This window comes from Sorex araneus, chromosome 5 (genome assembly GCF_027595985.1).
Source record: "Sorex araneus isolate mSorAra2 chromosome 5, mSorAra2.pri, whole genome shotgun sequence".
In the NCBI taxonomy this organism is placed as follows: domain Eukaryota; kingdom Metazoa; phylum Chordata; class Mammalia; order Eulipotyphla; family Soricidae; genus Sorex; species Sorex araneus.
Window position 1 is genome coordinate 75,272,722 of NC_073306.1, and position 288,358 is coordinate 75,561,079.

The following is a 288,358-nucleotide window of genomic DNA, read 5'->3' on the forward strand; positions in this document are numbered from 1 at the left end:
CAACCATGAGTGTGACCCAGGTCATCTCAACAGCAACCAAGAGAAGGAAAATGGGGACGTATTTGTAAAAGTGGGGAAAAGAGCGAATGGGTTTGGGGTCTGTTGATGACACCTTTCTCATTAATACATCCTGGCTTTGCTGTGACCCTTTTTCCCAGGGTCTTTGTGCTACATCCTAATATGCTTCTATTTCTCTCTATCCACTGAGTCATGTTTAGCACCTGAACTAAGTGTTCTAATTTTCTCTCCTCACAAAGCCTGAAACGTTCTCTGAAGGGAAGGAGCAGTGTTCCTGGCGCGCCCTCCCAGACCACGACTGGTGACCTCTCCACGCCCTCTGCCTCTTCCACCATGTTGGGGAGGTTTCACCTCATCTTTGTTTCACAGATGAGCCACATTTAAGTTGTTCACCCCAAATCCCAGAGTGAGGGGATCTAGAGGTAAGATTTTTATCAAAGTTTTGGACTACTCACTTCACTAACTAGCAGGAATGTGCTTGATTTGTTTAGTTTTTTGTGGTTTGTTTTTTTTTTTTTTTTTTTTTTTTTTTTGCTTTTTGGGTCACACCTGCAAATGCACAGGGGTTACTCCTGGCTCACGCACGCAGGAATTACTCCTGGCAGTGCTGAGGGGACCATAGGGAATGCTGGGAATCAAACCCGGGTTGGCCGCGTGCAAGGCAAATACCCTACCCACTGTGCTATCTCTCTGGTCCCTGCTTAGATTATTTACCACATGGTGGACTGGAGTGATAGCACAATGGGTGGGGCATTTGCCTTGCATGAGGCCAACCCAGGTTCGATTCCTCTGTCTCTCTTAGAGAGCCCGACAAGCTACTGAGAGTATCCTGCCTGCACGCAGAGCCTGACAAGCTACCTGTGGCATATTTGATATCCCAAAAACAGTAACAACAAGTCTCACAATGGAACTTACTGGTGCCCACTTGAGCAAATTGATGAACAACAGGACTACAGTTCTACAGTGCTACCACGTCTTAGGCATGGATCCGCAGTTGCTGTTTATTAGCATCCAGTTACCGTGATCATCTGTGTGTGTGTGTTACTAGAACTTAGAGAGCAGAAACTATAGGTCATGTGGGCTGGGAAGTGCGGGCTTGACCTCTCTGATCTTTATCTCTCAGATTCTGTTGTCCAATGACTAGTTGTAAAGAATCAGAAGCTCCTAAGTTTTTATCTTGCTCAAGGTCACAGCACTAACAAGAGGCCACACTAAGACTGACCAGCTGCTTCTAAGACCATGCTCTTTCCCACTGTGCAGTGCCACCCTCTTCCCACAGGTGGTGGTCCTCAGCCCCGCCCCTGCCCCAGACGAAAGACACCAAGAAAGGTCAAAGACAAAGCAAATCCCAACAAAGGAAAGAGGGTGACAGACAGCATATTTATGACTGAGGGAGTGTAAGAGAACATTCCCCATGTGTAAAATATAAAATTACTTTCTGAATATTAAGCCTTGTACAAATAGTTTTGTGACACCCAGTGATGGATAGAAAACACATTCGCATGGAGAACAGGCAACGAGCGAATAATCTGAATATTAAAAAGGCTTTTTTTCCCTGACAGCTCAGAATTGTTTTATAAATTTTTAAGAAATGTTAATAGATGTCTGACATGAACGGTTTAAGTCGAACTATTAAGTATTGTGAAATGAATTAAAGCTTTAAAAATGGCTCTACATACTTATGATAAAGCTGGTAAAGGTGGAATAGTGCATTGAGAAATTGGGGTTTTGGAAAAAGTTATCTCTACACACCCAGACACACCTTGACTGGGATGATGGGTCTGGAGGATGATGAAACCTAAGCCTGAAGAGAAGATTAATAGGAAATGCAGCCTGAACCACCAAAGAGCCACTATGATTTCTCAAAGGCAAGGGACCCCCAGTGCATCGCACTGGGCTACTGTACCCTCTTATTTCTCTTCCCCTGGCTCCTCAGCTTTCCCCTCTAGTACACTATCTGTTTAGACAATTCACTGCTTCTCACAGTGAATTGATGACTCCTTCATATATTTAAGTTACCAAAATTACCACCTTGTAAATGGAGTGCATTTAAAATCATAGTTCTCCACTGAGAAGTATTCATGAAGGTACGTACCCCATAATAACTCCATTCTCTAAAGAATATGTAATGAAGTGAGTTCGGGAAAAATGGTGCTTACACAAGGCATTCCTTTCAACTAGAGCAAACCCTATAAAATAGAAATACCAACCACACCAAGAACTTTATTCTATAATTTAGAATGAGCACGGGGAAGCTCTCGCTGTGATCTTAGGAAAACATCTTTGACTTTATCTTTGCAAGGAATATAAAGAATCATCTACAGCTCAAACTCATTGGAAGGAGGAAAAACTACAGATTAGCATTCAATGTCACTGGTTTTCTTTCCTCAAGTCACTGTTCTTCGTGGAGGTGAATTGAATCAAATACTTGGTGGAGAATGAATCTGAGGGTGTTAACAAGACTGATAGTCTTAAGGAATCTTTGGGAACTAGAATCTTTCGGATTAATTCTATGAAAATAAAAGACATAGTAAGATTGTTATTAAAACTCTCAAATTGATTATCTTCCTCTAAGTTGCTTTTTGAATACAGAATTTAACTTATTTTTGTTGTATAATTTAGCAATGTGTGGTCAATATTTATACTATGAAGTCATTTTTAAAAAGAGAAAAGAGAAAAACAGATTGGGTTTGAGATATCTCAATGGGCTGAATGAGTGCATATTTTGTATGGAGGAGACCCAGGTCTACTCCCCAACACCTCATAATTCACACCCCTCCAGCCCAACCAAGAGTGATACCCAAACATTAAGTCAGAGTTACCGTTGAGCACTACCAGGTGTGACCCCAAACCAAATAAATAAAAACAAAGATGCAGGGACAGAAATGTGCCTTAGTAGTGGAGAATGTGCCTCACCTGTGTGCCATACTAATTTCCATCTGTGGTACCACAAAAAAACTACCCTCCCCCCAAACCCACAAACAACTCTGGAGCCATAGTACAGCAGAAAAGGTATTTGCCTTACATGAAGCTGATCTGGGTTCAATCCCTGGCACCCAATATGGTTCCCCCAGGCACCGGCAGCCAAGGGTGATCCCTAAGCACAGAGCCAGGAGTGAAACTTGAGCACCGTCAAGTGTAGCAAAAAAAAAAAAAAAAAATGGTCCACAAAGATGAAGGTAAAGAGGCTGGATCAATAGCACAGCGGGTAGGGCGTTTGCCTTGCACGCGGCTGACCCGGGTTCGATTCCCAGCATCCTATATAGTTCCCTGAGCACCGCCAGGGATAATTCGTGAGTGCAGAGCCAGGAGTAACCCCTGTGCATTGCTGGGTATGATCCAAAAAGCAAAAAAAAAAAAAAAAAAAAAAACACAAAGATAAAGTAAGTTGTTGTGCCTTTTAAAATCAGATTTTTTTTCTCTCTCTCAAAGACAGTCTTTGATCACGGCATCTGGCCAAGACAGTCTTCCTGCTGTTCAAAATCCAGGAACATGGATGGGAGCAATCGTACAGCAAGTAGGGTACTTGCCCTGCATGCAGTTGACCCAGATTCAATCCCCGGTATCCCATATGGTCTTTTGAGCTCAGTCAAAAGTCATCTCAAAGCTCAGGCTAGGAGTGAGCTCTGAGCACCACCGGGTGTGGCCCCCAAATAAACAAATCCAGGAATAAGTCTAAGCTCCCTCCTCCATGACTTGGCGGCTCGGCTCGTGCCTTAGTCTTCTGACCTGGGTGCTGTGCACTTTCTTCAGTTTGCCGTGCAAATTGTTGGGCATGTGAAACCGTTTCTGCACTTGCTTTCACCAAGATGGCACCACTGCCTTTTAAACTCTGACTCTTTGCCAACCTCTTTGTTCAGGCAGAATTATCTCCACTCAGCACTCTTTCCTGGGCTGGTTTTCCTCTCATTCTGATCCCTCAGCTTGTCTGAGCCAGACCACATTTGTCATTTAATGGAGTGTAGATCAGAGGTCTGATGGGGTCATCCCAGGTGCAATAGCCTAGGATTTACACGTCCCTGCTCTGGGTCGTCAGACTGAAATCCCCATCCAACTCCCATTACTTAATTTCTTTAAGATTTTGGAAATGCTCATCTTTAAAATGAAAAATCATAACACCTGCTTCACAGGTTGCCTCAAAGGGTAGATATATTAAATAAGAAATTTATATAGAACACTTAGAATGTTTAAAAAAAACTCTCAGATGATACCTATTAATAGTACTACTGTATGTTTATTATAGATAGTACATATTCCAGAGCAGAGAAGGGAATATTAGTGAGGTGAGCAAGAACACTGGATCTGTCTAAAATCACTTCTTGAGTCTAGAGAATTTGTTTAGTCATAGAGCATTTAGCTTGCAACTGTGAGGACATGGTTTTGAACCTGGAATGGCTAATAATAGTGATAGCATTGTAGCACTGTCGTCCCATTGCCAGGCTCTGCAGTGTGGGCAGGATACTCTCGGTAGCTTGCCGGGCTCTCCGAGAGGGATGGAGGAATTGAATCAGGGTCTACTGCGTGCAAGGCAAACACCCTACCAGCTGTGCTATAGTTGCAGTCTCGTGGCTGCAACGACCCATTCAAACATCTGCCCTATCAACTTTCGATGGTAGTCGCTGTGCCTACCATGGTGAGGGGTGACTGGAAACCAGGGTTTGATTCTGGAGAGGGAGCCTGAGAAATGGCTACCACATCCAAGGAAGGCAGCAGGGGTGCAAATTACCCACTCCCGGCCCCAGGGAGGTAGTGATGAAAAATAACAATACAGGATACTTTCGAGGCCCTGTGATCGGAATGAGTCCACTTTAAATCCTTTAACGAGGTACCATTGAAGGGCAAGCCTGGTGCCAGCAGCCACAGTAATTCCATCTCCAATAGCATATATCAAAGTTGCTGCTGTTAAAAAGCTCATAGTTGGGAGCGGGCAGGTGGTCCCCCTCGAGGCCAGCCACCACCCATCCCTGCCCCTTGCCTCTCTGCACCCCCTCGATGGTCTTACCTGAGTGTCCCACGGGGCCTTAAGTGTTTACTTTGAAAAAAATTAGAGTGTTCAAAGCAGGCCCGAGACTCCTGAATACCGCAGCTAGGAATAATAGTGATAATAATAATAAGAGGGTCAAAACAGGAGAAAATGCACTTGCCTTGTAAGTGGCCACTTTTTGCCTACCCTGGTTCAATCCCTGGTGGTGAGTATAGTGCACTGAGCATCACCAAGGGGGGGGGGTCACTTCACTGCCCCCGCACCTGGCTGCCTTCCCCAGGGCCACTCGGAGCGGGGCGGATTGTGTTTCCCTGCCCTCCCTGAGCAGAGCCCCCGCAGCCAAAGACCTCCAGAAACCAGCCACAGCCATGCTCAAGGCCTCTCTCCACACCTTCAGACAAGTCTCACGCATGGAGGAACCGGCAGAGGAACCCAAGTGTGTGGCACCCGGGGCTGAGATATCCAAGCCTGCTTGGGTCCAGACTGGGCCTCCTCCATCCAGATCCCCCATTTTCCAGTAGTTTGCCAGCCACAGCCACAAACTGCCCCCAGTGCCATGTAATTCCATCAAGGGCCAAGATCCAGAGACTATAAAACCAAGCTCCCGGAAGCGCGCGACCAAGACTTCTTATAGCCTAGTTCTCTCTCTCAAAGAACCTGGCAAGCTACCGAGAGTTTCCTATTTTTGCAGAAGCCCTTAGAGCCCTGAATAACCCCAGGGCTACACCCAGCCTACAAATGAGTTATAATCTGCTGCATTTTTCAAATCTATTTGGTTCCTTCACCATGGGACCTCTATCTCTACTTATAGGAATGGCATTTCCCAGAATAAGTGGACCCAGTGACCAGCAGTGGTTCGTGATCTGTAAATAGCCCATAAATATGCAAATGAGACTGATTAAACACATTCATTTGCTTACTGTCTTGGGCCCACACCCAGCTGTGCTCAGGGCTTACTCCTGACTCTGCACTCAGGAATCCTTCTGGTGAGGCTCTCTGGATCCTATGCAGTGCTAGAGACCCTAACCGAGGTCAGCAAAGTGCAAGGTAAAATTTCCTTTTATAGCATTTGTTTTAACAGTATCAGCAAAGGATAAAAAGCTAAGGACAAAAATAGAAGAAAAAAGGCTGTTCTTCATCACAGGTAGTTTGAAAAGCAGTTTCTCAGGAGAAATGAAAACAAGCAAGTTCAGCAGGTCTCAAACTCTGATAATCTCCCAAATTAATCTCCTGAGGAGGATTTTTTTTTTTGTTCTGGTCCTGGACCAGAACAATAGTACAACCGATAGGGCATTTGCCTTGCATGCAGCCAACCCCGGTTTGATCCCTGGAATCCCATGTAATCCCCAGAGTATTGCCGGGTGTGACCAAAAAGCCAAAAAATGAAAAAGATAAAAATTCTGGTCTTGCAGGGGCAATACCAGAGCGCTTTCCACCAAGATGTGACCCAGGTGGCCAAACGTTTGTGCGGCCGCTCTGCTGCTGATCGACCATGATCCGGAAGCCAGCTAGACCACTTTTGGTACCAGCAGCTGCTTGCAAAAATGTCTCTAGACTGTGAACTAAGCCATAGCCCCATGCTGCCCCTTGAAGGGAAATGATGCAATTTCTAACATAAATCTCCCTGGACTTAGTTACTAAAGTACTAAAATACAGAAATCCCAAACTGCACAGCCGCAATAGTTGCTGAATGAATGAAGAGACTTCATATATCTTCATTCTCAGCGATGGAAAACTAATTATCAAATGCTTCCTTTTCAGCAGGGCTGTTTTTTGGGGGGGGAACTCCAAAAACAATAGTGAGTTTTGTGTTGAAATATGGAATGTAATCAAGGTAAAGATACAGTGAAGTGAAATTTATCATCTACGCAGGCAGGGGTGGGGGGTGGGGGATGGGGGGTGAGAGGTATACTGGGGTTTTTGGTGGTGGAATATGTGCACTGATGAAGGGACGGGTGTTTGAGCATGGTATAACTGAGATATAAGCCTGAAAGCATTGTAACTTTCCACATGGTGATTTAATAAAATAAATAAATTTTTAAAAAATAAATAAAAGAATGTTATCTATAAAAAAAAATTCTGGTCTTGGGTCCCATCCCAAGATCCTGCTGCTATTTGACTTGGTAAGTTGCTGGGCATGGAGGAGGCAACTGTCATCATCCTGAGTGTCAAGCAGGGGGCGCTGGTGGGCATTGGCATTCTTGGCTTAGGAGGGCTCAGCCTTGGCTGCACACAGGATTTTGCTGGCCCTTTGCTACTGTTGCCAGGAAACCAATTCAACTGATATTTTTGATGGGATTTCCTGGACTCTGGAACTTTCCTAAATTGGTTCTAGGCAGCCTGGATTGCTAACAGTTGAGTTAGGAAGTCAGAGTACAGATGAACTTGTTCATGGTGGAAAGGTCAGTTTCTGGCTACTCCCTGAGCATCCTTGATGCGGGGCAAGCTTGGGTTTGCCTCAAATGATGCTCAGGGGACCATGAGGTGCCAGGAATCAAACCTAGGCCTCTTGCATGCAAATTATGCCCTTTGAGTTATATCTCCAGCCTTCTTAAATTTCTAACCTGTTGGATATTAACCCAAAACTCACACTTTTCTTCACACTAATCTTTGACTTTTTCTGGGTCCACAAGATCAGACAAACTCACTGGAGCTGGGGCTTTTGGGCGTTGGAGAAGTCCCGCTGCAGAGAACAGTGAAAGGCTGAGAACTCCTGGCCGCCGGGGCCACTTACACTCTTGTTCTCAATCCCCTTCCTGCTCTAGCACCACTGCTTTCGTTGTGTTGAACTTCTGTAAACACCAGTTGAGGGGCTGGAGCGATAGCACAGCGGGTAGGGCATTTGCCTTGCACACGGCTGACCCGGGTTCCATTCCCCAGCATCCCATATGATCCCCCGAGCACCGCCAGGAATCATTCCTGAGTGCATGAGCCAGGAGTAACCCCTGAGCATCCCTGGGTGTGACCCAAAAAGCCAAAACAGAAAAAAAAGAAACACCAGTTGTGATCTCGGAGCACAGAGCCAGGAGTACGTAAGCCCTGAGCAGCACCAGGTGTGGCCTCCTACGCCCCCTCCAAAGGAATGCACTTTGGTTCAGTCATGAGTTTGCAGTGATCTCAGCATTTACGGTCTTGGTGTACACACTGACCTCACCTCCACTAAAACTGCTCAAGGCCTCCTGGCCATACTCCTATGCCGCATCTGCCCCATCTCCTCCCCACTAATCTGTCGTCCTTCTAATCACTCCCCTAACCCAGAGGTAAGTTTTCTGAGCAAAGTTGGGGAGTTCAACTCTCTGACGCTGTCGCAATGGCTCACAACTCTGTGGCCTGGGCAGCAGCCTAGTCCATCAGCGCTAAGGCACTCTCGGAGGGAACCAGCTGTTCCTCCCCATCCATCAAGGGGACGGATGCATCTGACCCGGGCAGAGTATAAGTGCATGTGGATGACTAAGGTGGGAAGGCTCGTGGGGAGAGAAGAGTGAAGACGGGCTTGGACCTCGCCTGTGAGAAGCCCGGGGCAAGCAGTGACAGCTGTTTTGATTATGGCCTAGGGGAGAACTGAGGGGCACGCCTGGCATAAAGGAACAGGCGCCCCTCATGGCAGGCTGCCAGGTGTGATTGTAGCTGTTTTTCACAGCAAAGCTCCGGGACACTCGGTTGTCCTGCCAGCTCAGCCAACATCAATTCCACTGACTGCTCCCCGCCAGGCGTGTTGGAAACTGTCTGGAAATGCAAGCTTGCATGGAAATTATTAGTTTTTTTTTTAAATCTGCTTTAAACAACAATCGATCAAATAAATGTTTAGTTACCACACAAGCTAGATGAAAAGGACTCCTCACTCAAAGGACTCGGCTTTGGAGGGGAAAAGCTAAAAAGGCAAGTTCATTTAAGGTGTCCAAATTTGCTTTTTTTTTTTTTTCTGATAGAAGGTCACAGTGATTTGGACTATGGTGATGCTGGTCATTGTTTAGGTGATGGAGTCTGGGTAGTTCTAAACCATTCAATAGTTATGATTTTGCAATAGTTGCTGTGGATGACAAGTGTTTATTTGAAACGCTGTGTATTAAGTCTTGTAATAGTCTGTGACACCCTAGGGACTCAATCCACAGTGAGAAAGTTAGACATGGCCATTGTCCTCATGAAATTTAAATTCTATTCTATTTACTGATTTTGTCCCAGAGACTTTAAATTTTAATGTGGAAAAAAAGCATAAACAAATAATTCATTATGGTCCACTGAATTCATTATGGTCCAGTGTTAGAGGTCCATTAAAATATACAGGGCTACCTCTTCTTCTTCCCTTTAAAAGAAATATCGCAGGGCCAGAGAGATGCTACAGCAGGAAAGGCACTTGTCTTGCACCCAGATGACCTGAGCTTGAACCCTAGCACCACATATGGTCTCTCACTAGGAGTAAGCCCTGAGTACAGCTGGTATCCTCAAAGACAAAAAAGAAGAATATACCTGCCTTTCTTCCTTTCATCCTTGCTTCCTCCTTCCTTGTTTCCTTCTTCAAAAAGCTATTAGAAAGTAATAAATGGTACATCAATAGACTGAGGGGAAACCTCAGACACGTTTCTCAATAGCACAAATATAGAAAGAACGAAACCTAAAGTAAGTCTTGTGGTGGTAAACAGATTGTAGGTATCATTGTGGTTTTTCATATGTACCTCTACCCTGCTATCCATGATCAGATAGAAAAGGAGAGACACATTGTCTATATGTGCATACATACATGTGTTTCCTTGGTGTAAATTAAATAGAATATGGAGGGCTGGAGAGAAATAACAGGAGGCAAGGCACTTGCCTTGCAATACAGCCCAAGATGGTTCTACCCCAGTATCACCCAAGGGTGGCTTCTGAGAATCACCTAACTCTTCCACCAAATAAAAGAGACACATGAAAGTACAGCAAAAATAAACATACTGTTGCCCAAATCTTTGTTTTTGCACACCTTTCTCCACTAAAAGTAACCAGTGTTATTTGGAGAAATAATTTGTAGGGCGTTTACCTTGCATGCGGCTGACCTAGGTTCGATCTCCAGCATCCCATATGGTCCCCAAGCACCGCCAGGAGTAACTCCTGAATGCAGAGCTAGGAGTAACCCCTGAGTATTGCTGGATGTGATCAAAGAGAAAAAAATTATGAGCTTGAAATATCTTTATGACGGAAAGCAAAGAACTGCTGAAGGGATGTTGAAGAGTTTTTTAATTGTTTTTTAGGCCACACCCAGCAATGCTCAGGAGTTATTCTGGCTCTGTGCTCAGTAGTTATTCCTAGCAGTGCTGTGGGGACCATATGGGACGTTGGGGATCAAACCCAAGTCGGCTTTGTGCAAGGCAAAGACCCTACCAGCTGTATGATAGCTCTGGGTCCATTGTTGAAGAATGTTAAAAGGACAGAAATGTCTTCTTAAGTGCAGCCACTGGGAGGTCCCAAACCTGGTATGATTCAAGCATCTAAATAAACACCAAGTGGAATAGATCATAATCTATTGAACAAAATAACAAATGAGTGAGTCCATGTTGATTTAAATAAACAAAAGAATGGATAAATAGAAGAGAGAGGAGAAAGCTCCTCAGAAAAGTCAACTGCTGCTTCCATGCTAGGGATTGGTGCGAGATGGAAGGAGTGCACAAGCGTCTGTTTATCACCCGGAAGGAAGATTCCTTTAGGATGGATGATTTGAGAGGTTTCCCGATTTGACAGGTGGGGTGATTGGAAATGCCTCTCTCAGTTCCTGGGGAAATACTAAAGGGTTGGTTGTTTATGGTTTGTGGTGCCAGGGGTGGGACCCAGAGCTTTCCATGTGCAAGGCAAGTGCTTTCACTCAGAGTCACACTATGTCCTGAAGAAAGACACTAGTCACCCGCAGTGCGCCTTAGGGGCGCTTCGAGGTGTCCTCCACAGCCCAGCACAATGCCAACTCCAGGCTAGCGTTCTCTCTCTCTCTCTCTCTCCTCTCTCTGTCTCTTTCTCTCTGTTTCTCTCTCACCCTCTCTCTCTCCTCTCTCTGTCTCTCTCTCCCTCTCTCTCTCACCCTCTCTTTCGTCTCTCTCTGTCTCTCTCTCTGTCCCTCTCTCTGTCCCTCCCTCCCCCCTCCATCCCTTCCTCCCTCCTTCCCACTCCCTCTTTCTTTCCCTCCCTCCCACTCCATCTCTCCCCCTCCCTCCCACCCCTTTTCTTTCTCTCTTTCTCTCTTTTTCTCCCTCCCTCCCTCTCCCCCTCTCTCTCCTCTCTCCTCCCTCCTCCCTCCCCCACTCCCCAAGTTGACCTACACCCGCCCTGAGCTCATCAGGTTTGAATCCCAGCCTGCAGGCAGGCTCCCAGGCAGATTTGCCAGGTTGGTCAGCCTGCGAAGGCGCCTCTGGGACAGCCCCTGGAGAAGCCTTGGGACACAGTCCTAAGAAAAACTGTCACAGCTTCCTCTGGAAATCTTGGAACTGTGGACGTGAGAATTTGTACTGAATGTGCCCAGTAGATGGCAGCAGAGAAAAGAAGGAACTTTAACCCACACCGGGAGACCCGAGGCTGCAGCTCCAGCATCGGCCAGGAGGGGGCCAACGGCTGGCGCGGGCCACCTTAGAATTGAAGAAGGTGGCAGACAAAACCTTCAGTGTCCAACCTCAGGAATAATGGGGCAGGAACAAGAGGAAATTATTGTCCTATTGTGTTGTTTTTTTTTGCTTGCTTTTTGGGTCACAGCAGGCAATGCACAGGGTTTATTCCTGGCTCTGCACTAAGGAATTACTCATGGCGGTGCTCAGGGGACCATATGGGATGCTGGGAATCGAACCTGGGTTGGCCGCGTGCAAAGCAAATGCCCTACCCGCTGTGCTATCGCTCCAGCCCCTGTCCTATTGTGTTTTAAAAGAGAGAAGCGTCTGTTTTTTTTCTAACATAAAAGTAAAAGGGAAATCACCATGTAAGGGACTTTCAACTGGATTTCTTCAGGATCCCAAATTTTATAGCCAGAAAAGTGCTGGCCTCATAGTTGCTGGGCTCCAAAACCTCATAAAACCTGAGACAGCAATAAGAATAGGCCTCAACAGGTTTATCTCTTAAACAAGGATGGGATTAGGAATTATGAAAATCTGAGCCCCACCAGGAGTGATCCCTGAGCACAGAGCCAGGAGTAAATCCTGAGCATAGCCAGGCATGGTGCAATCCCCACTCAAAAAAATCACTGTATCACTGTCATCCCATTGTTCATCAATTTGCTTGAGCGGGTGCTAGTAACGTCTCCATCCATCCCAGCCCTTAGATTTTAGCAGCCTCTCTTTACACGTCCTTCCCAACGGTGCCATATTAGAGGCTCTTTCAGGGTCAGGGGAATGAGACCCATTATTGTTACTGTATTTGGCATATGAATATGCCACAGGGAGCTTGCCAGGCTCTGCCATGCAGGCGGGATACTCTTCGTAGATTGCCGGGCTCTCCGAGAGAGACGGATTCATATTGCTTGTCACCACAAAATGACCACTGGGATGATCAGAAAATAGATAAATCGAAGTCCATTTGTGATCACTGCTCTATCTCACAATGGTGTTACTAAAAGCCGTTGCCTAAGGATTGGCTAAACTCTTTGTGCTGGTCGAGCTTTCTGTCTTATCGTTTCCACTCACTGAGCTTGATCGGCTTCCGTGTAACTTTGCCATCAGATTTGCTGTGCTCCTACTGGGTTGTCAGTACTGTGAAATATGGGGGTGTGAAATATGTCACGTGGCCTTGTATGTGCCATGTGCTCCAGAGGCTGTGGGCTGTTCCTATGTCAGAGGTGGCCGGGTGGGGTGGTGGCTGGAACTTTCTAGAAAGGAGGACAAATTTGCTCATCTGATTCAAGAAAGTCCTCAAGTTTTCAGCCCTGACGTTGATCTACCTGGGGGGGGATACTTGATGTCTGTCTGTGTTTTTGAGATGGGTTGCAGTGCTGGGCTGTTTGTACGTCAGAGGAGGTGGGTAGGAAAGCTCGGAGGCCTCTCTGGAAGGGAGGAACACCCAGAGATTGGACACCTCCCCTCAGAGAGGGAGTTACAAGGCGTTAATGGACAAGATAAATCAAGGACTATCCCCCCCACCACCACTCCCACCCTCACCACTGCTGTAGAATAATCAAGAACCTCCAGGTGGGAGCCTGAACTGTGAATGATGTCATCTTCGAAGATGAGGGACGGGCAGAGAAATGCAGGGACATGCAGGGGGAGGTGTTGGTGGCAAGCGGGACCCTGGATTTATGGCAGAGTCAGAGTGTGCCTTGACCAGAATGGAGAATGATGAGAAGGGGCTAAATTATGTATGACAGTCTTTCATATATATATATATTTCATATATATATACACACACATATATATAAGACCACTCGAGAAAATTGACCATCAATGGGATAATGATGATGATAAATATATATATGTATATGTATATATACATATATATACAATATACATATACATATATATACATATATATCACTGTCACTGTCACTGTTATCCATTGATCATCGATTTGTTCGAGCAAGCACCAGTAATGTCTCCATTGTGAAACTTGTTACCGTTTTTGGCATATCAAAAATGCCACAGATAGCTTGCCAGGCTCTGCTGTGCAGGCGAAATACTCTCAGTAGCTTGCTGGGCTATGTAGGATAACATTGCTATAGGAAGCTTAGGTTTATTTGGGTTACTCCCATCACAGTGCTCCCATTCCTCTGTGTTTATTTGTAACTTCTTTTCTTTTGTGCTCTATTAATTTGAAAATATTATTTTTTGTAAATTGTAAATATTGTTTTTCTCTTCTTAAGTCTTTTGCATAGTTAATTCAGAGCAATGTCCTTTTTGTATGGGCACAAGAAGACAGTTAATTCTATGTTTTTGTAATATGAGAGTTAATTGACTTCAAATGATATTTTCCCCTGGGCATCTGTTCTCTCAACTTAAGCCTCAACTGCCCTAACTTCCAAGTACCCATAAAAGCAGGGTCCCAACGAGGGACAGGATGGACCCAGGGCAAGCAGTGAGCTATGTGCTACCCTGGCATCGAGATGGGCCTGGCCAAAGTGCCTAATGCTTAACTATAAGTTAAGAGCTTGGTCATGGACAAATTCTGTCATGATCCAAAAAGTAATAACTAGATTCGGACCCTGCTAGGGTTAAGAATGATTAATCTGGTCTGAGCACTGTAGTCTGAGTCTGTGGCAAGACGTTCCCAGGAGAGCTGCCCTACAGGCCTCAATATATCTCTTACTGTGTCCATAAAAAATAATTAATATAAAGAAGTAGAATTAAGATGTTAATTAAGATGTTAATTAAGTTATTGGACTGAGGAAAGGAGAAAAACACCTTAAGTGGTATTTTGCCCCTGAGCAAAGGAAAGACTTTCTCATGTTGATTTTGCTACCTGACTGAATATAGTCTCTACCCCCCAGTGTTGGGGGTGGAGAGAAGAAAAAGAGAGTTAGAGTTGGGAGACAGAGCAGGGAGCAAGATGGAGCGCAGAGAGATGAGGGGGAGAGACAGGAGGAGACGGGAATGAGGGGCAGTGTGAGGCTAGAATGGGGGGCTCAGAGAGACTGAAACAGGCACGTGGGGAGAACGAAATAAACGGCAATTGATCAATCAACCGCTTGGCCCTTGTTTCCTCCTCTGTCTGCCCCATGACTCGGGCTACCCTGGCTGGGAAAGCAGCCTGAGACCTCTCAACTGGGGCAGCGAGTGGGAGAGCCTTCAGGGCTGCCCTTGGCCGCACGAAGATTGTGTATATATATTGAATTCATATATATATATATGAATTCAAGAGATAACTCAGGGCTGGAGCAAAAGCACAGTGGGTAGGGCGTTTGCCTTGCAACACCTGGGTTCCATTCCCAGGATCCCATATGGTCCCCTGAGCACCGCCAGGAGTAATTCCTGAGTGCAGAGGCAAGAGTAACCCCTGTGCATCGCCAGGTGTGACCTCCCCCAAAAAGAGAGATAGTTCAAATGACAGAGTACATTTCTGAGTATGTGTTGAGATCCTGTGTTCTAGGCACCAGACTCTAAACACTACTGAAGGTGACTCCTATAATTTTTTTTTTTAAATTATGGTGACTGAAGAGATAGTACAGCAGGGAGGGCATTTGCCTGGCAAGTGACTGACACAGGTTCCATCCCTGGCATCTCATGTCTTCCACAAAGCCCCACCCAGGAGTGACTCCAGATGCACAGCCAGGCTTAAGTCCTGAGCACTGCTGGGTGTGACCCAAACACCTAGGTAAATAAATATTAATTATGTAAGAAGATATTTCGAGCAGGCACCAGTAACATCTCTCATTGAGAGACTTTTACTGTTATGGTTTTTGGCATATCCAATACGCATGGGTAGCTTGCCAGACTCTGCCACTCGGGCTCGATACTCTCAGTAGCTTGCCAGGCTCTCTGAGAGGGGCGGAGGAATCAAACTTGGGTCAGCAGCGTGAAAGGTGAATGCCCAACCGCAGTGCTATCGCTCCAGCCCATGTAAGAAGATATATGTAGAATTTTTAGAACAGTGACTAACACATGCTAAGCATTTACTAAAAATTAAGTGTATGGGACCAGAGAAATAGTACAGGGGTTAAGGAATTTGGCTTGCATGTGGCCAACACCTGTATGATCCCTGGCACGGAAGGAAGGAAGGAAGGAAGGAAGGAAGGAAGGAAGGAAGGAAGGAAGGAAGGAAGGAAGGAAGGAAGGAAGGAAGGAAGGAAGGAAGGGAGGGAGGGAGGGAGGGAGGGAGGGAGGGAGGGGGAGGGAGGGAAGGGGAGGGGGAAGGAGGGAGTGAAGGGTGGGAGGGAAGGAGGCAGATCAGTATTACTTTGACTTGTTATTATGGCTGCAGCATAACATTGAGCTAAGTGATTTTTTGTGCTTGTTATTTGGGTAAGAGAGGTTTATGCCACACCCAGTGGTGCTCAGGGGCTGTTCTAGGCTCAGGAATTACCCCTAACAAGTACTCAGGGGACACATGAGATGATGGGGATTTGAACCAGGTCAGTAAGATGCAAGGCAAGCACCTTAACCCCTATGTCTCTCTGGCCCTGTCCTGTGTGTTATGTGTGATAATATTCATTTACTACTTAAAAGTCCTGTTTTATATATTTTATTATCTCAAGTCTTTAAATTAAGGCTTAGGAAATCCATCTATGTAATTAAATTTATTCACGAATTTACTCTCTGCCTCCCAGAGCCACTGTGGACGTAGCAGGATTAAGGTAGAATGGATTAAGACAGTCCTCTCTCTCAGAATTGACTGTCTAGCTGGGTGTCCTACACACTAGTTAGGAGGAGAGTAAGGACTGTTTGAGTAAAATCTCTCTAATGACTTCCTTGACAAAATGAGTCAACTTTTGCTGAATGCCTATTGTGTGACAGGAGCCTTAACGATTATTTAGTTGTCAAATTGACCCAGGACACACAAATTACAGCCGTGATCACTTTGCAACTGTGGAAGTATTAAGTGATTGCACAATGGCCCGGTTGACAAGGCAGAGTTGTAGCTGATCATTGCCCGAGCCTCTTTCCATGGTGAACACTCTAGATGCGCCCTAAAATGGGACAATCCATGCACAAGCGTCATCTCAGTCTTTAAAAATCACCCCTGTTGGCGCACATATGCTGTCCGAGCCCATGTGTTGCTTGTGCCCACATGGCTGAGTACGTGTGTTACCCGAATCTCCCCTCTTGAGATGTGTACTTTCATGCTTTCATGTCTAATGCTGGGATGTGTGTAGGGGCTCTCTCTGATCTTGGAGAAGCCCAGGTTCTCTCTTGAGCACATTACTCTCCACTCTCTCCCACTTTCTCTTCCTCCTTCCCTTCAAAACCTCCAAATAAAATTTGTTTTACTTCAAAAAAATAAAAAATAGGGGCCAGAGTGATAACACAGTGGGTAGGGCGTTTGCCTTGCACGCAGCCGACCTGGGTTCAATTCCCGACATCCCATATGGTCCCCCAAGCACTGCTAGGAGTAATTCCTGAGTGAAGAGCCAGAGTAACTCCTGAGCATCGCTGGGTGTGACCCCCCAAAAAAAAAGCAAATAAATAAATAAATAAAAGTCTCTCCTGTTCCAGCATGGGGTGGGGGAGGTCATAACATCAGAAAGATATCTTAGTGGTCAGGATTCTCTAAGATCTTCAGATTTGAATCCTTGTGCAGATAGGTGAGATTATTTTGCTGATAGCATTATGAATTAAGAATCAAAAGATTTAAGGTAGAAATGTATGTCAATCTTCATGAGACGAATGACCTCAAGCAAGTCATTTAGCCATTCTGTGCTTGATTTCCTCGTGAGTTGTTGATATTAATATGGACTGCACTGAGTAACTATAAAGATTCAGAAATCATTGATGTGGAACTGTTTGTACCTGCATTAGAATGGGTAATGAAAGAATTTGTCAATTTCCTGCCAAAAATCTTGCTATTGAACCCAGCTTAAAGCCTAGTATTCAAGTTCTTTTGTGTCTGCTTTAGGCTATCTTTCCAGTCTTCTCTTTCTCTTTCCTTCTGCTTGTGTTGCAGTAGAAATCCCAATTAAAACAGGCTTAGACAAAGCATGGGAACAGACAAAATCAAATAAAACCAAACTTGTGGGCTACGCGGGCAGCCTCTAGTTATGGTTGCCAGAGGAGGGGGGAGGGGAATAGAGTGGAAACAGTGGGAGATACCGGAGATGCTGTGGTTTGGTAACAGGTACTTTAAAGAGATTTGAAACTATATTATTCAGGCCTATATGGTAGTAGTACAAACCATCATTAACGGCATTTTTTTTTTTTTGCTTTTTGGGTCACACCTGGCGATGCACAGGGGTCACTTCTGGCTGTGCACTCAGGAATTATCCCTGGTGGTGCTCAGGGGACCATATGGGATGCTGGGAATCGAACCTGGGTCTGCCGAGTGCAAGGCAAATGCCCTACCCCACTGTGCTGTCGCTCCAGCCCCAACATCTTTTTTTTTGTTTTAATGACAGAAAGCAAAGCATATTTGTTAATTCATGAAGTAGTTGGTTGGTTAATAGAACACACAAGATTGTTTAAGCATTATGAGCACATTGGTCAGAAACCAAATTTTCTCTTTATCCTTTTTTTTTGGGGGGGAGGCACACCTGATGGTGCTCAGGGTTTGTCCTGGCTCTGTGCTGATGAGGGGTCCCTCCCAGCGGAGCTCAAGAGACCATATGTGGTGCCAGGAATTGAACCCAGGTAGCCTTCAGACAAGACAACTGCCGGATCTCCTCTCTTGATCTTTTTATTGGTGGTGGTGTTTTTGGTTTTGACCACGCGGGAGGGACTACAACTCCTGACTCTGTGTTCGGGGATGGCTCCTGAAGATATCTGGGGGATGAAGCAGTGCTCGGGGTCAGGTGAGGTTTTCTGCCTATAGCGTCTGTGCTCAGCCCATGGACCCGTCGTCTCTCCGGGCCGCTCAGTCTATGGGATGCCTCTCCTCTGACTGGCTTCATTCTGCTCAGACTCTCCTTTCAGGGTCACGGGCTTCCAGGGCCTCTACAGCCTTTTCCCTTTAAATCCAGTGGAGATATATCTCTCAGCTGATTTCCAACCGTCTATCTGCCACCTGCCAACAGAAATGCCGCCTCTGCTTCTGGGTGATCTGCCTGGGGTTGTTTTCTCATCAAAGAAACGATCAGGGAGGTCATGGGGCAAGACGAGGCTGATTAACTGAGATCAATTGAAACCCGCTGCAGGAGTTGCAGGTTGTTGGTCTTGGGTAGCAATAGAGAGAAGTGATTTTCCGAGTGCCAGAGGAGATATTTCTGCTGGAAGGATGAGTGGTCACAGTTGTTGAATAGCAAAAACAAGGGATGTTTCCTGTACCAACATTATGGTCAACGTGAACTATTCATGAATATCTGAATATCTGAATCTGAATTTCTGAGCCATAACAAATCATTCCTACTGGAGGCCTGTGGTCATGTTCTTCTCTTAATCTGGAATGTTTGATCTCCCTTTCCCAATTTCCACCAGTCAATCCTTCATGCTCCTCATAACCAAATCCAGGCCTCCTGCATATAAAATATGCACTAGGCCCATTGGAGCAACCTCTGAAAACCTGTAGCTCAATATTTTTAAATGAATTATTCTGGAATTGGGTATTATTCCTTGAGTGAGTGGGAGAGATAAATTTCTTATTTTCCTGAACTCTTAACACAGGTCCACGAAAGCTGTGGCACTTGGACTGGTCAGTACCTTTCGGATCCCATTTAATACCTAGTATAAACCATATTTTATAAATGCTTATTAAGTGGAGGCATGAAGAAAGTAAAGCAATAATGATTGTGAAATATATGTGCTTAGTCTTTTCATTGTTCTCAAGGAAGCCTCTAGATGCAGTTGATTTTGTTCTTTAGTTCACTTTCATGAAGATAAAAAGTATACTAAAATCATTTTTATTTTTTAAAATTGATTTTTTTTTATGCTCCCCTTCCCTCTGTGTTGTCACATGCCTTAGCTTCAGTGTGCTCTCTGGAGCCATACACGTTAGCTTTGGTGCTTTCCATCCTCTAGTCCTAATACGTTAATGCAAGTTGTCTGTTCAAAGTAAATCCTAAGATTTTTGCAAGAGTTACAGGGAAAGAGATACTCTTCTCAACCAAGATTGCTGGCAGAAAGGAGTGAGATCAGCGCGATGCTGCTGGAGACGCACAAGAAACCCAGGAGAGACGCCATCTCGGAATGAATCATAACTAAGAGCTAGAGAATCCTGACGGCGTCATCTAGGCCAGCGGCTGACAAACTTTGCCTGAAAATAGCTGAATAATAAATATACTAGATCTTGTCAGCTTTAAGGTCTTCCTTAAAGACCTTAAAGCTGACAAGATGTTCGAGGCTGCCATAGTGAGCAGCCCGAGATGATAAATAAAAAGAATCAGCTTGGCTGCACACCTGTAAAATGTTCCAAAACTAGCCAGCGGGCCTTCTGGAGGTCATGTCTGAAGCCAGATAACCCTGGGGCTCTGCCTTAGTTCCCTTTTTTTGTCTTAGGCTTAGTTAACTTATTTTTATGGTATTAAATTGGAAAGAGACCTGATACAAACTTCTGTTTTGTAAAATATTACCTTAATTCATCTAGACTGTCACAAATTGCCTAATGCTAGAGAAATTGGTCATTTCTGTCATCAAATGGAGACATTTGGGAAAAAAATAATTGTCCTTTCTTTCCAAGTCCATTCTATAAGTGCTAATTGTTTGGGGGCATATGTCACTGTCACAGAAGTTGGATTTTCAACCGACATTTATCTCCTTCTTGTCACAAAGGAAATAACAAGGGTCCCCTAAGTCTTTGCTTTGGAACAAGAGTTCACAAGACACAAAAATACTCACTTGAATGCCGAACAAAATGATCTCAGAGGTTGTCATCGTAAATATTGAATATTTTACAGCTCCTCAAAAAAAGCTCTTTATTCAGTCCACGTGAAAATGGGAGTGAGGGTGTATTGTGTGGCAGGATGAATTGGACCTTTAGAAAAGTCAGGGCCTTGGGTTTCTGTCAAGGGGATTTATCACCCTTTTTAGGAAATGACTTGGCTATAAGAAGGATCTCTTGTTCCTTAGACCAGGCTGATTGTTCTATCCTTTCTAGCTAATTTCTCATGCTCAGACTTAAGTTCATTTATTTGAAAGCTGAATGCTTCAGTTCTCAGAACGTTACGCGGAGCACCTTCTGGCAACTTGCAGATACTGTACGTTTCCTCGTAAGGTATTTCAATGTTCACTGAACAACCAAATGTGTTAGAAACAGCCACGAACTTCACGGTTAACCCCATCTTTACCTGAAAAATCAAATGGATATTACTCATGTGGGATAGAATCTTGACAATTGTACAGAGCAAAGATGAAATCCATCCCTATTAGAAGAGTGAGCTTGTCTTAGGGCCACTATAGACGAGGTGTGTGTGTGTGTGTGTTTGTGTGTGTGTGTGTGTGTGTGTGTGTTTGCTTTTTGGGTCACACCCAGTGATGCACAGGGGTTACTCCTGGCTTTGCACTCAGGAATTACTCCTGGCGGTGCTCAGGGGACCATATGGGATGCTGGGATTCGAACCCGGGTCAGCCGCATGCAAGGCGAATGCCCTACCCACTGTGCTATCACTCCACCCCCTAGACGAGGTGTTTTTGAAACAATCTATTTCTGAATTTCTGATAGGTCTGGAGGTTAAAAGTGCAAGGTCAAGGCACCAGTGGATTAAGGCTTGAGCCTCTCTCTCTCTCTCTCTCTCTCTCTCTCTCTCTCCCCCTCCCTCTCCCCGACCCCCGTCTCTTTCTCTCTCTCTCCCCCCCCCCAGGCTTATAAACAACCATTTTCTCACTGTGCCCTCACATGCTGAAAGGGATCAGAGGTTCTTGGGATGGGGGTTCCTTCCTCCCTCCCTCCCTCCCTCCCTCCCTCCCTCCCTCCCTCCCTCCCTCCCTCCCTCCCTCCCTCCCTCCCTCCCTTCCTTCCTTCCTTCCTTCCTTCCTTCCTTCCTTCCTTCCTTCCTTCCTTCCTTCCTTCCTTCCTTCCTTCCTTCCTTCCTTGTCTTCGGGGGCCACACCTGGAGGTGTTCAGGGCTTAGTCCTGACTTTGCACTCACTGTTCACTCCAAGTGGGGCTTAGGGAAGTATATGGGGTGCCAGGGATCAAACCCAGATCAGCCATGTGCCAGGCCAGCACCCTACTTACAATAATATTGTTCCTCTCTATTGGGGGGTTATTTTTTGTGGGGTCTCTTTTATAAGGACACTAAGCCCTTTCACAAATACTCTGTCATCAGAGCCAAGCTATCCTCCAAAGCCCTCACTTCCCCTCATTATTATTTTCAACGTTAGGATTTTATGTATATAAATGGGGTGAGGAGAAATGCCAGTAGTTGATTCATGACAGAGGAACATTGGTGAATTTCATTTTGGGAGATGAAAAATTGGGATATTCCAGGTAGAGAGAATGAGTGGAACCCAGAGCTGACACTGTGAACGAACATTTCATCTACTTGAATTTACTTACTTACGAAGCTCCAAATTTATGATGGACAGTGAACTCAGCCCTGCTAATGCAGCAGTGATCAGAGGACGGGGGTCTGCAGGAAGATCAGTGTGAGGAGACAGCATGTATTTGCATCAATTGTTAGAGGCAAAAGTTGGGGAGAAAGGATAGGCCAGATGAGCTGGAGGAGGATGGAAATGAAGTGACTCCTTCAGGGAGGAGCTGATGAAAATGTGTGGTATTTTAATTTTTGGAATGCAAAGGGGATTGAAGTAGGGAGGCTGGGGGAATGGAGGCCAAGTGAGTGTTTGAGAGTGGAGTGCAGCCTGAACTTGGCCTTGTGCTTCATTCTGCTTCTCTCTTTGTCCAAAACCCTGGCAATCCGGGGCCTCTTTTATTTCAAACTAAGAACAGGGATGGTTTCACTTGTCAGAACCTTTCAAAATGAGGACCACTGGTTCCCGAGTCACACTGATTGGGTCCTGCTGAGCTGGTAATAATGTAACCGGGAAGCAGCGGTCTCAGAGAAAATTGAACTTCAGCAAGAAAGGATGTTGAGCAAATACAAATCCGTGGTGCTAAACTCAGGAGAACGGAATCTCTCAGCCCTGCACAGGAACAGCATAAAAAAATAAACCTTCCTGCCCAAAGAAGGTGACTTTCCTTACGAACTAAGATGTTCTTGCATGAGTGCCGCACAAAAGTCCATGTGACAGAGTGAATCAACTCTGGGGGGTGACACTGACTACAGAGGACTCCAGGATGCCTGGAGGAAATCCTGCTAAATTAAAGGAATAAGAAGAAGCCATTTGGCAGACATAGAGGGTGTCACGGCTGCTTAGTAAAAGGTGGCCTGTTTCATGTTGAGAAACAGAGTTGAGTCTCCAGGGAAGCCTGTTCGGCAGATCAAAAAGGAGATTTGATTGGGCGATTTACTCAAGGCCCCTGAACTCCGAGTCAGAGATGATGGCTGTTTAATTGTGCAGGGTTGTGGTGGTACACGAACACCCCCTACAGATGGCCTGGGCAGGGAGATCTGGCTTCTGAAAACATGTTGTCACTAACCATCTGGACAACTCAGACCGTGAAAGGCCTTGAAAAACATTTCATAGTGGGTGACTTTACATGGAACCCGGGTTTCTCTTTGCAGCAATCTTATCCTTCCCTTCCTCTTAGTTTGATTCAACCTTCCTGTTACCCACCTGGCCTTTTTAAAAATTTTGTTTTCAGCTTTTTGAGTCACACCTGGCGATGCTCAGGGGTTACTCCTGATTCTGCACTCAGGAATTACTCCTTAAGGTGCTGGGGGGGGGGGACCATATGGGATGCCAGGGATTGAACCGGGGTCGCTGTGTGCAAGGCAAATATCCTATCAGCCATACTATTGTTTTGCCTCCCCACCCCCACTTTTATGGGGGCCACACCCAGCAATGTTCAGGACCCTCTTCTGACTCCGCACTAAGGAATTAACTCCTGGTGGTACTGAGGGACTGTATGGGACTCTGAAGATTGAACCCCTACCCGCTGTGCTATCTTCCCCCCACATCCTAATGCCCCCCACCCCGTCATTTGAATTTCTCACATTTGAAAGGGAAAAGGGGCACTGAGGAACAGCTGCAATTCTTGTTTTTTTGTTTTGTTTTGTTTTGTTTTTTTCCTTTTGCTTTTTAGGTCATACCTGGCGATGCACAGGGGTTACTCCTGGCTAATGCACTCAGGAATTACTCCTGGCTGTGCTCGGGGGACCATATGGGATGCTGGGAATCGAACCCTGGTCAGCTGCATGCAAGGCAAATGCCCTACCCGCTGTGCTATCACTCTAGCCTCCTGCAATACTTGTAGGGGAAGGCAGAAGGGAATTAATCAGTTGAGGGTAGGAGAGAATGAAAGACAAGTGGGGTGCTAGAAACGAAAAGTGTTTGAAGCCAGAAATGAAATTGGTACAAGTTCAAGCAGAGTAAGAGCCGGGGATTAGTCTTTGGGTTCCTCCAGGTGAGGCAGAAAGCCCATTTTCCTGATTCACTAGTGCAAGGAATTGAAATGAGACTAATAGCAAGTGTAGATTTGACTGAAAAAAAAAATCACGAGTCAGACTTGGAATCCAGTCTTCTCACTGATATGCAGCAGTCATCAGCAGACTGACTAGTTTCCAGGAAAAAAAGAAAAACTTACGACGAGAATCAGCTTCACTGTGAAACTGAGAGGACTTTACCTGGGGGTCTGCAGGACTGGGAAGTGACACCAAGTCAGAAACAGGTGAAGTTCCTGGCAAAGGGAGCTCCAGTCTGCTGAGAGCTGCCAATGCATTCTACATGGCTGTTCCGTTCCAGGAGCTCCTGATTAACTGGTCTTGGAGAGTGAAAGGCAAAGACTGATCCCAGTTTACAACCCTGTAGAGCAAAATTGAGTAGAACAGAGATTATTCTTGGCAGGAATATGTCTGCTCAATGACTTTTAATTCACAAATGTTTTGGTATGTGTGTTTTATTTTTACCTGAGGAAAAAGTAGACTTTAATTCAGGAAATAGTGAAGACTAAATGAGCGGAGTAATATTTCCTGACTTAACCTTAAAAAAATTACTTTGAGGAGCTAGAGTGATAGCACAGTGGGTAGGGCGTTTGCCTTGCATGAGGCCGACCCGGGTTCGATTCCCAGCATCCTATATGGTCCCCTGAGCACCGCCAGGGGTAATTCCTGAGTGCAGAGCCAGGAATAACCTCTGTGCATCGCAGGGTGTGACCCAAAAAGCCAAAAAATAAAAATTACTTTGAGGATGGAGGGTTGGACCTTTTCTGATGGTTCTCAGGGTTTATGGCTTACTCCTTGCTCTATGCTCATGGGTCATTCCTAATGGTGTTCAGGGGACAATATATGGTACCTGGAATTGAACGAGAGTCTGCTGCATGCAAGGCAAGTATTATCTAGTCCGTTCCTGACTTAACTTTTTCACTAGGTAGTAAAAGTTCCATTATTAAATCTATACAACCAGACAAATAATCCTTGTTAAAGGTTCAAGTGAAGCTGGAACTGAAAAAAAGAGAAGTTGTAACTCAGTGGAGTATATACTTAGCATATATGAGTCATGGGGTCAATCTCTGGCACCAAAACAAAGGCAGGTCATTTAGAACTGGTTTTTCCAACCAGGGTATTAATGTTGTGATGCACAAATGATACTAATAATGCCACCCAAACTCTAATAATTAAGAATAAATTTAATTCTTACTGCAGCGAGCAGTGTTTACAACCTTGCAATTGAAGTCAAGTCTCTTGGTCCGTCTTTAACCCATTGCTTCTCTCGCCCATCTCCCTTATTTGATCTTCCTTTATTTCTTTCCCTCTTTCTTTCCTCATCTGACTTCTTTCTTCAAGGGCTTTGTTTCCTTTGTAAACACACAAGTTTTCTTGGTGGGGCGGCAGGGAGAAACAAACTCTTACCCTTCTCCTTGAACTCTTAGATCGCTTAGTTCTTTCCCATCTTGTTCCAATTTCTCCAAACACTTGTTTCTGCTCTTCATCTCCTAATTCCTCCTCAGCTTTCTTCACTGTATCACTGTCATCCCATTGCTCATTGATTTGCTCAAGCGGGCACCAGTAATGTCTCCATTGTGAGACTTATTGTTAGTTACTGTTTTTGGCATACTGAATACGCCACTGGTAGCTTGCCAGGCTCTGCCATGCGGGTGAGATACTCTTGGTAGCTTGCCAGGCTCTCCGAGAGGGGTGGATGAATCGAACCCGGGTCAGCCACATGCAAGGCAAACGCCCTACCCGTTGGAGTGATAGCACAGCTTTCTTTATTCTCCTGAAACCTAGGTTCTAGCAGTGTAGTAGGCTGAACTATAACCACACACACACACACACACACACACACACACACACACAGCCTGCACACACAGAAATTCATCTGTTGAAATTCCAACCCTCTGCACTTCAGAATATGATTGAGAGAGTGTAGAGGCAACGAAGCCCCAATAATGCACCTCGATGATGATGAGAAAAGATCATGGGCCCAAATAATGAGAGAGAGGGCAGTGGGATAAGCCTTCAGAGGAAATGTGCCAGCGAGGGCAAGAGGGAAGCAAGTGTGGAGAGGATCCCAAGGAAAATCACAGGAGGGACAGCAGTACAAGTCAATCAGTGATGTGAGAAATGACAGAGAAATGACAGCTGTCAGCACCTCTCTCGCCCCTGTCTCTCAACACCTCAGTACCAACTATGATTCTAGCAAATCAGACCTTACCGGCAATCTCAAGATGCCACTTGCTTTGATCTATATTGTTCCTGATCTATTGAAAACAACTGAAGACAAATACTTCAGCATTTTCAAGAGCACCCACTTACGTGAGGTGATATATCACTTTTTTTTTTCCTAGTTTGCAGATAACTGGCCGGGCAGGATCAAATATCCGGCACTGAGAACAGATTGCACCCATCACCTCCCCCTGTTCTAACAGGCCAATAACTCTGTCGAAAATGATTACATTCATTTGACAAGAGGTATTTCTTCCAGAACTCTGCTAGTTTATTACCAGTACCTCATCCTCTCTGGTTTGCAAACGAGTCACAAAATGTATTTTTTCAATTACTGTTCTGCCTTCAGAAATTGCTGAGCCAATCCACATTATTGTTTACACTTAAAACATGACTTTTCCTTCTTTCTTTCTTTTTTTTTTTTACAACTGTTAAGTCTTTTTCTTTTCTAAACAGTGTTAAAGGACTCATTTAATCAGCTTTGATGGCATACAGGATCGACAGTCAACATAAACACAATCCACTCTGTTACAGCTAATGAGGAAAACACTGCTGCCTTGACAACAGCACTTTGTCCAGGTGGCCATGAGGCAGAGTCTGTCAAGAGTCTGTTAAAACTCAAGTACAGTTAGTCTGACAACAGGGTACAGCTTTTGAGTGTAGAATATAGAGAGCCTATCCAAAGACTGACGGTGATCCTTCCTTGCAATTCTTTATGAAGTGACATTCAAACATTAGTACACTGAATGGTACAAAAAAGAAGATTTGAGGTTGTTCTCCTCAGTCCAAAATCCATAAGGGACGCTGAAAGGCAAGAAACTTCCGTCTCTTATTTATTTTGTTTTTGAGCCACACTTTGCGGTGCTCAGGGCTTACTCCTGACTCTGTATTGAAGGAGCACTTCTGGCAGGGCTCGGGGGCCCATGTGAGGTGATGAGAATTGAACCCAGATTGGCTGTATGCGAAGGAAGTGTTCTACCTGCCCTATCTTACTATCCAGTCCTTCAAGTTTCTCTCTCTCTCTCTCTCTCTCTCTCTCCTTTTCTTGCTCATTCCCTCAACTGCTTTGATAGTTGGTGCTGTCAAGTGGTGCTAAGGAGACCCAGGGCTGGGGGTTCTGAGCCTAGCAGTCTGTGGGCCTGCAGGGTCAGGGACTACCAGGCCATTCTGATGGTGCTTCGGAGCATCCAGCACCCTCCTATAGGTGTTTGGGGATCTTCTGGGCTGCACTCAGGGATGCTCAGGGACCATCTGCGGTGCTGGGCATTGAACCAGGGTCAGCCTTGGCCCCAGTATTTCTCTCTCTGCCCAGAAACTATAGTCTTTATGTGGAATTTCTTCTACTTCAGAAATTCTATACTTGTTCAAAAGACCATTAACTGGGCCAGGGATGTGACGCAGTAGAGCATTGTTCTTGAGTGTGTAAAACTTTGGGTTCAATTCCTGATTGACAAATCCCTTCACCCCCAAACCAAACCAAAACAAAAGCAAATGACTGATGGGCTGAATGAGTTCTACCAGAATTGAAGAACCTATCTCCTTGATGTTAAGTCAAGTCTACTGGGGTTAAGAAATGTTAATATCATTCGTAAAAAATTTCTAGTCTTTGACTAAAATAACTGGGTCACAAAACCTAGTGAGTCAACTTGATGTGTGTGTGTGTGTGTGTGTGTGTGTGTGTGTGTGTGTCTCTGTGTGTGTTTATGGAAGAGCTAGTGCAATGGGGAAGAGTTAGTTCTGAAACAGTTCTCAGGGCCCGTTCCCTGTGATGCCTGTTGATGTTCAGTGCTGTGCTTCTAGGCTAAGTGATGCTAGGGGTCACAGGACCATACCCCACAGTGCTCCAGGAGCCACGCAAAGCTGGGATGAAACTCCAACCTGGTGCATACCAGCCATGTGCTCCAGTACTCTAACTTATCTCCCCAGGAATGGGAATGCTAAACTTTTAAAAAACAAATGATTGTTTTTAGTAATTGAGCACTATATTTATTTCCACCAACTATAAATTAGGTGCCCTGATAGAGTCGTTGACATGTGCTGGGAGTGAGTGCAGGTGACTGACTTAGCTCTGCTTTCAGGTTAGAGAGATCTAGTGGGAAGCTAATCACTTAGGGGGATTTAAGGGACTTTGGAAATTAGCAGTACAAAACTGATGAAGTTATCTTGCCCTAATTAAAAGTCTGAGAGGCAAGTTTTTGTTCCTAGTAAAATCATTTGGAATTCCAGATAAATAGACTTACAGCCACATGCAGCAATTAAAAATTTCTCAAATTGCACTAGAAAGCAAGTGTGAAGTGAGAAAAAGGCCCCTGAAGGCAAAGGATAAATACATTAGAAAAAAAAGAAAATGAATTTGCCTAAATGCTTTGGGCTGCTGATTGCTGATTTTAAAACGTGGACTCAAAATTCGTTTGACACTCCTCTATGAGGGTGTCTTCTTCTCGCATCTGAATTCCGTGACTACTTGACTCATAGAGTACTGTGAAAGTGACAGTGCAATTTTTGGACCAGGCTATCAGAAATTAGATGTGTGTGCGCGCGCGCGTGCCCATGGGTGTGTGTGTGTGTGTGTGTGTGTGTGCGCATGCTCGTGCCTGGAGCCATAATACAGCAGAGAGAGTGCTTGCCTTGCATGTGGCTGACTGGGTCCAATTCCTGGCATTCCGTATATTCCCCTGAGCCCTCCAGGAGTGACGCCTGAGAGTAGAGCAGGAGTAAACTCTGAGGACAGCAAGGGGTGGCCACCAAACAAACAAACAAACAAAATTAACGACTGGGACTTGGAAGAGGGCTGGAGCACATGCTGTGCATGCGAGAGCCCCAGGTTGGATTCCTGACACTTCTTGGTCTCTGAGAATGTCCCCTGCTTCTCACAGCCACTCTCTCCACCGAACCTGAAGAAAGTGGCAGTTTCTACTTCCTGTCTGAGTGTGCTTGCTTCTGGGCCCAGTCACATGCCCAGGAAGATAACTGCCACGGCCTGACAGCCAGCACCAGGGCAGAATGAGCCGCGTGCGAGTGGATCCTCTTGCCCCAGCTGAACTGCTCCAGCTGGTGCCTTGTGGAGCAGGTATGAAAGATATGAACTGTCTTCACTGGGCCTGTCAGAATTCTAAAAGAGGCTAAACAATGTGCTATTTTAAACCAATGAAACCATTACATTTTAGACAGAACAGAATCTAGAAGTTAGGTCTGGGCTGGCCAGTGGGGTAAGATCTCTGGAGAGGCAAAGGGAAAAGGTGAATAGAGGTTTTACTCTTCTGAGGGGAAGAACTGGATATCCCATATTGTGAAGAGACCGGAAATAAAAGATGTGAACTATTTTCTCTCAAATACCTTACCTGTCTGTCCAACGATTATACTTTTTCCGACCCTGATTTTTGGACCTGATGGGGTGCTGGGAACCAAACCCAGGTCTACTGCAAGCAAGGCAAACATCCTATGGTACCATTGCTCTGGCCCCGAAGGTGCTCAGTTTTAAGTCTTTGCACGTGCTCTTGCCTCTGACAGGGATTTCCATCCACTTCTTAGATACCTTCTTTTCATATTATAGGCCTTAAATATCATATCGTGTAAATTATAAACTCATTTCAATTCTATTAGTTTTTTTCCTTCTTCATGCCTCTTTATAACTGCAATGATATATTTGTACAAAATTCAACAAATCACTGGAGGATGACCTCTACCAGGTATGAGATTAGGTTTTTTTTTTCCCCATGACAGAAATTGGGAAAGAAAAAAGTTAGTTAAAAATCCTATAAATAGGGCTGGAGAGATAGCACAGCGGGTAGGGCGTTTGCCTTGCACGCGGCCGACCCGGGTTCAAATCCCAGCATCCCATATGGTCCCCTGAGCACGGCCAGGGGTAATTCCTGAGTGCAGAGCCAGGTGTGACCCAAAAAGCAAAAAAAAAAAAAAAAAAAAAAAATCCTATAAATAGAGGAAAGAGGCAGATAAACTTGAGAATAAAATCTATTACCTGACAAAGAATTACAGTTTTAATACTCCCTGGTGGAGGGTAAGTGCTTCACATCTATTAATGACCTCTGATGTTAAGACCGAAAAATGAATGTTCTTTGAGAAAGACCAAACAATCCCAAAAGGGGGGCCTTGGAGAAATCTGAAATGGTGGGGCTCTGAATCCCATCCCCCACACTATATGCCCGTATCCCCAGTGCTGTTGGGATGACCCAGGTGCCTGCCAGAATCACTGGCCCCAAGCAGTACTATAGTGAGAGACCCAGACATTGAATATCTGACCTGGGAAGTAGATCCCGAGACACTAAGAATTGTGTGGAACACTGCCTGTCCACCTCACACCCCACAATCTAGAACGTACTGAAACTACAACACTATGTACACAGCCAACTGAAAATTGTAAAACAGTATCACTACTTTAAAAAGGGACAGTTCTTCAAAAACTTAACTCTAAGTTTTTATATGACTTAATTCTACTGAGAATTGTATTTTATTTTTATGAGAAATAAAACATTGCCACATAAAAACTTGTACATGAATTTATATATTATCCATAAAAGTAGAAACAATTCAAATGTCTACTCAATGGACAAAATGTAGTGTATTCCTACAAAAGAGTATTACTCAGCCAGAAAAAGGAGTAAAGTGCTTATATATACTATATGAACTTTGAAGACTAAATCAAAGAAGTCAGACACAGGTCATGTATTTTTTCTTCAATTTTTGGAACTCATCTGGCGGTGCTCACGGCTTCTTCATGGCTCTATACTTTACGGGTCACTCCTGGCAGGCTCATGTAGACTACATGCTGAACAAGAGCTTTATCCACTGTCCTCTCTCTCCATTCCACGAGGTCATATATGATTATATGAAGTGTCCAGAACAGGCAAAGCCAGAGACTGACAGATGATTAGGGCGTTGGGATTAAGGTACTTGGCCTCACACATGGCCAACCCTAAACCGATCCTTAGCAACACGTGTACTCCATTAAGTTATCAGGAGTTATCACTGAGCAGAGCCAGTGGTGAGGCCTGAGTGAGGTCCATAACCAAAATAACAAACACACAAAAGAAAAAAGTCAAGTTGATTGTATTTAGGACCGAGCTTCTTAAGCTGGATTGTGACTCCGTATGTCACATATCTGAATATGGGGATGTGAAAAATGGTCTAAAATAACTTTATTATCAGTGTTTGATTTACATGCCTATTTTACATACCCAAGGTTGTGTAAAAGTTTCCTAGGTGAAAAGGCGTTGCTAGTGGAAATTTAAGAGCCCCCCTTGTCCCCCCTCTTGTGTGGGGGAGGGAAAGTGGCTATGGGATTTCTTTGTGGGGTGAGGAAAATGTTCTCAACTTACTGTGACAATGGACAGACAACCTGTGAACATACTATCCGCCTCCGAAAATTACAGATTCAAATTAGTGAGTTTTAAATGAGAATCATTTCAATAAAATATTTTAGAAGTTCTAGTTGATTCTTGTTATTCCAGGGAGTTCTATGGAGTTGGTATAAACATTAAATTGGCCAATACCGAACTACTGCTCTTACAGGTCCAGGCTCATGGAAATTTCTGGTGACATTTTGGTGGATCAATATGTAACTTCTTTCATGTGTTCCTTTAGAGATACATATACATATATATATATATATACATATATATGTAATTGGTTTATTAACATTAAATTCATGGCCTACAGCATGGTAACTCATGCCTTAATTGCACTTGTCTGAAAAAAATGTATTTTTTTTTCTCCATTTGGTACATAATATACTTCTGAACTTAGTAGGTACACTAGACAGCACTTCTGAACTTAGTAGGTACACTAGACAGCACTTTAGCACTGCACTTGGGTGCCTGTTACATCAACAAAAATGAAAACAACGTGGGATACTAGACTGCGCAGAGGGATGCTTGTTCACAGTATGAGAGCTGAAACAAGCCTAGTGTTTGTTACCTTTTCACACACTGGCAGGGAATGTGTGCAGCGGGTTACTTAATGGTGAGCTGCACACATCTGTGAACGACTTCAAAAGCACTGTGAATATTGATGATGGGCTTGCAATTCAACTTATTAAGTAAATTTACAACTATGAAATTCATGAATAATAAAATAGTCCAGGAGTTTAGTTTTCTATCAAAATGGTTTTCAAAAAGGTTTGACCTGTGGGGCTGGAGCGACAGCACAGTGGGTAGGGCATTTGCTTTGCACTAGGCCGACCCGGGTTCGAATCCCAGCATCCCATATGGTCCCCTGAGCAGCGCCAGGGGTAATTCCTGAGTGCAGAGCCAGGAGTAACCCCTGTGCATTGTTGGGTGTGACCCAAAAAGCAAAAAAAAAAAAAAAAAAAAAAAGGTTTGACCTGTGCAGCCTATATAATTTTTTTTTTTGCTTTTGGGCCACACTAGGCAGTGCTCAGTTTACTCCTGGCTCTGTGCTTAGGGATCACTCCTGGTGGCTGCATGCAAGGCAATCACCTTACCCGCAGTATTACTTCTCCTGCTTCTATAAACTTCAATTTTTTCATAATGCCAAGGAAGAAAAAATTGCTAAGGCTGGACAATACAGTGTTAAGGCAAGTTGCCTTCCAAGTGCTGACCTGGGTTTGATCTCAAAGCACTGCATATGGTTTCTCTGGGCGCCACCAGAAGTGACCCATGAGCACAGAGCAGCAGTAAACAAGCCCTGAGCACTGCTGCAAGTGGGTAAAAACCCAACCAGCCCCTACCTCCCCCCAGTACCAAAAAATAAAAAAAAAAAAAAAAGAAATGCTGTATAGGTAAAGCATGTTTCAAGAGTGGCAAACAGGAAACAAAACAAACAGGTCTGAATCTTGAATCTTACTACAATTAAATAACATGTTTCATGCTACTGATATTTGGGCCAAGGTTAAGTTCAGGGTTTTGTAAAAGTTTAGGTATTTTATCAGCAAATGTTTACTGACATTTTGATGACATGCAGGTCTTCTCCTCCCAGAATATTCTCTATTACAAAGAATGTAATGAAAAGATACTTTACAAGAAAAAGGCGTAAGTAGATATTCTTTTATCCACAAACTGTGACCCCCTTCTCATGTATTTGTAGACATGCTTTCACATATTAGTTACTGCCAATTTTAATTTCCAAAGTTTTACAGTGTTTTCTTTCTTAAGTATTTTTTTGCATTTTATTACCTTTAATTTTAGACTTGGTTTGCAAATCTCAAATTCTCTTAAAACAGGAAATGTCAGTTCTTGCTCATAGCTCCTTGCAAATGGCTCTTGCCAAATTCAGGAATTTAGAGATAAATGAACTGTTTTAGGTTGTAAGTAACATAATTTTGGCAGGGGGAGCAATTTTAAAAATATCAAGTGACTATTACATATCCATATTTGTGAACCTGAATAAGCATAATCAAATGTCAGAATCTGGCTATAAAATGGTACTTTTCAGATCAGCATTTATACTGCTTTCTTGGTAATCAGTGGTTTTGTTTCTATTTAAAAAGCTTTTTAGCCTCTCTTTGATTGGAATTGGTGAAAAACAGTTGGAAACGGCTGATTAACTCAAGCCTCCCAATTAAAAACTGGAGCTGGGTAGATACATACATGTTCATCCGTCAGCTCAATGACTTCAAGCTCAAAGATACCATGGGTTCTTCAGCTTTTGATCTTGAAAAACTTGAATCAAATAGACTTCATAGGCTTTGCTGCTGCTGCTTCTTTTTTTTTTTTTAAATTCCAATGCCAGATATTCATTTAACAGTCCCTCCTGCCAGAGACCAGTCCAATTAGTTTTCTATGCCGGATCCTGGAAGCTTTGAAGTTTCATCCCTTGTATACGGCTCTCATGTATGTGGTGGCAACTCCTCTTTTGCTTTTTCCCATGATTGTCCTCACCTGTCTCGTTCTTAAGTAACAACCACTATCAGGGATTAGTGCCACTTTATCCAGCCAGGGCCTTGGACTATAAAAATGATGGCACCCACCCAATACTGGGGGTAATCAAAAGTAGACTACCACCTATCTCCAAAGGCTTCTTGGGGTTACCTTAATTTTTTATTTTTTAAAAGAATCTTAAGAATTAGGGGGTTATTTTAATTTGATGAATGCAAACTGTCCTTATTCTTCTGCAGACTTAAAAAATATACTTTGTAATTTTAAATAAGATATGGCACAAAACTACTAGCAGATTATAACTGAATTCTATTAAAATAAATATACAATAGATATTCTCTAGTAAGGTTGTCTTTAGAGATTTCTGAGGTGCCTTAATTAAATTTCAAAAATTAAGAAATTTCCAGATAGTAACACTTTGTTCTAAGACTTAAGAGTAAAAGATTTAAATATTAAGGTAATAGTAAAAGATTTAAACAGATAAATTTAAGGTAGAATTTATAAAATGTTAACAATGAAACCATCTTAATATCATGGTAAATAAAAATACATAGAGAAAGTTGTCATCTTTATTTTCGTTTTCTTTTTGGGTCACACCTGGCAATGCACAGGGGTCACTCCTGGCTCATGCACTCAGGAATTACTCCTGGCGGTGCTCCTCGGACCATATGGGATGCTGGGATTTGAACCTGGGTTGGCTGCGTGCAAGGCAAACACCCTACCAGCTGTGCTATCACTCCAGCCCCCAGTTGTCATCTTAATTAAGCAAGATTCTGGGGCCACCCCCAGTGATGCTGGGGAGCTACTCCAGGCTTGGTGCTCGAAGGTCGCATCCCACTGTGTGCTCAGCCTTGGAGCTACTTCCCAGCACTGAATTTCTTAGTTTCAAACATGAAAGGGTAAATCAGAAGAATTTCAAATCCAGGTATTTTTGAAACTTTTTATTATACTTTGGTCTTACAAACGATGGCTTTTAAATTGGCAGTTTTATAAGAATGGAAAGCACAAAAATTTGCTAGTTATCAGATCCACACAAATCCTTAGTAAGGTTTCCTGTGTAGCCTTCATTAATGCGAATCTTTGTGCAAATTATTCTTACTGCAGATCTTAACTCTGTTTCCAAATAACGAAGCCATAATGATTTTATGCAGAGTATTATAGACCATAACATTGCTATTGAAAGGAAGTCTGGGTAATACAAAAATATGAGTGCGGAGCAGGCAATCTGTTGGCAGCCTGTGAGTCTCAGTGTGTCGTAGTTGGTTTGTAGTTCTCTGTCATCACTTTCAAGAAGCAGAGCGCACGAGGCACAGTAATCACCTCCCTTATTAACCCCCCTGGTTAAAAAAAAAATCTGTTGTTCATAAAACTGGACCAATTAGCACAAACTGTCATCTGCATAATTAACTACAAATAGATTACAAATCATTTTGTTAGTGGCATCAACAAATGTCAGAGGTTGGAAATTTATGAAAATGCTTTTTTTGGTAAGCTTGCCAACTCCTTAGATATCATAGTCTGTTTCCTAAATTCGAATTAGGTGTTTAATGCCTGACAAGTGAAAGGGTGACCAATGGAAGGAAGCAAAACTAACATGTCTAGGTGCTGCAGTGTTTCATCTAATCAGGTAGCACAAAAGGACAGGGCAAGATTTAAATGCGCTCCAACTTTTCACTAAGGAACTCCTCGACGCTGTCTGTATTCCATTTGAGGATGCTGAGCTCTTCCGCGATGTTCCCACTGTCGTCCAAAAGCTTTAGTACGGGGTCTGAACCACGAACATACTGCAAAAGAAGGACATCATCATTGTCTTTTGCTTGGAAAGAGCATTCTCAGTCTCCACCAATAGTCAAATAAATTCAATCCAACATAATTATATTTACAGTGCTACAGCTTTTTTTAGACACAGCATCAAAAGAGCCTTAAAAAAGTGGGAACTTAAAAAAGTACACTTGATTTTAATAGACAAATACCTGTTGGTATCAGACAGCTGATAGGAATTTAAACTTATTCCTGAATATAACAAATATTTAGTCTCAAACTCTCAAAGGAGCTTACAACCAAATGAGAGGCAAGTTTAAAATACTGAGAAAGATGGTATTACAGTGCAGTGCAAATAAGCCTATGAACAAATTACTGATAATTCTGTAGTAGACTTTCAATTTTCTTTAGTTTAAGACAACTAATGATGTTTGTGGTACTTGGTTTATAATTAGGTTATACTCCTGAAACTTCACACCAACTTTGGTTGGTCTGAAGGTTCATATTAGGTTCATATTTCTCCAGAGAACTGAGAGACTGTGTTATAACAAACATGATCTCATTTATCAAGAGATCAACTTTCAATGTTCACTTAAATACAATCACATTAGTAATATAGCAGTGACTGCAAAGGAAAAGTGCTTAGATTTTCATTCTTATTTATTATTTTGGTTTTGGGCCATACCCAGCTGTGTTCAGGGTTTACTCATGGCTCTACACACAGGATCACTCTTGGTAGGCTTGGGGGACCATATGGGATGCCAGGGATTGAACCTGGGTGCCAGGGTCAGCTGCATGCAATGCAAGAGCCCTTCCTCCTGTACCAGCCCCCATTTTAATTTTTCTAGGTCTCCTAGGATTGTGAACTCTAGAGATGAATATAAGCTCTGATATAGTTATTAAAACTTGGCATATTCTATGAAGTTTAAAAATAAAGGTCCTAAATAAAGATATAATTTCTTATTAAACTTATTTTATTAAAAATAAAAAATAACATAGTTAAAAAACACTTAAAGAATATTAGCAAATCAAATTCAACAATGCAAGAAATTATGTAACACTACCAATCCGAATTTATTCCAGGTATGCAAGGGTGATGAACATCTGAAAATCAGTACTGATGATCACTGTCAACAGACTAAATAAGGAGATGTATCATGTCAACAGATGCAGAAAGTTATTTTACAAAATCCAACATCCACCCATGATAAAAACTCAGGAAGCTAGGAACAGAAAGAACGTCCTCAACTATTAAAAAGAATAACCACTGAAGTACACAGCTAACCTAGAAAAACTCTTAAGCTTTCCTTCTAATGCCAAGAACAAGGAACTGGTATCTCCTTAAACATTCCTGGTTAATACTATACTCGAAGCAAATGCAATGAAGAGGAAAGGGAAGCCCAGCTTTTTCTTACAGATGACACATTCTTTATACAGATTATTCCAAAAAATTGGAGGGTAAACATGAACACTGTACTTTTTTGATCAAGTTTTCTACAAAGCTAAAATGGCTCTGAAGAAAATACTAGAAATACCATTAAAATCACCTTACCTTGATTTGTAGTCCTCTGAAGAGTTTGGGTTTATCACTCCTAACAAAAGCTTAAGAAAAAAAGAAAACAATGAAATTATTCACTTCTAAAACCAAGCTAATTATAGTGAGGAATAAAAAAGAAATGAATTTAATAAAAAACACTAATAAAAATTATATTCTATAAGACTGCAGATATTCAATTATAAATGGAAATATATACTTAAAGTCTTCATGGGAAATATTTTAAGATGTTTCAAACTTATCAAAATCCCAAATGGATTTTATCTTGTTTTCTGACCACACCTGGCTGTGCTCAGGGCTTACACTTGGCTCAATGCTCAGAAGTCACTCCTGATGGTGCTGGGAAGACCATATGTAGAACCGAACCTGGCTTGGTTACGTGCAAGACAAGCATCTTAACCACTGTACTATTTCTTTGGCCCTTTCCAATAGAATTTTGAGGGCCACACAAAAGGATAAGCTGTGAAAGTGTGAGGAGAGTTATGAAAAAAAAAATCTGGGGGCTGGAGTGATGGCACAGTGGGTAGGGCGTTTGCCTTGCACGAGGTCAACCCGGGTTCGATTCCCAGCATCCTATATGGTCCCCCAAGCACCGCCAGGAGTGATTCCTGAGTGCAGAGCTGGGAGTGACCCCTGAGCATCGCTGGGTGTGACCCAAAAAGAAAAAAAAAAAGAAAAAAAAAATGTGGAGGAACTTCTTCCATATTAATACATTATTTTAATATTATATTATTAATGATATCAGAATAGATTAAACAGATTAGAAAGCTGAGAGACACAAATATCTGTATGTTTTGCTTTATTTTATTTTTTTTAGGTCACACCCAGCAGAATTCAAGGGTTACTCCAGGCTCTGCACTCAGGGATCACTCCTGGGGGGCTGGGGAGCCACAGGCAAGGCAAAGCCCTACCCACTATATTGTTACTTTAGCTCCTGTATAAATTTGAAAACAAACAAAAAACAGGAAAGATAACACATTAAAGAGGAAGGTGAAGAGAGTGATATTATGTATTTGGTTTGTGAATAATGCAAGAAATACTCTTGAGAAAACTACCCAACTGTCTGACAAAACAAAAAAAAATGAGGTGCCTATATCATATTTTATATCTAGGTTATTTTATACATATAGATTCCACATAGAGCAATATTTTTAATGTAACTAAAATTAGTTATAAATGAGTCAAACAATAGTTATAGAAGACAAAACTCCTGGTATGAGGGGTTTACCATTTGGTGGGAAGAAAGAAAGATGCTAAAAAAGTCAAACAATCAAAACTTTAGCTGTAAAAAAAAAAAAATCATTAAGAATAATGGCCAACACGAAGAAGTTCATAATACTACCAAAGTACTGAATAGAGTCAACTTAAATACAAAATTCTTTTCTTCAGCACCACTCTAGAGGAAATGCTTTAGATATATCTATACAAAAATATAAACTTTGACAGCAAAATAGCCAAAATTAAAGGTGAAAATGATATATAAGGTAAACTTCTCTAATGTACAATGTTAAGGTAAACTTCTCTAATGTAATGTACAATGTTAGGTGCAGAGACGGACTAAAGAATATGTAATATGACCGAAGGATAGTAGAGATAGGGCCGGGAGGATTGCTCCATGGCTTGGAAGCCGATCTCATGTGCTGGAGGAAAAGGCAGCTGGGATAGAGAAGGGACTGCTAAGTAAATGGTGGTTGGAGGGTTCGCTCGGGATGGGAGATGCTTGCTGAAAGTAGACTATGGCCGCTTAGTACCTGTATTGCAAATCTTAACACCCAGAACGAAAGAGAAAGAGGAAATGTGTTTGCCATAGAGGCAGGGGGGTGGGTGTGAGAAGGGGGACGGGGTGGGGTGTGGGAAGGGGTGGGGGTGTCGGGAGGGATACTAGGAAAATTGGTGGTGGATGCGATAGGTTCGAGTACCTATCGCATGGGTGGAGGGACAGGTACTCGAACATTGTATGACTGAAATGTAATCATACAAGTTTTTAAGTCTGTAACTATATCTCACAATGATTCATTAAAATAAAAAAATATGTAATGTGAAAACTCATTAATGGCAAATGAACATCTGAAATATATATCTAATCTCACTACTAATCTAAGAGGTACCAAAGAAAATAATGAGGTACCCTTACTTAGAGAAAAAAAAATGAATATTTATTATTGAGAGAGAATAAATGAATGAATATTTATATCAATAAAAAATGAATATTTATTATTGAGAGCAGAATCTCTTCATTCTGCTAGAGACATTTTGGTGGGGCCTAGTTTTCAGAGAAATATAATACACCCTGTCTAAAGGTTATTCAGCCGAACAGTTTTAAAACACACATCATAGTCTTTAAAATCTGCAAATGTCCTTCTAGAAATTTCTTTACTCAGATGAAACAATCACACAGTAATGTGAACATGTACTTGTAAGGTACTGTAAACTGAGTGAAGGCCTTAGGAAATAATCTAAATATGTAAAAGACTACTGGTTTAACAAAACAAGGCTCACACTATCAAATGCATCCAATCTTCAGAAATTATGTTTTAAATTATATATTTAGTAATATAGAAACTAATTCATAAGCAGTTTGTTCTCTAACATACAAAACCTTCCTGGGAAAAATGACTATTTTAGGGGGAATTTCTGGTCCATGCCTGCCAGTTCTTGGGGGCCCTATGTAGTGAAGGAGATCGAACTGCATGCAAGCCATGCGTCTGAACCCCTCTGTTTCTCTAGTCCCCATAAGTATTTGTAACAGAGTCTAGCTTACTTAACTTCATGCAATAGATATCTAACAGGGTGGAATAAGTGAACAGATTTAAAAATAATGTTCAGACAAGTAATTAATGCCATTTCCATCGCTTATCTTCTCTTCATTCTGCTAAGCATGGGTCAACTTAGAATGAGGGCGGTATTGATTAGGTATCCCAAACAATCATCTGACATCATATAAGCAGTAAATTAATCTTTCAATAGATATGTTTATAATACACACACAGAACAAATATATCTTATCTGGAAATATAAGGCACTTGCAATAGACGTTATAGTAACTTACTTTCTAGTGTACTTTCTTCTGATATAAAAATTAATTAATAAAATTAATTCAGGAGCTAGAAAAAGAGTACAGTGCGTATGGTACTTGCCCTGCATGCACTGACCTGGGTTCAATCTCCATCATCCGTACAGCTTCCCAAAAGCCGAGTACAGAGCCAGGAATAACCCCTGAGCACTGCCGGGTGTGGCACCCCCCCAAATTAATTTAGCCATTATATTTCTAGAAAATATTCTTATGCCACTTTCATTATTTATCTGTTATAAAGATAGTTCTGTAAATAACACTTCAAAGGGAGCTAAAATACAGATAAAACTGAAAAAAGATGAAGCATTTTCGTTTCCCTCAGGAGTCTTACAACATCATCCGTGCAGCCCCTAGGAGTGGAGCACTGCTTTGTTCATCTATTTAATTCAGATGCTGTTCAGAGTGAATTATAGAGAATCGGAAAATAAACAAAATTGTCCTCTTCCTTGTTCCAAAAAGAGGTTAAAGGTAGGTATGAAGAGATAACAAGAAGAATATGCCTTCATGTTAAAGAAAATCTTTGAACTGTCATTTTCAAAAGCACAAAATTTTTTAAAAAAGGACAAAATAACTCGGTTAATGATATACCTTTGATCACATCACAGGTACTCTACTGGAGTTTTTTTGAAGCAAAATAGTCTTATTCAGGGAGGATACTAATTCTAAGGAGAATGGGATTCTGAAGCAAAGAAAGAGGGAGTAGGGGGAGGAGGGAGAAAAGAAAGGCCATAAAGTAAAGGAAGTTCATGGCCTTTACAAAGAAGGCCATGAATCACCCCAAATGGAATGCTGGAAATGAAAAATGAGGTTATGCACCCAGAGTGGTTTCAAGGGGGAACTCCAGAATGGAGTCTGCTTACTAGTTTTAAGGTTTGATTGTAAGGACTGATGGTAGGTACAGTTAAGACTTATGAATCGTTATACAGAATTACATGGAATGATAATAAAATGTTTTCCTGTTTTGCAATAATCACATATGAATCAGAAAACATTCTGAATAAAATGTCATCTCAAACCCAGAAATAGTAAAAACAAACAAAAAAAAGAGAACAGTAACAATAACCCAAACAAAAGGAGAATATTCAGCTATGCTCAGTGAAAGTTAATGGAAATCTAAGAGCATTTCTAAAATAAGAAAACATACATCACCTACAGTGGAAGATTAAGAGTCATTTGGGTCCTCCCAAAAAGACAATTTAAGAACGCTTAAAAAATTCAGAGAAGGGTGACTTAAATAATTAAGCGTATCTAGAAAGATTTGAGGTATAAAAATAAAGATAAGCCTAAACTGATCATGAGTTCTAAGGCCAGGAGGATAAAGTCAGGAAAGGAACGTGTGATGCCTCAAGGACATATAACCAATAAAAACAGGCTTTTTGTCAAATTCTCATTTGTCAAAAAGTGGGAGTACCATGAATTAAAAAAACTTAGTAAATCTATTCAATATTTAAATCTTTTGGAGGGTGGTTTGGGTCATACCCAGCGAGACTGAGGCAAGTAGTCCTGGCTCTGCGCTGAGGTCATTCCTGGCCGTGCTTGAGTGACGTATGTGGGTGCCAAGAACCTAACCTACGCCTCCAGTATGCAAAGCATGTGCTCAGTCCTCTGAGTTGTTTCGCTGGCCCTTTTTGGAAAAAATTAATGAAACTATTGTATTCAGGGGACCATGTGGTGTCATGGACCAAATCTGTCTTTATTATGCATTCAACCCATGACGCTTTGTGTGTGTGTTTGTGTGTGTTTGAAATGCAGAGTGGTTCTCAAACAATTGATGATAACCCACTTTTTAGGAGGGAAAAATACCCCAAAAAATCCACACAATGCTTCTCTCAGTAAACCTATTTTAAGATAACAAACAAATATACCACCCCAAGTGCACCCTTGGGTCATTCCAGCACCCCTTGAAGGCCTGGTATTGCCCATTCTGGGGAACACAAGTAGCACATTTACAGGTTCTGGGCTTACTCTTCAGTACCATACAGGCCCCCTCAGCACTGCCAGGGACCGACTTGTCAGTTCCTAGTTTATCTGGGTTAGAGCAACACTGGACCAAGTATTATGGGACTGGCTCTTGGGGCTCTAAGTAGCATTTGAGAAATTCACCCCCACCCCCCCATCTCCCCACAAATAACTTTTTTTTTTTTTTTTAAGTTTTTGGGCCACACCCGGTGGTGCTAAGGGTTTACTCCTTGTGGAGTCAGTGGGACCATATGGTTTTGGGATGGAACCCAGGTTATCTGTGTGCAAGGCAAAGTGCCTTATCCCCTATACTATCTCTCCAGCTCCTAGAATAAAGCATTAAACTTGACTGTGTAATTTTACATACCTTGGACTTGAGGGAACCTTCCCAATTTTCATCCACAGACTTCAAGAATAGCTCCTGCGTATAGCTATAAAGGAAAAACAGGATTTAAAAAAATTGTATAAACTTAAACATTTGTAAAATAAACAAGAATTTTGTAACATAAGCATTGTAATTGAGCAGATATACCAATCAAACAAATGTTAGGCTGGACAGGACTATCTAGTTCTAGTTCACCAGAGGAAAAAACAGACTCATGTATATTAAACGGTAAAGGAGCTTATGCTACTACCTGAAGTATTCTTAAACTTAGACAAAAAAAAAAAAAAAGACAATTTAACTTGAATAGGTAAAATGCCATGGAAGTTCTTCACAAGATCTTACACTTTCTAAAGTTTTTTTGGATATTAAACATAAATATTTAAAAATTCACTTGGTGGCTATTTCTTTTTTGTTTCGTTTTGGGGCAGAATCACACCTGCAGTGCTCAAGGTTTACTCCTGACTCTGTTCTCAGAGATCATTTCCGGTAGCACTGGGGATCAAACCTAGGCTGGCTGCATGCAAGGTCAATTACCATGCTGGACTCTCTCTCCAGTCCAGTCTAAGCTGCTATTTCTTTACTGCCGAGGATGTCATACAAGTGAGGCATGCACTTTACCCCTGAGCCGCATTGCAGCCACCCCCACCCCTTTTGCGTCACACCTACACTACTCAAAATTTACTCTGGTGGGGCTCTGGAGCACCGTATGTGGTCCATGTGCAGGGCCAGCAAATTACATGCTGTACAATCTCTCCACTCCCCATCCTGTTTGCTTTTTTAAGAGATAAAATGAAGGGGCTGGAGCGATAGCACAGCGGGTAGGGCGTTTGCCTTGCACGCGGCCCCTGTGCATTGCCAGGTGTGACCTAAAAAGAAAAAAAAAAGACACAGTGCTTCTACTTTTCTAAGAAAGAGGAAAGGACCATCCAGGTAATGTCACCCTCGGTTAAGGTTGGTAGAGTATGCTATGAGTACCAACGTGGTGGCATGGACACGAATGCCCACCAGCACAAGGCAGTTAAGGTAGTTGTCAAGCTGCGTCTGGAATCCACTTATCTATACAGCCCACACCTGTGATGAGAGTAAGAGTGTGTGAGAGTGACAGTAAAAGAATGAGTGAGAGGCAGAAGAAAAAGCACACATCGCAGGTTGTGGAGAGAATGCACCGTATCTTAAAATTGAAAGTTGTATTACCAATAAATGTATGAAAATATTTTCAACATTACTAATAATTAGGGGGCAATGCATATCAAAACCATAATGAAATACTATTTCCCACTCATCAGGTTGGTTATTTTCAAAATACCCCAGAGAACAAACGGATGGGCATACTGAGTAGAGTTTTGACATTGGAAATGGGAAGGAATGGAGTTACTGTGGCAAATGGAATGCTAGTTACTTAAAAAAGTAAAAGTAGGGCCTGGAGAGATGCACAGCAACTAGGGCACTTTTCTTGCATATGGCCACACTGGGTTCGATCCCTGGAATCTCACATGGTTCCAGGAGTGATTCCTGAGTGCAGAGCCAGGAGTAAACTCTGAGCACTACTAGATATACCCCCATTCCCCCCAAAATAGTAAAAATAGAGGAGCTGGGAAGAGTTCCATGGCAGAATGCATGTGTGAAACACTGATCCCTGCACCCCACAATTAAGAAAAAAAAAAAAAGAATCACTGCAACCCAGAAATTCCAATTCTAACTGTACACCTAAAAGCAGGAACTTAAAATGATCTTTACATATCAATATTCAAAGCACTATACAAATACATTCAAAGATAACACACTGTAACAGTCAAAAGGCAGAAGCAATCCATTTGTTCAATAATAGATGAAATAAAAAAACAAAAAAACAAAGAACAAAAAAATTGAACACATACAGTATTGTGTAATGACCAGGTGGCTAGAGAGTCCTGGAGGCTCTCTCTCACTGCCTGTGCTTGGTGGTCTCGGGCCACTCGCCCACCGGGACGGCCAATGCCATGGGTGGACAAAGGAGGAAAGGAGGGCCAGGCCAGTTGGTGATTTGTTGCCGTTTATTCCATTCTTCCCACACGCCTGTCCCAATCTCACTAAGCTCTGCTTTCTAGTCTCACACTGCCCCTCGTTCCCATCTCCTCCTGTCTCTCCTGCTCATCTCTTCACGCTCCCTCTCATAGCCCTGGTCTCTCTCTTGTCTCTCACCAACTCCCAACACTGGGGGTAGCACAATCAACATATCAAAATATGTTGGTAAATACCACCTAGGGGTGTTTCTCCTCTCCTTAGTCAATAACTTTATTAACATCTTAATTAACATCTTAATTCTACTTCTTAATATTAATCATTTTGCATGGACACAGTAAGAAATACATTAATCTTGTAGGGTGGCTCTCTTGGGGACATCTTGATATAGATCTCAGACTACAGTGCTCAGGCCAGATTAATATTTCTTAACCCTAGCAAGCTTCTATTCAAGTTATTACTTTTTGGATCACAACAGAATTTGTCTATGACCGTGCTCTTAATTTAAATTTAAGTATTATGGCGCTTTGGCCTGGCCCGTTTCGATGCTAGGGTAGCTCAAGCTTGCCCCGGGTCCATCCAGTCCCTCATCGGAACCCTGTTTTCAGGGATCTAGGAAGTGGGGGCAACTGAGGCTTAAGTCAAGAGAACAGATGCCCAGGAATGAATATCATTTGGAGTCAATTAACTCCCAAGTTACAAATGCACAGAATTAACTGTCTTCCTGTGTCTATACAAAAAGGACATTGCTCTGAATTAACCATACAAAGAACTTAAGGAGAAGAGAAAAGCAATATTTATAAGTTAACAGAGCCTGATAAGGAGATAAAGGTAAGATTGACCAGTTGGGAAAGCAGAGTACAAAGAAAGAGGTTACAAATAAACAGAGGAATGGGAGCACTGTGATGAGAGTAACCCAATAAACCCAAGCTCCTTTTGGCATGGCAGAAAGGACAAACCAATGTTATCCTAAAAAGTATCATGTATGAATCTTTTTTTTTTTTTTTTGTGAGGAGAGATATACCCAGCGGTACTCCAGGGCTAGGGCAAGATTGGCTTGGGGGTGGGGGTGGGGGGTGGGAATCAATGTAGCATCGGAACCAAATTCTGTGCTTCCTATGCATATCATGTGGTCCAGCCCTTTGAGATGCCTTCCTGGCTTAAACATAGATGAACCTAAAAGACACAGGTTTATGTGAAATATGGCAGGCACGAGCGGATGCACACTGAATGACCCTACTTAGATGAGGCACTAGTCAAATTTGCTCTGAAAAGAAAATGACAGCTGCCAGGGGCCGGGCGAAGGAGAAATGTGAATTATTGTTTCGCAAGTAGGAGGTTCCAGTGTTAAGAGATGAAAAATTCTGAAGCTCGTTCGTGATGATGGTGAATGTACTTAACGTCACAACTGAATCTCTAACATGATAAATTTCACAGTATATATTTTGCCACAAAAATTCCATCGTATTAAAATTTAGTTATTATTTCTCTTTTATTTGCAATTATTATTATTATTTTTTTGGGGGGAGTGTAGACTACACTCATTGGTGCTCAGGGGTCTATATGGGATGCGGGGATCGAAAATGGATTGGTGGCATGCAAGGCAGGCATCCTGCCAACTGTACTATCTCTTTGGCCCTTTATTTGCAAATTTTTGATCCCTCTGACTCTCTAAGCAGAGATCCTTACATGATGAGCTGCCTCTATTATTCGGTTTTATGACACTTTTACTATAATAGCCCATGAAAAGTGGCCACTGTCTGGAGCACTGTGGTAAGTGGAGGATTCTGTTTCTTACTGGAGAAAGAACAGCCTCAGAGACCGTGCTCAACTAGGACCCCACGGGTTACCCTAAGAGTGAAAGGACTAGGGATGGAAGCATACCTGTAATCTACCTGCTTACAGAAAGTACTTCTGTGTACCACAGAATACCAATGGATTCATTTAACATATTACGGACGTACTCTCATAAGCAGGCAGCTCAGATGTGGCGCTCTCCTCCAGGAAAAGTTTTGTTTATCTCTACTCTCAGTGAATTCCCTTAGCAAACTCCCACAGTATCCTGCCCTTCTTCTATGAACAGCAAATATTCTTTAAGTTGACTGTGGAGAGGAAATATCTTATTAATCATAATTTCCCCCCAGACTGGAAACAAAGCAGCTCAATATATGTGAACTGAATGGGCCCAATTTTTCACTTAACAGAACTAAATGCCTCTCTTTGAAATCATGTCACCTTAAAAATATTTCAAGAGCCTTTGAAATACTTGGTAAAGTGGACTATACTTAGGTGCTAGCTTAAAGTAAACAAAAAATTTAACTTAAAGCTGCAGAATATTTTAATGACAAATTCTAAAAGTGTTAACTGTGATGCTAGTTGATAGTCTGTTTAGCATTCCTAGGAAAAAATTCGTTTTTCATGAGTAAATAAATTCAGAGCCATTACAGAAAGTGGTAAAATTTAAATGCCTTATAAAGTAACCATACACATAGCACCACACAAGTTAACTTGCAAGGAAATACATGCTATTTAGAACGAGAAATTCTTGGGGGCCGGAGAGACAGTACAGAGGGCAGGGGTCTGCCTTGCACATGGCTACCCTCAGCATCCCATATGGTCTCCCACTCCCCACCCGGATTGATCCCTTAGTGCAGGGCCAGCAACATTGCTGGTGTGGACCCCAAACCAGGTTTTGAATTAAAAAAAAAAACAAAAAACCAAAAAACAAAACACAACTTTTTACTTAGTTTCAAATGAAAATCTAAAATTTGCAATTCCTTGACCTCTGTCCTTAGCATTCCCCCAGACATCCTCTCTGCCTCTGCCCCCCCCCCGCCCCCTTCTTGCCAGGGGTTAAACTTGGGACTTCACACATGCAAGGTAAGTGCTCTCGACACCTCAAACATCACATCATCCCCGGATCAGTATTTTTACTTTTTTCAAAACTAACACACAGGTATAAATCAATAACCTTCAGATATCTGTGGTAAACACCAATTGGCACTGGTGGAGGGATGGGTACTAGATCATTGTATGACAGGAAAGTAATCATGGAAGTTTGTAAGTCAGTAACTTATCTCACGAGGATTCATTAAAAAAATAAAAGAAATAAACTATGAAAGTGATAAGACAAAATCACATATCACATCCCTCCCTCTCCCTGATGCTCTTCCCCCTTTGATGTCTGTCCATCTTTCCTCATATTACTTATGACAGGGTACTTCTGGAGGGAATAAATAGGTCCTACTTCAGCCCTATCCCTAACTGAACTATTTTGGGGGATCATAATCACTGGTGTCCCATGGGTGCTGGGAACTAAACCTGGGGCTTCCACTGGTAAAGCATATATTTAAGTCACTTGAGCTAGCTCACTGGCCCAATTTACCTTATTTGAAACTGCTGTGCATACTAATATACTCATTCATTGAAAAAGACATACTAGCTCTCATTCTTAAAAAATTAATTTTGATTATTCCTAAAGTTTTGTGGTTGATTTCCGCCCATCTTAAATATATTCCTCTCGAAGTATTACTAAGACTAGAGGTGGGAGAGAGTAGGGTGCTTGTCTTGCACGAGGTCAACTTGGGTTTGATCTCCACACCCCATGGTTCCCTTAGAATGACTCCTAATTGCAGAACCACGAATAACTTCTAAGCACGGCCAGTGCTGGCTTCCAAACATAATAAAAAGCATTACTAAGATTATTATTTGTACATGCCTCAATTTTGGATTCTGTACACTTAGTGTATTTAACTACTATTTTAAGAAATACGCTCATGTAACTACAGAAAGACTCCCCTAACAAACAATACAGGAATATAATAAAAATTTCTCATAATCACCTGACTGACTCCGAGTTATAAAATGTTGATTATGTTTAGATGCTTCCACAAAAAAGTGAAGAGGAAAATTATCAATAGTGATAAAATCTAATGATATTGCTACAAAATGGCTCAGATTAACAAGATAAAAAATTTAAAATGATTTATGCTGTTTATCAGCTAGTTAGTTAAAGATTCCAAAATAAGCTAATTTGTAACACTGAACAAAGCTATAGTTGTGAGTTATGTAACGGTTCCCTGAATTGAAAAAAGTGTTGCATCACCTCAACAGCAAATCTGTAAATCTGATCCAGGGCAGAAATATTGTTACTTTCCAACAGTGAGCACTTATTTTTGCTGGTGGCTCAAAAATAAATACTCAGTAAAAGCTGAGATGCTTTTACTGTCTTCAGCAGTCCCAGTGAATAAAAACTCTGAGCTGATAAATGCCTCAAGGTTAACAGATATCTTTCATTGTCCCTGTGATCAGAATGGCTACTCTGAAATTTCTCAAGGTTTCAAATGACCACAGATCATTGTTTTTTATTTGGACCATATATCTGAACTACCTATTTGGAAAATCACTGATACCTGGCACCCACAAACCAGTTAAATGAGAACATCAGGGGTACGATCTGGCATCAGTATTTAAATTATCACAATGTTTAAAGCTCCACAAGTGACTGTAATCAGCCAGGAACGTGAAGCACTACTATGAGTTACACTCAGTTATTAAAGAGACAAAACTTCAAAACGATGCTTTTGCCACTGTGTGATAGCCTGAGCAAATTAATTCCAAAAGTTAAAGCACGTAAGGATCAACTAAAGCAGAAATACTGCAACAATTATGTGTGAGTAAAAGACAGAAGGGAGGTACACAACTAGGTGACTCCTATTCCTTCTTGTCATGATAGTATCTGTCTTGAGAGGAAATTATAAACAGGCACGTAACATCTATTTAAATTAAATTAGGAGCTAAAGAAAGGAAAGAGCCTGGAGAGGGCTCAGTGGGCCGAGTGCATGCAAAGCTGGGCATTCCGGAGGCCGAATCCTCTCCTGGCACCTCAAGGTCCCTGGAGTACTGCAGGGACAAGGACACCCTCATCCCCATCCACACACAGAGTGAGATCCCCAACACCACTAAGTGTGTGGCCTCCGCCACCCCAAAATGAAATAAAAAGAAAGGTAAGAAAATGCTGGGGAAACATTTCCATAAAGATATAATCACTATTCTGCTAACAAAACTCCCATCAACATGTATGAAATGAAATGAAATCAGCACAGTCTGAATTAGTGATTCCAAGGATGAAATAGGAAAGGAAAATAACAGTACTTCTTTCAATACTATGAGGAATACAATCTCTTTATATAGGTAAAACAAATACTTCCATTAGCAAGACTGAGCTGTAGTAAGATTTTCACTCTAAACCAAATTATACCCATAGATATCCCCCATGCATTCTTCAACTAGCATGAAAATGAAAGGTCACCAATTGGGAGTAATATCAACATTCAATTTCACTTATACTGAGGAATCCTCACACGATGAACAGTAACTTAAGAGGAGCCTTGGAGAGCTAGAACCGGGCTTAGGTACATGCCTTGCACCGCAGCCCACTGGTTCATTCTGGTTCCATCTTTGGCTCCACAAGGTTCCCAGAGGATGGCAGGTATGGCACTGAGGTCCCTGCACACAACTGGGGCGGGCTAGGTAATTCCTGATAACACAAGGCCCAAGCTGAATCCTCAGGTCCTTGCACTGAACTATAAGTTGCGCAGAAGCAGCCACACCCCCCCTCCAATAATCATAATAACCGAACCCCAAAATAAATCTCCCCCAAAGACAACTCAAGACAATGTCACTACATTTTTTGAGGTCAAATACCCTAATCAAACAAAATTACCCAAAGTTATTTTACTTACTTTTAATTTTAGCTTACTCTAAAAGCTTACTAAATAGATATAAAACAAGGCCTTCAATAATAAGTTGTGCTTTCATAAAATTGTTTTAGAAAAAGGTAAGCTATAAAGTAGTGCTCAGTAGTGAAATTCTCAACGCCTTTTCATTCCTAAGTGTTTGAAAAATAAACCTATTTTCCCATTAAAAAATTAAAATGCAGCCCAAAATATGTTGGAAAACCTAAACTTTAAATAGCTTCAAAAACTGAGCACGATGGTGTAATAAAAACTGATTTCAGGGCCGGAGAGGCAGTCCAGAGGTTAAGGCGCTTGCCTTGCATGTAGCAAACACAGGTTTGAGCCCAAGAACTGGGGTGAGCAGAACTGGGAGTAACTTCTGAGAACAGCAGAGCGTGGCGCAGGCCCCCAAACAAACAAAAAGAAAAAACAAAAACAAAAAACAACTAAAACTAATGTCTAAAGAGAATTCAATTCTTTGTGTTAGTATAGCTGTTAACTACTGTAACACCGAATATCAGTTTATCATACTAATATGGGAATTGGGGAGGTAAGTGGGAAATGATAATATAGTACTCACCCATGCCAAGGGCAAGTTGGCATGGTTTTATTTAATATTTGTCCCACCCAGCATGGTGCTCAGGGGACCAAGTGGAGTGCTGGGGATCAAAATTGGGTCAGCTGCCCACATGCAAGGCTAGCACCCTACCTGAAGTACTGTATCTCCTGTGCCCTGTCTTGGTGATTTTTATAATGAACTTGAACTGCTGCCATTCAGATCTTTAAAAAAAAACAAGCTTCTTGGTGTATGTTGTCACAATTAGAATAATCTGTTGAAGACATTTATATTTGTTTCCTTTGAAGAAATCAGCTCATACATATATTGATGCTGTAGACAAACCACACAAGGGAAGTTATTTTAAGCCACTGTGAAATTTCTTTAGTGACTACAATTTCACGCACAGTTAGCTTAACCTCCATTTCATCCTTCTGTGTTTCACACACTAGTAGCATTCTGCTTCTGATAGGCCTAGGCTGAAGCCTAAAATTTGCCACCACCCTGAATAACACTGCTCAAATTGACTTCAAATTACTCTGAAACTGGCTAAAGAATTTCCATCTAAATTGAAAATAACGTTTTGATGTTCTTTTACCAGAATTAAGAAATCTCATGTGACTTATTTAAAATTTGCTTGTTTGTGTTTCAATAAAGTGAAATTTAACTATTCTTTTTTTCTCTTTCTTGTTTTTGGGCCCTACCTGGTGCTGCCCAGGAGTAACTTCTGGAATTGCTTGGGGGAGGATATGAGGTGTCAGGGATTAAACTGGAACAACCACATGCAAGGCAAACACCTGAACTATTTCTCTTGTCCCTGTTAATATCATCATCATCATCATCATCATCATCATCCCGTTGATCATCAATTTTCTCGAGCGGTCTCAGTAATGTCTCCATTCGTCCTAGCCCTGAGATTTGAGAAGCCTCTCTTTACTTGTCCTTCCTAACAGTGCTGCATTGGAGGCTCTTTCAGGGTCAGGGGAATGAGATCCCATCATTGTTACTGGTTCTGGCATATGAATATGCCACGGGGAGCTTGCACTGTAGCACTGTCGTCCTCTTGTTCATTGATTTGTTAATATATTCTTTAAAAAATACCAACTTGGGGCTGGAGTTATAGTACAGCAGGTAGGGCGTTTGCCTTGCATGCAGCTGACCCGGGTTCAATTCCCAGAATCCCATATAGTCCCCTGAGCATTGCCGGGTGACTAACCCCTGTGCATCACCAGTGAGACCCAAAGAGAGAGAAAAAAAACCCAAAACTCACAGAAACTATAAAAATCTGTGGTAAATTGAGTAACAGACTTATTAACTTCAAATAACAACTAGTAATGGAATTGGTGTTAAAATTATTATCTATAATCCAAAGAGGACAACCTTCAGAAAGTAAGTCTGATGTTTTATTTATATATACTTCAACTTCTTACTGTAATTTTGCGATAGTTTTCCTATTAACATTTTGAGACAAGAGGCAAGAAAGTATGAAGGATTAAACACATGGGGCTGTGGAGTACAACAGCCAAGATGAAGCCAGATTCTACCACTAACTGCCGAGAACTCTGGGCAGACTATATCCAGTTTTCTCCTTTGCTAAACAGAGACAACAGTATCTAGAGTTGATGTAAGGATTAACAGTAAATATAAGTAAAACAGGCTAGCACAGCTGAGCCAATGTAATAATCACAACAAAATGAAAAAATCCTGCAGTAATTCGCTACTCTAAATTCTGGGATAAAAATTCAGTTCTTTCAAAAACAGAGGAAGGGGATGAAGTTCTAAATAACCATTCATGTTAATATTATCTCTGTCTCTCGCTGGCTCAGAATGTATGAAAACATGAAGACACACATGAAGCCACACATACTAAGTTGACAAAGTCATGCTAGCTAAGGTGGAAGGAATTAAAATATATTCTTTTTCCTCCTTTTAAAATATGTTTTTATTTAGACAATGTGATCTGCAATTGTGCCCATACTAATTTTTAGACATACAATGTTGCATCATCACTAATCCCACCACTAATGCTTATGCATGGGACCAGAACTATAATACCGAAGCATGGGAACCAAACTATAATAACTAATATTAATAGTTATATAATATCTAACTATACTCTTAAAAATTTATTTTAGGTACAAGTTAGGGCCACTTGTTTGTGACTAGTGTACTACAGTCATTATTGCATTAAGTTTTTATAATATTATTTGAAACAGATTTTTCAGTGAAAATAAAAGCCCTTCATTAAATACCTGTGCTGCTGTTTTCCAAAACTAATATGTGTACAACTAGATGAGCTGCAACCTAGACTTATACATGTGAATGAGACCCAGATATTCCAAAGTTCAAACAGATGTCTTCTCAATCTGTAACTTAAAAAATATCATTTGAGATCTTCTGCAGAATTTTCTTAAACCGTTGAAACTTGTATTAGATTAATACGTAAATAAGCAGAAGTGTCAACAGGAAAGCGAGAAATGATTGCGATTAATTTGATAGCTCAGGGACCACTGTGGTGCCAGGGATTTCAAACTACGATCTGAGCTGCATGCAAGACAAGTGCCTTACTTCCAATGTTATCTCTCTGGCCCCTTCTATTTTTACTTTTTGGTTTGGGCTATACCCAGGGGGGCTCAGGGCTTATTCCTAGCTCTGGTGCTCAGGGATCACTCCTGATCGGGATGACCAGCAGGACAGAATCCAGGTCAGCCATATGCAAGGAAAACTGCCTCAAGTGCTCCGGCCCGTTTTTATTTTAAAAGCAAAATTGATGCCTCTGCTATCACCGGCTAATTGCAGCCTATTACATCAGGAATAAGCATTCCTAAACAAACAAACAAAAAACAGATTTCATTTATATGGAGCATGCAAGAACCAAAATGAAGTCCTGGCAACAACATTTTTATTATGTGGCAAAAATGTTTTTATGTAAGCTATGATTTTCCTCTTCTACAAAGAATATATTCACAGTTATTCACATATACATATGGTCATCTCTAAGTAATTTTAATGTATTTGATACAAGGCACTAGCATATACATATATGTACATATATACTAGATGTTTTTGGCTGGAGCGATAGCACAGTGGCAGGGTGTTCACCTTGCATGTGGCCTACCCATGCTCGATTCCTCTGCTCCTCTCGGAGAGCCCGGCTACCTACTAAGAGTATCGCGCCTGCATGGCAGAGCCTGGCAAGCTACCTGTGGTGTATTCGATATGCCAAAAACAGTAACAATAAGTCTCACAATGAAACGTTATTGGTGCCTGCTCGAGCAAATCGATGAGCAACGGGATGACTGTGACTGTGATACTAGGTGTTTACTTTATTAATTTATTAGCTAGAATTTTAATTTCAAAATAAAGCCTAAGCCACAGCTGAGATAGGAGAAAACGCTACACATACTGCTACCTGTGGTCATGCATCAGTAGTATAAATGAGACAGATTGAATCAAGTATTACTTTCACACTTGAATGTGGCTTGCATCTAAATGCAAGCTTGTCCAATATGCCCTGCTTTTATATTCCCAATAATATTTCTATGTAATTTCACTATGTTTTGGTTCCACTAGGATTAAGGAAATCATTCACTGATATTGTAGAACAGCGTGATTGAGAAGGCTTCATTAGAAGCAGGTACATCTTAGAGGTGAGAGACAGGGAATTAAAAGAACAAAATAACCCCCTCCCAAATTAAAAAAAAAATCCAACAGTGGAAATACAAAAATATAGTTGGATATAATAATCATCTTTACCTTATTAATTGCAAATGTTAACTCGCAACTTGTCTGCTATTATTATTGCACAAAAACTGGTAATAGGTATCAAGATACCACACACAGATCAATTAAGTGAAATTCTTTTATTTTTCAATTAAAGAAAAAATAATGAAAATAATGAAAAATTCAACAACAAAATTAACTGAAGAAGTAGGAATCCAAATTTGATTCTGCTAAAACTATAACACAAAATTGGAGTAGGACAAAGGGTTCCCGAAAAAGGAAAAGAAGTTAACATTGCTTTTATATACATGTGGTTTACAGTTCAGGAACAGCAGAAGGCCAACCTCTCAATTATTTTGCCACTGGTCACAAAGATGCGTGTATGTGTGTATAATTAAGACTTCATCATAGGGGTGGGAGCAATAATACAGCAGGTAGGGAATTTGCCTTGCACACAGCTAACCTGGGTTCGATACCTATGAACCCCTGAGCCTCACTAGGAAAAAAGCAAAAAACTTTCTTATAATACAACTCTTGCTATCTTGCTATTTAATTCTTATAAGCCTGCTGTCTAAGGAATAATAATTATTGGTTCAGTAGGAGTATGGGACCATAACATAGTAGCTCAATGATAAAAAAGTACTCACACAAATTTTTCCAGCAGTTTCTGGTTTTATTTTTGGGCTATACCCAGTGATGCTTGGGGGTTGCTCTTGGCTCGGCACGGAGGAACCACTCCTGGTCGTGCTGCGGGGACCACATGGAATACTGGCGGGATAAGTCCAAGTCTGCCACACGCAAGGCCTTATCCGCCTAACTATCTCTCTGGCCACGGGAAATTATTTTGGGTGTTAGGCGGGGGAGTTTGGGCCACATCCGGCAATGCTCAGGAATTACTCCTAGCTCTACACTCAGGAATTATTCCTGGTGGTGCTCAGGAGACCACGTGTGATGCCGGGGTTGGCTGCATGCAAGGCCAGTGCCTTACCTGCTGTACTATCTCTCCAGCCCCAGCCTCCAAAATTTCTGATTATCTCATCAAAGATCAAACCAAATTAATAAAAGAAAAGGTCATAGTAACTAAATTCTAATTAAAAAAGCAAAACAAAACATTTATTTTAAAAAGGTAGAAGAGGCAAACGAAGGAAGTTAACACCCAGTTGGGGGTAAGGTTTATTAAAGGAAAAATAAGTAGCCAAGACATACCTGTAAGTTCAGGGAAAAGAGATCAAATGGGTACACCCTACATTCTAAATCTTAATTCTACTTAAAATCAAATTTAAAAGACGTTAGGCTTCAATTACATGCAATGGAGATTAATATATCATAGAAATCTTCTAAACAATAAAATGTATTCTTGGTATGTGTGAATCTATGAGTTTAAAATAGAAGACTTTGACAGTACATTTTGTGACAATGAGAACACAAATGGCTAATATTAAATAGTGGATAAATCTAACATGTTAATTTTTAGTTTTGGAGCCACATATGGTGGTACCCAGGGGTCACATCTGGCTTGGTGCTAAGGCATTTGCTCCCTGGCAGTGATCATGTGGTACTAGGGATCAAATATATGATCACTGAATACAAAGCCTGTGCTCTAGCCCTTTGAATTATTTCCCCAGCACCTGAATCTAGTATTTTTAAGTCTGTTTACTTATTTCTCTTTTTCAGAGCTCTAAATATGTTAGAAAAAAATACTACCAATAAAATGAAGATATAATTGCTGAGAGCTTTACAAGCCATAATTCAGCATGTACAAATGAGAGAATATTAAAAGGACACAGTTAAAAGATGCTATGTTATTTTTTTCTCAGTACAACATGGGAATCTCATTAAATTAGCTGTATGTGGATAATATGTTTTCAGTAAGGCTTATAATTTAAAAAAATCAAAGGGTTTTAATAAAAAGAAAAATTTTAAAAGTTCACTATTAATCTGAAAACAGAGTGAATAGTTTATTGCATAATTGAACCTACCTAATTTTGGTCATTTCCAGGTATTGAAGGTGATGTTAAATGTTTGAAAGTCTTAGTAACAGGTATGTAAATTAATAGATGGAATTTATTGTCTGTAATTATGTGTGCAGCACTTGGCTCTCATTTCAAATTTCCTTAAAGACTGGACTTTGATTACAAACAGATAAAAGCATTCATTACTTGTCCTTTGGCTTCACATGGCAGGAGTTAATAATACTGGAGAGAATTAAAAGCACCCTACAGTGACTCTCCAACTCTAACATAACTCTTTCCTGGTAGCCATGATTGCGGGTATGCAACTCCTTTTTCTTCTTTCCTTTTTGCTTTAATTGCTCTATTACTAGCCAAGAAGTCGAGCTTCTGAAAAACTAGAGGCTTCTTTACTGTTTACTATGTATTAACTTTTGGTTTTCTTTTTTTTTGGGGGGGGGGGCTTATCTATTAACAGGACTGAAGCGATAGCACAGCGGTAGGGCATTTGCCTTGCACTCGGCCAACCCAGGTTCGATTCTTCCATACCTCTCGGAGAGTCTGGCTAAGCTACCGATAGTATCCCACCTGCATAGCAGAGCCTGGCAAGCTACCCGTAGCATATTCAATATACCAAAAACAGTAACAAGTCTCACAATGGAGATGTTACTGGTGCCCGCTCAAGCAAATCGATGAGCAATGGGATGACAGTGCAATAGTGCAGTGCTATCTATTAACATCGCAGGGCTACATTCTGCTCTGTGCTGCACAGCTGCAAAGGGGACCAAGAGGTGCCAGGGCCTGAACCAGGGCCTTCTGCAGGCAAAGCATGCACTTGATCCAGAGTTACCTCTCTGGCCTCGTTAAACAATTTAATATTTCACCTCATTTCAAGTAAATCATCAATGACCAGCTGCTAAATCATCAATGACCAGCTGCTGGACATAAAGACATATGCCAGGAAACAATACCTTTTTACTTTCAAATTGTGCTTCTTCTTGACAGCAGCTTCTACAGTCAGGATCCAACTGAAGCAGGTTGAATTGTCCCAGAAGATCACAGGAGCTACAGAGCAGGTTGCTGGAGTATCCCAACTCTCGGCATGCCACCGATGACAACTCAGCTCCAAAGGCAGGCACCTGAAAATCAAAGGGGAGAAATTACACTTAATTCCATTCTTATGTTAAAAAGCTTTCAAATCAGGAGAAACTAGAATTGTCAAAATCAAACACATTGGAGAAGAGTTTCTGAAATGTTCCATTGAGGCATTTTTTTTTTCCCTTTCTGTTTTTGGGCCACAACTGGCCGGTGCTCAGGGCTTACTCCTGGCTCTGCAATTGGGGATCACTCCTGGTAATGTTCAGGGGAACATGTGCGGTGCCAGGAATCAAACCCAGGTCAGCTGCATACAAGGAAAATGCCTTACCTCTGGTCCTAGACACAAATTCTTATTTTAAAAACTCTATAACCTTATTATGAATTATTGATCCTCCCAGACACTTTCACTTTAAAGAAAAGTTAAGAATCTGTCATTTTTGGGGAAAAGAGATAGTACAGCAAGTAACATTAACTTCAGGTTCCTATCACAGTCCACAGACTCTACATTCATATCCAGCAAGGAACGCATGAGGAAGGGGATAATGTGGTGGAAAGAAAAAGCACAGCAGAAATCAAACTTTGGGGGTTTAGGGTACTAACTTAACTACTTAAGATATGTAACCTCTCCACCTCCCAAGCTTTCAGGCAAAATAACCTCCCTAAGCTTCCATTTCCATGACAAAGCAAGGAGTAAAGCTTCCCACACTGAATGTAACAGAGATGAAGATGATTTATGCAAATAAGTCCATCAGAACAGAAACAAGTGTTTGCTAAGTGTTAGTTCTTCTCTAACATCTAAATGAGTGTGGTGTATGTCATCTGTCTAAAGCCTATTTTATCCAGCAGGCATGTGATTCCATCTTCTGCCACCTCTCTAGGTATTCTAGTTCATCAGTAATGCAACTCCTTGGAATATTCAATTGCAGTCATTTAAATTTTTCTCTATTCTTCTTCTTTTTTTTTTTTTTGCTTTTGGGTCACACCTGGCAATGCACAGGGGTCATTCTTGGCTCTGCACTCAGGAATTACTCCTGGCTGTGCTCGGGGACCAAGTGGGATGTTGGGAATCGAACCCGGGTCAGCCGCGTGCAAGGCAAATGCTTTACCTGCTGTACTATGGCTCCAGCCCCTTCTCTTTACTTTCTGTCACTTCATAATTATTACTATGTTCTCATTACTTTCTTTTTTTGGGTGTGTGTCTCCTAAGCAGTGCTCAGGAGGACCTTCCTGGAGTCTCCATTAAGGACCTGAGGGTGCTACACTTGGGCCCTGCAGGGGTGCTGGTCGACCACAGCTAGGGCTCAGCAGCTGCATGCAAATCATTTGCCTTAACCCCTGTACTCTCTCCTGTAGCCCTAGTCTGGTCTCTGATTAGACTGAGGCTGCCAACATTCACTAAAAGCAAAGACATTCAAAAATTGTTCTGCTCTATTTCTCTTTGCATAGCTCTCCCTCTTCTAAGCATCTCTACCTGTTGCTGCTTCTCCCATTTCTATTTTCTCTCTCTTCCCGTCACAAACATATTTTAGACTTTCTCACTCTAAATCTACACATGTGACTGTGGCTTTATCCAGTATTCATGGCTTTATACAGTTATTTATAGAGAACTCCTGAGTCTTTTCCTTGAGTGTCAAGCTTTCAAGGCCACAGATTATCTGACACCTAATTAAGATGATACACAGGCACAAAAACCCCCAAATCCCTAACAGAAAAACTATTCTTCAAAGATCTCACTTAAGGCTGTTTTTTCTTTCTTTTTTTGTTTGTTTGTTTTGGGCCACACCTGGTGGTACTCAGGGATCATTCCTAGTTCTGCACTGAGAATCACTCCTGGTGGGCTCTAAGGACCCACACTGGCTGCATGCAAGGGAAACATCCTACCTGGTGTATTTCGGCTTCAGTCCAAGGCAGTGATTTCCCACCATTGGTCCAGGACCACAGCTGATTCACAAGTCTAAGGTAGATAACCAATGTTCTACCTAAGTACTGGAGTATACAAGGACTGGGGCTCTGACAGGGCCTGGCCACAGGCATACAAAGATTGAAAACCACTGAGTATTTTAGCAAAATGACATTTTCTCTGTCCATCTAGATGCCCGTGTCAATGAACCCAGCTGTCATCTCACAAGCAAGTTGATAACTATGCACTCTTAGTTAAATTAGAGCTACTTAGACACATTCAGAGGGGACACTAAAAACTACACGTCTAATCTAAGGACTGAGAGGCATGATTCAACAAAGTAGGAGCTAAGTCTTTTAGCAATATCAGTAACTAAACTACAAGGTGCAAAGACGAGTCTTCCCTTTTAGCTAATGGTCAGATTTCAAAGAATTGACTTTTGCACCATGCAGACTACTTATTCCACCTGGCCTTTTGCTCCCTTGAGCTGTGAAAGACAGTTTTTTAAAATTTTTTTTTTTGCCACACCCTGTGATGCTCAGGGCTTATTCTTGGCAGTGCTCAGGGGACCATATGGAGTGCTGGGTATCAAATCTGAATCTGGGTTAGCTGCATGCAAGACAAGAACCCAAACTTACTGTACTGTATCTCCGGCCCATAAGTGGAAAATTTTAATAATAAATTACTGGTAATTTTTACAAGTATTATTATAACATGAACATATTATAAATGGAGGTTATAATTATACGGGATCTAAGAGATAGCAGGGGGCTTGGTTAAAACACTGGTCTTGGATCCTGCAGACCCTGATTCAATCCTTGGCACTGCATATGGTCCTCTGAACACTGCCATTGGTCACTGCACACAGCCAGAAACAGCACTGGAGCACTGTTGGGTGTTATTATACAGACCCCCCCTACTCCTCCTCCACATACATTATAGAGCAATTAGCAGCGTATAAACCAGGTTGGTGATCACATTTCACAATAGTAAATGGTTGGTCTTATTAGTATTTTTGATAGAACAGATGGGGCAATTCTTCCTCCAGGCAATCGATTTATGTTATGAAGCTTTCCATTCAAATGTTGTTCATTATCAGAAGACAGTAGGCAACCGTAGCTGGGTGACAGAAACCTCCCACTAGCTGCACGACTTTTAACAAATTCCTGCTGTGACATAGGCCTATTTTCCTCGTGTTCCTTGAGGTTTGTATAAAACAGACGCATTAACCACACTGTGCCTGGGGCACACTTCAAGGAAGATGTCAAACGGTCAGGGCCAGGGAGGAGTACTTTGAATGCCCAAGGTTAAAAGTCAAATCAGATCTCCTCAAAGGTTAGTTTTGTTTTTAGTTTTGAACTTGCAGTGCTTGCTGCTGACTGCATGCCCTTTTCGGCGCTTACATCCAACTGGCTTGTGGTGTGAGGCACTGAACACATAACAGCTATCAGGCTCACACTACAAGCTGTCAGAATTGTGCTGGCACAGGTGAGACCCTGGGGTTAGAACTCATGCTCATGTATGTGCAAGGCAGGAGCTCTAAACCACTGACCTCTTCCCGAGGGCCTTAAAACTTGAGTTCTCAAGAAGAAGATCAACAATTCAACAGGCAGAGTTTACAGAAACCCAGATCTTTTCGAGTGGCTGAGGCTGATGGCCTACTGGATGTATGTAAGTTAGAATACTCTGCCATATGGGGGCTATTTTCAGAAAAAGAATTGAAAGTTGATTCCTGTCCTAAAAAGTTTCAGTCTAGTAGCAGTAGTATGGCAGTACTAGTTTCTAGGAGGTTTCTGAAAGCAGAGTACAAGAAGCCCAGCCCACTTCTCAAATACACTTTCAAATGGGCGTATTAATAATAAAGACACAGATCTGTGAAGCAAATTAGAATACAGTGTTGGAAGATTCCCAGCCAGCCTACCATGTCCAGGTTTCAGAGCATTGTTTGTGGAGTCCTTGATCCATTCATTAAATATTTCACTTTTAAGTCACATACCGAATCATATTATGTTACTACAGAGAACAGCAAACAGGAGAGATGTGTCCTTTCCTACAGAGCTCCAGTCAGCACCATGAACTGTGACAGGAGCCTGTTAGGTAAAGCGCTGATTACCACTGGAGCACACTGAAGATGCAACGCCTGGGCTGGAAAGAGTATGGGGGTAAGGAACTTGCCTTGCACGCAACCAGTCTGGGTTGGATGATCCTGACACCGTATGTGTTCCCCAAAGCAATGCCAGGAGTAAGCCCCGAGCACAGCCAAGTGAAACCCAACCCTTCCCTCCCATCAAACAAATACTCCTCCCCTTGGAGTTTAAGGAAGCATTCCTAGGCTGAAGAGATAGCATAGGGGATGAGGAGCATATGGGTCCTATGCGCAGAGCCAGGAATAGCCCCTGAGCACAGCCAGATGTGTCACAAACAACCCTTGTGTGCCTGTCACTCCCCTCTCCCCCCAAAAAACAAAACTTTGCTAGGGGAAGGTCATTTCTCAGCTGTGAACTGAAGATCAGGGGTATGCAGTGTAAGAATTTTATTTTTGTTGCTAGGCTAAGAGAAAAGGAGAGAGGAGAACTGAAGCTCAGAGGCAGTGTCTGAGCAGCAGCAACACCATGTTCACAGGCGTGGTGAGGGAGAACATAGAATGGATATACTAAAATAAGTGACTCTCCATTCTCTATCTCTCCCATTTCCTAACCCAGTGGAGTTAAATGCTGACAACGAAGCCTGGATAAACGACCAGTACTACTACAACCAGGGTTTGGTAAGATTTAACTCTAAAAGCAAAAGGGCAGAAAAGAACTGTACCTAAGGGAAGGATGCAAGGATGGCTCCTCTGGAGTATGGGAGAGGGCTGGTATTTCGGTGGTGGGTGTGGCATGGTAACACAGTACCCCTAACACATGTAAATATTTATAATCTTGTAAATTGCTTCCTCATCAAACAGGACATTAAAAAAAGGGAACAACTGAGACATTTTCTTTTCCTCTGGTTTTGCATAGCCAACAGCGCTTAGGTATTATGCGGTGCAGGGGATTCAACTTGGTGCTCCCATACGCAAGACAAGTGCCTTACTGCTGAGTTACACCCCTGGGTGTTAAGAGTTTAGCGAACATAGAATTATGTGGATGCACTTGGATTTGGAGAGCAAAAGGGAAGAGAATTATTTTTTAATTTGGATTCTGTGAAGTCACTGCTGGACTGTTTGTACTTCTTTGCATGTGACTCTCACTTTCCCAGGCAAAAATGCAGTCTGTTTGGTCATTCCTCTAATCTATACTAGTCTTGGTTTGCTCTGACAAAATAACACACACTAGAAGTAATATGCATGGCTTCCAAGGGTAGGCTTTAATGGAATTTTGCTCTTTGGAATGCTGCCTGCGGACGCCATGGTAAGACAACTGTCCCACTGGGAGGAGGCAAGGTGTAAGGAGAACCAAGTCACCCTTGCCTGACAGCACCATCGAAAGTCATCTTGACTTTGAGTTCAGGCAACTTACAACCTCAAGAGAGCTAGAAGGAAGAGGCCAGAGAACAACTGAGTCACTGTTAATCGGATTCACAAAATGATGAGAAATCATTAAGCCATTCAACTTTTCTACAGTTACATAACCTTAGATAACTGAAACCTTTGATAACGGAAAGTCAAGAGGTAAGAACATGGAGAGAGGGCCAGAGTGCTACTATAGAGGGTAGGGTCAAGTGCTGTCTTGCATGTAGGATTCAATACCCAGGCCCCCATATGGTACCCAGAGCTAACACAGGAGTGATCCCTGAGTGCAGAGCCAGAAGTCCTGTGCACTGCCGGGTGTGGCCTCCGAACAAAAAATTAAGTTCAGAATTAAACTGATATACTGGTGAAATAGCACAGCGGGCCGGGCATTTATCTTACTCCAAGTTGATCCGAGATCGAACCCTGGTATTTCTATACGGTCCCGGAAGTGCCTCGTTAAGCACTGAGCACTGTCGGGTGTGGTCCAACTTCTCAATACGCGGATGTAAGAACGGTCTAAAAGTTCCCAGCACAACTCCCATTTAAAAAAGTTCTATTACTCACTGGCAAAACACGCACAGCAAAGTTCTCAGGAGTGAACCGGTATTTGTTTCATGAATGAAGCGAAAATCAAGCCAAAAGTAGTCTTCCCTCAAAGATTAGGAACCATCTGTTCTACTAACGGAGTAAAAAAATGAAATGCAACAGTCCGTTAACACCGTGCGACCTTAAAGGAGAGGAAGTCTCTCATCTTAGAAAAGCAATTTAAGAACTATTGCTTTTGTGATAGAGCAGCTTCTTTTATTGCAAAAGCTTTTTTTTAAAGCCACACATTCCACTTAAGTGCATCCAACAGGATAGGGACTGCCGAGAAGAGGGGAGGTAAGCGTGTCTCACTAGAGGAGAAGACACTAACTGAGACAATGATCCCGGCGACCAGGAGGTGCTGCTTAGTCCAGACATGGTGGCTTTCCTAAGTTTGGGGGGCGGGATGGGGGGGTCTCGTCCCTGAGTTTCTTTACCTTGAAGAAAATCCCCATTTCCTACTTAGACTGACTGCCCACTTTCTTTTCTCACCGTGTGATGTATCTGCAGCTATGCAAGGGAAAAGAAATACACCGTGTGATGTACCTGCGGCTATGCAAGAGATGAATACCGAGAGCCGGGAGAAAGAAGCGTCCGAAACTCGGCCGAGGGAGCACGAGGATCCAGGGAGGCGCTAAGCCACGTCGCAGCCGGCCGCCGCCTAAGGAAGCCCACGCCTCCCACCCAGCTCGAGCGCCTCCGAATGCATTTCCGAATTCAATGTCCCTGATCGCAATCCCTCCTACAGGCCCCGAGGTTGCGGTGTAGGTGAGCTCCACTCACCGCTTGAAGCACAGTAGCCAGCAGCATCCGCAGCCCAAACGCCGGCCCGAGCCGCGCTCCCGAGCCGCCCGCCATCGTTCCCATCTTCCGTAGGTCTCGCTGCAGAGAGGACCTCTGTGCTAGGGCTGTCCACTCCAGAGCCAGATCCAAAACCGGACGTTAGGGCCACTCTCGTCAAAGCTCCTATTCTTCAGAGATTGGTAATAACCTGAAGACATAAGCAAGCTTAAAGGGGCTGGAGAGTCCTTATAGTTAATATATATACGACGTCTTCGGGTCCGTTTGGTAACTCAAATCAGGCACTTTGCTAAACTCCCCCAATCTGCGCCTCTCACGGTTCCTTCCATTCACGACATTTCCTCAAGCCGCCGAGAAGCCCCGCCTTCGTCAGCTTCGACCTGCCCCCTCCCCGCCCTTTGCCAGGTTTATCCAATCGAATGTCGCCATGGTGGAAATCTACGGCAAAGGAGACCAACCGTAGCGCGAACCGAAAGCGAAGCCCTGGGGCGCTTTGGTCCAATAAGCACAGCCCGACGGGAGCCGAAGGCGGGGCTTCTGGTTGCCGAGCAGCGTACGTGGATGCGTGCGCGTGGTGGCGGAGGGGGCGGGCCAGGGGGCGGGGTCGAGGGCGGCGCAGCCGCAGCCGCAGCGCTGGCGGAGGAGCGCGCGGCCGCGAGCAGAGGGAGGGTTCGGGAGGAAGCGAGGCTAGCTGGCAGGCGGGCGGGCAGGCGGGCTGGCGCGGGGGTCGGGAACTGAGGCTCCGGGCGGAAGGCGAGAGCCCGGCGCCGGCTCCGCGCTGCCTTTTGCTGCGCGGGCTTGTGGAAGGGGCGGCCGTTGAGTGGTCGTCGGAGAAGCGGGCACGGGCAGCGTTGGTGCTAGCGCCCGAGGGCGGGGGGCTGGGGAGACGAGAAGGGGGGTCGCTGCGGTGCTTCTCCGGCTGTCGCGCTCTCCTGGCCTCGCCCCCGGCGGGGTGGGCAGTTCTCGGCCGGCATCTCGCTCGCCTCCGGGGTCCCGCTCCCCGCCCCCCGCGGTATGTCTTGATCCCGAGCAGCGGGTTTCATGGGGCTCCTCAGGATTATGATGCCGCCCAAGTTGCAGCTGCTGGCGGTGGTGGCCTTCGCGGTGGCGATGCTCTTCTTGGAGAACCAGATCCAGAAACTGGAGGAGTCCCGGTCTAAGCTAGGTAAAAGGCGCGCTGCAAGGGGCTGGTCCGGGGAGGGGGGCGTCGCCATCCGGGCTGCTGGGCGTCCGTCTGATCTGGGATCTGTCTCTGGGGCTCCGAGACGGAGCAAGCTTGCAAAATAAATAAATAAATAAATAAATAAATAAATAAATAAATAAATAAATAAATAAATAAAAGGGGGGTGGGGAGCTCGGACTCGCGGGAATGCACGCTCCTAGAAGCGTGTGCATGAACCTGGAGTGGAGCGCCGGGCGCGCGAGGTCACGGGACGGAGGTAGGGTGGTGGTGGCTAAGGGTAGGTTCCTCCGAACCGAGAGGCCAACCCCGAAGTGAGCGATCCGCAAGCGGAAAGCGGGAGCACGAAGTCTGCGGGGCGCGGGCGCTGCCGGCGGAGACCCGAGTCGCGCGGGAGCTGCTGGGGGAAGCGGACGGGGGAGCCCCGGCGAAATCGGGCGTGGGGCGTTCTCCGGTGCGCCCTTGGGCACCCTGCACGCGCGGTTTTGGGGAGCTGCTGAGCAGCTGCGAGGGGAATGCAGAAGGGGTAAGCGGGTGGGCGTGAGGGTGGGTAAAAGCAACTCGCTGTGGGGAGCTCCGCGCCTGTGCCGGGGGCGGCGAGGGCACCAAGCGACAGTCCAGGGGAGCAAAACTGCCCGAGTCGGACGGGAGAGCAGGTTTCAAAGCCTCTGAGCTACCCGGGGCGATGGGGGCGTCTCAGGGTCTCTCGGAGCAGGGTCACGAAGCTGCCAAGTATCTTCTACTGGAGAGGCAAGAGGCAGCGTTCTTTGCTCGAGGCGACTCCACAAAAATGTGAGCGTACGCCCAAAGGGAATTTCAGAGAGGTATATGTAAGTCTGCGAAAGGAAAAGCAAGATTATGCACACGTTGGGAAAAAAAAATGCATTGAACAATCGATTTAGACCCTCTTGGAGTTCGCAGTGATTGCTCACCGCGTGGTTGAAGTGCGCCGAAGTACGCAGAGTCCGAGTGGGAGTTGTGAAAGATCAGAAAGTGCAAGGATCACTGGCACCCTCAGCGTCAGGGGCCTGGGGCGTTTGCAAAGAGCTAGGGGTGGGAAAGAAGTGTTAAAAGACTGCCAGCGGTAAATTTTGATTTAAAAATGTCCTTGGCACTTAAAATTAAGCTCCGTGCCGTCCACGGTAGCCGCGTTTTAAATGTGTGTATGTATTTGGAGATCGGAGCAACAAAGTACCGGCAACAGTATAATTTAGGCTAAAGAGCAACAACTAGACTCTGCAGGTGGTGATTAATTAGGGGAAATGTAGCAGAAAATAGTATTAATGTTACCTATTCTGTGGTTTTGGGTACTCTTTGCAGAAAGCTGGGGAGGGGGAGGGGGAGGATAGGGGTGTGTGTCAAACAGCTTCGGAAACTTGATGTGACGCTGAAATTGAGGAGTAAAGATTAATCCCAGCCCTCAGCTCTAGGGTAAAATCTACTTAGTACAGTTTTGAAGAGATATCAAACTTACTATGATTTTATTAGTATGTGGCATATGGGGAAAATAGTCACTTTAAATATTGAACGCTGGCCAAGTGAATCTTATTGTTGGCTTCACTTGGGGACATTCATACATGCTCATATTCTGGCATCTTTAAAGATCTAGAGAGAAAGGGCTCCTTTTAGGGAAAGTTGAAAGTTAATTTAAAATTTAAATTTCTACCTTTTGTTAGATTGTTATTTGAATTTTGAGTTTTGTAGACACATTACAATGGAGTAGGGTGGCTTCATTTTTTCCCTCCTTTACTAACACTTTCTGATATTTTTATGTGATTTTCATAGACTAGCATACCAACGTAAGTGATTTTAAAAGTTCTCTGATGGCATTGAAAGCCACAGGTAGAAATGAACCATGAACCTGCTTTTTCATGAGAGAGAGATGAGAGAGGGAGGGAGGGAGGGAGGGAGGGGGAGAGAGAGAGAGAGAGAGAGAGAGAGAGAGAGAGAGAGAGAGAGAGAGAGAGAGAGAGAGAGAGAGAGAGAGAGAAAGTGTGTGTGCATTGGAGGTGGGGGAGGGGGCACACTCACTTGTGCTATGGGCTGGCATAGGATTCCAGGGACTAGAGTCCTCCTTTGCCAGTGAGTAAACCGTGGAGGTGTCTTAGGCTTTTTTTCCTTTTGTTTCATGGGCCACACCTGACTATCATCAGGTTACTTTTGGCTTTGTTCTCGGGGATCCCTTCTGGTTGGCTCTGGGATTCATACAGGGTGCTGGGGATAGAGAATCCAGCTTAGCCCTGTGCAAAGCAAGAGTCTTACATCCCTCTCTGGCTTTTTTCCTGATTTTTTTTTTTAACAAGAAATAAACCCCTTAAGTTCCACCAGTATTGTAAATGTGAATCAAAAGAGACAGTTCTCAAAAATCAATCAAGTAGAGGAGCCTTAAATACAAAGCACTTAAAGGAACTAATCATTCTCTGGAGATGCAAAACCATGACCAAAAAAAAAAATTGCTATCAGCAGTCTCTTTGTTTTTCTTTAATGAAATCTTTCAAAAACAATACTAAAACAGATGTTGCCAGCTAGTAATCTCCCTTAGAAAGGGGAGAAAGAAGAAGGCATATTTTGATAATAGACTGCTGTGTACTGGGCACTTTGATGTGTGATATTCTCATTTCATTTTCCAAGAATAACACAAAAAGCCATTTATACAGATGTGGGAACAGGGTTGCATTTTATAAAACTTGACCGTAATGCTAGTGTAAGTGGCAGAGCCAGGACTGCACCTATGTATGTTGATTCCAAATAAAGTGCTCCTTTCATTTTGCCAGGCTGCTTGGAACTTTTTATTGCCATTATACTAACATTGAACAGTTTAAGTAGAATTTTCAAACTGCAATGCCAGTGCTTGATTGCATTTATTTCTAAGAATTAATATTGTTCTGAGAAAATGCAATTACTGACACAAAGGAATTGCTTAGGATAATGTTTTGACCTCTTGTTTATACCTGTATAATGAACGTAACTATATTATCTGTTGAAAAAAACTAAAATAGTAGTTCTGCTATAGGAAATAATCTATGGTAGTATTTTTTGGTAACTGTTAAAGTACAATATTAAAAAAGTATTTTTTGGCATTAGGAAAGCTAGTGTTTGCCCTTAAAAGTAGTTTTTAGGTGGCCTGAGTAATAGTACAGTGGTGTTTGCCTTGCATGCAACAACCCGGATTCAATCCCTGGCACCCCATTTGGTACCATGACCCTGCCAGGAGTGATGCCTGAATGCAGAGCCAATAGTAACCCTGAACTTGGGGGTGTGGCCCAAAAACAAAAAAAAAAGTTATCTTTTCCAAAGGACTTGTTACAATTTCTTTACATTGCCTTGATTTGGGGGAATATATTTTCCAAAGGACTTTTTTTTTTTACTCCTGGCTCTGCACTCAGGAATTACCTCTGGCAGTGCTCAGGGGCCCATATGGGATGTTGGGAATCGAACCTGGGTCCGCTGCGTGCAAGGCAAACGTCCTACCCACTGTGCTATTGCTCCAGCCCCTCCAAAGGACTTTTTATTTTTATTTATTTATTTGTTTATTTATTTATTTTTCTTTTTGGGTCACACCTGGCAATGCACAGGGGTTACTCCTGGCTCTGCGCTCAGGAATTACTCCTGGCGGTGCTCAGGGGACCATATGGGATGCTGCAAATCAAACCCGGGTTGGCTGCATGCAAGGCAAGCGCCCTAACCGATGTGCTCCAGCCCCTCCAAAGGACTTTTTAATATTGCTTTACATTGCCTTGATTTAGGAGTACTTGGTGATGAGAGCTCTAATAAACAGAAGATATGTTACAGACCTAGGTATATTCATCGCCCAGCCAGGCAAATTATATAAACAAGGAATTCGGAAAATACCCCATAGCATATAATACAGTTTTGTTTTAAGCAAATGTGGATCCATCGTGTACATTATACTCTGTGACTGGCATATTTTCCCCTATTTAATAGCATAACTTTCTTTCCAGTTCAAAAATATAAATTTCACTGACATGTTTGAAAAACTGTAATATTCGATAGTGTCCATATATAGAAATGATAAAACTTTATGTCAGCAATATACATTTGGTTTGTTTTCCTTCAGCTTCTTTAAAAAATTTAATTTCTTTCTTGGTATTATAGACCTGCTCTTCAGCCTATTTACATCTGTGGACCAGTACCTGTTCCTGCATACCGGTCCATGGAATTGCAGTTAAGACCAAAACTATAGATAAACCATTGGTTTTCAACCTTTCCCATCTGCAGGCCAGCATTTATCCATGGACTGGTGGTTAAAGAACGCTGTTACAAACAATGTTAAAAGAAACATACCATATGTGTTCATGTAACTTCGTATGTGCTGTCAGTTTTTATTTAGGGATATACCCAGCAGTGCCTGGCGGCTATTTCCAGTGTGGGGCTAGGCAGTCTCTGAGCTGTGGGAGCATGCAATGCCAAGAGGATAAAATCTGGGCTCAAACCTGGGACTTCTGCACAGAGTATGCCTTCCATCCTTTTGAGCTATATCACTTGGACTCTGTTGTCACTTTTTACTAGGATAAATTATTTTATATGTGGGATTATTAGGACAAAGGATATATGTGTTTTGCATTTTGTCAGGTTTTTATATGTTGTTTTAGGAAAAAAATATATTTTCCAGAAGGTTAGGTAATTTATACTGATAACACATTCACACACTGGATTCTACCAGCTTTTCATTTTGCTAGTCTGAAGCTGTGAAATATATGATGGTGCATTAATTTACATTTCCTTCACTTCTAATTAGGTTGAATATTGTTAGTTCATTTCCATTTATCTGTTGAGTTATTTTATCTAATCAATTAGTTTTAGTTTGATATTAGAATTAGTAATCCTCTATTTTGTCATATTTTTCTTCATTTCTTCTTTGAGTTTATGGTATATTTTGCTTATACAAAGTTATTCAACTTAGTCAAATCTATCAATTCAGACAAGTAGATTTTTTTCTGTTCCTTAATTCTGTAACTAAGATTGTGTGCATTTCCTATATTTTGTTATGGTATTTTGTGGCATTCTTTTTTCTTTTTTTTTTGAATGCACGTATATATTTTATTAAAGACCTGTGATTTACAAAGTTAGTTAGAATTGCTGTTTAGGCATACAATAATTCAACACCATTTCCTCCACCAGTGTCAAATTTTCTTCACTAGTTTTCCCAGATTACCTAGTCATTCTCAGCCCCACTTTATTACTGCCTGTCAAATTGATAGGTACATCACAAAATTTCAGGGTTTGCTGCTTAGATACCATGTTTTCATTTCTTCATTTCTGTTGAAAGTGTATTTTGAGTATATCTCTATATACCTCCCTCACACCATTGTTAAACTGAAGCCCTGATGTCTGTTAACCCATACTTCTTGTTCACCTCGTCCCTGCTTGATTTCACTCAGTCTCTGTCTATATCTGTATCTTTTCCAAACACCGGGGTCAAGGATGATCTTAGCATCCTTCTTTTTTTTTTTATTTATTTATTTTTAATTAGAGAATCACCGTGAGGGTACAGTTACAGATTTATACACTTTTGTGCTTATACTTCCCTCATACAAAGTTTGGGAACCCATCCCTTCACCAGTGCCCATTCTCCACCACCCGTAAACCCAGTGTCCCTCCCACCCTCCCCAATCCCATCTCCCCCCCACCCCACCCTGCCACTGTGGCAAGGCATTCCCTTCTGATTTCTCTCTCTAATTAGCTGTTGTGGTTTGCAATAAAGGTGTTGAGTGGCCGCTGTGCTCAGTCTCTAGCCCTCATTCAGCCCGAAACTCCCTTCCCCCACATGGCCTTCGACTACAATGTAGTTGGTGATCGCTTCTCTGAGTTGACCTTTCCCCGGAACGTGAGGCCAGCCTCGAAGCCATGGAGTCAACCTCCTGGTACTTATTTCTACAGTTCTTGGGTGTTAGTCTCCCACTCTGTTATTCTATATACCATAGATGAGTGCAATCTTTCTATGTCTGTCTCTCTCTTTCTGACTCATTTCACTCAGCATGAAACTTTTCATGCCCATCCACTTAACTACAAAATTCTTGACCTCCTTTTTTCTAACAGCTGCATAGTATTCCATTGTATAGATGTACCAAAGTTTCCTCAACCAGTCATCCGTTTTGGGGCATTCGGGTTTTTTCCAGATTCTGGCTATTGTAAACAGTGCTGCGATGAACATACATGTGCAGATGTTGTTTCGATTGTACTTTTTTGCCTCTCTGGGATATATTCCCAGCAGTGGTATTGCTGGGTCAAATGGGAATTCAATATCTAATTTTTTGAGAGTCGTCCAAATTGTTTTCCAGAAGGGCTGAACCAGTCGGCATTCCCACCAGCAGTGAAGAAGGGTCCCTTTCTCCCCACATCCTCTCCAACAGCGGTTGCTTTTGTTCTTTTGGATGTGTGGCATTCTTTTTTCTTTTTGGGTCACACCCAGCGATACTCAGGGATTATTCCTGGCTTTTCACTCAGGAATTACTCCTGGAAGTGCTTGGGGAACCATATGGGATGCTGGGGATCGAACCCAGGTTGACTGTGTGCAAGGCAAATGCCCTATCCGCTGTACTATCACTCTGGCCCCAGCATTTTTATTTTTATATTTAGTTTTTTCAAAACACTAATTTATAGAGACATTGCCATTTCTTTCAATGAATAGCCAATATGGGAAATACTATGTTAACTCATTTTTTTCACACTGTTCCAAGTCCTATCTTTGATAGTATATATTCATATGTCTTGTATAGATTTTGGATTTAATTCTTTTATCAGTGGTTCTGTACATATCAGCACCTAGCAATCCAGAAATTACTGGGTTTATTTATATAGTTATAAGCAAAATTTTCAAAATACTGTGATTCCTATAATAGAATAACTGATTTGTTGTAGATTTTTGTATTTAATGTAGTCTGTATTTTGTTTTTATAACATGAAGCATGTGAATTTAATTTAGGTATGTTAGGAAAAAACTTATCCGGGATTATGTTGAAATGACTCAGTATTATTAAAATGCATACTTAATTTTTTCTGATAAGAAATAGAAGGCAGCATAGAGTCAAAATAAAAACAGTTTTTTTAGCTCTGTCCAGAATTGTGCATTTCGGAGTGTCTTGCATTAGAGAATATACTTCTCGGTCGTGGATGCAGTCATGTTGTCCAACACTTTTCAGGTGTCAGGTCTTTTGATCCCTAGCACTGCCCCCCAGCCCCTAACCTCAAACCAAAAAATAACTCCTCTCTGAATCTCAAGAGTGTGCCTATTGCTAATGCTGGCCTACAGAACGGTGTAATGGAGCCTTTGCTATGTAAATATGAGAATGATGTGTTTGATGATTTTATTTTGTCTGGGACCTCGACATTTCAGATATGAGTTGATCATATGTTTGTGATTACAGATAGAAGTTAATGAATATACTAGAACTGTGGTTTTTCAACCACCAGTATGTGGAATGACATGGTCCATAGTTCAAATGTGAAAAGCCACTTTTCAGATTTTAATTCAGTGTGTATTTTAGTTGCCTATTATTGAACGGGTGCCAGTCCACAGGTGTGAAAATCACTTCATTAGAATATAATTTTTTATATAGGACAGTAATTCAGAGTGAATTGTATGGTTGTCTTCACTGGTGAGAATTCTTTTGTTCTTAAGACTCTCCTAAACTAACTGCAGGGCCAGAGTTAAAACTTCTCTTTGTTTTATTATTTAGTTAATTTTTATCTTAAAATTTTTATTGAATATCCATGAGATACACCATTACAAAGCTGTTCATAATTAGGTTTCAGTCATACAATGATCAAACACTAATCCCTCCACAAGTCTGCATTTCCCACCATCAATGTCCCTCGTTATATCCTGGAGAGGCAAAAAAGTATAGTAGAAATGACATCTGCACTTGTATGTTCATTGAAGCACTGTTTACAATAGCTAGAATCTGAGTGCCCAAGAATAGATGACTGGTTAAAGAAACTTTGGTACATCTACACAATGGAATACTATGCAGCTGTTAGAAAAGATGAAGTCATGAACTTTGCATATAAGTGGATCAACATGGAAAGTATCATGCTAAGTGAAATGAATCAGAAAGAGAGGGAGAGACATAGAAAGATTGCACTAATCTGTGGGATATAAAGTAACAGAATGGGAGACTAGCATCCAAGAATAGTAGAAATAAGTACCAGGAGGTTTGCTCCACAGCTTGGAAGCCGGCCTCTCATGCTGGCGGAAAAGGCAGCTCAGACAGAGAAGGGAACACCAAGTAAAGTGTGGTTGGAGGACCTGCTCGGGATGGGAGATGCGTGCTGGAAGTAGACTCTTGATTGAACATGATGGCCACTCAATACCTCTATTGCAAACCATAACACCCAAAAGGAGAGAGAGAACAAAAGGGAATACCCTGCCACAGAGGTGGGGTGTGTGTGTGGGAGTTGGAGTGGAGGGCTGGGAGGGATACTGGGATCATCGGTGGTGGAGAATGGGCATTGGTGGAAGGATGGGTACTTGAGCATTGTATGACTGAAACACAAGCACGAAAATATGTAAATTTGTAAGTGTACCCTCAGGGTGATTCACTAATAAAAAATAAATATTTTTAAAAAATGTCCCTCATTTTCCTTCTACCATCCCTCAACACCCTTCATTCCCCGCCCCTCCCCCCCCATCCCCTGCCTGTCTCTATGGCAGGCACTTTTCTTCTTTCTCCCTTTCCTTTTGTGCATTTGGTTTGCAATACAGGTACTAAAAGTTCATCGTGTTTATCAGGGTGTTCAATATTTTTAATAGGAAGGTAAGACTGGAGTAGCTTTTTCTTTTTTGGGGGGGGGGGTCACACTCGGCGATGCACAGGGGTTACTCCTGGCTCTGCACTCAGGAATTACTCCTGGCGGTGCTCAGGGGACCATATGGGATGCTGGGATTTGAACCTGGGTTGGCCGGCCGCGTGCAAGGGAAACGCCCTACCCGCTGTGCTATCACTCCAGCCCCCTGGAGTAGCTTTTTTAACTGCGTGGCAGTTTTGGGATGTGGATATGACTGCCACGGCTTCCAGAAGTATAGGGAGGTGGGGGGAGGTAGCCCATCCCAGTCCTGAGAAAGCCTGGAGATTTCAGTCCCAAACCCAGGTACCAGAATTTTTAGCAGATTATATCTTGTTGAGGTCAGTACTGAGACTGGAGTCTGGCTGTGGGCATGGCGGCAATTTTGGGTTGTGGGAGCAGGTGGCTGCTGGGTCTCTGCTTGGGTGAGCACCAGGCTGTTCAGCTTTATTCAGGTCCAAGATTAGCTGTGGCTTTTGATCTCTTTCAAGATTTAGTTATGGATCTCTGAAACAAGGCTGATAGATGAACTGAGCCGGAGGTGGTTTGTGTACATGGCTCCCACATACCTAACTTTTGTCCATTTAATTTCTTGGGGAACTTGGCCCCAAGTTGTTGGGATCCAGTCAGAGGCACCAGCGACAGTTTTGGAGTGTTATGAAGCCTGAAGACACCATCAGGCTGCTGATGCACACGTCCTGCAGGTACAGGTTGAGCTGCTGGCAGCACCACACACTCATAACACTTCTCATAACATCTTCATAACACAAACATTGGTTGCTTTTATAAGTGTCTGAAGCTCTATCAGTGATACCTGTATAGTGTCAACAATAATTTGATGATAAATTTCTCTGCTTCAGAGAAGCAACAGTAGCTACTGCTACTGTAACAGTAGCACTGTAGCACTGTTGTCCCATTGTTCATTGATTTGTTCTAGTGGGCACCAGTAAAGTCTCCATTGTGAGACATGTTCCTGTTTTTGGCATATTCAATACACTGCAGGTAGCTTGCCAGGCTCTGCTGTGTGGGCGAGATACTCTCGGTAGCTTGCTGGGCTCTCTTAGAGGGATGGAGGAATAGAACCCGGGTCGGCCACGTGCAAGGCAAATACCTACCTGCTATGCTATCGCTCCAGTCCATAGAACTTTGGGTTAATTGGAATGCACTTATTCTAGAATTGCTAATTGGTGATTCAGTTTTGAGTCCAGAATCTGATATCTAGAGCCAAGTAGTCACCTGAAACGGTTGATCTCAATTTATGTAATCCCAGGATGTCTCACTGCCACTCTGTTATACCTTCTCTTAGCTTTTTGACACTTACTGAAATTGATGAATATTTAAATACTATTTTGCAAGGAAAACCACTTTTGAGGGACATATTATAGATCTCCATGGCTCACTACAACCTAATTACTTACAATTATCTACCCACCTTCTAGTTACTCCACTTGCGTATTCTGCCTTTCTGCCCATTAATTAGAAATTAACTGCCTATTGGGCCACTTGAGTAACTGCGCCTTCATCTATTAGGAGACATGCTTCTAAAAGTATTTTTCCTTAATTTTTTGATTGTCATTTCTTCTGTTTCTGCTGAGAATGCTATTATCTCTTCCAGTCATAAAATAGTGAAAATAGTAGGAGCTCTTGACTTCCCCCCCCCCTTTTTTTTTCTGTCAACTGTCCTTCTGTACTTCACCTTCTCTTTGAAAGTTGACTGTTATCAGTTTCTCATGCTCTCTGATTGTCAAAGTTACTGGTAACTCTTCTCAATTCTCTTGTTAATTTTTTGTCTTAATTTGCTTGACCTTCTAGCAGCTTCTGACAGTTAACTACATTCTCTTTCTTCGTAGACTTTACTTGCCTTTCAAGATCTCAGCCATCCTCATGGTTTTCTTTCTGTCTTATTGGCTCCTTCTGTCTCATGTATTTCCTTCCTCTTTTCTCCTTAACCTTTCAATGTAGTAATACTCTCAGTCTGTTTTTGTAAGTTTTCTTTATTATTTTCCCCTAGTGATTCTTAGGCTGGCAACTTCTGAATAGATACGCAATTTAGATTTGGCTTATTTCCTGAACATTAAATTCATGTGATTCACTGCTACGTGTAATTTTATCAGGGTGATCAAATTCAATATGTCCCAGTGGATGTTCTGATACTGTTGTCTCATTCCACGCAACCCTAACCCACGTTCCTTCCAACCTTCTCTATCTCAATTGAGGGCAGTCACCAGGGTTTTAGCCTGATTTTTCCCCATATACTCAGCACGTTAAAAGAAATCTTATTTGATTTACCTTTTCAGAATCACTTCTAGACTGTGACTACTATTCATCATTTCCAACACCACCATGCTAGTTCTAGATACCATGATTTCTTGGGAATACTGCCATGTCTTAAGTATTCCATGTGCTTTTATTTTTTTGTTATTGATACAGGTTTTGGGTGGGCCCCACCTGGTAATGCCCAGGGCTTACTACTGGCTCTGCGCTGAAGAATCACATTTAGCAGGGACCTTAGGCAAGTACCCTACCACCCCTACTCACTATACTAGCTCTCTGCCTCCTACACACTATTCTTAATGTAACAGCTAGAGAGATTCCTTTAAATGTAAATCAAATCATGTCATTCCTATTTTTTGGAAGCTCTCTAGACTAGAGTACTGCTGGCTACTTTTTAGGAATTCATGATTTTTTTGTTAAATAAAATGCCTTTCCCTCCCACTCTTTGTAAGACGATCATTTGGGTGTATGGTTTTCTTCTTTTATATGCATGACTTGTTAGGTACCTTCTGTCACATAGTTTTTTTATTCTCTTAGAGGTGTTTGCTGTTGGCCTGGTAAACAGACAAGACTTCTACACATCCTTATATAGAATTAGATTTCCTCTTCTAAATTTCTTTGGCCTCTGTTAACTCCTGTTTATTGGTGAGAACTATTCATTATCTGTTTGCAAGGTGGGGAGGTTGGAAAAGGGGATTTTAATTGGTTGTCACTATCAATTACAGCTGTGTACAGGGAAAAGCATGGAGGATACGGTAAAATTTCTGAATCTAAAATAATGATAAATTTAGACCTTTTTTGTCTAAATTTATATAAGTTATCTTAATAAATTTTCACACAGATGTGAATGTGAAAAAATATATTCTAATGTTATCAGGATAGAATATGCTGTGTGCGGGTCACATTGATTGGAGTTATTCCAGACTTTATATCCTTGATTTTCTTTTTTTTTTTTTTTTTTTTTTTTTGCTTTTTGGGTCACACCTGGCGATGCACAGGGATTACTCCTGGCTCTGCACTCAGGAACCACCCCTGGCGTTGCTCAGGGGACCATATGGGATGCTGGGAATCGAACTCGGGTCGGCCGCGTGCAAGGCAAACGCCCTACCCGCTGTGCTATTGCTCCAGCCCCTATCCTTGATTTTCTTTCTGCCTTATTATTCTATCAAATACAAAGAGGAGTTCTGAAGGTTCTGGTGATAATTTTGGATTTGTCTCTTTCTCCTTGATGTTCTGTTACTTTTTGCTTCATGTATTTTGAAGTACTGCACATGAACAATTAGAACTGTCATGTTTCTTGATTAATTAATCTCCTTTTCATTATGAGATGACCCTCTTTATCCTTGCTAATATTCGTTGCTCAGAAAACCTACGTGATCTGATAATTTAATATAGTCACTTCAGTTTTCTTTTGATCAGTGTCAGCGTGGAGTATATTTTCCCATTATCTTAATATTAGTGTTCCTTTGTTTAAATTGAATTTTTTTGTGGACAGCATATGGATGGGGCTGACACCCAGTTTTGCGATGCTCTTGTTAAATAGAAGTATTTAGAGCATTTACTTTTAATGTAATTATTGACATCATTCAGTTTAAATCTTGAGACTATTTTCTATTATGTTTTGTTCCCTTTTTTATGTCTTCTTTAAACTTAATAGTATTTAAAAAATCCATATATCTACTTTGATGACTTACTAATAGTATTCTTTCTTATACCTGTGTGTTGTTTAGTAACTTGTCTCAGGTTTATTTGTATATGTACTTAGACATTTATTTATTTGTTTATTGAGTCACCGTGAGCTACAGTTATAAAGCTTTCATGTTTGAGTTTTAGTCATACAATAATCGAATTCCTACCCCTCCACCATGCACATTTTCCACCACCAATGTCCCCAATATCCCTCCCCCACAACTGCTTCCCCTGCCTCTATAGCAGTCAGTTTCTCTCTTACTCTCTCTACTTACGGGCATTATGATTTGCAATCCAATACTGAGAGGCCATCATGTTTGGTCCTTTATCTAATTTCAGCACACATCTACCATCCCGAGTGATCCCGCCAACCATCATTGACTTAGGGATCCCTTCTTTATCCCAGCTGCCTTCTCCCCTAGCTCATAAGGCAGGCTTCCAATCGTGGAGCAATATTCTGTATGTTAGTCTATACTACTGTCCTTGGGTGTTAGTCTCATATTATGATATTTTATATCCCACAAATGAGTGCAGTCATTCTATGTCTGTCCCTCTCTTTCTGACTCATTTCACTTATCATGTTACCCTCCATATCCATCCACTTAGAAGCAAATTTCATGACTTCATCTTTCCTAACAGCTGCATAGTATTCCCTTGTGTAGATGTAAGTGCATCTGTAGATAATGGTACACAAAGTTTCTTTAACCAGTCATCTGTTCTCAGGCACTCAGGTTGTTTAGATTCTGGCTGTTGTGAACAGTGCTGCAATGAACATAAGGTGCAGATGTAATTTCTGCTGTGCTTTTTTTGTACCCTCAGGATATAGTCCCAGAGTTGGTATTGCTGGGTCATATGGAAGCTTGATTTCTAGTTTTTTAAGGAATGCCAATATTATTTTCCAAAAAGCCTGGACCAGACAGCATTCCCACCAGCAATGAAAGAGATTCCCTATCTCCACACATCCGAGCTAGCACCAGTTGTTCTTGTTCTTTTTGATGTGTGCCAGTCTTTGTGGTGTGAGATGATATTCCATTGTTTTGATTTGCGTCTCCCTGATGATCAGTGATGTAGAGAATTTTTCATGTGCCTTTTGGCCATTTGTATTTCTTTTTTGAGGAAGCTTCTGTTCATTTCTTTTTCTCATTTTTAATGGGGTTGAAGGTTTTTTTCATATACAATTCTACTAATGTCTTTTATATCCTGAATATTAACTCCTTATCTGATGGGTCTTAGGTAAATATTTTTTCCTATTCTATGGATTTTCTCTGTATTTTGTCATTGTTTCTTTTGAGGTGCAGAAGCTTCTTAGTTTAATGTAGTCCCACTTGTTTATGTTTGTTTCCACTTGCTTGGTCAGTGGTGTTTCATCCTTAAAGATGACTTTAGCTTTAATGTCATGGAGGGTTCTGTCTACATTTTCCTCCAACACATAGACATTTAAAAGACAAATATTAAGTTTGCTTTTATTTTCTTCCCTTCCCTTTCTTTTTGTTGTTGTAATGACCAGAGGTTACACACACTTGATTGCTGTGCTCACACACTTGATTGTGTTTCTTACATGTGTGCTCTCTGGGATTTACTCTGTAGTAATGCCTATACACTTTAGTTCTGGTACTTAACACACATATACACACGCACTCACACACACACTTTGTTTTTGTGCCAGGGATTCAGAGTATCAGAACTGCTGGATTTACTCATTACGTGTTGATGTTATGCCTGTGTTTGAACTCACAACCACATACTTGCAAAAGAGGGACTTTGCCACTGAATTGGCTCTGGACCCCTGGATATGGTATATATTAAACATCTTTGCATATTAAGACCTGGAAGATGGTACAAAGGGTGTGCCAAAGGATGGATTGCATACTTTGCAGGCGGGAACCTTGGGCTTTATAGCTAGTAGTGCATCCTCTGGTGATTTTTCTCCTGGTGATTTTCCTTTATTCTGAAGGATTTCTTTTAGAATTACCTAGTCTGAAAGTACTAGTGATAGATTTTTAAAGTTATTTTATGTCTGCAAAAGTTTAAATTTTATTTTTCCCTTAGTGATATCAGATAATTTTGCTGGGTATTGAATTCTAGGTTGCTTTTTTTTTTCTAAAAAAAGTACTTTAAAGATATTGCTCTACTGGCTTGGTATAGTTTGTTATGAGAAGATTGCTATCATTTTTTTAAAATTATTTTTATAAAGCAGTTCACAATATTTGATGACATTTACTATTCGAACACCAGTCCCACCATCATTAGACCTTCCCACCACCATATTTTGAATGTTTCCATTCCAAACCCCATTCATTGCCCCAAAGTGGAGTCAAAATAATTTATTTTGTATAGTTTGTTATGAATAAACCGCTGAAAATGCTCCAAAAACCTTTCCTTGGAGGAGAGTGTGTGAACATTGTTGTATTTTACCCAAGGGCCATTAAACCCTCCTATAAGAGATTACTAATATGTTGTTAAGGGTTGACCCTTGTGTGCTTACATGTTTATATAAATATATTTCCCTCTAAGATCGGTTGTCTTCTGCTTTAAACCCATCAGATGTGGTGCGCTACTCTTGGAATAATAGTGGTGTGAGTTATGAGATGTCTCGTGGTCCAGGGATAAATTTACTTGTGGGTGAGGTTCGGCCCAAATGTGTGGAAAATGGCTGTTAGCGTGGCTGCAGTTGAGTTCTGGAGGTTTTCAGCTCCTGGGGTGGGGAAGGGCCTCACCTACCCCCCTCCGGGGTGCTCTGAATGAAACAGCCTGGCTCTCTGTCCAGCATGGCTATGGTGAGTTGTTTTATACTCTCTTCTGAGAAAGAAGGACAATGAGTTCCTGATTGCTATCGTTCTTTCAAGTTCAGCTGTACAGAATATATTTTTTCCCTTTGATTTTAAGTTTTTTAGTAGTTTTAAAATAATTTAACCATAATCTGCCTTATGGTACTTCCCTTCATGTTTCTCTAGGCTTTGTTGAGCTTCAACTTGTGGGATTATAGTTATCACTTAGAAATTTGGGGGCATTATTTCTTCAGATAGTTTTGATATAACTATTTTTGTACCTACTTACATCTTCTCCATGTTGCTAATTTACTCGAATTTCAGGAAACAGATCCTTATTGTAGATTTTCACATGCAGCTGAGTCTAAAAGGGATACTTCTTAGACTGGCCAGTGAAATATCTGACTCCAGAGAGGTTACATTTTTCCTGTTAATATGGCTTCTGGAATCATCGTTCATGTCTGTGTATGTGTAAATCCTTTCAGATAGATTTAGGTTTTTTTTTTTTGGGGGGGGGGGAATTATTCCTGGCAGTGCTCGGAGGACCATATGGGATACTGGGAATTGAACACAGGTTGGCCGCGTGCAAGGCAAACGCCCTACCCGCTGTGCTATCGCTCCAGCCCCTACATTTGTTGTTTTTAGTCCTCTATCTTGTAATCTTTTTGTAATAAGAATAAGCCTATTCCAAGCTAAGATGTAATGAAGGGAATTACAAAGGATGATGTTGCTGCTAGTAGTTGTTATAATCATATGTTTGTGTCTAAAATGTACCTAATTAAGGTGAACATTATTGTTTTTTTTTCTTTTGCTTTGTATGATATTTTTCCACTTTGTATGTTGCTAAAGATAGTTTCTTACTAAACCTGTAAGTATTGTGAAGTGTCAGGGACAACCTTTTTGATTTAACTGTTGGATTCTTCTTTTGGGAAATGGGGATTTGAAAGATTGCAAATTGATTTAGTACTAATGTAGCAATTTAAAACTAAATTTAGAGGGAAAGTAATTTGTATTTCCCTAAATTCCTGCAAAAGTTAGAAATCATTAGTATCGCTCTATGTTTTTTCCATTTCTTCTAAGTGAGATAGCTAGAATTGATTTGCATAGTTAAGGACACAGAAGTAAGTGTAGATGTTCATCAAATATTGTCTATGTTGGGAAAGAGGAAGTGTTTGGACAATGCCTTAAAACACTCTGTTGAGTATGGTTATGGGTTGGAGACTAAGTGGTATGCAGGTGCAGATTAATTTTTGGTATATTTATTTCTAATTTGCTTGATTTCAACTAAGAATGTAATTTAAAGGTGTTATTGGTTTATCAGTAATATATATATCTGGTCTAATTTGAATATATTACATTCTTCATTATTAATTATTCTTTGTTGTACGGGGTATTCCCAGGTACAGCTCAGAGGGCCTGGGGACGCCTTTCAACAGTTATTGACCAACTGGGCTGGAGGTTCAATGCCAAGGGTCCGAGGGGTGGTTTCTGAACAGTGTGGGAGCGTGGCCCAACTCCTATGTCTCCTAATTTTATTAAGATCAGGTCATGGATTTATGGCATATAAACTTAAAATTTTGATTTAATAGTAAAACTTGATAATCAAGTTTATATATTAGAACAATACTAGTAATTAGTAGTAAAATAAGAACTAAAAGCACATACTCCATCAGACATTGGAAGTAGGAGCTCTTTTCAGGGGACAAAAGATAGAAAATGTTCAGCAGTCATTTACCATTATGATGGTAAGCCTGTCTTACTTAGAAACCTCTGAGTATAGGTGTATGGAAGGTGACATTGTTCTGGTATGAGCATACAATAATGAAGCAGAATATATTTCAGTTTTACAGAAAAGTAGAGTTACTAAAATATTTTGAACTTCTTTGTGAACTTGGTCTCACAATTATTAGAACCACACATGCTCATGTTTATTTTGCTATATCTGTGACTTAAAATATATTTTGCAATCTAAAATCTCAATTACAGGGGCCAGAGAGGTAGTATAGCAGGTTGGGCACTTGCCTTTCATGCAGCTTACTTGGGTTCAGTCTTGGCATCCCACATGGTTCCAACCCCCAGCACTGCCCGGAGTGATCCCTGAGTATAGCCAGGTAGGTGTCGAACCAACACAAACGAACAAACAAACAAACAATTGAACTGTAAAAGTAATTATAGAAATATTTGAAAAAAAGAAAAAAGAAAATGATTACTATTATTTTTGTGCAAGAATTAAATCCAGAACTGCCTGTGTGCTAAGCACGCACTCGGCTGTATACATAATTAATGGTGTTTTTCTGTCATTTATTCTATAAAGTCTTTAAATGTAAATCTAGTTGAAGATCTGCATCATTTTCTGACTCTGAAGAACCTCTTTATAAATTTCTTGTCCAAAAAAAGAATTTTGTTTTATTTTCTTTTTTTGTCAAGGGCTAGCTCAAAGGAGCTAGCTCAAAGCCTGGAGTGCTTTCCTTTGGGGATTCTGATCTGCAACTCTGAATGGTCCTCCTCGGGAAGCAAGTGGCCCTGAGCAAGTCAGCTGTGTGCCAAATCTCCATAACAGTAACAAGAACAACAAGTTAGTGACTTGCTAAGCAAGTCTACTGACAGATTTCCTCAACTTTCTCTGAGCTTTTGTCCTCCACTATCGAAGGATCCTCTTACAATACACAGAATACTAGGGTTGTTTTTTTTCCCCTTTGACACTTTAAGTACATTATTGTTTTCTCCTCTTGTTTCTACAGCTTCTGAAGAAAATCCTGATGTACTTTTTACCATTGTTTCTCTCTAGGTAATGTGTTTTTTTCCCGGGGTGGGGGTGGGGGGGAGAAACCCTGGCTTCTTTCAACATTTTCTTTTAGACTTACTGAAATTTGAACATGGCAGGCCTAAGTGCAGATACTTATTCTGCCAGCATTTATCTTGTTTTGTCTCTGAGCTTTGTGGATTAATTCAATTTGTTGTGTCATTTATTTTTGGAAAGATAAACATTAGTACTTCAAATATTTCTTCTTTCCCTTTATTTTATTATTGCCATTATCACACCTCTTTTATTTCAATTTTCTAAAAATCAATTTATTGAATCACAATGAATTACAAAGTTATTCATGATTGAGTTTCAGGGGTACAAGTTTCCAGCACCAGTCCCTCCACCAGTGTCCCCTTCCCTCCACCAGTGTCCCTAGTTTCCCAAGCACTCCTAGCTTGCCTCTCTGGCAGACTTGTTTTTATAGTTACTGTGGTTTGCAGTACTATTACTGAGAGTGTTTCCTGCATGCCACCTTACCTCCTTCAGAAACATTGTCATAGTGGTTCCTTCCTTCTCCTATTACTCCCTCTCCTGCCGCTCTCCGCTCCCCGACCCCCACCCCCACACACACAGTGGCAGGCTCTTTATTAAGGATCTCCTACCCTGCCCTTTGTTTCTATTAATTTGGGGCATTAGTTGTTCCTCTACTATATATATATTTTACGTCCCGCAAATGAGTGAGATAATTCTGTGCCTTGCCCTGTCACTCTGATTCATTTCACTTGGCATATTTTCCAGGTTCATTCGTGTATCAGCAAATTTCATGACTTCACCTTTCTAATGGCTTAGCAGTATTCCACCATGTATATGAACCATGGTTATGGGGGTGGGGCCTCATTTTATGCACCCTCTGGGAGAAGCAGCCTTGAGTTCTGGACAGGTGGCTGATGAGGAGATTATCTGGCACCAGCAGGAGGTGGCTTATGGGCGTGATCCCTGGGCTGCAAGAGACTGGGGGAAGCAGGCAGAAGATCTCTGCTCTCAGCGGGCTCTGTTGAGCCCAGAGTCCAAGGTCACAAAGTTTCGCATTATCTGGGTTCTGTGGGGCTTCACTCATGAAAAGCGGCCTGGAACGTGGCAGCAGTTGGGTTGTGGAAGTCGACTGTCAGGACTGGTTCCCTTGGGGCAGGAAGGGCTTTCACCCGCCCCTCTCTTGGGTGCTCTGAGTGAAAACAGCCTGGCGCGGAGTCTAGTGGCATGGTTATAAGGGCTTTATTTTATGCTCCCTTCTGGGATAAGCAGCCAAGTCTTCCACAACCCAACCACCGTCATGCTCCAGGCCACCTTCTACACGCTCAGGCCGAGCTTCACATATGAGTGAACATGTTCCTAAATTGACACATTATAAAACACTCCCTACTCATTTTCCATAATTACTACACCATATTTGATTGGAGGCAAGATGGTGCCAACGCTGCCCGAACCCCTTGCGCTCTCCCGAACCCTGCTCACCATCTCCCCTAGACAACACACGGCTCAGCACGCCAGGCATGGAACTCTACGCGTGATCCCTGCTGGAACTCCACATGGGATTCCTGATGAACATTGCTGGCTGTTTTGTAAGATTCGGACAGTCGCAGAGCCATTGGACATAGAGCTGTGGCAGCAGTGTGTGCAGTGGCTCGTCCACTGTGGGGTGCTTCAGCCAACCACTGGGTGACCTGGGACTCGGTACAGGTGTTTGACCTGGCACAGAACCTCCTCGTTAGGGTCCTGCTCTGCCGGCTGCTCAGCAACCTCTGGGCGCACTCCATCAACCTCAAGGAGATCAACCTGAGGCCGCAGTTGTTCCTCCAGGTGCTGCCCAGAGATGCAGCAGGTGTGTGTTTGTCAGTGTGTAGATCATTACAACATGCCAGTCAACCAAAAGCTTACGTTTGGTAGACTGGGAATACTTGTAAAGGCGTTTAGAGGCTGCCCCCAAAGTCTCCGTCCATCCCTCTCGGAGAACCTGTCCTTCCTCTCGGAGAGCCTGGCAAGCTACCAAGAGTATTCCACCCGCATGGCAGAGCCTGGCAAGCTACCTGTGGCGTACTTGATATGCTAAAAACAACATCCACGGTCCTCATTCCCCTGATCCTGAAAGAGCCCCCTATATGCCATTGGGCTACACTAGCACGTGACAGGGACTAATGAAGACATTACTGGCACCTGCTTGAGCAAATTGATGAACAACGGGATGACAGTAACAGTGACTGATATGTATCATAGCTGCAGCTGCTTTATTTTTTTTTCCAATTTTTTTTAAAAAATTGAGTCACCATGAGACACAGTTACAGAGCTGTTATGATTATGTTTCAGTCCTACAATGTTCCAATGCCCATCCCTCCACCAGTGTACATTTCCTACCACAAATAGTCTCAGGTTCCTCCTCCCCACCTTTTGAGTATTGTACCATAGCTCCTTTATACAGTCATCTGTTCTTGGGCACTTGCGGTGACTTGGGGTGTTTGCAATTCTTGGCTATTCTGTTCCCATTTAAAAATTTTTTTCAAGGGTGGGAGTGATAGTACGGCAAATGGGTTGCTTGCTTGCATGATGCTGACTCTCCCCACCCCCCTTTCCCACTCTGCCAGAAGTGATCCTTGAGTGCAGTGCTAGGAGTAACACTTGAGTACCACAGTTGTGGCCCCCAAACAAAACCAAATTATTTTGCTTTCTGTTTTGGAACATTTCTTTCTTTCTTTCTTTTTTTTTTTTTGCTTTCTGGGTCACACCCAGAGATGCACAGGGGTTACTCCTGGCTTTGCACTCAGGAATTACCCCTGGCAGTGCTCAGGGGACCATATGGGATGCTGGGAATCGAACCCAGGTCGGCCGCATGCAAGGCAAACGCCCTACCCGCTGTGCTATCGCTCCAGCCCCTGTTTTGGAACATTTCTAATGACATCTTCAAACTTACTGATTCTTTTCATGATTGATTTCAGTATACAGGTTAGACCATCAGGCACTTTTGACTCCTCTTGCAGTATAATTGCTTTTTGGTCGTTTCCTTTAGGTTCTTTCTTAAGAATTCCATGTCCTTCTTTACATTCATTAATCCGCTTGTGTTCACATTCCATAAGTGTCCTAAGTACATTAGTTACAGTATTTAGTGCTTAGGGTGGTAATTCTAAAGATCTTTGTTATTTCTGAAATGGGTTCTGGTGCTTGCTTTGTCTCTTCAGACTATGGTTTTTGCTCATAAATATGTCTTAAAATTTTTTTTTGTTGCTAGGTGGACATGATGTATTGAGTAAAAGGATCGTGCTAGGAGTTAGGATACTTTTATTGTTTGTTAGAGCTTTTGTATCAGAGGCTGATTTCCTCTTAGATCCTTGTCTTTGTGTTTCCCCGTGTCTCCTAGGCTGTTTCTTTACACACACTGTACTGTATAGGAGAGGTGGTGCTCAGTAAGGTATGTGGAGGGGGCAGTATTCTAAAATTCTATAGTTGGGTCTCACTGTTTGTTGAGTGTAACTTTCTAGTGCTGAATTCAATCGCTATCTCCAACTCTACCTTCAACGTTTTGACTAGAAGGGAAACCTATACTATAGTATTGCCCTTACCTCTTGGTCAACTTTTGGTAATATAGGTTTCTTTGCAAGCAAGATTTCCTCATAGGAATAATTCTGGGCTCTTTGAAAATATTTGTTCTTTTGGAAGCACTCGGGAAGGAGGTTCTCCTATAGAGTCAACTTGGTGACACACTTGGACATAAAACCTAGCAAAGTTTCTCTCCCTGAGACTGCCCATCCCTGAGGTTTTTCTCTCCCCCTTTCTCAAAAACTAGTCCACACTGCGCTTTCAGCAGTTTGTTAATTACAGTTTGTGTTCTAGAGACACTAGCCCCAATGATGGACTTTTCCTTCCCATGAACTGTGGTTGTTTATTTGTCTTCATAGTTCTTAAAATTCTGGTTCAGGGGCATGGAGGTCAGGCTGCAGTCAGCAGTGCTCAGACAAGAGGGAGAGGGGAGAAGGGAGAGAGAAGGGGGAGGAAAAAGGGGGAGAGGGAGAGAGAGCACATGCATATATCTTGGTTTTTATGATAGCAATTTGCACTGTGGTGTGAGGGTGGTGGAAATGACACTAAGCTCACTCTTTGTCAAGCTGAAAACCCTTCTTGTTACTTGCAGGCGCGTTTTTTGTGTTTGTCCCTCTGAACCAGTGGTTCAGTGTGAGACATGGTGTTCCTCAGTTCTGTGGTGCTGGGGATTACATCCTGGCCTTCCTGACCATGTTCTGGGGCCTACAAGACTGCACTCAGCTCGGGTTGGTTTTATGCAAGGGGTATGCTTTAAAACCTTACACTATCTTTCTGGATCCTTGTTTGTTAGTTTTTGACTAAAAAAATAAATTTTATTTTTTCTAGAGTTTGGTTTATAAGGATATAGGCATGAAGGTATGTTTCTGGATCATCCCATTATACATCTTTGTCTAGTGATTCTTGTATTAAGATTTTACTATTTCACCTCTTTGTTTCTCCCCCACCCCTTTCCTTTCTCTGATGATATTGTGATGACCAAGGTCCCTTTTGTGCTTGGTTGTAGTGCTTGCCAGAAGTGCATTCCTTTAGTTGGTGCGTGTGCATGTTATGGCTATAATTCTTGTTGGGATCATGCACTTTATTTGTGGTGTTTGCACCTTTTAGTAGTGGTGCTTGTACATACTTGGCGGCATACTGTGTGGTTGGAAATCACTGGGGCCCAATGCACATGTAGGCAGCAAAGAGGATCAAACTCAGCTTTAATTTTGCAAAAGTGCTTTGAGTCATCAAGTCCTCTCTGATCCCCTCCTTTCAATCCTTATAGCTTTATATTCTTTAGTATCTGGTAGCATTAATTCTTCTGTCTAACTCTTTACTGAGTAATAGTTCATGATTTATTTTTGTTCTAATAAAAACAGGCTATATGGGGCTGGAGCGGGTAGCGTTTTGCCTTGCATGCAACCAATCTGGGTTCGAATCCCAGTATCCCATATGGTCCCCTGAGCACTGCCAGGAGTAATTCCTGAGTGCAGAGCCAGGAGTAACCCCTGTGCATCGCTGGGTGTGACCCAAAAAAGAAAGAAAAAAACCTAAGAACAGGCTATACATAGAAGGAGACAGAGAGAGAGGGAGAAGGAGAGGGAGAAAGAGAGAGAGAGAGAGGGAGGGAGGGAGAGGGAGAGAGAGAAAGGGAGGATAGACATGAGAGAGAAAGAGAGAGAGAGAGAGAGACAGACAGACAGACAGACAGACAGACAGACATGCTTAAGAGAGAACATGGGCTTTCCAGAATGGAGAGTGAGCCTCAGTACACATACCAGTTTTAAAGTATAAAACTACACATCTCAAAAGGGGACATGTGGGTGAAAACATGTGCTCGGGCACCACATGTGCTTGGTAGCAACACATGTGCTTCTACAGCACATGCACTCGTTTATTATTTTTGTGGTGTTGGGGATTAAACTCAGTCCTTTATACATAAAAGGCAAATGCCATATTCCTGTGCTGCAAGTCTGGCCCTGAATCTCAGAATCAAATGAAAGAAATAGGTATTAGGATTATGCATAGATTAGTAATACTAGGATGATGCTTGTGTTTGGACTCCCCTAACTAGTAACATTTATCTCTTGGTTTTTCAGTAGGTTTTTTTTTTTTTTTTTTTTTTTTTTGCTTTTCGGGTCACACCCAGCAATGCATAGGGGTCACTCCTGGCTCAAGCATTCAGGAATCACCCCTGGCAGTGCTCAGGGGACCATATGGGATTCTGGGATTTGAACCCAGGACGGCCGCGTGCAAGGCAAACGCCCTCCCCTATCACTCCAGCTCCTTTTAGTAGTTTTTCATTCCCACATTTTGAATAGCTATAATTTGTTTTTCTCTATCATACACACTTTTTTGTTTTAGTGCCTGAGGAATGAATCCAGAGCTTCACATGGACAGGACAAGTGGACATCACCAACTTACCTCCATGGCCCCTGTTTTCTGTAATTTTACTCCTTTTTATTTTGAAATAATTTAGAGTAACATGGAAATTGGTTTTAATGTACAGGGGTTTCTCTGAGCCCTTTATGCAGCTTTCTCCAATGATGACATCTAATAAAACAGTATAGTTATCAAAGTTAGGAAAAGGACATTTGTGTAATTCTGGTAGCTGTAGACTTCATTGGATTTTATAATATTTGTATGCACTCTTCAAAAAATAATGTATAGAATTATTTAATGGCTTTCCACCACATTACTACCACCCTTGCTTTGCTGGAAGGTGAAAATGCTGTTTTCAGGAAGCTGATTTGCTAACTGATTCTAAATTCTTACCAGTTTCTCGTTACTGTCCTTAGATTTCTTTGTGATGTCATTGTTGTTATTTTTCTTTTTTGTATTGTGCCACATTGCACTGGCTAAGTTTCTAAATCACTTATTTTTCTGGTAGCTGGGGCCACACCTGGTGGTACTTGGGCATCTGCTCTGGCTCTGTGCTCCTGACTTCCGGTGGTGCTGGGACTTTTGGGTGATCAGATGATGCAGGGACTCGAACCTGGACCACCTGCGTGCAGAGCGTGGTTTGCATGTACTCAGCCTTTTGAGCTTGCTCTTTGGCTGCCAAGCTTGTATTGTTTCTAATTTTCACATAATTGTCCCTTGGCTTTGCCTTAGGAGGAATATTGAGTAGAGAAGTAATTATTAGTTGATTACTGTTATTGAAATTAATCATTGTCATTTAATGAGAGCTTTTACCAGGTTTCTGGAATTCTAATCAGTTTAAATGAATCATCTCATTTAAGCTGCGCTACGTCCTAAGTCAGTTATCAGTATTTTTCCTATTTACAGACAACTGGGTGAAATAATTTAGGTTAAATAATAATTTAGTTTAAATTAATTTCTAATAAACAATTTATAGTCTAACCACATAGTTTTGAGGTATCTTAAGCCCAAGTTAAAAACTTATTTATTTTTGTACTTAACAGTTTAATTTTTTTTTCTGTAGTTATAGAAAAGGCAGAGAGTCTCTTGCCCCTGTGCCTGGCTGTCTTCCCCAGGGCTCCTCAGAAGGGGTGAGCTTCAGTTTCCCTCCCTGCCCCGAGCAGAGCTCCTGTGGCTAAAAACCTCCGGAGCCTAGCCCATAGTCATGCTCAAGGCCCCTCTCCACACATTCGGATGAGCCTCACACGTGAACGAACTGACAGAGGAACCCAGCTGTGTGGGACCCGGGGCTGAGACCCCCAAGCCTGCTCAGATTGGGACTGGGCCTCTTCCGCCCAGATTCCCCATTTTCCAGTAGCTAGGCAGTCAAACCCAGGGACTGCCCCTGGTGCCGGCACCTTGCTGTGTAATTCCACCAATGGCCAACATCCAGAGACATGAAACCAAGCTCCCCAAAGACATCTTATAGCGTAATTCTCCCTCTGGGAGAACCTGGCAAGCTACTGAGAGTTTCCTGCCCACAGGGGAGACTCTCACAAACTGCCCATGGTGTATTCATATGCCAAAATCAGTAACAATGATGGATCTCATTCCCCTGACCTGAAAAGAGCCTCCAATACAGCACCATTGGAAAGGACGAGTAAAACCGCTTCTCATCCTTTTCGCTAAGATCAAGTATGGAAAGGACCAGTAAGAGAGGCTTCTAAAATCTCAGGGCTAGGACGAATGGAGATGTTACTGAGACGGCTCGAGAAATTCGATGATCAACGGGATAATGATGATGATAGAAAGCTGACTTTCCCTCTTCTTCTTCTCTTTGTTGTTGTGATGACCTGTTTTGGTTTGGTTTTTGGGCCACACCCAGTAACGTTTATGGGTTACTTCTGGCTCTGCATTCAGGAATTAGCCCTGGCAGTGCTTGGAGAACCGTACGGGATACCGTGGATTGAACCATGGTCAGCCATATGCAAGGCAAACTCCCTACCTGCTGCCCCAAGATGGCCTAGGTTTTGTGCACCCTCATGCATAATTGATGTGTTCTCACACTCAGCACACTTGTAGTTGTGCTTGTATATACAGATGTTGGTGGGGTGGGGGCTGTCAAAACTCTTTCCTTTGGATCTTTGTGCTTTTTCTGGTCCTAGTGCTCATGTGGGTAATTGTGCTGTCACGTGCTTGATGGGGGCTTGGAGTGACACTCCTCACTGCAGTGCTCACACTTCTTTGCCAGGGTCCCACACTTCAGTGGTTGTACTACTGACTGTGATGTGCCGATGGTGTTCCTCTTAGTTCCCCTGTAGTCCTTGGGTATTAGTCTCATAATACAAATTTTTTTTATATCCCATAAATGAGTCCAGTCATTCTGCTTATCCATCTTCTGATTTATTTCACTCATCATGATATTCTCCATGGCCATCCATTTATGAGCAAATTTCATAACTTAATTTTTACTAACAGCTGCATACTTTTCCACTAAGTAGATGTACCATAGTTTCTTCAACCAGTCATCTGTCTCAGGTGCTTGGGTTGTTTCCAGATTCTGGCTATTGTGAATAGTGCTGCAGTGAACTTAGAAGTTCAGAAGTGCAGATAGCATTTCTGCTGTGTATTATTGGGCCCCTGGGGTATATTTCCAGAAGTGTTATTGCTGGGTCATATGGAAGCTTGAGTTCTAGCTTTTTGATGAATGCCCATATTGTTTTCAAAAAAGGCTGTACCAGTCGGCATTCCCATCAACAGTGAAGGAGAGTTCCTTTCTCCCCGCCTCCACACCAGCATTGGTTGTTCTTGCTCTTTTTGATGTTTGCCAGTTTCTGTAGTGTGATGATATCTCATTGTTTTTTTGATTTGCATCTCCCTGATGATTAGCAATGTAGAGCGTTTCTTCATGTATCTTTTGGCCATTTGTATTTCTTCTTTGAGGAAGTTTCTCTTCATTTCTTTTCCTCAGTTTTCTATGGGGTTGGATTTTTTTTCTTGTAATGTTTTACCAGTACCTTATAGATCTTGGATATTAAGCCTTTATCAGTTAGGTATTGGGCACATATTTTTTCCCAGTCTGTGGGCTGTCTTTGTATCTTGGCCACTGTTTCTTCTAGGTGTAGAAGCTTTTTAGTTTAATGTGGTCTCATTTGTTATCTTTGCTTCCACTTGCTTGGTCAGTGGTCTTTAGTGTACTGTGTCTTATGCTTGAGGCTGGACTGTATCTAGAGACAGCTTTTTAGAAACTCTACACTAAATTAATGAGAAATGAGGTAAGTTTAATCCCTTATAAAGATAAACAGTTTGAAATCTTTGAAATAGAAATGTACACAGATTTTATGAGATTGAGGTTATTTTCTAGACTTGAGTATAAGATTGTTTAATTTTTTTAATGAGCATTTTCTTTCCCAGTTCTTAAAATGTCAGTTACTTTTAATTAAATTGCTGCAAATAATTTCTTTAGGCCATTTCTTTTCAGTCTTAAATTTTTTTCCGAGCTGAGTTCTTCATAATTACTGTCTTTGACAGTGCTTTCTGGAAGACAAGGATGCCCCACATAGCTTTTGTGATAGCTCAGTTATGAAAAGCAGTGGGATGAATGTTCACATGTTATAACTTCCCTCTTTGGCTAGAGAGGGGTGGATTAGTGAAAAACAAGCTAAACAAAAACCAGCGAGTGTTGGCCAGTGTTCAGATAGCTTCTTTTGTCTCCTTTACCTTGGTGTTCAGTAACCACTTCTGAGTAAGTTTCAGTTTTATAAATCAGGTCAGCTCTTTTTTCTGATTCCCATTACTCTTCTTATTTTTATTCTTACTGTTCTCAACAACATGTGGGTTATTGATTAATATCCACCTCATAAAAGTATGAAAGAACTTGTTGATTCTTAGTTTAGAAAATGTCAGAATAGTATAAAAATATTATATTTATTATTATATTATAATAAATAATAATATATTATTATAAAGAATTTACTTTGGAAAAAAATTAAGCTGGTAGAGAAACTTCCTTAGATAAAATTTGATTTGATTTTTATTTTTCTTTTTGTCAACAATACTGCCCTTCTCTTTTTGTTCCCGTTGTGAGGACTAGTAGTTCACTCTTTGCTGTAGTACTCATACACTTAGTTGCTTTATTTTCTGGGGTTGCACACTAAACACTTTAGTTGTGGTGCTCACACATACTTATTTGCATCGTGCTGGGGGTCACACTCTGTTGCTGCAGGAACACTGACTGGCTTTAGCTCCCAGACATCACTCAGCATATGGAATGGTGCTGGGAATTGATTTTGTGCTCTTGTGCCTGCAAAAGCAACACTCTACCACCGCGGTATCCTTAATATTTCCTTTAGAATATAAAAATAGGATCGGTAGAGAAATACTGTTTTCTTGGCTAGATTTTTTTTTTTTTTTTTTTTTTTTTTTTTGCTTTTGGGGTCATACCTGTTGATGCTCAGGAGTTACTCCTGACTCTGCACTCAGGAGTTACTCCTGGTGTTGCTCGGGTAACCATACGGGGTGCTATGGATCGAACCCTGGTCAGCGCATGCATGTAAGGCAAACAGCCTCCCCACTGTGTTGTCGCACCTGCCCCTTGATTGGCTTTTTAATTTATATAGTTGAAGGGGATGAATAAAATCCCAGTTTGCTCACTTCCTGCTGGTTATCTTTTTTATTTTCTCAAAAATTGATCTACAAATATACGGTGTGCATCTTTGTTCATTTTATATCATTTTCAAAATGAAAACAGATTGTTTTGTTTGCTTTGGTTTTGGGCCATGTCTGCCAGTGCTCTGGGGACCGTAGTGTTGATCCTGGCAGTGCTCCTGGCAGTGCTCAGGGGACCATGCAGTGCTGGGGATCGGACCTGAGCTTCCTATATGTATAGCATGCAGTCTGGCTTGTTGAAGTTGTTCTCCAGACCTGGGAACATTTTTTTTTTAAAGTTGCATGTACAAAAGTTATTAGATTCATCGTTCTTAAACTTAATTACTGTTTCCCAAATTAAGTATTTAAGAATTTAAGCATTTTTTTAGGTAACTTTTAAAAGTGACTTTATTTTTAAATTTTATTTTCCCCTTATACTTTGTATAAATACTATGATATACAAAGTTGATCATGATGATATTCACAAGCTATTTTTAAAATCAATAAACTGTCAAGTACAATCAGATGTAAACTCATATCAGAGTAATTTGATATCATTTGAGGAAACCTGGTGGTTATCTTCTTGCTTCAACATTTTGGGTATGAGAATATTAATTAAACTGAAATTCTTAAATAATTTGAAAAGTGTTGATTATAAAAGTAAATTGGAAAGAAGAAATATTCCTCACACACTAGTCAAGGGTTGTGACTGAAGCATCTATAGTCTGTGAAAATGGGGCAAATAGTATTAAGGATAAGTTTAGAAGCATCTCCATGAGAAGTTACTGATCCAGACAAATTCTTAACAGTGTTGGAGCCTAGTTTGCCTTTGTTTCGTCTGTTTTCTGGTGTCTTTTGTGCTTTGATTGTCTTGCTTTGACACTTGAGATCTCACTTACATTCTATCTTCTCATGAAATGTGTGTTCCCCAACTTGGTTCTCTTTCCTTGACCAAGGTTTTTCTTCACCATGGAGTTTTCACTGAGAGTGTGGAGGTGGATTGAAAGACAAAATAATTTATCTTTATTTCTTTGTTTCATTAAATGTGTGTGTGTGTGTGTGTGTGTGTGTGTGAGAGAGAGAGAGAGAGAGAGAGAGAGAGAGAGATGGAACATAGTTTTTATTGAAACTTATTTAGAAAGATGTGAGAGGAGAGAAATGGAGAAATGTGTGTTCAAGAGAGAATACAGGCTTCCCCAAAGTGGAAATAGGCAAGTGAGGAGACATAAAGACAAGCAAGGGAGAATACATATACATGTTTGAGAGAACAGAGGCTTAAGAAGCAAGCCTCTTTGTTAGGTATTAATGCACTTCCACATTTATAGAAAAACATTGCTGATAAGTCAAAGCCTGTTGAACTTCTCACTGAAACTCTTTCCTCTGTACTAGTAACAGAGGAACTGTAAAGGTGGAATATTTTTTTCCATAGGAATATTTACATAAACAAAGTCATTTTCTTCAGTAGCAAATCAAAATGAGAGAAATGTGGGAGAAAAATATTTCTGACGTTTTTAATGGTGGTAAAACTATTTTCCATCTAGATTTTATCTCCAGACTTGTGTTATCTGAGTGTTTAGCTTTCATAGTTTAAAAAGACTTTTGCTAAAAATGGTGAAAAGCTTGTGAACCTAGGCTGGAAGGGGACACAAAGGATTAATTCTACTTTGTTAAAATCTACTAATGTGTGTCAAAATGTGATTATGGCATGTTGACAAGGAATCACCGGATGAACAGAACTCAGTGCTTACAGGACGAAGTTGGCAGGCACAGTTAACAGTGCCGTTGTTGCTGAAACCAGCCAGCTCTTTTATCTTTCTGTCAAGTAAGAGATCAATCCCTTTAAATTTTAGGTAATGAATAGAATTCATTTAGAGTCGAGCTTACAGTGTGAAGTTAAAATAGGTTATCTTTGATTAGATTATCTTGCTTTATGCTGTTCTATTCATATTGCATGAAAGGGACTAAGTTAGGCTGAAGAGAACGGAGCAAAGATTGAAACCTTTATAGAGTTTAAAATCTAAAAAAATGAGTAGTTTTTCGGAAATAAAACCATGTTGTATTATTTTAAAGAAAACCAACTTCTTTGGAGAACTTTTTTCTGAAGCACCAATTCAGCTATTAATTGTGGGAAATATAAAGTTAAGTGCGCAGGGTAGAGAGATTTCCCGATTCAGGTCTTGTCAGTGAGTTGTCAAAGACTCCTTCCAATATCCCCAGCCCCAAGACATCCAGCTCTTCAGAAGAAGTTAAGCTTTTCTTCTTAGATAGTTAAGCTTAGCATCAGACGCAATTTATTGAAAACAACAGAATCTAATTAAATAGACTTTCTCTTATTTTCCTGATGTCCAAATTAGATTCTCTTCTAACCAAGTGGTTTGTAAATATTTCATTGTCTTAGTCTTGAAAACTAGTAATCACCCTGCCTGAAACCTTTTGCCCTTCCGTGGCCAAGTCACCCATCTTTCCAGATTCTACCTCTTCTTGGCTTACTTTAAGCATTATAATTTGTAACAAGCATGAGATGTTCAGTGTTTCTTTCAGTTCTAAAATACTATGAAGATCTTTAAGGCCTGAAATTAAAGTTGGAATCTACTACTGCAGTATTGTTAAGTAAATACTAATACATTTTGAACAAAAATGCTGATTTTAAATCAGATTCCTCTAAAAGAATTCTAAAAATTTAGGATGTTTAGTACTGCACATCGTGTGACATTCTAGTGTTAGTATTTCATATCCCTGTCATCCTGTTGCTGATCAATTTGCTCAAGCAGGCACCAGTAACGTCTCATTGTGAGACTTGTTACTGTTTTTTGGCATATCGATTACACTACGGGTAGCTTGCCAGGGTCTGCCGGGTGGGTGAAATACTTTCGGTAGCTTGCCAGGCTCTCTGAGATGGGCAGAGAAATTGAACCCGGGTCAGCTGTGTGCAAGGCAAACAAACACCCTACCCACTGTGCTATTGCTCCAGCCCAATATTTCATATAAATTATTTAATGTTAATGTGGTTTAAATATCTAACAGTGTGCTTAGCCTTTGTGTGTGTGGTGCCCGGGCTCACACTCAGGGTTTCACACATTCGAGAAATGTACTGTATCACTGTCACATACCTTTCCCTCTAACAGCTTCTTACTGTTTTTAAGAGAAGAAATGCCGGTTTCTTATTGAAGAGTAAATTTACACTACTACCTTACTAATCATCATTTGGGCAAGTGACATCTTTCAGGTACTGTCACAGGGAAAATTTGGTCTTCAAAGATAAAAATTGTAGGGGCCGGAGCGATAGCACAGCGGGTAGGGCATTTGCCTTGCACGCGGCCGACCCGGGTTCGATCCCTGGCATCCCATATGGTCCCCTAAGCACCGCCAGGAGTAATTCCTGAGTGCAAAGCCAGGAGTAACCCCTGAGCATCGCTGGGTGTGACCCAAAAAGCAAAAAAAAAAAAAAAAGATAAAAATTGTAATTCAGAAAAATTTTAAAGCATTCGTAGAATTGTACAACATTTCACTCTATTTGAGATCATAAATTATAAACATTTTCATATGTTGGTTTTATGAGATACTGTAAAATCAATTAAAAAATATGGGAGCTGGAGGAATAGCACAGTGGTTTAAAGCAAGTGTATGGTCCTGAGTTCCTATCCCCAGTGTCCAACATATGCAGAGTATAATCTTGCGAGCTCTGCTGTTTGCTATTTTGTAGCAGTTATGCCACAAGTAATAAATAAAGGTAAGAAAAAATTATTTCATAGTGGAAGGAGATGTCTAGGAGAGTGGAAAGCAAGCATAAACAAAATGTTGAGGTAGGTAGGGAGTGGTTGAGGATTTCATTGGAGATAGATAGGAAGTATATTTGAATATATATCAGAAAAATATCAAGTGCCAGATAGCTGTGTTTTGACTTACTACTGATTAAATACATGAAGCATTGGTAAAAGTTGACATATTTTCCTGAATGATGCCTTGATTATTAGGAATGGTTCTTTGGTGGTGGTGGTGTTAGGGGTTGAGCCCAGGGCTTCCCAAGTATAAAGCGTGTGCTCTGTCATTCAGCCTGCGCTCTATCATATTGCCAGCCTTGAAGATTTGATTAGAGGGGATATTTGCTTGAAGTCTCCAAAGTCTATGGAGAGTTTGATTATTAGATATTTTTAGATTAGATATTATTAGATATTTTTAGGTGAGATATTATTAGATATTTTTCTCTAATATCGGTGTCTCAATTCCTCAGTCAGCATAGAACTGTGAAAAGTGATACTTTTGATCACCTAGACTTAAAAGAAAATTAACTAGTTATGAAGTACTTTTTGGGTAAACTAGACAATCTACTACCTTTGCCTCTTTTTCATTATATATTCTCTTTCAAAATGAAGATGTATTCCATTTTTTAATATTCAAGTGTCCACTTTTTACTTTCTATGAAGACAGTATTTGCTATATCTCATATAGTCCTCGAAAATTTCTTTATGGTTAATAATGTTTCCCTGGAGCATCCAATGGTAATACTCGAACTGATTTTCTGAAACTAGTAGATACTTGAAATTCCCCTAAGGATCGGGTCTGATCAAAATTTTGGGAATGGATACATTTTTGACAGGGTAAATACAGGCAGAAAAGATAGCATGATTAAAGAGATGATATGAAAACAAAGACACAAAGCTGTTTTATTCACCACATCAGATGTCATGGTGCACTAGGAGTATTCAGTGTTGTTAGGGTGTAGGGAAGGTAAAGGGTAAGGAACTTAATGAGTTTCAGGTAATTCAGTAATATCTATCGTTTATACAGCATACACTTTGTGTACGATTTTATGTTAGACCCTTTATAAATAACCTATTTAAGACTTATGCATAGTCTTTTGTTTAGCCAATATTCTTTGAAGAAACTTGGGTTTAGAGAGGTTAAATAGATTGGGAACATTCAAAAAGCTAATGGGTTTTTTAAAGAAAGTTTATCATGAGGTTTGAACTCAAGCATCACCCATGGAAAGCAAGTGCTTTTTTATTGAGCTCTATCCCCACCCCTGAAAGTTAGGTTTTGAATCCACATTTCTTTTAAAAGAATGCTTCCATCATAGACCCTTTTAGCTAATTAAATTGCTTTGCAGTCATCTGTGGTTCTTTACACAAGAGATTTGCAGCAATCCTGAACATGCTGTTGTAGACTAGGCAATTACTGTTTTATTAGTCTAAGAGAAAGACCACGGTGGCATACCAAACTTCAGGGGAACTTCAATATAAATTCACTGTGCCAGAACATGAACCAGTGACCCACACAAAAGAAGGCTGTATTTTTGATAGCAAAATCATCTTCTGGTATCTTAAATTTCCTTAAAAAAAAAAAAAACTCTCCAGGACTAATGTTCAAAGCTGTGTTCTGTGGTGTAGTGTGTTTAACAAACTTTCTTTTTAAGAAGGAGAAAGACCTTTAAGAAATTAAAACCACTATCAAAAAGGAAACTTAATGCTAACCTAATGCTTGCTCTTTAAGCCCGTGCTCTCTCTGGAACATGCAGCTCACTTGTCTGTTTCATTGTTTCCTTACTTGCCTGTTTCCACTATGGAGAAGCTGGTATCCTCTCTCTCTCTCTCACACACACACACACACACACACACTTTCCCCGTTCTCTTCCCTCACATAATTCTAAGTTTCAGTAACAACTCATCTTGCCTCACCAGTAAGTACATAAATAAAAATAAAAAAAAAAGAACCTGAGATCATGATGCTAAGATGATATAAAGTTTATTGGGGATAAGAATGGGGAGTTAAAATCATATTTAAATAAAATTAGGTGCTAGAGCATAACAAATGATTGGTTTGTAGATCCTTCAAATGAAAGATGTTTCTGGAAATGTATACACACATAAACATAAGCTTGTTATGTGTATAATGTTCATGAATATTTGAGTATGATAGTCTATTTATATATATAAAAACATAACTAAAAACAACTAAAAATATCTGTTGTAAGAATTGGGCAGAAGAAGGGATTGAAAAACAGTGATTTTGCATTATTAGCAGGGAATGAATCTATTTCTTTAAATAATATGCAAGTATTGATTGCTTTTTTGGACACGCAAGACTAAAAACCTTTCTTTGTTCATCCATGGTTGTCCCATATGTTGAGGAATATGGGTCAGTGGAGGGATCTGTAGGTAAATCCAGGATTTATTTGGAAGGTCTGATTCATTGCTTGATAAAGTTGTAAGTTAAATTCTTTTTTTTTTTTTTTTTTGTTTTTGGGTCACACCCGGCGATGCACAGGGGTTACTCTTGGCTCTTCACTCAGGAATCACTCCTGGCGGTGCTCAGGGGACCATATGGGATGCTGGGATTAGAACCTGGGTCGGCCGTGGGCAAGGCAAACGCCCTACCCGCTGTGCTATCGCTCCAGCCCCGGTAAAGTTATAAGTTAACTTCTTAAAGTTTTTGGAACATAGCTTGTTCTATATCTTTTCAGGTGGAAGATGGTTTTAACAGATTCTTAGTTGACCACCAGGGCTATAGAAAAATATCAGTTGTGTGCTCAAGAAAATATGGTTTTGAGTAATGTGACTTGCCCAAAAGGAAGTTATGATAGAACTTTTCCTCTTCAGATTTATCTCCTGGTAATGACATTACTTCCAGTTTCTGTGATCTGACTTTTTGCTCTCTTGTCTTGATTTTTATTTTTTGGTTTCTGGGTCACAACATGTAGTGGTCAAGACTTACTCTATGCTCTGTGCTCACTCCTGGTGGTGCTCAGGGGACCATAAGTGGTACCAGGGATCAATCTTGTGTTAGCCACATGCAAGGCAAGCGCCCTACCTCTTGTCTTAATTTGTGATTTCTTTGTTTTGGAACCACACCTAGCTGTATTCAGGAGCTTGATGCTTGGGAATACTGCTGGTGGTATTGAGAGACTGTACAGTGATGGGATTTGAACCCAGGCCTCCATCATGTAAAGTATTCACTCCAGCCCTTTGATTGATCTTTCTGGCTGGCCGCCTGTGTTTCTTTTAAAGGAAAACTGATGGTTTAGTTAGAAAAAATTGGCTTTTTTTTTTTTAAGGGTACCACTAAGAAGATTTTCTTTACACCAGAAATAAAAATGCCACCTTATTCTGTGGTGCTTGGTTCCTCTTCGTTGTAAATTATCCGTCATTTGAAAAAGTGCATATGTTGTATGACTTTTGATCTTTAGACTTTGATATCTTTTAGGTAGTTGTGTACAAATCCTTGTTAGTCAAATTTAAATAATTGGGGAGTATATTCAGGAACTATAAAATAGAACTTCCTCCTTATCCCTGAGTCATTGGAAGTACAAGTGCATAATATTTAATAATGAAATAATTTACAACTTTGTTGTTTGAAATTTAGGTGACAACAGTGAAAAGATTTGCCACACTGCTCTTTTTTTTTGGGGGGGGTCACATCTGGTGATGCACAGGGGTTACTCCTGGCTCTGCACTCAGGAACCACTCCTGGCGGTGCTCAGGGGACCATATGAGATGCTGGAAATCAAACCCGGGTTGGCCGCATGCAAGGCAAACGCCCTACCCGCTATCACTATCGCTCCAGCCCCCACACTGCTCTTTATGTTTTGAAGAGTGGGGGGTGTATATTAATTTACATTAGCAAGTGAGTTGTATATTACAAATCATTAGTATATGCAAAGTGGATTTTTAGGTAATGAGCAAACTTTTAGAGCCTTAAATTTATCAAGTAAATGCTGTCATTTTATAAAGCACTGGAGATTCAGAGAGAGTACAATGGGTAAGGTGCTTGTTTTGCGTGTGGCAGACTGAGGTTTCTTCCCTTGTACCACATATGGTCCCCTAAGCCCTGTCAAGAGTGATCCCTGAGAACAACTGGGTGTGACCCCAAACCACATCAAAACAGAGTGAAAAAATATTGGAAAATTATTCAGTAAACAATTCATGAACTTTAATTATGTTTTTATATCATTAGATCATTAAATTTGATAATTTAATCCTGTGAAAACCTTAGAAAAGAAGTATTAATTGCCCCATTGGATGAAAGCCCTATAGTCATATGTTTACACATAATATAATCAACAACTAAATTTGGGAAATATTACTACTAACTGTATGCATCTCAGAATGTGTAAACTTTCCTAAAGCTGAATTGACAAGAGTATCTTATCTTTTGGTTCTCCTTTTAATTTAAAACCTTCAACTTTCTCCTTTTAATAACAAACTAGGGAAATAGAAGAAGTACTAGGAGCAATATGTACTTGGGTTTAAAGATAAAACTTGTGACTATGGAATAGGTACTTTATTTGAGCTAAAAATACCCTGTAAGAGACTGATAAGGCAGTTAACAACTCATTCTTAGAATTTTAGAACATTAAATTCTTAGAAGATCTCTATCTGTAATAATAACTAATAATAAATTATTAGAATCATATAAAATCCCAAGATTGAATCAAGAGAAAACAGAAAACTTTAATATATCACCTTTGAGTAAAGAAATGGAAACAGGGTCTGGAAAGATAACAGAGCTGGTAAGGTGCAAGCAACCTGCTCACCCAGGTTTGATCCCTCGAACCACATGTGGTTCCCCTTAACACCTCCAGGAGTGATCGCTGAATATGAGCCAGGAAGAATCCTTGAACACGACCGGGTGTGGCCCAGTAACAAATAAATAAAACATTTATTTAAAATCTCCCAAAAGCCCAAACACCACCAGGAGTGATCCTTGAACACTAACCCTGGATTAAGCCCTGAATATAGCCAGATATGATCCAAAAACCATCCCCCCCACACACAAAAAAAACCAATTAAATGTAAGAGTAATTACAAATCTTCCAGGGAATAAAAGCTGATGTTCAGGTGGATTTACTACTGTGTTCTACTGAAACATCAGAGGCTAGTGCCCATTTTTCTCTAACTCTTCCAAACTACTGAGGGAACAGAATTCTCCCTAATAGCCTCTATGAAGTCAATATCACACTAATATTTAAAACAGACAGGGGCACTATTTAAAAGGAAAATTATAGACTAACAGCAATGCAGAGATACTCAGCAAAATCTTAGCCAACTGAATCCCACAATATATCAAAAAGATTATACACCACGATCAAGTGGAATTCATAGGAATGCAGGTTCAATATATGCAAAGCAGGGAATGTAATGCCCTGTATCAAATAAAAATCATCCAGTCATACCAGTTGACTCAGAGAAGGTTTTTGACAAGATCCAACACCCACTCATAATAAAACGTCTCCACAAAATAGGAATAGAAGGGAAATACTTAAAGATAGTAATAGCCAAACACATAGCTGATATAATGTTGAGAAACTGAAAGCCTTTCACCTGAGATCAGGCATGAAGCAAGGATGTCCATTGTCATCTCTTATTCAGCAGAGTTTTGAAATTTCTTGCCATATCAGTAAGACAAGAAAAAGATAACTGAAGAATCTAACTTGTAAATGAAGAAGTCAAACTATCACTGTTTGCATTGATACTATACATTGAAAACCCTTAAGATTCTTACAAAAAAAACTTTTAGAAAGAATCAATCAATACTTAAGGTAATATGCTATAAAATTAATACAGCATTCCTGTAAATAATGACCTAAAAGAAAAAGTACCCTTTCAAAAATAGTGCTCCAAAACATCAGATATGTAGAAATCAGTTAACAAGGGAGGTGAAAGAGATATGCAGTGAAAACTGTAAATCACTGCAAAAATATAAAAATAGGACACCAGTAAATGGAAAGTCATTCATAGATTGGAATAATCATGTTGTCAAATGATCATCTTACCTAAAATACTGTGCAGGTTCAATGCAATACCCATTAAAATTCTAGTGAGTTTTTCCAAATACTGTATTTTTATTTGAGCCAGCAGTAACCCCTGAGCATCTCCAGGTGTGGGCCAAAAATCAAACCCAAACCAAAACCACCCTTCAGAAACCTATATTGTAAATCACAGAACCTTGATACTTGATCATTTAAAAAAAAGTTTAAAAAAATCTCCCTGAATTAAACTAAGGGTGCATCCAGCAATGTAATGAAGCTTTAAAAAATACAGATTCTATGAGTGGATGGGAATTCATGCAGCATGATGAAATTACACGTGTTGTTTAAGGATGTGTATGTAGAGATTGTAGAACCACAAGGAAGTATTAAGAGGCAATTATTAAAAATCAGAATAATTTTTCTGTGTTGCTGGTGATGAAGCAGTGCCTCAAGTATGCGAGATATGCAGTCTTTGCAAAACACCTCCTTGTCTAGGGAATCATTTGGGATCATTTCTGAGAAGGGACAGTGAAACAGAGACCTTTGGGGGGTTTCTGCAATATGGAAACAATTTTTTTTTCTTTTTTTTTTAATTTTATTGAATCACCATGTGGAGGGTTACATAGTTCTCAGGATTATGTCGGTTATACAATTCTCAAACACCCTTCCCTTCACCAGTGCCCATCCTCCATCACCAACCCCCCCAGTATACCTGCCGCCCCCTCCCACCTCCCCAGTCCCCACCCTTGTACTTGATAAGTTTCACTTCGTTTATGCCTTATCTCGATTACATTCCATGTTTCAACACACAACTCACTACCGTTGTTGGGGTTTCCCCCAAAAAAGAAAAGCAGTCCTATTGCCAAGGAGGCATTTGATAGTTCTCCACTGCTAAGAATATAGAGATATTAAGTCCCGCTGTTTGTTACATAACTTTTCTTTTTCCCCCTTGCCCCGCGCCACCGAGTTCACGCCTGTTTAGTAATCGCCACGCTGCCTGACAAGGGAAAAAAAAAAAATCGAAAAGGATGGTTATTTCCCGTCATCAGCAGACGTGGGGCTCTGGCTTAGTTGATAGACTAGTATTGTGTCTGGAAGCAGTTTCTGGAACCGAAGGTCTTGCGCTGGTATCGGCTCCGGCTCGAGATTCCACCAGCGTCCCGCTGTTCCATGTACATAATTTTTCCCCTTATATCCCATTCCCACGCCACCAGGTCTGTTTGCTTTGACGACACGCCACGTTTCTTCCCGAGAAAGAAGAAAATTTCTTCTCAGCTGGCGTGGGGATATAGCTTAGTTTAGTCTAGAGAGATGGCTACCGTTTTGATTGCCTTCAATATTTCAGCAACAGACTTACTATTCTTGTTAGGATCTCCCACAAAAGTCCGACCCATTAAAAGCGAACCATTACATATTGCTGATGCTAAGATGACATTAGGTCGCACGGCCGCGGCCGCGCGGTTTTGGGTTTCTGTATAAAGTCCAGGGAAAGTACAACCAGAAATAACATCACTACAAACTTTTACCCTTTTATGGTGCTCATAAGATGGAGAAGTCCTGCGCTGTGTTCAGGAGGGAGGAGTTGAGAGAGAGAGACAGGTTAAAAGAATTGGGGGATGCCCGGGTCCCACTGTTTCAGCGCACCGTGGGGTCTCTGGTCCCATGCCGGTATTAGTTCAGTGGGCTGCCTGGAGTCCAAGGGCGCTCCCTTGGGCTCTTCCATCATGCTCGCTCCGCAGCCGGATCCAAAAGGCAATATGGAAACAATTTTATTTTCCATTTTAGCATTATTTTTTTGTGGGCAGGTGGTGTGGACTATACCTGATAGCTACCCAGTGAGCTACTCTTGACTCTGTGCTCAGAGTGACACTGGATGGTGCTCAGGGAAACATATCCAGTGCTGGGGATCATTTGTTCCTTTTTTAAAATCCTTTAAGTTACACAAAGTAACTTCCCCCCCCAAAGTACAGCTTTCCATTGAAATAAAATTCACATAGCGTGCAATCAATCATTTTAAATGTAGGACTCAGTGGTTTAAGTATATTCATAGCATGCAAGTGTCGGGTTTTCTATTTTCAAAATGTTTTTATCACTCATTAAAAACACTCCAGTATCAGTCTGTGGAGAGAACATGGAGGACCGGAGCAGATTCTTGCATTCCAGAGGCCCAGGTTTCTTCTCCATCACTGCATGGTCCCTGAGCACTGAGCCTGGAGTAATCCTTATCATTGCCAGGTGTGGCCTAAAGGGCCATCCCTTCCAAAAAAAAGAAGAGAAAGAAATGAAAGGAAAAAACAAAACAGCCTGTATCTATTAAGTGACTGCTCCTTATTCCACTTGCCTCTCATCTGCTTGTAACCTAAAATCTAATTTTCATCTCTGAATTTGCCCATGTCGAATATCTTATATGAAATAAACCATATCATGTGACTTTCCCCTCTATCTGACTTTGTTCAGTGGGCATGTTTTTGAGGATCTATACCAGTTGTGCCACGTACATGTATGTGTCTCCTAAGCCCATGTATATACTGGTGATTCAAACAGTCTCCATACCCGATAGTTACGGTGTATTTGTCATGTCATGTAGATTTATCTAATTATACTCAGAGATTGTTGCATAGCACTGAAACCACCTAATGGGCCATTTCTCAGAATGTATCCCATTAAGTGATCCGTGCCTGTATGTACCACAGTTTGTTGACCCTTTTGTTCCCTTTGGAGTTGCTTCTTTTAATTATTATGCATTCTTCTTTAAATATTCAGTCTATTTATTTTTTATGCACTATACATCAGTAAGAATGTAAGAGGACAAAGATCTCAGTATTAAAAGTGATATTGTACCAAATATTTAGGTATACAAAGATACACTTAAGCACATTATTTACTCCCCTCAATATTTAAACCTAATGTCAGAATATGGAATTTTATTGTGGAATTACAAGGCAGTAAATTGACAGTGCACATTTCAAAGAACAACAAAGAATTCTGGCGTTTCTTGATGTGATTTTAAGATACTATGAATCAACTCTTGGAATTATTAAGCAAGGGATTTGTACCTGGATGATTAGTTTGGATATAATTAAGCTCACCTGGCTGCATGGCATCCTAAGTTATTACAAGTAAAATTATGTTAGTTGACTTCTGGTGTAAGGTTGTGGTTCTTGACTACTCTTCAACCTCTAGAAAAAGGTATTCGTTTGGGCTGGGAGATGCAGTGGCTGAAGTACCTGTTGCAAGCATGTGACCGTGTGTTAGTTACCCGATTCTCTTCACCTGTGCCATCCTCACTCTGTTGTTTATGCTTGGCAGCCCTTGTGTCTGTGTTTCATGGTGCTGCTGGTGATTTCCAGCTGTACAGCTGCTAAGTGTCTATAACTATCACCACTAAGGTGTGTGACCTCTGGCAGGCAGGGTAAAGAGGGTGTAAGCACCACAACCTGATGTTCCCCACCCCCCCTCACCCCAGGCTCGTACCACCAAAATATGCAAGCACCAATATGAAAATAAGAGAGACTGCAGGGAGATGAGAGGGTAGGGAGTGCCACCCTTGTAGTTCACTGCTACAGCATCCACAGAATCATTGATAGCATATGGTCTTTTCCCATTTTTGACTTTCTGATATTGGTGATTGTGTAGAATTTATTATAGAGAAACATTGCAAATAAATGAACCCTTAAATTCTGACAAAGGAGTGGTGGTTGCCAGAATGGAAAGGGGGGGTGGTGGTGAAAGGACTGTGTAGAAGGGGAGGGTCATTGGTAAGTGGTAGTTGGTAACCACTGATAGGGGCATTGTGTGGTATAAACATTGGTTGCTATGTGAAGGTATAGTTATGATTGTGGTGAGTACTATAAACGGAATTGTACAAAATTTGCATTTCCATCTTAGGAAAGTTAAAGGATAAAAATCTTGTCCTCAATATCTTTCTGTGAATTCTATTGATAAAAAGGCTGTTAACATTAGAAATTTTTAAAAGGATTTTCTTTCTTTTTGCAGGAACATACGTAGGCTATAATTGGATATAATAAGTGCATGAATCGAATCGTCTAGGGTTTTTAAAATATATACTAGTAGAGGTGTATGAAGTCATATATACATTGCTAAAGATAGTATGTTCATAATTAAATTTTTTTGTGTGTGGATCATTCACATAGGTTTATGTATATATACGTATGTATATAGATAGGATTAAATATATATATATTAGCTGTATAGAATTTTTTACAAAAGCTATTTTATGCAAACTTTGTTTCCTAAAATACCTTTCAAGATTCATGTTATGTTTTTCATTGAGCTAGAATTGTTATTGTCGAAGATGGAGGATTTTTTTTTTTTTTTAAGAAAAGCTCCTTTCTGCCTTATTTTGGAAAATTACCCTCCTTATTAGAGACTCTAAGCCTTTTCATCCATTGGGTGGTCTGTTCTTTTGTGCTAGGCACTTTGATATTTTCTGTCTCTTATTATTTCATCTTTCTTTGCTGGCTTATCTCCGCTTGATTCCTTACCATTCATTCTTTCCCTGCTATTGGCATGGCATTTCTCCCGGAGCACTTGAATCTCCATGGGGTCTTTCCCCGAGGGCAGCTTTAGTTTTCCATCTGTGGCCTTCCAGAACAGTTCCTTGCTGCCCTCTTCTGGTGGTGACTGTAGGATGTCATGGAGCATATTTTAGTTTACTATTGGTGTTCCTTAGAAGACCAGCAGTATCTGGGATAAACATCAAACTTAGCTGCACATTAAAATCATTTTGGGATTTTGAAAATAACCCCCAGGGTTGGAACTCTGCTTTTGGAATTTCTGATTAAATTGGTCTGAGGGTGGGGTAGGAGAGTGACTTGGCTCTGTTTGATAGTAGAAAACATAAATAATTTTATTTAGTGGTGGGGAGGTCCTTCAGAAAGCTAGAGTGCATGCTTTGCATGCAGGAGCCTCAGATTTCAGCCCCATGGCTACATGGTTTTCTGAGTACTGCCAGTTTGCCCTCTCCCGCCCCCCCAAGCCCACACAAAATGGGAACTAAGGCAAAATAAAAATAAAAACTATGGGCTAGACGACCCTTAGAATTCTGTAGGACCTTAATTACAAAGATGCTCCTGATGCTGTTTGTTTTGGGATCATGCTTACCTCTTCTCAGTGCAGACTGCTGGCTCTGTGCTTAGAAATCACTCCTGGCAGGACTCTGGAGACCGCACTGGGAGGCAGGGATTGAAGTCATGTCATTCACATGCTAGGAAAGTGCCCTGCCTCCTGGAATGATAGTACACCGGCTAGGGTGCTTGTCTTGCATGCAGCTGATCTGGGTTTAATCCCTGGCATTAACCCAGGAGCCCTGAGCACCCTGAGCACCGCCAGGAGTGAGTCTTGAGTGCAGAGCCAGGAGTAACCCTTCAGCATTGCCAGATGTGACTCTCCCCGCCCCAGACAAATAAGAAAGAGAAAGAAAATGCCTTACCTGCTGTTCAGTTGCTTGGATCCCTGGTCTTCACATTTTCAGATATCACATTCAAAATGAAAATAACCTTAAATACTGAGCTATATTCATCCTTCTTTAGGAAGGGCTTAGTGTAAGGATTTGATAAAACTAAGTGATACTATATGGTGCACATAGTATTTACTAATATCCAAAGAGATTTGGAGGTACTTTTATTATTTTTATTTGTTTTTAGATTAATTTCTCGTTATTTCAAATTGATTGTCTTGTTTTAGTAGTACGGTTTTAAATTGAATTACTTAAAAAGAAAGCACATTCCACAGGAAGGGAAAAAGTGGGAGGCATTGCCTTTCCCAACTTCAAAACTGAACTATGAAGTAGTGGTAATTAAAACAGTATGGTACTAGAATAAGGAGGGACTCTTAGATCAGTGGTATAGACTTGAAAATCCAGAGACAGATCCTCATATATATGGTCAGTTAATCTTCAATAAAGAAGAAAAAAAAAATATAAAGTGGAGCAAGGAATGCCTTTTTTTATTATTACTATTTTTTTTATCACCATGTGGAGAGTTACAAAGTTCTCAGGTTTATGTCTCAGTTATACCATATTCAAACACCATCCCTTCACCAGTGCCCATATTCCACCACCAAAATCCCCAGTATACCCCCCGCCCCCCGCCCCCCACCCCAACTGTATAACTGATGAATTTCACTTCATTTTCCCTTTACCTTGATTACGTTCCATATTTCAACACAAAACTCACTATTGTTGTGGGAGTTATACCCCCATACAAGATAGCCCTACTAAGGAAGCATTTGATAATTAGTTTTCCATTAAAAGATTGTATGTTTTCGGGTTTTAGAAGGCTCGGATGTATCCCAGTCCCGAATCCTGGAGCCGTGTTAGTTGCTGCTCAGTGTCGCCAGGGCTCCATCTGGAGAAGGTGTGCTTGCTGCACGTCCTCCGTCCGGCTCCTCGGTGTTGCTGGCCCCAATTTGGGTCTGGAGCATTTTCCGGGCCGCATTGCTCACCAGAATGCCTGGCCGCTTCTCTGTTGAATGTGGCAAGATGGCCAAGGAATGCCTTTTTAACAAGTGGTGTTGGGAAGACTGGTTAACCACATACTAAAAACAAGTGTCACACTGTCATCCTATTACTTGAATGGGCACCAGTAACGTCTTCATTGTGAGACTTGTTACTGTTTTTGGCATATTGAATATGCCATGGGTAGCTTGCCAGGCTCTGCCATGCAGGTGGGATATTCTAGGTAGCTTACCAGGCTCTCTGAGAGGGGCGGAGGAATCGAACCCAGGTTGGCCGAATGCAAGGCAAAAGCCCTATCCGCTGTGCTATCACTCCAGCCCCCCACAAAAAAAAAAAACACTTAGACACCTTTCTAACACTATGCATAGAAGTTAAATCAAAAATAATCAAAGGCCTCTATAATCGACCTGACTCCTTTCGTTACATAGAAGAAAATGTAGGCAGAACTCTCTTTTCATGACATTGAAACTAGAAGCATCTTTATTAAGGATGAAATACCACTGACCAAGCAGATAGAAGCAAAAACAAACAAATGGGATGGCCTTATATTATGAAGCTTTTGTACCTCAAAGGAACTGATAACCAGAAGACAAAAAACATCATACAGACTGGGAAAAATTATTTTTCCATTACTCACCTGATAAAGGGTCATCCAAGATACATAAAACACTAGTAGAACTTTACAAGAAAAGAAATCCAGTCCCATCTAAAAATGAGAAGAAATGAATCAAAAATTCCTCAGAGAAGGCATATAAATGATCAAAAGTGATATGAAAGAAAGCTTTCCACCACTAATCATCAGGGAAACGTAAATCAAAGCAACAAGTGAGATGTATCCTCACAGTAGAGAGACTGGCACACACTGAAAAGAACATATACTAGTGTTGGCAGGAATATGGGGAAAAGGGAACCCTTAAATCACTTTCGGTGGGAATGTTGACTGCTCCAGCCTTTCTAGAAAACAATATAGACTAGAGCGTCCAATCAACCCAGCAGTTCCACTCCTTGAATTGCACCCCAAGGGTTCCATAACACAGTACAGAAAAAAGATACACTCCTGTGTTCATTGTAACACTGTTCACAATAGCCCAAATCCGGAAACAATCCAAGTGTCCAAGGACACAGCCTAGATAAAGAAACTGCGGTACATATACACAATGGAGTACTATTGTAAGGAAAGATGACCGTTACGCAGTTTGCGGCTTCATCAGTAGATCTGGAGACTCTCATGCTGAGTGAAGTTAAAGGGAGGCCAACCCAGACTGTGAGATATCAGAAGCAAAGTAGGGGAATAGCAAATGCCCAAAGGCAATAGGAGGGAAAAGCAGAACTGGTTCTCTTTTTTAAAAAAAAAATTATTTATTTTTTATTAATGAATCACCGTGAGGGTACAGTTACAGATTTACATACTTTCATTCTTGTGTTTCAGTCATACAGTGCTCGAGTACCCATCTCTCCACCAGTGCCCATTCTCTACCACCTATGATCCCAGTATCCCTCCCACTCTCCTACCCCACCTCGCCTCTGTGGTTCTTAGCAAAGCTTGCCGTTAGGGGAGCAGGGGAGGATAGGTCAGGGAAGGGATCACTCTGAATGAGGTCTGAGTTCTGAAAGGTAAAGTGATATGAATAATACCTTATCAGTAGCACTTCACTGTAGCATTACCCTCTCATTGTTCATCGATTTGCTCAAGCGCACCAGTAACGTCTCCATTGTGAGACTTTTTACTGTTTTTGGCATATCAAATACACCACGGGTAGCTTGCCAGGCTCTGCCATGCGGGCAGGATACTCTCAGTAGATTGCTGGGCTCTCCGAGAGGACAGAGGAATCGAACCTGGGTGGGCCACATGCAGCGTAAATGCCCTACCTGCTGTGCTATCGCTCCAGTCCTACCCTATCAATAATAGTATTGTAAACCACAGTTCATTTAAAAAGAAGAAAGTGCCTGCCATAAAGGCAGGCTGGGGAGCAAGTGGGAACAGGACATTGGTGGAGAAGTGGACACTGATGGATGAAGGGATTGGTCTTGGAACATTATACACCTGAATCCCAGGATAACTTTGTAATTCATGGTGATTCAATTTAAAAAATGCACTTTGTTCTTTAGGAATTTCAGATTAGAACTCTAGTATACAAGAAAATATATGGATAATTTCCCTTTAAAGGAAGATAATGCTAAATTAGTTGGTTTGAGAGCATATTACTGGGAATTTATCTAATTATCATTTCATCTTCCATTTTAAGCCATTAAGGTTCTTGGCAACATAATACTGAAGCAGCAAATACTTGAGACATTCTCTACGTTTATTAATATAATTATTGCTCTATTTCATCTTTGAGTTTTATTGTCTTTAGTATTTTCATCATTTGTTTCACTTGTCATCTTGTCGATCTATTTGCTTGAGCGGGTGCCAGTAACGTCTCCATTTGTCCCTGGGTAGCCCAATGGTACCTGCTCGCTCCAGGAACCCGAAGAGCCTCAAACCATTCATTGAGGGTTTTGACGAAGAAGTCTGACCATCTTGTAGGTGGGTGGCCATGCGGTCTTTTGACGTCCTGTAGAATCCAGTCGGTAACAGCTCTAGTCTGGTGGTTGTCTCTAAATCGAATTACGTGTCCGGCCCATCTGATTTTTGACGCCTTGGCAAATGAGAGAGCATCCCTGATTTTTTTTTTTTCTTTTTGGGTCAGACCTGGTGATGCACAGAGGTCACTCCTGGCTCATACACTCAGGAATTACCCCTGGCGTTGCTCAGGGGACCATATGGGATGCTGGGATTCGAATTCGGGTCAGCCGCGTGCAAGGCAAACGCCCTACCCACTGTGCTATCACTCCAGCCCCAGCATCCCTGATTCTTGATCATCAACAGAGGTTGGAACTCCGGATTCCTTCTCTCACTTGAGTCAAATGTGATATTCCAAGCATAGCTATTTCGATTTCTCTTTGGGATACCGGAATAGTGTTCCTGTCCTGTTTTCATAGGGCCCAGGTCTCTGAGGTATATGTTAGTGCAGGAAGAACGGTGGAGTCGAAAAGATGTGCCCGGAGCCGGAGGTTCTTGGTTTTCTTAACCACTTCTTTGAGGCTCTTGAAGGCGTTCCACACTGCTTTCTTCCTCCTGTGCAGTTCTGGCGCCAAGTCGTTCCTCACGTTGAGTTCTCAACCCAGGTACACATAGCTGCTGCATTCGGAGATGTTCATTCTGTTGAGAGCAAATGGAATGTCAGGGACTAGTTCGTTTTTCATGAACATTGTTTTGGTGAGATTCAGCTGCAGTCCGACCTTTCCACACTTGTGGTTGAAGTCGGCCAGCATTTGTGCCACTTGGCTAATGTTTGGTGTTATTAGAACGATGTCATCAGTGAAGCCAAGATGGTGTAGTTACCGACCATCTAACTTCACTCCCATTCCTTCCCATTCCACTCGTCACATGATGTTCTCAAGGGTGGCACTGAAGATTTTAGGTCAAATGGTATTGCCCTGCTGAACCCCTCTCTTTACGTTGATGATCACTTCCTTGTAGAATGGTGAGATCCTGGTGGTGAATCCGTAATACAGTTCACAAAGGATCCTGATGTACTGAACACCCTGTTTGGCCAGAGCTTTGATAACCACTTCAGTCTCAACAGAATCAAAGGCCTTTTTTAAATCGATGAACGCCCTGTTTGGCCAGAGCTTCGATGACCGCTTCAGTCTCAACAGAATCAAAGGCCTTCTTTAAATCGATGAACGTTAGACAGAGCGGCATCTTGAACTCTCGCAAAACTTCAATGAGCTTGGTCACCGTGTGGATATGGTCGATTGTGCTGAATCATTTTCGGAACATTTTAGCTAGTTCATGGATACATGGCCATTTCTCTGTATTCCTAATAACGGACTGATCAAAAAGTATTTCCTTAGAAGAAAATTAGTGAAAATTGTTGTATCTCTCACCATGGGGACATTTAAGTCCTTATCTGAGGGATTAGTAAGATGTTGTTACAAGTTAAGCCTCCTATAAATGTTTTTGTTAATTGAGATTGGTTGACTTCTATGTTATATCCCACCCAATCCGGTGTGCTACTACGAGACTGTCAGTAAATGTAGAATTTGGAGAGATTATATGACTGCTAATGTAGCCTTGCACTCCAGGAAATCCAAAATTTTTAACTGGGCTGTCTCAATGGAGTAAAATTTTAACTGGGTGATGGCTTTGGAGTGTGCGTATGACTGCGCAGGCTTTCGGAAGTACAGGAGTGTGGGGAGGTTAGCCTGTCCTGAGTCTTCAGCAGGTTAAGTTCTCTGTGAGGCTCAGCACTGAGCACTGGAGTCTGGCCTTTGTTGCATGACAGCAACTTTGGGGTGTGGGAATGAGTGTCTGCTTGGGCTTTGTTTGGAAAGGAGCTGGCGTGCCTCCCTCTGAGAGTACCTCGGATGCTGCTGACCATTTTAATTTCACATATTTTTGCACTATTGACCTTTTTCAGAACAGAATCCAATTCAGAACCCATGTTGGATTTTGTTATTTCATCTTTATTCTCTGGCAGTCTATAATACTTAGATGTTTTGGTTATTATTGTTTTGGGGGTTACACAGTACTCAGCACTTACTCCTGACTCTGTGCTCAGGAATAATTTTTGGTGAGCCCCCTGGGGACCATGTGGAATGCTGGGGATTGAATCTGCATGACAGGCACACACCATCCATACCTGCTGTACTATTGCTCAGGCCCCTGTAATACTTAAATTTTGTCTTCTTTGACTGCATTTTTGATTTGTCCAGTATTTAGACTGAACATAATTTGGCTTGCCTGGGATTAGACTGAAGTTTTGTATTTTTAACAAAAATATCACAGAAATGGTTTATCATGAAGAATTGATGAATTCTGGGGCTGGAGTGATCGCACAGTGGGTAGGGCATTTGCCTTGCATGTGGCCAACCCGGGTTTGATTCCTAGTACCTCATAAGGTCTCCTGAGCACCACCAAGAGTAATTCCTGAGTATAGAGCCAGGAGTAACTCCAGTGCATCTCCAGGTGTGACTCAAAAAACAAACAAACAAAAAAGTTGGTCAATTCAGTGTCTCATGTACTAATGATGCTGAGATTGATTACTGGGCTAAGATGATTTCTGCTGTTCCTCCATTATAAAGCTCTTTCCCCTTTATAGTTAACAAGTTTCTTGGGATAATCTTTAAGACTATGCAGTAACATTCAAGGACTCATCTTTGTTCCCTTTAATGACCAAGAAAGACCCTATTGATTAATTATTTAAAATGGATCTTTCTTTTTCTTTGATTCTGTCAAGTTCTTACTAGTTTCCTTGCTTGTCATTTCACTGTTCAGAAGTTAGCCATGCAAAGGTGGCTAGGGATGTGAAAAATGAGTAAGACCCATATTTCTGCAGCATCACGTAAAATCTCTGAAATGCCAAGAACAGTAACGATAGTTCTCATTCCCCTGACCCTGAAAGAGCCTCCAATTGTTGGGAAAGACGAGTAAGGAGAGGCTGCTAAAATCTCAGGGCTAGGAGGAATAGAGACGTTAACTGGTGCCCACTCGAGTAAATCGATGAAAAACAGGATGACAGTGATATTCACTTAAAGTTGGGTGTTGGGATCAGACTGGCCTGATTTCAATCCTAAATTCAAACACTCAGTTGTGTGGAAATATACATGTTGTTTCCTTTGCACAGATCACCTCACAAAATTATGAATAGGAGTAAGTAGGCATTCTAGAAGAGGCAGAGTTAATTTGTAATACTAGCACGTTATTTACTGTCTTGGGACAAATTTGGGCAGTTTAAATAGTATGCCAGGAGTTTCTTGAGATGAAGGGCATATCCTATAACAGTCATTTTTCTATATTCTTCATTCTGTTCAGTGGAAATTAGTGTATTATAAGTAAATTGTACCTCAGTAAAGTTGAACTACACATTGAAGTTGTTTTCTTTGAGCCTGCTTTTCCCTGTAATGGTTTCACAGAGTGATTATTCAGGCCCACTGCAGAGGCAGTGTGGTCTTACTTTGCAGTTGCCATACCACTGTGTATCTTTTTGGTCTGAGACACTCAGGTTCCTCTCTCTCTTAAGTGGATTCCAAACGCTTAAAATCTTAGGCTTTCTTGGCATACAAAGCCTTCTTAGAACCCTTTAAATTGATCTTCTGAGGATGGGGTAGGGTTGTTGGGGGCTGATTATCCAAAAGGTCAAACTGATGAAAGTCAGTGTCTTGGGTCTCTTTAAAGAATTTCATTCTTCCCTTTCGCAATTTGGGAACTGGCTGGATCCTGACTGTCTCCAGGAGCTTCTTATTTAGTAATCTCTAGCTTTTAGGATTAATTTTGTTAATATGTCCATATGAGCCTTCCATTTAATTCTCTCACAGAGTACTTAAGGACTTCGGTAGAGAGAACAATTTTATATATTATATCTTTTAATCTTGTTACTTGCCATGTAATTTAAAAATCTTAGTTTGGTGATGGGAGATGATTGTTTTATATTTCTAATAACTATTCTTTGAAGATAATACTGGATTTTTCAATACTCAAAATGCTCATTGGTAGAATCTAAGAGGCTGCTTGTTATTCCTTGATTTAAGATTAGTTCATAGCTCTTCCTTTAGAAAAATTAAAGACTAAAAGGAAAAGCACAAGGATAAGTATTTAGATGGTGATATATCCATTGATTTGTTTCTTCTTATGGCTTACCATGGTATGAAAGCTTATGGTACCTTCCACAAAATTACTGCAACCTCTCATCACACTTTCTTGACTTTGTGGTGGGAGTGTGTGTGTGTGTGTGTGTGTGTGTGTGTGTGTGTGTGTGTGTGTTTACCATATTGGGAAAGAATTGAGGATTGGGTTGCTCTGTTGTGATGCTGAGATTACACTGGGAATTGTGGAGTGATATCAGGGATCAAATCCAGGGCCTTTCTATAAGGTATGTGGTCTACCACTAAGCCAGATCCCCAGGTTTTAGATAGTAATATATTTCAATTGAACTTCTGAATATATAGATAAGTTGTAAAATGATTGCTTAAAGACAAGGACTGACAGAGCTTTTGACTCGTGTATTATTGGTTATTATATTTTAATTTTGTTGATAGATGACTTGCTGTGCTGGAAAAATTACAAATATGTGTTCTTTTTAAATCTGAAGTAAATATTAAGATTGTATTTTTAACAACTTTATGTTCATTTGAAGATACTATTATTTTCTACTTTCATATATTTTAAATGTTCTAGTGCTATGTGGTGTGTGTGTGTGTGTGTGTGTGTGTGTGTGTGTGTGTGTGTGTGTGTGTGTGTTTATTGATGATTAATTTTGGAAATTTTGGTTTTAGGTTATATTCCTGTAGGAACAAAACTGCTATAAGGTGGGGTTCAAGAAATTATAATGCTATCTATCTACTATTTCTAGAAGTATATATTTTGGCCAGCTATGGAGGATATTAATAGGTCTCATGTGATCCAGCTTTACAAACCCAAAATGCCACAGCAAATGTATCTTTGAGGTACTTTTGGTTTTATTTCTCTGTACATTTTATCCAAGTATATTTTATCCAACACATGATTTAAGATTAGACTCAAATGGTGCCATTTAGATATCTTGTAGCAGAAACATAGTTCGGAGTGATGCATTCTAAGCTTCTGTTTCAGTTCAGTAGCAGTTAGCATTACACATTCTAAGTTGGAAACCCTCATGGTAATAGATTTTGATTGAGAACTTGTCAGTCATTGTAGCAGCTGCTTTAACTGGCATTTATATTTAAATAGGAGAAAGGAATCTGTTTAGAATTTTAAAAGTTGTTGCCATGGCAAACTAACTTGCTATCTCATCTTTTATCTTTGCCATTGAAGTGATCTGTCTGGCTGCTTATTCCCACGAGGGAGAGCATGAACTGTTGCAGAGCTTTCATTAGGACAGTGCTGAATGTTTCCTAATGTGATAGAAGTTAGACTAAAGCTTTCTGAAATCCTTGGCTTTGGTTAGGGATAATTATAATTGATTATCCTCTATTAAAAGCAGAAAGATACAGCTAGAACATTTTAAAAGAATCACATGAACCTAATTCAACATTGCTCTTTGACAAATTCAATGAATATTATTCAAATTGTTATGAAAAGGGTTTTCTTTTACTTGAATGAGTATTATTTCTAGAGCATGAGACAATGAGTAAATTGCTCTTTTCATCATAAAATTGTATATCTAATCATTACCTGTTTCTTCCACCAAAAGCAAAAAAAACTGTGTGTTCATGTTTGAAAAGGAAGAACCATTCCAGTGCCTCCTTTCTCCACTTGTTCTCTTGAAAAACAAGGCATCATGATGTGGTCGGTGGAAGGTATTCTTGAAGACGGAAAATTTTGTTTTGTGTAAACTTATTTCTTGCAGGAAGAATAGTAACTCAACTCTTCTTGCTAGACTAATTATTATTCATGTGATGGTTACTAACCTTGCAGGAAAGTGGAATCCTTTTCTTTCTTGTTTTTGTTATTAGCAGAAGATGTCTGACTACTGGCTCTTGTCATTGTGCCATTGAAAGTCACATTCTTTTATGTGGAAGGTCTTTGTTAGCAAACGACTATTTGCTTTTGGTATTTGCTGTTACCTTTAATTTCGTCACCAACCCGCTTTTCTTTTTGGGCTACTTCTGGCAGTATTCTGGGGACCGTGTGGTGCTGGGGGTTAAACTGATGCCATGCGAAGCTTGTACTACAGCCGTTGGAGCCATTTCCTCAGACCCGCAAGATTTTGACTTAGAATATATTTACACTGAAATATATGAGTAACTAGGTGTAAAGTGAGGCTAATAGATTTGTCCAGTTGGTTTCAGGGATTTTGTATCATGTTGACTTTGCAGCTTTAAGCACACATTTTTATAATGCATCCTGAGCTAAGGCAGCTCTTATGGTGACATTTACTGAGGCAGAATGATGATTGCTTGGTCATCTAAGCATGTGAAACACCACTTAATAAAATATCAAAGATCTTATATTTAATTGAGGATGGCCAGTGAATGAACCACCTTTCAAATAGGAAGGATCGCAACCCTAGTATGTTATTTATTTTTATTAACTCTTTTTTTAAACTCTTATTTCTTATTATTTGGGCACTGCCAGACTCAGAGTCTCACACATGCAAGAAAATGCTGTACTGCTGAGCTATGTCGTCCTGGCTCAGGAGGCAGGTAACTCAAGCCAAAGGAAAACAAGTGTCATCAGGTTGTCAAGTCTTTGTCTCTGTTGACTTGTTTTTGTTATAAATACAGCAGTTGTGGGGAAAACTATGTCTGATGCCTTCTACAGGCCTAGCTTGTAGGTCTCCCACCTGGACTATACTCAGAGTACAGTGCTCAGAGCCAGGACTGAAGTCAGAGCTTCACACATACGAGGCACATACTCATCACTTAGCTAGATTCCTGGCCCCTTACTTGCTAGTGTTTTTTTTTTTTTTGTTTTTTGCTTTGGGGACCATACCTGGAGGTGCTCCTGGACTAGTACTCTTAGCTCCACATTTGAGGGTTAGTCCCACTGGTGCTCAAGGGCTCAAACCTGGGCTTCCTGTATGCGCTCAGCTTGATAAACTGTCTCTCTGGCCACTGAGCATAAAATTTAAAAGGTAGCTATATTTTATTTTGCAGAAGGACCGTTTTACAAGATACAATTTGGGGGCAAGGGGTCACAAGCAGTGCTCAGGGAACCTGAAGGCCATTCCTGGCAGTTCTCAGCCAACAGAAGTTCAGAGCTAGGGCCCAAGGAAGGGATGCTGCAGTGCCCAGAATCACCAGGCCTAGCCAGGCCGTGCTGGGGCTGGCAGACCCTGGTGCTGAAGATCAAATGAATTGATCCCCTCTTACCCCCTAGATAGAGCTATTTTATAATTGCTTGCTCTCCCGATTTTAAAAATAATAGTGTGAAATTTAAGTCATCACAATAATAAGTATAGTTTTACTGTTTTATTATATGAGAATATAATAATAACATAGTAAACATGAAAGGAACTCATTATTGTTTTAATTGTCCAGACCGTAGATTTCTGGGACTGAACCTAGTAGGCCACTTTCGCAAGGCAAGCACCCTGCCTGCTGTATTATCTTTTTTGGCTCTCTGTAACACTTAACAAAATCTAATAAAAACTTAGGAACTTTGAAGAAAAGCTTTTAATGGCTAAGTATAAGAAGTGGTCAGAATTACAGAATTTTATCTCTGTATTTCAACTAAACTCTCCTCTAACATGTCAACTGCGTGTGTTTTAACTACACTGTCAACTATGTATTTAACTATACTGTTTTCTATTATCTTGGATAACTGAGTTAGTTTTAAAGCTCCTTATTTTATCTGCTCAGTGCTCCTTATTGTATATGTTCAGTTCTACATTAAAATTCCTTCAACTCTTCGTCCTTTATCTTTGTCCCAGTATTCCTGCCAGAAAGGAATCCTGTGCTTTGTTTCGCTTGTTTTGTTAAACATTACTTGGCCTATAAGTAGTGTTCATCAGTCAGAATTAGGGTTAAGAGCAGTTTCAGGGGGTTTTGTTTTGTGTTTTTGATTTTGGACCACATGGGCACACTCAGGGCTTACTCCTGGCTCAGTGCTCAGGAATCAGCCTGACTATATGAGATGTTGGAATGAAACTTGGGGTCGACCGTGGGCAAGTGTTGCTGGTGGCCCAAGAAATGGGGGTGCATGGAAGGTAGCCCCAAGCAGAGTGTGTCCACCTTGGCTCAACCCACCTTGGCCACCAGCTCTCAGTAAAGTGCCAGCCTGGATCCTAATCTCAGCACAGGCAATTTGGGCATGTTGCCTTCCCCTCACAGAAAAAAATTCAGGAGAAGGCAAAATAGTGAATCAAGGTAGTTTTTACTGAAACTTATTTAGAAAGATGTGAGGGGAGAAAAAGGGAGAAGAGCATGTTCAAGAGAGAAAGCAAAGGCTTCTCCAGGGTAGAAATAGGCAAAGAGAGAAACAGGCAAGCAAGTGAGATCCCTGTTCAAGAGCGTGAAGAGTGAGCCAGGAATGACTTTCAGAAGGAGCTTTCATACAGTTCCCGGAGGGTTGCATGCATAATAATTAATCTGGACATTGTCACAGGAAAGCCTGACACTGTTGATGGTCTTTTCATAATCTCATATATTCTTCTTTAACTTCTTTTTTTTTCTGAGGGGTCCACCCTTTTCTGCGTGGGTTCTTGAATTTCTGTATCTGCGTAGTGCCTAGTTTCTCCTATCCAAAGAGCTCAGGATTTGTGTGTCAAAGGAATGTGGTCTTCATGTGTTTCGGCTACGTCAGAGCTAGGAAATCTCTTTTTAAGTTTTATTATTTCCCAAAAGTACATTATCAGGTTCCTTTTAACTATCTGCCTACCATAAAGGCAAACACCCTACTCAATATACTATTGCTCTGGCCCCTTAAAGAGCAGTTTTATTTCACATATCCCTAAGTCACTCACATATACTCAGCATGCATTGAATATCATTATTTCCCATATTCCCCAGAAAAGAAAAAATGTCACTATTTTGACCTGTTTCATTCGCTATTTTCAGTACTAGACAATGTTAACTTCAAGATTGTTTCCTTATATCAAGGTATAACAATGGTAGACATATTGTCAAGAAAGCTTGGATTTTTATTTGACTGTGTCGAGGTTCCTCTGAGGAATCTAATAATAAATGTTATTATTAAATGTATCATAAATATGCAGAATTAATAGTCTTACTGTTTTTTGCCCATAGCACATGCACTGTTCTTATTTCCTTATTCTCCTTTATTTGACCATATATTCGCACATAGAATCCTGAGAAATTTTACAGAAAAGTTGTTTCTTAAGACCAGAGGCTGTTCGTGCTTAATGTCTAAGGGTATCTGTTAACATCTGTAGGAATTCTTTTCTCCATGGAGACCTGCTGGTCGTCTTTTTTCCCTGGGTTGGGGGGGATATATATGATATATATTATGCATTAAGTATCAGGTATGTATTTTATATATGTATATAAGATTTTGGGTCACTTAGTAGTGCTCAGGTCACCTGTGGTACTCCTGCTTCTGGGCTCAGGGATCAAACCACACATGGTTGCAGGGATCTAACTGGGGTTGGCTGCATGCAGGGAAAGCTGCTTCACCCGTGTTCTAGCTCTCCCACCCTCCATGGGGATATGTTGATGTTACACAGAAAATTCCTCTGCCAAGTCTTAATGTTGTGCTGTTAAGTTACTGCTGTATAATAATAGGCAATCCCTTTGCTAAATTTATGAAATAAATCACATAATCAGTTACTCTATATATACCTTCAAATTAAAACATCATTCCTTCTTATTTTGCTAATGACTGTCATCTCCCTCTTTCATTAGTAGCTATTCTCTTCATGTTTATCTTCATAAAAGTTTGGCTATTTAAAAACTACTTGAAGTTTTTCTTTTGGTATTTATATTTTTTCTTTTTTAAATTATATTTTTTTACTTTGTCTTTGGCCCACACCGTAGCTGTACTCAGGGTTTACTCCTAGCTCTGTTCAGGAGTCACTTGGTAATCAGGGGGCCGTGTGCTGAGCTGGAAATTGAACCTCTCTCCAGTTCTAAGAATTATTTTTAATATAAAATTTATTGAGATAACAGATTTATAACTGTTTATTTCCAGGAACCTCTTCCAAGTGGTGTTAGAGGTGCTGGGGGGCCTCTTTTGGTTATTCTCAGCCTAGTTATGCAGGTCAAATTGTTTATTTCTTGGCTCTGTGATAGGTTGTTGCCTAGGTCTTCAGGTGCGAGGGGCCACATACCGTGTTGTTGAGTGTGAGGTGAAGCATTTGGTTCCTAGGATCAAACTGAAGGCTGAGCACAGTCAAGGCATGTGTTTCGATCTTTCTTAAATTTTTTTTGCCAGGGGGTGGAGCGATAGTACAATAGGTAAGGCGTTTGCCTGGCACACACACACAGCTGACTTGGGTTTGATCCCCAGCATCCTCTATGGTCCCCTGAGCACTGCCAGGAGTAATTGATGAGTGCAGAGCCAGGAGGAACCCCTGAGTATCGCCAGGTATGGCCCCCTCTTCCCCCCCCCCCTCCCTGCCCACATACACACTCACATGTAATCAGTCTTAGTAAAACATTGCCATACAGTATACTATTAACAAAGATTAGAATTAGCATCACACTATTCACATAAGGAAAATAGTTCTGGTCCTTTGTTGTTACCTTTCACGTGATGTTTGGACATAGTGAGAAAACATGGCTGACTTCTGGAAGGTTCCTTTAACTGGCTGTTCTATAAATAATAGTCCCATCACGGAAGTGTGGGCTTCCTAGACCTGGGCCATTTCTACTTTGGAACTGTGGTTATTTGGGGTGGAAACTGCTGGTCTGTTTGTTAGTGTGCCTGGAAAGAATGTGTCCATTTACTGTCTAGAAATGATGGTCCATTTACCATCCAGAAAATGGCATGTTGAGTATTTCTGCTGCTTTCTTTCTTTCATGCATTTATTCAGTGTATTGATATGAATATCAATATATGTATTGATACGAATATGACTAGTGGCCATCTTGCCACAATCAACAGAGAAGCGGCCAGGCTTTCTGGTGAGCAACGCGGCCCGGAAAATGCTCCAGACCCGAATTGGGGCCAACAACACCGGGGAGCTGGAAGGAGGAGGTGCAGCCTGCACACTTTCTCCAGATGGAGCCCTGGCGACACTGAGCAGCAACTAACACGGCTCCGGGATTCGGGACTGGGACTCATCTGAGCCGCGCGGCCGCGTTAGCCTTTTCTAAAACCTGAAAACATACAATCTTTTAATGGAAAACTAGTTATCAAATGCTTCCTTAATAGGGTTATCTTGTTTGGGGGTATAACTCCCACAACAAGAGTGAGTTTTGTGTTGAAATATGGAACGTAATCAAGGTAAAGAGAAAATGAAGTGAAATTCATCAGTTATACAGTTGGGGTGGGGGGCGGGGGGTATACTGGGGATTTTGGTGGTGGAATATGGGCACTGGTGAAGGGATGGTGTTTGAATACGGTATAACTGAGACATAAACCTGAGAACTTTGTAACTTTCCACATGGTGATAAAATAAAATTAAAAACAAACAAACAAACAAAAAAAGAATATGACTAGCACTGTAGAGCCTGGCAAGCTCCCTGTGGCGTATTCGATATGCCCCAAACAGTATAACGGGTCTTATTCACCTGACCCTGAAAGAGCTTCCAATATGGCAGCGTTAGGAAAGATGAGTAAGGAAAGGCTGCTAAAATCTCAGTGCTGGGACGAATGGAGACGTACTGGCGCCCGCTCGAGTAAATCGATGTAAAACAATGGGATGACAGTGATACAGTGAAGATTTTTCAAAAATTGAATCACTGTGAGATAGACTCTTACAAAACTTCATGATTAGGTTTCAATCATACAGTGTTCCAACATCCATCCCTTCAGCAGTGTACCTTTCCCACCAGTGCCCCCAGTTTTCTTCCATCACCCCCCAATCCCAACCTGCCTCTATGGCACACTCTCTCTGTCCATCCGTCTGTCTGTCTGTCTCTCTCCCTCTCATTGGGTTTGCAATACAGATACTGAAAGGTTGTTGTGTATATCTCTTTACCAATTTTTAACACTCAGTTCTTGTTCAGAATGATCATTTCCAACTATTATTGTTGTACTGGTTCCTTCTCTATCTTACTTACTTTCTGCCCCATCCCCAAACACTTGTGGTAGATTCCAACCATTGACCAGTCCTCCTAGCCCCCGTTTTCCCTGACCTTGGATATTAGTCTTTGACTATGTATTTTTTTTTTATATCTGACAAATGAATGCAGTCTTTCTATATCTGTCCCTCCCCTTCTGACTCATTTCATTCAGCATGATACTCTTCATGTCCATCCATTTTTAGGCAGAGTTCATGACTTCATTTTTTCTTAACAGCTGAGTAATATTCCATGATGTAGATGTGCCATAGTTTCTTTATCCATTTGTCTGATCTTGGGCACTCGTGTTGTTTCCAGATTTTGGCTATTGTGAATAGTGCTGTAATGAACATTGGAGTGCAGATGGTGTTTCTGCTGTGTGTTTTAGGGCCCTCAGGGTATATTCCCAGAAGTGGAATTGCTGGGTCAAATGGAATTTTTAGTTTTTTGGGGAATGTTACTTTTGTTTTTCAAAAACCTTAACCAGTTGGCATTCCCATCAGCAATGCACAAGAGTCCCATTCTCCCCGAATCCACGCCAGCACTAGCTGTTCTTGTTCTATCAGATGTGTGTCAGTCTCTGTGGTACGAGATGATAATCTCATTGTTGTTTTGATTTGCTTCTCCCTGATGATTAGTGATGAAGAGCATTTTTTTTTTTCATGTGCCTTTTGGACATTTGAATTTCAGAGTTTCTGTCCATTTCTTCTCCCCTGTTTCGGAGTTCTTTGGAGTTCCCTTCTCATCCCTGTAAATGCCTATATGCTTTAGGGGTACATTGTTATAAGCCTGTGTCACCTACGTCCTCACCTACGGCCCATTGAATTCCCTCCACCCTTTCAACTCTGAGCACCTACCCCATTGCTGCACCCCAGCCCCCTTATAATTCACATTTCCAGGATGAGAAACTCACTTCCATACTGATCCAAATGAAGTTGGCTAGTTTCTTACCCCAACTTCATTTGCTGGGGGAGGTGAGGGTGCAAAGAGCTAGGTGAGGATCCAAGGCTTTCTTTTTGAGCTTACATTGATAAGATAAGGACATCTTAGTGTGTTGAGGATGGTGACAGAGTTGCTAGAAGACTTCACAGTGGCTGCTGTTGAGGATGTTTTCCTGCCCGACAAAGCAGCATCTCAGAAGGCCAGTGAAACATCTCTGAGTGTTTTGACTGCTTTCATTTTATTATATTTCCTTTCTAGTTTTTTTTCTCCCCATAACCACTGAGGTGTTATTTCCTTATGTAATATGCTTCATTTGTGTTTTATTTTGAGACTGAAAATCTTTTTAAAAAAGTAATTCATTTGATTATTCCTTTGATTTTTATTTACCTCTTTTCTTTCATCTTCAATATTTGTCTCCTTTTTTGTTTTATCACAATCTTCTTGGGTATGAATTATGCTATTTTATTCTGTTCTTTAATCTAGTTGATAATTGTATTGATTGTCCCAGTTCTCTTGGAGTGGGGAATTCAGAAATGGAGGTTGTGGTTTAAAAGAGACCCGAAAGTTTAATTTGTATCAGAGGTACATTTTATTGTTTCATCTTCCCTAAGAAATAAGTGGCAACATTGGAGTGCAATTTATGCTTCTGTGTTGTATTTCAAAATTTTGACCCAGCATATAGTAAGCCTACCTTTATAATTGAAGCTCTGTGTATGAACATGCCAGTTAAAAACACACTTGATAGTATTTTCTTTTTTGAGTGAACATCTTTAAAATGCTTATATTTATGCTAAATTTCAATCTCAGTGTCCCACTTCCTTTAGCAAAGGTTAAATGACCTTTACAGGACTCAGTTTTTCTGTAAAATTGAGATAAGACTTGCCTCATAGAATTGTTATATGGATTAAATGATAACATGTATAAAAATACCTAACATGCTTTGACACTTTGATCCTCATACTAATGCATTATAGGGGAAGCAAAATAATTTCTTCTGTACCCTCAGAGTTCTTAGCTGTAATAAATAATAAATGACAGATTAAGATGTATTTCTTGTGTCTATACATGGTTGAGACCCAGGGAAAAATGGGTTTTAGAAAAGATAAATATGCCCTTAGAAGAATAGGTACATTAACCTAAAAAGGAGGAGGCAATTAAACGATAATGTGTACTTATTTGAGATCAAAGAATTGCAATTTAGGAAGCACAAGTTTGAATAGAAACCTAAGTCATGTCCCTATGAGAAACAAAAGCCAGAGATGGGTTAATAGAGAAGGATGAGGTGTGGTGATAAGGTGAAGACAAAAGCTAATGGAAGTAAAAGCTTCCTTTTATCAGGCCATGCAAGCACTATGTCTGGTCTCTTTTTGTTTCCAAATAGCTGTTCTAACTCAGTTGCTGATTAGCAGACTCCAGAGGTCTGACTCAGTTTAACCAAGTGGTTATCTGCTGTGGTTGCCCAACCCCATTTCACTTAAGGTTTTGAGTTTTGTATTTTGGGCCACACCTCATGATCTTCACCACTCTTGGTTTGGTGCTCAGGGGTTGTTCCTGGTAGTGCTGTAGGTGGAACCCAGAGCTCTGGCATGCAAAGCATGAACGCCAGCCCTTTGAACTATCTCCCTGTCCCCTGGTCCTATTTGAAAATAACTCACTTCTGTCAGCTTTTCTCTGATGGGAGATATGAGGGTTTGCAGCAGTGTTTGTCTGCATATGGCAGTGACTTTTAGTTCCTTTTCCTGTGCTAAGAATCTGTTCCTTCTGGGTAGATTAATGGCCTTTAAACCCTGGTTGATGATTTCATGCCGATAAGGAAATACCCAGGAAAGTCTCCCTGTACTTGCTGATTTTTAAAGTATCTTTAGCTTAGAATAATACCCAAAGCTTCATATTTGGGGATAGCATATACTGAATTCATAGTTATTGTGGGTGGTAGATTCTGCCACTTTTCAATATCGAGAAAAGACAATATATGTCCAGAAAGAAAATGCATTTTAGTATGTAGCCAAAGTTATTAAATATACTTTGAATTTCAAAGAGCTTTTGACTTTGGGAAGCTTTCCTGTTTGAGTCAGTGCATACACTGAAAGTTACTTGAAATTTTTATGATACTTTGATTTCTTTTTTTTCCCCCTTTATATATTCTGCCTTGTCTTTGTCTTCTTAGAAAAGCACAGGAACAACTGAATAGAAAAGAGGGGTTTTATTAGCAATAAAAACAAATTGGGCAGGATGTCCAGCAGCCCAGGCTGGAGAACAGCTTCAAAGAAAGAGAGTAGGGGGTCTGGTTTCATGCCAGCAGAGGCAGAGACCTTAAAAGTGCATCAATATTCTAGTAGTTTTTTAAGAAAACTCATGCGTATTCATGAGGGAGACCATCACGGATGCATAGCCGAGTGAACCTATGTGGCATGCGCAGAAAATGGCAGAAAAAGTGTCATGGGATGGACTTTTTTGTGTGGAAATAAGGAGCAAGGAGGCTTGAGGTCTAAAAGGATTCTCCTGTGTATTCTCCACTGGCGTGTACCAGGGGCCCGGGGCCTTAGCAGTGCAAAAGTGTTCTTAACGTTCTGCTTGGGCCCAGTCAGCCAGTAGACTGCAGCAGGCATCTTTTCTCAGAAAGGGTAAATCTTTCTAGGAAGGTTTGAAAGATGTCTGTCACACCCTCCAAACTACAGCCCTCAGATCTGGCCTGTCTGTTTCAGCTTTTCCTAATTCCAGAGTCCTGAATCTTGGAGTACATAAAAAGGATGAAGTTCTAAAAGCTTTCATACTTTTCAACAGCATTTTAAACCCCCATAGTTCAAGGTTCTGTTGGTCATTTATGCAACAGTAGTTTGAAATTTAAAAACCCAAGAGAATTTGAGGGACGGGAAGTTGCCTTATTTCTATTATACATGCATCCCTGGTGCTTAGGTCAAAATTGTCTTTTTTTGGTAAAAATACAGCACTCGTATTTTTCCCCCTGTTGTTTACCTGTATGCTTGGACATGCAATTTTAATGTTTTGCTGTCTTTTATTTCTGAATAAGTTAAACATTGGTTACCTACTCTCAGGCACTTTTAAATGTAGATTTATATGTTTCCTTTTGACACATCTAGGTTCTATAAACATAGGTCATACCATTGTGTCCTAACAATATTTAAATCATACAAAGACAAGTATATTGACACAATTTATACTTGTGTTCTTAGAATGTACCTTATTTCTATTTTGAGGACATTGCATCATCATCTATGAAGAATCATTGTAGATTTATATTAATTTATATTCACCAAATTAAACTGAGAGAGAAAAACTAAATATAATTTTATAATCATGTAATCTATTCAGTATGATTGCATTTCCTCCATACAATTTAGGAAACTGGTGTTTGTAATAGATACGAGGTAATGTTCCACTAAGAATGCAGTTTTATACCTTAAGCTTTTCAGTGCTTTTCCGTGGATGCCTTCATGTGATATTAGTGAAATAAGACAATGCACATGGTTTCTCTTCATTGTAGTTAGCAAAATTTCTTTACTCTGTGGCAGCTTACTAGCTCTTTTAGCAAAGCCAGCTACAAATCGACATTTGAGGAATTCTATAATAGTTATGATTAGAGCCCTTATGTAAGATTCAGATTTTCAACACAAAGATGTTTTTCCCTCTTGGGGGAGGATTTAGTTTCTTTGAAAGTACTTAATAATAGTGCTGGTTTGGAAAGGAAAGTGTGAAAGCCTAATTTAATCTTTGAGAGATATGAGCTGTAGTTGGGTACAGGATTAAACAGCGTGGGGCTGTGTAAAACTAATGTTTCATTTTTTTTTTTTTGCACAAAATAGAAGCTATATTTTAAAAAAATAATTAAGGTTCTTGATTACTGTTTAACATTTTTATTTGTAATATTTTGTTTCTGTATCTATAATTATACAAATAATTAATATATCTGACCCTTGAACAGTATAGGGATTTGGGATTCTGACTCCACTTATTCACTTCTGTTCTACCAATCCCCTTACCCCCAGTGCAGTTTTTTTTTCTCTCTTTTGGGTCATACCCAGCTATGCATAGGGGTTATTCCTGGCTCTTGCACTCAGGAATTACTCCTCGTGGTGCCCAGGGGACCATATGGGATGCTGGGAATCAGATCCGGGTAGACTTCGTGCAAGGCAAATGCCCTACCCGCTGAGCTGTTGCTCCAACACCCACCCCTTCCCCCATGCAGTTTTAAATGTCTCTGTCACTTTTGTCTTCTCCATACTTAGACTATTGTTGACTAGGAACCTTTTCAATAATAAAAATTCAAGCAACACACATTTTTGTATGTTTTATTAATGATAGACTGTATTCTTACAATAAAGTGGGTTAAGGAAAAGAAAATGTTACTTAAAAAATTACAAGAGGAAAATACATTTATGGCCCAAAACTGTGTTCAAGGATCCGTGATATATTTTTGTTAAATACTAATATTTTTTCTGAAACCAGAATAAGATTCCTTAAGATAGGATTGTTATTACTTCAAAATGTATTTATTTATTTTGGTTTTGGGGCCACACCAGGCTATGCGCAGGGCTTACTCCTGGCTCTGAGCTTAGGGATCACTCCTGGAAGTGCTTAGGGAACCACATGTAGTGCTAGGCTAGGGATCAATCCTGGGTCATCCACATGAAAGGCAAGTGCTCTACCCACTGTGCCACTGTTCTATCTCTCTGGCCCTTGTTTTTGTTTTTTTTTTTGTTTTAGTGACAAAATCATACTACTTCAGAATACATTTATGGCTTGCTTAAATTTAACAGTGGTCCTCTATATTTGAAAATAATAAGTTATTACCTGATAAAGTAGAGCAGCCAAATTTGAGTTGCTATTCTTTCAGATGAAGGAGAATCAGTCTCGTTATTTAACTGTTGGATTTCTTATTTTTTAAATGGAGAGATTAATGCAAAAAACATATCATTGAACTATTTCAAGTGTGTGTATAACTGCACAAGTTTAAATATAGAGAAAGTAATTTTTTCCATGCATTAACATTTCTGTAAAAAATCACTACTTTTATCACATGATAAACATAAACATTTATCACATGTTTGATTTTCTTCATGTTTAAGAAATTTCTTAACTAATAATCATAATGATAATTTCATAATATTAATTACCATAATATTTCCATGATATATATCATATTATATCCATGCTATTTTCAAGGTCTGATAGTTGAAATGTTCAAAACTCGAACATTATGTTTTATTTCTCTCTTTTTGGCAGTTCTTTGACAACATAATGATGGCATGAAGAGTGTAAGAGGAAATCAGATTTGGTTAGTTTTGATTGCACTGTTAGAAATTAGTGATTTATCTAAAGAGGAAATGAAATGAAAGGTGATGGGGAAGGTCTTCCTAGTTTATTTGGAAATTTCAGTCTGTAATTTAGCATATGGATTTAACGTTCCTTCAGTATCTTTGGAATATGTTAGCTGTGAGATAAATTCTAGGGATGCATTACTTACTACTGCAGTTTATATTTAGTTGGAAATAGGAAAAATAAGTAAATAAGATCATTTTATAGTTTTAAGTGCTCTGAATGAAACAATAGGGTTGAATGATAGTGATTGGAAGAGCTCTTTCCTTTATGCTCCAAAGAAGCTATCTCTGAGAAGCTGATAATTAAAATAATGGGAGGGAAACTGGGATGTCTGGTCTCTTGAAATAGTAAGTTAAATTGTTCATATCAACTCTTTCACCAAAACTAAAAAAGCATACTGTGTAAATGTATTTTTTAAATGCTTTCAAAGCACTTAAGCTCTGAAATAGATAGCACCTTTTTGTATGAGATCCTGTAAAAGCATAGAGACTGTCTGAATATTGAGCAGAATAAGAAAATAAAAAAAAAAATTTCTAGAACTATAACCAAAAAGTGTGCTGTCATACACATTTAGGATAGATACATGTTGTTTAAGGTGATTGAAAATTAGTCTAACCTAGTACTGTCCTACAAAGGAAATATAAACTTTTACAAATGAAGTAGCACTGTAGCACTGTCATCCCGTTGTTCATTGATTTGCTCGAGTGGGCACCAGTAATGTCTCCATTGTGAGACTTTTTACTGTTTTTGGCATATCGAATATGCCTCGGGTAGCTTGCCAGGCTCTGCCGTGCGGGCGGGATACTCTTCATAGCTTGTCGGGCTCTCCGAGAGGGACCGAGGTATCGAACCCAGGTCAGCTGTGTGCAAGACAAACACCCTACCCGTTGTGCTATTGCTCCTGTCCACAAATGAAGTAAGCTATTATTATAAGTGCATTTCAGGCGTATCATCAAAGATAATAAGATACATGAAGAACTAAAATTGAACAAGAACCAGCAAGAATAAATGGCAGAATCAGAACTTTGGAGACTTCAGATTTTAAGATTATTAGACATAGGTTTTAAGAATGTGAATGCACAAATTATGGCATGAAATATCTAAGGAAAGTATTAAAAGCAACATGTGGAAAGGAACCAGACACTATTTTTAGAAGTCAAAAAACAAAATCAGTTTTCCTTTTTGGTTTAGACTGTCCTAATTCAGTCGCAACCTATGAATCTTCTTACTGAAACCGAGTATAAAAATTTGGCCCTGTACAGAAAACAGCAAGTTGAAGACCATGGAGAGCAACCAAGTGAACTTGGATTTGAGCAGCTATGTTTCTTGAGAAAAGAAAAACTGATGACGTGGTCATCATACTTTCTCTGTTTTCTTTTCTTTATTTCTTGAAGGAATTTTCTGATAGAGCCTGATAGGGCTCAAGTAGAAAGCAGCAGTTACGCCGGGCTGAGAAGTTGAAAGGGGTTGGAGACAGAGGCCAAGTTCCAGAGGCGAGAGAATGTAGAGAACTGAATAGTCTGCAATTAATATATGCTTACAAACTCTCAAGCATGGTAGTTTTAATAACTACCAGATCCTGCATGAGACTTTGGAATCTGTCAGACCACTTTGCCTGTGTAACTGGAGTTGAGCGAAGTATCAGCAAGCAACAAGGACCCAGACTTAAGTTCAAGTTCATCCAAAATAAATGGCATGCATAACTATTATTTTATCTATATCAGATTATGTTCCTGTAGGTACAGTTATCTTGTTTTTAATACTAAATTGGAAAGAGAATGTATTGAAAGAAATATCCCTAAACGCTATTAGCAGAATATGTATTAAGCACAATGACTGAAGTATTTTTAAGGGGGCTGGAGCGATAGCACAGGATAGGGCGTTTGCCTTGCATGCGGCCGACCCAGGTTCGATTCCCAGCATGCTATATGGTCCTCCGAGCACCGCCAAGAATAATTCCTGAGTGCAGAGCCAAGAGTAACCCCTGAGCATCGCCAGGTGTGACCTAAAAAGCAAACAAATTAAAACAAAAAACAAAAATAAAGTATTTTTAAATCCTTTCAAGGAATATTGTTACAGAGGGTCTCTTCCTTAGATAGACTCTTGCCTAACAGTCAGTAGGTGATTTACCTGTGGAAATTCATGTACTGGAAATCCACAGGGCTTTACTGGATACTGGAAAGGGGTACTCAGGAGGAGAGCATTAGGGCAAGGGGGTGTAAGTAGGCAATGACTCTTCGGCCTGTTTTGAGGTTGGAGGCTTCTCAGGGGAAATTAACCTTCCTGCTTGGCAGAGTCCAGTCTGCTTCATCTGGTCCATATTTGATCTCTTCCTGATACTGTGCATCCCTTGGTCAAGATGGAATTTGGCCACAGGGGTTTCTGGGAGACTTATGGGGCCTTGCTGTGCGATGCTTTCTCTTTGAGTCCCTGATGATGCCTTCCTGGGCAGTTTTGTGGGCAACCCAGTAAATTCTGGGTTGGACATCAGAATATGCTCATGTTCTGTTCTGAGACACTCAAGCAGGAGGTTGTTTAATACAGGTGGCTATTTTGAGATAGTGCTTCCTAATAATAGCTCAGAAATGGGTATATTCAGTACTTTTTTTCAATTAAAAAGATCTAACTTTGGTAGTGCTGGGGATTAAACCCAGGGCCAAAATCAGCACTTAGAAGGCACGTTTCCATCACTTAGCTAGCTCAGCTCTCTCTTTTTAGAGAATATTAATTTTGTCCTTCACAGTGTTTTTATGACATGTGTAATATCCCTTTCTTCTGACTACTTTGGAGGTACTTCTGACCAAATAGTGGGTAGAAGAGGAGATGAATTGTGATTCTTTTCTCATTTTCCCCTAATGAAGTAAACTCAGGCATGCAGAAAATTCTGTGCTGATGGAGAATTGCATATAAAAAGAAGAATTTTTTGAGAGGCGGACCCCAAGCAGTGCTCAGAAAATCTAGGGGGGCACTCCTAGCAATACTCATTCTGTCTCTGTGGGCCAGACAGTTCATACTAGTTTAAAATCATCAAAAGCCATAATTTCCATATTTCATAGTAAATAAAACTGACAAAGCAATGAAATACTTGTTTGTTTCTAGTTTATGTCAAATAGTGTGCTGAACACACTTCAGTTTTTGATTGTGAGTCTGATGTCCAGGAACTTGAAGATGTAAACTTTCCAAATTTTGGTCACTTCCAATTTGTAATGAAAAGTCTGCTCTTGAAATAAATGACAACATTTGGCATTAGACCGAGCATATAAGTAGTTTCACCACGGAAGACTTTGTTTTCTAAAAATAATGATCCAAAGAGTAGGGTGTTCTTGGTAGTTTGCTGTTAATGGCTTGTTGGGGACATCTAGAATTGTGTGTATAAAAGCTTATATGATTCTGCCAAATTTTACTCTGCATTTTCGTCACTTTTTCTTTATAAGGCATGCAGGCATTTTACCGTTTATAGCTTTTATATTCTTCGGCTATATAGCTGAGTGGGAACATACACAATTTTGCACTTGGGAAAAATACTGTTTTCTAGGCTATGCTATTTACTGAAACGAATTATTTTGGGGAGGTTTGATTTTTGGGCCATGATATGAACATTTTTATCCTCAGTTCTTACTGAAGAATAACCAGATACTCCTGCTATTAACTTTAAAAGATATTTGAGAGGTTGGGGAGAGAACTGAAGAGACTGGTTGAATGTGAAGCAGGAGGCCCAGGTCTACTCCCCATTACCACCAGGACCCCCAAGCATTGACCTGGGAATAGCCCCTGCGCACTGCCGGCATTGCCTCTCCCCACCACCCAGTATTTTAGATAGCAGTCATTCAGAAAGGAAATTTATGCTTATTTTATTTACTCTTCAGATTTTCTTTCTCTGGCTTCAGATTTGTTTTATTTTGTTTGCATTTTGTGGTGACACCTGGCTGTGCATAGGAGCTGTTCCCTGAATCTGACTCTCAGCTCTGTGTTGACCCCTGGTGGTGCTCAGGCAGCCATATGTCTCATTGGGGAATTGAACCAGGGTGGGCTGTAGATCAAGTCCCTTACTCCTGTACTCTGGCCAGTGTGTTTCAGTTTTGACTGAGTTAAAAATTTAATCCTCATCTAATCTAACCCTCCACATGATAGCAGTTGATTTGCTTAAAGATTGCTATCCTACAATACAAGTATATAATTTTTTTTATCCCTGCCATATGTCTTGTTATAAAACTTGAACTTTGAATGTTTAATATCATGTTCTAATTCCTTTTAGCCCACTTAAAGGTAGAATTCTCTTCTCCATATGTTGTTGGCTTTGTCATTTTCCTATTTTTCTTGACAAATGTTTTATGCCTTTTTAATGTTTTATGCCTTTAAAATTTGGGGGGGGTCACACCTGGTGATGCACAGGGGTGGCTTTGCACTCAGGAATTACTCCTGGCAGGGGACCATATGGGATTCCTGGGATTGAACCCGGGTCAGCCGTATGCAAGGCAAATGCCCTCCCCGCTGTGCTGTCACTCCAGCCCCATGCCTTTAAAAGGTTTTTAATGTTTGATGTCTTGAATATTTTATGTACTAGAACTATTTTGGGTTACCAGAAGCTGTAATTTTTCTAAATGTCCAAATAACCCAACCATCACAACTTTAGAGACAGAAAAAAAATAATTTTATCTATTTTCATGCATTTAAAAAATTGGTTAAAGAATTTTACTTTATGATTTAGTGAATATTAAGTTATAGCCTAAATTGAATATTACAGGCTCTGAGTTTTAGTACATGCCAGTTGCTTGCACAGTTGGCAAAAATCACACTGTATACATGGGTTCTTTATGGGCTGGAGTGATAACACAGCAGGTAGGGCATTTGCCTTGCACACGGTCGACCTGGGTTTGATTCCTCCATCCTCTTGGAGAGCCTGGCAAGCTGCCGAGAGTATCTCGCCCGCACGGCAGAGCCTGGCAAGCTATCCGTGGCATATTTGATATGCAAAAAACAGTAACAAGTCTCACAAGGGAGACATTACTGGTGCCTGCTTGAGCAAATCGCTGAACAATGGGATGACAGTGACAGTGATACACGAGTTCTTTGTAAGCATTTCTGGATTTAATAATTGAATATTAGAAACTAGAGTACCAGAATTAGGGCACTTCCCACGCCTGCAGTCATCCCCAGTTAGATCCATTGAGTGGCATGTCCGACCCCAGCATCTCTGGGTGCAGCCCAGGAGGCCCATCACCACTGTGGCCCAGCTAATTCCCTGAACCGCACGCCCCTTCTCGGACTCTCCTTTGAGCAGCTGGCCTCGTTGCTGGGGCCCTGGACTTTCTAACCACTGCTTGGGGACTTCTGACCAAACAATGGTTAGAAGAGGAATTGAACTGTGTATTTTTTTTTATTTTTCATTAATGGACTAAACTCAGGCATGCAGAAGATTCTAGATGATGGAGAACTTTTTTGAGAGGTGGGCCCCAAGCAGTGCTCAGGGAATTTAAGGGCCACTCCTAACAACACTCAGCCTGACTCTGTGGATTAGACAATGATTCATGCTTGGGCTCTTCAAGATTGGGGACCACCAGGTGCTTGAGAATCACCAGCACTGGGCCCTGCAGTTCTCGGCAGAACCAAAAGATGGGCCTCAAGGCCCCATGCAAGTTGGCATGTGTTCTATACCTCCTTGAGCTTTCTCCCAGGCCTCAGCGAAGAGAATCTTAAAAAATATATAGTATCAAAATTAATTGAACAGGGGGGCAATAATGACCAAGGATAGTTCTTTATATTTCCCTGTGATTTTTTATGTGAAAGGAGGGTCTGCCAAGTAATGCCTTGGGGCCACTCCAGGCAAAACAACCAATTTGAGTTTTTCACTGGGCTTGGGATGACAGTTTAATGTCAAGATCTAAGGATACATGCTGCTCGGACCCAGCCATGCTGAGTACCTCTACAGTTAGGACTAGAGATCAAACTCAGACAGAGCCTTGTGTCTATAGTATATGTGCTGACATATACTATGTGTAAATGTCATATACTATTTAACATATATGCATAGTAAATATGTCATATACTATTTAGCTATATACTAAAGCTCAGGGGAAACCTGAGTTTTCTCCCTTGTTCTGCCTCTTGTGTTTTACCAGCCACTCAGTCATAAGCAGAACAACAGATTGAAGTGAGATGAATATTTTTTTAATACTCCATTTGTTTATATAATCACTGTAGCACTGTCCTCCCATTGTTAATCCATTTGCTCAAGTGGGCACCAGTAACATCTCCTTTGTGAGACTTGTTGTTACTGTTTCTGGCATATGGAAAACACCACAGGTAGCTTGCCAGGCTCTGCCTTGCGGGTGAGATACTCTCGGTAGCTTGCTGAGCTCTCCAAGAGGGGCGGAGGAATCGAACCCAGGTTGGCCGCATGCAAGGCAAATGCCCTACCCACTGTGCTATCGCTCCAGTATAAATAAAGTATTTAGTACTCATATGTGAGAGTATTTAGAGTCCTTTTGTGGGATATTTAAGAGATTCTCTTTGACTAGAAGAGCAAGCTAGTCCTAAATGTAATTAGTGAAAGCTATCACATACTAATTTTTTTTTGTCTAATCACATTATGAAAATTTGCTGTATTTGGAGAATTCTTCCCTAGCCAAGTAACTCCTTGTTACAGTTTTAGAATGATTATAATTGTAGAAAAGAGTGAGTTCTATTAGCATTTTGTGAGCAGAAGATTATATTAACATTATCTCTACTTCTTCCATGAAGAGAAAACAATCTTCTGAGTTTTTTAATTGAAAAAGGATAAAAGTAAAAAGATATTTCATGGGCCATGGAGAAAAGGCATTAAAATGCTTGCCTTGTATGCGGCTAAACCCAGTTCAATCTCCTCCACCACCTGGGCCCTTGTATAGCTCCTGAGCACTGTCAGGTGTGGTACAAACAACCCCACCCCCCTAAGAAAAGTGCATTTCAGGACCATGTAATTTGTATATGATAATAGCGTTTTTATAATATTAGGTAGAACACAAGAAATTCCTGCCTAATCTATTATGGAAACAAAACATTAGATAAATATTTTTGCATGGAATTCTTGAAACATACTGACAAGTTTTATAATAGCCTCTTTAGTGAACTACTGAGATTTGGGGAAAGCCTTACTGTTTTCCTTATAATGTTTTTCATGACCTTAAAGCACACCACTAATACCTAGGGACAGGAGTGAATTAATGAGAGATTATAACATTGATATAGCCCACTCATCGGGTTATTTGTTGCCAGAATATTAAGTAAAAGATATTTAGTCATGGGATAAGCTGTAGAGTTGCTGAGTTAGTTCACTATTATACAACTACCCATGGTAGAAGACAACTTAAAAAAGAATATCCAAGTAACTAATGCACACAGAGCATTTAATAGTCAACAGGGCTGCTTTGCAAGTATAGGCAATGCCTGTTTACTGATTGATGAGACCTTGTACCATGAGATTGTATTTATTAAAGGCAAAATTTTAGTCATTCTATGCACAAGTGATGATTGTTGAATGTTAGAGTTTTTCGTGAATTAGAATGGTCAGATAAGAATCCTAAAATTGACTGAATGGTTTTATTGTCCTGACTCTACTTAAAATTACTAAAGCTTCAAATTGCAATAAGTGCTATGATGGGGTTGGAGGGACAGTACAGTGGGTAGGGTGATTGCTTTTAACAAGGCTGACCTGGGTTCAATCCCCATACCACATAAGGTCCCCTGAGCCCTCTAGGTGATCCGTGAGCACAGAGCCAGGAGTAAGCCCCGAGCATAGCCCAAACAAAACAAAGTCATGTTGTGAGTGAAATTCTAAGTTCGAATAATGATTTCAGTCCATTTTCCAAAATTAACACTATGTTTAACCTGAAATGAGTCTTCAAATATTTGCTAAGATACTTCAGCGTCATCATGTTAATAGTAAATTTTGGGTGTTTTTTGGGCCACACCTGGTGGTGCACAGGGCTTGAAATGGCAATCACATTTAAAAAAAAAATTGGGGCCCCAGGTTTGAGCCATACCAGGCTGTGCTCAGAAATTATTCTTGATAGGCTTGGGTACCATATGGGGTGCCAGGGAAGGATCCTGGGTTGACCACATGCAAGAAAAACACCCTCTCTACTGTATTGTCATTCTGGCCCCTATATTTGGTTGATGTATCAGGTTAGTCAGTCCCTATTATATTAAAAATCCCTCATAACTGATATTAAAATCTCTAGGTGGTAATTCTCTAGTTACTCCAATGAAAAATTCATGAGTATGAGATTAGAAAATTACTGTGTCCCATTTTGTTAATAAGCAGCCGGCTGCTCTGTTACTGTTGTGTACACTACGTACATGTTTACCTTCCTCCATTCTTGCTCTGTGTATAATAAAATACGATTATTGATTTTCTATCATCTTTGGGAAGTAGTAGAAATAAAAGCAAGCAGACTCAAAAGCCAGGCATCAGAGGGTCATCCAAGAAAATGAGGGTACACAGCCTTATGAAGGGAACCCCCTCACACTCAGCCATGCACATAGAAGTGGGCATTATAGTGAACAGTAGCTGCAGATGTATCATTTGACTCTTAGATTTCTGTACTTATGATCTCAGGTACTTCTCTCACTTGCTACTGACGGTGTAGCTTGTATGGCATAGCTGTTGTAACCTGTTATTAGCTAACAATTCTAAAAAGCTCATTGACTTCATTGTTTTCATATTGTATGTACCTTGTGAATCCGTTCTGGGCTTTTTCATTCCAAGACCTAGACTGCAAAAAAAGAAAAAAAGAATGAAAGAACTTGTATGATGGTTTTTCACATATTAGTGGATCTAATTAAACAGAAGCAGGAAATAGAACTCTTTCATAAATAGAGGCTTAGTAAGGGAGGAGCTTATTAGGACAGTAATAAAATGTATCACATAAATATTAAGAATTTTCTTCTTTCACCAGTCACTGTCCCTGCAACATGCTGTTTATAGTAGAGACATACAGACATAATTTTAAACTTTTAAATATGATTTTTATGTTTTATATTATAGAAAAGGAATTTTAAAGTTTTATATTATGCAACGGGAATTTGGAAGTATTAGTAAAATCACACTGGTGAATGTAGAGAGATTATTTACAATCTTACAGTAATTAGATACATTGTTATATCCTTGTGACCATTTTAGAGTTACCAATGAATAAATTTGGCAATAATATCTAATGAAATCCCCTTTTTCTCACCTTTTTTTCTTGATAGAATATCTTTAAGGAGGTTTTAAAACCAATAGAGAAATTTATAACAAGAAACTGTTACGCATTTTTATTTCTCATGGTATTTTCATAAGTTAACCAAAAATTTTAGATCGTATCCTTATATTCATAAAGATATATATATATATATATAAGCTGGAAATAGTTTAAACTATCAAAGCTTTAAAAAGTAGGCTTCTTATTAAAAATATAATAGAAGTATGTAAAAACAGTTCTCTGTGTTTCATTTTATTTACATTTTTTGGGGGGTTGAAAAGATGTACAGTGGGTAAGGCCTTGGTGTTGCGTGTGTCTGACCCAGGTTTGGTCCCCAGCACAGGTGAGATCTGCCAGGAGTGATTCCTGAGCACAGAGCCAGGAGTAAACCCTGTGTACTTAACTGGATATGGCTCAAAAATAAATGACATTGAATTATCTTCCCTCTCTTTCCCCTGTTCTGCTTGGGATGAACACAGTTTGCACATTTTTGTTGCAGTGCTCCCCAGAGTCACATATTGTTGTGCTGCTGGGATTACACTCGGCATGTGGAGCGAAGCTGGGAATCGAACTTGCTGCCTTGTGCACGCAAAAGGCAGACACTTCCACTGAGTCACTCTCCTTGGGCTTCTGAGCTTTCATGTCTGTAGAAATAATGTCCATGTTCTTATTTTTTTTCCTGTTAGATATTTTGGTTGTTGTATTGATATCCACAAGACAGCCTATGTTCTGCTATTTAGTAATTACTGTAAAAATGTCATTGTTGCATAAGAACTGACTTCCGTATAACATGGGTTTAGCACTGTAGCACTGTCATCCCGTGGTTCATTGATTTGCTTGAGTGGGCACCAGTAATGTCTCCATTGTGAGACTTGTTACTGTTCTTGGCATATCGAATACTCCATGGGTAGCTTGCCAGGCTCTGCCATGCGGATGGGATACTCTCGGTAGCTTGCCAGGCTCTCTGAGAGGGACAAGGAATCAACCTGGGTTGGCCGCATGCAAGGCAAATGCTCTACCCGCCGTGCTATCACTCCAGCCCAAGATGGGTATATCTTAATGAAATAGTTTATTTATGTAAAGTTCTGATCAGTAAAGGAGACTAGTTACATAATCTTAATCAGGCATTTGTTCATGGCATTTTCCAAAGGGCAGTACAGTCAGTCATTTTAGCAGGTACATATATCTGCCACACAGATTTAGCCAACGGCTTAAAATACAGTCACTGTACCCTGGAAATTGTCACGGTTAATTATAAGTCCCATTGTCTTTTTTTGAAAGCGTACCTTATGGTACTTCTTTGTATATTTTTGGTCCTAGTTCATTTGTAAATTGTGAACTTGTGATTTTGGTATGCCAGAATAGCTTTCTGCATTTTTGTTCTACTGCTTTCTGCTTTTGGTTTGCATAGCAGAACACCTCGATTTTATTTCAGATAAAAACATCTTTAAAATTTGGGGTTTCTTCTGTTTCCACAATCGTTTGATTTTAAAATAACTTCAAACTAATAACAGTTTCAAGAAATCACCCTTAAAGTGCTTTTAAAAAGCAAAGCCATTAATTCATTCAGTAGACTAGTGAGTGATTGCAATTTTCTAGCTCATGGATTATTCTCCGAGAGAGACAGATTAAAAATACATGTAATGGGCTGAATGCATGTGGGAGTTCTGGGTTGGACCTCAGCAATACATGGTTCATGAAGCACCACTAGAAGCATAGAGCTGGGAAAAGCCCCTGAACCACCACCAAATATTGTCGAGAAACAAAAATCTTGAGAACATAGATATAACATAAATGCTACAGTGGAAGATTATATTAGTGATTTTATATATATATATATACACACACACATATATATATATAATAAAACAAAGTTCTGTTTTAGTTTTGAACTGTTTGGGGAATTTGGAACCATTATAATTGTCTTTCTTTTGTAGATGGGCTTCTTGAGATTCATTCCTTAGAGATTACCTAATTAAGAACTTACTGGCACCAGATCAGAAATAGTATTCTCATGGACACTTTTTAAGCGTCCTCTGTCAGTTACTTCTCAACTGTATAGACTAGTGGGGTTGTTGAACTGAAATCATCCCATTTGATCAAATTTGTCTAAGCATACTGGGAATTCCTTGCGTCTATAGTAAATAGGACTTGATGTTGACTTATTTTAGATTTTCCAGATGCTTCTCCAACTCGTCTTCTATTAAAATAGAAAATGGTGCTTATTCTTCTTGGTTAGTTGTTCAGTCAGTTTTTTAAGGTTAGAGAAGAATTGGTCTCCAGATTGTAAATTTGGGGCTGGAGAAATAGGCCAGAAGGTAAGTGCTCTCCTTATTCACAGGGACCCATTTCGATACCTGGCACCACATGTGGTCCTCTAGTACCTTCAGGGGTCACTCTTTAACACAAAACAGAATAGCCCTGAGCACTGCTGGGTGTGGCCCCATCTGCCCTATCCCTTTCTAACTCCAAGGAAATAAGATTATAGGTATGGATGGAAACTAAGTTTGGGTAGCACTGTAGCACTGTTGTCCTATTGTTCATCAATTTGCTTGAGTGAGCACCAGTAATGTGTCCATTGTGAGACTTGTTGTTACTGTTTTTGGCATATTGAATACGCCTAGGGTAGCTTGCCAGGCTCTGCCTTGCAGATGGGATACTCTCAGTAGCTTGCTGGGCTCTCCAAAAGAGACGGAGGAATCGAACCTGGGTCAGCCTCATGCAAGGCATACGCCCTACCTGCTGCGCTATTGCTCCAGTCCAACTTTGGGTAATAAGCTACATTTTAATAACCTTAATTTCCTCCCCCCCCCCACCGTTCTCTAGGGTTTCAGTTACAAAGTGATCAGTGGGGCTGAGGCCATAGCACAGTTGGTAGGGCGTTTGCCTTACGCGCGCCCAACTTGGGTTTGATTCCCAGCATCCCGTATGGTCCCCTGAGCACCGCCAGGAGTAATTCCTGAGTACAGAGCCAGGAGTAACCCCTGAGCATCACCAGGTGTGACCCAAAAGAAAAAAAGCAAAAAAAGTGATCCATACATTTCAGATGTTATGATTGTATACTGTGTTTAGTTATTAGAATGACTAAAACAGACTGTTTGTTTTCCTTGCTGATGCTCTCTTCGATTACTAAATTCATTTTGCATTACTGCCTGGTTATTGCCTGGTTAACACTAAATTCTTTGAAAATTTGAAACATGTCCAAATAATTTATCATTTATTCCTTTAGCTTTTTAAGTGTTATTTTCAAGTAGTTGTCACTTTTCTGAATACACAAAGACCTGGAGGCAATTTGCCCGGGGGATAGAAAGGCAGTAGAGACTAGAATCAAATGGAGAGTGGGAGAGAAAGACAAAGGGAAAATACTGAATGCGTCAGTAACCCAGAAGACCACATTTGTAACAATATGTTGTTACAGTTATGTTAAATTGTGTTAATATTGGATTTTCTGCTGAAGCATCTTTCCCTAATATTTGACAGCTAATCATATAAAGGATTTCAGGTTCTAGAATATGGGGTTATGAAATGACATGAGATAATAAGATTTTTTCTTAGTGTCTGTCATGTATTGAGTGCTTTGTTGGCTGCTTTGTATGGTAAGATAGGAACAGAAGATACACACTAAGAAAACGAATGAAATACTCAGAGAAGAGAATGTTCGATTAAAATCTAGTATACTGAAGACAATAACTTTTGCTTTCATTTTTGTATGTAGGAAATAATTACAATTGAGCCAATTTTTCAAATATAATAGTAAAGCTGTCCAGATGGCTGAGGTTACCTATGTCCTAACTCATGTTATATTAGAAATGAGCAGTGTACAAATATATTTTACATGTGGGTAATTATGGTAGAAACTATTACATAGTCTAATCTTATATATATAAATATATAATTATATGAAGTTGTAAATTATGGTTTATATTTATGGACTGGAGCAATTGCACAGCGGGTAGGGCATTTGCCTTGCATGTGGCCAACCCGGGTTTGATTACTCCGTCCCTCTCGGAGAGCCTGGCAAACTACCCATGGCATATTCGATATGCCAAAACCAGTAACAAGTCTCACAATGGAAATGTTACTGGTGCCCGCTTGAGCAAATTGATGAACATTGGGATGACAGTGCTATTACATTGCTATCCTAATTTATACTTTACAGTGTGCTTTAATGCATTGTCTTACTTAAAAGAATAGTAGACTTAGAGTTTGTGTTTTGTTCCAGATTGCTTATTTGTCTATCTTAAATAAAGAACCTATGCCAGTGCTTAAGAACTGATATCTTCAAATTTGACAAATAGGTAAAATGGTTTTCAGTAAATCAGTTTTTTAGTAATTCCTTGTACAGATACTGAAATCATATTTGTTCAAAAAAATTTCCATAGAAAATTTAGACTTTTCTTAAATATTCTGAATCTAGGATGTTAGTCCTATCTTCCACTTTCCATCCTCCCCTTATCCTTTCTTTATTCATGGTTGTGTTGTTTGTTTAAAAGTGAACAAATAAAAATAACCTCATTTTTTTTTCAAACATACAGAGCTACCATTTAGAATAGATTTTTCTTCCATTCTATCTTTGAACTTCCTTATGCTCTCATAGGCTCACATATTATTAGTAGCAATTTGATGCAATTTTCATTCTGGTTATTATTTCCGTTTTAGGATTTGTGTCCACTTAAAAATTTTCTTCTTTGTGTATTAGAAGCTTCAGTCTCAGAATACTGACAAACCTATGTCTTCTCCCCAGGGTAGTATATATAATTTGGTCAGGGAGATAGCTCAAAGGGCTTTGTATACAGATGACCTAGGTTTGATCTGTTAACACATGGTCTTCTGAACACGGCTAGGTATGGCACAGGAAAAACAAAAACAAAACAGAAAAGAAAAGCAAGCAAGCAAACAAATATATCATCATCAGCATTGATGTACTGTACACACAAACTTACAGTGTTGATCATGCAAATCATCACCAACTCTATAGGTTTGTGTGTACTTACATATTTATAAATATATAAATTTAAATATATTTGCTAAATATTAGACTTCTAGTGTTAATATTAGACTTCTAGTATTAATATTAGACTTGTAGAATTTTGCACTTCTAGAATATTTGGGGCTGGAGCGATAGCACAGCGGTTGGGCATTCGCCTTTCACTCAGCCTACCCAAGTTCGATTCCTCCACCTCTCTCAGAGAGCCCGGCAAGCTACTGAGAGTATCGAGCCCACGAGGCAGAGCCTGGCAAGCTACCCGTGTGTATTGGATATGCCAAAATCAGTAACAGTAAGTCTCTCAATGAGAGACGTTACTGGTTCTCGCTCGAACAAATCGATGAGCAATGGGATGACAGTGACAGAATATTTGCATCTTGAATAACTGAAACATTGTACTTCTGAAAAGAATTGTCTTCAGAGTCACCATCTTGCTAGTAATGTGTGTCTGCCTTTGTGAGTTTTTGTTTTTATTTGGTCCGGGGTGGGGGGGGGGGTGGCAGGGAAGGTTTGAGCACCTTACGGTGCTCTGGTACTGTTCCTGCTCAGGTGGGGCTTGGGAGGGTTCTCCATGGCATTGGGAATCAAACTGCAGTTGGCTGCATGCAAGGCAAGTCCTGTACCCTCTGTATTATCTCTCTAGCCCCTGAATCACCACCCCGAGTGCCAGGAATCGAATCCAATACCACACACATACGAGCCGTGCATTTAACCTATGATTCAGGCCTCTACTTTTGCATTTCTAGTTCTATAGACAAGAAATACTAATCAAATATCTACTATGTGGCTGGTTCTAGATTAGATATTTGTGTTATAAAGGTGAAGTACATATTATTGTTATCCTTAAGGACACTGTTGTGATCCTCTTTTAGCTTATGTTCATTTATAGTGAATGTCCAAAATGTGTAATATAGATGAAAAAGCAAATTTCTCTAGACTTAATGCCTAGAGGAAAGATGTCTTCAAATAAGGTAAAAATTGAGCTTGAAGATTTTAGCCTCTTAATGTTTAACCTTGACGAGATTTAGTATATTCCAGAAAGATGGAATGATGGACTGAAGTAAAGCAATTGTTAAAGAGGGAAATAGAAGAAAACTCACAAGAAGGAAATGGGTTGAATAAACTGGAAATGGTTGTTTGGGATTGATTACTAAAACTTAGTTGACCAATCGGTTTTGAATTTATGGTGTCATGAATGCTTGAAAAAATAGGATACAGTAAAAAAAGAAACCTCTTCACCCATTCTTCATAATATTCTCTCTTGTAGGACATAAATGATAGAATTACTGAGTTAGAGTATCTTGTTTTAAAATATGAACTAGGTATTAAAAAAATGAGATTTTATAGATGGGTAGACAGAACTGGACAAAGGTTTTGAGAATGAAACCAAGAATTAATAGCAAAACAAAGGAAAGTTAAGAAGGATGTTTACATGTTTTTTTAAAATACTGGTATTAAGGATTAAGAAAAAACAATGAAATAATAGTAAGATTTTGAGACATGAAGTAAAATGTTTGAAAAATAAGTTCTGTTTCTTACAATTTTCAAGCTTTGTAGTCTTTGGAGTGGATTAAAAAAAATAAAACAGAATAAAGTGAACTGTAAATTTGTAAGTATTCAAATTGAGTTGAATTATGTTCCCGCTAAGCTCAGAGGTGTTTATTATTCTATAAAGCATTGTTACCTAGCCCTGCTAGTTAAAGTTCCTGGGAGATAACTACTTGTGTTTTGCTCCCTACATAATTACTGCATTCAGGACAGTACATATGATAATATACAGGAAGAGGTCCTAAATTACAAAAAAAGACTGTGTTACATACAGTTGATTATTTATTATAGCTCAGAATATGTCTCCCTGTAGGCTTTGCATTTAACTAACAAATTAACTCACCCAGAAAACTAACTGCTGTTTCTATTAAGTGTCCATGACAATGGAATGGTACAAACTAGAGAGTGTTCTTCCTGTTTCAGCATTGTACCAGCCTTGTCATTGCCCCTTACCCTCCTTCTGTAGGGATCCCAGACCATGGTGCTGTCAGGCAGATGTGGTTACACACTGGTGCAGTTCTTGGCATCATGTTTACTCTAGGAGCTTTTTGAGCTCAGGAGTCATCTTCCAGGCCCTGGATCTCAAGCAGCAGAGCTGTCAGGATCTCCTCACTGGTTCAGACTCATGATTGCTGGCAAGAGTTTTAGCCATTGAAACATGGCCCAGGCCCTCAGCTTTGTCCTCTTGAACAAATTTCTAAACTTGTAAGGTTTGCCCCAACTTTGTTTTTCTTTACTGTCGTAATCGAAGACATCACACTTCATTCAGTTGCAGTGCTTGCCAGGGGTGATGGACTTGATTGCACTGCATGTTGCATGCTTGATTGAGGTGTATGGAGACCACACAAGGCACCATAGCCTTGGGTATCGAAAGGGGTAGTACTAACAGGTTCCCACTGAAAATGTAGGCCAGCATTAGTAATTGAGGTCACACCTGCAACACATGCCTTCTACCAACTGAAATATTCCTGACCCCCATTTGGATTTTGAGGACCTTTTTTTTTTTTTTTAATGCAGAATAGTTCCTGTTGAGAGCCACCTAAGAAGAACAAGGTCGTCGTACATATAAGGATGGTAGGAATAAGGTCCAATAACTAAAAAAATTCTGGGTTTTAGATTGGTCATAGAGAAGTATTATCAACAGCATATCATTCTGAACATAAATTAGAGGTCATGAACTTCCTCCCAACATGACATAGTGCCATCAAGTTTTTGTTCAGTTAATACTAACATTTATTCTTCTAGAGGGTGGGGCTGCACCCAGAGATGCTCAGAGCTTACTCTGAGTTTGAGGATAACTCGTGAACTCAGGGGACCTTGTGCCAGGGGACAAACCCCCATTGTATGTGTGCAGGAAAAAGCCTTGGAAAGGACCTTAGCCCCTGTACTATATCTCCAGTGCCCACTGTTTACTTTTTTACCAAAATTGTGTACCTGTATTTTTAACTTCAAAGGTTAAATTCCATAAACATATTCTTTTCCTGTTAATTCAATTCAGCCATTAATAAATCAATAATAGAATTGGGTTATTATGCATTATTATTTTATAAGACAGCCATCTGTCTTATCTAGCAAAATCAGCATAATTTAAATCTTAATATCATATTAAGCCCCTCTATCAAAATAGACAAGAGTTTTTCTTGTTTGGTGGCTGTGTGGTCCCAAAGCTAAAGGTAGTTTGTCAAAATGACAGATTGAGGTCTCAGGTATGTACTTTGAGGAATTGGTGCTATAACTTTCTTTTTGTACTTGATTTTGGTGATGCAAGTAGCATACCTAGGACATAAAAACTTTTTAATGGCTCAGGAAGGTTAACTTGAATTCTTGTTATATTCATTTTTTATATCTATGTTACTATGCATTTATTGAAATACTGCTTTAGTGTATACTTAGTACATTTATTTATAGCAAATTAAAATATTCATCTCTCTATAATGTCTACTCTTTGTTTTTAGAGGGCAACACCTGGCTATGCTCAGGGCCTACTCCTGGCTCTTGTGCTCAAGGATCACTCCTGCTAGTGCTCAGATTAAACCCAGGTTGACTGCATGCAAGACAAACTTCCTTACCTGCTATACTGTCTCTCTAGTCCTACAGTATTATAATGCTTTTAGAGGATAAAGGCTGCCAATAATGCTGTTTTCCACAGTTGTTTTCTTCATTTGAGGATTATTTCTTTATTAATATCTCTTCCCCCCCCCCGCCTTTTTTTCTTTTTGGGTCACATGTGGTGATACTTAGGGATTACTCCTGGTGGTACTTAGGGGACTGTATGGGATGCCAGGGATTGAATCTGAGTCGGCCGGTAAAAGGCAAAAATGCCCTACCTCCTATACTATTGCTCTGGCCCCAGTATTACTGTTTTTACTGGAATTATTCCAGTCATAGATTAATCACTGTTAACATTCAGTTCACAAAATGAAGTTTGGTAATGGCTGTATGACGTGCACTTACTCTGCAATAGCATCCCTTGGTATCAATATTTTAGTTTTTGTTCTAGCATTTGAAAGGAAATGCTTTTAAGAGGCCCATCTTACTTAAGTTAAATTTCTGATTCCAAATAATACAGTTTTGGTTTTCTATCTTATAATTGACAGTTGAAATTAACAAAATGCATTTGACTCTTCTAAATAAAAATGAAGGCTTTTTTTGTTACTATATTTTCACTTACTCCATATAAATTAAACGTGCCGACTCAACAGGTGTAGTTAAAAACAGAATGCTGTAGTTCTCAGGAATTGTAACATCAGTAATGTTTATTTAGTCTTGACATCTTTACCACCTCCCATAAGAAACTCAGATGGGAGAAGTTTTGAAGTGATGCTACTGCAGGTAAGGCACTTAGCTTGCATGCAGCAGACTGAGCCTTGATCCCCAGCATCACTTACGGTTTCCGATCCCCACTGGGGGTGATACCAGCACAGACCCAGTAGTAAGCCCTAGGCATAGCTAGGTGTGGTTCAAAAATCAAAAACAACAACAAAAACTTCATGCAGGAGAAATCACTTTCAGGGAAAATAATGTAACATAATTATTTTCTGGAATGATCAGCCAATTCATTTCTCTTCTTTCTCTTTCCTGTCTTCTCTCTCCTCTCTTTGCACTATTACTCCCTTCCTACTTCCTTTCAGCTGATCCTTTTTTCAATGTCATGTTGCAGAAACACAGCACAGTCTATTACATTATCTATTTCAGATAAGAGATCTGAAATGATATGTATCACTTGTCAGTCTGCTGCTCATCAATTTTCTCGAGCAGGCGCCAGTAACATCTCCATACGTCCCTGTCGCGTGGTTGTAGCCCAATGGCATCTGCTCGCTCCAGGAACACGAAGAGCCTCAAACCGTTTGTCAGGGTCTTGACAAAGAAGTCTGACCATCTCGTAGGTGGGTGGCCAGCCACAAATAAACCACAAATAAATCAGGTGATCTGATGTATTTCAGATAAGATATTATCTAAAATATATCACTGATATATGATCTGAACTTAGGATTGATCTGTAATGGTTTTCTTAGCACTTTCAAGTTGTAGCAGTTGAATGCAAAACAGGCTGGACTAAATGTTGAAACTGAATGCCCACAGTCTTGTCAGCTCACATTTCTTTACCTTTTGGTTCAGTTTGACTACATCCTCTAAGAAGCACTTACTCTCGGTGTGTCTTTGTTTTCATTCACTTAGCCCCTTGTTTCACAACTCAATCTTTTCTTGTGTCCCGTTTTGTCAGTTCTCTCCTATATTTAAAAGAATGCCTAGTATTTACAGTAGTGATTGTTGTAAACTGATGCCTTTTTTTTTAGCGCTGTAGTCATGTCTGTTCTCTGACTCTTAAGTGCGTATGGTCTACGTTGTCTGTACTTAACCCGGTTTTTCCCCCCCAAGGTCAGTTATTTATAGTGTCTGACTTTGCAGAGCAGAAAAGGTTTTGTTTTTTTAACAGGAAACTCATATATCACCTTGTCACATAAATGCCTATATATAAATAAAAGCAGAATGACACTGATTAACAAAGGGCTATAGGCATCAGACCTTGCCTTCTCACTGTTTGCCTGACACTCTATCACCATCCCAGGGGAACACCTTAAATGCTAAAGAAATTTATTTAGAAACATTTCATATTAAATCCAAGTAACCTTCCTTCCCTTAAGTAGTTTAAGGCGCTCCCTGAATCTGTTGTATTACTAGAGAATAAATACTTGGTAAAAATAAAATTGCTGAACCTTTCCTAATTTTATACTCGCCACTTTTTGAAAATCTTCACAAAGTGCATTTTGTGAATTCTGTTCATTTAGTGATAACTGTTTGAGGACATTGTTCATCATGTCATACAGTTTCACATATAAAAAGTTTCTAAGAGTTTATTTTGGGGGAAATATTTCTTTCACGAATGGTATATTTTCTCATTTGGGATAATAAAGAATATATATAAAACATTGCATTTATTTTTTGCATTGGGTACTTCAGGTAGGCAGTAGTTGCTTCCTTTAATAATCTTGGCATGAGATCACTCCTAATAACAATTAAAATTATTTTAAGGTATTTTTAAGGCCATGAAATCAAATAGAGTGGTATATTTGTAGTCCAGTGAGAAAGGTACTTGAACTATGATCAAGAGGAGTTTAATAAAAGAAAAATGGAAAAGGAAAAGTTCACAAAGAACTCTATAAATGTTTACATTTATCAGAATATCTGAAACACAGAAGGAGGAATATAATTGAAGACAAAACTTACAGAATTAGTTGTAGGGAAACTGAGCTATTGGTATACACTGAGATGGTTAGTCTTTTCCCCCTTTTAATCTCAATGTAATTAACTGTACTAAGTTTTTGGGTTTTGGGGGCCCACATCCGGCTGTGCTCAGGGCTTATTCCTGGCTTGGGAGACCATATGGGATGCCAGGGATCAAACCTGGTTGGCCTCGTGCAAGGCAAGCACCCTACCTTCTACACTATTGCTCTGGTGTTTTATTATTATTATTATTATTATTATTTTAAGGGGGTGGCTTTGGGCCAGACCCAACTGTGTCAGGGCTTAGTCCTGACTCCATTCAGGAATCACTCCTAGAAGGGCTTGGCGTAATGTATGTGGTACCAGGGATTAAAACCTGCACTTAGAGTGGCTGTATGCAGGGCATCCACCTTACCCACTGTACTTTCTTACCGGCTCCCTAGTTAGTTTTTGGGTTAAACTATTCTAGCATTCCTAGGATAAAACCCATAGTCTTCATTGTCTAGCTTTGAAATGTATAATTACAACTATCATTGTATTAGCCTACGGTGTTCAGCATAATGATTTGATATGTAAGTATGTATTGTGAAATGATCGTCATAGTATGTTTAAGCTAACAGAGATGTAAATGACTACATAGCTGACTAGATGAGAATCAGCTCATTTTTGCCACACTATAGTAAAGGTTGTGGGAACCAAAAACTTTGGAATTACTTAACACTTTATGATATTTTAGGGACCATCATTTTTATCTTTAGTCTCTCAACTTTGGAACTGAAGAGATTTGATAAGAATTGCCTTTATTTTGTAGCTGAGAATATACTTCCAGAATAAAATTTGCAAAAAGTATTTGTCAAATAATAAAAAAATTCACAATAACAGCCCTGCTCCTATTTTCATTAGTGAAGTAAGCCACACAAAATAATGAAAGATATTTTCCATAGTAATAGAAAAAAATACTTAAAGGATATCTCCATTAACTTACACGGTATCTTCATTTGCCCAACTTCCATTACTGGTCTACACATGAAGAAATGGATCATTTTCTGCGGAAGTCAGAAAAAGTTTTTATTGTTACCAGTCTGTACTGTCAAGCAGATGCTGTCATCAAATTGTAGTATTTCGTTACTCTGCTTTGAGATTAAGTGAAGTAGTTGTTTAAAAATGTTTTCTCATTAGAATGTACAATGATCACTTTAAATTCTATGTGCTATAATAGGACATTTCTATTGCATTGCAATCTGGACTGTGGCATAAATACTATTGTACTTGAACAGATGGAAATCATAAAGTGATATTTAGCTACAGATTTCCTGTCATATAGTTTTGCAAACTGAAGATGGAGAAATCAACATTTGCAATCAACTAAAAAACAAAATACTATCTAGTAAGCTAAAATGATGATAATGTGGCATAAGAATATAAATGCCTTCAACTTGTTGAGTTATAGGGAAAAAAGATGACATGAAAGTCATACACACTAGTCAAGTAAGTTTTAAATGGGGACAGGCCTGTGGGAAGGGTGAAAAGCATGAAATCTACCAGAGCTGTGCAGGGTATTTTGAGCCTAATTGATTTTTGTGTTTTTATGGGCCACATCCAGTGAGCTCAAAGTGTTGTACTCCTGGCTTTTCACTCAGGGCTGGACTCTGGGAACCATATAGGGTGCCAGGGATCGAGACCAGGTTAGCTGTGTGCCAAATAATTTTACCTGATTAGTGATAGAGTTCTAGTGAACTAAACCCTTAATGATTAAGAATCCCAAGGGTGGGGGCCGGAGTGATAGTACAGCGAGTAGGGCATTTGCCTTGCACGCAGCTGATGTGGGTTCAATTCCCAGCATTACATAAGGTCCTCGAAGTACCTCCTGAGTGCAGAGCCAGGAGTAACCCCTGAGTATCACTGGGTGTGACCCAAAAAGCCAAAAAAAAAAAAAAAAAGAAAGGAATCTCAAGGACAGGACTGGAGCAATAGTACAGAGAATAGGGCACTTGCCTTAGATGGAGCTGACCCAGTTTTGATCCTTGGCACCCTAATGGTGCAGCACAAAAACGAAATAAAAAATACAAAAGAAGGAGCTGGAGTGATAGCTCAGCGGGTAGGGCATTTGCCTTGCATGTGGCCGACCCGGGTTCGAATCCCAGCATCCCATATGGTCCCTTGAGCACTGTCAGGGATAATTCCTGAGTGCATGAGCCAGGAATGACTCCTGTGCATTGCAGGTGTGACCCAAAAAGCAAAAAAAAAATGAAAAATAAAAATACAAAAGAAAACAGAGAATCTCAAGGAGGGACATGTAAAGAGGTAATATGGTGGGTAGGGTGCTTGCTTACTGCATAAACATTGATTTCCTTTGTGAGTTTAACTCATTTGAGCAACATGAGTTTTATCTCTAACACCACATGGGCCCCTGAACTCTGCCAGGAGTGATCCCTTACTACCTCTCTGTGTGTGCCCCCACCTCAGCCCCTGCCTCCCCCCGTGCAAATATCCAAGAATATTAAGGAATAGGCTTTTAAAGTCTTACTTTTTTTTTTTTTTCTTTTTGAGTCAAACCCAGCTTTGCACAGGGGTTACTCCTGACTCTGCACTCAGGAATTTCTTCTGGCAGTGCTGGGGGACCATATGGGATTCTGGGAATCAAACCCCAGTCGGCCTCATGCAAGGCAAATGCCCTACCCGCTGTGGTATCACTCCAGCCCAGTCTTACATTTCTTATTGAAGATAATTGGGTAATGATACTTAAAACCAATTTCACAAACTCACTAAGGAAATCAATATATTTATGCAGTCAGTACCTTTACACACTGCAATGTGATTTTAATTCCATGAGGATTTAAAAAATCATTAGTAGATAGATGTCTAATCAGTTACCTGCATGAAAAATTATTTCATTTCCCATACATACTATATATTTAAAATTCTCTGTTCTGATCTTGTAGCTTGAAAATCAATATAGTCATCAAAACTAACATTATGATGAAAAATATTCTATACTTGCTCAAGATTAGCAATATAAGGACTGATCTAGAATTTTACTTAGCAGTTTGGCCAACCTCCAGTGAGGAGTTGGAACTGTTGGAGAGGCCACCCAACCCTGCTCCCACCCCAACCTTCACCACGTAGCCACTTTCATGTTCCCTGGACAGGGGTGGGCAGAGGTCAGGGACTGAGTAGACGCCGGAGGGAAAGGGAAGTGTCCGCTGCGGTCAGCAGCCCTGGAATGGTACACTCAGGCCATGATGCTAGAGGCAAAAGTGCCCAGTTACCTCCATGTTCACTCCTCTGCGCTGGGCACTAACACCATTACTGTGCCCGGGACAGCCATAACAGTCCCCCGAACTTGCAATCGTTTCCCACCTGGGAGGGATCTCAGAAGGAGCTCAAGTCGAGGGAAACCGATGTCCAGGGGGCTTGCCCGAGAGAGGCCTGCATCTGGGCAGCAGAGCACATACGGACACAGAACAAGCTGAATGACTTGAATTGGTCTTCTCGGATGACTCAGCGCATGTGGAGAGTGGTGGTCTTACCTCCCTGGCTGCTTGACACATCTGTGTTCAGTTTTCACTCTTCTTGTACCGTCCGTGTGGAGGCCTTCCCAGGTGAAAATCCTGAGTAGAACAAAGAACCTGCCTTTGGGTCCAAGGAGTGATTCCTCCACTTCAAACAAAACTATTTGGCAGTTTAAAACAGGGAAAGTTTAAGGTAGCAACAGAATATTGGGTAATGAGGGACTTGCTACTAAGAAGTAAAGAGAATTAAAGAATATTAAAGGAATAGTCAAAAGGATCAAGTTTCTACTATCTATGATTGAAATCTGATCAAAAAACTAAGATCTAGATATTGTTGGAATAATCACAGCTATCTGGTCATTGGATGGCCGAGTTGCTTTGGTGCTGGACAAGCAACACTTGCTAGAAATACATCGTTGGGGTGGTGGTGAGGTTCATGAGCCAGTGTCTGATTAGAAATGTTCTTTTATGAAACCACCCAGAATCTGTAGGAGCCATACAAGCAAGAGGCAGCAGCATTGGTGTAAGTGCTACAGGTTTTGTGCATTGCTACAAAACTGCTTGATGGGAGTGATAGGGCTTCTATAAGAGGTAGCAAGAAGATCCTGCTTATTGTTGTGTATGGCAGGAGCTGGGGAGCCTGCAAGTGCCCCCAGAACTGTGAACATAGGCACTCCCATTTGTACTGGAATTGTACAAATACCCTCACCTCAGACTAAGATGGAATTTCAAGCTGCTATACATCGTGAAAATCAAAAGTAGAGATGTGAGTGAATGAATCAAGAGCAAGAAAACCTTAGATGAAGTTTGATTTTTGGAACCCATTTCTCTAATAAAAGAAGGATGTTAAGACTTTTTATTTTTTAAAAATATTTTAAAATTTTTGGGGGCTAGAGCAAAAGCACATCAGGTAGGGCTTTTGCCTTGCAAGCGGCTGACCCGGGTTCGATTCCCAGCATCCCATATGGTCCCCTGAGCACCACCAGGAGTAATTCCTGAGTGCATGAGCCAGGAGTAACCCCTGTGCATCGCCGGGTGTGACCCAAAAAGAAAAAATTAAAAATTATTTTTTTATTGAATTGCCATGAGATACAGTTACAAAGCTTTCATGTTTGATATTCAGTGATACAGTGATCGAACACCCATCCCTCCAGCAGTGCATATTTTTCACCACCAATGTCCCAGGTATCCGTGACCACCCCCACCCCCATCCCACTCCTCACCCTGCCTCTATGGCAATTTCCCCAATACTCTCTCTCTAGTTTTGGGCATTATGTTTTGCTCGAATTTTCCTACCACCGTTCAAGCCTGCCTACCAGAGGCAGACACTAGGTTATTTATTTTCCATGGCTCATTTTGAATCTCATGAGAGGTCGCTTGGCTACAAAAGCGGCTGCACACTTCTGTAATTCAGACTGTAAGTGGTTGGGTTCCAGAGACATCTCTGTAGGGAACTAAGCCATTTGGGGATTCAACTGAGAGCCTCTGGACCAGGGCTATTGATGTGCTAAGATGGCGCGCAGAGCCAGATGGTGTGCATGACAGCCAGAATGCCGAGCTGGCGGGAGCCAGGGAGGGGCAGCCTGACTCCTCTGCCGCCATCTGGCCTGGAGGCTTAGTCCTGGAACCCGTGTACCTGGGCCTTGCTTGTGGAAGCTCTTGGTCACCGGCATTCCATCTGAAGTGGGTGGGGAGACTGCACCTGCTCCGTGTGGGGTGCCCCAGTGAAATTGGCTGAGCATGGGGCCCGGAGAAATCTCCGGTGCATGGTGTCTTCCAGGATTCCGTTAAAAACTCATTTGACAGAGATAGAATAATAGAAAATTTGAACATTTTGATCTGGGATTTGTTTTTTCTCAAAACCTAAGGGTCCATCAGGGGAAGGGACATGCAAAGGGGGTGGAGGAGAGGCTTTAAAAAAAAAAAAACCCTTAACAGGAATAGTCACCTCTTAGTTGCTATGCAAGTAGCAGACTTGACCAACTCTCTTGATGAAACCCCGGATCTAATGTCTGTCTCTGTCCTTTTACTGCTGGTTTCTGCCGAGCATTGCCAAGTATGGTTTGCCAACATTTACAGTTTCTGCTTTCCAGGAAGGTGTAAAATACTGGTTCCAGTGATTTCAGTGTATGATACAAACGAAGAAAAATGGGCCAGACCGAGAGTACAGGGGTGACATACTGGCCTTCCATGTAAATGACCCTGGGTCAATACCCGGCACTGCATCAGGCCCCTGAGCACTGCCATGACTGATCCCTGAGCACAGCGCCAGTAATAAGCCCTGAGAACAACTAGTGTAGCCTCCCTCAAAAATGAAGAAAATAGTATTTCTGAAAAAAAAAATTGTGAGAGAATGATTCAGATTTTGTTCTTGGTTCCCTTCACTCTAAATTTTATAACCCTAGAAATTTGAATCCATCTATTATAGGATCTCATCTTTATAATTTCTTTCCTAAATTTCCACCTTGACATCTTAAATACAGTATATTCTGTAAAATAATCAAGTTCTTAGAAAAACTGAAGAGAAAACAGGACAAGGTCAGACATAATCAAGAGTAGAAAAGCTGTCATTCGGAGGCACTATTTAGATTAGTTCCAAGTGTCTCTGAAAAGGCTAATCGATACAGAAGACAGAGGGAGGCAGATTTCAGCCTAAATGAAGAGCATGCTCAGTGTCTATTAACAACCAAAAGTGTAATGAAGGCTTTTGTTGTAATGAAGTGATTGTTTGTAGAGAAACTGCTGTCAAGATTAATATTGGCTTGGAAAGATTTATGGACTTTAAAAGAATCAAGCGGACCTAAGTATTGTGTCACATAGGAACTGTTGTGACCTTGGGCAAGAACATTCACTTTGTGACAGGGATAATAAAATATAATAAAATATCTCATGGGATAGCTATGAGGATTGAAAAAAAACTGCTTTTCTCCTATTTTAGGCTCTTAATAAATAACCCACTTGCAACTGGAATAAAATGTTTTTGGATTCAGGGTTATACTATTTATTTTATTTTATTTTTTTTTTTGAAGCGCAACTTATTTCTTTTTTTTTTTTTTTAATTTTTTATTGTGGAAAGTTACAAAGTTACAAAGTTTTCAGGTTTAAATCTCAGTTATACAATGCTCGAATACCCATTCCTTCACCAGTGCTCATATTCCACCACCAAGTTATACTATTTATTTTAAAGGTCCATTCTAAAGTTGACATTTGATCACAAAGTTTTCTTTTGAATATATATTTGTATATGTCTGTGATTCTTATTGTGCAAAAAGAAAAATTTAAATAGTAAGAGATTTACTAAATGTTCCTATAGTGTACTGATCATGCTTAATGCATATTTAATACAAATGTTCCTCAATTATGGCAGCTATGGATAATAATCTGTAATACTATTTATTCAGTGAAAATTCAGTGTTGGTTTCAATAGAAGCAACGTACTTGTTTTAATTACTTTCTGTCTGTCTTTATTTTTTTTCTTCGTCTTTTTGGGTCACACCCAGCAATGCTCAGTGGGTTACTCCTGGCTATGCACTCAGGAATTACTCCTGGAGGTGCTTGGGGGACTGTATGTAATGCCGAGGATTGAACCCAGGTCAGCCACATGCAAGTCAAACACCCTCCCTGCTGTACTATTGCTCCAGTCCCCCATCTTTATTTATTTTTTACAACCCAATTATGCTGCATAGTTTTGCCTCACTAATTTTAATGAAACCTTTTCATTTTGTTACTGCTTTTCTCTGAAAAATTTGGTATATTATTGTCTGCCTAAGTTCACCTTAACTTTCTAGTCCTTTGTAATCTCATCCATTTTATTTTCTCCCTGGATTTCTTTTCTTCTTTAATAAAAAAATGACACCTATCATTAGTTTATTTTTATTTTTACCCACAGCTTTTCTGTTGTGATGTTGTGATAACTGGGTTTATACTTCAAGTTGAGGTGCTCTCATGCTCGGCCTTGCCACATCACTTAGCAGGGCTTGCTCTTGTGGTGCTGGCACACGTGCTTGCCAAGGGCTGCACTCCTTTTCATAATGCTTCTTCATACCTGACCGTGGCGTGACCAGAAAGTGCCTGCAGCACTGGGATTTCAGATAGTGGAGCTCTCAGCTCAAACAACAGAGCCTCTAGAATTCTGCTTGACAGCTCTGCTCTTTGGGACGTGGCGCATGTGGGACACTGGGCATTTGAACTCTTTACTGTATGCTTGCAGGGCAGGTGCGTTCTATTGCCTGGGAATGACATTACAGATAGCCAAGTGGCTCTTGTTAGAGTAAAAGTTCCTCACCAACCCTAGACTAAACGATTTGTAAGATAGTATCACACATTATGGTCTGTGAGGTTGCCTGCCAGTTTACAGACTCTTACCAGCTGATGAGAGCGTGGAGCACCTGTGCCGTCATTTCAAGCACAATTAATGAGCAGCAGTTGCCAGTGCCAGGAAATGATTTGTGACAGTCTATTGACATTTTCAATGAGATAAAAAATTGTTTTTTTTGTAACAATAAATGAATCAAAATATATTTTTAAAAATGCTACAAGTCCAGTAGTTTGGCTGAGGTTTGGATTTTTTTTCTCTTTCCCATTTGGTAGCAAAGCTGTTGATTCAGGAAGTAATTTACACTCATGCCTAGTTTTGTTTGATCTAAGATAAGCAGTTTTAGTAGCACTGTGATTTTTTTTTCCTTATTTGTAAATTCTGAAATACTTGCAAAGTTGTTTAAAGCATTTCTTTAGGGCCAGAGAGATAAGAGCATTTTCTTTGCATGCAGCAAACCCCAGTTTGATCCCTGGCACCACATGGTCCCCTGAACATCTCTCGGTGCATCCTTGGAGGCAGCTGAGCTTCCCTGGGTGTGGCGCTGGAGCCACCCCCCCACCCCTACCCCAACCCCACAAGCACCATCAGGGTGGCCAGTGTGATCCCCGCCACCTCATGCTGCAGTCCAGACATGGACATGTCAGCACTTTGGGCCAAGAATTCCCAAGAGTAAGGGCCTCTGGACTACCTTTCTGTCACTTAGGACTTGCTTCTGCCCCCACCTTCCCCCCGCCTCCACAATGTTTATTTTATTTTATTTATTTATTTTATTTTTATTTATTTAATTTTTTGGCTTTTTGGGTCACACCCAACAATGCACAGGGGTTTACTCCTGGCTCATGCACTCTGGAATTACTCCTGGCGGTGCTCCGGGGACCCTATGGGATGCTGGGAATCGAACCTGGGTCGGCTGCTTGCAAGGCAAATGCTCTAGCCCCCACAATGTTTATTTTTTAAAAAGTCTTGCAGGCAGGCTGGGGAGGTAGCCCATCAGTAGAGCACTGACTTTGTTTCTGTGAAGCCCAGGGTTTGCTTTCTGATATCGTGAAATAAATATTACAATACTAAATAAAAATGTAACAGGATGCAGTTTAAGTCATGGAAGGGAAAGGAAATGCTTTGAAAGGCTTGAAGGCCAGGGTTCTCCCTCAGGGGGAGAGTAAATGCATGTGCAGGCCCTGGATCTGATCCCCAGCACTCCAGCATTCCCAAAAATATTGAATAATAAGCATGATGTACTGATTCCGTGCTCCATTTTTCTTCATTATCATAGGGTATAATTGAATTACACTTGATAATTATTTTAAATGATTGCAAAGCAGTTTTAAAATGTATAAGGTTCTCTGTGATATATTTAATAGGACTGTTATAATAACAGAAGACATTTGAGAAAATAATTGCTCTTAAGTATATCAGCTAATTAAGTAAACATTATGCAAATAACTCACACTAAATGAATTACTCAAAAGTTGACTGAGAACACCAAGTTCACAAGACAGATTTGGCTATTTTTAAAGAATAACAATTTTGTTATAAATCTTCCAAATATATTCCTTGGTATTTGAAGGTGGAATATTATAAACAGTATTTCATGAAATTTAATTTATTTGGAATAATTGCATCAGTTCTTCTTCTAAACTGCATAATTTTATGCATTAGGGTCAAAATGTGTCTATTAAAATGAAAATTTTAATTAAAGTTCTATTTTGAATCTTCCTCTTTCGAGACAATTTTAAGATCATCTTTGATTTTTTCTGTCTTTGAAAGAGTGGAGACTCCTGCCAGTTTCTTTCATTTATTTTTATATAAAATCACCTTATCTTGGAAATATATTTAGAGATTGTTGTAGCTTACTGTAGATTGACAGCAGCAGCTCTTTATTGTCAAGGTTTAATTCCCAAAGTATTCCGATTCTCTTTATTCATAGTCCTGCTTATTATTTATCTATTCTGAGTCCTTCGTTTTAATGAAAATGCACTTTGCTTTTCTATTCCTTTTATTGCTTTTATTTTTTTCCATGTTGATAGTGAATGTGGCTCGATAACAGATATTCTTGGCCTAAAAAGCTATGAAATGTATATGTGGAAGATCAGTGTAATTAAAAGTTTTGAATAGGCTCCAGATTAACTCCCACAGATTTTTTGGATGAACAGCTGGTTCAGTTTGACCATCTGTGATTACTGCCCTTTATAAAAATAATTTTCTTTCATTTGACTCATTCCTACTCTTTGTTTTTTGTGTTTAATGTGTTGTAAATCCAGTCTTATTATGATGAGCCTCTTGATGGAAAAATAATGATAAATATCATTATTTGCATATCTTAATAAAACCTGGAAGTTGAAATTATGTATTTTAATTTTTATGTAAATTTAAAAGATACATAATTAGAATAATAGAAGGAATTGTTATATTCTTATGACCAAGCTATAGCAATTTAAAACTCATAATCACATATTTCTCCTCTTTTTCTTTTTGGTTTTGAGGCCACACCTGGTGGTTCTCAGGGTTTACTTATTTTTTTCCTGCTTTTTGGGTCACACCGGCGATGCACAGGGGTTACTCTTGGCTTTGCAACTCAGGAATTACTCCTGGCGATGTTCAGGGGACTATATGGGATGCTGAGAATCGAACCCGTGTTGGCGACATGCAAGGCAAATGCCCTACCCGCTGTGCTATTGCTCCAGCCCCACTCAGGGTTTACGTCTTGCTCTCTGCTCAGAGGTTACTCCTGGCAGACCTTCAGGGTGTAGTGCTGGGGATTAAACTCGTATCACCATGTGCAGGGCGAGAACTTTACCCACGGTACAGTTTCTCTCACCTTGTCACATATAATTTCATCTATACTTACACAGCTGTAGAATCCATTCATATCATTTTATCAAAAAATGTTCTTCAGGGCACTATTGACATGCACCGTCAGCTGGAATACCTGCAGCTGAAGAGCCTCATTGAGTGACTAAAAGAAGTAGGTAATAAAGAATCTTAGAAGGGAATGTGAATTTCTGCATAGCAACTCCATTAGTGAGATTCTGCAGTGTACACAGTGCTCTCACCCAAGCTCCACTGTAAAAACCCTGAGATGATCCCATTTCTCTGATCTTCTGTGCAGGTTTTTATTTCAAGTGGTAAACTTTTCTAGCTTGCATGAGGCCATTACTGTGTTAAATGGATTTATAATTCCTTGTAATGTCTAATGATATAATGATATTTAGCACCACATTGAGCAGTAATGAGCTTAATGATGAGGCAGGAGTGGAAAAACATTCGTTTTATTGGTTTATCAATTGAGACACAGTAGCTGACAGATTGTATTACCTTTCTAATGAGTAATATTTGGCAAACTTGCAAAGATTAGTTGTCAAATGTAAAATTCTGGACTAAAACTCAAAACCAAGTAAGCTATCTATTCTTTTGTTCTTAATTTTGTTCTTACTCTTCCCATCATTTTGTTTCTGTGATGACAGGGTTGGGGGCGGGCGGGGGGCATACATACTTGCTTGTGAACATAGCTGTTGTGTGTTGGGAATCACACACCTTGTTGCAGTGCTAGGATCCCAAAGAGTGGGCCTGCTGGCGCTGCACTAAGACTCGTGGGGCTGTGCTGGGGGTTGAATTTAGTCTCATTGTTCTCGTGTTTCCTAGGCAGGCCTGCTGCTGTCCTGTTACCCTATTTTTGCTGTTCTTGTGTTAGTGATGCCAGAGATCAAATCCAGGTCCTTACGTTGACAAGGCATGTGCTATACCTCTGAGCCACATTCTTCACCCAGCCTTGATTCTTTGGAAATTGGAAGTCGTGGTAAAAATATTTTGATGAGGTGTCATTGAAAGAGTAAATCACTAAGTCTTGCTATTCTAGATTAGTTTTATTTATTTTCTCATTTATTTTTGTGATCTATGACCCTCATGTAAGGGTAAGTTATGTATGGTTTTCCCAGATATGGAAGAGGATGAAATAATAGTGGATTGGTACTTTTGTCTTTAAGCTATTATTATTTATTTTGAGATATTTATTTATATATTAAAACTATTATTGAGTTATAATTGTGCTAGTAAGTATGACCAAAATGAGCTATATTTTGAAACACGTAAATACAGTATATCAGGTTAAATCACAGTTTTATTTTCAAAGAATGCTGAATTTTCAAAAACCTTTCAAATTCTATTAGTTGAGGAACAGTTATAGTTTTACTAAGTATTTGAACTAAGCGTTTCCCTTTTAAATGATCATTAGAAATTGGATTAAAGAGTCAGTGATCTTTATAAAATTAGAAAGATACCCATTGTGGTAGACTGATTTATAGTCCCCCAGAACCTGTGAATTTATTACCCCACCTGATAAAATGCTTTGTAGACATAATTAAAGATCCTAAGATGGGAAGGTTATCCTCAATATTCTAGGACACTAATCTTCTACTTATGTCAGTACAAAGAACAGTGACAATCTGCATGTTTTCGTTGTTGTTGTTGTTTTGTTTTTTTAAAAGGTTGAAAACCATTGATCTACGTGGTTCAGTTAATCCTAAGGTCTTTACTAGAGAGAGGCAGGAGTGTCAGAGGCAGAAAAGGATATGAGGGGTCTTTGCAGAAGATTTGAAGATCCTATGATGGTGTAGAAGGTGCAGGTAGAAGCCAAGATAGGGCACTTAGCAGCCTAAAGAAACCTGTAAGAAATAGATTTTTTTCTTAGGGCTTCCAGAAGGAACATAGTCTTACCAACACCTTGAGTTTAGAACATCTAGTGTCCACATATAAGATAATGAGTGTGTTTTTATGAACCTCTAAATTTCTAATCATTAATTTCATCAGCAATCACTGTATCACTGTATCACTATTGTCCCATAGCTCATCAATTTTCTTGAGCAGGCACCAGCGCCAGTAACATCTCATTTGTCCCTGTCGCATTCTGGGCCAGGGGAACGAGGTCCATGATTGTTACTGTCTTTGGCATATTGAATACGCCACGGAGTAGCTTGCCAGGCTCTGCCGTGCAAGATTCTGCATCACTCTCTTCTGGGAGCTTTGTTTTATAGTCTCTGGATCTATAGTCTGGATTTATAGTCTCTCATCAGCAATAGGAAACTAATATAGTCATGTTTTACCCTTGATATTAAAAAGAATGACTTGTAACAGAATTTTATTTTATTTTTCCGTAGCAGATATTTTAAAAATTTGTTTTCTTTTGGGGGGTTTGGAGCCACACCCAGCTAGCTATGCTCAGGGCTTACTCCCGGCTTTGTGCTCAGGGATCACTCCTGATGGGCTCAGAGGACCATATGAGGTGCCAGGGATTGAACCCTGGGTTGGATACTTACAAGACCAGCTTCCTACCCACTGTTCTATCACTCTGGCCCCAGTATGTTTTTTCCTTAAGCAACTTATTCTGTAGATACTTGGATCCTGCTCCAAATTTGTTTTCTCTTAGAAATATCAGATAATTGAATTCCATGGCTGAGAGTACTTTCTGATCATTTTTTTGTGTGTGCATGAAAGAACAATGTCATGATTCAGAAAGTTGCTTCTTATTTTTTGCTTGTACAGGTTATAACATTTGCCAGTCTTATGCATCATGTTTTCACCATTGTTATACATATGTAGGTATGTATACATCTATATCTGGTCTGCATATTTGATGTTAGCTGTATTTTATGAGCATCTTGAGTTGTGAATATTCCTTGGAAATAAATTCTTATTTTTTGTGTGAAGCTTCATTTCCCAGCAGGAAGTGACCTGCTGGGAAGTGACCTTTCACTTCTTTTGTTTAGGAGTAAATCACGGGTCTTCTTTCTTTCTTTGTTTTTGGAAAATGAGTATCCTAAGGCTTTGGCAGACATGATTTAATTGGGAAGAAAAATACCTTTCATAGTTTAGAGATATAAGGTGGACTTTGAAAGACAATATTTTTTTTGTTTTGTTTTTGGGCATCATCTAACTGTATTCAAGGTTTACTCCTCCTTCTTTGCTCAGGGTTTTCTCCTGGTGGTGCTGAAACCATATATGGTGCCAGGCACTGAATCTGGGTCAGCCACACGTAAGAAAGTGTCTTACCTGCTCTACTATTTCAGCCTGAATAAATTTTTTACAGTAGTTGGAGAATATTCCAAATGGAGTACATACCGAGCAAAGGGGCAGCTATGTAAAAATGTGGACTGAATTATGAGGGTTTGGAACAGTTTGGCTAGAAGATCTATTTAAGGGTAATGGGGAAGCTATTCCTCAATGAAGTGCAAATGTGCTTAGACACCCTTTGTTCCTCTTAACTAAAGGTTCTAGACCCTGGGGCACTCAGGATCACCTGGGAGCATGCATGGCACCTAGGATCAAGCTGAGGGTTTTGCCTTTGTCCTGGGAACTATGTAATCCACTGAGCCATCTTTTGGTTCTTTTTTCACTGCAAACTCCTAATAGCAGAGCTCTTTGAATTACTCCATCACTCGGTGAGAAATTTAAGCCACTAAGCCTCCTTTCAAGCCCAGTATTTCCATGTTTGTAGAATTTTATTTTAAATTCAATTGGTGAAATAACTGTTAAATTATACTAGTCAGGCTATTTACTATCAGTTTTTAGATATCTAGGTTCTAAGCTCTTTGAAAACATCCAGTTTGCTGGTTGGTTGATTAAATGAATGCCGACCCATAGTTTGCAAAGAAAACCTGGTTATGTTCAATATATATATATATATATATATATATATATATATATATATATATATACTTTTACCCTATGGATATATTTTGAGAGATTTTCATCAGAAAGATTAAATCAGGGAGACTTAGTACAAAGAGAACAGCTGAGAGGGCACTTGCATTGCATGCTGCCAACCCAAGATCTATTCCCAGCAACCCATCTGAACTCCGAGCTCTGCAAGGAGTGATATCTGAGCCAGGAGTACATCCTAACTTAGCACTGCCAGCGTGGTTGGAGGGCGGGATGACACCCAGAATGGTTAAATAAAAATATTTTGATTCTTGAAAAGATGAACTTCAGGGACCAGAGAGATATTATGGCAGGTAGGGTGCTTGCCTTGCATGTGGCTGACCCAGGTTCAATCCCGATGGACCCCAGAGGCCACCAGAAGTGATCCCTGAGTGCATAGTCAGGAGTAAACCCTACGAATAGCTGGATGTGGCCCCCAATTTTCTTTTCAAAAAAAGATAAACTCCAGTGCTCTGAATCTGTGTGTGTCAATTTCCTAGCATTATTTGTTAAATGAAGTACTAACCTATTTTGGTAATTGAAATAATTTTTTCCTCATGATTTGAATATAAGTTTGTTTTTGTCTGTCACGTTCTTGGATATTTACATTTTCTATATATATTCCAAACTTCTACTTTTTTCATCATTTGAATGTTCTTATTTTCTGGTTATAAAAGAGGTACCTGAAGCCTGGAGAAATAGTACAAAGAAAGTTTAAGGCACTTTCTTTGCATTCTACTGGCCCTAGGCCAAGTTCTGGTACTGTGTATGGTTCCCCACCTCTTCCAGGAGTAATCACTGAGCACAAAGGAGTAAGCCCTGAGCAGTCCCTGCCACCCTCCGTGCCAGAAGAGTCTTCTGCACTTTACTTATCATATGTTGTCACTTGTGACTGTCTTGGTGATTACTGTTTTGCTCCAAAAGTGTAAAACATCTTGTGATGTGAAACAACCGTTGAAGCTTGCTAAGTTGGTTTATGAGTTGATATAATTGTTATAATTACTCAACTTGCTTTATACTGCTAATAAACCAAACAGAAAACACTCTGTTTAGTTTATTCTGCATGCCTGTAATTATGAAATAAAATTCTTTTACCCAATAATTCTGTGCATAATCTCTTATTTAAATAAAGTGCATTCTGTGTAAACCAGGACCTCAATTAAAACTAATTTTTTAAAAAATGTAAATATTTAAAGTAGGATATTTCAAATATTAAAAGAAATGCAGAAAGTAAAAATAAAAGGACAAATCACTTTTAATCTGTCTAAATTATCAGATGTTAACATCTTGGCATTTTCAGACTTCATAGCTACATTAAAAATATGTATAATTCAAAAATATTGAACATTTTAGATAAAGCTAAAGTTTTTGATGACCATCCTCAATTTCACTGACCTCTTTTAGAAACATAGATATTCTGTATTGGGTGTGTATTTGTACTTTTTGGTTTTTATTTTTATTTGCAGAGATATATGTGTCATTCTATCACCTATATTTTTTGCTAAATAATTTTTGACAGCTAATTGAGATTTCTACATCAAGATCTTTTAGTTATTATCTAACATATATCATACTACCTTTCATTTGTATTCATGATAGTTCACTTTTAGGTTGTATCTATTTTTTAATTTCTCAGTTATAAATAATTCAGCTACCAACATTATTGTCGATGTGATTTTTTGTACCCATGAACAAATGCTTGACTGATACGTGTTCAAAACTGCTTGACACAAGGCACATGGTTTATATTGCCAACTTGCCCTTGGGTCAGTTATCAGTGAATACATGTAACATTTTTGTGTGTGTATCTGTCATTTTTATTTTTAATAAAATTGAGGTCCTTCCCTCCATTTTATAGATAAGGTGAAAAATTTATTGATGGGTTACGTCTGCAGGTCTGCACTCTTGCTAAGGATCTGAAAATTTTTTTTTGCTTAATGCATGTACCAAGTTATAGCAGCCTGTTTTTATTACAGTCAAGGAAGAGAAGCTATCTAAATGTTTACTAAAAGAACCTATTAAGTAAATTATACACTTATACAGTGAAATGCAATGCTGCTTGAAAAAGATAAAAGAACCAGAAATATAGTTCCCTTAGTAGAGTGTGTGCTTTTCACATGTAAAAGCCTGGTTTCCAACCCTCGCATCAAAAACAAATACGATAACAAGGATCAGGGAAAGCCTTTATGCTTTGATATAGGGAAACTTTTTAAATATGTTTAAGTTGAAAAAAAGAGGCAAAGTAAAGAAGGTATTATACTTGTGATAAAAATGGCTGTTTTGCAGAAGAAAATCACCTCTGAAGGGATAAATAATAATGGTGATTACATATTTGATGGAAAGAAATTGTGCAAATGGAGACTCTCTTGAGACTTTGTTGCATTTGCTTTTTAAAATATTTCCTTATGTTTGAATTCCTTGAGCATGGATTGTTTTTTTTTCCCCTCTGAACATAATCATTTTAATATAATTCCTGTTGCTTGTACTTATAAGTTGTTTTTTTTTCTTATAGGTTGTTTTAAAATTTCCAGTGGAAAAATCATAAATGCTTTATAAATCTTCCATAAGAATTTTATGTAGAACATTATTATAAACTTAAACATAATTGTACCACTGGCCATTTTTGTTTGTTTGTTTTGCTTTTTGTTTTTTGTTTTGGTGCAAATGCATAACTGAAATGGTTTCTATTGAGCACCAAACTCCCTTGCCTCCTTCCCTCTGCCCTAGCAGCCATCACTCAGCTTATTGTGTTTGTGATTCAGATTGCTTCTGGTGCTTTTCTAAGGGGAGTAATGCAGTCTTTGGCACGCTGTGTTTAACAGTTTCATGTGGCATTATGTTCTCCAGGTTCACCCATATTGTTGCACGCTACGGGGTTTTCTTTTCTTTTTTCTTTACTTTCTTTTTGTTTGGTGTGGTGGCCATACCCGTGGTGCTCAGGAGTTACTCCTGGCTCTACATTGAGGAACCACTCTTGGTGGACATGGGGGACCAAATGTCATGCTGGGGATCAAACCCAGGTTGGCCGCTTTCAGCGGAAACACTTTACCTGCTCTACTCTCTCTCCAGCTCCAGGATTTCCATTCCTAAAGCCAGATATACTTTATGTGTATACTGCATTTCTGTATTCATAGAGTCTACGGCCATACCACCCTGAACGCGCCCGATCTCGTCTGTATTCATAGAAAATGTATGAAAGATGTGGCATAGTCACATAAAGATACCTTTTACATCACATAAAGATACCTTTTACCTTTTTTTTTTTTTTTTTTTTTTTGCTTTTTGGGTCACACCTTGCGATGCACAGGGGTCACTCCTGGCTCTGCACTTAGGAATTACCCCTGTCGGTGCTCAGAGGACCATATGGGATGCTGGGAATTGAACCCAGGATGGCGGCAATTGAACCCGGGATGGTGGCGTGCAAGGCAAACGCCCTACCTGCTGTGCTATCACTCCAGCCCCCCCCCCCCATACCTTTTACATTAATCCATTCCACTTCTTCTTGAACATTATAACTCATGCTACAGAGAACAAATCTTTTGACTTTCAGTCTTTGGATAAATACTTGGAAGTGGCATTGTTGGATCTCAGCTTCTCTTCATACTATTTTCCGTAGTGGCTACACTGTTTCACATAGTGCATTAAGAGTTTTATTTTATTTTTAATTTTTTAAATTTTTCCACTATAGTGCATAAGAGTTTCCTTTCCTCTACACCTTCATCAATACTTGTCATTGTCTGAATTTGTTTGTTTGTTTTGTTCTTGTTTGGGTCATAGTGTTCATTTGTCAGGCCACAACTGGCAGTCCTCACAGGTAATTCTGAAATCTGTGCTCTGGAGGGCCCATTGTTCTCTAGGCTTTATATAGTGCTAGGAATTTGAACTAGGATCAACGACGTGCAAGGCCTTTAGTACTCTGCCTGATCCCTATGGTCATTTTAATAGGAGTGAGGAAACAGTGATAGCTTATTATGGTTATTTTTTTGAGGGGGAGTTGTAGTTTGGGGGGTTCTGTTTATTTTGGGACCAGACCTAGTAATGTTCAAGGCTTACTTCTGGTTCTGCACTCAAGGATCACTTGTGGCAGTGCTTGGGGGACTATATGGGATGCCAGGAATAGAATCTGGGTCAGCTGTATGTAAGGCAAATGCCTTACCCACTGTTCTGTCTCTTTGGCCCAATGTTACAGTTTTGATTGGCATTTCCCCGATTGAGATGTTGAGTATCTTTACTCGTACTAGCTGGTCATTTTATCTTTTATTAGAGAAGTAGATTTTCAAGTTTTCTGCCCAGTGTTTAATGACTTAATTTTATTTTTGCTATAGGGTTTAGGAGATACTTATTATGAACACTAGCTCCTTGCCAGTTATGTGGTTTGTAGACATGTTTTACCATCCCACTGGTGTCCCTCCCCCACCCCCCATTCTTTGCTTCTTTCATTGTACAAGGAAGTTTGATATGTTCTCTTTGTCTAGTTTTTCTTTTGGAGCTGGTATGTTTGTTGCTATATCTAAGAAATCTTTACCAAGACCAATGCCTCTTGCTTTCTGTTAGTGAATTTATAGCTTTATTCACTCATATCCTTAATTCAGTATGAGTTGCTCTTTTATTTTTTAACAGCAGGCATTTTTTAAAAAACAGAATGTAAGATAATTTCTTTTTTATGCATGCCTCTTAGTATTTTTGGATAGATAGACCTTAGCTGTGTTAGAGTAGAAGCACACTCTTGCATTGCCTCCATTTCTAAACAAATGGACCCCTTTTCTTCAACACAAAATTTGCCTCTTGATGAGAATTAATATATTATTTAACTTTTACAGAGTGTCATTATTGTAAGTGTGTGTATCAGTGGTGATTGACTAGAATTGAACAGACCACATTCTCTAATACAGTGTGTTAGGGAATATATTTGGTGAAATAATGTTTTTAAAAAAGGATCTAATGCATAGGAATTTTCTTCTCAGACCTTCTTTTTCAAAGCTTTTCATAATATGAAAAATAAAATGTCTGCATGTCTGCTAAAACATCCAAAACCCCATCTTATTCATGTTGGCCGTTTAAAATGAAAGTGAACATCTTCACTTTCATAATAGTTGCCTGTTATTCTATTCTCCCTCCATTTCCTCCTGTGAAGATTATGTTTCACCCACACAATAACAAACTGATACTCAGTAAGGACATATAAATGCATATGTATGTATTAGGAATATGTGTATTACTTAATATATGTATATCACTTAAATATAAAGATTTTGTTATATAGAAGATACATAGCAAATTATCTTCTATATATAAAGTAGATGTACTGTATTACTGCCTATGTATGTGTAAATGTATATATATAAACAATTTTTTTCTTATTGAAAACAGTTTAATTGTGCTTCAAGTTCAGAATGTACAACAAGGTAAAATGACGATAAAATGAAATCTTCAGAATTTAAATACTGCTTTGTGGGGAAAGTGACTGAAGTGAATGGATAATAATTAAGATGTGTCTCATGAGAATTAATCTAATTTTCTGTTGAGGATTCAGAGTGGGGAATAAGAATATTTTTCACTTTCGAACTGAATTTTTATTAATTTCAAAACTTTCAGATTAGCTGTATATATACTACTTGGGTCATTTTGTAAATTAAGCCCTTAGTAAGGTTGAAGATTTTATAAAATCAAAGGCGCCGTTTAGGGGCTTCAGGGATAGCACAGGGATTAAGTTGCATGTCTTACTTGCTGACCCTGGTTCAATCATGATACTGCGTGGTCCCCAGCACTTCTAGGTGTAACCCTGGGGACCCCCAAGCACCAGCACTTGTGGCCCTGAAGGCCTGGAGCATCTCCAGGTACCCTGGGTAGTTCCCTGCTGGCCAGCAGTGCTTGAAATCAAACATGCTCGGAGCCCCCATGCTGTTTATCATGCCTTTTGCCTTAACAGATTTCATAATCAACAATAGTACATGCTATTCTAAATTTATTCTTAAGCAGAACAGTGACTGCATTTCCCCCCTATTTCAACTCACCAACTCATGGCGATGTTTTTCAGACTACACTCTAGTATTCAGTATGCCAAAAACAGTAGCAAGTCTCACAATGGAGACGTTACTGGTGCCCGCTCAAGCAAATCGAGGAGCACTGGGATGACTGTGATATAGTGATACAGTCTAGTGAAGTCAATAAATAAATAAATAAATAAATAAAAGTAAATAAAACTCTATTCTTACAGTCTTCTCTTACATTCTGCGTGCTTTAGTTGTACTCTGCTGTGAGTATGGAACTGAAATAACATCTTTCTTGTTTCTTGTTGAAAAAAAGTGGATTTCATGAAAATGTTTTAAGTAACATTCCACTAAATGCTTTAGGTCTTTGTTCTGTACCTGTTCTAGCCTTTATCAACAAATGTGTATACAGAGCCACAAAATGCGTATGTACCTATTTTGTATTTTAGGTTGGTGACTGTACTTGGCATTTCACATATTATTTACTTGAAAGTTATTTGTCTTGAAATCCAAAAGTAATGTGTATTTGAAAAATACCCTTTTCTTTTAGGTCTGAGCATTGGAAGTGGAATTCTTGCCAGAGGTGGGGGTTGAGGCTACACCTAGTGGTGTTCAGTGACTTTTCTTGGCTCTTTGCTTAAGGATTACTCCTGATAGTGCACCATATACGGTGCCAGGGATTGAACTGGGGTTGGCCGCATGCAAGCCTTACCAACCCAATGCTCTTTCCCCTCCCCTGAAAATTCTTAAAATCTATGTAGACACAGTGGAAATTGGGCTTAGAACAAATACTAGTCTATATTCAGCAGACCTATTTGTGTTGTTTTATATTATTTTGATTATTTAAAATTGTACCTGAATCCCATGGCAGAGTTGGACAAGCTACCCATGGCATATTCGATATGCCAAAAACAGTAACAATAATGGGCCTCATTCTCCTGACCCTGAACACGACAGGGACGAATGAGGCACTACTGGTGCCCGCTTGAGCAAATCGATGAGCAACTGGACGACAGTGATACAGTGATTCAGCAGACCCAAAACACCAGAAGAAGGGTTCTGAAATATTGAATTACTCAGTCAGAATTTTAAAAGGTGATTTTACAGTGAAATAAAAGAGGACATGAGGAAATGGAAACATATTCCTTGCTCATGGATAGGAAGAATGAACATTGTCAAAATGGCAATACTCCCCAAAGCACTATGCAGATTCAATGCGATCCCTATAAGGATACCCATGAAATTCTTTAAAGAAATTGGTCAAACACTCCTGAAATTCATATGGAGAAATAAACGCCCATTAATAGCTAAAGCAGTTCTTGGGAAAAAGATGATGGGAGGCATCACCCTCCCCAACTTCAAACTTTACTACAAAGTGGTAACAATTAAAATAGCATGGTACTGGAACAAAGGCAGAGCTGCCGATCAATGGAACAGGGTGGAATATCCCTACATGCAACCCCAAATACATGATCATCTGATCTTTGATTAGGGAGCAAGAAATGTCAAGTGGAGCAAGGAAAGCCTCTTCAACGAATGGTGCTGGCATAACTGGACAACCACATGCAAAAAAATAGGCTTAGACCTCGACCTAACACCATGTATAAAAGTCAGATCAAAATGGATTAAAGACCTCAACATCAGACCACAATCTATAAGGTACATTGAAGACAAGGCGGCAGAACCCTCCATGATATTGAAGCCAAAGGTATCTTCAAGGATGACACGGAACTAAGCAATCAAGTAGAAACAGAAATAAACAAATGGGACTATATTGAACTAAGAAGCTTCTGTACTGCAAAAGATACAGTGACTGAAATACAAAGGCAATCTACAGAATGGGAAAGGATATTCACCCACTACCCATCAGATAAGGGGCTGATATCAAGGATATACAAGGTACTGGTTGGAATCTACAAGAAGAAAACTCCCAACCCCATCAAAAAATGGGGGATGGAAATGAACAGAAACTTTCTCAAGGAAGAAATATGAATGGCAAAAAGCACATGAAGTCATGAAATTTGCATATAAGTGGATCAACATGGAAAGTATCATGCTATGTGAAATGAGTCAGAAAGAGAGAGACAGACATAGAAAGATTGCACTCATCTGTGAAATATAAAATTAAATAACAGAATAGGAGACTAACACCCAATAATAGTAGAGATAAATACCAGGAGGTTGGCTCCAAGGCTTGGAAGCTGGCCCCACATGCTGGAGGAAGGGGCAGCTCGCATAGAGAAGGGAACACCAGGTAAAGTGTGGTTTGAGGACCTGCACGGGATGGGAGATGCATTCTGAAAATAGAATATAGACCAAACATGATGGCCACGTAGTGCCTCTGTTGCAAACCACAACACCCAAAAGAAGAGAGAGAGAACAAGGGGAAATGCCCTGCCACAGAGGTGGGGTGGGGTGGGGGGGATGGGGTTGGAGGGTGGGAGGGATACTGGGAACATTGGTGGAGGGGATGGGGCACTGGTGGAGGGATATAAACAAAATGCAAACATGAAAGTTCAGAAGTTTGTAACTGTAACTCATGGCGATTCACTAATAAAAAAAATAAATTAAAAAAAAGAAAATTAAACTTCTCCTGTAAGTTAAAAAATAAATAAATAAAATGTGATTTTACTTCTGTTATATGGACCTAGAAAAATTAAGGTGGTCATTAAGTAAGTAGCAATTGTAATAGGTCTCCACGCCTTTTTTTTTTATTTAATAGCTCTGCTTATTCTTAGCTGTTGCATTTGTGTGTGTGTGTGTGTGTGTGTGTGTGTGTGTGTGCGCGCGCGCGCATGCGCATCCATCCGTCTGTCCGTCTGTGCAGTGTGCCTTAGATGGAGGTAGGCTTGCACTTTCACCACTTCGTGGCTCTGGTCTGTTCTCAGCTGATAACTCCATCATTTTTAATCTTTGTTATGTTTAATTTTGTTGTTCCCATAGGATGCAAAAAATAGGAAAGCATTAGCAATACATCTGGTGTGAAAAGTTAGGTTATATTTCTGATTTAATGCTTAATAGAGAGAAGGATGTTTTTGAAATCCTTTTTAAAAGCCTTCACAGAGGTCATTGTTTTTCCTTTTCTTTGAAGCAGGAAGTGCTTTGATAGTTTCCACAGGTTATTATTCGAGTTAGCAGCAATTTTCTGCTTGTCTTACTCTTTCTGAGAAGCTGTTCTTCCAAGATTTGAATAAACTGAAGTAACTAATGAGAATAAAGGAGATCAGTGATATGTTTGACATATTTTTAAGAAGTAAAGTCGCAAGTGTTTATTGTAATATTTCATGGGGAATTCAATTTTAGCTCTTTTTCATCCATATTAATTCCTGTTTTTCAAGGAAGGACATAACTCCCTCTGTGCCTCTTTAGAGATAACTCAGAGGTATATGGGTGGCTTCTGTAATTTGTTGTTGTTTTGGGGCCACACCTAGCTGTGCTCGGGGCTTACTCCTAGCTCTGTACTCAGGGATCACTCATGGCAGGGCTCAGGAGCATATGTGGTATCAGGGATAGAAATAGGGTCAGCTGCATGCAAGGAGCTTTACCAGTTGTACTGTCTTTCCAGCCCCAGTGTCTGTAGTTTCACAGACCTCGTGCTAGAGGCCAGCAATGTAGAGCATGTGTGGGGTCCTATGGTTTTGGGATTGGGGGTGGGGGACTGCTGAATTGCCATATCAATATCTGATTCAAGGAACATTTTTACATGATATCTAATTTGACTGGGGGTGGGGGATTAAGCCACACAGGGGACAGCTTTTAAGGGACTGCTCTTGGCTCCGTGCTAAGTGGCTGATCCCAGCTATACTGCATGGGACCATGAACTACTTGCTGTTGCAGGGGGATGGGGGGAGAGTATCCCCTCCAATGATCTCCTTTAAACAAACAAGTAAGCAGTACCACTATTGCTCCAGTGATTATTACCAATACCCATCCCTGGACATTCCAGTGCCCTTAGGGGTGTTACAGCTCACTTAAACTGGAAAATACCTTTCTAAACTAGTAATCCAAGTTTCACTTGCTCGCATCCTGTGAATGAGTAGTTTGGGTTCAGTTACATAGTAATATAGAATTTCTCTCCACCAAACCATCTGTGTCTCAAGATTTCTCTGGGGGAAGTTTTAAGATTATGAATGTAATTTTCTTTATAGTGAAAAGTCGCCATTAAAAGACCTGTTGTAAAGAAAAACATTTAGTTCCCTTTCGTAGAGTTTGGTTTATTGATCCATGTGACCAATGGTACAGGTAATTTAGGTTCCTGTATTTGCTTGTGTTGCAGTGTTTTATACTAGTTTGATCATTATATTTATTCAGTAAATAAGACCTTTAATACCCTGACAATGTAGACATATATAGTCATTGCTATTAAAATTATCTCTTAGAAGATTCGAATTTATTGGGACTGGAGAGATAGCACACTGGGGTAAGGCAGTTGTTTGCATGTGACAGACCCAGGTTTGACCCCTTAGCATATGGTCCCCGGAGCACTGCTCAGAGTGACTCCTGAGTGCAGAGCCAGGAGTAATCCACGAGCACTGCCAGGTGTATCCCCTTCAAAAAACAAAAAAGATTTGAATGTTTTTGGTTGTTTATTTGGGAGTTTCATGCCACACCTGGCTTCATTCAGGGCTTACTCGTAGCCTGTGCTCAGGAATCATGCCTGGCGATTGCTCAGGAGATCATGGGTGATACCAGGATTAAATCCAGGCCATCTGTGTACGAGGCAAGCACCTTTCCCGCTGTTTTATCTTTTTGACCCTTTGAATTGATTGATTATCTGTCTTATGAAAAGACCCATTGTGCTGAGATCAAGCCAAGAGGAGCCTACACGAACTAGAATTGCTCTGGAGATCAGTGTCCACCTTCAATGTTGGACACAGGAGTGCCCGCACTGCCTATAATTTCATGGCTCACATTGCAACTCATTATTTGTATGCTATACTTTCTTTCTTTTTAAAGAGGGGGGTGGTACACCCAGTGGTGCTCAGGATCTATTCCTGGCTTGGTGCTCAAGAATCACTTCTGATGGTGCTTGGGGCATCATACGTGATGCCTGGAATTGAAACTGGGTTGGCTGTTCACAAGGCAAGCACTTAAATCCTTGTACTATGTCTCCGGCCCCATGTAGGCTATGAATTTTGTGATGGTTCTGAAATAGCTTGCATAGCAGATTCTCTGTGATTCATGATTCGAACATAAAACAAAAAGCATTACTTCAAAATGCATCTTAAGTGTCTTAAATATACCGCCTACATTTTCTAAGTGCACTTAGAAATGTTCTATACGTAATAACAGCCTCTCCATTGATTTAGAGTCTCAAGAATGTGTACTAACTAGATGCAGAGCATCTTTGATAACATAGGAACTGGAACTTTTGAATATTTAGTAAGTTAAAAATATGGCCATACTGTAAAAGATCTTACTGGTTGAAGTATTGTCACAGAAGAAAGGAGACCAGTTTACTGTTACCATCAAAAGTAGTTAATGTTATTGTTCAATTGAGGTTTAGTTTTAGAAATAAATATTGCAAAAACATTTCCATTAATTTTCCATATTATCTTTACTTTTAAATGTATTCTTAGGTATAACAGTGTTATCAGTAATCAGTTTAAACACAACAAAAATGCACATAAAGTATTATGTGAATGAGGAAAGCAGTAACTAACATATTTATTATTTTTAAAATTCAAATTATGTGAAATAATAAAGATAATATAATTTAACATATTATAAATCAGGGATAATCATTAATTCTCAAAACATGTTAATCCTATAATTTAACTAGCAATTAAGCACCAAAGAAAGTTTTTTTTCCCCCCTCTCTTTTTTTTTTGATGCTCATGTCTTACCCCCGACTTTGTTCTCAGGGTCATTCGTGGCAGTGCTTGGGGGATCATGTGCAGTGCCAGGGATCACACACAGGTTGGCAACATGTAAAGTGAATGCTTTACCTCCCTTTACTGCTTCTGTTTTCTCCAGCCTCTGATTTTCTTTTAATGTAGAAATTTTTTTAAAAAAGCACATTTAAATTTATTAGCTAGTTTTCAAAATAGCGGCCGACCCGGGTTTGATTCCTTCGTCCCTCTCGGAGAGCCCGGCAAACTACCGAGAGTATCTCGCCTGCACGGCAGAACCTGGCAAGCTTCCTGTGGCATATTCAATATGCCAAAAACAGTAACAAGTCTCACGATGGAGACGTTACTGGTGCAAATCGATGAGCAACAGGATGACAGTGATACAGTGACAGCTAGTTTTCAAAATAGTTAAGCCTGTAAAAAGGTATAAATAGTTGGAATTACCAGACTGTTAATATTGTAATCTTTAATTATCTTTCCTATTTAATTATCTTTCCTTTAGGTAAATGATTAGTTGTAGATTTATTAAAATCATAAAAAAATTTAAAGTGTTTGATTTTAGAAAAAACAGTGAAAATTCTGTTTTGGTGGTTATAGATGAATCTTATAAAGGCAAGTTCACATATATCTGGGCTCCTAGAGGACATCTCCACTTGAATATCGACAATTCTGTTTTATTTCCCTTAAATGAAAAAGGAAAGTGTGTGGACATAACAACACCATGGTAGTCTTGGACTATGGTGACAATTTGAGATTGTAACTGTCACAAACTGAAGGGTAAATATTGGTTTGAATTTCCAGAGTCGTGAAGGGACATTGAGGAATGTTGTCAGGACTTACATGCACCACCAAAGGGAGTTTCCAGGGCAGTGTCTTTGCTACTCTGGCTCCCTACCACACCTATGGGGTTACAGTAACAATTTGAGGTTGTTTGGGGCAGAATCCAGACTGTAGGCATTTAGATAAATCTTGGAGTAGCTAAATTTGTAGTAATAAAATTTCACAATCTTTGGTCAAATGATGTTATTTTCTAAGTTCATTCTCTTTTGTTTTGGTTTTGGGAGCCACACCTGGCAGAGTTCAGGGCTTACTCCTGTCTCTGTGTTCAGGAATCCCTCCCAGGGGAGTTCATGGAACCATACATGGTACCAGGCATCAAACCAGGTGGGCAGCATGTACTATTTCTCTGGCCTTCTGAGTGCATTTTTTTTTTTTTTGCTTTTTTTTCCGGTCACACCTGGCGATGCACAGGGGTCACTCCTGGCTCTGCACTCAGGAATTACCCCTGGTGGTGCTCAGGGGACCATATGGGATGCTGGGATTCGAACCTGGGTTGGCCGTGTGCAAGGCAAACACCCTACCTGCTATGGTATCGCTCCAGCCCCTCTGAGTGCATTTTATTTATTACTAGGAGGAGTGCTTGGGCCCTATCCAATGGTATCCAGGGACTATTCTGGAAGGCTCTGTACTCAGGAGTGACCCTGGTGGTACTCAGAGGACTGAGTGCATGTGGTGCTGGGAATGGAACCGGGGTCACAGCCAACACAGTTGCCTGCGAGGTGCCTTACTTATATATCTTCTCTCTGGCCCCTGTCTGTACATTTCTACTTGAAGTTTAGTGTTTTATACAATCAGTATGTCTTTGTGAACTCGAGAACTGGTTCAGGCTATAGAAATTCTATTAGAATGTAGTGACTTTGGAGGTCTATATCTTTTTTGCTTTTTTCTTTTTGGTTTGGTTTGGGTTTGGGGGGCCACACCCAGCAGATGCTCGAGGCTTCTGACAGAGTGCTCAGGTTTCATCCCTGGTGTTGCTTGCAGGAAGCATGGGATATGGGGATTGGCAAGCACTGTAAAGCACGGAGTCTCTTTGGCCCCTGAGATAGTCTGAATTGGATGACTGTTTATTATTTTGTTCTTGATACTCATATGTCTCAACTCTTCGAAGGTTAATTCTGAAGTTTTTGTTTTCAAAATATTCAACTGTTCTTCAAAAGGGAATACCCTGCCATAGTGGCAGTGTGGGGTGGGGGGAGACGGGACTGGGGAGGGTGGGAGGGACGCTGGGTTTACTGGTGGTGGAGAATGGGCACTGGTGAACGGATGGGTTCTCAAACTTTGTATGGGGGAAACATGAGCACAAAAATGTATAAATCTGTAACTGTACCCTCACGGTGATTCACTAATAAAAAATAAAAAAAAATCTTCAAAATGTAGGCGAAAAGAAAAAAAAATATTCAACTGTTCTTATCTACCTCTTGAGTAAGAAAATTATATTCAGGAATAGGAAATTCTTTCCAGTGTTTTATAACCACTCTATAGTGTATTTAAAAACTGAGTTCATCTATGTTTCTTTGCAGAAAGAGCTATTGCAAGACATGAAGTACGAGAAATTGAACAGCGACATACCATGGATGGCCCTCGGCAAGATACAGCTTTTGATGAGGAAGAGGACATGGTGATCATTTATAACCGAGTCCCCAAAACTGCAAGCACCTCTTTTACCAATATTGCCTATGATCTGTGTGCAAAGAATAAATACCATGTTCTTCATATCAACACTACGAAAAATAATCCAGTGATGTCACTGCAAGATCAGGTAAATATCACATAAGGAATATATGAGAGGTTCCTGACAGTTTATCACTCAAATTTAGTCTCTCAAAGGACAGGGCATTTGCTGGGAAATGGATGCTCATCCTAAGGAATTCTCAGACTTCTGAGAAGGGATAGTTTTATATCCTTCACAGTTACTTCGTTCATTTCCTTATAGATAGTATATATTCTTGTGAATTGAATTAATAGCTTGAATTTTTTTTTATAACCCCAGCATACCCCCCCCCCCACTCCCTTTCTGCTTGTGTGGCAGATGATTGGCACTTTACTCTTTCCTTACTTTGATTACATTCAATTTTCAACAGGAAACTCACTATCATTATTCGGTGTTTTACCCCCAACAGTCAGACCTGTCAAATGACATGATTAGATTGTATGTTTTCTATTGTTGGTAACAAAGAGCATATGATGTTGCATGGTCACAAAGCAGCCACCCAGATTTGGGATTCTGGTATTAAGTCCAGAGGTATTTCTGCCAGCAGCCACTGCATTCCGAGATTGGTTTCTGTGGCGCTGGGATCATGGCTGTTCAGGAGCGGAGGGGCTGTCCATGGGCGACCGCTCGGGGTCTCATTTGGGCAGAGGCAGGGCCAGTTCTGCCTCCCCCATCGCAAGATTCCCCATGCACCCCGTCCCATCACTGCAAACACCTACCTCTGTGTCCAACTGATTCTGAACAGTGGCAGTCGCCATGCTGTCGCAGGAGGGAAAAGGCCGAGGGACAGAAACCCTTCCCCTCCCGGGGCTGCACTGGGCCGCGGCTTAGTTCAGAGTCCAGGAGTATATCTGCCAGCAGCTGCTGCATTCTGAGATTGGTTTCTGTGCCTCTGGGATAATGGATGCTCAGGAGTGGCAGAGCCCTTCCAGAGCATGTATTTTGTATATCAGGAAAGGTCCAGTTCCGCCCGCTCCACCCCCCCAGGTTTGAAGATGTCTAGTCCTGCATCCCGGAGCCATGTTAGTAGAGGCTCAGTGTCGCCGGGGCTCCATATGGAGAAGGCATGCTATCTGTACCTTCCCTGTCTGGCACCCCGGTGTTGTTGGCCCAGTCTGGGGTCCGGAGCGTTCTCTAGCCTGCGGTGCTGCCGGAATGGCCCACATTCTTCACTGCTGATTATGGCCTAATAGCTTGAATTTTTTAAGAGAACATTGATACTTTTTATTTTGATATCCTTTTAAATATGAGATGTCTAGCAATAGATCATGCAATAAAATTATTATATTGTCTCAGCTTATGATAAAGTAATCTTTATTTGATGAGTATCTATATTCTGTATGGGTCAAATTGTGACTAGACCATGAATGTCATTTTAATTAATACTGTAACACTGTAGCACTGTCATCCCGTTGTTTTTTTTTCCTTTCTTTTTTTTTTTTTTTTCTTATTTTGTCATCCCGTTGTTCATGGATTTGCTCGAGCAGGCACCACTAATGTCAGTAATGTCTCCATTGTGAGACTTGTTGTTTCTGTTTTTGGCATATTGAATATGCCATGGGTAGCTTGCTAGGCTCTGCCGTGCGGGCGGGTTATTCTCGGTAGCTTGCTAGGCTCTCTGAGAAGAACAGAGGAATCAAACTCAGGTCGGCTGCATGCCAGGCAAACGTCCTACTCGCTATGCTATCGCTCCAGTCCCATTCTAATTAATAAGTTACATAAATATTAGATGTAAACTTCAGGAGACACAGGGATTGTGGGTTCTAATTTCAACATAACCTTGTCTTTTAAACTTGTGAAATTTTGGATAAATACTTAACTAGCTCCAGTACTAGAGTGATAGCACAGCAGATAGAGCATTTGCCTTGCACGCGGCCAGCCCAGGTTCAATTCCTTCGTCCCTCTTGGAGAGTCTGGTAAGCTACTGAGAGTATCCTGCCCACACAGCAGAGCCTGGCAAGCTACCTGTGGTGTATTTGATATAACAAAAACAGTGACAAGTCTCACAATGGGACGTTACTGATGCCAATGAACAACGGGTTGACAGTGGCACAGTGCTACTTAACCAGCTGATTGTGTGCAAGCTGGTTATTGGACCTTACCAGCATACTCAGGGCTTACTCCTGAAGGCTATTGGACCTTACCCAGCATACTCAGGGCTCACTCCTGGCTCTGTTCTGAGGGATACTTCTATTGGGAAGGTGCAGGTACTTAGGAACCAGATATAGTGTTGGGGAGCAAACTGAGATAAGGTGTTAGGCAAAGCAAGTACCTTATCCTTCTGTATCATTTTTCCGGCCTCTGGCTGGGTAATTTCATGAAAAGTAGAGGGTATTATCTGATGAAACAAAATTCAGTCACCAGTTCTGCAGTAGTAGCATAATATATTCCTTTAGCAAACTTTGAAAGGTTGAAAATTGGACAGGACAAGAAGAAAATACAATATTTGAAATAGTCTTCAATATCAAATATATCATATTGGGATACCCTTATTAGAAACATATTTACTGTTGTTTTATCATTAGATTATATTTATTGGGGAGTAGTTTTATTGTTACAGAATTGACTTATCACATTGTTTTATGTTTTAGCGTAACAGTGTTATGTCACTACTTACACTGAAGCAGAAGAATAACTGATACACAGGGTTAACTTTTGCTTTTTTTGCTAGAGAGCTTTTGTGAAGACTAATGCTATATGGCATCGTGTTCTTGGCTCTGTACAGTATTCTCAATTACTCTTTTCATAGAACCAAAAATCTGCGTCCATGTGCCAAACCAAATAACTTCTGTAAATGAGAAGAAACATAAGCTTATTTAGCTAAGTGGGCAATAAACACTGTTCATTCTGTAGGGCATTATGTCTCAAGGGCAAGGCCTGAATAATCAGATTCTCTACACTGTAGTAGATTTTAAATCTATTTGCATGATTGCTTTTAAAAATGTTTAAAAGGAACCTTTCACAATGCTTTTATAGTTATTTTAGATTTCTTCAGAAGCAAGATTTATAAAGATACTGTTGCTCATATTGAGCTTGCCTCAATTTTGACTTATTTTATGTCCAGCAATACAAAGTTGTCAGCCAACATAGTGTCTGACACTCACGTCCATCATTTTTTTCATGAAATAAAAATCTAAAGAAGCTCACCTACATGACATTTATATGGAGTGTATACAGTGGTACATTTTCCTGGTTGCATTTGCCTGAGAGAAAGCTTCTGGTATTTAAAATTAAAATGTATATATATAATGTGTTACATATATGTGAGAAGGGGAGGGGCATCCAGCAGAAGACAAGTATAAGTGTTATTTTAAAGGCATTTGGATCACATGATAAATAACATTTAAAACATGTTTGTGTGCTACAGAGTATAGGAGTAGTCTTAATCATTAGCTGGCATGCTTCAAAATAGGAGCTGGTAGTTTCAAACCTGGTCTTAATTAGAAATGGCTTATATATCAAATGTTCTCTAATATACTGCACCTAAATTGTTTACTGGTCTCATCTGTATAAAATCAGTTCCTCAAACAAGTCACAGTTACTGCACAATAACTGCATTCCTTTTCTTTCCATGACATATTAAACAACATTTTCATTTCCATTTTAGTAAGCTTCATCTAAATGGAAAATTTGAAATTATACTTCATGCTTTGAAACCTTAGAACTATATCCCGAACCTCACTTTGTATAAAATACCTGGGTTTTAATACTGTTGTGTTGTCCACATATACTGCTATCAGGTGCTCTATTATTGAAAAATGAATTAAATTATCTCTTCTTTCCTAATAGTTTATAATCAATATCTGACTCAAGATACTTAAAAGAGGAGTTTTTTTTGTTTGTTCTGTTTTGAAAATTTTAGTTGTTGTTTGAAGGCCACACCCACCTCCTGTACTCAGGGCTTACTCCTGGCTCTGTTTTGGCCTCTGGAGCCATGCCCTGGAAGGTTCTAGGTTTCTCCCAATGATTTCTGGCCAGCCAGGCTGCCAGTTTAATGTGAAGAAGGCCTGAGGATGTTGTGTTACTCAGACCCTGCCGTGACCCCTCAGGACACTCCAGCAATACTCAGGGTTCTCCAGGGCTGTACCCTGTGATGGTACAGGGAACCTGGTACTAGGGAACCAGGTGATGCTGGGGATTGACTCAGCTGACTTTATACAGGGCAAGCACCTTACACCCGGTCTTCCATCTTCATTTTAAAACTTCCGTTTACTCATAGTTTTGTGTGGGATAAAATATGTGAACACATCCTTTATCTCTTCATCTTTTGATTTCAGCAGTCCTGTCTAATGTCTGCCTTTAGCCCTAGATCTTTTTACATAGACTGTACGAGACACCTAGACACTGCTGAATTCTCTACTTACTGTTTAATTACAACCATATTAGAATAACTGCTTAGTTATTCTTCTCAGAAATTTAAAGACAAAGCCCAAATATTTTTAGCTGGCATAAAATTGTTCAGTGTATAGGAAGCATTCCTAGAAGTAGTTGTCAACTCTACTTTCAAGTTTTAATTTATTCAGTACGTTATATAGACAGAGATTGTGCTATATGCTTTGGGGAAAATAGCAAAGAAACTAAAAACAAAACCATATATTTTAAAAGAGTTTATTACTTGAAGACATGAAACAGATGCAGGAACTATGAGTGCGATAAAAACACAAAGCTTTGTGGTACCAAAATCTTGCCAAAGTGTGTACCCAAGTTGTTCAACATGTACCTCATCCAAGTGCTGGTGTCATGAAATGTTCTTTCTATCTCTCTCTTCCCCCTCCTAACTTCCCCCCCACCTTTTCCTCCTTCCCCCCCCTTTCAAAAAAATTTTTTATTGAGCCACTATGAGATACAGTTACAAAACTTTCATGTTTGATGTTCAGCTATACAATGACCGATCACCCATCCCTCCACCAGTGCAAACTTTCCACCACCAATATCCCCATTGTCTCCTCCACTTCCATCCCAGTCCTTACCCTGCCTCTGCTGCAGATAATTGCTCAGGTCCTCTCTCTCTCTAGTTTCGGGCATTATATTTTGCTCGGATATTCCCACCATCATCAAGCCTGCCTTCCAGGGACGAAGCTAGGTCATTTATTTTTCATTGCTTTCTTTGCATATCAGGAAAGGTCGCGCGGCCGTTTCAGAGAAATAGTCCTGATAGCCATTGCAAGAGCCATGCTTGTAGAAGCTCATAGTTGCTGGGATTCCATCTGGAGAAGGCGGGGAGACCGCACCTGCTCCATCTGGGGCGTCCTGGTGATACCGGTTCGGTATGGGACCCGGAGCATTCTCCGGTGTTGTGGCCAGAGAATGACGCACTGCTGCACTGCCAGGGGCGGATTGAGGGCACGACTTCCGGCATCAGGGGCAGACTGGGAACAGGGATGAAACTGCCCAGTTCCAGTGCCACCACGGGGTTCGGAGAAATAGTCCTGATACCCACATACTGGAGCCATGCTTGTATCCCCCACTCTCTTCGCTCTCTCTCTCCCTCTCTCTGATCGAGAAAGAAACAAAATGGAAACGTGTCAACTGTGAACCTTGAAGAAGTGTGTACTAGTAGTGACAGTACTGTTCTTTTCAGCGTTTCCATAGTTTAAGAAGTCTTCAAAGGTAAAATATTACCTGACATACAATAAGAGGAAAAGTTAGAACAGTTAAAAGAGAAGCAGTTACAAATATGAGACTTAGTATCAGGCTATTGGGTCAAGAATATCTTCGTCAGGGGCCGTCGTATTAGTACAGCAGGTAGGGCGTTTTTCTTGCATGTGGCCAACCCAGGTTCGACCCTGGCATCCCATATAGTCCCCTGAGCAACTGCAGGAATTATTTCTGAGTGCAGAGCCAGGAGGAAACCCTGAACATGGCCAGGCGTGACCCAAAAAGGAAAAAAAAAAAAAAAGAATATGTAAGAATATGTGCTTCTTGGGACTCTGCGCCAGGCTGTTTTCATTTCGGGTGTCCCAGAGTGGGGTGGGTAAGAACCCTCCCTGCCCCAAGGGACCTAGCCCCGGCAGCCGACCTCCACTACCCAACTGCCACCACGCTCCAGGCCGCTTTTTGGACCGCATGGCCACTTCGCAGCCGCATGACACATTATTAGATACTTCCTACCCATTTTCCACACCATAATTGATGGAATTCAGACAATAGGCAACAAATCATAGAGTTTATATGTATGTATATGTATATATACACACCTATATATACAGTATACCTCTTGGAGAGCCTGGCAAGCTACCGAGAATATCCCGCCCGCACGGGCAGAGTCTGACAAGGTACCCGTGGCGTATTCGATACGCCAAAAACAGTAACGATAGGTCTCATTCCCTGACCCTGAGAGACGGGTAAGGAGAGGCTGTTAAAATCTCAGGGCTGGGAGGAATAGAGACATTACTGGTGCCCGCTCAAGTAAACCTAAGAACAGCAGGATGACAGTGACAGTGACAGTATAATCAGAGAGAGGTACTCAGTCATAAAAGTACTTTAAGTGGGTTTTATTTGGTAGGCAAAAATCTGGAAACATAATCTGCTCTTTTAGTGGAAAATAACTTTTTCCACCAAGAAAGTTTCTCTAAATTAAAGAATGTCTCTCTCTTTTTTTTTTTAGTTCTTTTTTGGGGGGTGGGGGGCACACTTGGTGACACTCAGGGGTTATTCTTTGCTCTGCACTCAGGAAATACTCTTGGCAGTGCTTGCTGGAGGACTATATGAACTACTACAGATTGAATGTGTCAGCTGCATGCAAGGCAACCACCCTGGTGGCTGTATTATATCTCCAGTTTCCCAAGTTAAAGAACATCTTGTCTTCAAAGTTAATGTCAAATGGGTGTACCTGACAGTACTTTTTAATGGTCTTTCTTAGTTCTTTCCTGCTGTCATATATTTAATCATGTTAAGATAATAGAAAAACCCAACTTGCAATCTTTGCTGGCAACCTGGTAATTTTTTTTTTCTCTTTTAACTCACTTTTTAGTTAATTCCTGATCATATGCACTCAGTTCCAAGGTCTAATACTAAGTTTGGATGTTAATTTTTTTTTCAGAATAACACTTTGTTTTCTTGTTGTGTTTTTTTTTTTTTTTTTTGATGGGGGTGTTATTCAGGGAATCAAAAGCCACACATATGGAGCTTGTGCTTTTCACTGGGCCACTTCTCTGGCCCTAGAGTAGCTCTTCAGATGAGTGTTTCTCCATTTATAGTGGTAGGAAAATTGCCAGTTAAAGTGCACATTTTGATGTAGGACACAGAAATGGATTTTCTGAATTTCTAAAAACCTCCTGTTTGACACCAAAACTGATTCTTTTGGCACTTGATTCCACAGTTTGAGTTGCAAATGTCTTGAACTTGATTTTTCAGTGGGGTTAAGGGGAGATGCATATTATACTTTATTTCATAATGCTGAGGTATATTCATCTTTAAACTCCTATTCCTACCTCCCCAGCAACATCTAAATTCCTCATCTAAGCAACAGGCCATGTCTCTCCATTTCCTCCATTCCCTCCCCATCCCCTCCCTATCTTTTGTTGCTTGTTGCTAAGGGTAGGGCTTGTACACCCAGGATCACAAATAGCAGTGATGCAGTAATGACACATGTGTCCAAGGTGCCAGTGCTGGGACTGAACTCGTGGCCTCATTCCTGTCAGTTTTGTCCCACTGAGGTACCCCCAGGCCCTGCCCAAAGTCCCTTTTATTTGTTTTCTTATTTGTTTTTTTATTTTTTTGCTTTTTGGGTCACACCCGGCAATGCACAGGGATTACTCCTGGCTTTCCACTCAGGAATCACTCCTGGCTGTGCTCAGGGGACCATATGGGATGCTGGGAATCGAACCCAGGTAGGCCGCGTGCAAGGCAAACACCCTACCCGCTGTGCTGTCACTCCAGCCCCGTAAAGTCCCTTTTAAATCAAGCCCAACTCCATTGCTTCCATCTTCCGTACTAGCCACACTGACCTTTTAGTTTATTGAATACACCAAGACGTTCCCACTTCAATGCCCCTGCACTTACCGTTTCCTCTTTAAACACACTTTATGCTTTTTCATGGCATCATGTTATCCATTTAAGATTAAAGTTTAAATACCACTTTAGAAAAATCTTACTTGGACATGCTCTATATTGAATATCTTCCAGGTTACTCAGTATCATATTCTTTCTCCATGTTTCCTAGTACTTACTATTTTTATTTCTGCCTGTCATTTCCTCGAATATAATATATGCTCTTTAAAACAGGAACATTGTCTCTCTTTGTCACTACTCCATCCCTTCTACAGAGACACAGTGGATATGCCGTATATTTTATTGTTGTTGTTGTTGTATGAGTAAATAAAAACAAATTTAGATCCTAAAAGTAGCTCATAGCTGAGCAGAATACCATGATGATAATTACTGGCAAAATGAGCCTTCGTTGTTGATGGTGATTTGCTCTGCCTTCCTCAAGTTTTGGGGACATACCCATTCTGCCCCCCAAAATAATTGTTGAACATCGGCCCTGCCTGAACTTTGCTGAAAATACTGTTTTTACTGCTGCTGAACCCTGTTGTACAGCTACTACCCAGTTTTCCTCTTTGCATAGAAAATGCCCTCTCTAGTCACATAAAACTACCCTGGCTGCGCAGTGAGTGTTTATTTTAAGTATTGCATGAGTAAAGTTTGGTATATAGTAATTACCCAAGTTAATAGTAGTATTCATTCAATAGGTAGTAATTACAATGTTGGAATTTGGCCAGGATGTTCGGGATGGCATTCTTAATGTTTAGAGAGTGAAAACAAGTTCCTTTTTGATCACAGATAATCATAATGTTGATACTCCTCTTATTAAGAGTGTAGGTTTAGCTATGTCAGTGAAATGAATGGTGTTCCTTCACTTTTTCCTTTAGCACTTGCTCAGGTCTGGTTCAACTAGCGAATAAATCACATCACCACTACCTACATTGCTTTTGTTTTCCCTAAAGGTCTCTTCTGATTACTTGCTAGCCTGACTCTGCTTGAGTTATAAAATCTGACAAAAATTACAGTTGAGAATGTGCTCCAGGCTAGCCATAAAAACATCCCTTTTCATGTACTGTATCTAACTACTACTTCTGAAACATCCTTCTTGATGGCCTATTTCAGAGAGTGAAAATTCTCTTTGAATAAAGTCACTCCAGTGACTTTATTACTTCTCTCTGAGCTCGAATCTTCCATGTCTTTAGTCTCCTTAACTTCATTTTATAGTCTTACATTTCCCCGCTTTTTTCCCTAAGCCTTTGCCTTTCATTAGTGCCCAGATAGTCAGCGAGATCCACAAAGTGAACTGGATAGAAGCTTACACCCACCCAACCCATTTCTGTTTATTCCTCTGTATCCCTGAACTTCCTGTTATGGTCTTAGGCAAAATGTCCCACTATTGAGGGGAAAGACAAAGCAAACAAACACAAGTAATGTAGAGGTGAGTGAGAAGGCAGAAATGATGGAACCGGGACTAGATTGGCAAAAGAGGGAAAGTTAAGATACAGAGAGTAGAGACAAAATTCTAGAGACTAAAAAGCTAAATCTTAAGCATAGCTAAATTAACACTTTGATTAGTGTGAACAGCCACTTGAACCTTATTGATATAATCTGCTTGCATAGCACTTTTTTCCTTCCCTGTGAAAGGGCACATTTCAGCTCAGCATCTTTTGATTTGCCACAAGTGGTAAATCAGCCACAGCTTTCTTAATAATGAGGCTTTAACATTCCTCCTTACATATTGATGAGATAAAAAATGCATATGCATATAGTCTTCATTGTTGAAGTATGTAGTTTGTCTTGGTTGGTGATTAGAAAAAGATTATCAGTTTTGAAGGCAACAATCAAGTATAAAGCTAGAGAGAGAGTAGCACTGTAGCACTGTCATCCTGTTGTTCATTGATTTGCTGGAGCGGGCACCAGTAACGTCTCCATTGTGAGACTTGTTGTTACTGTTTTTGGCATATCGAATATGCCATGGGGAGAGAGAGTACAGCAGAGATATCTTACATGTAGTCAGCCTGGGTTTGATTCCTGAAACTACACGCAGTCTCCCCAGTCCTATCAGGGGTGATCCCAAAGCACTGCTGGGTGTGGCTCCAAGTTTTTAAAAACATACAGTAACAATTAAATACAGTGAAATTGGGCTTGGAGTGATTGTACATGGGTAGGGCAAATGCCCTACATGTGGCCAAGCTGGGTTTGATCCCCAGCATCCCATATGGTCCCCTGAGCACCTTCAGGATTTATTCTTGAGTACAGAGCCAGGAGTAACCCCTGTGTATCGCCAGGTGTGACCCAAAAGAGCCAAATAAGTAAACAAATAAATATAGTGAATTTAAAGATAATAGTGATCTACTTGAGTTTACCTCAGAATGAATTTAGGAGATAAAATTTAAAATTCTACATATACATCTGTTCTGTTTCATTTTGGTTGATTTGGGGGTCACAGCTGGCAGTTCTAGAGCTTACTCCTGTTCTGCATTGAAGAATCACTTTGGCAGTGCTTGAGGTACCATAAGGGGCACTGGGGATGGACTGACTCACAGTCCATCTGCTGTTCCCCCACCCCCTACATCTGTAGTGTCTGAGGCCAGTATCCAATGGAAATACATGTAGCTTTCCCCACACCAACAAGCAATTAATTGAAGAGTCAGTGTGTTCAAAAATTCAACTCATTAGTATGAATGAGACTAGTGCCCAAAGATAGTAGAAATGGGGGCCACAAGGCCCAGCCCATGGTTGAAAGCTTGCCACAAGTGGGGAGACAGTGGGGAGTGCAGTTAGGATAGAGAAGGGACCACCATGACAGTGATAGTTGGAAATGTGATCACTCAAGAACTGAGTGTTGAAAGTAATGGGACATACATAACCTTTCAGTATCTGTATCGCAAACCATAACATGGGAGAAAGGGGTGGGGGAAGGAGAGTGAGGAATTTTCTAGTGTCTGCCATCGAAGTGGGTTGGGGTTGATGGTAGCAGGAGGGAATGGGGGGGCATTGGTGGTGGGAAATGTGCACTGGTGAAGGGACCGGTGTTGGAACATTATGTGACTGAAACCCAATCATGAACAACTTTGTAACTGTGTTGTCTCATAGTGACTCAATAAATAAATGAATGAATGAATAAATAAATAAATAAATAACAGTAAAAAGACCTCAACTCAATCCCAACATTATCTGTTTGGAAGAGCTTGAGGTTGCACAGGTGAAGGGCTCCTTTTCCAAGACTGCCCTCCTCCGCTTCAGATACTCTTTGCAGTCTCTGGGTGCTTCTAACAAGCCGGCCACTCTCTGCACCTAAACCTGCATGTACTGAAGCTTTGCCCCTGAGCAGCACTCACTGACTTAGCCGACATGGGAAGTGTAGACTCTCCGACAGAGTTCATGTTCACAGACTCAAAAGCTGCATTTTTAACAGGAGTTTCAAATGACTCATTTGCACATTAAAATTTTAGAAACCTGACAGCAGTCCACTAATACTTTAGCTTCCTGGTCTCACACAGGTCAACCTGGTCTCATTGGTTGACTTGTCATTTATCCTTCAGATGGTTTCACTTGATATTGATCGACTTTAGGAAGCATAGAGCGATAGCACAGTGGTTAGGGCTGGAGTGATAGCACAGTGGTCAGGGTGTTTGCCTTGCACGCAGCCGACCCGGGTTCTGTTCCCAGCATCCCATATGGTCCCCCGAGCACTGCCAGGAGTAGTTTTCTGAGTGCATGAGCCAGGAGTAATCCCTGTGCATCGCTGGGTGTGATCCAAAAAGAAAAAGAAAGAAAAAAATAAAGGAAGGGTAAAGGTATTTTGGGCTCCAGGTTTTTTTGCTCTTGAGAAGTAGAAATTTATATTAGACCAAACTTCCCTCAGTTTATTGGGGGAAGAGGCATATGTTGAAGCACAAGGGAGTCGGTATGGGGACAGAATTCCACCAGGCAGGAAGAAGGTGGTTGTGACTGAGTAGACTTGGGACACATGGAGAGCTTGTACTCTCCAGTCAGGTGGGTTCTTCAGTGGACCACTTGTCCAATGAAGTACAGCTTCTCATTCGTGATCAGTGCCTGCCACCTATCTGTGCTGTCACAGCCTTGAGTGTAGATGGGCACTGGCCGATGGCTACAGTCATCGATGGCTACAATCAAAGGGCAGTGTTGTCAGGCTTTACAAGACATGGTTTGGGCATGTTCCTTGTCAACAATGGGGCAAGGAGGGTGATCTTGCCAGTATGTAGAAAGCAGGATGCGGGGCTGGGGCTGAAGCGATAGCATGGCGGGTAGGGTGTTTGCCTTGCACTCGGCCAAACTAGGTTCGATTCCCAGCATCCCACATGGTCCCCTGAGCACCATCAGGAGTTAGTCCTGAGTGCAGAGCCAGGAGTTAACCCTTGTGCATCGCCGGGTGTGACCCAAAAAGCCAAAAAAAAAAAAAAAAAAGCAGGTTGCGTGGGAATGACAGGATGTCAGTGGCTGTTCAAGAAATATTTTCTCTCATGAGTCCACTTTCTATTTCAGAGGGAAAAGTGATAGTTTTAAGCTTATCCCTGACTCTTCTTTCCACTGGAATCATTTACCACTCAGTTCTTGAAATATTATGGTGATCCTTGCCCAATTTGACTTTTTTAGCCACTATTTTCTCAAGACATCAGTCAGTCTCTCAGTTTGCTATTCTGGAACCATGTTCACATCAAACCCCAGCTTTTGAAAAGGAGAACTGAGTTGCTTTATAATGCTTAAACACCCCTTTGAAATACTATTTCCCATTCCATATTTTCCTTTGATTTCACTTTTATATTTGACTAAAATACTGAAACAGACTTCAAAAGATCCAAGGTAGTAATTTGGCATTAAGTGCATGTTATAAGGACCTATAATATTCAATCTATAAAATTCTTTATGATTCTGTTTCTAGGTTATCTAATTTTGTATTTCCTTTTTAATTTGGTATTTTTCGTTCTGTTATAGTCTTTGATGAAGGACAAATAAGAAAGAACATGAGAATCTAAAACCAACACTTATTTGGCTGTTTTAACTATCAGTTTCATATTGTTTGCTTTTGGGGTCACCTCCAGCAATGCTCAGGGATTACTCCTGGCTCTGCGTTCAGGAATTACTCCTGGAGGTGCTCAAGGGACCATATGGGATGCCAGGGATCAGTGCTGGCTTGGCCGCCTGCAAGACAAGCGCCCGACCCACTGTACTATCGCTCCAGCCCCATTTGGCGAACATATAAATGAATAGTGTATATATCTTAATTTTGGTTTAAGAGTTTGGTTTTCTTATTGGAGTATCAATGAAAACGATTTAAACCATCTTTGAGGCAGTGTGATTTGTGGTACTTTCAGTGACAGGGTTTCATGTTTGCAGGATTTCAGCAGCACTCTCCATCACAGCATCTCCTCCTCCACATTCTCACTGTCTCCTCCCAGCTCTCTTGCCCCTGCCCTAGATAAGTTCAAGCACCAGTATTTCATGAAATTTAATGACTACTAGTCTCTAAGATTGCAATTGACTTTGATGTTATATACCTAAAATGAAGTGCTGTCCGCTTTATCATGTGTTATTATCCACTGTTCCTGCATCCCCTGTATATGTATTCACTGTACAGCACTGAAAATTATTGCATTATGCAGTTTTGTTTTCTGGAGGTATTAATAGTCACCCGCTATAATAAACTAGTAGTAAGAGATCACTCTATTTTCCTTAGTTGAAACCAGTGTTTCAACCCCTGTAATTGTCGAATTGGTGTGATTGATGATAAAGGCCTAGAGGAAAAATATTTTTCTATCATCTTGAATTTTTTTTTTAAATTGTACTTAAGTAATTAGTGTTTTCTCCTTTTTTTCAGGTGCGCTTTGTAAAGAATATAACTTCCTGGAAAGAGATGAAACCAGGCTTTTATCATGGACATATTTCTTATCTGGATTTTGCAAAGTAAGTGATGCTTAAAATGACACACAAGAAAATGTGTTGTGCTTTTGAAATTAAAAAGGGAAGAATTGTGAACGTTTTTTAAAAAAAGTGCTGGTTTGCTGTGTAATTTAAATATTCCTGCCAGTGCGCTACTGCCCTCTAGTGTTCATAAATTGATAATTGTCATTAATATTTAAAATCAAGGAAGATTGTAGGAAACATGGTTAAAGTTGTTTACCATTATTATACTTCTTTCTTGTACCGTCAAATTAAGTTATTTTAATAGAACTTCAGGTTTTAGCCAAGAAGCTAAGCAGATTTTGACCACACCATTAACTGAGAATTGAGGAAACAGAGAAATCAATACTTAGTTATTGGGGCCCAATACAGCTGCTTCTCAACTAATTTGCTAAGCTACCTTTTTATACTCCTTAAATTTGTGATATATTCCTCCCAAACCTTACTGCTTTTACATTCTATTCATAGTAATTTGCCAGAAACAGGAAAAAAATAGCTTTCACGTCTCATATTTTGGAGAAGAACCATATAATTCTCTCAAGAAAAGTTTATAAAAGGCTTGCTTTTCTCTTTCAAACACAGGCTCCCTGTAGAATTTATGCCACATTAAGTACTAATCAGAAAGCTGGTCAAGAGGAACATTTCTAAAATATGAAGCTTGTGAATCCATTTTAAGTGTTTTTAAACAAAACATGGGGACTTTTTACTTCCTCATTTCTCAAATCCACATCCTTTCTTTAGAAAGATTTTGATTCACTTTAAAAAAGTTTAGAAATATTTTTGGTATTTTTCAGTTTAGACATGTTTCTAGGCTAAATCCTGGAATTTCCCAAAATATAAAGTTTCCTTAGTCTTTTCATAAGCTATCATGACTTTAATATACTACATCCTGTGTATTTGACAGTATTAAAGAATATTCTATGTAAAACTGGGAAATTAAATTAGTAATTCCACTTAGGTTTTTTTAATTTGAGAAAAAGGTTCAATGCCTTATTACTAATTTTTAGTTGATAATAAATCCTTGCTTTTTTAAAAAGCTTGTAATTAAAAAGGAATCTCCAAAATATTGAACACATAAAACAGTATATTATTTCTAGTTCTTTCTACAGTACTCAAGATTCAATAAAATGATAACTTTAAAGTCAGATGTACACTTTTCTATAAATAATTCATAACACAATATTGAAAATGTTTTATAGGCAGCTTTAAAATAAACTAATTATTTTTTCTTTACAGTGGCATTGAACCAATTTCATAAACTTCATTCATATGCAAATTTTCCCTCGGGGCTGTATTATCCTTCAATTGAATGTTTGTTACCCTTTCACCTAAATGATTTATTTTTTTCCACACAGAGCTTGGTTTCTAATACTTGAAGTTTTCATTATTAAAATAATATATTGAGTGCTTTTGCTTTTGGCAAAAGTCTTACACTTAGAATGGAGCTCTGGTATATGCTGGGGTACTTGGCAGTTGAAAAAGTATAATGCTCTTTAAAAGATTAATCTCATTTATTAAAAACTAACATGAACATATAAGGGTTTGGAGATTTTCATAATGGATCTCATGTTATTGGAATAGAAAGGTATTGTGAATATTTTAAATAGACTTTTATAAGATTTCAGCAAGTACCTGAAAGATCAACTATATATTACATATATCTGAGCTATTATAAATGTAACTAGAATCTTTGAAAATACTCTTGAGTTTGGAAGCTATGGCCACTATGAATGAGTAAAGGAGTGAAAAGAAACATCATCCTACCAAATTTTAAATCACTTTATTCGAAAATATTCTTGACTTGTACCTTGTGGAGTCCATTAAAATGCTTGCCTTCAGGGAGAGAAAATGATGGAATTTGGTGAAAGAAATAATTAATCACATAGCTTTTCAATTGCTTTAGCAGATGCTAAAAGGAATATAAACCAAGGAACCCCAGGACATCCAGGAAGTAAGAGAAAAATAAAGCAAGACATCTTTTGCAATCTAGACTGAACACTAAGAAGCACGCCGTACTTTTGTAAACTCATGTCTGCTCAGGCCACATTTGGTTATATTTATCTTATTCAGAACTTAATAATAGCAAAAAAGAGCAAAAATTTATGTCACTAATTTGGAACTTAACACTTAAAACTGTGCCGGTTAGACTTTTTCAAAATTTCCTGGGCTGTAGGTAATACAAAGTTGAATAAGTTGCAGTTCATTTTCCATAAGTTCCTCGCAAGCCCACTTTCTATGAGTTCCTTATGTTTTAATATAGAGTGAAAACATTAAGTTTAATTCACCCATTTATGCAGTAAACATTGCCAATGCTTTCATTTAGTTGAACATGACAACATACTTCTTAAAATATGTTTCAGTAACATTTTCCTTTATAATGAACAATGTTCCACTAAACGAGAGTTATCCCCCACCTCCCTTATTGTTGTCATCGTGGTGCTCACACATTTAGTTGTACTATTTACCCAGGATGGCTTATCAGATTGCAGCGCTTGCTTGCTTGGTCTCCAGTGCTTTCCAAATTTCACTACAAAATTTCATTGTCTGAAATTGTGGTGCTCACACAGCTGGCTGTGGTGTGATCAGAAATTTTAGGAGAGCTATCAGTGTCAGACTGGAGTGATAGCACAGCGAGTAGGGCATTTGCCTTGCACGTGGCTGACCCTGGTTGGATTCCTCCGTCCCTCTCAGAGAGCCCGGCAAGCTACTGAGTGTATCCCGCCCGCACGGCAGAGCCTGGCAAGCTACCTGTGGTGTATTGATATGCCAGAAACAGTAACAAATACAGTAACGTCACAGTGGAGATGTTACTGGTGCCTGCTCGAGCAAATCGGTGAACAACGGGACAGCAGTGCTACAACAGTGTCAACTCAGCACATGGCGGTGGTCCCAGGGATTCAACTTGAGACCTTATGCTTGCTTTGTAAATATTTTAAACAGCTGAGCTATATCCCTGGACCCCAGGAAATTTATTTCAAAGCTAGTTTTGATCAGATTCTGCGGATTGTTTCCTTGGTTTCAGTGCTGGCAACCTAACCCAGGTCCTCCACACACAGGGCAGTCAGCCATGAAGTCATGTCCATCTCTTAGCATGATGCTCGTATATTTTGCCAGTTTGATAGACTCATCAGTAGATAGATCCATACTGATGCCATTAAATTGATGCACACAATATCTAACAATTACCAGTTTCTTGGGTTCTTTCCAGGTTTTGGTAATTGAGTAAAGCTGCTAAAACATTTGCATACAGGTTTTGTGTGGACATATGTCTTCATTTCTCTTGGGTGAAGACCTGTAATAGGATTACTGGATTATATGGTAACTCTAAGAAATCTGCCAAATTGTTTCCCCAGCTGACTGTATTATCTTGCAGATGGGATATTGCGGTGATGCATAGGAGATGAGTTCCCTTTCTTTTTCCATAGGGCCCCACCCAGTAGTGCAGGTGGCACTCTGAGTGATGCTTGGCTGGTGGTACAGACCTCTCTGGTCTGTACTGAGGCCCACAGTGCCAGGGACCACCTGGATTGTATCTGGCAGTGCTTGGGTGCTGCCCAGGCTATCCCTCATGGGCTTTGGGGTGTGCATGTGGTTTTGGGGATCCAACTCAGGGCCCCCAACTTGCTAGGCAAATGTTATACCACTTGAATTATTGTTCAAGCTCTGAATCCCTTTTTTCTTTCCTTTTTTTTTTCTTTTTGGGCCACACCTGGCAAGTTTTCAGGGCGTACTCCTGGCTCTGTGCTCAAGGATCACTCTTGACAAGATCTGGGGACCATATGGGGCTCCAGAGATCAAACCCAGATGGGCTTATGTGCAAGGCAAGTGCCCTACCTGCTGTGCTATTGCTCTAGCCCCTGAATTCCTTTTTCAAGAGAAAATTATTCAGAAATAATGTATTCATATTATTGATATAATACAATATATTAATATAATAGTCATATTATTAATATATTTGTATTATTAATGAGGCCAATATTACTGAGACCAAAAATACCAATAAATACCAGCAAGTGATTCACTATTTTTGAAACAAGCCAATGGGAACTTATTACTAGATAACTTTGAACATTTGTATGAACCTTTCAGGGTCCGTAGAGTTTGGGGAAAATATGTAGAACATATCAGCATCCCCAAGGAGAAGTCACTTAACTAGAGGTTAGTATAGAGCAGGAAGTAGAAATATCAAAGTATTATCTATCCCACAGACTATTCAGCCATTTTTTTTAATTGACTCACCGTGAGATAGAGCATTATAAAATGGCTCATGATTGCGTTTCAGTCACGCAGTGTTCTAACACCCATTCCTTCACCAGTATAATTTCCCAGCACCAGTGTTCCCAGTTTCCCTTCCCCCAGCCCCAGCCTGCCTCTTGCAGGCATCTCTCTCTTCTCTCTCTGTCTCTCTCTCTTTCTTTCTCTCTCTCATTTTAGGCATTATGATTTTATTCAGCCATCTTTCAACTTCATCGTCTTCCACATAGGCATTGCTTTAACCAGTTGATAAGGCTCCTTTCAAATATTTTGAGTATGCATGTGGTAACACTTAACTTTTATTTGTCTGTTTTGGGGTCACACCTGTTGGTGCTTAGAGGTTACTCCCAGCTCTCTGCTTGAGGTTAGTCCTGGTCAGGCTCAGACCTAACCTGATGGTGACTTACCTTGGCCTCCTGCATGCAAAGCAGGCACTCAGCCCAGTGACCTCTCTTCCTGGTCCTCTTTTAACCATTCTTGATGTTCATATATTTTTCCAAGCTGTCCATCAAGTGTTGTTGCCAGAGAAATGATGCTGGTTTGCATCCTTGCCCTGTCATGCCACAATGAGAGTAGGGTTCCTTAGAGTCTTCTTGCCAGCCCGCCCTGGTATTGATTCTCTTATAACATCACAGATTCCTACCAAGTGTGTGCTTCAACTCTTAGGAAAGTCATGTTCTAACAGGCCAGCAGTGGCTTATTTTCTTGGAGAAAAGATGGATTTTTCTACTCTGTCACCTGAGCCCTCTTGGAAACAGCTTGACTGATTAGCCAGGATAAAAGGCAGAATCTGTGTCCCTAGACCACATTTCCTCCTATACAAAACTACCTCCTCGGCAAAAAAGTTCATCTGTATTCCTAACAGGGTGCTTGTTTTCTAACCAGCTGAACTGAGTTGCTTGATGTGATTTTGTTGTTGTTGTTGTTGTTATGCATATTTACTGTTATGGTTCCATGCCTTATGTCTATACACTAAACTATAAAAATATTCTAGGGCACTTGGGTTGTTTCCAGATTTTGGCTATCGTGAACAGTGCTGCAATGAAGATATAGGTACAGATGTCATTTCTACTGTGCTTTTTTGCATCCTCGGGATGTTTTCCCAGAAGTGGTATTGTGGGGTCATATGAAAGCTCAATTTTTAGTTTTTGAAGGACTGTCCATATTGTTTTCCAGAAAGGCTGGACCAGTCAGCATTCCCACCAACAGTGAAAGAACATCCCTTCCCCCCCTCCCCCCCATCCACGCCAGCACTGGTTACTTTTGTTCTTTTGAATGTGTGCCAGTCTCTGTGATGTGAGATGGTATCTCATTGTTATTTTGATTTGCAACTCCCTGATGACTAGCAATGTGGAGCATTTTTTCATGTGCCTTTTGGCCATTTGTATTTCTTTTTTAAGGAAACTTCTGTTTATTTCTTCTCCCCATTTTTTGATGGGGTTGGAGGTTTTTTCTTGTACACTTCTACTAGTGTCTTGTATATCCTGGATATTAATCCCTTATCAGATGGGTATTGAGTAAATATTCTTTCCCATTCTGTGGGCTCTTTCTGTATTTTGGTCACTGTTTCTTTTGAAGTGCAGAAGCTTCTTAGTTTGATGTAGTCCCATCTGTTTGTGTTTGCTTCCGCTTGCATGGTCAGTGCTGTTTCATTCTTAAAGATGCTTTAAGCTTCAATATCATGGAGGATTCTGCTTACATTTTCTTCTATGTACCTTATAGATTTGTGTCTGATATTAAGGTTTTTAATCCACTTTGATCACTTTTGTGCCTGGCATTAGACAGAGGTGAGAGCTCATTTTTTTGCAGGTAGCTATCCAGTTTTCTCAGCACCACTTGTTGAAGAGGCTTTCCTTGTTCCACTATGCAGCTGTTAAGAGAGATGAAGTCAAGTGAAATGAGTCAGAAAGAGAGGGACAGACATAGAAGGACTGGAGTCATTTGTGGAATATAGAATAACATCACATGAGTCTGACACCCAAGGACAGTAGATACAAGGGCCAGGAGGATTGCCCCATAGCTGAAAGCCTGCTTCATAAGCGGAGGAAAGAAGGCAGCTGCAGTAGAGAAGGGATCACTAAGAAAATGATGGCTGGAGGAATCAGTCGGGATGGGAGATGTGCGCTGAAAGTAGATAATGGACCAAACATGATGACCTCTCAGTGTCTGTGTTGCAAGCCATAATGCCCCAAAGTAGAGAGAGAGTATGGGGAATATTGTCTGCAATGGATGCAGGGGGAGGGTGAGAAAGGGGGGTTATATTGGGGGGTATTGGTGGTGGGGAATGTGCACTGGTGGAGAGATGTGTGTTTGATCATTGTGTGGTTGTAACCCAAACATGAAAGCTTGTAACTATCTCACAGTGATTCTATAAAACTTTAAAAAAAAAAGGGGGGGGGAACTTTAAAAAAAATGTCATGGACTAATTGCCTTGTTATACTGATGAGAAAAATAAAATAAAATAAAATAGTTTTTAATAATTCCAGAATGAATTCACACATATTGGTACGTAGAATCTACATACACAAATATGCCACCCAAATCTGGGTTGCAGATAATCAGAGGGACTTGGTAACAATATTAACTGGAGGATAAAGGAAAACGAAGTGTCTGCCGCAGTGTTTCAGAACCTTTTTCCAGTTCTGGCCCCCTTCCCACCATGGTCACCTTCAACCTGGTTTCCTTCCTATAAGGCCCCCTACCTATCCCCTAAACGCATGATGTGGTCCCTCATTCACATGTAATTTTAGCTGTGGCTCCCTTGCAGTGTCCTGGGCCCCGTCACATCCCCATCGTCATCCCCCCTCCCCCCTGCTGTTGGAGAAACCCCGACCTAGAATTATAAGCAGAAAGTGGGGACATCAGAACAGTGCCTACTGGATAATTCCAGGGCTAGGCTGCTTAAACTTATCTCATTCATGACCCCTCTAAGTTTCATTTTTGGGTGACTTCAGTATACAAATCAGATATTTACTGATAATCATTAAGTCAGGAAGAAATTTATGTTAGGGGCTAGGGTGTTAGTACAGTGGGTAGGGTGCTACCTTGCACACAGCCCATGTCAGTTCATTCCCAGCCGCCACATACGGTGGTCTAAGCCCACCAGGCGTGATCCCCGAGTGCAGAGCCAAGAGTAAGCCTTCGGTTTACTGAGCACCACTGGGCTTGCCGCCCTCCCTCCCCTTGGGGGTGGAAAAAAACTTATTTTAAAATTAATTTTTTGAAGGTTTTCCTGCATTGGGCTGCAAAACACAGTTTAAAAAGACAAGTTCTAATATGCAAGAGTTATTAAAGTAAAAGCCTTCTGTGTTCTTTTAATTCTTTAAAATCATTTCTAAAGAAAATAATACTGAAAGCATGTCTTTCACTTCCACCTTATCATTAAAATCAGTATAATTGTGGACTCAAAATGGCTCCCTGGTGCAGATTTACGCTCTATCCTCTGAGAATGTTTATTCAGTTAGGTAGGTTAAAAGTGAGAAGTCATTCCTATATCAGATTAAAACATTTTAGGTAATTTATGCTAGTAACATACAAAATTGTTTCTTACTTGGTTTTCTCTTCAGTATCATTTTAAATTCTTACTAACGTACTGTTTTGTGATACAATCATAAATTCTGTCCTAATTTCTGTATATTTTATATTCTTTCCATATAGAAACAATAGCTCAAACTTAACACTTTTCAGAACATCTCTGTACAGAATGAAAGGTCAACTTCACAGTTTAAGTTTTGTTTGATTTCAGGTTTGGTGTGAAGAAGAAACCAATTTACATTAATGTCATAAGGGATCCTATTGAGAGGCTTGTTTCTTACTACTACTTCCTGAGATTCGGAGATGATTATAGACCAGGGTTAAGGAGACGAAAACAAGGAGACAAAAAGGTAAAACTTTTGAGATTTTTATAAAGGGAATTGTTTATAAAATACAGGATAGCTTTAGGTTTTGTTTTTGATTGTAAATGCATTACTTGGTTATTTTGGAAATTTGGGGCCAGGAAAGGGGTTTGAGCCACACCTGGCAGTGCTCCAAGGCTGCCCCCATTCTGTATTCAGAGGTTGGATCTTGAAATGTCATAGATCAAACCCAGACCGCCTGCATGCAAAGTATGCACTCAGCCCTTGAGCTGTCTCTCCAGCCTTCATTCTGGAGATTAAAAAAAAAATTTTTTTGATTGGTAAAAAGCAAAAGTAAAATGATATTAGCTAGTATTTTGGAGCCTATGTACATTTTGCGATTTTTTAAAAAATTCTTTATCAGGGTGGGTGTTGGCTCTATTCTAGTCTTATTAATAGTTTTTTCTGGGATCATTAAAATTATTCATTAATGTTGCATATTTTGTTTCCCTTAATCTTGATCCTGGCAGTTTGTATTGGTTTGTGATTATCCGTTGAGGGAATACCACTTTGCTGTTTTTACAGGCAGTGGAGGAGAACAACAGTTTTATTGGCCGGTTGAGATCACTTGTCTCAGTGAGTGATCCAGGCTTCCAAAGCCCCCATCCAATTCTCTATTTCTCAGGAATTGGCATTGTGGTGTTTGAATTATTTGCTTACATATATGCATTTCCTAAAGGTTATACACTTTCTGAAGCAGGGACTATGTTTTATTCATCTTTGTTGCCCCAGTATCATGCTCTGGACTTAGTAAAGGGTTAAATGAATGAATTCTGTGCCTTATAAACCTGAATGTTGATAGTAGTTGTACTAGAGTTGTGCTAGATCTTTGACATATTATGCTAATTTACACATAGCAATTAATATCTTTCTTTAAATTAGATCTGTTCACACTCAAATGAGAGGGACTAGTTTCTTGCTTATTTCATTATATTTTCTAGAAACTGTTCTTTCCTTAGTCTCAAAACTTCAGGCAGAAGGTATTGTTCTAAACAGAGCTGATCAAAGTTTATTTCAGCTACTTCAGCATTATTTAATCCTTAAAAAATGTGTACTTATTTTATTGTGGTGAGTCTCCAAAGTTTCTTATAAAGTCTAATAATGTTACCTTTTCTGCCATGGTAATTTAGAATATATTTTGATTCATTTCTAAAGTTATTTCAATGCTTATTATTACTTACAGTTTTTTAAGCCGTATCATTTATTGTAACAATATGCTACTTAACATCTATAGGGAAAAATATTCCAATGTTGCATGTTCAATACAGAAAGCTATTATGATTGCATAGCTTTGATTAAAAACATGACAGGCAGGTGCTTGAAATATGTAAAATGCATGCCTTGTTTATATGAAATTCTTGGTGGATACCTGGTACCACAGTCCTGGTAACCAAAACAAAATTTTATATATATGCATACATAAAAAAATTAAACAAAATTAAGCACATATATATCACAGGCAGGTTTTGTTATATTTTGTTTTGGGGCTACATCCAGCAGTGCTCAGGGCTTACTTCTGGCTCTGTGCTTGGGGCTTATTCCTGATGGTGCTCAGGGAACCATCTGCGGTGCCAGGATTCAAACCAGGGTCTGCTGCATGCACGGCAGTCACATTAGCCCCTCCATGGTCTCTCCAGCCCCTACAAATGTTCTATTGAAATGAAAAAGAGAAATTACATTGTTTTATTTTAGGCAGAATGAGTCATTCATTGTTGAATAATTAAAACACAAAGTTAAAAAATTTTTTTTTTCTCATTAGAATCCAACCTATGAGTTTTCTCATTGAGAAACCAACCTTTCTCAGAGGTTGGTTATTATTCTGGAATGTAGCAGTATTTTATTTCATAAAGGTCCTAAATAAAAACTGATAAGACTTATTATTAATAAACTCTTATCTGTAAAGTTGATAATGCCATTCAACTTTTTTAAAAAATGCCTAGTATACCAAGTGGGTATTAAAGGTGACTGTTAATATATAAGAAATATCTTTCAAGGGTGGAAATTGGTAATAACTTGCAATGACTGCATTTCCAAAAAGTTGGACTTTTTTTTTTTTTAACTCAAGTGATACTTTAAAGCACAGTTAGAGAATACTCAGTTCCGTACTCTTGTTTTAAAGGAATATTCCAGTCATTTTATTTTGAAGATTTCAAATACATTTTTTAATAACTAAAACTTTACTTAATTTAATCTCTGCCAGAACTTGGAAAATAAGGAAATTAAATAATCCAAAGGTAAACATTGAAAAACTGTGAACTGCAGAAATAAAAGTTTCCAGACTAATGAACATTTTCTACTTAAAAATCACTCAGAACCCTTTTTTTGGTTTGTGTTACAGTGCCAGTGATTGAACCCAGGGCCTCACACATTTAAGGCACATGCTCTACTACTGGCTCTTCTGAAAATTCTCTTTAAAATTTATTAAGAACCCTGAAATAGCTTTTGTTTATATTAACTGCATCTATTGAAATTTACCAATTTACTGGGTAATTTTTTAAATACTAATAAAAAATAATAGTGCTAAGCCTGCCTATCCTGATAACATACTATTTTCAAATGATCATCTTCCAGAAAGAATATTTTAAATTTTTGCAAATTTAAAAACTGTTTGACTTAATATAGTCAGCTGGACTTGGTGGGATGGGGGCAGGGGGTAGATAAAGGGACCTCCCACACAGTGTGCAGGCATGCAGGGGCCACTCCCAGTCCTGCCCAGGGAACAGGACCAGGCCTTCCAATGCTAGGACCCGAGCCTGTAGATCACTCCACCATCTACCTCCAGGGACCAACTGGGACCACCTTGGCAGAACTTTGTGGGCCATGTAGTTTCAGGGGCCTAACCAGAATCCCACACCTGTGCTCTTGACCCTAGCCCCAAGAGCTGGAGTTTTACATCTGCTGCTGAATTAGCCTATTAAATATCCTTGGGTCAAAGTATATAAAGAAAATCCTGTTTTATGAATACATGTTTTAGAAAAAAAGAGGACTTTTAGTAGCTTTTTCAGAAATTCATTGGTATTTTTCTTAGTCTCTTAAGGTCATCTCAGCATTGGATTTAAACTCATGGGAGGGAACTATATGCTCTGCTACATTATAATTTGTTGATATAACACTTTAGAGCTTTTAACTGAGCTTAATTTACTTACTTTGTTCTTTTTTGGGGGGGTCACCTGACACCTGGCAAGGCTCAGGGGTTACTTAATTACTCATGGGTCTGCACTCAGGAATCACTCCTAGCAGTGCTCACGGATGGGATGCCAGAGATTAAACTAGGTTGGTGTCATACAAGGCAAGCTCCCCAACACTGTACTATCACTCCAGCTCCTGGGCATAATTTTATAAGATCATGTATTTGTCATTTGGACCAGAGTAGTTCACTGTGTTATATGAACTTTCCAAATATTAACACACCTTAAACCTTAAACAGTATCCCGAATTCACATTTATTAGTATTATCAGAGTCTCATCAGAAAAGTTTTAAGTATTAGGAAGCTGTCAAGCTTATAGTAACAGACAAAAATCTTCTAATAGACCCAGGGAGATAGTCCAAAAGGTTGGAATATATATTTTCCCTGTACCCATCACAAGATTGATCCCCAGCACCCCCAGATTACAGCCTCCCCCCCTCCCAGACACTGCTGGGTTTGGACAGGGTCACCCTCAACACCATCTCTCTGAGCACGTGGGCCGAGTATTGCTGGGAATGACCCCCACCTCAACTCCCAAGCATTGCTGGAGAGAAAATCCTGCCCCTTTGTTTTTTACTTAAATTTTACTTTTTGCTTGAGAGCTTAATTTTTTTTATTGTAGCAAATGATTCTTGAAAGAAGGGAATCACTTGTCAGTGTTTTGTAGGATGTTTACCAGCATCTGCCTCATAGCATTCTCTACACAGCTCTGAGTGACTAGGACCCAAACTGTCTGCAGACACTTTATGTCATGTCACCTGTGGGGAGAACGGGGTCCAGGGTCAAAGAGCTTCAGTTGAGAATTCAATGGGTTTACGAACCCTTTTGTTTTCTTTGCCAGAAAATATCTGCCAAATACTAAAATTCAAAAAGCCAGATTGTCCCTTCATCCTTCTTCCAGCTGAGGCCATTTTTCTGACTTCCAAATAATAAAAACTGCGCCTGTCATTCTTATCACTCATGTTTTCCAAATATAGAAATATTTATATAACTTTATTATTTTCTTTGGCAGAGCCCCAAAGGAGATTGTACTTACTTAAGAGTAAAATAGTCCTGAGCTCCATGTAGAGGAGAACCCAAGAGCCGAGGGTATGATTAAGTGGTAGAGTTCATGCCTTTGACACGTGCCCTGGGCTTTATCCTCATCACTGCATAAAACGACCAACCAGCAAGCCAATAAATATCGGTTTGCCCACTGGTATTTAGAAAGTGGGACTCGAGAGGGAACTAAGAGAAAAGGATGCTGCAGAAAGCTACTGGTGCTGCTTCTGTGACAACTCCCATGACCCCACCCCAGCTGAGCACCAGTTGTGCTCATGACTGAACTGCTTGAACATCAACAACAACACCACCACCACAGGAAGCCTCTACAACCCCTGCCCACACCCCCAGGTGACAATGAGAGATGGGAGACTAACAAAGGAAGCCATTCAGAGCCACCCAGACGTCACTGATGTGAGCAGCCCCCCTGCCCCCCTCCGCTACCTCTGACCCACCCAGATTAGAATGAATGGCCTGTCAATCCAAGGACAGTAGATACAAGGGAGCCAGCAAGATTGCTCCATAGCTGGAAGCCTGCCTCATGAGCGGGGGCGGGGGGGGGGGGGGCAGAAGGCAGCTGGAATAGAGAAGGAATCACTAAGAAAATGATGGTTGGAGGAATTGGTCAGGATGGGAGATGTGTGCTGAAAGTAGTTTAAGGACCAAACATGATGACCTCTCAGTATCTGTATTGCAGACCATAATGCCCAAAAGTAGAGAGAGAGTATGGGGAATATTGTCTGCCATGGAGGCAGAGGGAAGGTGGGAAAAGGGGGGTATACCGGGGATATTGGTGGTGGGGAATGTGCACTGGTGGAGGGATGGGTGTTTGATCATTGTGTGATCGTAACCCAAAAATGAAAGCTTGTAACTATCTCACAGTGATTCAATAAAATAAAATTAATTTTTTTTTTTAAAAAAAGAAAAGCCTGTCAATTCCAAATGGCCTACAGAGAAAACATGATGGGATTTCCTTAACAATCACTTCCCATCACTCCCTTACATGAAACTGGCATAATAAATGGCATCAACACAATTTAATCCCACTAGAGCTGTTGACCCCAAAGGGAGCCAGTGGCAGGGAGAGCCACCAGAAGCCAGTTGGCCCGCACCCCTGGCTGCATCAGGGCCCTTGTGCTTACTGGAGATGGAAAAGCCAACTGCCTGCCCTCCAGGCCACACCCAGCGCTGAGCTTCAAGGTGCTCACATCACCAGTGATAGGAGAGGGAAAGCCACACTGCCCATGCCACTGACACACAGAGAGGGGAATAGGAGCCCCCTGCATGTCACTGTAGGAGGCAGCCCCTGCGACCCACCCACCCCCGAGTCCTAGAGAGGGAGTGAGCTGCCTGAGCATCTCCATCATGGGCACTCCCTGAGACCCCCACCTCCGGACCCAAAAGGAGTGACAGAAGGGAGCCATGGACAGTTACCTCTTGAGCTAGCCCCCATAATCCCCACACGGGGGAAGCGAATGGCGAAGAAGTTTGGGTGAGAAAATTGTAATTTGTCACCAAGCTGAAGATCAAACTAAACACTTATATCCAGAAAGCTCCAAGAGTTCCAGACAGAATAAACCCCAACAGAAAAACACCAAGACACACAAACTAAAATAAGCAAGAGCCAAGGAGAGGTAAACAATTCTAAGCAGCAAGAGCAAAGCCAAGTATTATCTCTAAGGGATCCCCAGTAAGAATCACTGTAGACCTTTCAAAATGTTACCCTGAACCCAGTGTATAAAATAGGCATCCAGAAAATAATCCAACTAGATTATCAAATTTGAGGTGTAACAAGATTTTCATTGGCAACAGTTAACAAAGGTTTTGATCACTAGATCAATGTTGCAGGATACCTTAGTCATCTCATAAAAGACTAAAGAAATAAAGGCTACAGAATCACTCAGAACCCATGCAGGTAGATGGAATTAATTTCTTTTGTTTAAATACTTTCACTTAATGTGAATGTCAGAATGCACAGATTGGAGAACATGGAGTGACCGGATAGATCAGAAAACTCAGACTCAAGGGTCTGGATGATAGCACAGCGGGTAGGGCATTTGCCTTACACACAGCTGACCCTGGTTCGATTCCCAGCATCCCATATGGTCCCCCGAGCACCGCCAGGAGTAATTCCTGAATGCATGAGCCAGGAGTAACCCCAGTGCATCGCTGGGTATGACCCAAAAAGAAAAAAAAACTCAACTGAATCTGTTTGTAAGTGACTTACACTGTCAGGAAAAGCACAGGCTCAAAGTAAGACTGAAAACAACTCCAGGCAAACACTAGCCTGTACAACCATATTACATCAAACAACCACACTTAAGTCAGACAAAATAGAGTTCAGCCTAGAAAAGGTAATAAAAGAGGTTGTCGACTTTATATAATGACCAAGTGTCTACACACCAAGACGTAACACACTCAGTAGTACATAATGCACCAAATGGAATCATCAAACTATGTAAAAAATATTAGTAGGCCTGAAGGATAACATTTAAAGAAACACAGTAGTAGTAGGAGATTTTAATACCACACTAACACCATTAAGTTGGTCAATTATCCAGAGAATTGATAAGGAAACATCCTCCTTAAGTGCTAACTGATTAAACCCAGCAAAAGAAATGGACTTAGAATTCATCACCCCTCAAAAGCCAAGCTCACCTTTTTTCCAATGCTCATGGTCACTCTCTAAGATTGATCACATGCTGGGATACAAAATAGGTTTCCATAAAATCAAGAAAATAGAAATATACCAAGCATGATCTCAGAATGTAATGTTTTGAAGATGAAAGTAAATCATAGAAAGCTGGGGAACTTGGAAGCTGAACAAGGTACTACTGAACAAATATTGGGACAAAGAGATAATCAAAAAGAAAGGGAAAAGACTCCTGTATATAGATGAGCATGCATAACCTCCCATCTTTGTTCTTAGGATTGCTTTGTGGAGTTTATGGATCCATACCAATTTAAAACATTTGTTCTATGTCCTTGAAGAGTGCCATGGGAATTTTAGTAGGGATTGCATCAAATCTGTAGACTACTTTGGGTAATATGATGATTTCAATTATGTTGATTCTTTTAAGCCATAAATGAGAAATAGGTTTTCATTTCTTTGTGTCTTCTTTTGTTTATTAAGAATTGATTAATGGGTTTAGGGTGTTAGTATGGGAAGTAGAGTTTTTGTCTTGCATGCAGCTAATCTGGGTTCCATATCCAGCACCCCATATGGTCCCCGAATCTTGCCAGGAGTGATCCTTGAGTACAGAGCCAGTAATAAGCCCCGAGCATCACCAGGAATGCCCCCAAACCAAACACACACACACACACACACACACACACACACACACACACACACACGAGAAGACAAAGAATAACTGATTAATAGCACTAAATAAATCTTTCACATATTTTGTTAAATGGATTCCTAAATATTTGGGCATACTTTAAAATGAACATTTATATTTCACATATTAAATGTAAATCAAATATTCACTAGAAATTTTATCTCAGAAATAGATCTGGACTATATAAATTGGGAGACAGCAACATTAGGTAGATGTTGAAACGTTAATTTGAATAAAGTCACTCTTTGACCATGTAGAGAATGGAAAGAGGACACAAATCAAAATGTGTATGTGTGTGTGGGGGGGTGCAAATATGTGTTTCTGGGCATGCCAACCTTTAAGAGTGGGCAAGGAAGGAGGAACAGACCAGAGAATCAGAGGACAAACATAGCAAGACCTGGAAGTGAATGAGAACATAATTTCAACTACAGAGAAGTTAGTGAAATGAGGATTGAAAACTTTGCTTTGGATTTGTCAGTGGGGAGATCATTAGGGATGCCAGAGAAAATAGTTTAATTGGAATCCAAAGGATCGAGGAGTGAGAGAGGAAGTTAAGACCGAGAAGAAAGACTACTCTTTAGATAGATGTTGGCTTTTAAAGAAACCAGAAACATCAGGAAATGTTTCTTTAACGTAGTAGACACATGGGCGTATTAATATATCTGAAGAGAGCCAGGAAAGATGATAGAATAAGCTAGGGAAAATTTGAGCAGGAGCTCAGAAGGGGGTAAGATATGGTATTCAAAGATAGGAGAAGGAGATGCCTCTTTAAAGATGAGGGCAGTGGGGGGTTACAGATGCAGATAAGCTTTTATCTAAGCAGGAAGTTGGCTTCAGTACTTGGCTTCACTACTTGGCTTCAGTACCCTATATGCAATAGGAAGAGAGCAAGATCATTTTCAGGAAAAATAATTTTAATGTAAATATAATTACCATCACTATCATGCATCAAATTTTAATTTTTTAAGCCTATTAGGAGCTTAAATATCTAAATGAATAACCTAAATCATTTAATGAAATGTTTCTTCTTTTTTCTGACATGACCCTCCTCTGATATTGTTCCTTTTTGTGCCCCACCCTCCCCCACCCCATTTACAGGTTGTCCTTAAGCGCTCCCCGCCCCCTTCTATCCCCCTTTACACAGTTTTCACCTGTGGGCCCCTTAGAATAACCTGGAGGCCCGCAGATGCCATATGGTCCCCAGTTGAGCAACAATAGTCCAAAGGGTATTTTCACATTTCTTGCAATTCAGAACATATGTATTCTGTTCACAAAGAATTGGTTTATAGGTGAAAAAAAATACTGATGGTAACATTTTGATTCTTTAGTATGCTGAGCTAGAATTTCTGGGAGAGGTGAACATTTGGTAAGTGAAATAGAATACATGCTAAAATTCTCAAGATAATGCAAACAGTTTAAGATTATTTTCCTTACAGATAAAAGCCTAAAGGTGAGGCTTTTGTCTGGGGTCATGACATTTTGAGGGGTCATGTCTCTTGGAGTAGCTTTTGTCTCACTCAGGAACGGGGCTTCCTTTCCTTTTGCTATTCAACTGTTGTGCTCCAGTGATTAGCTCATTGGGCTTCACCACTGCACCTTCCTGGAATTCCATGTGACTCACACACTCCTGCCGCCAACCGTTGGCATGAAGTAAGTCACATGGCTGTACCTCACTGCAGGAGAAGCTAAAACTGTTGAGGCTATGAAAGAAGGAAAGTACGGATCGCAAATTTAAAACTAAGGGGTGCTTGAAGTTTCAAAATTAAGGAAAAAGAAACTAGAAATTAACTAGAGAACTGGGGTTAAAATAGGCATCCTACATGTTTATTATATGTTAGCCAGTTTTCATTCTAATAGCCAATATTTAATTTTTCATAATTTTCTGCATAGAAACTTGGTGAAACTTCTAATATTGTAGCCTCTTTTAATACTTAACCTCATTTTTTATAATCAAGCAAAAATAAAGTTTATTTGGGCAGGGGTGGAAGATGGGGGCGTCACTCTTAGGATGCATGCGATATGCTTGAGAAACTACAAAGATTAATCTAGAAAAGAGGGAAAGAAACTATAAGTAGTGAGAACATTAGACTGGCACATTGAAGTCAAAAAGTGGAGCATCCTGAAAACCAGGGTAAAGAATTTGACTTCCTTTTTAAGCTGCTGGAAGCATGCAAGGTTTCTAAATAGAAGTGATACCTTAGCCTAATCTGGACACCGTACAGTGTGAACTGAAAGTAGGGGAGAAATAATCTCGCATTATGAAATTCTGATGAAATATCAAAGAAGAGATGAATTAGAAAGACATTATTCTGGATGTGAAGTGAGGGAGAAAAAAATTTAAGAAATGTCCAAGATGTTGAAAATGGATTACAAGGCTACTACATAATCCTATTGCTGAAAATATTGAATATGAAACAGTACTAGAAATGAAGATGCAAGTTTTCTGTCATCAGAATTGAAACCCAAACCATGGTCTTAAAAACAATCTAAATCTTAGGATGTTAGATCTTTTCGTTCCATTGTCACAGTGAAGTATAAGAGACAGGGGCAGATAGTGGGCTGTAATTTGCTGTCATGTCTTGGCTGTTACCAGAATAGAGCTGATAGCTCCACTCATATCCAGGTCTAAGGATTTTTTGGCCATATCCTCATAAATTTTTTGTGAAAGGGTGCTTTAGTTTTTCTTAAGATTTATCTTTATAGATTCAAAAAGTAGGATTTTGAGGTCTTACAGACTTATAGTACTGACAGATCTAGTGTTCAAAACTCATGAGCCTTAGGACAAGTCTTCTTTCTATTCTTTCATGCTACTTTTTCTCAGAAGTTATGATGGTGTTTGTAGGTGTTTCCCTTTAACTGCCAAGCCTCCTGAGTTTAGTGTTTCGAAGCTTTGTCTTGTCAGGTAGATAAAGACCATCGTTAAAATGCCTGTGACTGACAGTAAAATGCTCAATAAAGTGTAGTTAATTTGAATAAAGTGAAGTTAATTTGATAGTCTCTTTTCCTACTAATTAATTCAGTCAGGTGCAGGTGGGAAGGAGGGCATATTGGTTATAAATGTTTAAAATCATTCTGCTTTGTTTTTTTTTTTAATGAGAAAAGGAGAAAAACTTGTACTTCATATTTTCGTGCGATTATTTCACAAAAAGTATCTTCAGATTTATTTAATGACTTCTTTTTTTCCTGGTAAAGGAAGTGCTTTTTTTGAGACATCCTTTTGCAAGGAGACAAGATATAGATAAACCAATTAGACATAAACCATTTCTTTTCAAGGATAAATTACTTGGATTTTCAATTTACTGGGTAGAAATACTCCTAAACATCTAGATGTAAAACAAAGACATGAGAAACAAAGACTTTCCCTCTCTGTCTCACCTAGGGCTTCATGATTTGCCCATTTCCTTCAAATCACTGTCGTGATCCAACCACGGTCCCACCTGCTTATTTAAAATCTTGCCAGGCCAGAGAGATAATACAGGGTTTAAAACTTCCCCTTCGGGGAGCCAACACAGTTTGATACCTGGTCCCATGTATGGTCCATCAGGTACTGGTAGATGCCCCTGACCCCGCATTTAAATTAATAAAAATATTTAAAAAGAAATTAAAACTCTGTTGCTGTGTTATTTGATAGGTGAGATTGGAGTGTATGCTGCTCACCTGCTCTGTTCTTTGTTCCAGACCTTTGATGAATGTGTAGCTGAGGGCGGCTCAGACTGCGCTCCAGAGAAACTATGGCTTCAAATACCATTTTTCTGTGGCCACAGCTCGGAATGCTGGTAGGAAAATAGCTTCTGTTGAAAAAGCTAACGTCCTTTATTATCTTTAATATTTGTACTTCATAATTGCGAATGTATGAGAGACAGGTATAAAACACAAAACTGTAAATAACATGTAACTCAATAATATCTTGTTTTGTGGTTAACTGTAAATGCATTTACAAGAATCTCCATGATTAATATCTTTGCAGTGCTGTTTCCCATGCTGTTCTTAAATTTTTTCATTTATTTTTATTGTTACCATTTGTTATACTCAAGCCTAACTAGAGGAGGGACTGTTTTAGAAACCTCATTTTCTCTTAAGTTTGTTTTAGCCATTTCTGTGATCAAGAAAAGGCAGGGCAGGTAAATTATCTACCTGTTTTACCATTGAAATGATTTTGACTTTGAAAAAAGCCAATATCATGGTTGTGATTTAATGTTCTAATAAATATGGAGTAGAAACAAAGATATTTTCTCTTTTATATAGAGTTTATTTCCTTAGAAAGTGCTGTCTTTTCAGCTTTTAAAAATAATGGTATTTATTGTTGCACCCAAGTTCGTCTGAACTCAGTGAGAGCCACCGAGCCAAAGAGGAGAGAGGGACAAGATGTTTTATTTGTCCCCTCTCATAGATGGCACCATGGCCTAAGCATCAAAGCCTCAACCAGAACTCAAGACTGCTGTCACAGTTACACCCTAAGTTACATTCCAGCCTACAATAAAACAGAGCATCAATGAGAGCATGCAAGGTTAACTGCAATCTGTAGTTACATAAAGCATTGCCACTATCGTAGGGGAATAAGATATGGTTAGAGACATGATTGAAATAGGGAGAAAACGATTCCTTTTTAGACTGTTCAGGGTCAGAGCGTATATTCTCTTAGCAAGGGAGCCAGTCAAGGTAGCTAGTAAGGAGCTAGAGTCAGCACATAACTTCAGAGTGAGCACAGATGGAGTCCTTTAAGTATCAGGGACAAACTTTTAACTCTTACTTGGCCCAGCAATGTACAGTATGTGGCCAAAGTTTTCTTACCAATACAATATTAGTGCTGTGCCCACAAATTGGGGAATAACAATTTGTAATTAATTTGTTTTCATCAGTCATTTGAAGGAGCAATGATGGATTAGAGGTAGGAGAAAAATAGGATTCCATCCAAGTTAGTGCCATTCTTAGAACCCTAATGCCTCCTGTCAGGAATTAGCAATAGCTTCTGTTCCTTTCTCTCCTATTTGAGATACATTGCAGTCACGTAACACTTAACAATGGAATCTGTTCTGAGAAACATTTTGTTAGACAATTTTATCATTGTGCAAACATCCCAGAGTGTTCTTGGATAAATCTGGATGGTAGAGCCTCCTGCAAACCAAAGCAGGTATGGCCTTTTGGAATCACCATCACATATGTAGCCTGTTGATTACCTAAACACTTTCAGTAATATATGACTATATTGGCTTATTGTGACTTTTAAAGTTGAACTCACTAGATTTCCTCTGAATTTAATACTAGCAGAGGAGATTTGGAAGCGCAGGGAGAAAAACATCTTCCTAATTTTTTACAACTTGATTTTTTACAAATTAATTTTTTACAAATTAATTACATAACCTGAAGACCAAATTTGGTCTTTTGCCTATTTTTATAAAGTTCTGTTGGTTTTTGTTTTGTTTTGTGGCCACACCTGGTGGTGCTCAGGGATTGCTCCTAACTGCACTCAGGAATCACTCCTGGCAGTGCTTGGGAACCATATGGGATGGCGGCCATCGAACCCCAGTTGGCATTGTGCAAGGCAAGCGCCTTACCTACTGTACTATTGCTCTGGCCCTCAGTAAAGTTTTATTGGGATACAACCTATCCATTTGTTTACCTATTGCCTATGACTGTTTCACACTGCACCAGCACAGCCGCTACTATGACCACAATCCTATGGCCTGCAGAATCTAAGTGGTGTTTTCATCGGTGCTTTATATTAAGCTTGCCAACACAACACCCACCACACAAAAGTATCTTTTTCTGCTGGGCTTTTTTGAGAGTTTAATTGAATTTCCTTAGTATATTTCATAGCAATGGAAGGAACTGTAGTAGTCAGCAAATTCATTTATTTTGGGGAGTAGGCCACATCCAGAAGTGCTCATGGCTTACTCCTGGAGCTGCACTCAGTAATTACTCATGGTCATACACAGGGGACCATATGGGATGTACTTACAGTTCAGCTACATGCAACGCAGGCACCTTACCTGCTGTACTATGGCTCCAGCCCCCAGTAGAATTCAACTTATATCTTCTTCCCCATGTTCCTTTATAATGCTGTGGCCTTTTAATAGCTGAACAAATAAAGTTAGGAAAGTGAACTCCAGATTATTCCGAAGTACTTAATGGAGTTTATGGATAGAGTTGTATCTGTGCACAGGTTGCACTGCCATTTGTGATCCCTGCCAATCTGGGATGTGCCACAGCCCTTTGTGTATGTGACCACAGCAACTGCTTTTGTTCGGTTGGTTTGGGGACCACACCTGGCTGTGCTCAGGTCTTCCTCCTGACTCTCTCCTCAAGGATCACTTCTGGTGGTACTTGAGGAACAGTTTTTGGTGCTGGGGATTGAATCAGGTCAACCGCGCATAAGGCAAATGCCTTCACCCCTGTCATCTCTCCATCCCACCATAGCAGCTCAAGTGAGCCACTCCTGGGGAGAATCAGGACCAGATGAGCCACGTGTGTGAGTCCAGCAAGGCACCACAAACAGGTGCAGTGGAACTAGTCATCATAACAAGCAAGAGAAGAGGAGGGAACATTTTTGTTTAGGTCACACTAAAGGCAGAGATCAAATTATTAGTAGGGAACGTGAGTGCTGAAACATATCAAAGGCTGAATCTGTTAACAGCAGTTAGCTGATAATATAAAAAAGAAATGATTCTTAGCAGAACCATTTCTATGTATTTTTGATTCCTCATAAATTTCAGATAGGTCCATATTCACACATCAAGCACTAAACAAGCCTTAACTGGAGAGTTCTTAATAGGAGCAAGTTCAATTTTGAGTTGTTAAAAATACTGTGTGCAAACTAAATCTGATGGGAAGAATATATATTACATATATGCATTTTTCAGCTACCCTGGATCTATTTTTTGTTCATATGAAGCGTTCCTAATACAATCTGATTAATACATTGTATAGTTGAGCAGAATCTGGGATTTGAGATAAAGAAAATTAGAAACAGGTGTGCCTCTCAAAAGGCTGTCAGTAAAAGGGCATTAAATCTTTGGATGTTTATGTGTTTATCTATTTTATCCATAATATACAGTGTCAAAGGCATAAAAGATACTTGGCAGATTTCAGGACCAGATTTCTGATTCTCTTTCTTTGGTTTAGGAATGTGGGAAGCAGGTGGGCTATGGACCAAGCCAAGTATAACCTAATTAATGAATACTTTTTGGTGGGAGTTACTGAAGAGCTTGAAGATTTTATCATGTTATTGGAAGCAGCTTTGCCACGGTTCTTCAGAGGCGCTACGGAACTCTATCGCACAGGTATATAAGGAGAGGGTTTCTCTTGGAAGTGGCCTTTAATTGATTTTCTCTTCAACTTGAAAACTATGTGATTTGAAGTTTTCTTTATGAAAGAACAAAAAAATGTATATCACCCAGAGGGTGTCTAGATTATCAGTTTCTGCTTTTAGTTTTTAATACAGAATAGATGCTGGTGCTCAGATAGTGTCATTAGGCAACTCTTGAATGAATAAGCGTGCATTAGATGATCATTCGAAGGCACTCTAAGACGAGGGAAGACACGATCTACAGGACCAGCCATAGAAAAGTGTGCTTTTCAATAACATTGCATAATAAACATTAGGACCATGTATCCCAGCCTTTTAAAGACTTGCTGATGTCATTGGGAGTTGGACAAGAATGGTTGGACTGAATGGCTTTAATAATGATCATCATCGGGGCTTGAGCAATAGAACAGTGGGTAAGGTGCTTGCCTTGAATGCAGCCAACCTCGGTTCAGTCCCTGACATCCCATATTTTTCTAGCACTGTTAGAAGTAATTCCTGAGAGCAGAGCCAGGAGTAAGCCCTGAGCACCACTGGGTGTTCAAACAAAAACAAATCAAACAAAAAAGATTGTCATGCCTTACATTCATGACAGAATTCTCAAGTGTGTTTCAGCAGCCACCACAACAATCAATACTGTATCGTTACTGCGTTGGTCTGGTCTAATTCTGGCTTTTTTATTTTTTGTCAAGCATCTCATTCTTTGGTAAGATACACTCTTGGGATCACTTATTGTGTGCCTTAGCTTCTAAGACATAACTCTAGAGAATATAGGCTATGAGAAGTTATTATTGATTTAAAAATACAAAATAATTAAGTTGTTAGAACATTGGGCATTTGAAAGTAAAGCATGTAAGGTGACAGTCTGTCTTACTGAGGAGATCCTTTTACTATTTGATATCTCATTAAAATGTAAACAAGTTAATTTACATTATAAAGGAATGAACTACAGTTCTTCTGTGATTAGGGCACCCATTTTGCTGAATGATACTAATGCTAAACAATTATTACCTGGCCTTCCATAAGTTATATTAAACCATCCTTCAAAACAGTTGCTTATCTTTTGTGTGCTCTCAGAAATATTTACCTTTTCTTTATTTTCTTTGTAAGTAGGAAAGAAATCTCATCTTAGGAAAACCACAGAGAAGAAACTCCCCACTAAACAAACTATTGCAAAACTACAACAGTCTGACATTTGGAAAATGGAGAATGAGTTCTATGAATTTGCATTAGAGCAGTTTCAGTTCATCAGAGCCCATGCTGTACGAGAAAAAGATGGAGACCTCTACATCCTCGCACAAAACTTTTTCTATGAAAAGATTTACCCTAAATCGAACTGAATACAGGGGTGTGACTGTTAGATTCCTGAACTAAAACTTTGACCCTGTCTTCGTCTTATTTCTCAGCTCCACAATCTGGATTACTGGTAGGTATATAAGACAATTTATAATGAGCCAAACTAGGGAAAAGACAGCAATGACCGGTCTGTCAGTGATCTGGAAAGTTTGTTTCAGCCTTTTTCTCTTCTTTGGTTAAATTTTGGTGAGAGCTCTAGCCTCCTGCCCAAAAAAAACTCTTCCATGACCTAAAATAAATACATAGGTCTAATCAGAAGCTCAACACAATTTCAGAAAACATTATGATAATGAGGTTATTATTATTACTTTTTTTTTAATATAAGGCATTTTTTTTTCAACTAACCATAAGCAGAGATGAATCCATTTGGTACTTCCGCCTCTGCTTGGAGGTGTAGGTCATCCACCTCTACTGAATAGTATTATTAACTGTTTGGCTGTGTGCGCTTTGTTTTTGTGAATCACGTCTCATGAAACTTATTGGAGTGTTTGATCATGTTTGCAAAGAAATGGTTCTGCTGTAGTTAGAATTGCCCATATGTATGTAGGCCATTTTCATTTTCTTTCAAAAAGATTTTAAGTGTTAAAAAAAAACAATTTAAACCATTAATAATACTGAAAAAAAAAAGTCAAAACAGTATTTCTTCCTTCTCTGTCTGTCCCTAGTATCTTACATTGGGAAGACACTTCAAAGACTGTTGATATTGCCTAGATTTTTAGTTAAGGCTTTCACACATTACTATCAAAACAGTAAATTTAGTGTTTGTTTCCCCATTGGGTTATTTGTAAGCTGTAAACTGAGATATCAGTGACTCCATATTATAACTCCATTAGTGAGCTGCGAAATGGGTAGGATTTTCCTACTTCTTCTGTACTTTTACTTGTAGACTATTTTTACTAAGGTGCTTTATAATGTGTTTTAAAGCATTGCATTTACACAAGAAAAAAAAAAGAAAAATGCTGTAAATATTGCATATTTTATGTATTTGGACCAAAAGGTGTAGCTAATGACACAAAGTAGTTTTGCACCAATTTTATGTCAAGTAAAACCATCAGACCTACTGTCCTAGTATTCTCATTGAACTTTACTATTAAGACATCACCCAGATGAACTTCAGTCACCCTTCAATTTTGATACGGAGCCCATTGCTGATTGGGGCAGTCGAGTGGAAGAGTATTGCACAGAATCAGAGCGTTGGTTTCTGGTCCTGGCTCTGCCACTTGTCAGTTGTGTGACCTTGGGCAAGACACTTACCCTCTCTTTGCTTCAATGTTCTCATTATGAAATGAGGATAATAATACCTGCTGTACCTACCTCACAGGGGTGTTGTGAGGATTAAATGAGATGGCATGAGAAAGCACTTTGAAAACTGTAAAGCGCTATATAAATGTAAGGTATTAAGGAAACATCTTTAACGTGTAATTTCATGACAATTTTTTTTAACCAAGAAAAGGAAACATCCACTTATAAGCTGGTTGAAAAAGTTAATCTTGATATAAATTTGTGTTTGATAAATATCTTCTCAGTGTTATATCTTCCACGTTTCAACAAAAATGAAACACCTGTGAACTCTTAAAGATTCCTGAGCAGCTGCTTGAGTTCAAAAGGTCTCCTGTTCGCAAAAGACTTCATTAGCTGACTCTGGGCAGGGGAAAATTTGCTCCTCAAATCGGGATGATGTTTCTGGTTTTATTTTACATTACATTAAAAAAACAAAAATGTTAGCTCTTTTATACCTCTGGTTTTTAAGGTATATTTTACAGTCGAATTCCCTGTGCATTCTTTTCTTCTTCACCCTTTTGAGAGTAATGGAAATAAAGAATTTTAGAAACATTTTCTAAAAGGATAATCTTTAATACGTTTAGTTTAAATAAATATTTCTGAAAGCAACCTCATCAGACCGCATGTATAATAGGCAGGGTTCTTTAATGTGGGTAGCAGGGAGGGAGCACTACTTATCAAAAAGCATTCAGGAAACAGTTAAAGGACCTGGGTATAATCATTTGTAAGCCTGCTTTCTCCTCAATCATAAGAATATTTACAGATCACAGACAAGCATACTTTTCTTATTTTGCCTTACTTTCTCCCCCCTTCTTTTCTCCTCTCCTTTCTTTTTTTTTTGTATTGTATTTATTAGCTTTTGATAGGGATTTGTTGAAATATAAATAATTTCCTCGCCTTAATTGCAACACTACTCCCAATTGGTTTGTTTTGATATTTATCTGCCGAGGTGCCACAGTCCCCAGTAAGGAGGCTATTCTTGGATTGCGTGCTAAATTTTTCCTGAGATGCATTTGACTCTTTGAGGTGTCTAGAGGAAATGTTGTGTAGTAGGTCTGGGGATCAGTCAACTTTTGCTGTGTAGGATCATAGACAGTACGTGAATGTGATGTACGTGGCCATTTCCAATTCAGCTTTACTGAGAAAACAGATGGGATTCCAGTTCTAGATAACTTTGAAACCAAAGGTTGTGGTTTATCAACCTCATTAATAGAGGAATCATTGTTTATGAAGAAACCATTTTTGAGTCTGTATTCTTCTGGCCTAAAAGAGTGTGTATATTTCCAAAAGTTCCTACTTTCTATCCGAAGAATAGCTTTCCCAGTTCAGGCCGCCTCTCCCACAAATTCATAAACTTTTATAACTTAGATTGCTTCCAGGTGGGATTTTTTTCTTTCTTCATTTAATACTAAGAAATAGGGGTATTTAATCTGTCTTAGGGTGGGATAGGCGGATCCTTTTGGGAGACTGAGAAAGAGATTTAACTCCATCTGACCCAGTACAGTCATAGGAGTCTGACAACTGCAAAATACTTAAAATGCCTATCTTTATAATCAATGAAATTAATAGAATCACTGAGACAATAGTGTATTTTTTTAAAGTGGTAAATGTGATTTTTTTTTCAGCCTTTGTGCTCAGTCAATATTTGATCATAGGGAAACTTTTTTATAATACAAAGTCAAATTAACCACTTTGAATTTTGAAAGATATGTGTGTATTGTGTAACAGTATATATATATATATGTGTGTGTGTGTGTGTATATATACACATATATATATATTTATGTGTGTTATTTCCTAAAGAAGAAAAAGTACCTTTTTGTTCAACTTATATAAATTCCTGTTTTCTAATTGCTCTGAAGAGGCAATTGTTCATAAATTATTGTGACTGTTTTAAGTGCAATGGGAAGGATATATTTTTATTTTACCCCACTTTTGTCTGTAAAGTATCACTTAAATATATCTCATAACAACTCTTAATATATTGCATGAGAATTACTTTTCCATCATCTGTATGCATTTATGCAACTTTGAACATTGGGTGCTTCTGAATTTCTGTTGATTGCATTTAAATTGAAAATCAGAGAATTACTGACTTTTAATCTTTATATTTTATTTTCTAGTCTTAAAATTTACGTAATGTCTATAACTTGAAACCTTTTGTTGCTTTTTTTTTTCAATATTTGTCCTATTGGAAATTCCTGACATTGTTAGTGCTGTCTGTGATTTACAAACAGTATTTTGATATTACAGGTTATTTGTTCAATGTATTTGCATAGTTAGAAAGAAAAATAGTTTGTAGACAATGATTCTCTTTTTCTAATAAAATGAAATAAAAGTTCTAAAATCACTAGAGAATTTAACTAAAGGCTGGTTCCCAAATGCATAGCTGGTATTTTAATTTATATTCAAATTCTACCTAGAGAGCATCTGTGTAAACCATCTTTCTGGGTTTTCCCATTGATCATTCTCAAATACACCTATGGTCTTAGAATCCTTTATTATGAGAAGTACTCGGTATTGTAACCTTTTATGAAGTTTGCCTTTAATAGGCCCAGGTGCTTCTACTTTATGATTTGAAAATTTGCCTCTTCATAAATTAGTGCTATTTATTTTGAGAGGAAGCAGGGCGCTTGCTATTGAATCTCGCATCCATTTACCCTGTGCAAAGTTGCTGTGTGATGCCAGCTAAACTGCCACCCGGGCAGCCCTTGGAGGAGAAAAGCAACCCCATTTCAGACATACTTCCAATTCAGCCAGCTCCCGTGAAGCAGGACTCGCTTTCTGCTCTTCGAGAGTGGAAATTCTGAAATTGAAATGGGTCATCAGGTTACCAGATTTGTCTTCTCTGGCTAAGTTCGTGCAGCTTTGTGACCTTTCCAGGACTGCTTTAAATGGGATCCTGGTGGTGACAGTCTCCTGCACACACATTCCTGGCAAGCCTCTGATTAAGATGCACTGGTGCTGTCGCTGGTTTCTCGGGCAACTCCCATGGCTTCCTGTTGAAAGTCAGGCAAGCAGCCCTCAAGTGTGATTTTGAGAAACGTAAATGTGTGATTCAGTTTTTATCTTATGAGCACACAGATAGCTAAGCAGTGTCTTTTTCCTCTCTCAGTGCATGTTGGAAGATGCTCACTCCATCCTCTGTCTCTCCATCCTTCCCTCGACCCCATTCAGCTGAGTCATTTATACATTGCTGTTCCCAACTTGAAACCATTTTGTCACATCTGTGAGAGAGATAATCGCTTCTTTCTCTGAACATTCTGCCAGCTTTCTGGTGTGGTAGTGCTTCAGTTGAATACCTGATGCAAAAGCTATAAAATAAACACCCAGTGGGAAAGGAAGATGGTTTGGGTGGCTGCATTCATATTTTCTTCTGCAGCCTTGATACTGAGGAACGTTTTCCAAGCAGACACCCAGTGCTGAGTGCCATCCGCCTAACTCTCAGAGATTAGTTGCCACCAGACAGACACACTTCTTCACCAGTCTAATGACTTTCTGGTTTATTTTTGTTTTTGTCGTTGTTTTGCTTTTGGGGTCACACCCAGCAATGCACAGGGGTTACTCCTGGCTCTGCACTCAGGAATTATTCTGGCGGTGCTCAGGGGACCATATGAGATGCTGGGAATTGAAGGAGGATTGGGCGCATGCAAGGCAAACGCCCTACCTGCTGTGCTATCGCTCCAGCCCCCTTTCTGGTTTATTTGTGATGGTTTTTTATCCAGGCCGACATGCCTCCACTACTTGTTGCTTTGTGCTACATCATTGATATTCAAATTTCAGATGGAACATTTACAAGCGATAGATAGATACTTAACATAGCAGGAGGGAATAGGGACCCAGGAAAGAGCTACCAACTTGGAATAGAAAGGAAATTTGAGGTAAAAAGTTAATATGAATAAGATTTATTATATAGTTGAGACATGTCCATAAAGTCTCTTTGAGACTACACATTTCCAATGATTATGTTTTTTTCACCCTGAAAGAATAAACTCAATTACATAGATTTCCAATTCCTAGTCACTGGCTCATTGTTTGGAGCAAGTAATTGATTCTTTTTATATTACATGCAGTTGTGTTGAATAATACAAGCTCAGTAGTAAATTTTCTAAACAGGGAGAACTGCTTCTGAACCCACAGAGACAACAGAAAGTCAGAGGAATCTACATGTAATAGCCTGGCGTTAGTAAATGGAGAGAGAGAATGTATTGTTATAACAGTTGCATGTGCTAGACGCAGGGTGTAGGCCCAGACTAGGCTAATAGCCAATAGCTTGAAAAGCTGGACTGCCCTTCTGGATACCAAAGAATATTAATTGTGTCAGGTTTGAGAAAGCATTTTTATAAGTGCTTTCATGCTACCAAGTTTTACTCTTTAATGCCTCCACATGTGCTTGTCATGTCTGTATATCCTGCTTTCTCTATCTGCAAACTTCTCATGAGTAACAAAGTGGGCGGGAGTAAGATTGTCTCAAAGGAGAGAGCATGCTTATTCCAAACGTGGTTGTTTTCACATTTAGAAAAAAAATTTTTTTAGCTTTTTGGGTCACACCCGATGATGCACAGGGGTTACTCCTGGATCTGCGCTCAGGAGTTACTCCTGGTGATGCTCAGGGGACCCTATGGGATGCTGGGAATCGAACCCAGGTTGGCCGCATGCAAGGCAAATGCCCTACCCACTGTGCTATTGCTGCAGCCCTATGTTTTCACATCCTATATCTGTGAACAGTATGGGCAGCCTGAAACGCAAACACCTAGAACACAATGGTATGCTCTTTCAACCGAAGGGAAAGCCTTCTATTCTCTGTTAGCAAAAGGACATTTACCTTATAGTTTAAATTAGTTGGTCATGTTAGAATTCCAGGATTCTTACAATATCTAAAAATAATAAAATCAATAAGCCATTGTTTTTGCCTCAATCTGGATATTTTCACTATACATTTTTTTCTCACCAGTTATTTTTTTCAAAGTGGCATTTGGACTTCCTAGACTTTTCTTCCTGTAGGACCAAGTGCAAAATTGCAAATTCTAAATCACTATTTGTTCATTTCCTTTCTCTTAAGAAACGCTGTTTGCTGCCTCTCTTTGTTTTACTCTCTCTCACCTTTGCTAGATCACAGATATGGCTTCTTGCAGCAGACACAAGATAGTAAACGCCTTTAACAATAAAATTGACTTTAGAATGCAGGCTCTTCCCTCCCTGACTGACTTTCAGCTTCAGAAGTAACCGGTTGAGCCAACATAGAATAAAGAGTATAAAAACTATTCTTGTTGTGGTTTGCTTTATTTCTTCTCACGGCATGGAACTTAAACAATGTATAAAGGGCCTGTTAGGGAACTTCTGAATTTTAATTTTATCTTCCACCTATTTCATTTTCATTCTATGAGAGAATAATGAAGTCCTTTGACTAAATAATTATTATTATTTATTTACTTACTTATTTTTTAGGGGAAAGCCATATCCAGTGGTGCTCAGGGGTCATTCCTGGCAGTGCTCAGGCGACTATGGTCAGATCTGGTGCTGCATCTCCTGCATGCCGAGATTGCCCTGTCTCCCTTGCCTCTGTTTGGGGCCGGGGGGCTGGGGAGGCAGTGCCGTGGATCAAACCAAGTACCTCATGTATGCAGGCAGTGTATTTCTTTTTTAGTTCGAAAAACAGTGACCCTGGGGATTCTTGAAATTTCAATCCAGAGAGTTGACTAGCAGTTATTTTTTTTCCTCCTTTGTAGTTTATTCAGAAATAAATACCATCTCGATAAGATCATCATATTTGTCTCTGTCTCTCCTCCTCCTCCTCCTCCTCCTCCCTCCTTCCTTCCGTCCTTTTTTTTTTCCATTTGACCAAACCCAGGGCCACACATGCACGTGTGCTTTACAACATGTGCACCTGTTCAGAAAATTTTATATTCTCGCTTTTAAGTGATAACGCAGTAGGAAGGGTGTTCGCCTTGCACGTTGCCAACCTGGGTTCGATTCCTCCACCCCTCTTGGAGAGCCTGGCAAGCGACCAAGAGTATCTCATTCTCTAGGGCTGGAGCAATAGCACAGCAGGTAGTGCGTTTGCCTTGCACACGGCTGACCCGGGTTCGATTCCCAGCATCCCGTATGGTCCCCTAAGCACCGCCAGGGGTGATTCCTGAGTGCAGAGCCAGGAGTAACTCCTAGTGCATTGCTGGGTGTGACTGGCAAGCTACCCATGACATATTCGATATGCCAGAAAACAGCAACAAGTCTCACAATGGAGACGTTACTGGTGCCCGCTGAGCAAATCAATGAGCAACTGAATGACAGTAAGTGACAATCTTGAAAAACAGATCTTAGACTTCATTTTTTTTTTCTTTTTGGCTCACACCCGGCGATGCACAGATGCACAGGGGTTACTCCTGGCTCATGCACTCAGGAATTACTCCTGGCAGTGCTCAGGGAACCATATGGGATGCTGGGAATCGAACCCTGGTCGGCCGTGTGCAAAGCAAATGCTCTACCCGCTGTGCTATTGCTCCAGCCCCTTAGACTTCATTTTGATCTTTCATATTTCCCCACGCTTCAATACTTGCTTCTATACTTTTCCCTTTAGTACTTCATCTTAAGCTTATTGTTTCTAGAAGTTCTCATAACTGGAAAAATGAAAGTTAATTTCTTATTTTTTTATCTTTATGAAGTTGTTACTGGGGGGCTGGAGTGATAGCAAAGCGGGTAGGGCGTTTGCCTTGCACACGGCCGATCCGGCTTCAAATCCCAGCATCCCATAAGGTCCCCTGAGCACCGCCAGGGGTGATTCCTAAGTGCATGAGCCAGGAGTTACCCCTGTGCATTGCTGGGTGTGACCCAAAAAGCAAAAATAAAAAATAAATAAAGTTGTTACTGGGCCTGCTCAAGCAAATCGAGGATCAACGGGATGATAGTGATGATAGTGAAAGTTGTTCATGATTTATTACATTAAATACTCCAACAGCAATCCCAGCACCATTGTACCTTCCCACTATCATTATTTCCAATTTTCCCAACCATCTCTCAAGCCTGTGTGTGTATAGTAGGCCTTGAATAAATTATATAATGAATTTTATATTGCTTTTTATATCACTGTATCACTGTCATCTTATTGATCGTGGATCTGCTCGAGCGGGCCCAGTAACATCTTCATTCATCCCAGCCTGAGATTTTAGCAGCCTCTCTTTACTCATCCTTCCCAACTGGTGCCACATTAGAGGCTCTTCAGGGTCAGAGGAATGAGACCCATCGTAGGTCTCATTGCTTTTTATAATTCACTGAAAATAATGAAAAAAAATTTCTTAGCAAGGTGTGTGCATATTGTTGTATCCCACCCATTAGATCCTTGTAGAAGATTGTAGAAGAGATTACTAACATGTTAAACTCGTTAAACTGTGTATGTTTATATTTTCTTTCTTTTTTTCTTTTTTTTTTTTTTGCTTTTTGGGTCACACCCGGCAATGCACAGGGGTTACTCCTGGCTCTGCACTCAGGAATTACCCCTGGCGGTGCTCAGGGGATGCATATGGGATGCTGGGAATTGAACCCGGGTCGGCCGCGTGCAAGGCAAATGCCCTACCCGCTGTGCTATCACTCCAGCCCCCTGTTTATATTTTCTTAATTGAGATTGGTTGCTTTCTACTTTATATCCCATTCAATGTGGTGTGCTACTCCTGGTTTATCAGTGATGTAGAGATTGAGATGCCACAGCTGTGCACTTAAGGAATTCAAAAATTTTGAATGGGGTGATATAGCTGGAGTTAAATTTTTAACTGGATAGTGAATTTGAGTGCCCCAGACGACGGAGCCTGGCACAGAGTCCAGAAGTGTCTCTGCAACTTGTTGATGTCTTTGAGGTTTTATTTATGGGTCTCTTGATCATGGTCAGTTGATGCCAGAGGCAGTTAATTGGTGTGACTGCCAGGCTTCTGGAAGAATAGGAAGATGAGAGGGGGAATAGCCCATCCCCAGCTTCATGAGAGCCTGGCGATCTCATTCACAAAACCCGCATACCTGAGTTTTTCAACAGATCAGTTTCTGCATAAGGCAGAAACTGTGTTTTAGTTGTGTTTTAGTCTGTGGTGATGGGGTGTGGAAGTAGAGAATGCAGCGGTCATGTTAGAGGTTTGCAACAGTAATTGCAGAAAGGTAAAGAATGGTTTGTGGGCTGAAAGCCGGGGATGTGAAAACTCAGGCATTTGCCACTTGTTCAAGGAAGTGATGGGAAAGTTGTGTTCAAGTATAGAACTTACGCCCAGACACTATGGTGTATGGTGACAGATGGGATGTGACTAGTCAGTGGGGAGTACAGGCAATAATTAGGGTTTGCAAAATACATCTGTACAAACACTCACGATATCCTGCCTTTGCCGGCGTTGGTGGTTATTTTCCAGGTGAACATTTAGGAAACGAACTCGTGTTTTTCCAAGGAACCTAGAATCACAAAGACAATTCAGTCTCCCTTTCAACTGTTCTGTTTCCAGGGCTCTTTGCTCATTCAGATTTTGTGCTCTGGGTTAGGGTTTAGCAGAGAACATCCTTGAAACTCTCCTGCTGTGGTAGGCTTAATGGCAGGCATCGTGTGAAACCTACGTTCAATTAACTTGAGCCTCTCCCTTATCTAATTTCCCTAAAGCCAAAGCTACAGAATTAAAGCCATGCCTAGAGATGTTCACATCATCACTGAGCGTGTTTATAAGTAAATAGAAACGCCATAGTTGTATTAAATTTCATTCTAGGATTTCAGCCAAAGGCAACTTGATTACTTGAGCTGTTAGACTATAGGTGATGCTTGGAAAAGGAACAGAATGAGCTATAAATGCAGTAATGACCCTCTTTTCAGGTTTTGTTGCTTCTTGCCCCACTCCCAATAACCACCCATTCAACAGGCAACATCATGATTATGGTCAGTGTTTTGGAAAAGAAACTCCCTCTCTGAACATTGCCTCAGATTTCCTATCCTGCCAGACACTGAGAGGCAACTCCAAAAGCAATTACCCTGACCTTCTCGAATCCCATTTGAGTTCTTCCTCTTTCTTCCTTCTGTATACCATCCAGTCTCTCAGTATCTCAATATCGAACGGACTCTAAGATTCCACCTACTAATTAGAATCTTTTTTTTTTTTTGGTGACAATTCTAGGTTTTTAACCCAGGACTTCGCATATACAGGCAGAGACTTTTCCAGTGAACTGCATCCTTGGTCCCTTAATTTGTGATTTTAAAAAAGTGTGCTTTCTTAGGATACCAAATTAAAATGTATTGTTCTGTTTGGGGACCACACCTGGAAGTGCTCATGAGCCATGCGCAGGAAACTATTTGGTACTGGGGATCAAATCTGGATCAGTCACATGCAAGATAAGTGCCTTACCCCTATACTATTGTTCCTGCTCCCAAATAAAATTTTAACCTGCATCTTACTGACTGGTTAAAATCTGACAAAAGTGACCCTCAAGTCTCCAGTGATCTGACTTCTGAATTTTGGTTTTCTTTTATTTATGTGAACCAATTTGACTTGCTTCTGTGGCTCTCTAGAGATTTTTTTTTCTTTCTGGGTCACACCCAGCAATGCACAGGGGTTACTCCTGGCTCTGCACTCAGGAATTACTCCTAGCAGTGCTCAGGGAACAATGTGGGATGCTGGGAATTGAACCCGGGTCAGCCGTGTGCAAGGCAAACACCCTACCCACTGTGCTATCACTATAGCCCCTCTAGAGATTTCAAGTCTTTGTGACACTAGCATTTTATTTGTATCCATTTTACTGATTCTGATGTCCCCTTAAACAGTCAACCAAGAACCAAGTTGAGGTGTGAATTCCAGTAAGGTTTTCAGAGTCTTAGGTTTTAGAAACTGATTTTTTTTTCTCATCATTTTTTTTTTTTTTTTTTTTTTGCTTTTTGGGTCACACCGGCAATGCACAGGGGTTACTCCTGGCTCTGCACTCAGGAATTACCCCTGGGGGTGTTCAGGGGACCATATGGGATGCTGGGAATTGAACCTGGGTTGGCCTCATGCAAGGCAAACGCCCTACCCACTGTGCTATTGCTCCAGCCCCAGAAACTGATGTTTTTAAGCATCTCAGAAGTTACCTGAATAACAGGACTTACCAATAATTCCACTTGTAGTGGACAGAGTCTTTCTGAAAATATTCAACCAAGAGTAGCACTACACTATAGCACTGTCCCATTGTTCATTGATTTGCTTGAGCGGGCACCAGTAACATCTCCATTGTGAAACTTGTTACTGTTTTTGGCATATCAAATACGCCATGGGTAGCTTGCCAGGCTCTGCTGTGCGGGCGGGATACTCTCAGTAGCTTGCCGGGCTCTCTGAGAGGGACGGAGGAATTGAACATGGGTCAGCCGTTTGCAAGGCAAACACCCTACCTGCTGTAACCAGAGACAAATATTTTTCCCTTTAAAACAAAATGCTCTGAGAAGTTAATAACTAGATATCTTGTTACTAGTCTGGCTTATCTGATCAGACCTCCGTGCCTGTCAACAGTGAAAATGTAAGATGCTGATTCATTAATATTTGTTTTTAGAGGAGCTGACTGGATTTGTGTTCTCTTCTTAGGCTGTTTCTGTCTTTGTTTCATGTGGGAGCTCTTCCAGTAAAACCATAGACAACAACAGTGTTTGAAAAGTGGGCCAGTTATGTTTCGCTTCTGTCTCCACCATGCTAATGGCTCTCTACTTGATCATTTAACACTGATCCGAATCCAGAGGGAGTTCAATGCCCCTTCCTGTAGTCAGACAGTCTGTGATGTTTGATACAGATCTTCTGAGTGGACAAGATGAGATTAGATGGGTCTCACTGGGAGCCAGGGCCGTTCATTTTTCTAAGAAAGTTATCCTGGAGGCCCGAGGACTGCCAGGAGCAAAGTGGAGACAGAACCCTGCCTCTCCCTCTTATCAGGGTCCACAGTTGCTTACATTAGGCAGTGAAACACTCGATAGTAAAAGGATTTGAATAATGAATCGGATCAGAAGCCAAGAAGGAGGTCCCTGCCACCCACTAGTGGAATAGGAATTTCATGTTATAACTTTATTACCATTTTTATTTGCTTTAATGTACGACAGAGACAGAAGTCTCTGGTTCTGAATTAATGGCTGTTTTAGGATTGTTTCTCCTATTTAATATGGATTGATCCCTACTATGTGCCAGTTCTGAGTACAGTCCTCTCTATGGTGCTGTGAACTTTAACCCATTAGAATAACATTCGTATTTAATTCATTACATTTGGATGGCATGTTGTGCGTTACAAGACTTGTGTTTTGCACCGGATTCTCATCTTGCATGTAGCTAGGTCTGTCCTCACTTGACAGTCGAGGAAACTGACACAGCTTGGCATAAGGTGGACTAACCCAGCTCTTGGGATTCCTTGCTCCTAGCCACTGATGTTTGTTGCTGCTTCTCTGATTAAATAAGGGTTCTGATACAGATGAACAGTTGTGCTTCTGTTGGGACTAGAGCAATATCACAGCGGATAGGGCATTTGGCTTGCACGTGGCCGACTTAGGTTCAATTCCCAGCATCCCATATGGTCCCCTGAGCACTGCCAGGAGTAATTCCTGAGTGTAGAGCCAGGAGTAACCCCTTTGCATCGCCAGGTGTGACCCTGTCACTGTATCACAGCTCATCGATTTGCTTGAGTGGGCACCAGTAACATCTCCATTGAAAGACTTGTTACTGTTTTTGGCATCTCGAATATGCCACAGGTAGCTTGCCAGGCTCTGCCGTGTGGGTGAGATACTCTCAGTAGCTTGCCAGGCTCTCAAAGAGGGGCGGAGGAATCAAACCCGGGTTGACCGCGTGCAAGACAAACACCCTACCCACTGTGCTATCCCTCCCAGGTGTGACCCAAAAAGGAAAAAAGAAAAAGACTTCTGTCTCTGAACCAATAGTACCAGCCTTATATGGGCCCTTATTGAAAGGCAAATATGTAGACCCAGGGCATTCTGAGTAGGAACAGCAGTTTAATATGATGTCAACAAGTGGACCTTTCCTGAATACCAGAAACATCTGGAGAGCTCAAGTTCATATGTTCAGATTGGAGCACTGGTTTACAGATGCTGACTAAAACTCAGGAAGGTTAAGTCACTCACATTAGGTCTTGGGAAAAGAAGCTTGAGTTAGGATTCGAACTCAGGTTTTTCCTATTTCAACACCATCTCTTCCGTCCTAGATTTTTCAATTTTTGATGAATATTCTGAAACATTCTTTAGGGGAGAGAAGAGCAAGGATAAGAAGGAAAAAGTCTCTGGATGTGCTTTTCTGGTGCAAGACAAATTCTGGCCCTAGGTAATGAGTTTCTGCTTAAGGTGAACAAGAAGAGATCTGAAAATGACCTCAACAAATGCCTAAGGGTGCAGATATCCACTCAGAGAAAGCACATTTTACCTGCAACCCTTCTCAAGCCAGAGGTTCTTAGTCACTCCTAATGTGGAACTGTGATGGGCTTAATGGCACTGAGGCTCCTTGCCTGGTGGCATTTCTGGAGACAGAGATACTTCTGCATTGGGGTCAGGTGAAATGAACCTGCAGGCACTTGGAAATTTCTGGTACTGTCCTCATAGGCATTCACCTCACATCTGAGACTCATAACCTGTGGCCACATGTGGACTCTTCCCGCTGTGGCTTCAACAAAAGTGCCCACCTGTTTCTCATGAATCCATATGCATATTTTGTTCCTCCTTGCAGCAGGAATGCAAATCAAGGCTTAGCCCATAGCCAACAGCCTTTCAAGGAAATCAGAACCTATGCCCTTTCTGCATAGCAATACCTCCCTTCCACAGACTCCAGAGACCCCCAGAGGAGCAACCCCGGTCTTCTGGCTCAGTGCTCTCAGTTCAACACCACCTTCTGAAAGAGGGTGTTGCCCATGAATGGAGCCCTTCAGTACTGGCATTGGATTAACATACTGTTTGCATTTGTGATCCGATTTCATCTTCTGAACAGTTTCAGGAAGGTATTTGTGTTGGCCACGTTTTACAGAGGAAAGTGGGTCTCAGAATTCCCCACAGTCCCGCTGGGAGACACCAGTGAAAGCAGGATTCAAATCCAGGCCTGACCACGAGCTTGCAGCTGCTAACCATCGCACTGGGACAAAGCCTCAGAAAGAAGCAATAGGCAGGGAGAGCGTCTCTTTGGAAAGTCCTGCCCTGTGTCTATTTCAGCCTCTTTAACGCTGCCCCACCGGGCTTGGCAGCAGGAAAAACGGGACCCTGGAGCAGTGGCGCTCCTTCATGTGGGCTGCAGCCATGCTGGAACTCAACAGGGGCGCCCCTGGTTGTGACTGCGGGTCAGGAAGGGCACGCTTAGGCCAGATTGGGGTGGGGTTTTTGTTGTTTTTGTTTTGTTTTTTGTTAATGCTTCTTCCTAGTCTATTTCTTCATACACCTATTGTAGGTCAGTGAATGATATTGTTGTTTCTACTGTCTGTTGATCCCCACATTCTGTGCTTGGAAAATCGCTCTAGGTACCTTTGGTTTGTTTTTTTTCTTTTGAGGTCACACCCGGAAGTGCTCAGGGTTTCCAGTCCTAGCTCTGTCCTCAAGGATCATTCCCGGTGGTGCTTGCGGATCAAACACAGGGTCTTCCGACATATGTTCAAGGTGCCTTAACTTTTGTACCATCTCTCTAGCCCAGTTACTAAGCGTGCCTAGGAGTGCCTGCAAGTCCAGTCCAATTTTCCAGAGGCCCCTGAGTCTAGTTGTACCCCTGCTACTGCCTCTCCTTGGTCAACTCAATCCCCCAACATTCCTTTGTATTGGGGGGTAGAATTCCCTAGCCCCTCCCTGGCTGACAGATCAGACCCATCTGAGTCCTACTGAGCCTTCTTTTAGTCACTTAGGCCTCTGGAGTCCGGGTGGCCTAGGCCTCCTGCCAAACCCATTACTGCAAATAGCAAGGCTATTATAATGACTTTTGTGCTTAAGTTTCCTTTCTTCCAGGGGCCCCAAGGCCTTTCACTGATGCAAGAATCATCCTGCAGATGAAAAAAAAAAAAAAAGAAAGTGAGGGGGAAATACACACACCCTTCTCCCATTCTAGCCCTTCATGGTCTTGCATAGTTCCTTTGAAGGGTGGATATTTAAAGATTTATAAACTTGGGTGGATGGGTAAAGGATGAATAAAGGAGATCTGGAACTTTTTTCTTGTCTCCGATCCTACTGGCTTGCACCGGCTTATCAGTTTTTTTAGCTCACTTGATTTGGGTGAAACTAATCAACTTTTATTTTAGAAAAAGAGACAAAATTCAGAATAATTACGTTTGCCTCTCGTTCCCCCAGAGGCAGCTACTGAGTCCAACTTCTTGTTGAATATCTCAGGAAAGACAACAGGGATAGTTGACTTGGAACAAATGCTTTGAAAGATTGAGTCAACTTAAAAGGCAGGAGTTAGATGTTGGACACAGCGCACGTGTGCGCACACACACTATCCCTTACCCTCTTTACCCTTGTGAATATCAAACACACACACACACATACACACCACAATTATAGTGAAGATAAATTCTGACTACATCCCACTTTTCTGCCTGGCTCTGTTGAGTCAGGACAGGGGGGTGAGCCGGTGGAGGCTTTGGCTGGGGGTTCTTGCTGCCCTCCCCCCGCCCCCCATTTTCCTTGCTGAAGGGTCTAGGTTCCTGCTGCTGGACCCATTTCCCACTATGGACTCCCCCCCCACCCCCTGCCGCCCAGTTGTACTCCGTCTAGCCATTTGTTTGACAAGTGGGAGAAAGAATTAGTCTAGAGTTTGGCAACTTAGCTGCCAGTTCTGCCTGAACCCCTTTCTCACCAGAGGTCCAAAAATGTTTTGGTTTAAGTCTCAAGATTTGGACACTGCATGAGCCCCTCCCCCCTGCAACACCAACACCACAACTGTAGCACTGTAGCACTGTCATCCCATTGTTCATCGATTTGCTCGAGCAGGTACCAGTAACGTCTCCATTGTGAGACTTGTTACTGTTTTTGGCATATCGAACACAACCACGGGTAGCTTGCCAGGCTCTGCTCTTCAGGCAGGATACTCTTGGTAGCTTGTCAGGCTCTCTGAGAGGGACAGAGGAATCAAACCCAGGTCGGCCGCTTGCAAGGCAAACACCCTACCCGATGTGCTATTGCTCCAGTCCAACACCACAACAAAACAGTAAAAGATGTGATCAGCAGACCCAAATTCATTCTTCACCCTGATGACAGAATTGTCTTCCAGAATTTCTCTCTGAGGGTCTCAAATAGTGATTTAACGTTGTGGGGAGGAGTTGCCCCTCCTTGAAGGAAGCACTCAAGACCTTCTATGATATGTCCCTACCTCCCTTTCCAGTCAGCTCTCCTGGAACTTTGACACAGGGGACTCCTCACACATAATTTTATGCCTTTACTTATTGCCACCCCTAAAACCCATTTTTGTATGGAAATCCTTTTGACTAATGAAGACTTGATTCAAAATTGAAACTCAGTTTCTCTGAGTCAGTTTCTTTGATTCTCAGAATCAGAACCTACTGAAGCCGTTACCCGCATACAACCGAGTGTCCCCATGTCCAATCATGCACCGGAAGTACATGCCTTTGGAATGATACCCATGTGTCTCTGCCTCTGACTGCTCCATAGCCTTTGCAATATCATGACTCTAAATCTTGTGCTACAAAATAGTGGAACCACGGTTCTATTGTCTGACAGTGTTACAGGGAGCTAATGAGCATATCTTTCCCATCCTGAAAGTAGTCGGCAAATGGAAGGTGTTTCCTCAGACTGTGTTTGAGGCGTTCAAGGTATTGTCCATGCATTGGTCTCCTCCACTCCCCACAAAGTGGCTGTCTAGGTCAGCACCTGTTCCAGCCCTCCAGCCAACGCCAACACCATGGCTTGTGCCCAGCCAGTATTCAGTAAGCCTTCCAAACACTTGTCTGTACCTCATGTCACTGTGCCTCAGTTTCTCTCTCTCTCTCAGGACAGTAAGGGCCAAGTAGCAAAAAGGAACATTCTGGACTCTCAAGGAAACCGCCCCAAGCACTCTCCTGGGACAGAGCCTATTGTTAATTGGAAAATATACCGCTCTCAGCTGAGCGTGCGGCTCCTTTCATGAGGCACCCTGCCGAGCGGTGGCTGTTTGGGAGACAGTTACACCTCCTTTGAGGATAATAATGAGGGCCCAAACTTCTCTGCAAGAATGTTGGGGAGATAAATGAGATAATTCAGCTGACAGTTCTTTGAATTCTTATGAAAACGATACCCTTGAAATATAGGATACAGGTGTGCCTGGGTTGGCTTGTGAATTTGGGGAATTAGATGAAAATACTGAGCCTACAAAACAGACAAATTAAGGGGTGAAAATTAGCATCACAAACAGCCTCTTGGCTTGACAAAAAGATTCACAGCAGGGTCCCTTTAAATAGCCAGCTCCCCTCGTGCATTTAAAGTATGACTCTATTTATAAGGAATTTGATTTACATATACCCAGTCAGGAACATGTCTACTACAGAAGGCAGGCGAGGCACATATGTTTTTTATAATCAAGATTGATAACCGTGGGGTTTTTAAAAATATAAAATATTTCTTTCTTCTCGTGATCTTTAATCATACAGTTAACACTTCCCCGTGCTCTCAAGCAGGTCTGGAAGCTGCAGCTGTGGCTCCTGGGGCTGGGCCGGCCCCCCAGCACACCTCTGGGAGAGCCCGCGGGAAGGGGCTCCACTCAGCTGATGCCTGATTGAAATAAATAAATAACCGACTGGAGAGCACATCTGAATGCAACACGCTGCTCCTAATTGGGTGCAAGCATTTCCAATTTAATATAAAATTAAAAATCAGCAAGCAGTGACTCTCTGGTGTCTGCAAAGCAAAAAGTCAGCCTTATTTAGACGCCGGGCGGTGCACAACAGCCTCCGGATAGAAGGGAAATCTGTTGGCAAGGCTTCTTTTGCGGGAGCGCTTAGGTGTGTCACATTAAGGATGCTGATGGGATGAAGGTTGCTAATCAGCTGGCCTCAGAGTAGGGAGCTGAGCCCCTGGGGGGCCTGGGAATTTTTCTGAAATGGAAGAGGAGGGAAAATTCCTCGAGGCATAGGCCATGTGGGGAAAAGAGGGATTGTCTCTTACTGGTTTTCAAGACAGAAGGTGACCGGGAACCCTGATATGTGGGCAACCTCCTCTAGAAGCTGGAGTAAGATAAGAAACAGCTTAACCACACCTTGATGTTAGCCTGTTGAACCCTGCTTCTGACTTGGGATCTCGAACTTCTAAGAGAGTGGATCTCTGGCTCTGTCACAGTTTATGTTCCTTTGTCGTAGTAACTGTAAAAGGAGCGCAGGGTGGACTGGTGTGGTGCTGACTGTAGCCTCAGCCACATTTCACGCTGTGAGATCTCCAGGTCTTTGTTGTTGTTGTTTTGGGGCAACACCCAGCCTTGTCCAAGGGTCACTTCCAGTGGTACTCAAGCTCAGGCCACCAGTAGGTGGGGTGCCCGGAGCTCTCCCTGGCCTGTGTGTGAAATCTCAGATGCTTTCATTGACTTGGACATACCTTATGGTCAGTTGCTGCCAGTCCATATCCCCAGTGCCACCTTTGAACTGAGAAGCATGACTTAGGGGAGAGAAGAAATGGCCTGGGCTGACCCGAGAGTCATCCTGTGTGCTGCCTGAGCAGAGAGAAGACCTCGAATGTCCCTGTCACCGAGTCCCCTCTTCCTTCTAGCCTCCAGTTGGTTGGACAGTCTGTCCCTTGCTGCAGAGGCTCCTACATGCTGTTCTTTACCTGATTTCTCTTACTACGGGGCCCTCCTCTGACCGCAGGATCTCCCTCTCCAAGCATCTTCCTCTGGTTCTCACTCACTGGCCTTCTAGGAACCCCTCTTGCCTCTCCGTACCCCTTGTTTCTCCTGAGCAGGGCTGGGGGTGTGCCTGCTTGCCCAACTGTCCCATCGCCTTAACCCAGATTTTTGTCAGCAGCCCTGAAACACAGTGATGCCTTTGAGGTCTGCCTGATCACCTCCCCACTCACTCCTTGACTGTCCTCTTTCCTCCTACGCCTGCTGCCCCCTGAGGCCAGTGCCCGTGGGTGGGCTCTGTTCCTGTAGGGACTTCTGATGGGTGGACACTGGAGGGAAGGTGGAGAAAATCACCTGAAAAGGCAGGAAGCCTGGTTTTCTTAAAAGTTCAACTGTGTTGGGACTGGAGTGATATGCACAGTGGATAAGGCATTTGCCTTGCACACGGCCAACCCAGGTTCAATTTCCAGCATCCCATATGGTCCCCTGAGCACTGCTAGGAGTAATTCTTGAGTACATGAGCCAGGAGTAACCCCTGTGCATTGCCGGATGTGACCAAAAAAAAAGCAAAAAAAGTCAACAGTGTTCTCCAACTCAGTCAGAATGTCTCAGCAGTAGAGCTGCTGTTTTGAGGCTACACACACACACACACACACACACACACACACACACACACACACACACCCCAGTTATCATGGTAGATAACTTGTCTACTGTCTCCTAGTAGAATCAAAGTTCTGAATTCCCAAGTGCCCCATGGCGAGAATAGTGTCTTGGCCTTCCCCCCACTGTGTTCTCCTAGCAAATTAGCTTCCTTCCCTACATCTCAATTCCTTTATCTCTAACATATGTGCCATGATAGTATTTACCTTATAGAGTTATAGTGAGGATTAAATAAGGTAACAAGGCTGGAGAGACTATACAGTGGGTAAGGCACTTGCCTTGCTTCTGGCTGGCCTGGGTTTGATCCCTGGCACCCCATATAGTCCCTCAAGCCCACTAGTGTACTGAATACAGAGTCAGGAGGAAGCCCTGAGCATTGCCAGGTGTGACTCCAAAATCAAAACATCCAAATAAGATAACAGCCAGTGTTCAATAGTTACAAGGCAAAGGAACGACTGCCGTTATTTGTTGTGAAAGGATGGTGGAAGTGGTTTGAGCTGAAATCCTTAAGGCGTTTTCTTCCTTTCTCCAAAAGTGAGACACTAGCCTGCCCTGTAGGAGGGGAATGGGGGCAGAACAACCTCCCAGGGGTTAGTTAGCTGATCACTGCAGTTCTAGAAGCAGGAGGCGAGGGGTAGCAATTGGGCTGAGCAGATGAACAGGTCCTTGGCGGGCCTGCCTTGACCTGAGTGTTCATATGTGGACGTGTCCAGGACAGTGAGGCTCAATCAGCTGCTCTGCTGTCACTGTGAAGCACTCCTGCTGTTACTCTCCAAAGCCCTCTGTGGGACAGCCTCGCCTCCACTCAGGTCAGAGACAGCGACCCCAACCCAGGGGCCTCTCCTGTACCCCCTTCCTGTCTATCACCTTGACTCATACAGTTCTTGACTCCTCTGTGAGAGGAGGGAACATAGAGCGTGGGTCTAGGAGCTGCCTGCAGCCCCTCCCGCCTCCCCTCCTGCCCCGCCCAGCCTCAACATGAGCTGGTGTTTCCCTTCTTCCGTGGGGTGTTCTTGGGCTCCATTCTGTGATTCCAGCAGCCCCAGTGATTTCAGCTGAAAGGATAAGTTTGCAGGGCAGCTTGAGACATCGCACACAGGCAGCAAAGGCGAGGGACAGGGGCTGGAGCTATAGCACAGCAGGTAGGGCGTTTGCCTTGCACGCGGCCAACCCGGGTTCAATTCCCAGCATCCCATATGGTCCCCTGAGTACCGCCAGGGGTAATTCCTGAGTGCAGAGCCAGGAAGAAACCCCTGTGCATCGCCAGGTGTGATCCAGAAAAAAAAAAGGTGAGGGACAGACCTATCAAGTGGGCAGTGAGGCAGGACAGGGTAATAGAATTTTCTGGTCCTTCTTCTCACTTTTCTTGGGGCTCCATGAACACCCAGGCAAGAACAAAGACCTAAAGCCGTAGCTCCAGTTATTATTCAGCCTCCTGCAGGGTGAATGACGCAGGCCCCGTACACAGCTACCAACCGCCCCCACCAAACTATTCTGAAGTACAAATTTAAGGCCTGGAATTCCTAAAATTCTTCAAAGAGGTCAAAATAGGGAGGCAAGGTAAGGGGAAATTGACTAGCACACCGAACAACAAATGTTCTCGAGTGGTCTGCTATTTTCCCCTATTTTATTTTTATTGGGGGAAGAATGTTCCCAATATGGGGACTCCTTGCGTGATTCTTGTCCAACTGGATCATGGGTTCAATATGAGAGCCTGAGGGTACAGTTCTGCTTGGGCCCTGGGGTTATGGGGGTTATCCAGACCACCCAAGTGAGGTCCAGGGGACTGCAGGGCCACACGTGGCCATGCTGTGGCGGGGCAGAGGAGGGCAAGGGAGAACCTTGTGGCACGAAGATTGAACTAGCATTGACCATAGTACACTAGTAGACTAGTATACTAGTCCCTGTGTATTCTTCCCTCAGAATATACAGGGGGGTCCCTATTTTAATAAAACAGTCAGCCACTACCATCCTTTCATTAAGGGAACCACGTGTTGTTATAACAAGGGATTTGCTCATGAACATCCCTCATTGCCCCCTTGCACCCATCTCTTGGAACCCTCTGGGGTGAGTCTGGTGACTCGCGGATATGACAGACATTTCACAGACCGCACTGGCTCTGTGGATCTGTTTGAGTCAGCTTTCAAACCTTGCAAAAGATGAAGGATTTCATGACATTAAAATAGAATGAGGGTGGAGAATTGCTCAAATCACAGCCAACTGTTAAAAACAGGGGTGTGACAGAGACGTGCCTGGTAACAGTGAGATGAACAAAGACTCACTGGAGAGATTTACCCCATAGGTATGTCATGGGGGAAAAAATGTAGTATCAAGAAGGCTTCTTGTGAGAAGGCTTTTAAAAAAACTCGCAGAGCTTCTGCATACTTTTGTAACAATGTCCTTTCATGGTTGTAAGTAAAAGTAAACTTTAAAGGAAAGGATGCTGTGCTATTGTTCACATATTTCACAATTTTCTCTAAACGAATTCCACTTTATCACGTAGGATGCGTATTTATAGTTCTAACTTAAATGGTGTTGGAGATAAGATTTGCAAAACACAATTTCGTAATTTTTCAAATTTAAGCCCCAGTGGAATCTTTTTTAAAAATCAGTTCCCCTGCCTGTCCTGACAGTGGGCCACAGAAACAGGAGGTGGCGTGTGGGAGATTGCATTCACCTTAACCTCTCTACAACTTACTGCCCTGGAATGTTCTCTGAGGACTTCCTTTTTTTTTTGAGAAGGTGGCGTGGGGATGGGGATAGTGAGTGCAGGATGTCCACTCTTTGGACCCGTGCTTCTGCCCTTAGGAGAGGGGTTAGACTGTGAGAAGAGTAACAGGTGGGGGCTGTTTGCTCTGCCTTTGCCCCTCTCGGTTCCCCCCGCCTCTGATCCTTCCTCTGCTTGTCTTGCACCCCCAGACCAAATTCCTTCCTTCCCAGATGGAGTGAGTGGGAGGCGCCAACACCGTCAATGTCTCTGGCTCCCTGAGCAGCGCAGGAGGAGAAGGCGGGGCCTCCCGAACACCTCCAGTGTAGCTAACATGACCCTTTCTCATCCCTTTGTATTTCAAACCCCTATTTGCGCAGGGACCGACAGCTCCGGCTCCTGCAGCTGTCCGGCTCTGGCTCTGGGTGGGTGCTGGATGCTGTGGTGGGGTGGGGAGGAGAACTGAGGGCCTCTGGCCGACTCCTATACATTCTTTCCTCCCCGTACCCCTGTTTTAATAAACAGTTCTGTAGAGGTCAGCCACTACCATCTTTTCATTGAGGGAACCGCCTCTGGCCGGTTCGTCTTCACACCAGCCTCCAACTCCATCTTCCTGGCCCTTCCAGCACGGGGCTGCACAAGCCTTTCCCAGAGACTCTGTGCTCCCTGCTGCCCTCTTGCCACCCCCCCCCCCAAGCTGTGGGGTCACAGCAGGAGACAGTCCTACCCACATGGCGATCACTTCCTGAACAATGGTCGGCTGGCCTCATGGCACCCAGAAGGACAGACTCGTCCTTGGTTCCGAGCCTCTTTGTTCTTCTCTCCCTCCCCTCCCTTTTGCAAGCAACAGTGCCGTGTTGGGGGTGGGGTAGTCAGCCTTTCTCAGCCCCCCCCATACACACACACACACACACACCTTCACTGTCCCCTCCCTGTGCCTCTGCTCTTTTCTATGTCCCCGTCCAGACTGGGGACCCCATCTCATTGATGTCATCACTTCAGAGTCTCAAAGCGTGGATGTGTGGACCTCGAGTGCCCAGGTTGCACCGTGATGGCAATTCTTAGAAGCCATGTGTGAGGGATCCACGCACAGATGCTGAAGAATTGATCCACTCACGCCTACTCACCACAGGTGTGGCCCATCACTGCAGGACAGAGGGACAGTGCCACACCAAGGGATAGCAGAGCTGCCACGCCATGAACATGCAGTTACCAGCCACAGGCTTCAGAGCCTAGGGTGGTCCATCTTGTGGCAAGTTTCAACATGAAAGACTATTTCTTCAGCCCAATGAATAAGGCAGATCCTCTCTCCACCTCTCTCTCATCAAAGGCAGATTCACCTTTGGTAAAATCAGCCTCTCAGTAGGTTTAGCTCTCTGAACCTTTGGAAGAAATTCCTAGTTTGTTGTGAGTAGTTAAGTTTATTCAACATATAAATCTCTTAAAACCAATGCACTTAACTGCCTGTGGTTGTGGGATATTATCAGAGTTAGGGATGGGCAGGATCGAAGGCATTTTTGGGTCAGTCTACTTTTCTTTAAATCTTCTCCAAACATTTTAGGGTTGGCAAAACCCGACTTGCCTCTTGCCAAAGCCCCATGCCTGTAATTTGTAAACACCCCTGTGTATTTTCAGGGAAACGCAGGCCATGTGTTTCTGATTGATTTACACTTAACTCATCTAAACGGTTGTTTTGCTAGTGTTACATGTTATCCAAAGGACCTCAGAGCTTGTTTACATCTGTCTAAGTGACTCTCCCTGCCTCTCCCCAGACTCAGGAAGATCTGCTTTGCTAAGAGTAAACGAAGTTGAACAGGGCTGTGACCCTCCACCCCCCAGGTTTGCATCAATTGGGCTGGGTTTGAAATAAAGATCTGAGGAAGTTGTGCGAGTCTTTGAAGTTGACCAAATACCGAACATGGCCACATTCACTCTGAGGAATTCGAGCCACAAACCTCCTCACTGGGGGACCGAGACCAAGAATAACAGCATACACACCAGCCTCTGCCCTAATGACTGTGACACACAGCCAACACAGACAGACACCTACCTCAGTGGCCCCTTTCATTAGGATGGGCTCCTCCAAATTTGTGAGGTGGGATAGAATAGATTTTATTCTGGGGGAGAAGGGGGGAAGGAGGTGGAAGCCGTTCACCCTCCTGCTAGATCTGTGATAACAATCATGTAGAACAAGGCTGTGGTTTTAAAACAAAACAAAAGAAACCCTCAGTGTTCAGCCCACATCACTGAACCTTAATTTTAGATAGTGTGTATTTGCCTTGCAAATGAGTCCAAAAATTACCAAGCCACAAATGTTTAAAGCAGCCCTACCCACCGCCAGAAGGAGTACGGTGCGTGGAGGCACAGAAATGGTCCCCTTCTCTCCAGCGGTAAAAGAGTGGGATAAGGGGGTTGCTGGGACTCGGGTGGCACCCTGCAATTTTAGAAACAGGCTCACTAGAAAGGGAGACCTACAGCATCCCCATGATTCATGGTGGGACGGGAGTGGAGCTTTATTTTGGAGAAAGGGCTACAGTGGCCATTCGTCAAGTGCAAGGAAAGCCTATTTGGAATGGGGAATTTTGAGCCCAGGTGGAGTTCAGTGGCTCTGTAATATGACAGTCATCTTCCTAATATGTGGAGCTGCATCTCGGAGATTATTTCTGTGCTGATTGGAAGGCCAGCCTGAGATGTTTCTCGCTCTGTGTGTGTGTGTGTGTGTGTGTGTGGTGATGTGAGCATGTGCACGTGTGTATATGTCTATATGTGTATATGTAGTGCTAGGATCAAGCCCAGGGCCTCCTGCCAAGCATGTGCTGTGTCTCCCAGCTGGTGCTTCTGTCTCTTCTTGGAACTGAGATTCTAGGTAACCTGGACATGGCAGAATCACTGAACTCAGGGGAATGAGGCTGACCAGAGAAAAGTTTAGAGTGAAGGACAAAGAGAGCTAGAATGCCCAATCTCTTGGGTGTTAGCTTCTTGGTGCTGCTTTGGTAGTTCCTACTGCTATATTTTAGATTCCAGAAAAAAAATTTTGGTTTCTTTTCTTTCTTTTTCCTTTCTTTTCCTTTCCTTTCGTTTTCTTTTCTTTACCTTTCCTTTGCCTTATCTTTCTTTCTTTCTTTCTTTCTTTCTTTCTTTCTTTCTTTCTTTCTTTCTTTCTTTCTTTCTTTCTTTCTTTCTTTCTTTCTTTCCTTCCTTTCTTCCTTTGTTGGTGTTGGGGCCTCACCCAGTGGTTCTCAGAGTTTCCTCTTGGTTCAGTGCTCAGGGATCAAACCTGGATTGGACACATGTAAGGCAGTGGCTTGCTCTTTGACTACCAGGAATTATTATTATTATTATTATTATTATTATTATTTGCCTTTTTGGGTCATACTAGGTCATGCTCAGAGATTACTCTTGGCTCTGCACTCAGGAATTACTCCTGGTGGTGCTCAAGGCATCCTATAGGATGCTGGGGATCGAACCAGGGTCAGCCGCGTGCAAGGCAAATATACTACCCACTGCACTATCCCTCCAGCCCCTGTTCCAGAAAATCTTAATTAACATGACAGGTTGGTCTTGGTGATGTTCTGTGTCCAGGCTGCCGGGGAAGCAGAGGAGGAGCGGCACAGGCCAGGGCAGTGAGACCACGACAAACTCATGTGAGGGCAGGGCTCTCACAGAGCTGGATTCCTGGCAGTCTCCTGGTTGGGATACTATTGACCTTGAGAGCTGGAGACCTTGGGGACCCCAGCCTCCCACATGCCAACACTGGTGGGGCTCTAATGGCTGGGGAGGTTAGTGAAGCTTAAACTGGGGTTGGGCCAGCTTGCTGTCATGAGTCTCTCAGGCTGCTCACTGCAGGGACCCTCCACACCACCCTTGGCCCCAGGCTTAGCCCCAGAAGCTGCTGAAGTCTGCCATGAGGCATTTCATTCTAACCTCCCAGCTTCCCTCTGATGCTCTGCTAAGGACAAACGTCTTCTCAGCTCAGTGTCTGAAGTAGTTCAGCTCTCTCCTGAGGGTATCTGGCTTTTGTTTTCATGTTCCATAGTTCAGAGCCCCAGTGTAGGAGCAGACAGTATTGGGTCTCTTGTGACAGGCATGTTTCATAGGCATGAGTTTAGTTTTGGGATGGGAGGGAGGAGAGGTGGAGCGTTTGGGCCACAAGAGGCAAATCTCAGGGCTAACTTCTGACTCTGCACTCAGAAATCAGGCCTGGCAGACTCTGGGGGAGCTAGTCTGGTTTGTTTTTATTATATGGTAACTTATTTCTCAAACCAGTAGGATTTACAGCATCTCTAACTTTCTGGCTTGTGGTGTTGTCTAGAAAACGAACTCCAATTTATGTTTGATCCCAAATGCCCAAATATGCATAAGTGATCGTAATTTTTATAGTAGCCATTCATATTTATACACACATATGGATTGCGGTGTGGTGCTGGGGGATCAAACCTAGGACCTCACACATGCAAGACAAGTGCCCTGCCACTGAGCTACATACCTGGCCCCTTTCATAGCCATATTTCCCCTACCCCCTTTAAAGTTTTGTTTGTTTGTTTAAGGTCATACCTGACAGTGCTTATGGCTAACTCCTAGCAAGGCTCAGTGGATCAAACGTGGTGCCTGGGATCAAACCGAGGTTGGCTGTGTGCAAGGCAAGTTCCTAATCCACTGTACTATCAAGCCCTCTTTTCTCCCCATTTTCTGTTTTACTTCTAAGCTACCTACAGTTTATCATAAATCCTTGCTCCCATGGGCATTTCTGTACAGTATCTCCAATCCCATATTTTTTTTTGCAAGGAAGAATATACATTTAAAAATGTCAGCAGGGACCCTGGAATTTCTCAACCTTTTTCTGATTGTGGCACATTCCAACCTTGTTTTAGTCCTGTGTCTCCCCCCGCCTCTTCATTCTTTTGGCTGGCCCCCAGTTCGTGTGCCTTGATTTACAGTTTTTACCAGTAGACCCTTGGGATATCTTGGCCAGACCCCCTGTTGAGTAATGCTGCCCCTGAGGACTGTTTCACAAGTGGGAGACCCTGAGTCCCATCCCTGGTGCACTGCAGGTGCTACGTCTGCAGTCTGTGCCTGGCTCTGCATGTAATTTCTGGTTGCACCCAGTCGGGCATGTGTGAGCACACAACAAAGGTGCTGGGACCCCACACTGAGCCCTACAGGCACAAGTGACCCCTGCTATCACCACAGCAAAGGGAAGCCAGGATGAAGTCAAGAAAAATTCAAATGCCAGCCAGCAGGTAAAGGATGTAGGGGCTGGGATAGACAGTGAAGTGCGGTGAAAGCAGACTGCTGCTCCTGTCCGTGCGTCCCCGTCTTTGTCGGGGTGATGGGCAGGCCTCGGGCCTGGGGAAGCCATTCGAGCACTGTTCTCCATTCCAGCCAACTCTGACGTCCCTGTCCCTGACTCTGCTCGGAAGCCAGCACATCCAGGTGAGTGCTTCACAGACCAGGAGCTCGGAGCTCCCTTTTCCATCTGGGAGAACAGTCTGTGGCCACGAGGGGCTGAGGCCCAGTTTCTCTTTGCTCCTCCAGTTGTGGTCCTGAAAGCCGGAGCCAGGACTCAGTGGGGTCTTCAGGGCAGCTCCTCGGTAGCTGTTTCCACCTTCAGCCCTTGTGATCCCTCCTCTAACCCATCTTCTGGGGTGAAGATTGGAATCTGCAGCCAGGAGACCCCAATTCCATCTGTGTGTTGCTGCTCAGCACAGTTGGGCTTCCCCTCGCCCAGGGCGTCCCCTTTTCCTTGCTAAGCTGGGACAGCAGTCTCCTCTTTGGATTTCTTTCCCCCCAAGCCTGGTGGTGCACAGGGCTTACTCCTGTCTCTGTGCTGAGGGATCCCTCCTGGCAGTGCTCAGGGAACCGTATCAGGTCCCAGAGTTGGGATGCAGGTAGGCTGTGCCTTCTGTACTCTCTCTCTCTCTGGGCCCTGTTTCTGGACTGTTTGTAGGGGCAGGGGCATAACCAGGTACTGAATGAATTATCTTGGAGTAATGGCAGAAAACCACTAATCCTCTATATTTGCACCTGGATCTATGAATTTAGCTCTTCTTTATGAACTCTGTCTCTCTCAGCTCAATCTAATTAAAAAAACAATTTACTTCAGGGCCATGCTTGGCAGTGCTCAGGGATCACTCTTGGTTCTGTGCTCAGGGATCATGTCTGGCAGAGCTTCGGGGACCATATGAGGTATCAGGAATTGAACCTGAGTTGGCCATGTGCCGGGCAAATGCCTTAACCCCTGGACTATCTCTCCGGATCTATTAGTTATTTTTTTTTTGGGGGGGGAGCACGCCCAGTGATGCTCAGAATTTACTCTGGCTTTGTACTCAAGGATTACTCCCGGCATTGCTTGGGGTAACGTATGGGATGCTAAGGATAGAACCCAGGTCAGCTGTGTGCAAGGCAAACACCCTTCCTGCTATACCATCTCCCAACCTCCATTGATAATAACTTTTTCAGAAAGTTCAGTGAGTCAGCGCTGATTCTTGATGGCTCATCTGGACCCTGGTTCTCATAGTAGAGTCACCGAAGAATGTAGAAAGCACGGAGAGGGGGACACGGAGGTATTTGTCCTTTCAGTGGCTGCCTTGGAGGTCTGGGTCAGGGTCGGATGAGCTCTCTCCCAAGCCCTCTCTCTGTCCCAGGCAGGAATCTTATTCCCACTTGCTCCATGCCACAGACTTGAACACCCGGATCCTTTCTGGCTCAACATCCCGTCGTGGCTTACTTTCCTTCAAAGGGCTTCAAGAGCTGGCGGATCCCATCCAGCCCATTTCCTTGCCTCACAAACTGCTTTTTAGCCCCGGACTCTCCCTGGGGAGGGGGGCACCAGTGTTTGTTTCTCCCGGTTCCTCAGGGAGGCTGGAGTTTGGCTATTGTCCGTCTCCAGCTCTTCCTTCTTCTCCACACTTTGCCCTGCCCCGAGTCGGGGTTTATTTTCCTTCCTGCCTAACTACTTCTAATATACTAAGTCAATAAACAGATTCTCGGTGGTTACATATGGCAAACAGCTGAAATTTACAGTGGAGAGTAAAATTTCCTCATTTGGGGGAGGGAAAAAAAATTATTTCACAGACTTAGAAAGTGGTCATTCTGATCTCCAGGGCAAATAAAAGTGTTTTATAACCTTCCACCAAAGCTTGTGCCTTGATTAAATTTTTATTATGAATTATTAATTAAACCAAGGCAACACAGAGGTCTGTACCTTTGCTTAAATTCGCTCCAGATGGAGACACAACCCGAAGGTGACAAGAAGCGTGTGGAAGGGGACACGGAAGGGAAGAGGTCGAGCCTGCGCTAAAGCCGGCCCAGTGCTTCCATCTGCCAGAACCTGTGTGAGGCCCTGTGTGTGCTGGGCGGGGAGAGAAGGGGCCTTCCGGCGCCTCTCTCCTGGCTTGTATGTTGTAGCTCACCCCCAGGCTGCCTTCCTCAGGGGCTGTACAGGTGTGCAGAGTCTGGCACAGAACACATAGGAAGCGTGGAGTGTGGGAAGCCACCCAGAACAGGAGCCCCCTGGAGTGAGAGACTGAATGGGGACCCGCTCTCAGCAGTGTGGGCTGTCTGCAGGCAGCACATGGGGAGACAGCCCGCACGGGGAGACAGCCCTCCTGCAAGGACACTCCAGCAAGGCCCTGCTCTTTGTTGTCAGGCTACATTACCCCATGAGGAACATCCTTCTTTCACCTTGAACCAGGATGTCCTCGCTGGCCAAGGCCAGCTTGGAGGTGGTGCTGGTTGTGGTCCTTCTGGAGCCAGAGGAGGGAGAGCTCTCTTTCTTCCGGATGGGGCATTATTTTCTTCGGACTTGGAGGGGCCCTGTGGCCATGTGGCATCCAAAAGGCTCCCAGTGGATGCTGGGGTGTGAATTGGAATGTAATCGTATCTTCTGAGAGCCCAGGGAGGCGGTGAACCAAGCATGATGCCACTCAGAACTCCACACGGGAAGCCAGAGACCCACGTTCCCTTCCGAGGATGATGCTGAAGAGAAAGCACACAGTTCTAGCAGGGGCGGGAACAGGTGCCGGGAAGCGGGTATCTCTGAAGGACACAGTGACAGAACTGACAGCAGTGAGGACGGATGGATGGACCTTCCAGCTGATAAGAAAGAGGTTCTTAGGGGTGCCTAGAAGATTGTGGAAGTTCCCAGACACTGGGGTTGTGTTTCAGACCATTTTCAAATACGAACATTTCCTCAAATAGGAAGAATGTAAAGGCTAGCTCTAATGTCCCATTGACGGTTGTCCTGAGGGACAGGTCACGCCCCCACTCCGCACCCCCACCAGAGCTCAGCAACGGGATTGCCCCCGGGCTTCCTTCCTCCCTTCCTCCCATCCTCCTCTCCATCGGTTTTCCATTTGCAGGCAGACTCTGAAGACGACAGTAGGAGGATAGATGCGTCTCTGTCAGCTCTTTACAGCACTGAAAAGGAGCTACCAAAGCTGTGAGCTGAAGAGTCACAACTTAACTCTTCGGCAGTAGAAAGCTCCCTGTGAATTTGGGTCGCTTTTTCTGCAATAGCTTCTAGAAGCACCTATTGCTAATGGCCTCCCAGGACCAGTCTCTCCCGAGCAGGGGACGAAAGGAGAACACGTCTGCTCCCCAGGAGCAGAGGTCACGATGGATGAGGCTCTTTTAGAGATCTGCTTGCTCTCTCCACAGATTCCGCCGGCTCCCCGGGAAGTCATGAGAACATTCTTCCCAGACACCCTGGCATTTATTTGGCTCTTATTTCTCTTATGTTCAGTGCTCATGAAACCTGGCACGTTGACAGCCCTACTTCCTACCATGACATCACATAAATACGTTTGAAGATACTGCTTAATAAGAACCCTGTAAAGATAAGAGAACTGGTAGGAAGAATTGAAGGATGCTGTTTCTTCCCTAATATCTGCCGTGAATCACTGCTCAGAGGGAAGAAGGCCAAGAACACAGGTGCCAGGGAGCGCTCACTGGCCAGGAGGGGTGGGGGGGTGTGGGGCAGCCAGGAGGAGTGGGGGCATTTTTTTCCCTCCCACCACTTTGGTCTGAGGCTGGGCTAAGAGGGAAGTGGAGTGTGCTGTGGAGCTAAAGGGTGAGGTGGAAGTGTGAGGCTGGCATCTGGCCTGGTAGCTTTATAATCTATTGACTGCATTGAACATTGATCCATGCAAATAAGCAGTACCAGAGGCCCAGTACTAGCTCAGCAGCGGAACACCGACCTTAAATCCCAGAGAGTAGATCCCAGCACTGCCCGCTTCCCCCGTGCTGAGTGCCCTCCTGGAGACTCTGACTTTGGGGTTCTCAGTGCCACAGATGGATGACACCCTCAAGGGTATATTCTCCAATTCACAGCCACCAAGCACATGCAGTAGGAGGGAGGATGGACCTTCCTCAGCAATTGACCTTGCTGATATTGAGGGAAACTCCTATTTTCTTTCATTTGATGGTAGGTGTGTGTGTGTGTGTGTGTGTGTGTGTGTGTGTGTGATGGGGGGTGGGGAGTGTGAGGGGTCTTTGGGTCACACCTGGTGGTACTCAGGCCTTCCTTTTGTCTCTGTGCTCAGGTATCACTTCTGGCGGGTCTCGGGGGGCCATGTGTGGGTCAGCTGCATGGAAAGCAAATGCCTGACCTGCGGTACTGTCACTCCTGGTCCCATTAGAAAGCTGGAGGGTGGGAGAAGGGTGAAAGTGAGCGAGCACGTGTGGCCTTACTTCCTGAGGGTGGAGGACAAGGGCGTACTCATGCCCCGCAAGAGACAGGGCAGGAGGGCTGCCTGGAGATGGGGTGCCCTTCCAGAGCTCCCCCAGGAAGCAATCAAGGACCAGGAGGGTGACCACAAATGAAAGTGTCTCTCAGCCAGTGAGAGAGACATTTAGGCTGGGAAGGGAAGAGAAAGGAAATCTCTAAGTGAGGGAAAGGGCTCAGGAGGTGAATCTTGGCCTCACCCCAGAACACTGAGGGGCCCCCGTGGCTTTGACTCAGGGCAGTAATGATTCGTTCACTCCAAGCCCGGAAGCCCAGAGTTTTCATTGATTCTAGTGGCCTGGTGGGTTCACGGTCCTGCTGGCTGTCAGGGCTGAACCGGGTTAGTGGCGCCTTTAACTTTCCCTTCTGGAGAAAGGAAAGAACCTGCAAGAACACATGACCTGGGTGAGGATGCTTGGCTCTAAGGTCTAATGGCCCACTTGCTCTACCAACAGGTCACTTACAGGTTGCCCACACCAGGACAGAATTCTAGGAAGTGACCTGTGGGCCAGCAGCAAGAGAAGGGTCAGGACCAGCAAGGCCCAGCCTGTCCCCTTCAGCGTTGGCTCCTTCCTCCTTCTAGAGGTGGCAGTTACTGGGCAACACGGCCCAGGACAAGGAGATAAACTGCCTCTGATAGGAAGGGTTTATCTCTGAGGTTATTGCAAATGTTTCTGACTCCCTAATCTAGTTCTGTCCAGATCTGAACTGGAAGCCAGATAAACTGCTGGCTGTCTGATTTCCCCTATTTATCAAGCCTAAACAATTATCAGAAGGTAATTATCCCCTGGGAGGTCAGTGACTCAGAGATAAGTGGAGCCCCTGCAGGCCCGGTTTCTACCTCCCTGCACCCCCATCCCTGCTCCTGTGGATTTTTCTTTCTCTTCCATGCACTCCTAAATTGTAAAGGTGGTTTGATGTTCTGACACATCTGTTTTGATGATCTTTTGCCCAGAGCCAAAAATAAAATCCAACAGTTTTTACAGGTGGATAAACCCTTTTCAAAGACCCCTTTGTTACTGCCACCAGGTTTGTAACCATTGAGAGTTAGTTAAGGGCCAGTGAGTGCTTTTGCTCAGAGTTTGCTGTATCTGGAAGGGACAAGTAACCATCAGGTCAGTTCGCTTCAGACCTCACAGCCCTTCTTCCACCAAGGCAGGGAGACTTCAGTGTCTTAGGAAGAGAGCTTGCTATTAAGAGTTGGTTTGAAGGCTGGCTTCAAAGGGACCTGCTCTCTGGCCTTGGGGTAGCCTTCTGGAGCCCCTATTCCCTCTCCTCCCTTGTGGAGATAACAGTCAGGACCTCAAAGCATGGAGGCTACCAACTATTTGCCTTTGGTCAAGGGCACATGGATAATTAAAATCAGAACCCTTGTATCGTGCCTCCCAGCTCTCCAGTTTTTTTCCACACATTGCAGAATCCCCTTCTCTGGCAGCCTTCAGTTTACCATTAAATGAAAGTAAAGATTCATCTGCATCCCATCCCAGGTTTTAATTCTGTATTTTCCAGATGCGGTTGCTCCAGATGGTCTGACACTTAGTCCTGCTCTAGACTAATATTTATGCAATGACAGAATCTATATATATTTTTTTCTCTGGATGAATTAATCATTGACTTGCCATTGTATTGGGGAAAAGGCAGACATCACCTCATGGTTGTCTCATGAAAAGGGAGAAAAGGGAGTTACTGATTCCGTTCATTCAGGAAAAAATTCTCTTTAGTTTCGGTGCCAGCAGAAGCAACGGTCATGGAAGGCCGGAAGTTGGACAGAATTGGTTTATAATTGGGAGAAACACCGTGCCGCCCCCCCCTCCACCCCCCCCACACACACACACCCCAGGACCACTCACTCACTGGCTGCTGGGCTCCTCTCAGGACTTTCCGGCAGCCGAGGCGCTGTCTACACCGCGGACACTAGGTGGCACCACAGGAACATCCTCGCGGCCAGAGGCGCGGTCTCAGCCGAGGAGGGTCAACTCAGCTCTGTCGAATTCTCGGGTGCCCTGCAGGGTCAGGGGTCCGTCTGGCCACTTCCCCACTTTGTCCTCCTACCAAAGAACAAGGCTCCCCTTGTTCTGCCCAGCGATGATGGGAGTCGTTGCCCTTGGGTGTTAGGATTCTCCGGCGCCGCCTTTGAAGCGCTGAGCGGCTTACGCCTCACCAGGCGCCCTGCGCCCTTAGTGATTGCTGGGCTTGGAAACGGAGTTTTCGCAGGGGTCCTGGGGAGGCCAAAGAGACCTCCCTGTCTTTTAGTTCTAAAGCGCAGCAGACGTGATGCAGATGTTGAGAGCACGGTGGGCGTCTCTGAGTTGACCTATTAAGAGGGGGGCCGCGCAGGTCATGGGGCCTGGGTGAGCACCAGCGCCCGCAGGGGGCGTCCCCCTGCCCTTTATGCCTCAGTTCCTGGGCCCTGCAGCCCTCTATATAGATGCGTGCGCGCCCTGCCTCCCCGCTGCAACCTCGCTCACCGCCCTACTGTCCTGCCTGGCCCCTAGAGTCCCACTCGCAAGCACACGCCTTCTGCAGCTTCCCTCTCTCCCACGACCCCTGCAAGCGGCTAACATGGCTCAGAGCTTGGTCCTGAGGTCGCCCCCAGCATCCATTCTGGGTCAGGATCCCAAAGAGTCCCTGCTGTCGCTCCAATCGTCATCAAGTGTCCCCGCCAGCGCATTGCTATGCTCCTACCTCCTTATCTCCCTCTGCCCCCACAAACGGTTTCTTGGCCCCGCCTGGGTCTCTCTGGGCTTGTGCCCCGGCTTTGCTGCTTTCTCCCACCACCACTTCTGACTGAACTCGGGGTCAGCCCAACCTGGTATAGAGGGGATCAGGGGTCCACCAAGGCTCCTTCTGCCTCTTGAATCCAGAAACTGATGCGTTAGGCGAAATTTTTTATCTTTTCTTCCTCCTGGTGCTGAGGTTACACTCCTTTCCCTGTCTACTGGGATGTCAAATCTGGAAATAGTGCAAGAAGACTGGCAATTCCATCTTCCTCCCTGGAAGTTGTATTTTCACTAATAAGACCTAATACTAGGTCCTAGGAAAGCAGGCAGGGAGGCTGACAAAGGTGTCTTCAGTCGGGTGAGGTCAGACTTGGAAGAGTTGGGGGTGAGGCAGGAAACTTCTAGAGGTTTCCAAGAAACGGAGGTCCTGGCTTTGGAGCAACGTCTGAATTCCAGGTCCCTTGTTTGACTTTTTGAGCCCCGGTTCCCTCTGCTGTGAAGTGGGAATAATTCTGCCAACCTCAGGCGGTGGTGCAAATAATGAGCTCTGTGAAGTCCCCTCCTGGTAATCAACAAATATCACAGTATGTCAGGATATAGGATAGGCCATATCATATGCAACCCAAGGTTTTAGTCCTGCGCCAAACCAAATCAGAGAGGGGTGCATGGGACATATCGGTTGCGCTGAGAAACCCCAAGCTCCCTGACAGGGTCTCTTGGCCAACCAGACTGGGGTTCAGTGGAGAAATGAGGAAGGAAGCAGAGCGGCTCTGGTCCTGCTGTGCAGTTTCCCTGACCCGCCTGGGGTGCTCAGGGACCTCCATGGTGCATCATTGACTTGCCATTGTATTTAGGAAAAAGCATCCCAAGATGCTCCGAAGACCATCCACATGGTACAGGGGATCAAACCAAGGGTCCTCAGCAGGAACGGCGTGTGCCGTAAGCTTGCTACCGTCTCTTCAGCTCCCACCAAACTGATTTTTACAGGCGCCCCACATGCCCTCTTTCCCCACTTTGTATGGAAATAAGAAAAGCCTTCCCAGAGGTTTTAGTGTTTTTCTTCATTTTTCAGACAGCAGTTGTGGCCTGTCTCCCTAGTAGAAAGAAAGAGAGGGTCGCTGGCTGGCTTACTTCTCCCAGAACTCCTGATAAAGCATTCACATTTTGGCCAAGACACCAGCAATAAACAGTGTAACCTGGGGGCCTGCCAGCACCCTCTTCGTACAGCAGAGATTTCACACAGGCTCCTTCCTTTCAGGGAATATTCAGGGATGCAGACAGCACTGTGCAATCTCACCGACTGGGCCTGTAAATGGCAGCAAATCTATCTCTTTGCTTTTGGTGAAAGTCAGCAGAGTTTGTCAAGATTCCATAAGGCGGGATTGTGTAATCCACCCCCTTTGACGAAAAACCAAATCAATTAAGACATTCCTTTGCTTCTAAAGACCTCTTGTCACCAAAACATAAAGGAATGTCCTGTCTAAATTCCTGGCTTTGTCCTGTAGTGGACTAAATAACGGTCCACACACTGCGAGAGAATGACTACCCTTGTTCCTCTTGGTTTTCGCTTCCCATTTTACTGCGGCATCATTGACAGCAATGTCTATTAGTTTAAGGTCTACTCTAAGAGCTTAAAAAGTAACGTGACCAGTGCATTTGAATAATCCTCCCAGTGTGCTGGTCTGAATGATATTATGGCATGACGAGCTCATCTCCTCTGTGACTCTGTAATCGAGGGAAATGGAATAAGAAAAGGGAAATTGATCACATACCCTGGTCCAGCACACCCACTCGCCCCCTGAGGTTGGTGGTTTGGTCACACTAGATTCTTGCTCTGGTCCCTGAGAGTAGCCAGCCGTGTTCTCGGCTAGAGCCAGTGGCCCCCAGACAGCTCTGGGCTGTGAATAGAAGAGACTTGGACTCGTGGCCCTGGTCTCTGCGCTCTCCATTCTGCTGCTTAGTCCATGGCCGGAAACTGAGATCATTTCTTGCCACATACTCTGAATGCAACGGACACAGCTAACCATCCTCTGGTGCAAATGGCTCCATTTGTTAAGACTCTGCAAATAATGGTTCCTTTGCTTGCTGCAGCCTCAATCAGTATTTTGTTAAAAGTGTCTTAATTATTTTTAAAAGAAAGCCCATTAAAAGCAACACATTCTTTCTTTCTTTTTTTTTTCAAATGTAGGAGTACTACTATTTATTCAGCCACTGATTAAGCTGACTGAAGTGGGAATAAACTCCACATTATTTTTTCTTTTTCTTTCTTTTTTAAATTATATTTTTTGCTTTTTTGGGTCACACCCAGCAGTGCACAGGGGTTACTCCTGGCTCATGCACTCAGGAATTACTCCTGGCGGTGCTTGGGGGACAATATGGGATGCTGGAAATCGAACCAGAGTCGACCGCGTGCAAGGTAAACACCCTACCTGCTGTGCTATCATTCCAGCCCTTCTTTTTAAATTTTTATTGAATATCCATGAGATAGACCATTACAAAGATTTTTATGATTGGGTTTCAATCATATAATGATCTAACATCCATCCCTCCACCACTGCACATTCCCCATCACCAATGTCTCTTGTTTCCCTCCTGCCATCCACCAACAACCCACTTCTCAACTCCAGCCTGCATCTATGGCAGACACTTTTCTTCTTTCTATCTCTCCCCTTTTCCTTTTGTGCATTATGGTTTGCAATACGGTTCCTAAGTGGTTCGTTGTGTTTGTTCAGGGAGTTCAAGGATATTTATTGGGAAGGTAAGACTTAAGTAGCTTTTTAATTGGGTGGCAGCTTTGGAGTGTGGTCATGACTGCTAATGCTTCTGGAAGTACAGGGAGGTGTGGGGAGGTACCCCATCCTGACCCTGAGAAAGCCTGGAGATTTCAGTCAAAAACATACATACCTGAATTTCCAGCAGATTCTATCTCAGTGAGGTATGTCCTAAGATGGTGGAGTCCAGACAGGGGTATGGTGGTGATTTTGGATTGTGGGAGCAAGTGGCTGCCAGGGGGTCTGCTGGGGCGGGCACTAGGCTGACCCGCACTCCTTTGATTTACCCTGGTCTTTTCAACCTCACTTGGATCTGAGATTAACTGTGGCTTTTGATCTCTTTTGAGATTTATTTATGGGTCTCTGAAGCAAGGTCGATAAATGAGCTTGTATAGCTGCGCTGGAGGTGGTTTGTGGTTATAGCTCCAACATACCTTACTTTTGGCCGTTTAATTTCTCAGGAAACTTGGTCCTGAGTGTCGGGGTCCGTCCGGAGGCAGTGTGGCAATTTTAGGGTATCAGAAGCCTGAAGACACCATCACCATCAGGCTGCTGAGGCACTCAGCTTGCTGGTACAGGCTGACCTCCTGGTGGCACCATAAGCTTTAAAAGCAACACATTCTTGAGCTAGGAATGTGGCTTCAGTGGTGGGGAACATACCTACCGAGTGTGAGACCTTGAGTTTGACTACATAGCCCCATGAGTATCACCAGGTGTGTTTTTTTAAAAAAAGCTGTTGATTCCTATTACCTGTGAGCTTACAGTGAAACTATAAGGTGTGTATTTCTAAGTGAGTGTGTGCATGTTGTGTTAATAAGGACATTGTATCACTGTCATCCCATTGCTCATCTATTTGCTCGAGCGGGCACCAGTAACATCTCCACTGTGAGACTTGTTGTTACTGTTTTTAGCATATCAAATATGGCATGGGTAGCATGCCAGGCTCTGCCGTGCAGGCGAGATACTCTCGGTAGCTTGCCAGGCTCTCTGAGAGGGGTGGAGGAATCGAACCCGGGTCGGCCTCATGCAAGGGAAACGCCCTAACTGCTGTGCTATCACTCCAGCCCAAGAAGGACATGTAAGCATATATAAATACGGTAACTATGTACATATCTAAATATACTCAGCCTATATCTACATATGCATATATATGCTATCTGTATATGAATTACTTGGCATGCATATTAGCATATGCTTATATATGTGTAGGATTAGTAATTTAATTGCATGTCATAAATTATTAGGAAAAACACCAGGATTCAGACAAGGGGGCTTTTCCACTTGACCCTGCCCTGTGGGTGTCCACAGACTTGGAAGATACAGACCTTCCCCTCCACTTCCGTCTCAGACATCTCTTTCCCTCTCCACAGTCTCTCTGGCTGGGGAACGCTGGGGAAAGTGTCTTTGCCAAGAGAGATGTGGACTTGGGGCTTTTGTTTCTGGAGCTGGCTGTCTGGCTTTCCTAATGAGCAAATATGTTCTCTTTAAGGAAACAAACAAACAAAGCAAAAACACCAATTCATCTGGATTTTATTCATTTGTTTTCAATACAAACAAACAAAGGGAGAGGGGGAAAGTGGTGATTTCGGCACCAACTATTTCAGACTCGAGTTACAACTCCTTTGCTGGGGCTGTTTGAATGGGGGCTTGTCACCAGAGGGCCCACAGGGGTTGTTCCAACTGCAATCGCTAATGCTTTTTTTTTTTCTCGTTCCAAAATTCCCAGGCTTCCTAGAGGGCCCTTTTAGCTGCAGGTTTTTGTTTATTTTCCTGGCAAACCAGTTTTAAAATTAGGCGAACCAACATCTCTGCCGGCCGGTGACTCCCCGTGGCATCCAGCCTCCTTCTGCACACCTGACGCCAGTGGGCACACATGTCCAGTGGCGTTTCTCTGTGACCCAGATCTCCTGCAGAGACCTGGCCCTGCCTCATGCCGAGCAGAGAACTCAAGCAAGGCAGATGGAATTCTGACAAACGCTAACGACGCTCACAATCTGCAGTGCAGTCGACCTGGCTTTGGTGCTGTCAAAGGCACGGAAGTCCTGTCATGGGGCAGGGCAGTGGTGTGGTGGTGCGGGGCTGAGCCAGCCAAGTCTGCTGGCAGCTGCCTTGCACCCAACTTGGTGTGCTGGGTGAGGTTGCCTCGTCCTCTTGGTTGCCCTGGTAGCTCCATCTCCTTCCAGGCAGGTGCAGGCTTGGATCCCTGCACTGCGTGCATCCTAGGCTTTCTGTACTCTAGCGGGTATTTCTCAGCCTTTTCCCCAGCCTGCCTCACCCTACCCTCCACTGACCTGGTTTCCATCCTATACTCCAGGTCAAGGCCCAAAAATCTCATGCCCGGAAAGGCAGGGCGCCTTTATTCGATTTCCATCTGTGACCTCCTTGGAATATCCTGGAGACCAACAGGGAAGCACCTAAGCTCAGATGGAGAAATGCCGCTCTGGTGGCTCACTCTGGCTGCTGGGAAATAGCACTTTCCACTTTGTGACCCCTGTTTCGTCCCCTCAGATTTCAGTGCTTTAGGTCTCAATCACCCCCTCTGCTGGAACCCTAGTATTTCTGGAGGAATTGACGGTGAGCCCCCTACAATGACCTTAGAGATACTTTGTGCTCTCTTCTCTTTTTTTCTTCCTTTTTAGCATTCTTTCCTTTGCCGTTCTCCAGAGCTCAGAGGCATTATGAAGAATTAAAAATAGGGATGTGCAGGAAGGGAAAGGAAGAGTGAGAATAGGAGAAGAAAGAGAAAATGAATGATTGATTTCAGCATACATCTTTACTTTTTCACAGGGAGATTATTTTTGCTCTTGGAAAAATAACATGAACCGAAGCAAGAAATCCTGTTTCCAGATAAAAGGTCACAAAATCTAAAAGATGGTCTTGATGGGTCTGCTCTGTTTGGTAAAGGTTCCTAGCCCGGGGATACAGCTGGTTCAAATGCAGAGACCCAGATCAGAAGCTCGCAGAGGGGAGCTCTCCTTCCAGATTCCAGATGTGCCTGCAACACGATGTGTTATGGGGCAAATTGATCTTCCCCTGGGGAAACTGGGAAAAATTTCAAAGTTATGTCTGTGAAGCCAGCTACTGCAATTCCCCATTAGTGCATTAAAGTGTGCCCTTATTAATTCAAACATAAAGGCAACAAAATAAGCTGTTAAATTTAAAATATAATACATATATAATGAGCAGAATGTGTGAAAGCCTTATTCAAATGAAAATACAGGAGTGTTTGAACTACCGAGGTATCTTTTGTATTGGATTATGAGCATGTGTAATAGATTTAATTATTAATTTCCCCATTGTTCTATCGCACAGACAGGGTTCAAGGCACAGTCATTCTCCGGCTTTCATAGATCTAATTTGTATAATTATTGCCTGAATAAAGAATTGCTCCAATTCCTAGCTCTCTTTCTTTTTTCCCCCTTCTCAATAATATTTCAATGCTGCATTCCAAAAGGGGAACACCTGCCCCTGCTTCAAAGTCAGCTGATCACTTGGAATGATGGACGGCAACGGCTGCGATGACGTCCCCTTTCAAGTCTCTTTGTCTAAGTGAATTATCGTGCATCCTTTTAATTTTATTGAACAAATTACATTTGTCAAGGTCTATCTTTGTAAATAAATGATAACTAGAGACACATGGATGCGTATTTCTGCTGTTCAAGGGCTCTTGTTCCATTTCTGGAAGCCAGATGAACATGGAACAAAGGAGAAACTTTCCTCTAAAAGCAATTATCTTTCTGCATTCCCATCAGTATAATTATATTGCAGGGAATTTTAAGAAGCTGTAGAAGTAGAATTGAATGCTTAAAACTGTGTTTGCTGAATTGCTATGCAAAAGTTGAGCAGAGCTGTATTGCATCACGCTAAATAGTCTAACTCTCTCTCCTGGCCCCATTTCTCTAAGTTCAGAGTGTGCTTGAAGGAGGGAGGGGAGGGGAGGGGCTGGGGAGGACGTAGGCCACACACATAGTTTATTGGGAGGAATATTTAATGATGCTTCTGAAACCCAAAGGCTGTTATCAAGGTGACTGGCATGTGTACAATAAATTACCCATTTTCAGTCTAGTTGGAAAGCTTCTGATTCACACTCTGTCTGGAACAAAACCCAACTAGCTTAATAAGTACTTCATTAATGATGGTAGAATAAGGAGGGGATTGTTTATGAAATCATGGTAGCAAAAGTTGCATGGCCTCCAAAAGCTTATGATCAGCTGGTTTTCAAAGATATTGAATGTGGTTTGTGTGGCTACTATGTCAATACTGTGTGTCCACAAGGGATCATTTCTTTATCATTGCTCATCCGTGCTGTAGTGAAATAAGTCAACTCCATCATCTCCTCACTGGCTACCAAGAGTCTCACCGTCCCTTACTGAGTTTTACCAAACCACAGGATCAGACCAGGGAGCACAGGTGAGCAAAGACAATAAGAAATGCCAAAATCATGGGTTAGCTCTGGCTGGGTGATTTTGAGTCACAAAGCAATTAATGGGATATATTGGTCCTGAAAAACAAAACAAATCCAGAAGCAAGCATGACCTGTATATTCAAAATGAGGTGTGAGTGTTGTGTTGGATCAAAAGTCAGGAAGTATTTCCAATTCACAAAAGCCTGCATGCAGCAGTAAGAGAAACAATTATGAACTCAGTAGGTAGAGAATCAGGGGTGACCACTGGCCTCTTTCAACTGTAAGAGGGAGGATCTGGATCAAGGATCCTGGACCTTATGTTGAGTATGATTCTGAGTCCAAATCATGAATTCTATGATATGGGACAAGAATTTCCATAGGAAACTGATAGAGAGGTGATCCACACACAGAGATGGACTTACTAAAGCTTTATAAATGTTTTGAAGAGGAAAAATGACTTATTAATGAAATGAGTTCATTGTTTCTGGTCTCTAGTTTCTGTGACTAGGTTTGATGATGAACAAAGGCAGAGTCCCACGGGAACGACTTCTTCCTTTCTTAGGAGACAGAGGCTGATGTGACTGATTTGTTTGATTCGATCATATTACAGAGCAGGTAGTGAAGGGAATGGTGAAGAGAGCCAGCAGGGTCAGCTTGGCTTCTTACCCCCACTGTCAGATACTATTCCTGATGCCAGGAATGGCGTCACATAATACATGGTCTGCTCTGCAGAGGCCAGGCAGGAACACTCATGGTTACAGGACTGTTAGTGTTACTGTCACCCCGTTGCGCATCGACTTGCTTGAGCGGGCATCAGTAACATCTCCATTGTGAGACTTGTTGTTACTGTTTTTGGCATATCGAATACACCATGGGTAGCTTGCCAGGCTCTCCAAGAGGGGCAGAGGAATCGAACCTGGGTTGGCCGCGTGCAAGGCAAACACCCTACCTGCTGTGCTATCGCTATTGGAACATAGTGGAGAAGTGACCTAGAGGACATGTGGTGGTGACTGAAAGTCACAAAAGGAAGTGAAGTTGAGGGATCATGGTCAGATAAAAGCAGGGGTACGGGAATAGTGAAGGACCAGCAATATGAGGCAACATATGGAAGGGAGAAAAATTGGAAGAATATGTGAGGAGCAGCCAAATAAGGCAGCAAGACTATTTCAGGAAGCTGGTTAAGACGGTTAGGGTGGAGGGTAGTGGGGGAGAGGAGATGAGGCTGAGGAGATCAGCAGATGCAGGATGAGGAAGGGCCTATAAAGTTCATGCACCCCGCATGGGCAGCGCAATCCTTGCAGGACTAGCAGCAAATATTGAGAGGCTCCTCTTGGCGGTTAAGACCAGTCCTGGGACTCAGGGAATAATAAAAAGTGCTACCTCACACCGCCACTCAGAAAGCAAGAAAAATGTCTTGTGAAAGGGCCTAAAAGGTACCTTTGCTTTCTCCTCTATTCTACCTTCGCTCAATCTGTGTGGGCATATTTTAATGTTTTTATTTGCTCTTTCATGTTCTCTCCTGGGCACAGGAGAATTGTGGGGGCAAGTGCTTCTCACGGGTGTCTGGGGCCTCACCCTGAGGTGTGGGGCCACCTCAGCCCTACAAGTTTCAGAGCCATGCCTTCCAGGAGCAATGGAGCTGAATGATTTGGACTCAACCGGTTTACTCAAGGTATCTTCCAGATGACAGAGCCCCATCCATCAGCAGTCAGGTCACCCCTGGGCTCTTCAGAATCTATGTCAGGTATCTGGTCTTGGCTGGGCCCAAGGCTGCCTATGTCAGGTCGCTCTGTGGCACTGTTGGCCTTGTGTGGGATAGTGTCCTGCCTATAGCCCTGTGCAATGAGGCTATTTTGTCCAGCCCTGACCCTCCCACACCCCTGCCAGGGTCTCTGCTGGGGCTGGAGCTGGCAGTGATCATGGAGGCATGATGGAAAAAGGAAGTGGAGCAGGGCCTAAGGTGCCATAATGCAGAGAGTAGATGACTGAAAGTGGTCCTGGATGGAGATAGAAGGTGACAGTAAGCGACAGGTGGCACATGTACTAAGGCCTCAAGTTCCCTCTCATGAGTCATGGATCCACACAGGACCATCACTTCAAAACATGAAATTGATTTCAAGTTTCAAGAGCATTTAACCTCATGGGTGGGGACCTTCTGAAGATGGGATTCTGGGTAACTGCTGGTTACCCCCCATTAGCTTGGCTGTCTGTTGTGAGCCTGGCTCCTCACAACAAACAACCTGTCAGGGAAGGGATTGGATCAATGTGAGTGATGAGCAGGACAAGCACAACAAAGACTACGACAGTGAGAATGGGGAGAAACAGAGATGGGATTCTGCCATCCCATCCCCCCACGTGGGGGAGGAGACTCTGGGATACAAGGCCACTTCCAGATTATGAACAGGGGCAACTGGTCCTTGATAAAATACTTTCATCTGACTTTTATTGTCTAATCTGAAAAACAAGCCTATGGAGCACATAATTCTCTTATTCCATTTGATGGTAGGGGAAGGAGTTCAGAGAAGTGAGATAATTTACCCAAATTCATCTATTCAGAAGACTTGGGATCCAACCCAAGGCATTTGATTTCAATTGCACATCCTATTCACTAGGACATCTGGCCCCTTTGCTGTTCTGGATGACTCTTTCCTGATTTGTTTCTTTGTTCATGCATGCATGCATTCATGCATTTGTCTCTTCTTGCAACAAATACTTATTAAGTGACAGCCATGTGCCAGGCACTCTTCTAGGTGCCAGAGATGTGTTAGTAAACCAGGGACAGGCCCCTTCATGGGTGGGGCATCCTAGCAGCACCCAGGGACAAAGGTCATCTATTATTCCCATAGGACTTTAAGGGCTCATGGAAAATCATGATTTTTCCTCCTGTTCCTTGTCCCAAATTAGAGTTTGATTAGCTGCAATAGAGCAATCTTGAGTATAGGGGGAGGAGTAAAGTGTCCTTTCAACCACCCCTATCCAAAAGCTGTTTGTAATTAGAAACCTCAAACCCTAGAGCGTATCGTCTCCACCTGGGTTGGCAGAGGCCTGCCCATTCTGTAGATAAATAACTGTGTTGTTTTGTTCTTTCATTAAGGAAATATATCATCCCCTTCAAAGAGCATTTTTACATCTCAAACAAAGAGACTGGATGCTTCTGATGAACGATAAAGTTGAGAGTTTTCAGTTGTTGCTGAGCCAACAGCAACAGCGTCCAGATGACTCCACAGTGTGGCCCGGGCAGGCTCGACAGTGGCAGATGACTCAGCCCCTCCTAAAGTCTCGAGCTGGAGAAGACTCAGGGAGACATGTGTTGAGTCGGGTGAGGACGAGCCAGTTTTCTGCCCTGGTGCACAGCCCCTGAACTAGAATGGCTGCCAGATGGCACAGGTGCTAGAACTCGAGCATTCAGGGTATGGTGCAATTACAGGAAGTTGGGAGACCTTTCAAAGGCAATGCTTTATTTGACAGGAAGTAGCATTACAGAAAGGTTCATCACAAGCTCCTGGGGAACAAAACCCATCATTCTTTCAGGAGAAGTTCCTGGGCCTGATGATGTCTGTGTGGTCTGTCTTGGTTGGAGACTATGGAGAATGTCGCTCTGTCTATGCACTCCAGAATGCGTCAGTGTAGTTCTTGGCTTCTAGCTGATAACCAAGAAGGGATAGGGAGGATAAATGTAATGGGTGGTCCTAGAAGATCTGCTTCGTAGTAGATCCAGGAAAAGTGGTGGGTCAAAAGAAGCCCAATTCAAGCAAAGTGCCATCACGGGTTCTCACGACTGTCCTGGTGCTGATGAGACCACCTTTGAGCACATCACTGTTATTCTGGGCCAGATGTGGTCCCCATCGTGGACAGGAGTCCTTCTTGCTGTGTATTTCCTGACCGAGATTTGACTCTTCCAGATGTTATTCCCTTTCTTGCTCCATGGCATTTCACGGTCCCTTTCCATAGAAACAGAAGCTTCCGTGGAGTTAACACTTCAAGCCATTAAACTTAAGCGCTTTTCAAAGCATTTTATTATGGGCTGAGTGTTTGTGAAGCAGTTTACCTTGATCTCTAACCAGCTTCAAGAGGTTTGTCTGTCTTGTGCTCCAGAGCAGCAGCCATGAACCTAACATGGTTTAGGGCAAAGATTTTCACCCCACCCTTGTGTCTCTCTCCAAAGAACAAGAGGAAGACAATGAGGACAGGGGAAGGCAATGAGGAATTTTGGTGTCATTATAATTGTGTGTGGCCAATCTAGACAAGAAATAATTCTCTTTCTCTCTTTTTAAATTTGTGCCATGGATTGACTCAGCCTACCAGAATTGGTCAAGAAGCAGACAACAAGCAGAGCAAGGAGTGATGCTTTCCAATGTTGCTCCGTCAAGTAAGAAATTCAAAGGACCAACTTGTGAGTATTTTCTTAGTCTTTTCTGGTCACAGTTTCTTCTCTTGGTAGTTGGGAACCTGTTTGTGCATTTGTGCTGTAATCATGATGTGAGTTTGACTATCCAAGGTATAATAGTTTATTAATGTCTTGGTAAAATGACTCACACGGGCACACCAATGTTTTATAGTAATATTATGTAAGTGCCACATATCCCAGTAAATTTAGCCATTCATAATGTCTTCAGAGATGTGCATATTTGTGCATGTGGTTCTATAAGAGGGGTAGGGGGTTGTTATTTAGCCTCAAATGTCATGATATGCAATTGATATAACATACAATATGGATTCTAAAAAGTTGTCAAAGAATTATGACAGGCTGTTGTGAGAAGAAGAATGATTCAGGAAACGAATGTTGATGTTTCAAGCATTTAAATAATCCACTCTTCATAAAAACCCTCTGAGGCAGGGCTTGTTATTGGCCCATTTTATAGACACGGAAACAGACACAAAACTTAAGAAGCATAAGGTCCCACCTGGTAAGTGGTGAAACTGGGATTCCATCCACTTGCTTTGTTTTATGTTTTCAGTTTTGGTTTTGGTTTTATTTTGAGCATATCCAGCTATGTTCAAAGTTTACTTCTGACTGCTTGGGGATCATTTTGGGTGGTGCTCAGGGGATCATATGTGATGCTGGTGATCAAACCTGGATGGACTGCATGCAAGGCAAATGTCTTAACCCCTGTACTCTCCCTCGGCCTCTCCATTATCTCTGTATTGTTATTTGTCTTTGTCCTTAATCATTTGGTAGCAGCCTCTATCATCTGTTCTTAAGTGGTATAGGATCATGAGTTAAACTATCACTTAGAGTGTCTAAAGGTTGTGAAAATGTGTGTCAGCTGTAAAGTATCCCCATTCTTGCATGAATGCATTCAGACATTTATTGATCAATAAATGTCCACCTACCCCCTGCCATATAGAGTAAAGGACCAAGACTGTTATGAGTTTAGAGTCTTTCTGGGAAGTCAATAAATTTAACAAGAATCATCATGATATGTGGTGGAGGTTATGCTAAATGAGGTATAAAATGACAATAGCTAGTATTTGTTGAGCATTTTGCTGTGCTTTGCTGGACTCTGTTCTCGGTGCTTTTTCCCCTTCCTCGCTTTTTTTTTTCTTTGTTGTTATAGTTGCTGTTTCCATGTCTGGAGGCTGCACACTTATTATAATTACAGTACTTGTACACTTGGTTGTGGGGCTCACACACATCCAGTTGCTATGTGCTTGGGTCATGCACTTGTGGTCGCAGTAGGTGATATTAGGAATTAAACTTATTCAAGGCAGGTGCTCGACCACTGAGCCACAGAAGCCCTGGGCTTTCTCTGTGCTTTTTGTGAATTCTTACATTTAACTTCCAGAACAACCATATGAGGAAAGTACTATTTTATCCACAGTTCACAGATGAGGAAATGGCATGGGGTGCATAATGGCTCATGACAGAATTTAATGGTGGAGCCAAGACCATGATAGAACACACTTGAGGTTCTCTACCAATTCGGAGCCTTGCTTCATTCAACTGGTGAGCAGTACTCATCAAGAGAACCCTAAATGCAAGGGCCTTCATCTATTTGTCATTCAAAGGCACTTATTAGGCAACCTCTGTCAAGGTAGGGGGTGATTGATGGTGAGTCAATACTCAGATGGATGATGCAGAGCTGTTTGTATTTCAGGAGAAGGGAAACATGGCTACAATTATAATTCAGCAGCCATCACTATTGTAAGTATTAAAGGATGTAAAAAGATAAGACTCTATCCCTGGCCACGATTGATGACATTTTCCCACTATTTTCTCTACCATTTTTATTGAAGGACCATGATTTATGATGCTGTTAATGCTTCTTCTCATGTATATCATTCCAGTGCCATACCCATCACCAAAGTACCATGTCCGTCCACTAGTGTCCTAAGCACCTTTACAATCCCCCTCAACCAAGGTAAGCTCAGTACTGTAGACAAAATTTCCAGTTCTGATGCTTGGGCCATTGGTTGTTCCTTTACAAAGTTTCTTTGTACTACATATATGAGAGAGATCATTTAAAATATTATTATTATTTTTTAAATGTCAGAGTACTGCTAATCATTCAGCCACTGATTAAATTGACTGAAGTGGTCATGAACTCTACCTTGCTTTTTAAAAAATATTTTATTGAATATCCATGAGATAAATTATTACAAAGCTCTTCATGACTGGGTTTCAGTCATACAATGAGAGATCATTTTTTTGACCGTGGAAGTGGTGATACCTATACACATATGGTTGAAAATAGCTAAACTCTTGACATTTCACAAAACTATTAGTGAAAAGGCAACAAAATTCTTTTTCGAAAACTGTATATTGTTTTTTACAGGTCTATAAAATTAAAAATTCATCATCATCATCATCATCATCATCCTGTTGATCGTCAAATTTCTTGAGTGGTCTCAGTAACGTCTCCATTCATCCTAGCCCTGAGATTTTAGAAGACTCTCTCTACTCATCCTTCCCAGTGATGCCGCATTGAAGGCTCTTTCAGGGTCAGGGGAATGAGACCCAGCTTGTTACTGGTTTTGGCATATAAATACACTATGAGGAGTTTTCAAGGCTCTCCCATGTGGGCAGGAAACTCTCGGTAGCTTGCCAGTTTCTCCCAGAGGGAGAAGTAGGCTATAAAAGATCCTATTTTATATTCCCGGAACTTGCTTTTAAGTCTCTGGATGTTGGCCGTTGATGGAAGTACATGGCTCTGGGGGCGTCCCTGGGTGTGACCACCTACCTACTGAAGAATGGGAAATATGGGCGGAAGAGGCCCAGTCTTGATCCGAGCAGGCTTGGAGGTCTCAGTCCCGGGTCCCACACACCTGGGTTCCTCTGCCGGTACCTTCATGCATTAGGCTTATCTGAACGTGTGGAGAGGGGCCTTGAGCATGGCTTTGGCTAGGCTCCGGAGGTCTTCGGCCACGGGGAGCTCTGCTCAGGCTGGGGTGGGAAGCTGGAGCCCATCCCCTACAAGGGGCCCCGGGGAAGACAGCCAGGCACTTGGGTAAGAGACTCTCTGTATTGCTCTCTTCCGAGAGCTTGCTTTTAAGTATCTGGATGTTATGCATATTAACAGTATGCATAAACCTATGCATAAACCTATGCTAACACTTTTTAAGATTTACATGAAATAGATAAACCTACAACTGTACAATTTAGTAAGAGTGAGTATCACTGTCATCCGTTGTTCATCAATTTGCTTGAGTGGGCAACAGTAATGTCTCCATTTTGAGACTTGTTACTGGTTTTTGGCATATCAAATATGCCACGGGTAGCTTGCCAAGCTCTACTGTGTGGGAAAGATACTCTCAGTAGCTTGCTGGGCTCTCCAAGAGGGATGGAGGAATCGAACCTGGGTCGGCCATGTGCAAGGCGAACACCCTAATGGCTGCGCTATCATTCCAGCCTAAGAGTGAGTAGAGAATTAAAAAATTTAAAAGAAAATATGGACAGACCTACTTTTATTTATTTATTTATTTATTTATTTATATTTATGTGGTGATGGAGCCATAGCACAGTGGTAGGGTGTTTGCCTTGCATGCGGCTGACCCGGGTTCTAGTCCTCCGTCCCACACAGCAGAGCCTGGCAAGCTCCCCGTGGTGTATTTGATATGCCAAAAACAGTAACAAGTCTTAAAATGGAGACATTACTGATGCCCACTTAAGCAAATCGATGAACAACAGGATGACAGTGATACAGCAATACAGTGATCTCACGGTGATACATATTTTATTTTATTTATTTAATTTATTATTATTGTTAAATTTTTTAAATGAATCACCGTGAGGTACAGTTGCAGTCTTACAAACTTTCGTGCTTACATTTCAGTCATACAATGATCAAGTACCCATCCTTCCACCAGTGCCCATTCCCCACCACCAATGATCCCAGTATCCCTCCCCTTCTTCATCCCCCACCCCCCGCCCTGCCCTGTGTCTCCCTCTTCTCACCACCTCTGTGGCAGACACGTTCCCTTTTACTCTCTCTCTCCTTTAGGGTGTGTGCTTTGCAGTGCAAGTATTAAGTGGCCATCATGTTCGGTCTACAGTTTACTTTCAGCCGCATCTCCCGTCCCAAGCGGGCTCTCCAAAACCCAACAGGCCTACTTTTATACAAGTGTGTTTTAACCTAAAAAGGTAATGGTGGTTTCATGTTAAAGATATTATAGATAGTGCTTCAGTATATGCATTAAGTAAAAAAAACAAAAACAAAACCCCTCCATTTTTGTGTTTGCTGTGCTCTGAGGGTGAATCTCTCTAGCTCGCCCCACTGGGAGTCGCTGAGGGATTTGGCTGAGTGCTGCTCTTTCCCTCCCCCGTGGGTCCTCATTCAGTGGCAGGAGATAGGAGTGTGTGCAGTGCGGGGTGGGATGAGTAGAGTGGTCCAGGGTACAAGCAATGGCGAGTGGAGTTATGGGCATAGGCAGTAGGTGTGGGCCTGGAAGGTTGAATGAGCAAGAAGTTCTGAGCTGTGGAGGTGGGCCTGCTAAGATGATGGAGGTCAGGTGTGAAGGCTGCCAGGACCCAGCCAGAAGGGAGGGGAATATGTTTCTGGTTCCAAAGCATCCCCAGGGATGTCAGCTGGGAGGTTGATTTCAGCGGAGGATTGGATGAGTGAGCAGAGAGCCCGAGATGTGAGTGTGGGCCTGCTCTGACATGATGAGAATTTTAGCCAGTGTATGTACACATTGTGATGGAGTGAAGAACCTGGCCTTTAGAAGGAAGCAGGCTCTTTCTGGACCAGATTTTAGTACACTCTGATCTTGTGATTGTTACAAACTGCAGATTCCTGCAACATTAGAAATGAAGACCCAGAACTTTGCTTTCATAGTTGAAAGTTATCATAAGCAGGAGAAATATTTGAAAGCTGACAGTTTCAGTGGTTCAAGTGTCCCTTCCTGTCCCTAGTATTATATGAATGTTAACGTATAAATGGTTGCCAATTTTTTTCAATGCTTAAACTACTAATTACTCATGGGATTTAAAGAACTGCAGGTTTGGTAAAAGTATACCAAGAAGTCTTCCTAGAATCAGTAAGAAGAACCTAATGAAGGAGAGGAAAGTAGCATAGATATCACTGAGAACATGCTTCTGGCCTTGGAGGTTATACTGTGATATAGAGGGGGCAGAACTGCATCATCTTTGAAGGCAGGCATGTTGGAAAATGGTCAGCCAAAAATGGTAGCACTTGGAAGGTTTGGAAAAGAACAGGGAGACAGGAGAAATATTACCTTAAGTTAAATTTTTTTCCTTATTCATTTCATATAGGGTCAGCTATCTCCATAAGAGAGCTGTGGGCTTTCTGTGCTATTCTTGGTTGCTTCAGATAAATAGATGGGGAGTGACTGATACCAACTTCAGGAAATGGTGATAGAAGATGAGCTCTTTGAAGGCAAGGGTTTTTATAATCTATTTGCACAACAAACCTTTAATATTTATCTGCCCTTTTCTGTTTTTAGATGATAGTGGTGGTGAGGGTTTGAGTCACATCTGGTGGTGTTCAGGAAATACTCCTGGCATGGTGCTCAAGCATCACTCTTAGCAGTGCTCAAGTCACTATGTGGTGCCAAGGATGGAACCCGGACCTTCTGCATGTCAAACATGCACTGCAGCTAGGCAAGCCTATTTTCCCGGCCTTAGACTTGTTTTTCTGAGTGAGAACTCTCTTTGAAAGAGTTGGGTCCCACTTACTCTAGAGTTAGGAGTCAAAAATGCAGACTAGGGGGGAGATTCCGAGATTCCTTATTTCTTTTAGAGAATAACATTCTGAAAATATCAGTAGTGGAGATGGAAAAAGAGAAAGAAATGGTAGCTCTGTCCCTCTGGGCCAGCTGCTACACCCCTGGTTGATGCTGTGGTCAAAGGCAGGCTGATTTATTATGGTCCTTCCACCTGCCATTCAAGTCTGCATGTGTTCCACTTCCCCTGCCTCCTTGTTCATCTTTTACCAAAAGAAAAAAACAGCTAGTACTCTAATCCCAATCACAGTCAGTGGTTAACTACCAAGGGAAATCCAATCCTTCCCTCCCCTCCCCTTCCTTCTCTCCCTCTCTTCTCCTCATCTCCCCTTACCATCCCTTACCTCTTCTCTGCCTCCCCCTCTCCTCCCTGACACCTCTCCCTCCCCTTTCTTCCTGTATTGCTCAGAGGCTGCTCCTAGTTCGTATTTGGGGGTTGTTCCTGGCAGTGCTTAGGAGATCATGTGGTGTTGAGGATCAAACCTGGGCTTCCTGCATGCACAGCCTGTGCAACCCTTTAAACTATCTGCCCAACCTCCTAGAAGTCGTCTTTCTAAAGAATGTAGCACCATTATGCCTGTGCCCGTCAAGGAGAATAATATCAAAAGGCCCGCTGTGATGGACTTAGAGGTAGTCTCAGGAAAGCTGGAAGGGAGGACTTTGCCTTGAGCCTTGAATACACTGCCCTAAAGAGTTAAATGCTGATGTTTCCTCTGACTGTCAGAGAATTTTACTGTTATCTGGATAGTACATTAAAGCTATTTGCTGTAATAAAACTAATACAAGGCTTGGAATCCAGAGACTGTGATCTGCGATCTGGTTCTTCTTCTTCCTAGCTACGGCTAAGTTGCCTTCTTCACGACTTAGTAATGAAGGGCAAAGGAGAAACGTTATGACAACACTTTGTCAATTGCAAAGTTGTGCAAATATTTGTTAGTTTGTTCTTGTTACCTAGCAATGCTCAGGGATTGTCTTTGTCCAGGTTCCAGTTAAATAGTCAGGTCTGTGTAAGTGAGGGCGTGGTAGGTCTAATTACAACTGAAGGGTGAAATTGGATGAAGGCTCTAATACAGGTTCTGTTTTGAATACACAGAACAACATTATGGTGAAGCATGCACAACTTTCCTCTGCTGCTTTGGGTGGTAAGGACTAGCTCTGCCATAGCAGGGATCGGGTGAGAGCAGTGTATTTTATACCAGAGATGGTATTCAGTTACCTTGTTCTCTGCATTTTGTCTTCGTTGTTTCCAAAGGCTTGGCATCCTTACAGCGCCTTCTCTCCCTGACTCAGTATTTCTTCAGTGTTACCTCTGTGGTCATCGCTCTGGCTTCTGGCTTCCAAACTGGGTCCCACTGTCTACCTGGCTCAGAGTCTGTCCACTGTTTTCAGAGCTTATTCACTGTCTCCTACTTAAAACCCCAGGGTTCAGATTCCTTCTTGCTTCCAGGGCCCTTGACCTTCCTGTTTTTGGTCACCTGTGAAGGGAGGTGAGTGTCTGGAGTTTCAGAGTCCCATCCAGGGGCAGCTGCCGTTTGTCGGAAACATCGATGCAAGTGTTTCAACCTGGAACTCTTGTTGTACCACATTGTTTACTGAGGGGGCACACTCTGGTGTCTGGGTCACACTCTTGTTCTACACAGCTGCCTGCCAACCCCAGCCACTGTGCTCCAGTGCCCCAGGGAAGTCTTTGTGTTGGAGTGTAGATGGAGACTTCCGTTTTGTGTTGAAGGAGTTTCCCGAGTCAGGTAGCTGGCACCTGACTGGGGCTGTTGTCCTGGGAATCCGGCCCTACCTTCTTAATACTATCCTTCACATCCTCTAGTCATGTTTCCTGAAGCCCGCTGTGCCTGAGGACCAGTTTTTAGCTTTCAGATCCTCCTGGGAGTCTCACCTTGAATATACCTTACACTGAGGTATAAATTCCCTCCATGCTCCATGACATCAGTAATGTCATCAGTAAACAATCAATAAACAATCAGTCATGACATCAGGGCTTTACTTGCTTCCATTTTGTGATTTCTAGTCTCTGCTGAGCTTTGGGCCTTAGCCCTCTGCTCAAGGTACACCTGACCGGTTCTCTGTGCTCTCAGCACCAGGGACTGGTCTGCTTGTACCGTTTTTGCTGGTTAGAACAGGAAAGAAAGAGAGACTGGGCCAGATGCCACCCATGAGCACGCCTCCCTAAGGACAGCAGCCCCCTGTTCTCCCTCAGCAGTTCTGAAGCGACCCCTTCTTCCACAGCTGTGTGAAAAGAAGCCAAATGCCCATTCTTAATGTGCAACAACTGAGGCTCACAGGCAGACTGCTGTTAGCTCAGCAGGAGAGCAATTTGCAACCATTTAAAATCCTTTCACTCTTCCCTTCTCCTCAGTGTATGGTTATACACACACCAGTCCATATTTATTAGTGCAGATGGTGAGAAACTCGTCATTGAAAGGGCTTAGAGCACAGAGGGAAATGGATTTTTGGCCTCACTCTGGCCTTATAAACAAGAAGGCTTGAATGATTTTAGGTTCCTGATTCTTGCCTCAAAAGAGCACAGTTTGCTTCTCTCCAAACACAAGAGGTTGCAAATTGGTAATTCATCGCAACCAAAGGCCACATGATGAGCAATTGTAGAAGTATTTTTTCCCTTGTTGTGCAAAGGAGGAACCCGACGACATCTGAGTGTGGGTTCCAGCTGGTATCTGCCTTTCACCATTTGCAGCCCAAAGATGCCGTTCTCGGCTGGCTCTGAGCCGGCCTCCTCCATACCTATGGCCCCCACCTGCATTATTACCAGGGTTATGCCAGGTTAGAAGTCAGCCCTGTGTTTTCATGTGACTTCTTTTTTTTTTTCTCAGTGAAAAAAATAAATCAGTTCTAATAAAAACATTTCTACTATATTCTTTATTGTCAGCTAATCCTGCCCAAACTCATTAAATGGCAGTGTGTGGGTTATTTGCTGTCAGTGAAATTATCAAAGGCATTTTTCAGCTGGGGCACCAGGAAAACATATGCTTCAATGCCAACTAAAACAATAATGAGGAAATGTTATGATCAGTCTTGACCAGATGACCCTACCCATTTTAGATTTGTTCTTAATTTCAGCACAAGAGCCATCCTGTGAATTCTTACGATAAGTCACTGCTCACCACTCACATGAAAAAGATGTGACTTATTAGAAAACTCACTGTACTCATTGCAGTTAATGAGATGTGGAAAGCTTTGTAATTTGATTTGCTGGGCCATATGCTGTAAAGGGATACTGCTGATTTCATTCCTTCGTATTTAATTTAAGCAGTATGCAATACCTTCTTCATATGGCTACTTATATAATAAAAATTAACTCGGAGTATAAAAAATACACCATTGTGCCGTTTATTACTTGGTGTGGTTCAGTTTCAAGTGTTTTTCATGGAAACATCTGTAAGTAATGTGTGTGGGTCTAATTTTAAATCCCGCCAAATATTTTCCATTTAACATTTGGTTTAACTGACAAGCTTGCAGAGGTAGTTTTCAGAATTGTCGTAACAGATATCTAAAATGTCCCCCAGGCTATAGTCTTTATTTTTTTAAAAAAAAATGCAAGATAACAGTAATGAAAAACTTGGCTCTTGTTAGTTTTTGCATTTCAGTGGAATATATGCGGCAACTCAGAATGGAGCCACTTTTAGGCTTTGAAGACCAGCAGCAGTTTAAACTATTACCCCCTAAAAATAGATACCTTGGTTTTTTATTCTGGTTTCAACATCTGTGAGCACAGATACCCTGGAAGATGGGGGGAGGATCTCTGTGGGAACCTGGATCCCTCAGCACAGGGTCTGTGTCAGAAAGATAGGGTTCCTACCAAGAGACAGAACTGAGAGTCTGAGAAATGGGCTAATGCCTGGTGCAGTCTGATTCTCAAGGGAGGCTGTAAACAACCATGTTCTTTCTAGTTTTCTCATTTTGGGGGGCGGTTTTGGAGTCACATCTGGCCGTGCTCAGGGTTTACCTCTGACTCTGCTCAGGGAAACAGTTGAGGTACTGGGAATCTAAGCTCCTTAACCCCTGTTTATGCTTTGGAACCACACCTGGCAGTGCTCAGCTTACTCCAGGCTCTGTGCTCAGGGACCGCTGTTGGCAGTGCTTAGGAGACCATATGAGTTGCCAGGAATTGAACCCGAGTCAGGTGTAAAGAAAGTGCCTTCCCAACTAACTATACTGTCTTTTCAGCCTTCCACCCCTAATATGTGTTTGTTTTAAAGAGGACACTGCCTGGCTCTTAGGACTATCCAGGATCTAGTCCGAAGCTACTCTGTAAAACCATGAAACAGAACCTTTCCTTTCTTCATTAAGTGGGATTACTGGATAAAATAGAGAACTGCCATTAAAATTTGAGTTTCAGATAAATAACGACTGCTTTTTAGCTTAAATATGTCCCGCGGTGCCCATATTTCTGCGGCTCTTGGAAGCTTTCCCGTAGGATACTTGATTTTAGTGGCAGGAGAGAAGCAACAGGATGAAAGTGCAAGCAGCCAGCCATGGGCACCAAGCTGGGCGCCAGGCCTGCGCCCCTCTGTCCATCCCTGCCCTCCCCAGCTCCCATAAAAAGATGGAAGTAGGGGATTCACGGGCAGGCTGACTCAGCATCAGGGCGGCCTGAGGCAGGGACCACCCTCCATTCACTCCCCCCCTCGGGTCACCCAACATAATGAAGCTGTTTCCATGACTGACTCTAAAATAAAATTCTGTGTGGGAAGAGAAACTTGAGGGGGAAGTTCAACAACAAATGGAGAGGTGTGGAGTGAAACCTCAGGGAAACGGCTGGTTTTGCTTCAAGGGAATTGCATTGCGAAACTTGCAGTTGTGAAATTTCACTCAGTGGGTTCTGGTGAGAACCGAGGTGTGTTTTAATTGTCAATTAAAGTGAATGGTCCCCGGGTCCCCGGGAATCTGGGGAGTCTTGGGGCGCTGTGAGAGTGAGAAGTGGAGCAGTTCTGATGACAGGGCCGGCCACTGGGGGTCAGAAGAAGCTTTCGAGCCGGGGCCCTGCCTGGCCTGACCGTTCACAGGAGAGAGCACCCAAGGCCTGCCTGAGAAGTGATGAAAGATGCACCTTAGGTATCCCCGGGGGGCATCCCCGCCGGTGTCCCCTGAGGCTTCCTTGGCAGCCCTTATTTGTAAAGGCAGATTTCGGCCTCACACACTGAGCTCTGACTGTCAGGCACTAAATTGCCTTTATGAGAGTCAAGGAGGCTTGCCGATGACAAGGCTCAGATAACAAAAGAAGTGCGGCCTCGCTGAAGATTTTCATGTAAAAGGAAATGATTCATTTGAATTCAGGAGTGCGAAGACCAGGCGGGAAGATACAAGCCCTGGATTCTCTGCATTATGCCTTGGTTCTTAGAACTACTTAAAGAAAAAAGAAAGAAAAGCAACTCAAAACAGCCAACCAAGGTCTATCCATTTGTGGTGCCGGTTGTCTTCAGATACGGGGTGTCTTCTTGTTAACCCTCAATAGCAGCTATAGAAATTAGATTTCTCTCACTGTGGGATTAGTCAACTCAGAAAATTTTGACAATTGAAGGTCTTGAGAAACTAGAGATCAGTCTGTTTGAAATAGTTGAGAGAAAAAAAATCTCCAATGGGTTCAGAGTTCCCACTCAAACACTAAATAAATTAATTAAATTAAATTAAAAAATTGCCCCTATTTAAAAGCGTTGGGACTCTAAAATATATGATATTTTTCTTTTGCCAAGGTCACTTACTCATTCTATGAGTCCTCAATGCTTAAGGGAAATGCTGGGTTTCCTAACCCATCCCCAAGAGTTTTACAGCCAACTAACTCTAGGATTTTTTTTTTTTTTTTTTGGCAAAGATTTTTGCTGTTGTTAAATCCTCACATTTCTGTTTTGGTGATGGTTCACGATAGATCAGTGTCTTCTGAATGAGAAAGAGGCCAATCTTAATCTCGAAACTGGGCCCCAGTGTTTGGCTGTCAGATGGCTTGAATCGGAGTTGATGTTAACAGGCTTGTTGACAAACTGCTGCTGGGTTTTGAGATGATGTGTTTGGTACATTCGTTCAGCCAGCCATTCACCTAATCAACCGGCATTGATTAAGCATTCACTGGATCTCGTTATTTTATTCTATTAGAAAAGGCTGCTAGCTCACTTGCCCCCGTTGTTCCAACTGAAAGTTGAGGGGAAAAGAAATTGGTCAATAGAGTTCTATTTAAAAAGCGGTACCCTAGCAAGGACAACCCAAGTTCGCTCTCATTTCCCAGGATCAGATATACATCTATAGACTTCCTTTTCTAGGGGTCCATTTTCTCTATCCATCACTCAGAGCAGTAAGTCCCCTTACTCTGAGCACACCCTCTGCCTGCAAACCACTAGGGGTTTGGGGGCAGAGAGCAAGTTGATCACTTGTACTGTCTGACTTTATAACCAGCTGTTGAATGACTTGACATGGCTTCATGGTGAAAGTAGGAAAACCGTTCTTCTCTTCCTTCCAGGAGAAGCTAGAAGTTTATTTAATCTTTCCTAGGCAACTTATTTTATTGCATTTTTAATTTCCTCTCCTGCATTAGCATGACCCTTTTCACTGGCTTCCCACGCCCGGTGCTTAATTACTTATCATTAGCAGTGTACACGGGGGCCTTGCTGCATATTTATAAATGTGATCATTAGTACATGGAAAAAACAAAGGCTTCTTTAAGACTGTCATTAGTTATTCTGTTTTCATGGAAATGTTCATTAGGAGAAACTACCCACCTGGTTAAATAATTATAATTAAGAATTGGTAATCTCCTTTGCATTTTTAACTTGATCTTCTGTCTGTTTGTATGAAGCTAAACAAGTCTTATTTGGCCAGTATTCTATCTCTGATTTTCACAAGAATTGTCAACAAATACAGGCTCATTGTCTTTAACCTATAGGTGGTGACTGATGTGCAGCATGATGGATGTAGTTTTGGACTGCAGACCTATCGCTAAACCCATTAGCCAGCCGTGGAGCAGCGTCAGTGAATGGAGTTAAGAATCTCTGGGTGGTTTCATTCTCTGGACTTCTCTCCGTGATGCAGTCTGAGTTCCGGGCTTCCCACCAGACCTTTCAAAGGGTCTCTTTTAGCTCCACAGCTACAGAGACATCAGACTGGGTGGCCGCTGGCCACTGCTCCTTTGGGTGTGCCAAGCAAGACGAGTGGCAGTTGGAGAGTGCGCGGGTTTCTGTGTCAGCATCCGACTCTTTTATAGGTTTCTGACTTGGGGTAACCACAGCAGTGTTTGAGCCGTGGTTCTGCCAACACCTCGGCAACAGTCTACGAGGAGTCTCCGAATTGCTAGCAAATGTCCTTGAGGCCTGTACATGGTTATGTGTCAGCTGAGCTGAAACAAATGAGGTGACAGAAACACAAGAAAGGAAGCCCGGTCAGGCTGCTGTCCATTCCCTTCAGCCTAGACTGGCCGTGGGGGTGAGCCATGGCGCTGGACGGATGAGAATATGCCAGTGATAAACCACAACTGTGGGAAACACAGGGTGGGGGCCTAAATATCATCTGTAAACAATTAGGCAGCCACTGCTCATTCAGTGCCGTTTTGAGAAGCTAAGGAAGTCTGCAATCAGTTATATCTCCAATTACCATAAAAATATATTAGCCATTCATTCATTTATTAATGATTCATCAGTTAACCACACATAATGAGCAAATAATTAGCAGTGCTGTACGGTTGCCAAAATTGAAGAAGTGTTGGCATTTTAAAGATGAAAGGTTGCATTTATGCAAAAGTCTGGTGATGATAAAGTTAATATGGAAGATAATTATAAAAGTGGCTGTTCTATATTACAGGCTGAGGTACCACAAAACTTGCCTAATTGAACTGAAATTAATATTCTTCCAAAGTCTGCGTGTTGCCACACAAACTGCTGAATTTCTCTTGAAGATCTCCCCTCAGTAAGGTGCGCTGCACAATACAAGTTAATAAAATGCCAGACAGCTAGGCTGTGTTCTTTGTTTGCTTGGTTCAGGGCCTCGTGGAAAACAATAAATCGCATTCATGTCAGCTGAGGCCCATCCCTTTGCTAATTACCGTTTGGTGCTGAAATGACTTCTGTGAAATTGGGAGCATGAGGAAACATACAGCCGTACAAGGGAGGCTTTTCAGAGTTTTGCAGTAAATGTGAGATAGGCCTCAGGCACACAGATGTTAAAACAGTGAATTCCCCCACAGATTACACTAATGGAAACCCTGTCAGGGTAAGTCAAATCCGGGTCTGTGGTCAAAATCTAATTAAGGTTTCTGTACTTAAAAAGAATATGAATGCCTGGGGGTGGCGATGAATGTATAAGAAACTCGCTTGTTGGTAAAATTGTTCGCATGAATAGTAAGTACCGTGGGGCTGTTACCTGGGATGTAACACCTGTTTTCGGAGTCACTGTCTGCTGTGCTGGCGGCCTGGTGCAGAGGGGTCCAGAGGTCAATGAACCCGGCTCTCATGGCAGTGGTCGCCTGTCTTCCGGGCCTGGTTCAGGCCTAGCTGGAGGTCATGGATGAAAATGGATCCTTAGAAGTCGCCCTGGAATCCCGGAGGATGCTTTGCTTCGCCACATGAAAACCACCCCACATGATCCGGCCCAACTGCCTGGCGCCACTGAGGAAATGGTTGTTGCGAAGGGTGTGGGGCCGGGCAAATCTCCCTTCGTGGGTAACAAAGGGTCGTCTGCTCCCGCAGTGCGCCCACCAGCCTGTCTCACCGCCTCCCCGAACAGCTGCAGCGTGCAGGCGCGGCCTTGCTTCTAATAGAGGAAATGAATTTATAATGCTGCAGACTCTTCATTTTCACCGTGCACAAATTTCCCCTTAAATACTTAAAAACAACACCCAGCGCTGGCTATACCTTAAATTTCGAATAAATGAAATCTTAATCCAGTCTGTTGCTGAGTCTGAGTTGTTATTAAAGAAATAAATTTGAAACAGCAAGTGGTTTGAGAATTTTTGAATTTAATTATTTAAATCTACTTAGGGTAACTCTCACGCGCTATTTCAGTTTCCCGTTGAGAGCATGAATTCTGGGAAAGGTATCCCACGCAGGGCCCTGGAAATATTAACTTTCATGTACAATGGTGGGTTCGGCTAAACAGACTGTGCATCCTCCTCCCAGGAAAAGCCTGAGGAGAAACACTCAGAGTGATTTTTTTTTCCTTGTGAATTTCAGCCAAGGGACCCAGACTGTTTTTCAAAAGAATGAGGGGGAGCCAAGCCCTCTTGTTTGGACTTTGGTCTTCTTCATAGACAGAGAAAAAGAGACGTGGGAGCCTGTGTCACTGACAGAGCTTACTGCTTCATCATTTACTTCATTTACCTTGGGATCTTGTCTGGAGAGTTTCTCTTTCTCTTCTTCTTCTTCTGTTTTTTTTTTTTTTTTTTTTTTGCTTTGTGGGTCACACCCGGCAATGCACAGGGGTTCCTCCTGGCTCTGCACTCAGGAATCACTCCTGGCGGTGCTCTGGGGACCATATGGGATGCTGGGAATTGAACCGGGGTCGGCCACGTGCAAGGCAAACGCCCTACCCGCTGTGCTATCGCTCCAGCCCCTGGAGAGTCTCTTTTGACTTCTGACATTTGTGAAAACTGACTCCTGTCCTGACTGTCTCAAGTGCAGTGGCTCCAGGCCTGGGCAGAGCACCTGGATCTTTGGTGCCACTTTAATGTTCAGTCTTGGATCTGACTTTAGTGATCCGTCCAGGTCCTGCCATTACATTGTGAGAGCAAAGGACACCTTCCAGATGCCAGTGAGCCACCTTGGAAATGAGATCCCCTATCAGGATGTGCAGGGGAGATAAACAGTAAGATTCAGGCACAAACTTGTGAGCTTATCTCTTTCTCCATTTCCCCAGGATTTGGGTATGGCACCTCGCAGGCTCAGTGAGAGGGGCTTCTGCTCGGTACCTGGAGAGAACCTGGTTGAGGCTTGCTTGATCTCATCTCTGCAGCAAGACCACAGGCCTGAGTAGGAGAGAAGTCCAACTTATTTTTACTTTCTGTTGGCCCTTTGATAGCACTTGGGACCTCATTATTAGTCAGGACTGCCAGATGGAACTTTTCCCCACCCAACCTAAACTAACACGAGGATATTGACTTGGAGTGATTTCTACATCCTCAGTTCTATTTTTTTCCCACCCAATATAAAAATCTTCACTGCAGCCAAAATCTTAAAGAAAAACCAGATCTTAATGTGGGACCCAAACTTCACCTCCACCTTGTCCCTAGTAAATGTAAAAGGAGACAGAAATGGTTATATTCTCACAGTACTCAGGGTATGAGTGTTCCGTCATGTAAAAGAGCAGACAGACAAACATAAGATGAGGGATCTTTAAGAAAGGGAAGAGCTGGTGACCGACAATGGCGCAAAAGTTATGAGTTTCCATATTTATGATCTTGGGGGGTTCTTCCAAGTGGTCCTCGGGGGATCTGGGTGATATTAGGCCAGCAAGATTGATGGCTGAAATGCTAGGGCCTGAAAATGCTGTGTTGCTCAGACTCTATGTGCCTGGAATTACCCAGGTCCCTCAGAGGTGCTGGAGGTCTCCAGCCTGCCACCCTATAATATAGAAATGGGAACCCAACTGGGATCAGCTACATACAATATGCATGCCTCACCCCCGGACTAGGTGGTTTTTGTTTTTTCAATTATTATTTTAATTAAAAAAAATTCCTGACTCAGGCTGGAGTGATAGCATAGCAGGTAGGGCGTTTACCTTGCATGCAGCCAACCTGGGTTTGATCCACAGCATCCCATATGGTCCCCGAGCACTACCAGGAGTAATACCTGAATGCAGAGTCAGAAGTAACCCCTGTGCATCACCGGGTGTGACCCCGAAAGCAACAACAATAGAAAAAAATTCTTGGCTCTGCTCAGGGATCACTCCTGGCAGTGCTGGGGGTGGAACCTGGGTCAGCAAATGCAAAAAGCAAAGCATCACAACCCCTTTACTATTAGCTGTAGTTTGTTTTTTAAATAGGACCCACACCTAGCAGTGCTAGGCGACCCAGAGGTGACTCTCACTGATGCTTAGTCTGACAGTTCAGAGCTCAGGCCTGAAGTGTGATGCTTAGTCAGAAGTGCTTGGGTGGTTCTGGGGGTGCTGTCAGTAGCCAGGGATGACCTCCTCACCCTCCAAATGCATATTCATTCCTTGGGCCTTTGCTTTTGTCAATATCTTGCCGGGGAGTTGTCTCCTCCCATTGAGCGTGCAGTGCCAGGGATTGGACTCAAGGTCTTGCATATACCATTATTTGAGCCATAGCTCAGCCCTTTGGGTTTACACCCTCAATTATAGTAGCATAGACTTATAGCTAGTTTAAAAGTCTATATGCATTTCCTGAAATACTCTTTTTCCAGGCACAGGCCTGAACCCTAGTGCTAAAGTCCTAGGCTCGGCGAGAGGAGACATCAGTGTTTCCTCCCTTGAAGAGGTTCTCATTTATCCTGGGAGCTGGAGCTGACACTCAAAAACAGCATGAATCAAACTCCATGTAGCCAAATTTTTGCACCATAAGAAGACCTAGCATGTAGGAGTACAATAAACTCTTGTTGAAGGGAAGGGGTCTATTAAAGCGCAGTGTGATGCCGCCTGTCTTTCTAAGGAGTTATTGGGGGAATTAGACAGCTCACATAACTTATTTTGTGCCCCCACATGGTATATAAGTACAAATTATTAAATACCATCATCATAAACCAAGGTCCTAAACAGCCAGTTGCATTTTCTCTTGAAGTCTCTGACATTTAGATTCTCTTGGTGGGCAGATGGTGCCACATTGCACCTGTTGGAAAAGTAGACATTTTGGGAAGAGACATTAATTCGGCACTATTTATAATATAGCAAAACATGGGGTTCCTTAATTTGTGTATTTGTATTGCTTTCCGAGAAAGTAAACAGCTGACCTAGCCCTAAATTATTATTTCCTCTAACACTCTGAATTGGAGCTTCTAAATTTAAAAGACCATCAGTTCTTAAAGCCCAATGCTACATTTCATTTTCTGGTTTTCTCTTTCACTTTTTTGGATTGATTTTTTAAACCCAGTTTGTTTTCAGTCTTATCCTTCCCCCCACCCCCCTCTCATCTTTCTCCTTTGTCTCTCCTCAGGCTTTTTTTCTCCCCAGATTCTATCCTTTTGTTTTTCCCTCTCTCGCCCAAACATTTCATCTGTCAGGGTGCTTCTTACATCGCTTCTGAACCCAACAGTAGCATGGTTTGTTGGAGTCTCTGCAAACCAGCTCTATCTGCCCGTGTGTCTAAGCTTTCATAACTGATGCCCTCCAGGTTTTCTTGGCAGGTGAATTTGTAGTAGCCAGGCTGACCTCATCACCCTCCAAATGCATATTCATTTCTTGGGTTTTTTGCTATTGCTATTGTCAATATCTTACCTGGAAGTTTTCTCCTTCCATAGAATATGTTCACTGACCATTCCTTGTTGAAATGATTCTTTGTTTCCCTGATCTTCACCTCTTCTAATTTTCACTACCTACACTATAGTAACTCTTTCTGTAACATGCTACAATTTAGCTTTGCTTCCCACATAAACCCTAAACCTTTTTTTTTTTAAGTTTTTGGGTCACACCCAGCAATGTTCAGAGGTTAATCCTGGCTCTTCATGCAGGAATTACTCCTGGTTGTGCTTGGGGGACCATGTGGGATGCTGAGGATAGAAGCCGGGTTGGGGCATGTGCGAGGCAAGTGCCACATCCCTCTGGATGGGCTTCTTATAGCTATCCAAATTAGTTACTATGTACTGGGCTCTCTCCATAGGTGAGTCACATCATTACCTCATTTAATCTTCATAACAATGCTATGATGTAAGCATTGTTAATGATTCTACAGATCAGGAAACAAAAGCTCAGCCACTTGTTCAAGTCACTTGATTGACTTGTTCAAGGCCATAATGGGTAAAGGAGGCAAAGCTGACTTCTGGGGTAGTCACTGGTTTGTACCATACAGCTTCCCCTCAGGGCTGAGGATTTACTTCTTCAGCTGCTAGGAGTGCTGCTGATTGACAGCACTCAGCTGTTAGCCCTGTCTGCTAATTGCCTCTGCTTAAGTGAACCTCTTCAACTAATATTGACCTCTCCCTTTTCTTGGGCAGCCTTCATCGCAAACCCCTGGTTAAAGTTGTGTGTACTGTCAATTTTACCCTAACAAAGGACAACTCCTAAGGACAAACCAGCTCCAGAGGTCTCTCTGAGGTATGATGAGGCCTTTGTTGGGACTCCATCATAGCTCAACCTCTTCTTTGGCCCAATCCTGTTTCCATCTTTTTGCTTTCCTTTTTACAAATAGTGATTCCCAACAATGCACCAATACACATCTTGTACACAAATCTCTGATTCCAAATCTGATTCACATGAAACCCAGCTTAACCCACTGGTATCAGGAGTGGTACCTGGTAACAAAAGGTGAAGGTCCAATGGCATTCAGGAGCCACCATTAGGTAAGACGGTCAGGGATGGGTATTAGATGGGTGAGCCCAGAAGTAACACAAGATAGAGTGTATTGGGATTGGACATGAACAGTGTCAGAGAACATAGGTACATCTGCAGATCAGACCCTGTGTTATTTGTACAACTGTATTGCTTTTCTCCCAATGGCCATCTGAAACTTCCTTATGGTTAGTAATGCCAAAGGTCAAACAACAACCATAAATATGTTAACTTGAAATTGGTTCTAAGCCAAAGATGGACTACCAATATGCATGGTCCTACTCAGATCTTATAATCTTAAAATAATTTTGGGAAACACTTTTCTAATGAGAAGAGCTTCAAATGGCATAAACACCCATGTATTTCAAGGTAAAAGAGACCACATATAAACTCCAGGACAATGGTGAATTGTTTGGCTGACTAGCCCAAAGGAAGAAACTTGGAGTATCAGAAGGTCTCAAGAAGAGCCATTCCTCTGGGGATGGATATGAGATATGAAAGTCTTTGTATCACAGACAAACATTTATAGGAAAGCATTGAATATGGATGAAGCATCTATACACGGTACACAACATAGCTGCCACTTACCAAACACATTTAACCATGGCTGCTGCCAAATATTATGTTGTCAGTAACAGAGAATAGTCCTAGATATAGCACTCCAACAAGTTATCTGATGATAAATGAACTACATTGATAGAAGGGGCAACTATTTAATATTATTTTTATTTTTATTAAATCACCATGAGATACAGTTATAAAGCTTTCATGTTTGAGTTTCAGTCATACAATGATCAAACACCCATCCCTCCACCAGTGCACATTTTCCATCACCAATTCCTCAACCCTCCCCCTGCCTCTATGATAGACAATTTCCCCCATATTCTCTCACTATACTTTTAGGTATTGTGGTTTGCAATATAGATACTAAAAGGTTTCATGTTTTGTTCTTTATCTACTTTCAGCACACACCTCCCATCCTGAATGATGCCTCCAACCATCAGTGACCTTAGTGATCCCTTCTATTCCAGCTGCCTTCTCCCTAAAGGGCAACTATTCATTTAAACTTGAATATTTTGGCATTTGTCTTTCCTGCCTGCAAAGTCACATCTGGCACAATCATCTGCACTTGTGCGCTTAGAATATTTGAATCATTAACATGGATCTCATGTCACAGCATATACACAGATGGATATCATATCATACACTGGGGCAAGAGAGGTCCACCCTGAATACATAGCCACAGAATCCACTCATTCTATCTTGTATAATACTATCTAGGAGTTGACCTGCCAACTTGGAATGGTGTTTGTGATCATCAGGTTATATCTGCTAGGATGTAATGTATATTCTAAGTCAATGACCATTTTCTGGAGCATTGCCTCATAAGAGAAACACAGGGGTGCAGGAACCAAGGGGTGAGAGTAGATAAGGTCTACTCACCATTATTACCATAAGTAATGCTATTAGACAATTTCTATTTTCTTTCTCCCATCTCAGTCCTGCAGTCTTAGAAGCATGGCTTTCCAGGGGGCAAAACTTCTATTATGGCACCCAGCAAAATTCCAGTTGAACTCTATGGCTATTAGTCAGGTACTTCAAATTCTACATGCCAGGAGAATAACATCTTTGCAGCAGGATTTGACTTTGACCAAGGTAGGACTTCATTTACACAATGGAGGTAGAGAAACATATATTCACTGCCCAGGTGACCCATCTGATCACTGTAATATATTCTCTTCCAAGTTTTGATGGTAAGTTAATAATTGAAGCAACTATCACCTGAAAAGAGGCATAAAGGCTTAGACAGTTTAAGAATGAACATCTGAGTCATTTGGCTACTTAAGTCACCCAGACTAGAAGTATCACTGTATCACTGTCATCCCATTGTTCGTCAATTTACTTGAGCGGGCACCAGTAATGCCTCTATTCCTCCCATCCCTGAGATTTTAGCAGCCTCCCTTTATTCATCTTTCCCAATAATTGGAGGCTCTTTCAGGGTCAGGGAATGAGACCTATCGTTACTGTTTTTGGCATATTGAATACGTCATGGGTAGCTTGCCAGACTCTGCCTGTGCAGGCAGGATACTCTCGACAGCTTGCTGGGCTCTCCAAGAGGTAGATAGATAGATGATAGATAGATAGATAGATAGATAGATAGATAGATGATAGATAGATAGATGATAGATAGATAGATAGATAGATAGATAGATAGATAGATAGATAGATATTACTTTCTATGATTTGTTGCCTACTATCTGAAATCCATCAAATATGGTGTGGTAATGGGTAGGAAGTGTCTTATAATGTGTTGTGTTGCTGCTTTGTGGCTGCGTAGTCCAGAAAACAGCCTGCAGTGTGGCAGTAGTTGGGTAGTGGAGGTCGGCTGCCGGGGCTGGGTCCCTTGGGGTGGGGAGGTTTCTCACCTGTCCCCTTTGGGGTGCCCCGAGTGAAAACAGCCTGGCGTGGAGTCCGGTGCATGGCTAGGGGGGCTTGTTTTATACTCCTGTCTGGGAGGAGCAGCTGTTGATATCTGGAGGGTGGCTGATTAGGAGTTTATCTGGTGCCAGCAGGGTGTGGCAGGGTGTGGCTTATGGGTATGATCTCTGGGTCACTGGAGATTGGGGGATAGCAGGCAGAGGATCTCTGCTTTTGGGTCTCCTTGGGTCCAGAGTCCAAGGTCACAAAGTTTCATCTTATCTGGGTCTAGTGGGATTTCATTCATGTGTGAGGCTCAGCCAGAGCATTTGGAAAGCAGCCTGGAGCATCCGGAAAGTGGCCTGGAGCATGGCAGCGGTTGGGTGGTGGAGGTTGGCTGCTGGGACTGGGCCCCTTGGGGCAGGGAGGGTTCTCACCTTGCCCCCCTCTGGGGTGCCCCGAGTGAAAACAGTGTGGCATGGAGTTCGGAGACTAGAAGAACTAGCAAGAATAAATGGAATTTAATTGGTTACTGGAAGTGGGTGATAATAATGTCAATTGCAATCTTGAAACCTTCTCATATCTAGTTTGTTTCAACAATGTTATAAGGACTGTGTTTGTGGGATAGGGGCTGGTAGGGATGGATATCACTACTTTACATCAGCTTAGCTTCTTTGTCTTTTAGACTTTTTGACTTTGGGGCTCAAAATTAGTGCTTCCATTTCTGA

The 288,358-nt window shown here is 41.6% G+C and overlaps 2 protein-coding genes across 3 annotated transcripts; one reads left to right on the forward strand and one right to left on the reverse strand.

The window, feature by feature from the left end:
* Positions 1 to 35,022: 35,022 nt before the first annotated feature.
* On the reverse strand, positions 35,023 to 64,998 carry SELENOF (selenoprotein F). The gene is made up of 5 exons (XM_004603305.3): positions 64,656 to 64,998; positions 57,768 to 57,935; positions 42,812 to 42,875; positions 37,410 to 37,459; positions 35,023 to 35,880 (listed from the first exon to the last, which is right to left on the reverse strand). Exons 1-5 carry the CDS (start codon positions 64,737 to 64,739, stop codon positions 35,749 to 35,751), a joined length of 498 nt encoding a protein of 165 aa, XP_004603362.3. The 5' UTR covers positions 64,740 to 64,998; the 3' UTR covers positions 35,023 to 35,748.
* A 311-nt stretch (positions 64,999 to 65,309) lies between these two features.
* On the forward strand, positions 65,310 to 222,815 carry HS2ST1 (heparan sulfate 2-O-sulfotransferase 1). Of its 2 annotated transcripts, none has more exons than XM_055139649.1 (7): positions 65,310 to 65,838; positions 181,074 to 181,312; positions 195,093 to 195,178; positions 203,175 to 203,313; positions 214,574 to 214,671; positions 218,018 to 218,175; positions 219,309 to 222,815. In XM_055139649.1, the coding sequence occupies exons 1-7, from the start codon at positions 65,715 to 65,717 to the stop codon at positions 219,536 to 219,538; spliced, it is 1,074 nt and encodes a 357-aa protein (XP_054995624.1). In that variant the 5' UTR covers positions 65,310 to 65,714; the 3' UTR covers positions 219,539 to 222,815. The 2 variants fall into 2 exon arrangements, with proteins under 2 accessions (XP_054995624.1, XP_004603361.1); XM_004603304.2 differs by having other exon boundaries at positions 65,314 to 65,838; positions 219,312 to 222,815.
* The last annotated feature ends 65,543 nt before the right edge of the window (positions 222,816 to 288,358 follow it).

Coding starts and splice junctions, on each gene's coding strand:
- HS2ST1 (XM_055139649.1), top strand. CDS start 65,715: ATGGGGCTCCTCAGGATTATGATGCCGCCCAAGTTGCAGCTGCTGGCG. Junction 203,314..214,573: donor GAAAACAAGGAGACAAAAAG/GTAAAACTTTTG, acceptor TCTTTGTTCCAG/ACCTTTGATGAATGTGTAGC. Junction 218,176..219,308: donor TACGGAACTCTATCGCACAG/GTATATAAGGAG, acceptor TTTCTTTGTAAG/TAGGAAAGAAATCTCATCTT.